At 34.7% G+C, this 281,773-nt stretch overlaps 13 protein-coding genes, 1 long non-coding RNA gene and 2 pseudogenes across 37 annotated transcripts; 8 read left to right on the top strand and 8 right to left on the bottom strand.

Moving 5' to 3' along the window:
- Nucleotides 1-38,221: 38,221 nt before the first annotated feature.
- On the top strand, nt 38,222-45,322 carry LOC110822749 (transcription factor TGA2.3-like). The gene is made up of 11 exons (XM_022052939.2): nt 38,222-39,063; nt 40,996-41,099; nt 41,675-41,748; nt 41,859-42,050; nt 42,295-42,372; nt 42,461-42,520; nt 42,700-42,777; nt 42,878-42,929; nt 43,830-44,101; nt 44,276-44,524; nt 44,751-45,322. Exons 1-11 carry the CDS (start codon nt 38,969-38,971, stop codon nt 44,895-44,897), a joined length of 1,401 nt encoding a protein of 466 aa, XP_021908631.1. The 5' UTR covers nt 38,222-38,968; the 3' UTR covers nt 44,898-45,322.
- A 717-nt stretch (nt 45,323-46,039) lies between these two features.
- On the top strand, nt 46,040-60,252 carry GYRB1 (DNA gyrase subunit B). Its single transcript, XM_088209261.1, has 21 exons — nt 46,040-46,291; nt 46,621-46,750; nt 47,167-47,247; nt 47,344-47,457; nt 47,651-47,707; nt 48,600-48,701; nt 49,547-49,697; nt 49,827-49,903; nt 50,096-50,206; nt 53,876-53,946; nt 54,573-54,714; nt 55,214-55,312; nt 55,439-55,567; nt 55,711-55,825; nt 56,769-56,836; nt 57,977-58,090; nt 58,163-58,279; nt 58,430-58,483; nt 58,576-58,681; nt 59,318-59,448; nt 59,995-60,252. The coding sequence occupies exons 1-21, from the start codon at nt 46,149-46,151 to the stop codon at nt 60,061-60,063; spliced, it is 2,181 nt and encodes a 726-aa protein (XP_088065387.1). The 5' UTR covers nt 46,040-46,148; the 3' UTR covers nt 60,064-60,252.
- A 3,769-nt stretch (nt 60,253-64,021) lies between these two features.
- LOC148252800 (uncharacterized) lies at nt 64,022-67,675 on the top strand. The gene is made up of 2 exons (XR_015814189.1): nt 64,022-64,439; nt 67,312-67,675. It is a non-coding gene; the product is annotated as an uncharacterized LOC148252800 (long non-coding RNA).
- On the bottom strand, nt 64,816-69,554 carry LOC110822807 (uncharacterized). Its single transcript, XM_088210260.1, has 8 exons — nt 68,484-69,554; nt 68,270-68,402; nt 67,331-67,546; nt 66,991-67,146; nt 66,495-66,747; nt 65,798-66,198; nt 65,285-65,401; nt 64,816-65,207 (listed from the first exon to the last, which is right to left on the bottom strand). The coding sequence occupies exons 1-8, from the start codon at nt 69,488-69,490 to the stop codon at nt 64,872-64,874; spliced, it is 2,619 nt and encodes an 872-aa protein (XP_088066386.1). The 5' UTR covers nt 69,491-69,554; the 3' UTR covers nt 64,816-64,871.
- Nucleotides 69,555-72,616: 3,062 nt separating this feature from the next.
- Nucleotides 72,617-85,268, bottom strand: SDP6 (FAD-dependent oxidoreductase family protein). Of its 3 annotated transcripts, none has more exons than XM_088210261.1 (7): nt 85,252-85,268; nt 84,508-84,981; nt 82,919-83,392; nt 81,997-82,328; nt 80,922-81,082; nt 79,820-80,078; nt 72,617-73,366 (listed from the first exon to the last, which is right to left on the bottom strand). In XM_088210261.1, exons 2-7 carry the CDS (start codon nt 84,872-84,874, stop codon nt 73,070-73,072), a joined length of 1,890 nt encoding a protein of 629 aa, XP_088066387.1. In that variant the 5' UTR covers nt 84,875-84,981; nt 85,252-85,268; the 3' UTR covers nt 72,617-73,069. The 3 variants fall into 3 exon arrangements, with proteins under 3 accessions (XP_088066387.1, XP_088066390.1, XP_088066388.1); XM_088210264.1 differs by lacking the exon at nt 85,252-85,268 and having other exon boundaries at nt 72,617-73,001; nt 73,071-73,366; nt 84,508-85,053; XM_088210262.1 differs by lacking the exon at nt 85,252-85,268 and having other exon boundaries at nt 72,617-72,979; nt 73,071-73,366; nt 84,508-85,052.
- Nucleotides 85,269-85,889: 621 nt separating this feature from the next.
- LOC110806356 (pentatricopeptide repeat-containing protein At1g80270, mitochondrial-like) lies at nt 85,890-90,007 on the bottom strand. Its single transcript, XM_088209663.1, has 3 exons — nt 89,808-90,007; nt 88,795-89,398; nt 85,890-87,484 (listed from the first exon to the last, which is right to left on the bottom strand). The coding sequence occupies exons 1-3, from the start codon at nt 89,840-89,842 to the stop codon at nt 86,237-86,239; spliced, it is 1,887 nt and encodes a 628-aa protein (XP_088065789.1). The 5' UTR covers nt 89,843-90,007; the 3' UTR covers nt 85,890-86,236.
- Nucleotides 90,008-92,195: 2,188 nt separating this feature from the next.
- Nucleotides 92,196-115,733, top strand: LOC110825266 (uncharacterized). Of its 11 annotated transcripts, none has more exons than XM_088209938.1 (14): nt 92,207-92,340; nt 92,637-92,679; nt 93,106-93,691; nt 93,826-93,978; nt 94,478-94,614; nt 97,279-97,350; nt 97,452-97,532; nt 97,634-97,663; nt 98,906-98,992; nt 100,349-100,409; nt 100,485-100,560; nt 108,289-108,362; nt 109,236-109,359; nt 115,597-115,733. In XM_088209938.1, the coding sequence occupies exons 3-14, from the start codon at nt 93,109-93,111 to the stop codon at nt 115,664-115,666; spliced, it is 1,548 nt and encodes a 515-aa protein (XP_088066064.1). In that variant the 5' UTR covers nt 92,207-92,340; nt 92,637-92,679; nt 93,106-93,108; the 3' UTR covers nt 115,667-115,733. The 11 variants fall into 11 exon arrangements, with proteins under 11 accessions (XP_088066063.1, XP_088066068.1, XP_088066064.1 ...); XM_088209943.1 differs by having other exon boundaries at nt 93,177-93,691; XM_088209935.1 differs by lacking the exons at nt 92,207-92,340; nt 92,637-92,679; nt 115,597-115,733 and adding exons at nt 92,343-92,460; nt 113,486-113,712; nt 113,930-114,244.
- On the bottom strand, nt 110,370-115,799 carry LOC110822777 (ras-related protein RABC2a). The gene is made up of 6 exons (XM_022052992.2): nt 115,661-115,799; nt 115,090-115,158; nt 114,248-114,313; nt 113,288-113,409; nt 111,600-111,728; nt 110,370-110,778 (listed from the first exon to the last, which is right to left on the bottom strand). Exons 1-6 carry the CDS (start codon nt 115,797-115,799, stop codon nt 110,668-110,670), a joined length of 636 nt encoding a protein of 211 aa, XP_021908684.1. The 3' UTR covers nt 110,370-110,667.
- A 4,337-nt stretch (nt 115,800-120,136) lies between these two features.
- Nucleotides 120,137-137,456, bottom strand: PIP5K9 (phosphatidyl inositol monophosphate 5 kinase). 2 transcript variants are annotated; one of them, XM_088210249.1, is made up of 9 exons: nt 137,235-137,456; nt 134,005-135,413; nt 133,371-133,538; nt 123,499-123,664; nt 123,195-123,305; nt 122,816-123,003; nt 121,727-121,884; nt 120,897-121,065; nt 120,137-120,648 (listed from the first exon to the last, which is right to left on the bottom strand). In XM_088210249.1, the coding sequence occupies exons 2-9, from the start codon at nt 135,270-135,272 to the stop codon at nt 120,375-120,377; spliced, it is 2,502 nt and encodes an 833-aa protein (XP_088066375.1). In that variant the 5' UTR covers nt 135,273-135,413; nt 137,235-137,456; the 3' UTR covers nt 120,137-120,374. The 2 variants fall into 2 exon arrangements, with proteins under 2 accessions (XP_088066375.1, XP_088066377.1); XM_088210251.1 differs by having other exon boundaries at nt 134,005-135,217; nt 137,235-137,446.
- A 6,651-nt stretch (nt 137,457-144,107) lies between these two features.
- Nucleotides 144,108-151,019, top strand: LOC110822759 (transducin family protein / WD-40 repeat family protein). The gene is made up of 12 exons (XM_022052949.2): nt 144,108-144,441; nt 144,909-145,124; nt 145,223-146,341; nt 147,220-147,342; nt 148,004-148,185; nt 148,264-148,495; nt 148,661-148,870; nt 149,288-149,416; nt 149,609-149,677; nt 149,932-150,054; nt 150,259-150,309; nt 150,400-151,019. The coding sequence occupies exons 1-12, from the start codon at nt 144,211-144,213 to the stop codon at nt 150,541-150,543; spliced, it is 2,829 nt and encodes a 942-aa protein (XP_021908641.2). The 5' UTR covers nt 144,108-144,210; the 3' UTR covers nt 150,544-151,019.
- Nucleotides 151,020-151,248: 229 nt separating this feature from the next.
- Nucleotides 151,249-153,618, bottom strand: LOC110822690 (expansin-A16-like). The gene is made up of 3 exons (XM_022052863.2): nt 153,339-153,618; nt 152,029-152,335; nt 151,249-151,862 (listed from the first exon to the last, which is right to left on the bottom strand). Exons 1-3 carry the CDS (start codon nt 153,490-153,492, stop codon nt 151,550-151,552), a joined length of 774 nt encoding a protein of 257 aa, XP_021908555.1. The 5' UTR covers nt 153,493-153,618; the 3' UTR covers nt 151,249-151,549.
- A 1,491-nt stretch (nt 153,619-155,109) lies between these two features.
- On the bottom strand, nt 155,110-176,333 carry NODGS (nodulin/glutamine synthase-like protein). Of its 2 annotated transcripts, XM_088208836.1 has the most exons (18): nt 175,904-176,331; nt 174,542-174,793; nt 174,016-174,084; nt 173,661-173,775; nt 173,474-173,579; nt 172,842-172,998; nt 172,653-172,748; nt 172,251-172,299; nt 167,693-167,964; nt 166,188-166,360; nt 165,366-165,486; nt 165,234-165,286; nt 164,982-165,111; nt 164,023-164,168; nt 163,329-163,517; nt 162,059-162,291; nt 156,009-156,151; nt 155,110-155,427 (listed from the first exon to the last, which is right to left on the bottom strand). In XM_088208836.1, the coding sequence occupies exons 1-18, from the start codon at nt 176,063-176,065 to the stop codon at nt 155,365-155,367; spliced, it is 2,529 nt and encodes an 842-aa protein (XP_088064962.1). In that variant the 5' UTR covers nt 176,066-176,331; the 3' UTR covers nt 155,110-155,364. The 2 variants fall into 2 exon arrangements, 1 of the variants encoding a protein (XP_088064962.1); XR_015813789.1 differs by lacking the exon at nt 162,059-162,291 and having other exon boundaries at nt 175,904-176,333.
- Nucleotides 176,334-177,632: 1,299 nt separating this feature from the next.
- On the bottom strand, nt 177,633-185,967 carry CIP111 (Cam interacting protein 111). 7 transcript variants are annotated; one of them, XM_088209425.1, is made up of 13 exons: nt 185,435-185,967; nt 184,896-185,054; nt 183,314-184,179; nt 182,410-182,614; nt 181,764-181,971; nt 180,963-181,468; nt 179,991-180,417; nt 179,546-179,626; nt 179,172-179,362; nt 178,905-179,092; nt 178,310-178,516; nt 177,977-178,218; nt 177,633-177,884 (listed from the first exon to the last, which is right to left on the bottom strand). In XM_088209425.1, the coding sequence occupies exons 1-11, from the start codon at nt 185,723-185,725 to the stop codon at nt 178,447-178,449; spliced, it is 3,192 nt and encodes a 1,063-aa protein (XP_088065551.1). In that variant the 5' UTR covers nt 185,726-185,967; the 3' UTR covers nt 177,633-177,884; nt 177,977-178,218; nt 178,310-178,446. The 7 variants fall into 7 exon arrangements, with proteins under 7 accessions (XP_088065551.1, XP_088065553.1, XP_088065552.1 ...); XM_088209427.1 differs by having other exon boundaries at nt 177,633-178,151; nt 179,189-179,362; XM_088209426.1 differs by having other exon boundaries at nt 177,633-178,218; nt 179,189-179,362.
- A 2,460-nt stretch (nt 185,968-188,427) lies between these two features.
- On the top strand, nt 188,428-249,665 carry LOC110822688 (ARM repeat superfamily protein). Of its 4 annotated transcripts, none has more exons than XM_088209429.1 (51): nt 188,428-188,862; nt 188,974-189,064; nt 189,617-189,671; nt 189,791-189,922; nt 199,356-199,427; nt 204,862-204,952; nt 205,071-205,166; nt 212,732-212,810; nt 212,905-212,968; nt 213,741-213,844; nt 220,818-220,923; nt 222,783-222,872; nt 223,033-223,110; nt 223,262-223,329; nt 223,481-223,580; nt 223,658-223,783; nt 224,756-224,845; nt 224,970-225,035; nt 225,270-225,368; nt 225,474-225,548; nt 225,960-226,019; nt 230,750-230,839; nt 231,090-231,211; nt 233,997-234,126; nt 234,230-234,309; nt 235,280-235,415; nt 239,565-239,646; nt 239,855-240,000; nt 240,112-240,192; nt 240,292-240,392; nt 241,238-241,476; nt 241,550-241,659; nt 241,810-241,938; nt 242,049-242,123; nt 242,207-242,340; nt 242,469-242,541; nt 242,696-242,827; nt 243,198-243,379; nt 243,458-243,580; nt 243,696-243,756; nt 243,838-243,933; nt 245,164-245,264; nt 246,277-246,382; nt 246,659-246,772; nt 246,899-246,973; nt 247,247-247,345; nt 247,854-247,925; nt 248,015-248,100; nt 248,189-248,279; nt 248,866-248,973; nt 249,068-249,665. In XM_088209429.1, the coding sequence occupies exons 1-51, from the start codon at nt 188,832-188,834 to the stop codon at nt 249,239-249,241; spliced, it is 5,121 nt and encodes a 1,706-aa protein (XP_088065555.1). In that variant the 5' UTR covers nt 188,428-188,831; the 3' UTR covers nt 249,242-249,665. The 4 variants fall into 4 exon arrangements, with proteins under 4 accessions (XP_088065555.1, XP_088065556.1, XP_088065557.1 ...); XM_088209430.1 differs by having other exon boundaries at nt 223,658-223,771; XM_088209431.1 differs by lacking the exon at nt 188,428-188,862 and adding an exon at nt 193,943-193,994 and having other exon boundaries at nt 189,617-189,922.
- A 2,066-nt stretch (nt 249,666-251,731) lies between these two features.
- On the top strand, nt 251,732-255,383 carry LOC110822579 (UDP-glycosyltransferase 73C25 pseudogene; annotated as a pseudogene).
- An 876-nt stretch (nt 255,384-256,259) lies between these two features.
- Nucleotides 256,260-258,197, top strand: LOC110822805 (UDP-glycosyltransferase 73C25 pseudogene; annotated as a pseudogene).
- The last annotated feature ends 23,576 nt before the right edge of the window (nt 258,198-281,773 follow it).

A 281,773-nucleotide genomic window follows, 5' to 3' on the forward strand; every position in this document is an offset into this window, starting at 1 on the left:
AAATTTGCTCATATGTTTAATAATAACAAAGAAAAAAAAAAGTCAAAAGAATCACTATGTTTGATCCAATCAAAACCTTATATTTAAGGATAAACTAATAGTATATAAATTATGTTTAACATGTTTTGATTGAGTTTATGGTTCTTTAAATATTTTAAAATTATGAGATACTTATATTACATTGACATAAATAAATTTCTTAAAATAAATGAATTTTGTAATTAAATTCCAAATTTGAACCATACATATATAAAGAAATTTAGTAAATTATTTATTAGTCACTTGCATTATATATAACCTTTCATGTAAAAGCCCAAAATAAGAGAAATAAAATAATATTAAAATTTATTAATTAGGGGAAGCACTTTAGAGTTTAGAATTATATTCTTTGCACAGTTTGATTAAAACGTCTAATAGGGCTACGATAATGCCCTTAAAGAACATAAATGAAAAAGTATAATGAGTAAAACTAATGTGATCAATCTCTACTCGAAACTAAGGAAACAAATAGGCAACCTTCTAGCTAGTTTTCTTACTATTCAGGATTCGAGTATTGGTTGTCCTAATCTAAAATGGTTAATAATAAATGAGTGAACTACACTAACTCAGTAAAAATATTAACGTCTTAATACTGATACGGAAAATCAAAGGTTCATAGAAATTGAAAAAAAAATAATATAGTTCATTTTTAAATAAACTTATTTAACTGAAAACATTAATTTTCTTAACTCACCTAGGTAATTCCTAAATGTCATTTATTAAGATATGAATTAGAATAGTAATCCATGCTACGCATTTTAAAAGACCAACAATAATTAACCTTTATTATTTCCACTTACTTATCGATGTCACTGGGGGTACATAGGGGTCTCCATTATACTTGGACCAAACATTTATTCTATAAATCAAACAGTCGTCTCCATACCTCGTTCGATAATGTGCGTCAAACATACAACTGCCTCAATATCTCCTCCACTATGAATGTAATCAAAACAATTCTCAACTCATTCTGGTATGAGACTTCTCAGCCCTATTCGACCGAGGGTAATATCCATGGTAGGGTTTACACCATACACCAAGTTCATACACTCTTTCCTTAGGCATCCGATAAACCCTATTTATTTGACATAATTTATTCATGCGTATGCTCTCTATCATGTACTATTTAGCCATAAGGGGTACATCTATATCACAAATATATGAGTGCACATTTTTAAGATAGGTACATGAATTAAGAATGCATCAAACTGATATAAACATGTTATATAGATAATATAGTGACTGGATAACATAGATTGAGGAACCTTACTACGTTTAGCCATAGATTTAAAGCGAATAAATTACAGTAAGCAGAATAGCGAATAGATAAGCAAAATAAATGAATGAAGAAATAACTACTGCAATTAAAACTCAAAACAGGTATAGACTGATCGGTTACTTACTCCATTGGCTACCTGTACTTAATTAATTGAAAGACCGCATATTAAATAAGATTTTTGTTTATTATCAATTTCACTTTAATTTAGTCGTAACAGGAAAAATGGGTGAGAGATTCTTACCATGGGATAATGTTCGGAACGCCGCCTTTTTCACTACACTTATTGGCGATTCCCGGTTCCTAAATTGCTAAGATTTTTTTTGCTAAAATCAAAACTTACATCAAAATAACGTGAAAATACGTAAAAACAAAGGCCAAAAGGGCAAAAAATCTCACCAAGGGTTGGTTTAGGATTTCGGTACGGTGCCGCCGTCGTGCTTCGCCACTGGTTCCTCCTTCTATGGTGGTGTCGTCGTGCTCTACCGTTGGTTCCTCATTCTACGGTGGCTCCTCCTCTTAATCAGGCCTATTTTAGCCAGTTCTAAGTGAAAACCTATTTATTTCGGGGTTAAGCGATGTTTGTCGGTGGAAAAATAAAGAAAACCAAAGCTTACCGGTGGTTATGGCTTTCCGATTCAGTGGCTCTGCCGAGCTCCGCCGCTTCTTCCTCATGGTCGCAACTTTTCTTTGGCTATCCTGCACTGAAAAACATGATAGATGGCCTAGGGTCGAGAAATAGAAGGACTGGGAAAGGACTTCAGGTTCACTGAAGCATTTTCTAGTTTCGAGTGCAGAGGATCATCCGAGCTTCGCCCTTCATTTACGGCTTTTTCTTAAGTTTTTCTACATCAAGAAGTGTCTTTGGTAGCTTAAAATGGAAAAATAGGACGAATATGAGAAAATTGCACTTATCAGAATCGATTTGGGTCTCTAGTACGGCGACGATGGTGGCTGACTTCTCCTTCGGTTGCCCTTATTCTTCTTCTCCGGCGAGCAGATGTGCGGCTAGTGTTAAGATTTTTGTGGAAGAGGAGTTTAAATTCTCTCATTCTCTGGATCTGGGTCGTCCACCCTTATAAAGGCCCAAAATTTAATTGAATGGAAATATTACATCAATAAAATATAAACAAAAATAATTCAGAATTTAGGGTTTACATTCCATGCATAGTAAAATCAGAGTGTCCAATAAGGCTACAAGAGTGCCCTTTAAAGGAGATTAAAATAACAAAAATAAAAACACAACTCTAATAGAAAACGGGAGACAACCCTTAGTCACTAACTTTCTTGTTGTTCAGGATCAAGATCTTAGTCGTCCTGATTTGAAATAGTTAAAGAAGAGAAATGAACTACACTAGCCCAATAAGAATATTATTACTTAACAATCGATACAGAAAACTAAAGCTTGGTAAAAATCATAAAACAACCAATGGAGCTATTTTTTTTTTATAGGTAAATTCATTTAATTTTAAAAACATAGTTCATACTCACCTTTTAGGTGTTCAAATACGACTTGTGAAGGTAACAATCAAGATAGTAATTCATTAGATATTCTAAGAAACAACAATAATCAAATTTTACATTTTCACTTACTTACCAGTATCTCTGGGGGTCCATAAGGGTTCCTCCTGCATGTGGACCCAATATCCAATCTATTAAATAATCATTTGTTCCTATATGTCTGGTAATGGGCGCAAAACATACCACTGTTTCAATACCCCGTTTGGTATGAGAGTAAACAAATACTTTCCAACTCGTTTCGGTATGAGACTTCTCATCCTTGTTCGACTGAGATAATATCTTCGGTAGGATTTGTCCTGTGTACCGAGTCTGTACATCTTTTCTCATCACACAGGGTAAGTCTTCCATATACATATACTCATCATCAACTAATCATCAATTACATATAAAAATCTTATTTCATAATTTCAGGACATTATAACAACAAGTAAACAACAATAAAATTTGGTATTTTAATCATTAAGAAGACTTTGTCAAGACATTTATTTCAAACCAATTAACAGATAGGGATAAAACAGTTAGTAAGCTAATGAATGAGAAAATAATTAAAATCAACAAATTAAACCATACGATGTAACAGTAAACAAATTTAGGCAGCATAGAAACAAATAAACAGCAAAAATAAACTATACATTAACAAGTTACCGACTCCATCAGTGACTATATTTTGTTAATCAAAGGTTGTCAATATTCACAAATTTCATTGTTTATTATTATTTAAACTTTAACGAACTGTAACGGGAGAAAGGGTGAATGATTCTTACTTCGGGTCAGTATTCGAAACACCACCTCTTTCACTAAACTTTCCAGAATTTTAATGAATTTCTTGAATTTTTTTTTTTTGCAAAAACCAAAAATATGCGTCACATATCTCATAATACTAAAAAAAGCAAAAACTAAGGGTTTTAAAATTTTCTGGCCGATTTAGGATTTTGGCACAGCAGTGCCGCATACTCCAGCTTCGGCTCTGCCGCATACGGTGGTTTATCCTATCAGTTTGGCCAGTTTCAGTCGATCCTATGTGAAAATTGACAAAATTTAAGGTTAGGTGGCATCTGTTTATCGAAAAAAAGAAAAAATCGAAGCTTACTGGCAGGGGAGTTTTCCAGTGCGGCGACTCTATCGTTCCTCCCTTGCAGCAAAGGGTTTTCTTTAGTTTTTCTACACTAGAAAAGTGTTAAGAATCCAACTGTCAAATAATAAAAGACAATGAGAAGGAGATTCGGGCCCATCAGAGGAGTTTTAGCTTCTCTTTTAGTTTTTTGGTACCGATATGGGTGTGGTGAGGTTTAGAACTGAATTTCGAAGCGAAAGGGGGAAAAAACTCACCTCCTCGGTGTCAACGACCACCCCTCTTCTTCTTCTCCGATTTTCTCTGGCGGCTAGGGTTAGGGTTTCTTGTGGAAGAGGAGTTTAAAAACTCATCTTCATTAAATTAGAGCCGTCCATTCGAGGGGACGTTGCCCATTCTCGACTATTAGATCAGTCCATCGATTGCACCTAAAGGGAAAATGAATCTGAACCATCCGTGCGCGTGAGAGTAGATATGTGGCTCATAGCGACTGTAACGACCCAGAACTTGAAAAAAAATAAATTATAAATTAAATGCAGAAGTGAAATAATAGCGTTAGAGTTTACATTCCTCATATAGTAATTCAGAATACCCAATAAGGCTACGAGAATGACCCTTCTAAAAGAACAATAAATAACTAAAGCAATAAATGAAAAGTAAACAACTAAACATTCTATTCACAACCCTCTTGTGGATCGGGATCTGAATCTTGTTACTCTTGATTTCAAATGGTTAATGAAAGAGTAAGCTACACTAGCCCAGTAAGAATGTCATATTATTCACCGATACAGAAATAAAAGTTGGTAAAAATCATGAAAACAACTAATGAAGTTCTTAATTTAAGTAAATTCATTTATCATAAGTCAAATAATTTATTATACACTTACCGTAGTGAAATTTTCAAAACTGACCTATAGAGGTAATAGCCGAAACAATATCAGAATCTCATATTCAATTAACTAGAATAATAACTTTTTCTTTTTATCTGCTTACTGGTATCCATAGGGGTCCATAAAGATGTCCCCACTACGCGTGAACCCTTATTTAACATTTTCAAGTAACCGGCCGTCCCTATACCTCGTTCGGTATCAGTGTCAAAAATATCATCTCTCAATATCCCGTCCGGTATGAAGGTGAAATGAACCGTCCCAATACCCCGTCATATATGAGTGCTAAAATATCAATCCTCGATACCTCGTCCGGTATGAGGCAATATTCACGGTAGGGTTCTCTATGCATCTGATCTGTCCACAATCTACTAGGATATCCAGTAAAGCTACCATTATATCATTCACTTAATCAAATAATTCTTTGTTTACATTTAATTTCAAGTTTTACAATTTAACTGTAAATCACGCAGAATAAGTAATACATGCATCAAGGAAACACCACTGAATCATCATACCAACTCCAGTGTAATATTATACATTTAAAACAGTAAATCAATCAAACAGGATCATCAGTGAATAATAACCGGTTCCGACTTCATTAGTAATCTGTGATTAATTATCAAGATTTTTTAAATTGTATAAAATACCACATTATTTATAATTAAACTTCAATTCCATAACAAGAAATAGCGTGAGGGATTTTTACTCGAATCAATGTTCGAAACACTAAACTTTCAACTGCACCTACTGGTGGTCCCTAAATTTTTTGAATTTTTTTTCGAAGATTAAATACACTCCAAACACCTAGAAATACCCCCAAAAAATTCAAAATCGGTGTTAGAAACTTTTTTTGGCCAATTTCAGGATTCTAACACAGCGGTGCCGTCGTACTACGATGACAGCACCGTCGCCGCAGGCGACAGTTTGCCTCGGGCTGGCCATTTTCAGCCCGTTTTGGTCGATTTCAGTCAGTTTTGTACTCATCCCTACGAGAAAACACATTAAGGGACCTCGATTGGTAAAAAAAAAATCGAAAAATAGAAGCTTACTAGCAGTAGAGTTTTTCGGTGTGGTGGCTCCACCGGCTCACCTTCGCGGTTGGGCATTTTTCTTCGTTCATCCTGTGGGAAACAAAATGGTGAATATAATGGTGGAAAAATTGCACGAAATGGGAATTGGGAAGGCCCTCATCGGAGGCGATTTTTGATTTTTTCTGCGGCGATGCCACTGTGCTTTACCCACAGTTTTCGGCTCATTCGCTGGTCCTTTTGCTCCGATTTGGCCATGAGAGTGTTCAAAATAAAATTTCGAGTAATTGGAAGAATTTTTTACCCTTTTTGGCTGTCGGAGGTGGCTCTGGCATGGCGGTTGCCAGCGGTCGGCTCCCTTCCCGGTGACTGGTTCTTCTTCTTCGACAGGGGGGAGGGGGGGTTAGCGGCTAGGGTTAGGGTTTGGTGTGAAGTGAGGTATTTATATCCGTGTCTTTTTAATCTGGACTGTCCATCATATTTTATATGGATCGTCCAATTGCATTTAAATAGAAAATAAATCTGGACCGTTCATCGCGATTTGATCTGGACTATACGATCACGTTTAAAAAGAGAACGAATCTGGACCGTTCATTGCGTTTAATCACGATCGTTCGATCGTGTTTGAGGAGGGAACGGATCCGGACCGTCCATATGCGCGAAAATAAATTTGGACCATCCGATCGCGGGTACGCAGATTGCTAGCGTGGCCTCTCGCGAGCACCGAGTTAGCGTGCCTTGCCACGTAGCATGCTCCGGTTCATCGAGGCTGCTGACTGGGTGGTCTTATGTGGTACATTTTTTTTAAAATTGTATTTTAACCCCTAATTTTTTATTTTTCTTTCAAAAATATCATCAGAACCCAAATTTTCATCATTTTTTCCTAAAATTGTTTTCAATTTCATTCTCCACCTATTTTTCTTAATTTTTTACATTAAATAAAAATTCATAAATTTAAAAATTATATTTTATACAATAATTTTAAATATTTTGAAATTAATTCTGGATATTATAACTCTCCACCTTTAAAATAAATTTGGACCCTCAAATTTGTCTATCTCTCACTCAATCAAACAGTTGGAGATACTGCACTCTGAAGTCTTATTCTAGCTCCCATGTGGCCTCTTCTTGTGTGTGATTCTGCCATAGGATCTTAACGAATGAAATTTTCTGGTTGCGGAGTACTCTGCTTTTTCAGTCCATAATACCGATCGATACCTTCTCATAGGACATATCCTCCTAGAGTGAAAGAGGCTCGTGAACCAAGACGTGAGAGGGGTACGGGTTGTACTTGCGTAGCATGGATACATGAAACACATTATGGACCTTGTAAAGTTATGGAGGCAGTGCCAGTTTATAGATGGCAGTGCCAATTCTGTCTATGATTTCAAATGCTCCAATAAATTAGGGATTTAGTTTTCCGCTTTTGCCAATCCTAATGATTTTCTCGAATGGAGTGACCTTAAGGAACACCCGATCACCTTTCTCAAATTCCAAATCCCTCCTTTGGGTACCGCATAATTCTTCTGCCTGTTTTGAGCCATCTGGATATTTTTCATGATCTTAACTATTTTAGCTGTAGTCTCCTCCACAAGATCTGGACCAAATAATCTTCTGTCACCCATTTATTTTCAACAGATCGGCGATATGCATGGACGGCCATACAACACCTCGTACGGAGCCATGCCGATACTTTCTTGATAGCTCTTATTGTAGGCAAACTCTATTAAGGGTAAATGATCATTCCAATGGCCCTCGAAGTCAAGAGCACAAGTTCGGAGCATATTCTCTAGTGTGCAGATCATCATTTCTGATTATCCATCAGTCTGAGTGTGGAATACAGTACTAAGGGATAGTTTCGTTCCCATAGCCTGCTGAAAACTAGACTAGAATCGAGAAATGAACCTGGAGTCCCTGTCGGATACTACTGTCGCTAACACTGCATGTAACATGACCATCTCCCGAATATACATTTTTGCTAGCTTGTCCAAGGGGTCGTCATCCTGATGGTTAAGAAGTGGAAGACTTGGTGAGCCGATCAATAATTACCCAAATGGCATCATGTCCCGAGCATGTCCTAAGCAATCCTGTCACAATATCCATTGCGATATTTTCTCACTTCCACTCTGGAATTGGTAATGGCTGAAGTAGTCCACCTGAGAGTTGATGCTCTGCCTTGACTTACTGACATACCAAACACTTGAAAACAATGTCGGCCACATATCTTTTCATCCCGTTCCACCAAAATCAAGGTCTCATACTTTGATACATCTTAGTGTTTCTGGCATGCATGACAAACTTTGAGCTATGGGCCTCTGTCATGATGTCACTTTTTAGCTCATTGTCATATGGAACACACACTCTATTCTGAAATCTAAGCAACTCATCAGCAGAGATTATAAATTCTAAATTAACTCCCTGTTCTGCATCTTTTTTGAGGGCAACCAGTGTGGAATTGGCGGATTTGGCTTCTTTTATTCTCCAGATCAACTTAGGTTGAACAATCAGGTGGGCAAAACATGTGACTCTCTTCAAGTCCTCAAGTTGTACTTGTTGTGCGGCCCTTATTTCCTGTATTATGAAATCATTAGGTGAGCTAATATACCTGCACTTTTTCTGTTGACTACGTCAGCTACCACGTTGCCCTTACCCGGGTGATACAAGTGTTGCAATGCTAGTCCTTGAGGAGTTCTATCCATCTTCTCTAAAGCATGTTGAGATTCTTTTGAATGAATATGTGCTTTAAGCTCTTATGGTCGGTATAGATTTGAAAGGTTTTCCTATACAAGTAATGACACCAGGTCTTTAAGGCGTGAATAATTACGGTAAATTCCAAGTCATGGGTGGCGTAGTTTTTTTCATGACTCTTCAACTGCCTAGACCCGTAAACTATGACTTTTCCATGCTGCAACAAAATACAACCCAATCCTAGGTAGGAGGCATCACTATAAATTGTATATTCACATGTCCCCCTCGGCAAGGCCAACACATGTGCGGTAGTTAACTGCATTTTTATTTCTAAAAAACTCTTTTTACAGTCATAGTTCCACTCGAACTTTCCGTTCTTCTTTGTGAGCCGAGTCAAAGGAGCAGTTAGAATAGAAAATCCTTCCACAAACCTGCGGTAATAACCTCTCATTCCCAGAAAGTTACGAATATCTTTGACTGAGGTTAATTTTTTCAAGTCGAGCACTGTCTCAACCTTTTCAGAAATCACTAACACTCCATCACTTGATATGATGTGCTATGGAAGGTAATCTACTCGAGTCAGAACCCACACATGCTCAGTTTTGCATACAACTTATTTTCTCTGAGAACCTGCAAAACCTGAGTCAGATGGTGAACGTGCTCTTCTCTGCTTTTTGAATAGAATAGGATATCATCGATAAATACAATGAAAAACTGATCCAGGAATTGTCTGAAAATCCTGTTCATCAAATCTATGAAGATGGCTAATGTGTTGGTTAGTCTAAATGGCATGACCAAGAATTCATAATGTCCGTACCTGGTCCGAAAAGCTATTTTGGGAATGTTTTCTGCCTTGATCTTTACTTGATAGTAACCTGAACGTAAGTCTATTTTGGAGAAGACTTTGGCACCCTGCAACTGATTAAAAAGGTCATCGATCCTGGGGGAAGGGGTACTTGTTCTTAATCGTGATCATGTTCAGTCCTCTGTAGTCAATATATAACCTTAACATCCCATCCTCATTCCTTGCAAATGTGACTCCGACATCGCAAGGGGACACGCTATGTCAGATGAATCTACTATCATGTAATTCATTGATCTGTTTCCTTAGCTCCTCCATCTCAATATGACTCATGCGGTAAGGAGCAACCGAAATAAGTTGGGTGCCTGACTGAAGGTCTATGGTGAATTCAACTTCTTTGTCCACTGATAGTCTAGGTAGTTTATCCGAGAACACATCTGAGAAGTCTCTACTACTGAAATCTCTTGAATACAAATTTTTTTCTTAGGTTTGCCTAGTTAGAGAAAACAGCCGAGTTAAAGCACTTGATAATAGAAAAAATTGCCACGAGGGAACAAATGTTAAAGAATTTTATTAATTTGTAAATGACTCATCATTAGGAGGATTGAATACAAGTTTCTTATGAAATAATCTACAGTGGCATGATACACCGTTAGCCAATTCATTACTAGGATTACATCAAAGTCCCCCATGTCAATCTCTATTAGGTCCACACTTAATTTTTTATATGCTATATCTATTACACATGCTCTATATATAACCTCCCACAGTAGTGTCCTACTCCTAGAAGTAGACACAAACAACACAGAATCAAGTCTTTCAGGTAATACATCCAAGTTTGATGCAAAAGCATGTGAAAGAAATGAATGTGAGGCACTAGTATCAATCAAAACATGTAGAAGATAATTATAGATAGTGTACATACCCTGTATCACGTCTGGGTTGGCTTCTGCATCCTGCTAAGTAAGGTTGTAAGCCCTACCCTGGATAGGAGGTCTGGCCTAGTTTTGATTCCTCGAGCACTCCCTCGCATAATGCTGGGCACTCCCACATATGCGGCAAGTATTGTTGAGGTAATAGCAGAGTCGGTCCCCATAATCCTTGCCACAATGTTGGCAAGTTCAGCCACGTCCTGTTGTTGGAGTCTGAGGAGGAACCTGAGTCATTGGTCTAGGTCTCTTGTTCTGCTGAACAGTTGCAGTAGGTGCTGGTCTGCAGTGTGAAATCGGGGGCCTGAAGCTCCCTACTACTGGAGAAAAAATATGAAGGTTCCTCTCTACTAGCTGTGCTTTGGCAAAACAGCCAAGTAAGTACTGAACTTGGATACATATAACTGCTTTATGATCACAGGATGAAGACCCTACTCGAACTTTCTTGTCTTTCTACTTTTATCCATCATACTCTTAGGAGAATACCGGCCCAACTTTAGAAACTTTTGGGCATATTCTGATATAGTCATGTCACCCTGGACCAGGTGTATAAACTCTATTTTTTTTAAATGTCGGAGATGCTCTTGGAGGTACTTTGCATTAAAAGTCATCAAGAATTGTTCCCAAGTGACTGGAACAGGCAGGGTGGTCTGCTTGAATTGCCACCAGTGGCCTGTCTCTCCCACCAGCATGTAGGTGGCAAGTATGACTCTCTATTCGGGAATCACTCCAAGAGTTGTGAAGGTATTCTCTAGCTCATCTAACTAGTACTCGGCCTCTTCAAAGGAGGATCCTCCCTATAAAAGTAGATTAGTTTAACCTTTTATACCTCTCAATGTAGTCTAGATCCATCATGGGAAGAACTAGGTCCCGTGGAAGAGGGACTGGATTGTGCTGGGGATGGACCGAATGGCCCTGTGGTGGTACTGGATGATACGATGGAGTCACCGGATTGTACTGTGGTGGTGTCGGGTGATGTGGTTGGGGAACTGGGCTATACTATAGTAGTGTCGGGTGGTACTGTGGTTGGAACACCAAATAATACTGTGGTGGTGCCATATGGTACTATGGAGGAGCAGGTGAACCCTCTCGGGCTACTCAGTTTAGTAGGGGTCTTCCTATTCTCATCTATCTGCACCTGCCTTTCACAAAGAATAGTTGAGTGATAATTCATTCTTTGGTGTTTTCTAGGGTTTTTTGTGTGTAAGGAATTGTTCCGAGGAACGCGGCTTTGATACCAACTGTAATGGCCGAAAACTTGAAAAGAAATAAATTATAAATTAAATGTGGAAACAAAATAATAACGTTAGGGTTTACATTCTTTACACAATAATTCAGAATATCCAATAGGGCTACGAGAATGATCATTTTAAAAGAACAATGAATAACCAAAGAAATAAATGGAAAGAAAACAACTAAACATCTTATTCGCAACTCTCTTATGGATCAGGATTTGGATCTTGTTATTCTTGATCTGAAATGGTTAATGAAAGAGTGAACTACACTAGTCCAGTAAGAATGTCACACTATTCACCGATACATAAATAAAGGTCGGTAAAAATCATGAAAACAACTAATGAAGTTCTTAATTTAAGTAAATTCATTTATCATAAGTAAAATTATTTATTGTACACTTACCGTAGCGAAATTTTCAAAACTGACATATAGAAGCAATAGCATAAACAATATCATAATATCATATTCAATTAATTAGAACAACAACTTTTCCTTTTTATCTACCTACTGGTATCCATGGGGGTCCATAACGATGTTCCCACTACGCGTGAACCATTATTTAACATTTTCAAGTAATTGATCGTCCTCATACCTCGTCTGGTATGAGGGTGAAACGAGTCATCCCCATACCCCATCCGGTATGATTGTCAAAATACAAATTTTTGATAACCCGTCCGGTATGAGACAATGTTCATAGTAGGGTTCCCTATGCACCCGGTCCGTCCACCATCTCTTAGGATATCCAGTAAAGCTACCATTCAATCATTCACTTAATCAAACAATTCTCCGTTTACATTTAATTTCAAGTTTCATAATTTAACTGTAAATCACGCAGAGCAAGCAATACATGCATCAAGAAAACACCACTGAATCGTCATATCAACTCCAGTGTAATATTATGCATTTGAAATAGTAAAATCAATCAATGTGAATAATAACTGGTTCTGGTTCTATTAGTAACCTGTGATTAATTATCGAAAATTTTTAAATTGTATAAAATATCACATTATTTATAATTAAACTTCAATTCCATAACAAGGAATAGTGTGAGGGATTCTTACTCGATTCAATGTCCGAAACTTTAAGCTTTCAACTGTGCCTACTGGTGGTCTCCGAGTTTCCTAAATTTTTTTCGGAGATTAAAACACACTCCAAGCACCTAGAAATATCTCAAAAAATATTAAATCGGTGATAGAAATCATTTTCGGACAATTTTAAGATTCCGACACGGCGGCGGCGTCGTACTCTAGCGACGGTACCGCTGCCCATGGCGGCAGTTTGCCTCAGACTGGCCATTTTCGGCTAATTTCGGCCAATTTTGGCTATTTTGTACTTATCCATGCGAGAAAACATATTAAGAAGCCTCGGTTGGTCCAAAAAAGTCAAAAAACAGAAGCTTACCGGTGGTAAGGTTTTCCGGTGCAGTGGCTCCACCTGCTCACCTTCGCTGTTGGACGTTTTTCTTCGGTCAACTTGTGAAAAATAAAATAGTGAATACAATGGTGAAAAAATTACACAAAATGAGAATCGGGAAGGGCCTCATCAGAGGCAGTTTTTAATTTTTTATGTGGTAGTGCTACCAGATTTTACCTGCAGTTTTCAGCTCATCTGCCAGTCCTTTTACTCCGATTTGGCCATGGGGATGTTCAATATTAAATTTTGAGCGACTGGAATAATTTTTTACCTTTTTTGGCGGTCGGAGGTGGCTCCACCATAGCGGCGGGCGGCGGGCGGTGGTCGGCTCCCTTCCCAACGACTGGTTCTTCTTCTTCGGTGGGAGGGACTAGGGGCTAGGGCTAGGGTTTAATGTAAAGTGGGGTGTTTATATTTGTCTCCTTTTAATTTGGTTTGTTCATTACGTTTGATCTGAATTGTCCGATCGCGTTTAAATAAGAAATGAATATGGACCGTTCATCGCAATTTAATTTGGACCGTACAATCGCGTTTAAAGAGGGAACGACAGTTCATCACGTTTAATCGCGACAGTTCGATCGCACCTGAGGAGAAAACAGATCCGGACCGTCCACACGTGTGAGAAAAAATTCAGACAGTCTAATCGCGGGCACGAAGATTACCAGCGTGGCACCGCGTCAGCGTGCCTTGCCACGTGGCGCGCTCCAGTTCGTTGAGGCTACTGACTGGGCGGTCCTACGTGGCATATTTTTTTAAATTGTGTTTTGACATCCAGTTTCAGATTTTTCTTTCAAAAACACCCATAGAACCCAAATTTTTACCCATTTTTCTCAAAATTATTTTCAATTTCATCATCCACCTATTTTTTTAATTTTTTATATTAAATAAAAATTCATAAATTTCAAAATTATATTTCATACATTAATTTTAAATATTTTAAAATTAATTCGGGGTATTACAGCGACTGACCGTGCTGTTGACGTAGCGGTCCACGTGGCCACTTTTATATTATTTTTACTTTTGCCCAATTTTTCAGATTTTGTTTTTCAAATAAGTCCTTTCTTATTTCTATTTTTGTCCTAACTTTTGAAAATTATTTTCAAATACACCCAAAACATATATTTCTTCAAAATTTCAATTAAACATTAAAAATTGAAAGTCTCAAAATTATTTATTATTGTAATTTGATTTTTTCGGGCTTAAATTTCGGATTCGGGTATTACAATTCTCTCTCTTTAAGAAAATTTAGTCCATCAAATTTGTTGCTCTCTCACTAATCAAATAATTGAGGATATTGGGCCCTAAAATCTTATTCCAGCTCTCAAGTGACCTCATTTTACGAGTGATTCTGCCATAGGATCTTGATGAAGAGAATTTCTTTGTTGCGAAGCACTTTGGTCTTTCGGTCTAAAATACTAACTAGTACTTTCTCGTATGATATATCTTCCTGGAGTAAGAGTGGCTCATAAGACAAGATATGTGAGGGATCCAGGTTATACTTGCGTAGCATATATACAATGAATACATTATGGACTCTAAATAATTTTGGAGGTACTGCTAGTCTTTAAGCGAATGTCCCAATACTGTCTAAGATGTCAAACAGTCCGATGAACTGGTGATTTAACTTCCCAATATTTTCAAACTTGTTGATACCTTTAAAGGGGGTGAACTTAAGGAACACTTCATCACCATTTTCAAATTCCAAATCTTTTATTCAAGTGTCCGCATAACTTTTATGTCTACTCTAGGCTGTCTGGATGTTCTTTTTTATTTTAACTATCTTCATTGTGGTCTTATCTACAAAGTCTAGGCCTGATAATGCCTCATACGGGGCAATACCAATACTTGTTTGATAACTGTTATTATAGCTGAACTCTATCAGGGGTAAGTGGCCATCTCAATGTCTTCTAAAATCTAGAACACAAGTCCTGAGCATATCCTCTAGTATGCAAATGGTTTGTTCTGATTGCCATATGTCTGAGGGTAGAATGTTGTGCTAAGAGACAGTTTTGTCCCCATTATTTGCTGAAAACTTGTCTAAAACTAAGAGGTGAACCTGAGGTCCCTATCTGATACCACTGTCACCGGAACTCCATGTAGCCTGACTATCTCCTGAATACATATTGTAGCTAGCTTTTCCAAGGGATTAGTCATTCTGATATCCAAGAAATGAGAGGACATAGTAAGGCGGTCAATAATTACCCAGATTATATCATGCCCTGAGTGTGCCCTATGCAATCCTGTTATAAAATTCATAGTGATATGTTCCCATTTTCACTCTAAGATTGGTAATGACTCAAGTAGTCCGCTTGGACGTTGATGTTCTACTTTGACCTCTTGACATACAAGACACTTAGAGATGAAATCGATAATTTTCCTTTTTATCATGTTCCACACGAATCGAGATCACATATTTTGATACATCTTAATACTTTCAGGATGTATGGTGAACTTTGAACTGTGAGTCTCTGACATTATATCTCTTTTCAATTCACTATCATTTGGAACACAGACCCTGTCTTGGAATCTGAGGAATCCATTAGCAAAGACTCAAAATTCTGAATTTAAACCATTTTCTGTGTCTTTTATGAGATCTGTTATAGTGGGATCAATCAGTTGAGCTTCCTTTATTCTTTTAATCAATTCGAGTTGGACTGTTAGATGAGCCAGACATGTAGCTCTTTTTAAATCCCGGAGTTGTATATGTTGTGCAGCCTTTATTATCCTACATTTTGAAACTATTATGCGAGCCAACATACCAGCACTCTTCTTGCTGAGAGTGTCGACTACCACATTATCCTTACCTGGGTGATATAAGATCTTACAATTGTAGTCGTTGATGAGCTTTATCCAACACCTCTAACGCATGTTGAGATCTTTCTGGGTAAATATATACTTTAAGCTTTTATTGTCTGTATAAATTTCAAATGCTTCCCCATATAAGTAGTGGGACCAGATCTTCAAGACGTGAATAATGGCAGCAAGTTCCAAGTCGTGGATAAGATAATTCTTTTCATGAGTTTTCAACTATCTGGCCATAGGCCATACCTTTACAGGCTACATCAGAACACAACATAGTCCTTGATATGACGTATCACTATATATTGTATATCCACATGTTCCACTCAGCAGAGCCAAAACTGGCACGATAGTCAATCGTTTCTTTAGTTTTGTAAAACTCCTTTCACATTCATCATTCCACTCAAAGTTGACATTTTTCTTCGTAAGTCAGGTCAAGATGACTAGGTTTGAAAACCCTTCTACAAACCTGCAATAATAACCTACAATACACAACAAGTTTCGAACTTCTTTAATCGAAGTCAACTGCTTCCAACCCATCACTGCATCAACCTTCTTGAGATTCACTGATACCCTATCCTTTAATATTATGTGCTTTAGGAAGGAAGTCTGCTCAAGCCAAAACTCACACTTACTTAACTTTGCATGTAGTTTCTTTTTCCTGAGAACCTATAAGACTGAGTCAGATGTTAAGCGTGTTCCTCTTTGCTTTTTGAATATATCAGGATACTATCAATAAATATTATGACGAACTGATCCAAGAATAGCCTGAAGACCCTGTTTATCAAGTTTATAAAGACGGCAGGTGCATTGGTTAACTCGAGTGGTATGACCAAGAACTCATAGTGCCCATATAGGGTTCTGAAAGTTATTTTAGGGATGTATTCTACCTTTATCTTTACCTAATGGAAACCCGAACGTAAGTCAATCTTGGAAAAAATTTGAGTACCCTGCAACTGATCGAAAATATCATCAATCCTGGGGAGGGTGTACTTGTTCTTGATTGTGACATTGTTCAATTTCTTATACTCAATACACAACCTCAAAGATCCAATACTTTTCTATGCGAACGTGACTCCAGCACCCTAGGGAGATATACTGTGTCGGATGAACCCATTATCCTATAATTCTTTGATCCATTTTCTCAGTTCTTCCATCTCAACACGACTCATTCGATATGGGACAATCGTCAACACGACTCATTTATCTATTGGCAGTCCTACTAGTTCATCATGCAACACGTCTAGAAAATCTTGGATCATAGAAATCTCTTGAATGCAAATTTCTTTCTTAGACTTGCCTAATGTAGAAAAGAACAGTTCAGTTAAGGCATATGATAAATAATGCAGTTACCATGAGTGAATAGTATCTAAAACTTTTATTAATTTGTGAAGGAATCTTCAAGGAAGGTTGAACACAAGCTTCTTATGAAAATAATTTATTGTGGTGTAATACGCTGCTAACTAGTTCATTCTCAAAATTATATCGAAATACACCATGTCTAATGTTATCAAATCTAAAATCAGTTTCTTACCTGCTATTTCCATGATACAAGCTTTGTATATGACATTTTTTAATAGTGTCCCATTCTCAAATGCAGATATAAACAACATAGAATCAAGGTTTTTAGGTAACACATTTAAATTTTTTGTAAAAACATGTGAAACAAAAGAATATAAAACACCAGTATCAGTTAAAACATCTGTAAGTTGATTACAAAAAGAAAACGTACCATGTATCACGTATGGGTTTACTTCAACATCCTGCTAAGTGAGGGTATAGACTCTATCGTGGACTGGAGGTCCAGCCTGATTTTGATTATGCGGGCACTCTCTCGCGTAGTGCTGGATACTTTTATTTATGCAGTAGGTGTTGTTGAGGCGATAGCAGGGTTGGTCCCCATTGTCCTTGCCACAGTGCCTGCAAGTCCTACTGCATCCTGTTGCCGGAGTCCTAGGATGAGCTTGTGTCGCGAGCCTATGTCTCTTGTTCTGTTCTTTTGGTGCAGTAGGTGCTGGCATGCAAAGTGGAACCGGGGGCCTGGGGTTGCCTACTGCTGGAGGAAAGATGTGGAGGTTCCTTTCTATCAGCTGTGTCTTAGCAAAAACTACTTAGTAAGTGCTGAGCTTGAATGCATATAGTTGCTGTTGAATTTCAAGACAGAGGCCCCATTAAAACTTCATTGTCTTTTTGCCTTAATCCATCATTCTCTTAGGAGAGTATCGGCCCAACTCCAGGAATTTCTGGGCATACTCTAACACTGTCATATCCCCCTGAACAAAATGTGCAAACTCCATCTCCTTTAAATGACGAAGGTGTTTTGAAAGGTACTCTACATTGAAAGCTATCAGAAACTATTCCCAGGTGACTGGGATGGGTAAGGTTTCCTGCTTCAATTTTCACCAATGCCCTGCCTCACCCACATGCATGTAAGTGGCAAGAACGACCTTCTGTTCGGGAACCAATCTAAGAGTTGTGAAAGCATTCTCTATCTCTACTAACCAGTGCTCCACTTCAAAAGTAGATACCCCTGCAAAAGTAGATGAGTTAAGTCTTTTGTACCTCTCAATATAGCGTGGGTCCATCACGGGTGGAGCTGGATCCTGCATAAGAGAAACTGGATTATGCTGGGGAGGGGTCGTGGGGCCTTGTGACGGCACCTGATTATATAATAGGGGAATCGAATTGTACTGTGGTGGTGCTGGATGATACGGTAGAGAAACATTGTTGTATCGAGGTGGCACAAGATCCTCTTTTGTGGGGGTGACTCATACTGTGGCATTGTTGGAGGAGGATCAGGTAGCTCTCAAAGAGCCAATCGACATCCTCTCGAAGCGACCAATCTCAAGCTGCTCTGTTCAGTGGGAGCCTTCCTCTCCTCATGTCCTTGTATCTGCATTTCACAATGAAGAATAGAGTTGGGTTATATTAAATGGTTCTAATCTTTTGTGCAAGGAATGGTTCCGAGGAATATGACTCTGATACCAACTGTAAATGTCCAAAATTTAATTGAATGGAAATATTGAATTAATGAAATGTAAGCGGAAATAATTGAGAATTTAGTGTTTATATTCCTTGCACAGTTAAATCAGAGTGTCCAATGGGGCTACAGGAATGCCTCTTAAAAGAGATTAAAATAACATAAATAGAAATACAACTAGAAAACTATAGGGTCGGCCTTCGCAGTGCAACTATGATGGGAAATGGGAGACAACATTTAGTCGCTTACTTTCTTACTATTTAAGATCTGGATCTTGGTCGTCCTGATTTAAAATGGTTAAATAAATGGAATGAGGTACATTAACACAGTAAGAATATCAATACTTAATAACCGATACAAAAAAACAAAGGTTGGTAAAAATCATAAAACAACCAATGAAGTTATTTTTTTTATAGGTAAATTCATTTAATTTTAAAAACATAGTTCACAGTCACCTTTTATGTTCTTAAATATGACTTGTGAAGGTAATAATCAAGATAGTAATTTATTCGATATTCTAAGAAACAATAATAATCAAACTTTACCTTTTCACTTTCTTATCGGTATCTCTGGGGTGCATAGGGGTTCCTCTTACACATAGACTTAATATCTAATCTATTAAATAATCGGCCATTCCTACATCCCATCTGGTAATGGGCGCCAAACATACCACCGCCTTAATACTCCGTTTGATATAAGAGTAAACAAATACTTTCCAACTCCTTCCGGTATGAGACTTCTCAATTCTGTTTGACTGAAGTAATATCCACGGTAGAGTTAACCCTATGTACCAGGTCTGTACACCATTTCCAATGACATCCAGTAAGCCTTCCACATACATATCCTCATCATCAACTAATCATAAATTACATACAAAAATCTTGTTTCATAATTTCAGGAAATTATAACGGTAATTAAACGATAATATAATTTGGTACTTTAATCACTAAAAAAACATTGTTAGAGCATTTATTTCAAACCAATCAACAGATATGGATAAAATGGTTAAGTAAGCTAATGAACGAAAAAATAATTAAAATCAATAAATTAAAGTATTTGATGTAACAGTAAGCAATTTAAGTAACATAGAAACAAATAGACAGCACAAATAAACTATACACTGACCAGTTATTAGCTCCATCGGTGACCTGTATTTCGTTAATAAAAGGTTGCCAATATTCACAAATTTCACCATTTATTATTATTTAAACTTTAATTAATTGTAATGGGAGAAATTGTGAGGAATTCTTACTCCGGGTCAGTGTTTAAAACACCACCTCTTTCACTGCACTTTTGGACAGTTTTCGGATTTCTTGGAATTTTTTATGCAAAAACTGAAAACACACATCACATATCTCGTAATACCAAAAAAAGGCAAAAATAAAGGTTTTTCAGCTAGTTTAAGGTTCTAGCACGGCGACACCGGCTCCGCCGCCTATGGTGGTGTCTCCTCTTACTTTGGCTAGTTTCAGTCGTTCCTGTTCAAAAACCTACATAATTCGAGGTTAGGTGGCCTCTATTTACTGGAAAAAGTGAAAAACCAAAGCTCACCTATGGGGAATTTTTCATTGCGGCGGCTCTGCCATTCCTCCCTTGCGGCCAGGAGTTTTCTTCAGTCGTCCTGCACTAGAAAAGTTTTAGGAATCAAACGGTCAGAAAATGGAAGGAAACGAGAAAGGGAATTGGGCTCACCAGAGGAGTTTTGGGTCATGGGTGCGGCAGCTTAGCCGAGCTTCACCCTCGGTTTTTAACTTTCATTTTTGTTTTTCGGGTTTAATATGGGTGTGGGGAGGCTGAGAACTAAATTACAAAGCAAAAGGGGAAAAAAACTCAATTCCACAGCGTCGTGGTTGCTCCGGTATGGTGGTGATGGCCACCAGTCTTCTTCTCTGACAACTGGTTCATTTTCTGGCCGCTCCTCTTCTTCTTCTCCGATTTCCTCTGGCGACTAGAGTTAGGATTTCTTGTGGAAAAAGAGTTTAAATACTCATTTTCATTAAATCAGAGCTGTCCATTTGAGCAGACGTGACTAATTCTCAACCGTTGGATTAATCCTATCTGGGGAATGAATCTCTAGACCACATAATTAGATGAAATCATGGTCGTTCAATTGTGTTTGAAGGAAAAACGAATCTGGATCGTTCGTACACGTGGGAGCAGATATGGGTCGTTGGATCTGTTGGCACGCGGATCACCAGTGTGGCTTCCCACGTGGATGGGTGTCTGCGTGTCTGCCATGCGGCGCACAACAACCGGCCGCGCTAATGATGTGGCAGTCCACGTGGCCACTTTTATGTCATTTTCATTTTTTCTCTAATTTTTCATATTTCTTTTTAAATAGGTCTATTCTTATTTCTACTTTGACCATGACTTTTGAAAATATTTTTCAAATACATTCAAAACATATATTTCTTCAAATTTTCAATTAAAAATTAAAAATTAAAAATTTCAAAATTATTTATTATTGTAATTTGATTATCCATGACCTAAATTTCAGGCCCAACTCCCAGGTGGTCTCGTCCTACGAGTGATTTTGCCATAGTACTTTGATAAAAGGGATTGCTTGATTGCGAAGTATTTTCCTCTTCCGGTCCAAAATACTAGCTGGTACCTCCTCATAAAATAAATTCTCCTGAAGTGGAAGTGATTTGTAGGACAAAACATGTGAGGGGTCAGGGTTATACTTATGTAGTATCGACACATAGAAGACGTTATGGACTTTAGATTATTCTGGAGGTAGTGCTAGTCTGTAAGCGGATATCCCAATTCTGTCCCAAATTTCAAATGGTCTGATGAACTAGGGGTTCAACTTTTTCCTCTTTCCAAACCTGCTGATGCCCTTAAAGAGGCTGATCTTAAGGAACACTCGATCATCTTTTTTAAATTTAAAATATCTTCTTCAAGTGTCCACATAACTTTTCTGTCTACTCTGTGTCGTCTGAATGTTTTTCCTGATCTTGACAATCTTCATTGTGGTCTCATATATAAGATCTGCACCAATTAATTTCCTATCGTCCACCTCTTCCTAACATATCGATGACCTACAAGGTCGGCCATGCAATGCCTCATATGGAGCCATACCAATACTTGTCTAATAACTGTTATTGTATACGAATTTTACAAGGGGTAGGTGGTCATCCCAGTGCCCTCCGAAATCTAGAACACATGCTTTGAGAATACTTTTGTGTGTGTGAATAGTTCGCTCTTATTGTCTATCTGTATACGGGTGAAATGTTGTGCTAAGAGATAATTTCGTCCCCATTACTTGTTTAATACTTATCCAAAATCGAGAGATGAACCTGGGATCCCTGTCCGATATCACTATCACTAGAACTCCATGTAGTTTGACTATCTCCTGAATATAGATTCTAACTAGCTTATCCAGGGTATCTGTCATTCTGATGGCTATAAAATGGGAGGACTTGGTGAGTCGGTCAACAATCAGCCAGTGTCCCGATCATGCCTTAGGCAATCTAGTTATAAAGTCTACGGTGATATGTTTCTATTTTCACTCTAGAATTGGTAACAGTTGGCGTAGTCTGCCTGAATGTTGATACTCTGCTTAGACCTGTTGGCATACGAGTCACTTGGAGACGAAATAAAAAATTTTCCTTTTCATCCTGCTCCACCAGAATTGGGGTCACATGTTTTGGTATATCTTAATACTTTCCGGATTTATGGTGAACTTCGAATTGTGAGCCTCTATCATGACATCTTTCTTCAACTCACTATCACTAGGAACTCACAATCTATCCTGGAATCTGAGCAACCCATCATCAGAGACTCAAAATTCTTAATTCAAACCCTGTTATGTGTCCTTTTTGAGAGTTGCTGGAGTAAGATCGGTCAGTTGAGCCTCCCTTATTCTCTGGATTAACTCAAGTTAGACTGATAAATGGGCTAAACATGTGGCCCTTTTTCAAGTCTTGGAGTTGTATATGCTATGTGGCCTTTATCATCCTGCACTTAGAGACCATTATATGAGCTAACATACCTACATTCATCCTGTTGAGGGCGTCGGCTACCACATTACCCTTAAAGACACATAACAAGATCTTACAATCATAATTCTTAAGGAGTTTTATCCAATACCTCTGACGCATGTTGAGGTCTTTCTAGGTGAATATGTTCTTTAAGCTCTTATGGTCCTTATAAATTTCAAATGTTTCCCCATATAAGTAATGACGCCAAGTCTTTAAGGCATGGATAATGGTGACAAGCTCCAAGTGTGGGTGGGGTAATTCTTTTCATGAGTTTTCAACTGTCTGGACCCATAAGCTATGACCTTCCCATGCTGCATCAGAACACAACTCAGTCGACGAATCATTGTATACTGTATGCCCACCCGTTCCATTCAGCAAAACCAAGACTAGTGCGGTAGTCAATCGTTCCTTAAGTTCTATAAAGCTCTTTTCACATTTCTCATTCCACTCAAACTTGATATTTTTCTTCGTAAGTCGTGTAAAGAAAGTGGTTATACTTGAGAATTCTTCTACAAACCTATAGTAATAACTTGTCATATCCAAGAAGCTTCGAACTTCCTTGACCAGGTGGTATAGGATTTTATAATCGTAATCCTTAAGGAGTTCTATTCAATGGCTCTGACGCATGTTGAGGTCTTTCTGGGTGAATATGTGCTTTAAGTTCTTATGATATGTATAGATTTCAAATGTTTTCCCGTATAAGTAATGACACTAGGTCTTCAAGGCATGGATAATAGTGACAAGCTCCAAGTCGTGGGTGAAATAATTCTTTTTATGAGTTTTCAACTATCTGAACCCATAAGTTATGACATTCCCATGCTGCATCAGAACACAACCTAGTCCTTGGTAGGACGAATCACTATATATTGTATACCTACCTGTTTCATTCAGCAGAGCCAAGACTGGTGTTGTAGTCAATCATTTTTTTTCGTAAGTCTTGTAAGGGGGCGGTGGCTATACTTGAGAATCCTTCTACAAATCTATGGTAATAACCTGTCATATCCAAGAACCTTTGAACTTCTTTGATCGAAGTCACCTGTTTCTAACCCGTCACTAGATTAATCTTGTCGGGATTTACTAACACTCTATCTTTTAATATTTTTGTGCTCTAGAAAATTAGTCTGTTCGAGCCAAAAGCCAAACTTACTCAATTTTTTTTCGAGAACCTATAAGACCTGAGTCAGATGCTAAGCGTCCAACTCTTTGCTCTAAGAGTAGATCAGGATATTGATAATGAATACTATGATAAACTGATCCAAGAACAGCTTGAAGACCACCCTGTCCATCAAATCCATAAAAATTGCAGGTGCATTAGTTAATCTGAACAACATGACCAGGAACTCATAATGCAAATACCGGGTCCTGAAGGCCATCTTACGGATGTCTTCTCCCTTGATCTTCACCTGATAGTATGCCAAACGCAGGTCGATCTTTGAGAAAATCTAGGCACCCTGTAATTGGTCGAAAAGATCATCAATCCTAGGGAGAGGGTACTTGTTCTTAATTGTGACCAAATTCAGTTCTCTAGAGTCAATACATAACCTTAAAGACCCATTACTTTTTCTTGCAAATATGACTCTAGCATCCCAAGGGGATATGCTATGACGGATGAACCCATTATCTTATAACTCATTGATCTGTTTCCTCAGTTCTTCTATCTCGACACGACTCGACATGGGACAACCAAGATGGGTTGGGTGTCAAATTGAAGATCTATGACAAATTCAACTTCTCGATCTACTGACAATGCTGGTAGTTTATCAAAGAATACGTTTGGAAAATCTCAGACAACAAGAATATCTTGAATATAAATTTCTTTCTTTGGTTTGCTTAATGTGAAAAGAATAATTGGGTTAAAGGTATTTAATAAACAATGCAGTTATCACATATAAACAATATCTAAAATTTTTATTAATTCGTGAAAGACTTTTCGTTACGAATGTTGAATACAAATTTGTTATGAAAACAGTCCACGGTAGCATGGTACGCCGCTAATCAGTCCATTTCTAAAATTACATCAAAATCTCTCGCGTCAAGTGTTATCAGATCTACACTCAATTCCCTACCTGCTATTTTTATGATATAAGTTTTGTATATAACATTCCCTTGTAATGTTCCATTTTCATGTGTGGACACAAATAGTAAAGAATCAAAGCTTTCAAGTAAAACATTTAAATTTTAAGTAAAAACATGTGAAACAAAAGAATGTGAAGCACTAGTATCAATTAAAACATATGTAACATTGTTGTAGATAGTATATGTACCATGTATTATATCTGAGTTGGCTTTATCATCCTATTGGGTGAGTGTATAGACTCTGCCCTAGACTACGGGTCTAGCCTGATTCTGATTCTGCAGATACTTTTTCGTGTAGTGTTGGGCACTCCTGCATATGTGGCAGGTATTGTTGAGACAATAACAAGGTCAGTCTCCATGATCTTTGTCATAGTACTGGAAAACCTTGTTACGTCTTGTTACCAGGGCCTGGGAATGAGCTTGAGTTACGGGCCTTAGTCTCTTGTTCTGCTGGTTCAGTGCAATAGGTGTTGGCATGCGATACGGAACTGAGAGCCTATAATTCCCCACTGCTGGGGGAAAAATATGGAGGTTCCTCTTTATCAATTGTGTCTTTGCCAAGACTGCTAAATAAGTACTAAGGTCAAAGACATATAACTGTTATCTAATCTCATGATGGAGACTTCACTCGAACCTTCTTGCCTTTCTACCTTCTTCGATCATGCTCTCAGGAGAGTACCAACCTAACTTTAAGAATTTCCAAGCATATTTTGATACTGACAAATCTTCATGAACTAGTGTGCAAACTCCATCTCCTTTAGATGTCGGAGGTGTTCTGGAAGGTACTCAGCATTGAAGGCTGTCAGAAACTGTTTCCAGATGATTAGAGTGGGTAGAGTAGCCTGTTTCAGTTGCCACCAACGTCCAACCTCACCTATGAGCACGTAAGTGGCAAGAATAACTTTTTGTTTGGGTACTACTCTAAGGGTCACAAAGACCTTCTCTGTCTCTACTAACCAGTATTTAGCTTCTTCAAAAGTGGATATCCCTACAACAGTGGATGGATTGAGTCTCTTGTACCTCTTAATGTAGCCTGGGTCTATCATGAATAGAGCTGGGTCCTGTTGAAGGGGAATTGGATTATGTTGGGGAGGAACCAGATGGCTCTGTGGCGGCACTTGATTGAATGGTGGAGGCACCAAATTGTACTATGGTGGTGTCGGATGATACTATAGAGGAGCATGGTTGTACCGTAATGGTACTGAATCCTCTCGGTGTGGAGGTGACTCATACTGTGACAGTGGTAGAGGAGGATCAGACAATTCTCTTCTCTCCTCCCTGGCTTGCTTGGCATAAATGAGTCTCTCAATTATCTCGAAGAGCCGATCAACATCCTCCAGAAGCGATTCTCCCGGACTGCTCTACTTAGCAGGGGTCTTCCTCTCCTCATGTTCTTATACCTATATTTCATAACAAAGGTTTGTGATTTGAGTTGCATTGAATTACTCTAACCCTATGTGCAAGGAATGGTTCTGAGGAAAGTAGCTCTGATACCAACTGTAAAAGTCCAAAATTAGGAAAATAAGATAATATTGAAATTTATTAATTAGCAGAAGCAACTTAGAGTTTAGGATTATATTCCTTGTATAGTTTGATTAAAATGAATAATAAGGCTGCGAGAATGTCCTTAAAGAACATAAATAAAAAAGTATAACAGGAAAAACAAATGTGATAAACCTTCGTTCAAAATTGGGGAAACGGAGAGGTAACCTTCTAGCTAATTTTCTTGCTGTCCAGGATTCGGGTCTTGGTCGTTCTGATCTGAAATGGTTAATAATAAATGAGTGAGTTATACTAACTCAGTAAGAATATTAACTTCTTACCACTAATACAGAAAATCAAATGTTTGTAGAAATTGTAAAACAACCAATGTACCTCATTTTTAAACAAACTCGTTATCTATAAATATTGATTTTCTTAACTCACTTGTAAGTTCCTAAATGCCATTTATGAATATATGAATTAGAATAGTAATCCACACTATATATTCTAAAAGATCAACAACAATTAATCTTTATTATTTTCACTTACCTACCGATGACGCTGGGGTTCCATACGTTCCCCCACTACACGTGGACCAAAAATCATTCTATTAATTAAATGGTCATCCCCATACTCTATATGGTAATAGGCACCAAACATACAACTACCTCAATACCTTGCCCGGTATAAGTGTAATCAAAATAATTCTCAACTCCTTCCGGTACGGGACTTCTCAGCTCCGTTCAATTGATGGTAACGTCCACGGTAGGGTTTACCTTATGCACCAAGTTCGTACACTCTTTCTCTAGACACTCGATAAATCCTGTTTATTTGACGTAATTTATTCATGCATATGCTCTCTGTCATCTATTATTTCACCATAAGGGGCCTGTACATCTATATCACAAACATACGAGTACACATTTTTAAGATAGGTACATGAATTAAGAATGCATCAAACTGATATAAACATGTTATACACATAATAGAGTGACTAGACACATAGATTGAGGAATGCTACCACATTTAACCACATATTTAAAGCGAATAAATTACAGTAAGTAGAATAGCAAATAGATAAACAAAATAAATGACTGAAGAAATAAATACTGCAATTAAAACTCAAAATAGGTATAGACTGATCGGTTACTTGCTCCATTAGCCACTTGTACTTAATTAATTAAAGGACCATAGATTAAATAAGATTTCAGGTATAGACTGATCGGTTACTTGCTCCACCACTGTCGTGCTCCGTTGTCATGCTTCGCCACCGATTCCTCCTCTTGGTTAGGCCAGTTTGGGCCGGTTCTAGATGTAAACCTGTTCATTTTTGGGTTAGGCGGTGTATGTCGGTGGAAAAAGGAAGAAAACCGAAGCTTATCGGTGGTTCTGGCTCTTTCAGTTTGGTGGTTATGCTGTGCTCCGCCATGCTCTGTCGTTTCTTCCTCGTGGTTGCAGCTTTCCTTTGACTACCTTATAACAACCCAAACCCCAATGTCGTTAGGTACGGACGTTAGCACAACATTTTTATTCTAGTAGAACAAATACATATTAAATAGGCAGCGGAACTATACTTTAATACACATCCCTTCTGACAGAATAGTTATGTGTTTATAATAATTAAGATATCTAAATTAATTTACAATATTGAAATAAATACTAATAAAGTTTTCATCATTATCTTCCATTAATCTTGGTTTTGTTTCTCTTCTCATCTGACCTAAATGGGGGTGAATTGGAGTGAGCTTCATGAGCACAGTAAGAAAAAAAATTATATAACAGAGACTTACATACATCCATTCACACAATATATAAAATGTAATAACATTTACTATCAAGAAAATATCAAAACAAAGCACCACAATTAAAATATAAAACAAAAAAAATCATATCACGAAACATATTCTAATCCTCATTCTTCTGATATATTTCTTATTCTTATTTCAAATCACATTTATGGATTCACATTCTTTATTCGTAATATTTATCTACTCGAATATCACATATCCTTTCGGATATCACACATAACACGAAATGTTACAATACGCTCGGAATATAACATCTAAGGTTTTATCGCGCAATATCGTTTATATTGTTATCGAGGAGAGGTGAAATGAATCCCCCATCGCATGGATAACACACACACAAAATCTCATATTGGCTAAAACAGTTACGTTTACTAGATGACCCACTCACAAACACCTATCCATGTCTGGATTAGGTTTTAAATTCTATCCATGTGCAAGTTCACCATACTTGTTGAACTTCAGCCACACACATACCCTCCCATCCTCGATATAGACTAAACGAGTAGGTATTTAGGGTCCTTACACTTTATACTCTTTCCAAATCTCTCTAATTTCTAATTCATTTATTTCCTACCTAAGATTTTAATTTTTATGCATAATTAAATGAAAAGACATACACACAAAATACACGATGTAACGGCCCCGGAAAATATTAAAATGAAATGAGTATTTAAATATATCGAATGCGGAAGCGAGATCAAAATTTCAGTTAACATCCCTTACACGAAAAACCAAACAAACGTACTTAAAATATAAAAGGTTAAACTAACTAAGAAAGAAAACTCGAAAATAAACTATGCGTATGACTACAGAGTCTCTAGGCATCCCCTTCGTCGTCCTCCTGCGGAACGGGCTCGGGAACCATGTCTTCCTGATCTGAAATGGTTAATTAAGGAGTGAGCTACACTAGCCCAGTAAGAACATCACGACATCTCACCGTCACAGAGATAAAGGTGGGTAGAAAACCACAAAAAGACCAATGGATCATAATTTACAATAAACTCGTTTATTAACAACAAAACCTTTTATCAATAATAAAACTTTTACCATCCACTTACCTTGGTGGAATTTATGAAAACAATATGAGAAAAACAATAGCATTATCATAATCATTGAATAATCTAAGCTGTAAAACATAACACTTATCACGCATCTTGTAATTCAATCATTGTACAACATATCTTTTTTTTCTCATTTACCAGCCTACTAGTATCCGTGGGGGTCCATAGGGGTTCCGCTACCCGTTAACCTTTAACATTCATAATCAGTTTCCAGGGCCGTCCCCATACCCCGTCCGGTATGGGCGCCAAAACCATGAACCTCAATACCCCGTCCGGTATGAGGGTGAAACGGGCCGTCCCCATACCCCGTCCGGTATGGGCGCCAAAACCATGAACCTCAATACCCCGTCCGGTATGAGGGTGAAACGGGCCGTCCCCATACCCCGTCCGGTATGGGCGCCAAAACCATAAGATCTCCATACCCCGTCCGGCATGTGAGACCACAATCCCGGTAGGGTTCCCTACGGACCCGGTCCGTCCACCATCTCCCAGGATTCTAGTCAGGCTGACCCCCATAATACAATTATCAGTCTACACAATCTTTCATTTTCCTTTTCCTCAATAAGCATCATCAATTCACATTTAAACAAGCAAATCGTAATTCATGCCGAACAGACAACATACAGTATCAGTTTTTCAGTCATTCAACCCATAATTAATAAAAACGTAGTACATGCACACAAATCTGTAAAATGAACACATCAAACCTCATTTTGCATTTAAAGCTGTAAACAGGCCAAATAACAGTAAATCATCAATCACACTAGACTCGGGCTCCATTAGCAACCTTAAGCAATTTCACACATGCGTTAATTCAAGAAATACTGTTTTATCATTTTGAACTTTAATACCGTGATAGGAAATAGGGTGAGGGGTCCTTACTTGTTTTCGAGATCCGAATACGATTCACAGTGCGCCTGCAGGCTGTCCCTAATTTTCCCTGAATTTTTCCCGGGGAACTGAAACACGCTAACAGTACCTGCACGTGTTCCAAAAAAAATCCAAATTAGGCCCAGGGCCTCTTTCGGCCCAAATCGCAACTCCGGCACGGCGGCTCCGCCGTGCTCTGGCGACGGCGCCGCCGCTGGTGGCGGCGAGTCGCCTCGGGTTGGCTGTTTTCGGCCGAATTCGGCCACACTCGCATCGGTCCTTGTCAGAAAACAACCCTAGGGCCCTCGGGGGGCCAAAAAATCACGGAAAAGCGGAGCTTACCGGCGGCGGCGCTCTCGGGTACGGCGACTCTCCGGTGAAGTTCGTGTTTTGGTGATTTGGCTTCGGTCAACCTGTAGAAAAAAGAATGGTGATCACGGTGATATAAAAATTGCATCGAACGGAGGCCGGGAAGGGCCTCGTCGGAGGCAAAAATCGAGAGGGGGCGCGGCGGCGCCGCTGGGCTTCGGCCGCGTATTCCGGCCGTTTGGCCGGGATTTCGGCTTCGATTTGGCCATAGGAGGAATCAGTGGGGAAAAACGAGTCGGGGGTATGAAATTTACCTCGATCGGCGGTCGGAAATTTCCCCGGTGCGGCGGCGAGTGGCGGCGGGTGGCGGCGGTCGGCCTCTGGTTCGTCTTCTCCGGCGAGCGGCTGGCGGCTAGGGTTTTTGGTCTGGTGTGGGGGTTCTATTTATAACCCCTTGCCTTTTGATCACAGCCGTTCGTTTCGTTTTAATCTGGGCCGTTCGTTTTTGATTGAATCTGGGCCGTCCGTGCGTTTGAATCTGGGCCGTCCGATCGCGTGATTGATCTGGGCCGTTGGATCGCACCCACGCGGATCGCCAACGTGGCTCCTTTCGGAGTGACGTGATCTTGCCACGTGGCAGGCCCCGGTTGGCCGGGACTGCTGACCGGGCCTGCTGACGTGGCTGCTGACGTGGCCCCCCTTCTTTTTTTTTTTTTTTTCTTCTTTTTTTCCTCCTCCTTTCCGGGCGCTACACACGATATCATCACGTACATGAGGATCATAAGTTTCAAATCACTTTTTGAATTATCATGTACCGGATCACACAGCAAGCACAGGATCCTAAGATTCCTCGCGTAACTATATTAGATCACACATCAAGTACAGTGCGTCATATATCTGCACCAGATCACGCAATAAGTGCAGTATACTCAAATTTCACACGTACACACACTCGTTATACATTTCACACACATAACATGTGTACACACATAGTAACCCACACACATATATTATAGTACATACATGTATTTTCATTACATGTCTCAAATAGAATATATATTTATATTCACACACACACAATCTCTACCGATATATATACACACGTTCATACTTAAATACGTACACATAATCACACACAATATATCATATACATATTTATTCACGTATTTGCTCTTATCAGTTCTGTTCTTATTAATTTTGGTCTTATCAATTCATATCTCATTTATCATATACTTTTATATATATACACACATGCACATAACAATAAATATATACACTACATGAATACAAACAAATACAAATTAGACAGACTAATTATATTTATATTATATTACACATACATTTAAACATTCACACATTTTGCACTATATATATACACATTTACATTAACATATAATTCATGTCTCTGTACAGAATGCACACAATTCTTACCTATGGTGTGATCAGGAAAGCTTTCGGAATCATTTCTAGCTTGGTCTACAATCCTATCAAAAATTCGAATACCGTTTAGATAATTTTTCTTGTTTATAATAGAAAATACATATATTAAATTTTGAATAATTTTGGAAACTATATTACGTGAAATGAGGAGCGGATTTTATCTTGGGACATGCGGTCCTGGTCGCGAATGTCACAACGCGCCATCATACTCGTGTCACCGAAAATGTCAGCGCGCGTTATCGCATATGGCGCACCAATATCATATTGGTTGCCATAATTCCATTTTTCTTCCTTAATTTAATTAATTTTTTCTCTTTTTTTTTTTCTTTTCCTCTTCTCTTTTCCTTCCTTCTTATTATTCCTCCTTTTCCGTAGCTTCCTTTTTTTTTTTCTTCCTTTGTTTTTTTTTCTTTTCTTATTCTCTTCTTCTTCTTCTTCTTCTTCTCTCTCTCTCTCTCTCTCTTCTTCTCATTCTTCTTCTTTTTTTACTTATTCTTCTTACTTCTTCTTCTTCTTCTCTCTCTCTCTCTCCCCCCTTTTTGCGACGTCTCCCCTTCCACTGCGTCTCACCTTCGCGACTGCCACTCACTCCTTTTCCTCACGCGGCTAAGGCTGCTCCCCTCACTCTGCTCTCTCAGCCCCGATCCTCATTCAACTCGACCTCATCTCTCACCCTCTTGAACTTAACTCTCTTCCTCTCTTTCATTTTTCTCTTTTTTTTTCTTTTGTTATTTCATTATATATATATACACATATATATAATTTTTTAGCCACTTGGTTTGTTCTCATTCTCTCTATGTTCTTTTTTTTAATTAATTAATATATATATATATATTCATTCTTTTGTACCCAGCTGGTTATTACATACCCTGCACCGAAAAACATGTTAGATGGCCTAGGATAGAGAAATGAAAGGAACGAGTGTAAAGGCCAGGAACTTAAAAAAAATAAATCATAAATTGAATGCGGAAGCGAAATAATAGAGTTAGGATTTACATTCCTTATACAATAATTCAGAATACCCAATAGGGTTACGAGAATGACCATTCTAAAAGAACAAGCGAAAAATCAAAGAAAGAAATAAAAAGTAAATAACTGGGCATATAGGATGACCTTCACTAGCTTTTGAAAGGAGTTCGGGTGGTGAACTATTCACAACCCCTTTGTGGATCGGGATCTGGATCTTGGTCCTCTTGATGTAAAATAATTAATAAAAGGGTGAGGTACATTAGCCAAGTAAGAATATCACACTGCTCACCAATACAAAAATGAAGATTGGTAAAAATCATAAAAACAACCAGTGAAGCTTTTAAATTAAATAAATTCATTTATTATAAATAAAATCATTTATTGCATACTTACTATTGCGAGATTTTCAAAACTGACCTATAGAGCCAATAATATAAATGACATCATAATCTCATATTCAAGTGATCAGAACAACAACTTTTCCTTTTTATTTGCTTACTGGTATTCTTTGGGGTCCATAGGGATGTTCCACCATGCGTGAACCTATATCAAACCTTGTCAACTAACTGGTCGTCCCCATACCCCGTCCGGTATGAGCGTCAAAAGTATAATTTCTCAATACCCCGTCCGGTATGAGGGTGAATCGGGCCGTCCTCATACTCCGTCTAGTATGAACACTAAAAGTACAATCTCTCAATACCCCGTCCGGTATGAGGGTGAATCGATCTGTCCCCATACCCCGTCCGATATGAGCGCAAAAAATACCATTCATTGATACCCCATCCTGTATGAAGCAACGTTCACGGTAAGGTTCTCTATGTACCCGGTCCGTTCACCATCTCTCAGGATATCTAGTAAGACAACAATTCACTCATTCACTTAACCAATAAATTTTCTGTTTATATTTTAATTTTTAATTCCACAATTTAACCGTGAATCTCGCAAAACAAGTAATACATGCATCAAAGAAACAAAACTGAATCATCTTACCAATTTCAACGTACTATCATGTATTTAAAACTGTAAAATCAACCAATCAGTTAAAGCAGGACAAACAGTAATAAATAATCGGTTCCGACTCTATTAGTAACTTGTAATTAATTCTTGAAGTTTTCTAAATTACGCAAAATACTGTATTATTAATAATTAAACTTCAATTCCATAATAAGGAATAAGGTGAGAGATTCTTATCTGAATCGGTGTCCGAAATACAAAACTTCTACTGCGCTTATTGGCGATCCTCAAGTTTGCTAAATTTTTTCATAGAGACTAAAACACATTTTATGTACCTAAAAATACCCAAAAACCCAAAATTGGCGTTAAAAATCCTTTTTCGACCAATTTTGGAGTTCCGACATGGCGGCACCGCCGTGCTTCGGCCACAGTCTCGCCACCCGCAGCGGCAGTTTGCCTCAGTCTGGCTGTTTTCAGCTGGTTTTGGCCAGTTTTATACCCATCCTTGCGAGACAACACGTTAGTGAGACTTGGTTGGCCCAAAAAAATAAAAAAATAAAAATCTACTAGCAGTGGGATTTTCTGTTGCGGCGGCTCCGTCGGCTCACCTTCACAGCTGAGCGTTTTTCTTCGGTCAACCTGTAGAAAATAGAGCGGTGAAAAAATCACACAAAATGGGAATCGGTATGGGGCTTATCAGAGGCGATTGCGAGTTTTACTTGCGACAGCGCCATCGAGTTTTGCCCACGGTTTTTGGCTCATCTACCGTTTGTTTTGCTCCAATATGGCAACAAAGGTGCTCAGAATCAAATTTTGAGCGGGTGAGAGAGTTTTTACCTTTTTTGGCAGTTGGAGGTGGCTCTGGTGCAGTGGCAGGCATCGGTTGGCTCCCTTCTCCAGCAGCTGGTTCTTCTTATCCAAGAGGGGGCTGGCGGCTAGGGTTTGGATTCTGTGTGAAGCGAATTATTTATACTCATCCTGTATTAATTTAGACTGTTCATCGTGTTTAATCTCGACTGTTTGATCGCAACTAAGGAGAAAACGAATCTGGGTCATTCATCGCGTTTGATCTAGACCATCCGATTACGTCTAAAGATGAAATAAATCTAAACCGTTCATCGCATTTGATCGCGACCATCCGATCACGCCTGAGGAGGGAACATATTCGGACCGTCTATGCTGGCAGAAAGACATCTGGGCTGTCCGATCGGAGCACGCGAATAATCAGCATGGCCTCCCGCATGGCACTAAGTCAGCGTGCCTTGCCACGCAGCACGCTCCAGTTAGTTGAGGCTGCTGACACCCAAATTTCCTACGCAACACAATTTTCTAAAAGTCCGTTCTAACCCCCTAATTTCTAATTTTTCTTTCAAAAACACAATCTAAACCCAAATTTTCACCTTTTTTTTCCAAAATTATTTTAAATTTCATCAATAACCTATTTTTTTCGTAATTTTACATTAAATTAAAATTTATTAATTTTTAAAAAATAGATTTTTATACATTTTTGAATGTAAAAATTAATCCCATGCCAAGTTTTGGTCCCGAATATTAAAACAGGAAAGAACTTTGGGTTCATCGGAGTCTTTTCTGGTTTCTGGGGCAGCGGCTCAGCCGAGTTCTGTCCTCCGTTTACAGCTTTTCCCCGATTTTTCCTACATCAAGAAGTATTTTGGGTGGCTTAGATTGGAAAAATGGGATGAACAAGAGAAAATCGCACTTATCGTATCGATTTGGGTCTCTAATGCGATGGCGACGGTGGCAAACTTCTCCTCCAGCTGCCCTTCTTCTTCTTCTCCGATAAACATGTATGTGGCTAAGATTAGGGTTTCGATGGAATAGGAGTTTAAATACTCACCTTCTCTCGATCTGGGCTGTCCATTCGGGTTCACGTGGTGTCTTCTCAGCCGTCCGATCACACTTAATGAGGGAATAGATCTAGGTCATTCATATGCGCAAGAGTGAACACGGGTCGTTGGATCGCTCGGCATGCGGATTACCTGCATGGCTTCCTGCGTGGAATGCGTACTGGTTTTTGCGCCACGCGACGCACGATGATTGGCCATGCTGCTGACATGTCTGTCCTACATGGCCATTTTTATCCTTTTTTGCAATTTGGCCCCTGCTTTCAATTATACTTTTCAAATGGATCCTCCCTTATTTCTAGTTTAACCCATTCCTTTAAAATTATTTTCAAATACATCCAAAATGCATATATCTACAGAAAAATTTAAAAAAATTAAAATTAAATATTATTACTACTATTTTTAAAATTAATTTATGTCATCCCAAGCCTAAATTCTAGGCTCAGGATGTTACATTTTAAATTTAGCATAATATTCTAGAATTTCATTTTTCAAAAAGTTAAAAACAATTTAGCCAATAATGGCAAGGTTACATCATTAAGAATTTCACTTATTCAATATATAATACTGTTAATATAAATTGTTGTTTATAATGCTATGTGCAACGGAGTTATGATTTCAATACATGAAATTGAACTACAATAAGTGAAAAATGATTCACGTACCTTTTATGTCTTTAAAAAATAACTTATAATTTCAAATGATTATATCTATTTATGATTTATTATTTATATTATAGATTTAAAACATCAGTTTCAATTATTACATCAATAAACTTCATACCAAAAATAATGATCTTGCTTCCTCGAGATGAGTATGAAAATTTCACTATAGCAATCAAAAGTTAAATGAAACACATTTAAAGACATGTCAATATATATAGTGAAATTATATTTGACATACTGAATTTATATAGAACTTGAAGATTTTATTGATTTATAGTTGCATTTAAATTTCGTACTTATATGAAATTAGTTTATATCAAATATAATTTAAGTTTTGTTTATAAACATGTATAAATCTATTAGACTTTTAATAAACAAATAAGTCATTAAGAGATTTTTAAGTATATCTTATTTATGTTTATTTATTTACATTAGAGGATTTGAATATATTGTCTAAAATTGTATCTTCTACAAACTATATATATTTTTTTAAATATAAGTAAAATACTTTATTATTATAATAATATCCCATTATCCGACAGACTTCTAAAACTATCTTTATATATTTTTATTTTATTAATAGATGGAGGAAATTTAAAATAAAATAGTTAAATATAAGACTTATATTAGGTGCGAAAGTTATGACAATCTCATTTTATATTATATTTTGAACTATTAATTTTTACTCTGTGTAATTTAAAAAATTATAACAAGTGAATCATATTTTCATATTAAGTTTCGTTGTAGAAGATAGTTTTGTTTCATTGTTAGTTATTAATTGATTAGACAACTTTGGTTGGAGCATTGTACTAATAATTTTCGTGAATCATAGGTTCTACTATTTCATATGCTATAATGTATCAAATTTGAAGGTTTATTATCGGATTTATAACTCTCAACTTGATTTTTTGAAACTTAATTTATAAATATTTTAAGTGACGATTAATTTTAACAATAGTCTTAATATAATTAAAAAGTTATTTGACATCATATAGATAGTTCGTGAGGGGTACGATATGAATTTAAGCAAAACAGGGGGTATCGAGAAGAATATCGAAACCCTTTCATTATTTCAGTGTGGAAAATAGAAATGAACTTGTTATGTAATTAAAGCATATTAGTGGGTGAAATGTGTAATTATAACATTTCATTCGAAGTTTTTAACTTCTTACCGAATCCCTGGGAAGTTGACTCCACTTTCCTAAAGTTGAAACGTCAAATTACCATTTTACCCTTACATTTTCATAATTCAGATTGAAAAGGAAGGGTAGTATAAATTGCACCGTATGACGGCTTTTTTTTATTTTAATAATCAGAATCTATAAATTATATATATATATATATGTGTTTGTGTGTATTTACAACTATTTTCGTAAGCAAAAGACTTTTCATTTTGAAAAACAGGACGAGAAGGAAATTTGTAAATTTTAAATACGCTTTCAACATTTTCATGATAAAACTTTTTTTCAGAAAAGAAAATTTTGAGAATAATAGTTTGAAAAAATTATTGCTTTTTTTTTTTCCAAAAGATTATAATGGATGATCTATTTTAGGGTAAATATTAACATGAAAATTTGTGATATATATTAAAAATTTATTTATTTTTTTCAATTTATGAGATAGTTTAAGTTGTATCAATAGTATATATATATATATTTATAAAAACTGACTCTAACAACATCACCTCAATTATAGCTTTTAGACAAAAGAACTATTCTATTCATTTATTAATATTTTAAGTTGATATTTCAATTATTTTTTATAAAAGAAAGTCAATCCCAAAGTTCAAAAATTTATTTATAACTAAAAAAAAAATAAACATAAAATCAAAATTTATTCTATATTCTAAAATAATTTGCCAAAATTTAGTTTGTAAAATAAAAAAATTTCTATAAATTTAAGGAAAAATATGTACTTGGAGGCAGAGAAAGAAAGAAATGTGTTTTTTTAAAGGAAAGTTGGTGGCTTTCAAAAATGAAAAAAGAAATTTTAAAAAATAAAAAATAAAATTGGTAATTGGAATGATCTCAACGTCTCTTGTCTCTCTCTCTCTCTCTCTCTCTCTTACCCTTTGCAGAAAGAAAGACAAAATAACTTCAAAAGCTCTAAATTCAAGGTCTCTGTTGAATTTCCCTTTTGCTTATGGTCTACTCTTCTGTATTGATATACAGATAGATGGAGAAGTGGAGAGGAGAGAGAAATTCATTCAATATCGGATATTAAAAAAAGAGTATTGGAAGTAGTATCGCTACAACTTCATATATATGTGCACCAACTCCTTTTTTTTATTTAGTAGGGTGATAAAAGTCAAAAAGATTCAGTATTTATCTCCAACGAAACCTCACTGGTTAGGGTTTTCTCAGACTTTTTCCCTAGTTTCAGGTCCTGGGTGTTGCTCTGTTTTTGAAGAAATCGATTGCTCAAGGGGCAGGTTTTCTAACCCTTTTCGCGTATTTATGCTGAATTAGTGCTCTTTTTTGTACGGTGCAGACAAAAAGGTGGGTTAGAAGCTGCGAAGACTCGAGGTTTTGAAGGGTCTAGCAATTTTGCTGATTGTGAGTATACGGAAGATTATGATGGTTTGGTGATTTTCTGGGCTGAGGAAGTTGTATTTTTGTTGCTTGGGTTGAGTTTGGATTTGGATTTTGGATTTTGGATTTGGGAATTCTAACATTTTCGTTGTAAACTCGGCGGAGGAGATAAAAGTGGAAACTTTGAACTCGGTGTTCTGGTTTACTTGGCTTTGTAAGAGAGTTTAAGGGCCTTTTAGGAATTTGATTGTGAAAATTGGGCTGCGGTGATGATGGTGATTGATGGGTAGTAGAACAGTGAATATTGGTGCAAAAAATGATAAAGCTGTGACCGGGATGCCGAGTTACATTCCTTCACTGCCCACGTCCAACCAAATGTAAAATTCTCTATCTGAGCGCCCTTGATTGCGTTACCTTAGCTTGGTTTTCATTATGCAGCTTGTTGATCCTTTTTTGGTCGTAATGATACTCTTCTTTTCTTTAGACTTTAGTCCTTGCTTTAGTTGATTGCTTTTTCTATTTGATTGTATGAAGTACTTTCCATTTTATGGACATAAATGTTGAGTAAGTATTTCAAAATTTTGGCAATGCTGTCGACAATCAAATACTTTTTTGGCGGATCATGAGCTGTTTGAGAAATATAGAGTTTTGAATGATCATGATTTAGCCCTTCACTCTGTTGTTGCCTGTTCTGACTCTTGTTAAGGTGTATAATCATTTTGCTTGTAGTTACTTCTCTAAGTGCTTTGTTGCTCTGCTTTGGTTTTTCTATACAACAATATAGGAAGGTCTTCTTATTACTTAGAGGTTAGTGCCTCTTAGCGTTGAAGAACTCATGGTGAGTGGTCTTTTGAAGAACAATGGCGACATGGTGGTGTAACAAATTGCTTGTACTGTTTGATATGAATATGATGTTGTACACAAGCTGTCAAAATTGCTTGTTACTTCTTGATATAGTGGTGTAGTCAAGCAGTTTTGATATATCAGGGAATGAAACCTTACAATCATAGTAGCTGATTTGTAATAGCTTATATTTGAATCTTCTTTTAGCTTAAGTCTGTAAGTAGTTAAGTACTAATCATCTGGTATTATTTCTTTTAAAGGACTTGCTAGCAATTCCATGTTTTCGTGTTCTAATTTACTAGATTGTCAATTTCCAGATATTATTCTTTTTATGGTGGTTATTTCCGAAATAGAGTTATTTTCTATAAATTCGACAGGAGCATTATCAAGATATTTCTCGGATATGGCAGGCCGAGATATGAACAGCAAACTTAGCATGTTTGTTATGTTGATGAATTTACCCATATAACTTGCCCGTCTTTGGTAGGATATTTGGATTGAACTTCTACTTGGCTTTCGGAATTCAATTTGCTTATTCAGTAGTTAGTGTTTCTATTGATGATCATGTTTTTTCCCTTTAATTTTCTGATGCCCGATGTAGCTCTTACTGATAAGGACTGATTGTATATTAGTTTTGCTTGTAATTTGTTTATCTATGTCGAGGTTTTCTATAAAATATACGAACATATTCTTTTTGTTTATGGTTTATAAGGTTGAAGAACTGATGATTGGTGGTGTCTTGAAAAACGATGGGGCCACGGTGGTCTAGTGAAGTTTTTATTGTTTTTGATATGATGTTTTAATCTAGTTGTTTTGTTGTTATTTGACATGACGATTTAATGAAGCTATCATGATAATACTAAGGCTGTCTCTCACACGGTAGTGAATGCTTTATTTGATGAAAAAAGGAATAATATAGATGGTTTATAATTGGCTATTTTTTAATCGTCTTTACAACTTGCATATGCAAGTATTCCAATCAGATGAAATATTTATATTTTTTTCTTTTGAGGGACGGAACTTACTGGCAATTTCCATTTTCATATGAATTTACTAAGTTGTTGTTATCCTGATTCTTTTCTTTTTATGTTATTTATTTCCAAAATGGTAATACTTTTCCTAAATTTGTTTAGGAACTTGATAAAATTGTTTCATGAATATGGTTGGCTAACCATTCCATAATATTTGTTATACTTTATGAGTTTATCTATATCTTGTACTTCCTTTCTAGGATATATGAACTGAACATACATTTGGCTTTTTGAATAGTAACTTTGTCAAATTGTTTCATAAATATGGAAGGCTGGTAAACGGATGGCTAACTTTCACATAATTTATTATGGTTTGTGTTTATTGATATAGCTTGTCCTTCCTTGCTAGGATATATTAATTAAAATTATATTCAGCATTCTGAATTCAATTTGCTTTTTGAGTACTTATGCTTCTATTTGACTTCTGGCTTTCAGTGGTTCAGAAGGGAACACTATTCATACTTCACGAATCACAGAGTTTGGAACATTTGAGCAGTCCCTTGGATATCGAATAGAGGATGCCATTGATCTTAGCAGAAGTAAGTATCTGGATTAGGCATATGTCTGTGACTTTTGCTATTAATGTTTTTTCAACTATTGTCCCCATTCCACTTATTTGTTTGTTCTTTTGGTTTTGGAAATTATTCATCTGGTTATATTATGTGCATTAAGTGTTTTTTTTTTTTCAAGACCGAAACTTATGAGTATAGTAGATTGTTAATTTGGTGTATCTATTCAGATTCTGTTTCGCATTTGCTTTTTTCTGGTTTCTCTCGACTAAAATCCTTGTTCCCAACTTCTACTTCCATATTGCTTGATGCCATGGGATTAGGATGAATAACATGGAAGAACCTTTTTTGCCACTTCTTCTGATGCCATAGCATGTACTTAATTCTTCTCTCACATAAGAAATGTCACTTAAGAGTTGGTTGACCCAACTTGATGTCTGTTTGATTTTGTAGCGGCAAAGCTATGTGACTCGTATTTTCTTATCTTTTTTGTTTCTGCATTTTCTCGAGAAGTAAAAGTTGATTTGGGAGCAAGATGCTCGTATATATACTACTTTGGGGCATGTTTTCCTTTCAGTTAATGACAGATTAAACAATTTTTTTAGATTCTATCTTCAACCAACTAAAGCCAAGTGGTCAGGCAGTAGGTGCTGATATCCAATTTAATGCCTTAAATAAGGTGAACATTGACCTTTCCATACCAAGTTTATTCTTAGAGTACTAATATATTTGAAGTTATCCTTTATTCTTTAATAATTACTCTTAACTCTATGTACGTGTGGAATTTAGGCACTTGCAACCACTGAGACAAATTTGCCTGCTGCAATTGTGGTATCCCAAACATTATTACATAAAGAACCACAGCCGAATCTGGTATCTGTATCAGTTGGTCACAGGGAGAATTGGGCAGAAACCAGTATGGCGGATGCTAGTCCTAGAACTGATACTTCAACAGATGACACAGATGATAAGAATCAAAGGGTGATGCCTCATAGTTTAGTCTTTAAGCTTTTTCTTTTTTCCAGCATTTTGGGAGTATTTTGCTGATGTATATTCTCTTTATATCTTTGTTTTCTCTCTCTCTCTCTCTCTCTATATATATATATATATATATATTTAATATGTTTTTTTTTTTCTTTGTATATGAAAATATACAAATTGTTGTTGAAAGCTTCAGCCCTGGTTAGTGTAGATTGGATTCTAACTTGGTGGTTTCTTCATGCAGCTTGAAAGGGAGCAACCTGCAGCTCTTATGGCCTCTGATTCCAGTGATAGATCAAAAGATAAAACAGCAGATCAGAAGGTTGTCTTTTTAACACCAATTAATTTCAGTATTTCTATATGGTATCAATTATATATTAATTATTGTGTTGCAATGATTATTTTGGCAGACATTACGCAGGCTTGCTCAAAATCGTGAAGCTGCAAGGAAAAGTCGATTAAGGAAAAAGGTAATTATCTATGATATTTGCTTTCCCCCTCCAGCTTCTCTAAGTGGTACTTCAGATGCTCTTATGAACCTGTAATGCATATACTACAGGATTGTTTTAGCTTATGTTCTGTCAAAGTTAGTATAGACGATGTCTTTAGACATTTCTAGTTTAATGTTTCTCCATGTTTCTTTCATCAGGCATATGTACAGCAGCTAGAGAGTAGCCGGCTGAAGTTGACTCAACTTGAGCAGGAGCTCCAGCGAGCTCGTCAGCAGGTTTCTTTTATTTTACTTCTCTAATATGTCTGTCTCCTTAATCCTTTTCCATTACTCTTCGATTTTCTTTTTTCCTTACGTTCCTTAATTTTCAATGCAGGGCATATTCATTTCAAGCTCAGGGGATCAGTCCCATTCCATGAGTGGCAATGGTATTATAACTTATTTTTTTTCAATAATTTGTGTGGCTGTAAGAAAATTGATTATGGTGGTAATGTGTGTGAGATTATTGATAATAATGATTAAAATCAAAACTCTTTCCTGGTGGTCGTAGTAAATGTTTTTCAAGTGCTAGTAGAAGTGAATACTAGAATCTATAATGAACTTTTAAGGGGATATATATATATATATATATATATATCTTTTTTTAATAAATTGAAGTATGCTTTGCTAAGATGCTATGCATATAAGCCTTAGTATTTTATTTAAGGGTGAACATCTTAGTGAAGGGATTGATTTTATTGATCTTATAGACTTTTTTCTTTCCTTAAGTGGTTTGTAAATTTTCTACATGCTATGCCAAGAACCCGATTGCTTATCTTTGATAATCAGAAAATCTCCTCGCCTATCTGTATTTCTTCCAATGTAAATCCCTTGGTTGGAGCTTCAACCATCCCGTGCTGATATTAACGTACATTTTGAACAGTTATTGCAAGCAGTTTTTACATCCCTACTTTGATTCTTTTTTTTTTTGTTTTGGGTGAAAAAGGAACAGCTTAAAGGACTTTTTTTCTTCTATATCCTGATCTTCATGCTCTGTATCGGATATAGGATATAGAACCTGGTCCAGCACTAGTAATTCCTTAGAAATGACAGTTAGCATTAAAAATGACCAGCTTGGGTTGGGATCTGAAAGTCTTATTTGTTCCCAGTTTCATAGATGTTATGCTTATATTATAATTTTATATTACTTCTGATTGTCTTTATTCTTTGGATATTTGGAGCTTCTTTAATGAGATAGCATTTTATTTAGTAGCATGTGCTTTCTTATTTCATTTTCTTGATTGTTTGATGAGATTGATTTTGATGTGCTTGTCTGAATTGTTCAAAAGGTGCCTTGGCATTTGACGTGGAATATGCACGGTGGCTGGAAGAGCATAACAGGCTGATCAACGAGCTGAGAGCTGCAGTTAATTCACATGCTGGAGACACAGAGCTTCGCACTATCGTTGACAATGTTACAGCACAGTTTGATGACATTTTTAGATTGAAAGGCATTGCAGCAAAAGCTGATGTTTTCCACATCTTGTCAGGAATGTGGAAGACACCAGCTGAGCGTTGCTTCATGTGGATTGGTGGCTTCCGATCATCTGAGCTACTTAAGGTAAGCCCAGTTTTCTCTTCATGGTTCTGTTGGTGTGACTTGCCAGTATTTGTTGAAGCCGGTAATACAAAGGAGAAATTTGTGACAGCTAAAGAGTTCATAAAGTTCCATGGATAGTTACTTGCCATTTCGTTAGTGTTTTCTAATTTGAGTCGATTTTTGATGTCAATTCAGCTTCTTCTAAATCAATTGGAGCCCCTGACAGAGCAGCAATTAGTGAGCATCTACAACTTGCAGCAATCATCTCAGCAGGCTGAAGATGCGCTGTCGCAAGGGATGGAGGCATTGCAGCAGTCTTTGGCTGAGACGTTAGCTAATGGCTCACCTGGGCCATCAGGGTCATCTGGCAACGTCGCGAACTATATGGGTCAAATGGCCATGGCCATGGGCAAGCTAGGGACATTGGAGGGGTTCCTTCGCCAGGTAATTTTATTATATATTATTTTTTAAGAAAAAATTAGGTATGTCTTAATTGGTTCAAGTGTGATGACAAGAATGACCTGGATGATGGCTGATCCACAACATTTTGCTACATATTACGCGGAAAACAAATAGACACACACGCCCTGTAATTGGCTCTTGAAAAGCCTGTATACAGGGGCTTTGTCAAACTTTTGTTTACTTGTTCCTTCTGTCCTGCCATTACTAGGCTGATAATTTGCGTCAACAAACACTACAACAAATGCATCGCATATTGACAACTAGACAATCTGCTCGAGCCCTTCTCGCCATAAATGACTATTTCTCCAGGCTTCGAGCTCTCAGCTCTCTCTGGCTTGCTCGACCGCGGGAGTGAAAAGCAAAACATCCTCTTTCTCTGTCTCTCTGAGTTCAATGTTAAGCTATAGTTCTCGCTGGCTGATCAATAATTGAAGTGTAGGATTACGAGCTCATTGTAAAGGTTGAAGTCCATTTGGAGGTTGGAATATGATGGTTCGACGGGTTCCATCTTGCCGTGTTTTTGGGTTGTGATCTACAATTGTAGGATCTAGATAAATATTAGGTGTTGTATTATGTATGTGGTTGTTATGTTGTTTAGCATAAAGGAAAATTTATGTTGTAAAATGGGTAGCAGTGGCCAATAACTTGGTTGTTATGTATGATGTTTGTTAGATTCAAGGAAGCAAATCTGAAAATGAAATATGTGATATTATAGGTTTACAGGCTTTGATTTGTATACCAGAAATCAACAGAACAGCTTGGTCACATTTGCTTTCTTCACTTGCAATTGGTCTTTTTCTTTTTCTTACTGTAAAAGATGAAATTATAATTTACTGACCATAACAACATTTGATTGGAGAAAGTGATTACTAGTCATATCATATTATTATTTGTCTAGTGAACTAATACTTTTGAGAACAGTACATTAAATTAGGGGATCTGCTAATTTGTTTTAATTTACTTTTGAAAGAAAAAATAAAGATTTATAATTAATGAAATACAGTGAATATAAATAAAAAATTATAAATTTAAAATAGGTGCGAAATGTGTATAAATTTAATGATTTATTGCTTTACCTTGTTTTGTCACATATATAATTAATGAAATTTTTTTTTTTTTTTTGTTAAATATGAGAATTAATTTGGTCAAAAATTAAATTTAAGATTAATGTGAACAAAAACTAATAATACTGAGGATTAAACCATCATTTTTGTCAGTTAATAATAAATGATTTAAAGAAACTTATTCAACTTATATTTAATAAATAATCTTAAAATTTTAAATATTATATATATTTAATTATATTATATAAGATCTAGTGAATTTTAAAATTTATTGATTTAATTATTTATTGTAAATTTTACTTAAAATAATTTTTTAAAAAATTTATCATATTTTTATTATTAAAATAAATATAAATCTCTAAATAAATTTAAGAAATTAGCATCATTTCATCCAAACATAACCTAAAAAAGGCTTTATTTGTGAAGGGTTTAGACTTCGCCGGGTAAAAAATAAGGGTTTAATTTTGTTAACCAGAAAACAACGATGGCAGACCTTCATCCTCAGAAATTCAAAGCCAAGCATCTCTCTTTTTCTTCCCTCAATGGCGCTTCTTCGTAGAACTCCATCTTATCTCCATCTCCGAATACGCTTCATGGCCTCTCGTTCTCGATTTCTATCTCGCTCTCCTCCTTCCTCCTCTCTCTATTCTCTCTCTCGCCCCTCTCTCCTCTTTAGCAAGACAAGGTTTATCCTCTTTCTTCGCTCTTTTGCTTGCTTCTCTTTTCCATTTTCTTGGTTTATTTCCTGTTTGGCTTCCAAGAAAATGGAGTAAAGTGGTTTCCTTGGAAACAAGTTTACGCTCATTTTTGGTGCCTAGAGAACTTCAAAATAAGTGAACGTTTACTAAAGTTTTGAAATGCTTGAAATGGAATGACTCTTTGTTCGTTTTTTTAAAGTTCGTTTCCATTATTTCTTACTTCTTTGGTTACAAATAGTGAAATGTGAACTGGAAAACTACGAGTATGAAATGCTGACTGAAGTTCTGAAACATTTCTGTTTGTTGTTGGTTTCAGGATAAGCCTTCCTGCACCGCGTTTTAAAGAAAACTGGATTCCACTGAGGGCGTTCATGTTCTCAAATGTTGCTACCGAAGCCTTTCAAGGGAGCGCTACCTCCAAGGCTTATGGCCCTGATCAAATTCAAGTAATCATCAACATGCTCCTTCTATTCACCTATGTTATAAAAAATAACCAAACTACAAGCCCTTATTGTTTCCATGTTTTAGTATGCCATGTATGTTACCCCAACCCCTTAGTTTTCCCTGTAGAAGAAGAATATGGAAATGACAGTAAGTTATATTTGTTGGAGCTGGATTCACTTAGTTAAGTAATATTGGAAGTTTGCTTTGTATGCATAGTTGCAGTTTTTAGCTTTCTTTCTGAAAATCATTGCTCCTTGACAATCTATATTGATGACTTTTATGTAGGTAATTTTTGTTTTTTAATCCCAAAGCAATATTTATATGAAGAGAAAAAAAGAATTCTTTTGGTTGTTTCCTGACAAAAGAAGAAACCACCTTAAGTTCTCATGCTGACCATTAGTGGGTCTATTATGATTAGGTATTGGAAGGCCTAGATCCTGTTAGGAAAAGGCCTGGAATGTATATTGGAAGCACTGGACCTCGTGGTTTGCATCATTTGGTAAATTCTTGTGCTTTTCTCTTTCCATCTAGTAATAGCTGAGTTCATCCCAGCTATATCGTAGAAAGGATCTAAAGTTGTCCTTATTCCTCGTAGGTTTACGAAATACTGGATAATGCAGTGGATGAGGCTCAAGCTGGATATGCTACAAAAATAGATGTTGTCTTACTTTCCGATGATTCTGTGAGCATTACTGACAATGGACGTGGGGTATGTGCCTTGTTTATCTCATATGATTCCAACAAAATGATATTTGATCTCCTTATTTGTTACAAAATGGTAGAACATGACTACTTCTGATATGCGTACAATCTTATCGTTCCTTTTACTCATCACCGGTACAATAACATGTAGTGTACTTTTGCTACAATCTTTATTCACATGTCTCACTTGCACATTGCAGATTCCTACTGACTTGCATCCCGTGACAAAGAAATCTGCCTTGGAGACAGTGTTGACGGTACCATTGCATTTGATCCTTTTACAATTTACTTTATTGGCAGTAGAATTGGAATCTACTTCACGTTGAGCAATTTACTACGAGTTCTTGTTTAATTGTCCGTGTCCTTGCTGTATCTTCCATAGTCAACGTTATATACTATAAATGCAGTATTGAGTGTATCGTCAAAAATTGATATTATATAAATGTCTTATGATTTTTAATCACTTGTCCGTTTTGAATTAAAACAGAATAAGTAACGCCTTTTTCTTTCAAGCTTCAGCTTTTTGGGATAATTGGTATACTACTGGAGATCCATGTCTTTGTTTCTAATCATACAATGCTCCATTCTTTGTTCTTCATCATATTTTTGTATCCTCAATCATTACCTATGTGAATTTGCAAATTGAATCCACCTAAGAAGTCAGTTCGCCTCGCATTACATGTAACTCTAGTCTGGTTCAGCTTTCTACTTTTCATGTGAAAGTATGAGCATTTTTGTATTCTTTTTCTGTACCTATTTCTTAAATAATGCTGGGGCATTCTTGTCGAACATGTAGCCCTTGGCCTCTTTTATGACCTGCGTGATTTAATGGCTTTCCTTTGAATGTGACAGAGCAAATTTTTACCTGTTAACTTATGCAAAAGTTCTGCACAAATATGGAAATGTTTAAAGGATTGAGTGACTAATGCCACTGGATGCTATCTTCACTTATAAAATTGTGAAAACTTAAGGTTCATGATGGAGGATTTTCAAGTGACTGGAAGTTAATTTCATTTAAAATTTCAGCTGGAACCAGCTGCAATAATATGATCTTGATGGAATTTCATTGATATGATGTTATAGAATAGATTTCAAGCTCTATTATGTTTTAAAGAGACTGATCAATTCATTAAAGTGCCAATCGTGCAGGTCTTACATGCAGGTGGAAAATTTGGTGGTTCTAACAGTGGTTACAGTGTCTCTGGTGGATTGCATGGTGTGGGTTTGTCAGTTGTTAATGCTTTGTCTGAGGTGTGAATATATTCTTCTGTCATAATCTTGAAATTTCTTTGTACTTCTTTCATTGTTTCAGTGTTTGTGGTCCTTTGAGTTCCTCTAGGCTGTGGGTCATATTAATTTCTTAATATATTTCTATTCTTCTTGTTTTTCCGGTTAATATCAGTTATTATAACTGTTATTGGAATTGTAAATTTTGACTAGTAAACCTAAACAATTCAGATTTTGTTGGTCATTTGAAATACCTGTGTATTGACAAGAATGATAATCGCATGGATCTGTTGCAAAATACATGAATCAAGTTGAATTTTACATTTCAACCAATTATAGTGCTATTGGGTCTGAGCTAGGTCGAACTTACTTGGATTTAAACTGAATCCAAAGTAGAAAAATAAAAATTTTCTGGTTTTAAAATATTTCTTTTTCACGTAATAAGGTGACCAAAAGCTGGAGAGGATACTCGTTTGGGGTGAAAAAGAGCAAGGGATGATCGTCCTAAGAGATGGAGGAAGATTAATTATTGATCTTGAAAACCAAATTAATTACTCTCTAGAAATCTTTCTATTTGACCTGAGTGAATCTTCTCTCTGTGAATCTTTCTATTTAAATCTGCACAAATCTTCTCTCTATGATTATTCCTCTGCTAATCTGCAGTCAGAGAATTTTCTAAAACATAGGGCGTGTCACATTATTGCAAATTGATGTTTTCCATCTTAGCGATGTTTAAATATTGCAGAAGTTTATAGCTTCAGTTCAGGAAATTTCTCATTATACATCTCTTTATCTCTACTCTGGGTTTGACGGATGTAACCACTGTATCGAGTGCATATTTAATAACTTGGTTATGTGTTGCTTTGTAGGCACTGGAAATTACTGTATGGCGGGATGGCATGGAGTTTCAGCAAAAATATTCTCGTGGGAAGCCTATAACAGCACTAACATGTCATGTACTTCCAATTGAATCAAAGGATCGTCAAGGAACACATGTCAGGTTTTGGCCTGACAAGGAAGGTCTGGATTCATTATTGCCTGCATGCAAATTATGGTTGTCAGTTTGTATTTCTGTTTTTATTTTTTTATTCTTTGTGGTGATTATGTAATTTATTGTTTATTTTGTTGCATTTGCAACTCCTTTTGCAGTATTCACCACTGCAATTCAGTTTGACTATAACACTATAGCTGCCCGAATTAGGGAGCTCGCTTTCCTGAATCCAAAGGTGAAGTTAATTCTCCTATGGAGACAGTCATGATGTTTCACTTTTCTTTATTTCTAGCACCAGTAGTTAATTTTTTGTCTTCAGTGTTATTAGGAAGAGCTCTCATATTTATTCCATATGGTGAAAATAATTTGACCATCATCTGTTTTCCAATAGTTGGTATCCCACAATCTTTTCATGGTTGATTTGCAGCTGACGATCACTCTTAAAAAGGAGGACGCCAATTCAGAGAAGCACCTGTATAATGAATATTTCTATGCTGGTGGATTGACTGAATATGTGAATTGGCTTAATACTGACAAGGTCTGGCTTTTTCAGTGTTTTCAATATTTAACTCCTACATAGTCTTTATTTACAACTAGTTAACCTTGCACATTTGGAGAATGAAGGATTAGGTGATGGTAGTGATTAAATGAATTAGTATCCATAAAAGCACCCTCAACAAGGCTTGCACTTTGAGGTTGTATTAATCATTGGTTGTTGGAAACTGCAATTTGAGGACTTAATGATGTTAGAACATTTGGGTGGGACATTCAAAATCTGGCACTTTCTATAAAAGAATTCTTTTGATAATCTTACTAACACCTAGCATAATGCTGAAAGTTTTTCAACATCTATCTTTTAACTTTATCTTTTGGTGATTCAATAGCATATTTTTGTCTTACTTTTTGATAGTACATTGTGTTACCAATTTTGACATCTCATTAACATTCCACAATAAAGCCATTGCCTCACCCATCTTTGGTGTACCTTGTTAAGACCTGTATCTTCACCACCATCCTGTCTTGGCAATCACCATCCTATCTTGACAATCATAATCATCACTGCCATTCTGTCTCTATCATGTCTATGATCTTTTTTGGTGATAAGAAAAGAAGAAAAAGAGAGGGCGATAAGGCATCCTCCTACCAAGGAAAGGCAAACAAGGTACAAAACAAGGAAAAGGGGAAAACATTAATATAAAATAGCGTCACCACGCTTTTGCATATTGACATAGGCAACCCTGAAAATGTACAATACATCTCCCAAAAAGAGTGTATAAAGATCATTCTATCCCAAACAGTACATGGAGGACGAATTGCTGGTTAGAGATCCTAGCATTATGTTCCGTCCTCAAAACCTAACTCCTTAGCATAAAGGGCACTCTCTGCAAAGATTTATGTTCCTTACTCTTCATAGAATCCATCAAATAGGAAATAAACAACATCCTTACAGTGTGAGGAAAAATCCAACACTTCACAAAGACCAGAAAAAATGTTAGAGCTAGAATGCCACCTCACAACTCAAAATGTAAATTCTATTTTTCTCCGAAGTTTGAGAGCATGTCAAATGAGGAAGGGCCTCTATATGGTTGTTACATCTGTAGCAAATAATTAATGTTAGTCCTGTTAGGTATTGAACTCCAGATAAAGGCTTTGACTTTTGAGGAAACTTTCACCTTCCAAAAACATGTAATCAAAACCAAATTCTATGAATAAAAAGTCATTTTTCAATGACTTTCATTAAAGTTCTGCATTTGTCAAATCAATTAATTCCACTTTTATGGTCTTGATTCCGAAAAAAAAAAAAGCATCCAACATTAAAGATTTTCGCCCTATTAGTTTGGTTGGTTGTGTTTACAAGCTACTCTCAAAAATGCTGGCAAGTAGATTGTCTAAAGTCATCGGTTTGATCATCGGGGAAAACCAACAAGCTTTTGTCTATGGGCACCAAATTACGGATGCTATCCTTATGGCAAATGAGGTGGTTGATGATGTTATTAGAAATAAAAAAAGAGGGGTTTTATATAAATTAGACGTGGAAAAAGTTTTTGACCACGTCTCTTGGGATTTTATTGATCATATGCTTGAGAACCTTGGTTTTGGGTTCAAATGGAGATGCTGGATCAAGGAATGTATTACAACCATATGTTTGCTATTTTGGTTAATGGTGGCCTGTCGAAATTATTTAAAACTTCTAGGGGCTTAAGGCAAGGTGATCCCCTTGCCCCCTTATTATTTATTATTGTTATAGAAGCACTCAACACACTTGTAATGCAAGCTAGAGACTCGGGGCTGTTGAGAGGTCTCTTTGTGGGAAAAAATGACCATCAACTTAAATTTTCTCACTTATTTTTTGCGGATGACACTCTCTTTTTCTGGCAGACGGATGTAAAGAATATCCTTCATCTTAGATGCATTCTTCTTTGTTTCCAAGTAGTCTCCGGCCTCAAAATCAACATGGAAAAATCTGTATTGATAATGCTTGGGATGAATTCTGATGGTATCCTTGCCAAAGCACTCAGATGTAAATCTGCCCAATTCCCTATAAAATATTTGGGTGTTCCTCTTGGCGCCAAACATAAAGACAACAAAAGTTGAAAGCCAGTCATTGACGCTTTTCAAAATAAATTGGCATGCTGGAAAAGTAAATATATTTCCAAAGATGGGAGGCTTACTTTAATCAATAGCACCCTATCTAACCTTCCTATCTACTATCTCTTGGTGCTCACTATACCCAAGAAAGTTGTTAAGCAACTTGAGGCCATTCAATGTCGTTTTCTTTGGGGCGATGATGACTCTAACAGAAAGATTCACCTAGTTAAATGGGAGCAACTGAAGAAATCAAAGAAAGATGGCGGGTTAAGCATTAAATCCATCTCTGGCCTCAACAAAGCTTTACATAGTAAGTGGATTTGGAGGTTTTGGAATGAAAATAACAGTCTTTGGAAGAAAGTCATCATATGCAAATGGTTTGTAAGCAATGTGTATGACCCTGCTGTTTTGGAGAAGAACACGTTTGGCCTCAGCCTATGAAAGAGTATTTGGAATTCTAGTAAAATGATTCTAAATAATTCCAAATGGATTGTTGGAGAAGGTGACAAAATTCGGTTTTGGCAAGATACTTGGTGTGGTCAAATGAGTCTCCAAGGCCAATTCCTCACGTTTTTGCTATCGCAAGAAACAAAGATATTATTCTGGAAAATGTTTATGGAATCAGCTATCCTCTGTCTTGGAATGTGGCTGTCACCAGGAATTTGAAAGACTGGGAGATTGAAGAATATGAATATCTTCTCCCAATCCTTACAAATGTCAAAATTGTTACTGAAACTTATAAATTAAGATGGAATTTAAGCAAAAATGGTTCTTTTACTGTCAGATCTCTATACAGAAACTTGATGGATAAAAATCACATTGCTGCTGTTTTTCCTTACAAAATCATATGGAATAGTTCCATTCTACCCAGAATTTCGGTGTTTGCTTGGGAAGCAGTTATGGATTCTATTCTCACACTTGACAACCTTATGAGAAGAGGTTTTATGTTGGCTAACTGGTGTGTTTTATGCAAGCAGAATATGGAATCTTGTAACCATCTTCTTCTTTTGTGCCCAACATCCTATGAACTATGGATAATGATATATAAGCTGCTTGGTGTCTCTTGGGTTATGGCCAGTTCGGTAAAAGGTGAATTGTTAGCTTGGGAATGATTCACTTCCGGTAAAAGGTGGTATAGGGTCATTCCTTTAATAATACTATGGATTATTTGGAAAGAAAGAAATTGTAGAATTTTTGAGGGCAAAGAAACAAATTTTGTTATTATTAAGGATAGATGGCTTCATTTTTTTTTGGCTCCATCATCCATGGTCGCAACTTCAACTCTTTTGATGATCTTGGTCACATTGTGGATATACTTACTGATCTGTAAATAGTATCTTTTGTACATGGGTTCGCCATCTCGGTGCTCTTTTTAATATTACTACTCATTTTTATCTCAAAAAAAAAAAACAAATTCTATGAAAGGTTATGAGCCAAGAGTTCCAAAAAGGATTGCTAGATAATGTGATCGCCTCCTTAAATAAACACAGAAAAGAATATCACGAACACACAAGTAAAGTTAAAATAAAGAGATAAAAAACACATTCTTATTTTAGTCTTTGAATTTGACATTTGGGTGATATTTGCATGAGTGGTGACTTGAAATTCTTTGATTCAGAAACCACTACATGATGTCCTGAGTTTCAGAAAGGAAGTAAATGGAATCCTACTCGATGTAGCTCTTCAATGGTAAGTAACTTTATCTGTCTATATGCATTGATGAATAGTATTGGTCTCCTTTTTCCAACTAGAAGGAAATCTTGTTTGTGGTCTACTTGCTGAAAGCTACTTCATGGTTCTATCTGAAGATGTTTTTTATTTTTGTTATGGCCCTCTTAAGACACTTTTTACTCGTCTGTTGAATTTAGCTTTTTATTCCACTTTTTCAGTGGCTTTTCATGGCATTCCAAAAGCTCAACTTAAAAAAGACTCAAATGTTTACATTAGAATTTTGTAGAGGATAAGGGATTTGAGGGAACAAAAGAAGGTTGTTTAGATAATATTCTGTCTCAAAAGAAAGTTGATTTCTTTCTAAATTTATATCCAGTTAGTTTTAAAATTGTTTTTTACTAAACACAAGAACTTCTATAAAAAACTATGCCTTGTAAAAGTTGTTTTGCTTCAGCTGGTACTCGTGCAAGGACCGAAGCTCAATCAAATTGTTCACTATATTTCATATAATTTAGCATCAACATAAGTGCACCTTTGCATCTTTTATTTCAAAGAGAATGTTAACATCCAGAATTGAGATATCTATTAAATATATTCGTGCGTGATTGATACTATTTAAGTTGCCTTGTCCGGTTAATAACTAGGTGCTCGGATGCGTATTCAGACACAATGCTTGGATATGCTAATAGTATTCGTACTGTTGATGGCGGCACACACATAGACGGTGTAAAGGCCTCATTAACCAGAACTCTGAATAGCCTTGGAAAGAAATCGAAAGTTATCAAGGTGTGTCTATTGAAGCTACTCTCGATGATTTTCTTTTCCAGTCATTCATCTCAGTTTTCTTTTTCTCTGTTTTTTTTGGTTGGTAAGGAGTGAGGTATTAGTGATTTTTGAGTGTTTGTGCTATTGTGTAACACTTTATCTCATCAATCTGCTGATCAACTCTGGAGGTTCAAATTGAGTACAATAGGAGTAATGTTTTATTGCTAGATGCTTGGCTGTTTGACAATGAAATCAGGATTACTTTTATCTTAACTAGAGGACATTAAAGCATTGTGTTACTGCTGTACTCTCTTCTGGCATATCCGAGTAGAAGTTAAAGCTTGAATAGGTTTCAGGTTTCTTCCATATGGAACTAGTTTTTATATAGTGTCAGCTTTGGAGTGATTTTATTTACATGGATTGTCAGAATTAAGAAAGGTTCAGGTGGGTTCTTTGAACTCGCATCGAGCAACTATGGTGTTGCTTTCATAATCATAACTTATTATTTCTATCCATCCAGGATAAAGAGATCAATTTAAGTGGTGAGCATGTACGGGAGGGATTGACATGCATTGTTTCTGTCAAAGTTCCAAATCCCGAGTTTGAAGGGCAAACAAAGGTATTTTTCCTTCAAGCCTAAATTTTCATGGATAATAATACTCTTGATCTGTAAGGATTTCTCCTAACATGCTTCTTACTTGGTTTCTAATATTTTTCATGGGTGGCTTTTCTGTTTTCATCAAAGACAAGATTGGGCAATCCGGAGGTAAGAAGAATGGTTGATCAATCAGTTCAGGAGTATCTTACTGAGTACTTGGAGTTACATCCAGATGTACTTGATTCAATCCTTTCAAAGTCTCTGAATGCCTTCAAGGTATTCTGTTCACATGCATATCCATCTTCTGTTTGTTCAATATTCTTTATGCTTTGTAAGGTGAATTTTTTCGAGGAGCAAATGTCTGTGGTTAAGATGAGCAATTAAAATTTTTCCCGAATGGATTTTGGTTATATATTTAGGCAGCTCTTGCAGCAAAGAGAGCAAGGGAGTTGGTTAGATCAAAGAGTGTGTTAAAATCGTCATCACTTCCTGGCAAATTGGCTGATTGTTCATCAACGAATCCTGAGGAATCTGGTATATTTTGCTCTCCGTTCTATGAAAAATCAATTATTTTTTATGAAGAAACATAAGTATAAAAGATTCAGGATCCTGAGGTTTTACATGATAATTTAAGAATGATTCATATTTGTTTACCTATCTTCATAACTCTATTTAGATTTTATCATTCAAATTATGCTGGAATGAATTTAATCAGTATCCTGACTATTTTGGATGCATGTTTGAGAACATTGTTTATGGATTGACTTGAACAAGACAACTAGAGAACGTAATCTAGTGTAATCTGTTGCATTTTGTTTTGGATGGATTATGCTTTATTTATGGTCAAAACAAGGTAATGTTTTGAAGATTTTCTACCCCTGCTTTTCTTTAGTTTCTTTTACCCCATTTCAAAAGATACTTTTTGAGAACAAAACTTTTTTGTTTGCGTCTATTCCTATTGTAGAAAGTCTTTTTGTTTTGTGAAGGGATCTAATTTCTTAAACCCAAAGGGTCTTCCGATTTATTGTTATATTACATTGGGGTATAAATGTGATTTTCTCCAAGAGAGATAGTAACTCTTATCTGTTCTTTTGGGGGAAAAGGGTTTGAAGAGATAATTACACTGATCATGATTTGTTGTCAAAACAAAGAACCTCTTTCTATTGACCAAGATTTGTCCCCAGATTTTCCTCAAAAGAAAAAAAGAGATATGTCTCTAGATTGGGTCCAAGAAAAGTTCTAATGTGCCAATAATGCACTAACTCTTCAAACCAAGTTAATTATTTCAAAAAGATCTTCTAGACATGGTAGAGTTTTTTGAAATATGAAAGTAAGATACCTATCTGATGACTTTTTGGATTACCTAGTACAGTTTACTTTATAATTTAACTATGATAAGTTGTGTTTATTTGGATGCAAACAGTGAACATTTTATCATTATCACCTATCTTTAATTTCTTCTTTTCAACATATTCAGAAATTTTTATAGTTGAAGGAGATTCTGCTGGAGGAAGTGCAAAACAAGGGCGTGATAGGCGCTTTCAGGTAAAGTGTTAGCTTCTGGTGGGTTTGCTGAATCTGTTATTGAATTTTACAGAATGGTAGCAAGTTTTTCTTTCTTGAAATCTGTTGTTAGTAAAAGATTTCTTGGTGAACTTAATTTTATATTTTTAAGTTTTGAGCTCTTTGAATGTTTTCGCTGAACCTTTTATCCTATTTTTCTGTCATATTGCAAGCCCTGACTGACTTTAATGTGTATCTGGCACACTTGTTTCTTTTTTTAGATTCCCTTTTGACATAAGCATTTTGTTTAAAAAGACAATGCACATCCTGGTCGATTTTTTCAGGCAAATATACCATGAAGTAATCTTTTACTTTAAACAAAAGACTAAAATTTATCCAAAATATATATAATACAAGGAGGGACGATGAGGTACAATCCTAGAAAGCATAATAAAAAGCATAAGAGAAAATTGAGCGAAGGTCCTTGCATTAAGCTCCATGTTCCAACCACAGAACCCAAGACCAGCAGAAAGATCTGTTTCCACAAGGCCCTGTGCTCTTTGCTCCCTTTTCACTCTTGCAAAAATGGATAAAATTGAAAATGCTCGACCACCCAAGACTCTCAACCAACAAAGTTGTATTCTAGGTTTGACATGCCACATCAGGGTGCAGAATGAATGACTGCTAGAATGAGAACTTTGATTGCACATTCCAAAAATGTCAGTAGATAGAGCCCTATACAACTGTGTGCTTGTAACATATATTTTGTTAATCAACCAAATATCACCATACAAAGTACAACCTCAAGAAAGAGTTTAACTTTGGAGGGAACTTTCACTTTCCAAAAGGAATTGCTGAAGACTAAGTCCGTAGTCAGGTTTGGAAGAAAAGTGCAATGAAATAATCTTGTGATCAATGGAGTAACCTCGTTGCCAATGTCTTGGCCTTTTTTTCTTTTCTTGATCCACAAATTTTATTTACAACTTACAATCAAGTCTCTTCCAGTGTGGTTGTTTTATTGACATTTGGCTTATTCTGACAATTGGTCTTCCTACTGTTTTGGATACATAGTATGTTTTGCATGAGATCAACTTCATGATTGAAATTATATTTATGTGAACTTGATAGAGTTGTAGTTGGATTTCTATCCCTACAGAGTATAACTGCTGTGAGTGGATGCAGGCTATTCTCCCGCTGAGGGGTAAAATTTTGAATGTTGAGAGGAAGGATGAGACAGCAATGTACAAGAACGAAGAAATTCAAAATCTTATTCTTGCTCTTGGACTTGGAGTAAAGGTAATCTCATTTTAATGGTTTCTGATTCCCTTTTTGCTAATAACTTCATGTGCTGAATTCCCTTCATTTCAGGGGGAGGATTTTAAAAAGGAAAATCTACGTTATCATAAAATTATCATATTAACAGATGCCGATGTTGATGGTGCTCACATCAGAACTCTGCTATTGACATTTTTCTTCAGATATCAGGTAGGCAAAGGATTTTTTTCTTTTACTTATAGAGGAGGTGATGGTAAATTATTCCCAATTTTATGGCTTTTATTATCTCAAATACCTGCTTTCAAGTGCTCAGTAAAACACATATAATTTTTAAATTGACATGGTAGTTCATGTTTGCAGAGAGCCTTATTTGATGAGGGTTGCATTTACGTTGGTGTTCCACCCCTTTACAAGGTCTGTTTATAGTAATGATGGTGTCAGATAGTATTTATTCTAATTATCAGCCCTTAATTTACCTTTTATTCATTCTCTGCTGAAATTTCCAGGTTGAGAGAGGAAAACAGGTATACTATTGCTATGACGATGCAGATCTTAAAAAGCTGCAGTCTTCCTTCCCACAAAATGCATCATACCACATACAGAGATTCAAAGGTGAAAGTCCGAATCCTTCTTCCTGTTTGTTAATAGTTGTAGGGATCAAGTGACTAGGTCGGAACACGTGTTCTTGATTTATGCCGAATTTTACCGTTGGATAAATTTGACATTTATTCCCTGATTATTTTCGACCTTGGAACTGAAACCAAATTTATCCTTCATTTTGACAAAAAAAGGAAAGAGAATGTCAGTTTTTGTGAATGGTTTACATTCCTAACACTGGTTCAAAATGCTTGAGCGTGCTCTATGTCTCCATCATTGTCTCACCAAATTAGACATTGAAAGTAGAAACTGATTTCTCAAAACAAATTTTACTGTCATCTCAATTTGCAATCAGAATCACTTTGGGTACCTTGCGGATCAGTAGCTGGATTTTGCCGTTTAGTAGGAACAACTTGGTTTCTTCTTTCCCACAATTCTGTCAAATGAACCCTTGAGAATCATTAACAATTACTCTGGTGCTCCATTTTATGTCTGATGAAGAGATGACTCTTACATATTTGCTCGACTATTGAGGACAATCTTGTCGAACTTTGAAAGTAATGCTGTTATTTAGCTCATACGAACTTGCTTATAAGGGATGGTATGATGAAGGTACTTACCACGGAAAGATCTTCCTTTGATGCATTGCAGGCTTGGGAGAGATGATGCCTGCACAACTATGGGAAACAACAATGAACCCAGAGCAAAGGCTGCTGAAGCAACTCATGGTTGAGGATGCAGCAGAGGCAAATGTTATTTTCTCATCCCTTATGGGCGCTCGGGTAAGTCAATCTGTGACCATGCACTTATTTTGTGGTTGAGTTTGCCTATCATAAAACTTAAGCAGTATTATTTTCTTTGATGAAAGCTATACGACAGCTTTCCTGGAAGATCAAATATTTAGGCAGTGTATGGAGGCCGAATGTTATAATTATGGGCAAAATTACAGTTTTAATCCCTGTTGTTTGATTTTCTTGCGGATCAATCTCTCTGATTTTTTGGGATAATAGTCCAAATGCATGTGTTCAGATTTTTAAACACTAATATGTGGAAGTTGGAAGTCAAGATTAAACAAATCAAGATTGGGGAAAAGAAAATATAGGATAATAGTCTTAAAAATTTAATGATTTGATCAAAAGAACCAATAACAGGTATTTATTTGTCATAAAAAAAGTCAAACAGCACACATGAAACTGTAATTTTCCCGACAAATACTAGGAATTATATGTAAAATCTGCCAAAATCAGTGAAGTACTTCATAAACTGAGCTTTTGTTTTTTTCTGATCATGTTCAAATATAATAGATTCTTGTATTTTCTGTTCTCTAGGTCGATGTTCGGAAGGAGCTCATCCAAAGTTCTGCAAATAGGATCAATGTTGAGCAGCTAGATATTTAATCGAAACTCGCAGGAGCATGTCTCATGGTCTTATAAAGGTAAAAAGCAGAGTAGTTTCTTGGCCACCTTGTTGCATTTAGGAAAGAGAACTGGGAAACTGGTGGAGATGCTGTGTGTTGGGATGTAAAGGGTGGAAGTCCAAAATGTAAAATAATTTGATTTTTTAATATAAAATTATTGCATTTCTAATTTATGATTATATTAGATTAACCCAAAAATTCCCATTTTAGTATATAAATGGTCCAAGTTCACATATTTCATGAATTTTTAGGATATGAAAAATAAGTGAAAAATATATTTATGTAGTGTGTTTTTGTTTTACTTTTAATTCTATATAAATATGATTGTTTAGTAAAATGATTTTTATTCATAAAATAATTTAAAAGGACATCGATAAAAGAGTTTTTATATGCTTTATAAGCCAAAAGAAAAAATGTAATACTTAGGTCTAAAATTTAATTCGAGATAAATTTTTTAACTTATAAAATATATATATGTAATTAAAAAAATATTATTTTAATTTAATTTTATTAAATTATTTGAAAAAAATAAGTTATGAATAAAATTGAAAGCAATTTGGAAGAAAAGTGGTGAAATTTTAAGTTCGATGAGTGTTTTGAAAGAAAAATTAGAAATAAAAAGTCAAAATGCAAAAAGGAGAAATTCGGCCAAATGGGACGACACAGTCAGCGGTCATAGTGAATCAGAGTACACTGCGTGGCAAAACACGCTGACATCGGCGCTACGCGGGCGATTCGCGTGCCAAGCGATCCAACAGCCCAGATTCAATTCCGCGCGCGTGAACGGTTCAGATGCATTCTCTCCTTAATAGCGATCGGACGGACGAAATCAATTGTGCTGAACAGTCCATATTCGCCTACGCAATCAGCCTAAACAGGCAACGATCGGATAACTCTTCTCATTCTATATCGACGCGAATGGATGACCCAAATCGACGTAAAATAAGTATATAAACATTGTGTCACAGGGGAAACCTAACCTTAGCCGCACCTGCCCTCGCTGGAGAAGAAGAACCACCCACCGGAGAAGGAGACCGACCTTTGACCGCCGCTGCACCGGAGCCATCGTCGACTGCCAAAAAAGGTAAAATTATCCACTACCCGCTTGGAATTCGATTTTGAGTCTCCATGTGGCCATATAGGAGTAAAAAAGACAAAGGGTGAGCTAGAAACCGTGTGCAAAGTCCGACAGAGTCGCTGCGGCCGAAACCTTAAAACCCCTCTGATGAATCGCTTCCCGTTTCCCGTTTCCCACAATTTTCTGACTGTTGTGTTCACCATCATTTTTTGTGCAGGTTAATCGAAGAAGAAACCCCAGTCACGAAGGAGAACTGGCAGAATCGCCGCATCCGAAGACCCCCCTGCCGGTAGGTTCGATTTTTTTAATATTCTAACCAATTGAGGTTCCCTACCGTATTTTTTCGTAGGATACATATAAAACTGGTTAAAACCGGTCAGGTTGAGGCGAACAACCGGCGCTGGAGTACGACGCCATCGTTGTGCCAGAACTTTAAAATTAGCTAGAAAAGGCTTTTAATATCGATTTTGAATTTTTTTGGGTATTTTTAAGTACGTGACAAATATTTTGGATTCCCACATGAAAAATTCAGGAAACCTAGAACCCATTAGGAGACATAGTAGATAACACGTTGTTTCTAAAATATCGATCCAGTTAAGGATCATTCAACCTATTCTCGATTACAGTAAATTGAGGATTAATAATCGATAATTGTGTATTTCGTGAAAAAATTAGAAGAACCCTAAAAATATTATAGGTCACTAGTGGAGTAAGAACTGATTAGTCTACATTTGTCATGATTCCTTGTTTATTTTCTTGTACTGCATATATTTGCTTGCTATTATACTGTGCGTAATTGAATTGATGGTTTTTATGGTTTTCACGGTTATTTGGTTATTTGGTTTCTACTACATTGTTTATTTGGTATTCTGATTATTGGTTATTTGACTATGCTAAACTATATCGCTCGTTTAAGTACTATTTGAATTAATCTGTAAATATAAAATGAGATATTAGTATGTTTTAGTGGTTGTTTGGATGATAAGAATCTAAACAAATGAAAGCTTACTGGATATCCTGGGAAAAGGTGGACGAACTCGGTATATAGGGAACTCTATTGTGGACTACGGGGCTGAGAAGTCCCATACCACAAAGGTTTTGGGAGATATGGTTCACTTTCATATCGGACGGGGTATCGAGACAATGGTATTTTTTGGCACCCATTACCGGACAAGATATGAGGACGATCGGGTTAATTGTCAAATCTTGATACTGGATCCACGAGTAGAGAAATATCCCTATGGATCTCAGATGTCCCAATAAGTAGGTTAAAAAGGAAGGATTGCTGATCGTATGTACGTAATTGAAATATCATTTGGTTAAGTGTCTTCATAGGTTGATTTTGGAAAAAATCGTAACTGTAAGTATCGAATAAAAAATTTTAAAGATAAATATATTTACTTAAAGAAATGACTCTATTAATTATTTTTTTTATTTTTACCAACATTCAGTTTTTTGTATCAGTAATTAGTGTGATATTCTTACTGAACTAGTGTAGTTCACTATTTCAGATCAAGAAGAAAGTTGTGAGCAGTCCACCTCTCGAACTCCCTTCAATTAGCAAAAGTTTTCATAGCATACTTATTTATTTATTTTTCTTTAATTACCGTTTATCTTTTATGAACCACGTAGAAAATATATTTCCGTAATCCTATTGAACAATTCAATTTATTATATAAGAAATATAAATTTTAACATTATTATTCGTTTTTGCATTTAAATTATAAATTTATTTACTTTAAAGTTAAGTACCTTTACAAAATAAGTTAATTTTTAGTATTATGAGTAATAAATTATTGGCTACAAGTTAAATGAGAGAAATAAATAAATAAAACTGTAATTTTTTAATTAGAAAAAAATGAAATAAAATTATAATTTAGTTTTGGGTTAAAATCTTTTATTTTTAATTTAAATTTATAATTTTTTTTTTTAATTAAGTGGTACTTGTACCTTATTTTTGGGATACAAGAGGAGAGACAAGCACAACAATACCAAAAAAAAAATAGATATTATATATTTTAGGTCATGAAATTCTGATGAGATCTTCTCTAATGATGTTTAGAATTTTTATAAGAGGGTGTTGTATATGATGTAGTTTAGGGGCTGGTTAAAAGTTTGATTTGTCAAATAATCCACACACTAATTTTTTTTATGATAGACATATAACTTTTTAATTTCTAAATATGGGAATAGAAAAAAAAATTTGGCATTACATGCTTGATTGTAAAATTAAAAATAAAATATGGGTAAAGCAAAAAAAAACTATTTTTCTATCAAAATTTTTATAGTTATATAAAAATATTATTAGTTCAAACAATTTTAAAAGTTTAATTACCAAATAATAATGAATTTTGTGGACTTAACTATGATATAGTAGTTTAAGAATTAAATTCTTAATTTACTATTTAAGATAAAATATTTTGAAAAGTAGTTTTAATTCACTTATATTGACATTTTTATCACAATATTTTAATAATTAATTTATATATTTCTTAATAAATATATGCGTAATACAATTTTATAATAAAAATACATAAAAATTAACAATGCACTATTTAAATTTATATTATAATGAAAAAAATGGTGAAAATATTAATCATCAAATTAAAAAATAATTAATATACAATATCATTATGTTTATTTAATGCAAAATCATGGTAAAAGAATATACTTTCAACAAATTTTCATACTAATTAATATACAATGTAATTATTTATAAAATGATGTGATAATTTAGATGACTTATTAATATCATATAAATCATTAAAATTTTTATTTATATTCACTCAAATGAATTTGTACACAAAATTTATTATGTCTAACAATTTTTCTCTTTTAGAAATATATTAATCACTATTACTAATTAATGGTTAGGAGTAATTATCATTGATAATTTAATTAATGAATAAAATAGCAATGATTAATCAGGTGAAAAAAGTACGAAGGACGTTTGGATTTGCTGAGGTCGGATATAAATTAATACTGTAGACCCCACGAGTGGCAGAATATCCCGCGAAACTATACGAATCAATTCAGAAACTGAAAGCTTACAGAGAAAAAGTTCAGCCATGATCCAATCACTTCAATCTCTGGCTTTTCTTCTTCACTGCATCTTCTGTTCCAACGATGAGAGTTCTTCTCGTTTGCTTAGCTCCATAGGACTTTGTTAAGCTTAATCCCTTTGGGAATCCACAGGGAAGAACCAGCTGACCTTAGTAACGACGAGGTCTCGTTTGCTAATTCATCTTCAAGCTTCACGCGCAGCCTTTGATTCTAAGGTTAGTTACTGCTCTCAACTGGAAATGTGATCTTCCATTAACATATGCAGATACTTTGTATACCTCTTCTTCAATGTTTGTTTAGTATCTTCCGATGAGGTGTTTCTTTTGGCATTTGTCTAACTAGGTTCTCTTTATGATTAGTTGATTTGATTTGTCATGGAATTCAGTGTTGCAGCTGATTTATGGACCATCGTCTATGGAACTTGAATAGATTTTAGAACCAGAATTTTAATGCACGGTAGTTGTTTGATTAAATGACTCGGGGAGGAGAGGACACTTCAGTAACGGCTTGAATTTGGGTCTACGTGTGATCGTCTTTTCATTTCATTTAGTTTTGATTTTACCATTATTCTAGGTCTGCACGGAAGCCCCATGACAAGCAGAAATGCTACTCTACATTAGACAAACATTAGGTTACAAGTCAAATTCTTAAAGTAAATCAAAATTTCTCAAGTTTGCGAGAAAAGTTTCTCCAGTGATTGACCCGCATTTTACAAATACAGCAGGATAACCAATTGAAGCTTCTACCAAAACTTCTGAACCTTGTTTTGTATATAACTTTCCTGTCCATATGTGTTGCCAAGAACAAGTTTCTCCTACTGGAAAATATGCTTTGACATTCTTCTTGCCCTTATCAAGGACAGGCACCACTAGGATCTCACTACCCACCAAGAATTGCTGGTAACTCAGTCTATGCACCCGTTCATCATCCGGATAGTGTAGAAATAGGTGGCGGCAAACAGGCAAGCCTTTCTGGGCTGCTTCCTGCTTTATTGAAAAAGAGAGTTTAGATCCGTGAATTTTCTTGGAAAAAAGTGGACATAGCATCAATTTATTATCACCTTTACAAGTTGGATTCTGTAGAATTTCCAAGCGGTATAAATTTTGGCAAATCGTGCAAAATGGTTAAGAGTCTGCTCGTTTGAGTAAAATTGAGTGTTGCACGTAGGTCTGTTTCCCTGCCAGTGAGGAATATCTAAACTCTTCAAAAATATCATTACAGTTTACTTTTTTAAGTAAAACTCAGAAATGTAATTTACTGTCAACCTATTAACTTTCACTAAAAACCTAAACTTGAGTCTTGTTTTCTGGTATATGTATATATACAAATACACATATATATATATATGTATATATCCTGATTTTATACGAAAAGCTTTACATATTCACAGGTGATAATAGACTTGCTAGTTATAAGTATTGCCCATGGAGCTAATAGGCTTTATAGCAGATAGTATGTCTATATTGCACATGGTATTAATTGCTTAGAGAAGTTGAAGAATGTATATCTCTCTACTTCTTGTTATGGGAAAAATGATAGATAACATAACTGATAGTAATTCAGGTTTACTTACTTCATGTGTCCGGAAAACACTGGTGAAAGCATTTAGCTCCATCCACCTTAAAAGCAATTCTTCACTTCTCTGATACTTAATAATTGGTAAATTTACTGAACAGTAGCCTCCAATATCACTGTGATTAAAGGCATACCCAGAAAGTCCACTGCTTAATAGGCCAACAACAGCACTCTTAATACCGTCATTAGCCTGCCAGCTTACCATTTGGTCTCCTTCCCAAAATAACATACCCCATCTGGGACTCTCTCTGAAACCAGCCCTCATGAAGAAGATCAAAGGATCTTCTGGTTCTTCTCCTTCCTTAGTTGCATGGTTGCTTTTCCATTCTTCAACAAACTCTCTGTTTATTTTGGCCCATAACTCTGGATATCTGTTATGAGCTGAAATAGGATCTTCACCTGAAATAAGAGCTCCTACCTCGTTAGCAGTCACTAGAAATTCAAATAAACACAGTATTAATCATTTATGCAAGAAAGAAAATGAAAATTATAATTATACTAAAATTTACCAGAAACTTGACGAGTTATAGAACAGCAAAGCACAAATCAAGACATGGTCAATAACAAAGCATATTTTGGAGGTGACAAAAATCCTTGCTATTGGAAGCTATCCAAATTTTTAGGAATGGGAATTAACTTTTTTACCTGCACAAATACCTTGACAAATCTATCAAGAACAAATTAAGCCTTCAAACCTGAATATAGGGTAGCGTCGACAGGCAGCCCTTCACCAAAATCAGCCATCCATCCTCTGACTCCATCATCTACCATTTCCTGTAAAACCTGCTTGAACCAACCTGTTGCAACTGGGTGTGTCAAATCCAACATTCCCACATCAAAAGCTGTATTTGGAACCATATATGGTTCTCCATACTTGTCTTTGATTAGGATGTCCAACTTCTTTGCCTCTTCAAATAGGTTTCTCCTCCGGTTAGGCTTATCATTCGTCTGTCAGAGAAATTTAAAGCTTCAAAACATAGTTGCAATTTCTTTATCTTTTCCGATCACAATTGAATAATTAGTTTGTTTAGAACTACTTTCAGTTCAAGGGAAGTTCTATGCATAGAAAAAATAATTGATTGTTTTAAAAACAGTGGCAATCCCCTTCTCAAAGTTTAGAGAGGCTACTTAGTCATGAAATAGTTATACCATAATGTTAGTAGAGAAAACTTGGAGCAAGGAGATAAATACCGGGGCTAGACATGGGTTGCAGTATGTCATAACTTTAATATGCTCGGCACCAAGATCTTTAATAAGCTGTCGCCATCCCTCATACCTTTTGGTATCCACTTCCCAGTTCCACCACAGCTGAGAACCAATCAGTGTCTCCCGTTGCCCCACCCAATCCTACACAACAAGTGCCACTCAATTGATTAAACTGCTAAATACTTGGTGGAAGCAAAGTTGAAATTAATCAAGTTTGATATGTGAAGATGTTAAAATTATTTGCTGAGATGAAACGAGGATCATCAGTTGTGCACATCAATAAGCTAAAAAGACGTTTCTCTTCAGGGCATGCAGTGTGCATTACCTGCAACCAAAATGATGAAATGGGAACCTTGTAAGTCTTCAGTTCATCCCAAACATGGCGAACCGCATCTGTGCCACCTTGCATTCCAACCACAGCCCCAGATATAATCCACTCAGGAAGCTCCGGAGGCCTTCCAACACTTTTTGTGAAGTGCTCAATGATCTCAGATGGTGAGTTACCGTGCAGAATCCTTCCTTGAATTGAATTTCCATGAATCTGCAAGTTCTAGTGTTTAGGAAAAGGAAACCATGATTTTTAAAGTTCTAACTCTTGATGAGCCTAAAAGATATGCTCGTTCATGGCATTTTCCTCTTCTTTCCTTCAAAATCTAATTTTCTTTTTTTTTTTTAATTATGAGCAAAGAACTCAAAAATTTGTAAGGTAGTAGTTTACAAATTGATTTCATAAATCATGACTGTAATTGAAATTATTCTACATGCAATATCACGCTGCATTACAGTTGATGTTTCTGGGCTGAAAAGAATGTCTTGGCAGTAGGCATACTTGGAAAATTATTCTAGTCCTGGACACTATCATGATCCCCACGCACCATTTTCTGGATGACACGGAAGTTGAGGAGTAGAAAAGCTTTGGAGGGGGTTGAGGATGTGGGGGGATTTTGATAGGATCAGGAACAGATGGTTCTAGATCCTTGACTTTTTGACTTTTGGTCATCTTTTTTACTCAATGGATGATTTGGGGGACCTTGTTGAGATCTTGGTAAATATGTAAATAGTTTGTATAGGGGTTGGCACCCTTATGGTGTCTATTAATATAATTTATACTTTTTATTAAAAAAAATTATCAAGACCTTCCATGTATTTTTTCAAGGTACTGGTTATGGCCCCTTAAGTCTCTAGTGTCTGATACGGTATTGTATAAGCTATAAAATTAATAAAATGTTTTTCTCTATTAGAAGCAACTACTGTGGAACCAAACCTGTACTTGGACTCTATCTGATCTTGTGAGATCAAATACAGAATAGTTGTATCCTTCAAGGTAAAGAGACTTCATCTTTGACGTCATGTAAAATGGTGATGGAGCATAAGTTGTGCTCCAATCACCACCAGCCCTAGCAATAAGGAAAAAAGAAGGTTTTATGTTTATTATTCTTGTAATTGATTCTGGTTTATATTCGCAAAGTATAAGTTACCTGTAGCTAACCAAGTTAGCAGCGAAAGTAATAGGTTGGTCGCCTCTTCCAATTCCTTGTTCTTGAACAAAAATGGGTACCCTTTTGCCTTTAAAGTCCATATGAGAGAATTGCTCACCAAAACCATAAAATCTTTCACTTCTTTCGCTTGAATATGTTAAGCAGACCCTATTGAAATGCATGGAGTCTGCAGTCTTGGTTTCTCCTATTTCTTTCTCTGCTAATGACGAAACTGCTACAAATCCTCTCGGCCTTGTGAAGAACCAGCACCATCCCAGCCTCTTTTTACGTATCCATCCAAGCTTTCGCCTAAACCGCTGGTATCTAGCTATAGGAGAAGCTCTCTGTTGGGACTCAATTTTTGGCGTTTCAATTGTCACTCGAAAACCAAGTTGATGCCGGTTCTTTTGGTCGAATAGAACCCAATATCTTGCACAATTAAACTCAAGGTTTATGTCTTTGTAAACGGCAGGGTCCGGCAGCTGCTGTTTCTTCTTCTTTTTCTGGGTATTGAAAATTCTTCCTGTGATCAGCAAAACAGGGAACTGGGAATCTTCCAAAACTATTTTCTGATCTAACCCTTCATAGCTAGATAATAAATCATGATCTCTATCATCCAACCAGTGCTGAAATTGATCGATCACTCTTATATCTTCGATTGTTTGGTGGTCATAGACCAACCGTATGTTTCTGTCTCTGAAAGCAAATGAACCTCTGCTTTCTTCCACCTCGGTCTCAGCCAAGGCTGCTGAGACAAAAGCTTCTCCTTCGACGGTAGACCATATAAATTTTGTAGGCTGTGATCGGTGAGAAATTGAGAGACACCCTCCATTTTTGGAGTCCCAGAGGAGCTGAAAGTCTCTGCCAATTGGGTACTTTTGGTGGGAAGGTAGTGTCTGGAGATCGAAAAAGAGACTTCCCTGAATGAAAGGAAGGGATTTTGGGGTAGAAGGGAAAGGGTTATTAATGTGTTTATGGTGCTTTTTGGTGATCTTAAGTCCTGCCATTCTTGGAGCTTAAAGAATTGTATTGATTATTGACTTTTGTCTCTTAAGAAATTGCTGACCGAGAGAATCCCATTTATACAGAATCGAAGTGAATCTGAAACCCAATGTAGTGAAATTCCCCTCCCGCCCTGCCCCTCAAAATTTCTGATTTTTATTTCTTTTTTGGTTAAAAAAAAAAACAATCATCTATTTTCCTTTGGATGAAAAGTAAATTTTCAGTTGTTTTTCTTCTTGTCTGTTCTCTGTATTGATCTACCTTTTATATATATAAATTAATAAAATTTATATTTTTAATAAGATTAAAATTATTATTTGAATTAAAATATAATAATTTTAATAATTAGATTACGGTATTGTACTGTTGGCAAGAATTTTTTTTAGAGTAATTATGTGAAGGTAGTACTAAAAAATAAATATATAAGTGAAGTAAAAATTCTCAAAATAATATGTAAGATAGGTACAAGAGACATAATGTTAACACACACTTAATAATTTAATATAGAACACTTAAAAGTACTCTTATTTGAGTACATAATGTTTCATACTCTTAAGGAGTGTTCTAAAGTACTTCTTATTTTATGTAATTTATTAATTAAAAATTAATAGTGAAATGCTAAAAATTAATTGAGCTATTACATAATCTAAAATTTTATAGCACGTAAGTAAATGTTTAAATGTCACTACCTTTAATTTGTAATAGCATCTATATACCATTTATTTAAAATATTTAACCCATATATGGCCAAAAAAATTATTTGATTTTTTAAAAAAGCAGAAAAATTAAAAAATTCAATTTCTAAAAGCACCATGAATTTTTTAGGAGATCGATTTGATTAAAATTTTTATTTTGTACTAAACAATTTCTACTTTTAACTACTTAGATTTTTTTAATGATATTTCAATCTATTACTAAATTCTTCAATGTAATATTTGTTGCTTGGAAGGGAATTCGGCCGGGTTTGTAGTCATTGTTCATTCTGGTGAACATGGACTCAGGTTATGGATCCATTCACTTCCTCTTGTTATGTTCCTTGGTGTATTTAGCCATCGTTTTCTACCATGTTCAAAATGCTTCCAAGGAGTCTTACATATGTATAGGCTACTTTCATTTTAATCATAAATTTTAACTCCATTTTATGGTAGTTATCTCTATTTCTGGCTATTACTCATTCTGAAAAAATATACAAGACAATGTGATTATATTACTGTTGTTGTATGATAATTATTGTAAGGAATCTATCATAGCCTTTTCATTGTTAAAAAACTCAATAAACATGGGCTGCTATTAAAATTAAGTCAGTCATCCTAATTCTATTAATATATTAATTAATTAAATTATTAGTTCATTAAATTAAATAAATAGATTATTATTAATCTATAACATAATTATCAATGAAAAAACTTTACATTTTTAAATAAAGTAAAATACAAAAATCTTAATTATTAGATTTTTGTGTTGATGATAACTTTTAATGAGGTTCTCACGTCATGGATGCATAGGGAGCTCATCTATGGTTGAACCCATATTGACGGCATTAATGATGGAACTAAATCTTTTGCTTAACTAACAGGAAGTAGTATTACTTGGATATAATTTTGTTATTTAAAATATTGTATGAAAAAGGGGAGTGAGATTTATTTATAAGGAAGAAGAGGGCTTTAATTGTAAATTGATTTGATATTTTTAACCTTTTTTGCATCAATAAAAAATTATGATATAAAATTAATCAATGTGACTGCAAATAAATATGGTCCGGAATATGTATGTGAATGATAATTGACAGGGATGATTAATAATTTTCCTTAATAATTCCTCTTATTAAACAATAATGAGAATTTATTGGATGGTAGGAAGCTCAGCCAGGTCTGTCACTTGGGAGGATAGAAGCAGAGATGTCCATGACGGACAGGTATGAAGAAGTTGCTCTGCAGAGACAATTGAGTATTAATTAGGTCTTAGACAATTACAAATAATTTTTTGATTAGATAATTAATACTTTTATTCATCTATTCGATTATACAGACTTTATTTTTGAGTTTGTGTCCCCCCTATCGTAGAACAACTTATTAGAAGATTATGCGGATGCAATTCTTCTATTGCGTGGTCTTTATCATAAAACAATTTATTAAAATAAAATAGGTCTAAATAATTGAAACGGGCGAAACATTACGTATTCTGATTCTATCTGGAAAGCGTGTTACTAATCTATTCTGATTCAATCTACTCAAAGCTGGAGATCGGGACTGACCCAAAAAAGAAAAAGAAAAAAGTGCTAATCCATCTCAATTTATATTCACTTGGGTCGGACCAGCCCAAAACCAGTCTCTTCCACCCTTCTCGCTGTCGGTTTCACCGCCAGTTTCATTGCTGCAAAACTCATCCTCTGTCTCCAAGAGACACACTCTCTCTTCCTTGATATTGAACCTACGTGCTGTCGTCTCTCTCTCCTGCAATTTCAGCTATTTCATGATCGAAAAGACAAAAGATATTTCGAGTTTCTCCCAAGACAGACATTAATGTAGGTGGCTAGCATTGAATACTTTGGATGTGGAAATTAATTTTTACGCAATATATATGGATTGGATATGAGGTTTTTCTTTTCTTAATTTTAACCCAGTATTTTTGAGTTTTGAAATTAATTTAGTGATGGGTTTGTTTTAAAATTTGTCCTCCAAATTTCTGAAGAATAAAAGCTCTTCAAGAATAAATAATATGAAATAGACGCCATCAAGTGGAGGAAGATAACCAAAGCTCTTGAAGAACAAATAACATGAACTAGAAGACAAAAAGAGGAAGAGGATGGTGATAACGAAGCAAGAGGAAGAGGAAGAATTGAAAAGATGCTAGGATGATTTGGCAAGTCAATTTTTTTGTTAAAAAAAAAAAAAAAAACTGAATTAAATTTTTAATTCATTGCGATTGCTTCTTTTAAGTTCATTACAACTTGTTGAACTAACTCTAATTTATACATCATAATCTTATCAACACATTAATAAACTCAACTATTAGTCTCGCCGAATCAAGTATCATGAACCAACCAACATCATAAACTCAATTCATCTTTTTGTGCAAAAGAGCAAATTCATTCCAACTTCGATCTCATTGACAAGTATAGATAATTGCCATGATCAAAAACATGAAACCAGAAGATGATTAGGTTAAACACTAAAATAAAATACAATAAAATTATCCCTGGCAATTGTAGAAGAAAATACAGTTAGTATATGTACTTTCCAGTCAATAAATAACTCAGCCAAACATTCCAGCTGAGTTGTACAAAGCAATCAATTGGGAAGAAAACTATAACATTATTCTGGCTCTTGACTGCAGAAAGCTGGAAAAAGATCAAGTGCCTTCAGGAAATGTGTTAAGCCATAATCACATGGCGTATTGTGCTTCTGCCTATTTGTTAAAGAGAAGCAATTGATTTTTTTTCCCTTTGTAATAGCATAAGCTTAGATATGTATGAAAGCAATTCTTTGGAGACCCTAGCACCCAGAAATAAATGACCTTTAACCGTATCAGAATATTTGTATGCACCCATAAAAGAACATACAACAGAAATGCAATATTACTCACTAGTGTTTTCCATCATGGAACTGAGCATTTTGTGAGGATTTGAAAGTTTCTAAAAACTCTTTGGCTTTCTGTAACTCTTTATTCTGCCTTGCTTTGTCCCAATTGTGTTCACTGGCCAATATCTGGATAACAAGAGGCAATGCCCGGCCAGCTGCATCAGTGTCTAAGAAAGCAAGGCGAGATCTTCGAGCAATGAAGTCAACGGCAGATTCACAGTACTCGTAACGAGCACAGTATGCAACCTCAGCTTCAAGGAAAGGATATCCATGAGCAAGACGCTTCCCTAGATTCTCATTCTGGAAATTGGAAAGTGGACTACCGAGTCAACAATCCAAAAATATATAATCAAATGTTTGTGGATGAAGCTAACAACATAATACTGACATATGGAGCAGCTCAAAATCACAAGGCAACAAGATTGATTCATAATGTGATATGAAGTTCAACAGTTAAGTACATTCGCAACCAAAAACATGAGATCAGTAATAGGTCTTGTCTTTCACAATAAGATCTACTTTATCTTTTTATAGTAACAATATTAAATTATGAAGATTAGTTGGGTAATTCACCCTGTTAATTCATTCTTACAAAAATAGAAGCATAATCTTTCTGTTTATCTTTAAAAATAAAATAGGATCTCTCCCGCAGTTGGTACTTTTTACCAATGGAGGATTTCTTCTCCAAAATTTAGGTGAGGATTTGCACCAATGGAAACCATAAGTTTGACACATAATAGAAGAATAAGACAGATCATTCTTTTTTAGTTTTTAGATAGTAAATGGAATTCCTCCGTTCTATTTTATTTCAACCATTCCACGAGAACACATATTACCTTTTTCTTTCTTATACACAATATCTCGGAGAAGCCATTAAATTTTCAGTTTAAATGTTATTGTACTCACTGAACTCCGGCATCTTCAGACTTATAAATAAATGTTCCTGGCTATATTTCCCTTCAGTTTAAAAATTCTCTAGACAACTTCTAGAACCATTGTGCCAAAAAGACTCCAAAATCTCCATCTTCTTACCCTCCAAAATAAATACTCTAAAACACTATATAGAGTCAAGCATGGTTTGATTGAAAAAACCAGAATCTTATTGATAAATTTCCTGGATAATCTCCTGCTCTGAAAAAACGCACATCCATGTGAAGAGCTCTGACATCCGGTAATTAGCAATGCGTGACTGTCTCATCATATCAAACTTCCTTTTACTCTCCTTTCTGCTATAATAGTTTTTATTCCCTAAGCCATGGGATTCATGCCAATGGTTTCTGCCAATGGGATGAAAAGATATACATGTATTGCATCCTTCATATAGTATCAATTTCTTTTGTAAAAAAAAAATTAGTACAGTATGATTCATTTACAAACACTAAGAGAATGCAAATCTATGTACAAAGTTATTTACATATCGATCAAAATATCAATAAGGTTTCCAAAGTTTTTAAGTGAGCGGAGTGGATGACTCATAATTAAAAAACCTAGGGTCTGGAATCATCTGCCTCTAACTCTACCAAAATCAACTTCCATGTCCTCAAAAGTTCTCTTGTTCCTTTCTTTCCATATTTACCCAAAATGTAGCAAGGGGGACGTGACTAACATGATTTTTCACATCGTCGATACCTTTCCATGTCCAAATTTCTTCTTTCACCGAACCAGTTATCACTCAATTAATACTCAAGAGGCCATAAACACGGGTCTACAACTTATGCACAACAGAACACCATAGAAGGATATGGTTACATGACTCTGCCTCTCTTTTTCAAAGAATAACCATACACCAAAATTTTGCCCCTCCTAATCAGCTTGTCCAAAGTTAAAATACAAAATCTACCAGCCTCCAAGCAAACACAGCAATTTTAGGTAGAGCATTGTCCTTTCAAATTTGCCGGAACGGAAAATATGTATTTGTGGCACTTCTTTTAGTCAAGTAATTGCAGAAAGATATAACAGAGAAAATCTCTCTAGCATTGAGCCTCCATACTGGTTCGTCTCTGGTCCCATCAACCTTAACTCCAGCAAAGGCGAAAAGTGGAGCCTCATACAACTAACTTCTCAATCATTGAGATTTCTTATAACCACCACAGCCCATTCTTCCTCCCCCATAATACATGGTAGGCCTCATGAATTGACACATTCTTGCACTAAGAGCATAGATCCACAGGAACATTTTTTTGAGTATACTATCCTCCAACCAGGCATAACTGATCTCATGCCTAGTGCCAATCTTTCAGCTAATATAGGCCTAAAAATTACTCCTACCCACACAGATTTTTTCTGCACCCATTCCTGTGTGGTCTAGACAAGAGCCTAGTGTATCATCCTCTGTTCATAGTATCAAACTTCGCCTCAATCACCCTCCACAAAAAACTACCATTTTCATTCATGAATCTTCAATATTATTTCTCCAAAAGAGTTATTAACCTCCACCAAAGATTTCAAACTCAATTGACCTTAATAAATAGACTTTTTGATCTCATCCCAAGTCACAAGACGATACTTTCTTCTTTCCTCATTGTTTCTTCATAGAAATTTATAGTGAATTGATTCCTATCTATTGGTCACACTCACGTGGACTATCAATAGAGATATGTAATAAATGAGAATGTTTACTCTTGATAAGTGTGAGTCTCACTCCTTTAGATAAAAGATTTTTCTTCCATCTAGCCAACCGATGTTCAAACTTTGCGACCACAAGGTTCCAAGTCACAACATCTTTACATTTGGCACCTAGCGGGAGCCTTAGGTATTTGATCGGTAAGTCCATACTCCTGCATCTAAGAATTCTAGTCAATCTGTTAGCATCCCTCCCATCATCCAATGTCATCAATTCTGACTTGGCAAGGATAAGGTTGAGGCCAGAAACTACTTGGAAACTCGGCGATATACATCTGAAGTTAAATAAAGCTCTCTCATTTCTTTCACAGAAAAGAAAAATATCATCAGCAAAAAATAAATGAGTTACCTCCACTGCATGCTCATTGCACACCTTTTATCCTTCAATAAAATCAAGTTCTTTAGTCTTCAATGACATTGTGTTGAGGCTTCCATAACCATGATAAATAGTAGATGGGACAAGGGATCACCCTACTTGAGACCTCTGGAAGCTCTAAAGAAAGGAGATTGACCCCCATTAACCATAACGACAAAAGAAGTCATAGAGATTCATAAGCTAATCCATTTACGCCATTTGTCCCCAAAACCCAGTTGTTTCAACATATAATCGAAGGAAGTCCCAATCCACAAGAACCTAGGTTTTTTCTAAATCTAGCCGTGTAAGCCCCCCTCATTATTCTTGTGTTTCAGTTCATCTACAATTTCGTTTGCAACAAGAGCCACATCTAGGATCTATCTACCCTCCACAGCATGTTAACACTCATCCATTACCCTTCTTATCACCTTAGCCATTCTTCTTGTCAACACTTTACCAATGAGTTTATATACACTCACATCTAAACTAATTGGTTTGAAATCCTTGATGCTTGTTGCTCCCCGCACCTTAGGAATAAGTACCACAAATGTAGAGTTTAAACATCTTATGGAAGACCCAGACTCATAAAACTCATTATATAGCTCGATAATGTCACCCTTAATTACATGCCAAAATTTCTGAAGAAAAACTGTTAGGCCCAGGAGCTCTATCATTTCTGCATTGCATAAAACCCTTTAAAATCTCCTCTTCCGAAGACCTTTCTACAACAGATTCACGGCTTGGATTTTATGTCCTAGTTACCTTGTAACTAGCATTCCTGTCCACCATCATCCCTCTCCACCATTCTTTGATTTTGTTAATGTAACCCATTGACTTTGAACCATTTATCCTCAAATCTAAAAGGACAGGGGCCCCATTTTATCCAATCAGAGTCTAAACATATAGGAGAGCAATCATAGATAGTCCGTTGCAAAAACTTTGACAAAGCCTTGAAATCTGAAGTTGACATGTCATTGACACAAACTCTGTCAATTTTGAAGCAAGCCATATTCAACCTTTGATAAGTCCATGTCCACTTACCTCCCATGAGAGACAAATTTAGTAGTTGTAATCTATCTAAAGTGTCCCATAACTCATCAGCCTAAATCCTAGAGAAATGTTCCCCATATTATTTCTGCCTTCGTAAAACCATATTAATAAAGTCACTTCCTATTGTCCATGGGAGATCACATTTTCTTTTACAGTTATCCAAGTCATTCCACAACTTGCCCCTCTCTCTACCCTCACATTCCAATAAACATGTACCTCTATCCATTTCTTCTATCAACAAATAAAGTCACTTTCTAGTTGTAATCTATCTAAAGTGTTCCATAACTCTCATCAGCCTAAATCCTAGAGAAATGTTCCCCATATTCTTTCTGCCTTCGTAAAACCATATTAATAAAGTCACTTCCTATTGTCCATGGGAGATCACATTTTCTTTTACAGTCATCCAAGTCATTCTGCAACTTGCCCCTCTCTCTACCCTCACATCCCAATAAACATGTACCTCTATCCATTTCTTCCATCAACAAATAGGCTGAGATAAAACAATCCCCAGTCAAAAGCACCATGCAGCTAAGAAGTCCATTCTATAAGAGGAGAATCCTGCCAATTGCCCCATTAGTAGGAAGCTCCTTCCATCCAATCTCCCTTATCTTCCAAAGGCCATGTGCCATGTCGGCTGAAATGGAATTCACTTTAATTTCTTGAAGGCAAATTACCTTAGTTCCATCTCATCATACAAACGCCTTATAACCTCTTCTTGTGATTATTGATTCATCTAGCATTTTCAAGATATGATTCATCCTAACATTGGGTTGCATTGAAGATCACTCCTTCTCCCTTCTTTTCCCCTTCCTCAGATTATTGTAGTTAATGGTTGACTGCAACCTCTTCAATTCTCTAGCCCTATCTACACCTTGCTTACTCTTGCCTGTAGGTTTTGACTATCCCTCATTCACCTTCGCCTTCTTCCTTCTCTCAATCTCCTTGAAAAGAATAATAGCATGTTCTCGAGTCCATCAAAACTGACCCCAAGCATTTTACTAGTCCACTGCATGCTCTGTAGGACCCATCTAGAATTGTCTTCTTCATTCGTCCCTCCATTGGTCCCCCCATTCCCATTCTCAGCAACGACTCCAGCATCTTACACCTCAATCATCTCTCTAACCCCATACTCCCATAAGCACAAGTTCTCATTGTTGGAACCACCGCTAGCAGCAAAACAGAGGCCCCACTAGCCTTCTCAGCGGGTTCGTGCACAACCTCCTCTTCTACTTCTAGTGTCATTTCTTCCCATGTTTCTTCTTCCTTTCCCATTCTACTACACTCCTCCCTTTTTCTGTTGCCTTCCTCATCATCAAAATCTGCCATCACTGCCCCCACCTCTCACTGTCCCTGGTTCATCGCCTTCTCCTGATACTCAAATCAGGTACCCCCAATCTGACTCTGTTTTATCCATTTTTCTTTCTCGGTCTAGCCAAATTTCAGCCTCTTATCAGCCTTCATCTCATTGTTGGGCTCTTTAAGCCAAGGCCCATTCAGGGCCCTATCTCCCCCAAAACGACACAACTTCTTTGCTTTTTGGGAAATTTAAATTTCTCTAGACCCATCTTGAAATCAAGTCTCTTCTTCCCTACTTGACTCCCCTCTCTCTTCCCCTCCACCACTGCAACAAAGCTCTTCTCTCACCTAATCTCCAAACTCATGATCAGCTCCACCTTAAAGCTCGGGCATCCAGCATGCTAGAAGTGGTGTGTTGTGGACCACCTCGGACAATGCTCCTCATTCTGGGTGCTCGGTTTCAGCACCTTTGGTTGGCTAGTGCCTTGAACTTCCTTCCCACCATTTCAAATAGCAAAACCATAACCCTTCACCAACCTCTGGCTTGTGGGCCCTCTAGGATGAAGATGCGTCTCGATTCCTCCTCTTTCTTCTCTATAATGATCAAAAGCTCACCCCAGTTGTTGAGCCCCATGGACACCCAGAGATTATGGTGTGTACCTGCCATATTCTGCCCCTAGAATACCCCTCCTCTCATCCAATAAAACTCCTACAGAGTACCCAGCAGCCACTTGTCTTCATCCTCCCAGAACATGAGGGTCGACCTAAATCCCTCCCATTTTTCACTCACCCTAATGCCTTCCGCTTTCTTTCCATTGAAAATAACATCAACAGTTTTTCTTTCTATGATCAGGAATTTTTCGGTCTGAGAAAGCACCACGGCCTCCTCACTACTCGCCGTAGTTGCGAGCAGAAAGGAGAAAAACAGTGGCCCAGCCTACATCTGTACAGATTCTCTCAACCCTGTCTGTACACAATCGATTGATCAATCTGTTCATTCTTCACACAGTATCACATGCAAATCAAACCAAGCTATCCCAAAAAGTGTCAAGGATAAGGAAAAGAAAAACTTAGTAACTGTTTTGCTTAACCTGTTATTGAAGATGGGAAATTTGTGAGATAAAAGCATGTGGCAATGTGCGGTATTTGAGCATTTTAGAACAAACAGACACATCTAAAGAGAACACTATGAAACCAATTTCTATTTGGTTACCTATAGCTTACTCATTAAAACTGGATGCATTCCCTTATTAGCTACAATTACATGGAAAAACTTTTTTTGCAAAAATAATTCCACTTCAGAATGCAAACATGGAATTTAATGCATAGAATTTTCTTGAAATCCAAAACTGTTGGAGCCAATAAATAATTATACAATAGCAGATTACCAAAAAGAAAACTTTGTGAAGAAAATGCAAGATAAACCTGACCTGGGCTATGGTAGCCACTCGTTCTGCCATTGTACCATATGCATGAGATAAATGCTTTGCTGCAGCTGTGTCCATTGCCCCAGGGACTACTTTACCACCATGGGCTTTTTTCATGCGCATGTATTGCTGAGCAAGAACTGTAAAAGAGGAGGGCTCCCATCCGTCAGCGCCAACAAGTTGCAGTTTATGAGTTAAACAGCCACTGATTGGACTCAACTGTCCAGACTTGATGGCTGCATTGACTGCATCCTCTGCCATGCTGAAACTAACTCTAGTAAGACAGAAAATCAAATGAAGACAAAAAAAGATGATGCTATGAAGTAGAGAAGCAGGATAAGAAGCCCAGTGTTGGCAGATTCTTAGGTCACTTGGTAAGCTGGTAAAAGTATTTTGAGAATAACTTTCAGTTAAAAAACGTTTGAAGGTTAAAAATAGTATAGTATTTAGTAAAAATTAATGTAAACAATACTTTTAATATAGAATGTAATATTATATTTAATTATAATATAAAATTAATGATAAGTATTGAAATGATAAAAAATCACACAACATTAGAAAATTAATTATTATAATTATTTAAATAATACTTTTTGCTCAAATATACTAATAATTTAAACTATTTTAAAATACTTATTTAATTTAATTACTTTTTTCATTTTGCTCAGTATCATATTACTTTTAAACTAATATTATTTAATTTTTTAAATAAATATTATTTAAATAATTTATAATAAATATAAAATGACTGATAATAAATTAATATTTTATTTTATTTTAAAATACTAAATTTATTAATTAATGAAACCATACTTATTAAGAATATTATTTATTTCCTATAGCACAAGCTATTTTTTTCAAAGTATCTATTTCCAGCTTTTGATTTTATTTTAATCAAAAGTCCATAAAGCTTCTGCTTTTATCTAAAAGCACTTCTATTTTTTAGCATATGATAAGTTTTATGCTTTGTACAACAAAAGCTGAAGCAGTAAGCCAAACAAACACTAGAATAAATTTAGCAATTAATAGGCTATCCTGCACTCCTTTACTTACCATGAACTAGCCTGAACAATTAACTATGATGAGAAAATCAAATATAAATTACCTTCGGTAAGTAGTCCACTTTCCACCAGTGATTGTGACCACACCAGGATAATCTTCACATACAACATGATCTCTAGAGATACTCTCAGTGTTCTTAGCTGATGGATCCATTGCCAATGGGCGAATACCGCTCCAAGCAGAAAGAACATCTATACGTCGTACCTAGATTTCCATCACCGCTTTAGTATCCTCAAATAGACTGGATAAGATATATGCATCCTAGTGGTTGAATGAATAGTATTGACTTCTTCCCAATGATGTGAAAATCATACAACAACATAACAAAAATGGACACAGTAGATGACAAAGCTAAAGAGTAGCAAATTTGAAAATAAAATTATTTAAACACCAAAAGTTTTCCATTCCATCGAAGGAGGATTTGTTTCCAAGCCTTCATATGGGATGGCCAAGAGATCACCAGTGGAGCAAGTAGCACAACAACTAGACTCATTTAGACTTTGTTAGCATACCTCACTCTTCACCATGTTATCTAAAAATAATGGATTTTCATGAAAACATTATAATAGACAAAGAATCTACTCTGTCAGCAGGTGCACACACATAGAGGAGTAACAAAAAGCTGAAAAACAGAAACTGCTAAACTTGATGAGATAAAACCATCTTATCCATACAATGTGATTATGATATTTTCCATGACCTTGATATCTTAGTTTGAAAATTTTTATTCCATAGGGAGAATATTTATATCTTTTGATTGGTAGTTACCAAGGCTAGAAGCAAGGTGCAGACGGGATGTTAGGCACCATGGATTTCATAAGATGCCAACAGAATAAGCATACGATTAATAGATTTCAACATTTTTATCTCATTTTCCAAAGACCAGAAGTCAGTAAAGTTGAAGGGAAACTTAAAAGAAAGAAAAAAATTGTCTGTTTTAAGGAGGATTTATCATGCTCCCTGCCCATAATCTCTACCCTTATAATAAAGTTTTCTTTTCTTATTTACTATAGGAACATCAAAACAGAACCATAAAAATGAAGATGTGAATCAAATCTATAGAAATATATGAAAGCACCACATACGAGCAAAACGGTCCTTAGTTTGCAACTACTTACCTTAACATTAAGGTAATCACTGATAGCATCCAGTATAAACTGAATCTCATCCTCATGCGGTTCAGGGAGCAAAGTGATTGTCGTGTTGGAATCTGTAGTCCCAGCTACAGTTCTTCCCAACCAAGGCAGCATGAAAACAACGCGACCATCCTTAGTTTTGGGAACAATAAGACCCATCCCTTCAGGAGAATAGTAATCAGGGAGAACAATGTGCACTCCGCTACTTGGACAAATAATAGGTTTTGCATCTTTCTCAGCCATTTTCCTCACAGAGTCACAAAATGGGCCAGCCGCATTTACAATTACCTTTGCATAGGTATCAAATTCTTGGCCTGGTATCAGATCACATGAAAATCATAAGAGGTGCAAAAGCTGCAAAAGCCAACTACATGAACCAATCTTAAAAATAGCAGCAAGAGAAATGAATGATAATGGAACCTAAGATTTTAAAAATGTATCGGGATAACAAACAAGAGGATCAATCAGTGTAAGAGACAAAAATTAGTTTGTTATAAGGCTCTAGTAGCCAGAATAGTGTTTAAGCCATAAAAACACAGAAGAGGGAATGAGGCTCTAATAGCAAGAATAAGGATTAAGACATAAAAAAACAGAAGAGGGATTCAAATGGTTAACAACGCAAGGTAATTCAAATAAAGAACTTTATGCTCACATGCCTTTAGAGCAATTAAACAAGCTGCCCATTCTAGGCTCTAAATTCTACCTATTGTACACTGCAGCAATGTAGGACCACATAATTACGTACTGATAATGAAAAGTGCATAAAAGATAAAGCTCGAAGCATATACTAGAACTGATTAATACTCACAAACTCAAAAGAAATTACAAAACAAGTGAAAGGATGCAATACCAAAATGATGTAACCTACTGCTAAAATTGACACTTGCAAGAATGATCCTGCTACCTGTTATATTGTCCCGAATGCGTGCACCAGTGACCCGCTGAGTTACCTCATCCTTTAGAAAGGAAACAACTTCTGCATGGTTCAACACTGTTGCACCAGCTAGTGCAGCAGTACATGCCAACCCAACATTAAGTCGTGAGTCATTCATCTGGCCATCATAATACACAACAGTACCCTTCAAGCTCCTGTCCTTACCCCTCCTTGCAAGAGTAGGGAAGAGCTCAACAGATTCCTGTGCAGAATAATATCTGGACAAATGTAACAAGTGTGATCCTGCAACCAAGTCGTACAATTTCAAACCCATCCAGTAGTACACCACCTCAAACCAGTCAAAACAAGGTGTCATGCATGGCAATGCATGGCACAAATGTGGTGCATTCTCAATAACCTGTTTACGCTCCTCCAGTGCATGGAATACAAGCTTCAGTTGTCCATAGTCGAGATTGAAGACAGCTTTCTCCAAGTAGCGAACTCCTTTTGAATTTAAGACGTGATAATATAAAGAAAAATATTAAATAAAGCTTTCACATGTATTGATTTTTTTATAAGTTCATAAGTTCATAAATGTGCAAATCTTAACGATCAGAATCCCCAGCATAACTCCAGCTACATCAATTCAAACTTAAGCACCACTTGTTCTTATTATTCTAGTTTTAGAGAATCTTCAGCCTTCTTCTTAAGTCCTTTGTCTTTGAAGAAAATAACATAATAGCAGTGCTATGTGTTAAGATGGTTGATTTGTTCCTTAGATATTTGCACAAAAAGTTCCCTAGGATGGATACAACTTGTTACAAAGTGAATGATTCAGTATATGTACTGTTCTAAAGAATAAAGCAGGCGGAGGATTGAAACCAACTCCTAATCCTCAATAAACAATTATCACAGTCAGCATCTGAAAGAAACTGCACCAATCACTTTAACTCTCACGCTAGGTGGAAATATGAGAAGACCACAATCCACTATGGCAAAAGTTATTCAGGGTCAAACCCTGATGCAATTTAGACTAACCTTCTAAAGTTTCACAGTTCTAGATGAAAAATATTAAATACCCAACAACCATTCACAATCATAAACCTTTAGGCGCATATAAAGAACAATTAAATATAACAACACTTTATTTAGGTAATTAGTATATTAACCCATGAAGAAAAAACTTAGAATTTTTTTTTTATCTGCTCACGTCACATTCCCAGTTGGATTTTGTTATTTTCCTTTATCTTTTGACAAAGTTAGATACTTGTTTCCAGCATTTCAGCATGGAAAGTCATTACTAATGCATCCATAATCGGTTTGAAATATTTGCCTAACTTTATTGAAAACTACAATCCTCTTAGGTTCAATCGATAAAGTGGCGGACATTAAATTTTTATCCTTTCCACAAAATCCAAAAGACGGAACAAGAAAACACAGTTTTTAGTAGTAAAGAAATCAAAGTCATGTTTAAGTCTGTCACCACATAATACATTCACATCACTCAGCAACTAAATAAGAATATACATATTGCATAAGACTTGCATGCTTACTAACCCCATGTACGAAACGCATACTTAATCTACATATATATAAGTTACGACCGTGTGCATCCATACCTCCGTGAATTAGCTTTGTCGACCGAGAGGATGTACCGGAAGAGAAATCCTCTCTTTCAACTAGGCCGACGCGGAGACCACGGGTGACGGCGTCGAGAGCGACGCCACAGCCTGTGGCGCCACCGCCGATCACAAGGATATCAAGCGGATTAACGGCGCTGGCGCCAATCAAAGCGGATTTCTGTACAGTCCTCGATGGGACGACAGCAGTAGGATCTCTAATTTTGTTTCTCACGTCTACAGAGAGACCTTCCGCTCCCCTGTCACTGGCGGACACCGACGGCGTCAGGAAGATCGCACCACCAGACGCGGCGGCGATAGCTGTTGCCGCCGCTAAACGACGGAGGCGTGCGGCGGCGGTTGACATAATCCTCTGACGGCAGAGAGAGACAGTGGGAGGTGGAGACAGAAAGAGGGGAATGGGCTAGCCGTTTCCTTTCCTTTTCAGTTATGGCTTATGGGAGCAGAGTTTGCCTTGGGAATCGAAGATGACGCAAGCATTTGAATATATGAAATGGAAGATGAAAACAGAAAGCTTTTATTATTCTTATTTTTTTATTTTAAAAAATGAAATACAACCAAAATTATTAAATCAATTATCCGTGGAATTACTGGATTAAAAAAAACAAAAATAAAATAGCAAAATAAAGAAAATTATTAAATCAATTATTTGTACTATTTAAATAATATTTTGTATATATATAAATAAATAAATAAATATTGCGAATTAGGCAAAAGTTCAACCTGTATCCTCAGCGTTGTCGAGAAAGGCAGTCCAAAGAAATTCTTTTTAGTCACGCCATTGACATACTTAGAAACCTAGCATCCAGCCCAATCAATATTTAGGATATAAGGTGGAAGATGAAGAAATATATGATATTATTAGGGTACAAAATATAAAAATCACTGTGTACATTTATAAAAATAATTAAAAAAATGATGTCAAATTATTTTTAAATAAAAAATATATTTTTTATTATTCTCCTAAAACCAGCATAAAAGAGCCTGTTCATAGACCGACGAGATTTTGTGGAAAGAAATTTGTTTAAGTTGGGAATGGCAATTAGCAAAAATAAAAACAAATCTCTTATGATTAACAAATTAATTACTATTGAGTAGAAATAATGACTAATCTTTTACAAATAAGAAAATCAATTTCAAAAAAAAATACTTTCGGACACCCATGATCATATTCTTTAAAAGAAATGCGTAACAATTATTAAACTAAATAATTATTAAATCTTTATCAACTTTAATCAATACTTACTTCTTCTAATAAAGGTTAATTTGTATCTTTTTAGCATACATGCCATGCAGTATGCTAACTTAACCAAATCTTTTACCATAACACAGTTACTTCACATCACATCACACTCTGAAGAAACATGCAATTCAAATAAATTCCAAAATCTTGTGAAATTTTCAGCCTAAAATTGCACGGCAAAGAATTTGTAACCATTCAAAAACAAAATCAACATAATTAAGTAATTCTATCAAGAGAACTTAGTACCTACATACATCCATGCCTACTTCTCAGCAGCTCCTTCTGTATGGAAACTTGACAAATATTAGACACAAGTCGGGAGCAAATGGGTGGGACGAACAACAGAAAAGAGTTTGACCTAAAACTGATGAAAGTAGTTTAGAAAAAGGCAGGACACGGGTAAAGAAAACTGGGATTATAAAGAGCTGTCCCATTATGAATCGGTAAAGCAAATCAGATACCGAATTAGTCAAGCAAATCTGATACTGCTGTCTTCTTGAAGGGATCAATTTGAGTCAGCTGTGCAGCCAAAGCTTTATTCGGGAATATATTATCAGCCTTAATTCGCTCCCTCATCCCATAAGCAGGAGCTTTGGCATTTATATATGCTTGGACTAAAGCTTGGAACTGCTTGATTCGAGCAATGTATCCAGCCTGCCTCATCCGATAGAATATTTTTTCAGAATTATGGATATCACCCCTCTTCACATATTGTTCCATGACAATCATGAATGAGTTGAACATTGGCTTCAACTGGTTATGTTGGGATGCTTTATTCAAGACAGAGTCAGCCTTTTCCACCTCTCCTACTTCCACATAGAGCTTAACAATTGCATCCCAGGTCAACGGGCCAATACGGCACCCACTATCTGCCATCCGCTTCAGAAGGTCCTTGCCCTTGGTTAGCATTTTATTGTTTGCATAGACCTTCAAGAGAGCAGAATAATGCTTTGAAGAAAGTTTCTGCCACTTTTTTGACATTATATCAAAAACTGCCTCTGCTTCTTCAATTCTCTTCAACTTCCCCCATGCTTCAATAGCAGCCATGCACTCCTCAATCCGGGGATTTGATTCACACACCTTCCAAACTCTTCCTACTTCATCAGCCTTTCCAAGCATTGCATTGAGAGGAAGCAGAGCCCGACAAGCCCCACGATTTGTTCTTAAGTTCTCTCCTTCTATTTCCTTCAAAACTGCCTCTGCTTTTTCTTTAAGCCCAGCTGTAGCGTAATGCTTAGCCAAGATAGATAGTGTGTATGCATCCGGTTGAACGCCTTCAGCTTTCATTGTCTCTAGAATTTGATCCATCCCATGCATGTCGTTGGACATGCCTTTGGTGTCTATCAAAATTCTGTAAGTGAAGAGAGAAGGCTTGATATTTTGCTTCTCCATCAGTAATAATACATCAGCTATTTTCTTCTTGTCCAGCCTCTTGTAGAGAAGGAGCAATTGATTGCATGAAAATGCACTGACAGGGAACTCTAGGTCCTTCATTTTGTTGAAGACTTCCTCTGCCTTCTTTGCATTGTTAGCAACGACACAGTTAGCTAATAGGGTTCGGTAGATCACCTCCCCTCTAAAAGATGCAGGGACCTTCTCAATGTAGTTTTCTGCCTTCTGTAGTCCACGCACTTTCGCAATTAAATCAAGACGAGCAGCATAATCTCTCTCAACAAATTCAAGTTCATTATTTGCTTCTAACCACTCCGAAAGCTGCAAAACCAATAAAGGATGAAGATTACAAGACATTATACACGTACAATTTCTGACAGCTTTAGAACTGATATAAACTTGCTCTAGCAGTATAAGCAACCAATGTATTATTATAAATTTTATCATTAAAGGAGAATATAATTATTCTTAACCTATACATTCAAAAAAAGAATAATTATTCTTAACCTACAGTAACGATGCTTTTCTCTAACTGAAATTCCAAAGCTGAAGGCCAACGTATACCAACTCTTAGCAGTATAACTAACCAATATAATGTTAAAATGTTACAAGCTCACTAATACAGCACCCTAATAAATGGTTTGCAAAGCTATAGATGCTGAAAGAGCATTCATTTCTTAGAGAAAGAGGAGGGAAATATAGGAAGAACATAAAAGTAAAGCAAGATGCAGTTAGAAAAAAAATGTTTTTTTGGTAATAAAAAGTGTGTATATGTGTTAATAACGGCACCAAGGGGGTGTCTGCCCATTTACAAAAAATTTACAAAACAATTAGAGTACCAAAGAGGTTCTCCAACTCCTACAAAGAATAAAGAAAATGACCCAACAACAAAAAGTAGTTAGAAAAAAATGTATTCCAAATGACTGCTCACTCATTCCAAAATAGCAGAGAAATGTTTGTTCTGTACTGGAGGATGATAAAATATCAATAATAAGTCAATATGAAAAAAAAAAAAAAAGAGAGATTAAAGAATTGAAAAGTGAATCTAGGAAGCAAAATGACAAAGTGAAAGCATATAGAATGTATTAGTAAACTGATGGAAAAAAAATTGTGATGATCAAGGAAATTGTTAGACTAGCTCAAAGAAGTATATGCCTTTTCATCTTTGCAATGGACTAAAAAGGCCACCTATATTTCCCCACGTCTTGTTTTAGCACTTCGAAAAAAAAAATAACCCTTCTCATTTTTGTAATGGACTAAAAAGGGCACCTATATGTTCTATCATCTTGTTTTAGCACTGACAGAAAAAACGAGAATGATAATTAGTCTGCATAATAATAAGGAATCTTAAAAGATTCTTTCATCAGTCAAGTGGACGAAGTAAAGGATCTTTGTGCAACATAGACACTGTCGAAATTTTCTAAAGTAATGGTTTATAAGAATTTTTAAATTAAGAAAAAAGGCAAAAAATTAATCCACCTGATTGCAAAGTATCATATACATGCACAAACCATCACAGATATTAATTACTTCAAAAGTTGGTAAACAATACACAAGTTAATGACAAACAAAATAACCTTGCTATTTAAATAAAGTATTTCACATGTAAAAACAAGGTAAGTTGAAATAACCTGTAATGCCCTTCCAAACATTCGACGCCTACGAAGTTCCAGCATGGCCATAGAGATCTCTTGCCGACTGACTTCTTTTCCTTCTTTAACCCACGTATCAAGAGCACTAGCAACTGACAGACCTGGGGCATTAGCAATTGCTTTGAAAAGTTCCGAAGAAACCCTTTTTGAGCGCGCCCTTTTTCCAGTTGAACCAGTTTCACTATCTACTGAATCAAGTTCTTTTGGAGTACTTTCTTCAGTGTCATCCTCATCACTAGATAGTCCTGGTTCGGAAAATAACTCATCTTCCATTTCATTCTCAGCACTGTCCTCTTGAATTGCCCCAGAACTAGCAGGAGTTTCAAGTTCAGAAAATCCATCTTCCAAGTCATCCTCATCTCCACTGCTTCTAGCACCAGCTTGCGAGGAAAGAGCTCGCCTTCCAGTAAAAAGATTTGAAGAAACGTGCTTTGTGTGGTATGCTCTCAACATAGATGGACACATACTGCATATTGCTTCACATGACTCAGAAAACATTACAGCCTTGTCTTCTACATGATTACTTGATACTTCTAATTTAGGCCAAGCAAACTGAGAATATCCTATGATAAACCTTGGATTCCTGAAAACATAAGATAGTTTTTATTTAAACTGCAAAAACTTCAAAAACAGAAACATTTTATTTATTAGTTATATTCTTCTACAGTCAACTCTTCCGGCAGAAAATCTCAAAGCTAACTGCTAAAAGAAGAAACCTAAAATATCCGACTTCGCTTAAGTACCCCGTTAAAACTACAAGACGATAAAATATTAACATTAAAACAAAACATTTGTCCTCTCTGCGTGAAGCAATATGTTCATCTCCCCCTTTCACTCCCGTTTCTCGTCAACTAAACACGCAGAAAACGAACAACAACTTAATCTCATCATAGCATGATAGTATAATGCACATCCATACAGCCATATGAATGCTTAAATGTGTGTGCAGGAGTTCATGTAAATAACAAACATGAACAACAAGAGATGCATACTTAAGATGATTCGGAGCTCGACGTAGTGCCCACATGGTCAATCAGAAAGTTCCGCGCAAAGTTAGTAGAACACTAGGATGAAAGCTTAAGCAAATGGACTCGAATAGTCTGGATAGACGACACAGGTTTTTTAGGATGTGAAGGGATCGATACAGGAATGAGCTCTTAAACCCTAAAAACCCTGAGAGGTTACTGCTTTAGAATGAATTCATTGCAATTTAAGCCCACTGTCGCGTTTTCATAAAAGGCCCCATAGTTTCTGTAATTGTATCTTTACCTACTCAGTTTTGGATAATTGCTTTAAAGCCCTTGTAAATTTCTTTTTTCTTCCAAATGAATATTTGTGAAATTATTTTTAAGAAAAAATTATCTTTAAAATCCTTTCTTTTGTAAAATAAAAGGGAGACAGAGCTTATAAATATATTATCATTTATTAAGAAAGAGAAAATAGATCATCAACCAAAGAAAAATGAATTTCATTTATTTCTAGTTTTATAAAATATTATATCTATTTATTATATATATTTTTCTATTATTTATTATATATATAAAATACTAACAACAAGAAATTATAATTGTAAAGATTATGCCAGACATAAATCTTTATTATTTATTTAATAAATCTATAATATTTATTTTTAAAATTTTAAATTAAAATCAACTTGGCTAACTAAAAAATTTATGTTAAATATTGTATTATACATTTTTATTGAAATTATAATTTCTATATTAAAATTGTATTAATAGTTGAAGTAAAAAAAAGTCTACATGTTATGGTTATATAAATTACAAATACTATTGGAATTAAAGTTATATAACTACAATTTTATTAAATTAAAATACAAAAATTATAAATTTATTAACTGTTTAATTTGAACTTATATCGAATTTTTAACTTATTGTTTAATGGAAAATTTTATTTATTATAAAAAAAAAGTTAATGAAATATTCAAATTAATTTTTTAAAATCATAAGATATAAATCTCTTTTTTATTGCGATTCATAGTAAACTAATTTCCATTGAAGCTATAAAGCTTGTATTAAAAAAAACTATCACATTTGTTCCAAAAATTTTAGTATAAATATAATTAAATAAATTAATATCTATTTACTAATAGATTTAACATTTAATTAAATTTAAAGTTATAAATAAATAATATGATATAAATGTAACTTTTGATTATCAATTAATATAATAAGTAGTAGTACTACAATTCATCTAATAATTGGAAGGATGGCAACATAATAATTAAGAGGTCTAAGGAAGTGGAGTTATAAGGGTTGGTTAAGATACTTTAAATGTATACAAGTTAAATGTTGAAGTTGTTTTTTTTTTTTTTCCTCAAATAGGATGAGTCCATATTGATGTAAGCAATTGATATGTTGTAGGGTGAGAAATATGGATAATCGTGCATTTTGTATTTGGATATACCACTAAAACAAATAAATATTCAAATAATATTTTAGTTATTTGATTAATAAAATAGTTCGTTTGATACAATAGTAATATCGTTCTTTACTATATAAAATTATATGAGAAATTATAATTAAATATGTAGTACAGTCAATTTTTATTTATATGATGTGTATGTTTTTATTTTCAAAATTTATGTGCCAATAAGTTGAGAGATAGATAACGAGATTTTAGTGCAATAGGCAAAAAGATAACGATAAAATACACTTAAAAATATATATGAATATAATAAATTAATTATTAAAATTTTAATATTTAACTTATTATTAGTTAGTAATATAAATTTTAGTTTGAACTCAATAATTATATATATATATTTTACATATAACTAGGTAATATAATAATTTACTATTAAGATAAATGATATTTTTATCCAAACCAAATATTATGGTAATAAAAATTAAGATCACAAAATATATTTATTTATTTTGAAGTTAAATAATAGTAAAATTTAACATTACATACACTGGTGTTAGAATTATTAAATATAACATATTTTGATATTTTTCTCGAAGTATTTTAAAATTCGAATACTATTAATATAACTTATAATCAAATTAAAATGGAACTAGCTGCCGACTAAGTTCAATATGCATATAGTGTGGATAGATTACAAATAATTAAAAATAAAAATTTGGTTACTCTTCTAAAAAAAATTAACATATTAAATTATATATAAAGGTTATTTCAATGTAATTTATCTAAAAGATTACTAGTGATAATTTTTTTAAAAAATGGTTGTTATAAAAAAGGTAATATAATATTACTCCAATTTTACTCAACTCAATAAATCAGAGAAAATTAGGGAAACAATCATAAAAAAAGAAGGCTTTATATAAATATAAATATTATAAATATTAATATGGTATTAACTAATTTTTATTTATTTATTTATTTTCGAAAGAAACAAAAAGGATCAAACATGACAACTAATCACCCACTAAAGTATGCTGGTACTCAGAGCTCGGAATAAAGAAGTCGGCCCAAATACTGCACTCTTCTTGAACGTTACCAATTCCTCCATCAATCAGGGACGTTCTTCGGACTTTGACGCTTAAGGTCTTCTTCTTACTTCGCTCTCCGTTGATCATCTTCACTTTTGTTATTGGAATTATAACAATCCGTATCATGATGGCCTTACTTTCATTTATATTTCTGTTTGTTTCCCGAGAAAATACGGTAACTGGATTACACTTATTTTTCCCCCTTGTAAAGTACTCAAGTAGGTTGATATTTGTATATATATCGTATTCCGGGTTCGGTTGCATTTTAAGTTAGTTGGAGGATTTTGCTTTACTCATTTCCCTTCTCCGGAGTCACGGATAAGTGAAATTGATATCGGATTTTTAATTCAGGTTCATAGTTTAGTTCCCTTATTGTGCCGGCAACCAAAAAGAGGTAACTATCCTTGAGTGTAGTAGTTGAGAATGGTTGTAGAAGTATCCTTTCTATTTTGGTGCTAGAAATTGCTGATGACTTGATGACAACAAATTTGATGAGACTGCACAAACTATTGTGAAATATTAAGAAATTTGGAATATCGGATTTGAAGACAATGTTATGGAAATTAGAGCTGTCTGTAATTTCCAGTTTCCACAAATTTTGGAAGTTTGAGTTCCTTGCTTAAAGCAGGACTGGGCCACGAGCTCAAAGAATAGTTTGTTGGATAAGTGCGAAAATTGCTTTTCATGTCTTCCTTACTGATGCTTCTTATTAGCCTGCAAAGTTTAATATTTGAATAATCTTTGCGCATAATTTATTCATCCCTAAGTTTAGGACCTGAGCCTATTTTATATTGTTTGTTTATTTTGAACTTTCTTTCAGGAGATGGAAAGTAACTCTAACATTAAAGTCCCATTTGAAAGAGATGCAATAGATTCTTGTTGTAATAACAGGGTTGAGAATGGCAAAGAAGAGGAGCATGGTGCAGGAGGGTTGAACGGAGATGAAGTAGGGCCACCTTGTGTTGGAATGGTATTTGCCTCACAAGATGAAGTCCGTAGTTATTATAGCAAGTATGCGCAGCGTGAAGGCTTTGGTATAATGCGAAGGAGTTCAAGGTGTAGGGAGGATGGGAAGCTTACTTACTTTATACTTGCATGTGCTCAATCTGGGAAGACCCGCAGCATTGCGAAGAAGAGGTTTCAGTTTAGGCAACTAACAAAAACAAACTGCAAAGCAAAGATTAATGTAGTAGTAGAACCAGAGGGATGTGTCCATATTTGTAATGTTGTGCTTGAACATAACCACGAGCTGAGTCCTGGAAAGAAACAGCGCAATATATGTAAAAGAAGTGGGACTCCTCGCAATAAAAGAAAGTATGCATTGGAAGAACTGGTTGGAGCACCCGTACAACTGGATTCTCGTCTAGCTTCTCGTGAATCTTGGGCCCCTTTGAATCTGCCATCAGGTGCTAATTATCTTCAGTTTGTTCTTCTCATGAAATGCTTTGCTTCTTAAGAACAATCTCAGTTCAACTGCATCGTAGTATCTATTTCACTTTGTGTTCTTTAGCTTTCTAACAATAAAGAAGGTCAAATCCAGTAGATTATACATTGGAAGGAGCCAACTTTCCCCATCAATTAGCAACTGTTAGCAAGCATCTCGTATATGCTAATAATACTGGGCATTCTGTGGGTGAAGTTATGTTCGGTCCTCACAAGAGAAGAAGTTCGGTTCCAGAAGCTTCCCAAAATTGTAAGTGCAGAGACCTAATTTCCACTTCTTTTCTTGTTTTGTCACTGTCAGACATGTAGGTGATGTACTTTAAGTTGAATCTGCAGTAGAATTTTGTGTCCTTGCAACAGAAGGATATCTAATTTCATAGCTGGTTATAGTGTTTAATATAAGCAAAAAAAAAAAAAAAATCATACAGAAATTACTCCTATTGGTACTCCACTAGGTTGTGGCTGCAAATATTTGCTTCATATTAAGATAGAAGACTTAGAAAGTAAAGAGGACTTTCTGAACCAGGATCTCAGGTTCTAAATGCTTTTGCTTATATCTGCATGCTCATCTAGTGCATGAGATACTTCCAGGGTGTTATTACAAATGAGTCCATATACCCTTTTGATTGTATTGTGTTCTACTTGTATTCTTCAATCAGAGACTGTACTCTGTATATTTTCTAGTTGACCAGCTCCTTTTCTCTATCTTTTCTGATTACATGCAAAACTTTTGATTGTAATTCTTGCAGCCCAAGATTCGTTAAGGCGTGCCCTTGCAAAACGGGCTGTGGGACTTGTGAAATCTGGAATGGTGGTTAGCCTGGGAACTGGAAGCACCTTATCTCTTGTTTTTGAAGAGCTTGGAAAGCTAATTAGAGAAGGAAAGGTGTGGGTTTTCCAAAGTGTAGCAGTTTCTTCTCTTCTTAATAAACTCGATAAGGAAAAGAAATCACCATCTGATCTCTCTCTGAAAAAGTATTATATAATATAATGAAAAATGTTTTTCTAGGGTGTACAATCTCCTGGATATTGTTGTCCATCTATTTTATGCTCTTCTTGTTCTTCATTGATTCTAATACCCATGAACCTGCCAACTGTTCACCGTAGAATTCATGTCTGAAACAATAATATAATATGATGAAAAATGTATTCGTAGGGTGAAATTCAGAGAAGAGGGAGAGAGAGAGAGAGAGAGAGGGGGAGAGAGAGAGATGGTTCTGAATAGTTACGTGCAATTGACTTTCTTGCTTGCTCTAACATTTGCTTTCAACTAACTACAACCACTAATGGAAAATCATTATTATAAAGGAAACGTTATGTTTGCTGTGTTACAAATGTTATGTTTAGAAATAACAAACCCCATTAGCTAGTTCCAATAACTACAGTTTTGCTGTCTGTAGTTTGATAGATGTTCTCCATCTCAAAAAAAATTTCTCATTAGTTTAAATGCAGTATCTATTCTTATTACATTGTTGAAGAATTTATCATGTGAAAAATAGAAAAATGTCATGAATGTTGAAATGCAAACACTAGAGAAGAATTAGACATGGGAAGTGATAGACTTATGAAGAGGAAAAAAACGCGTAGGGTGCAAGTGAGTGTTCACAATAAAGTACAAGACAAATGAGACAATTGAGAGTATAAAGCAAGACTAGTAGTAAAAAGCTATATCCAAATTTATGAGATAGACTATCAAGAGATATTTGTACTAGTAACTAAAGTGATATAGTGCAAATCTTACTATCTTTAGTAGCCCATTTTGACTGAGAACTGTAACAATTTGATGTAAAGAATGTTTTCCTACATGAAAATTTACAAGAAGAAATTCATACACAAATCTTTCTAGGATTTACCAAAGGAACAAGAATCAAATAATGTGTGTAAACGGAAGATGAGACTCTACGAACTCAAACAATCAATTAGCGTATGGTTTGACAAATTTGTGATAGTAATGATAGGCTTGAGATATAAGTAAACTCAGAGAGACCACGCCTTATTTATCAAGCGGTTAGATTAAGGGAGAGTTATAGCTCTCCTAGTATATGTTAATTATATCATTATAATATGAGATGATGAAAAAGAAAAATCGATGTTCAAGTACTATCTAACAAAAGAGTTCGAGATCAAGGAGTTAAAAAAATTGAAGTACTTACTTGGAATTGAAGTTTCCTACTCAAAATCAGGAGTCTTCATCTCACAGCAGAAATAAATCCATAATCTGTTAAGGGATATTGACAAACTAGTTTGTAAACCAAGTAGCATCTTGATCAATATCAATCATAAATTGGGAATAGTAAAGGAGGATACACAAGTAGATAAGAAAATTTATAAGAGATTGGTTGGAAGATTAATATACCTATTACAAACAAGACCGAACACTCCTATGCAGTGAGTATAATAAGTTAGTTTATGCACAACTCTAAGAAAATGTACTTATAGGTAGTCTACAGGGTGGCTATATTACCTAAAAAGAATACTTGTGAAAGATATTATGTTCAGAAAGAATGACGAGTTACTCCTAAAAGACTACACGGATGTAGGTTATGTAGGGTTAGTAGTGGATAAAATATCTACTACAAGTTATTGTATTTATTAGGGGTAACTCTGTTACTTGGAAGAGTAAGAAGTAAAGTGTAATTGCAAGGTCAAGTGAAGAGTAAGAATTCCAAGTAATAGCTTAAGAGAATGTGAACAACTACAACTGAAGAAAATTTTAGAAGATCTGAGAATGAAGTGAGATGCCTCAATGCGCTTATACTGTGACAATAATTGACCATAAACATCATTCATAAATCAGCATAACACGGTATGGCCAAACATATGGAGGTTGATAGACACTTTATCAAAGAAAAGTTAGAAAATGGTTTACTATGTACTCCATACATGCCTATTAGCTCAGAGTTTGCAGACGTGTTGATTAAAGACTTGAGTAATCCAACATTTCGGATTATTATTGGCAAGTTGAAGATGGACAATCTCTATTTCCCAACTTAAAAGGGAGTGTTGAAGAATATATCATATGTAATTAAGAGGGAATTATGTTAAAGAGCATTAGGGTAAAATACATCTTATATAATTAATTGTTTGTTTTTTCTATTTTAGAAAACCTGTATATGTAGGACATTGATATTCAATAAAATACACACTCAATTCTCAACATGAATCCAAAGTTACAAAATTTTAACTTTTAAGTAGTAATAATTGAGTATTAGGGCAATAAGGGAACAATTACAAATAAGATAATAATAGAAAGTGGTTAGAACCCGTTAGTGTTGGGAAGAGGCATAACTACCTTCTTTCTCTTGAAGCTGAAGCTTCTTTCTCTTGAAGCATATTTTAAGTTACAGAATTATAGATGAATGAAAGCCGAAGCTTCTTTCTCTTGAAGTCTCTCTCTCTCTCCGTGCCTGTCATGCTTCTGTTGTGTGTGTCTCTCTCTGTGTAATTTCTTGTCATAAATCTTAGTGGTAATCTATCGCCTGTAACTTAAAATATGCTGATAACCTCCTGTTCTAATATATGAGCTTTGAATTTACAAATTACCTTTCAGTTAAAAGATATTCTTGCTGTGGGAGCAAACTATCAGTCTCGCTTTGTGGCTAGACAGTTTGGGATGGAAACTGTAAAGTTCAGCTTATCTTGGCCGAAGTTCTCTTTTTTCTTTTTTTGTATGATGCAAGTTAGTTTATGTGTAATTCTGATTTGTGCTTGTGGGCACTTTAGGTTGATTTGAATGATGTCAGTGACATTGACATTGCCTTTGATGTGGTTGATGAAGTGGACTTCAGTAGAAATCTATTAAAGGTTGAAACTCTATTTGTCTCCTATCATGGTTCACATCTTAATATTTTTGTTTTTCCCATTTTCTATTATTTGTGCATTTATTAATATTCTTTTCTTGCCAGTGCAGAGGAGGCACGCATACTATCCAGAAGGTGATTCAAGATTCAGAAAAACTCTATATGTTTCTATATGAAATTCAAAAATTAACAGACGTATAGGGTGATTTATGTTTTGGAAACAAGGTTACTGCTGTATGGTTTCCATGAATGTTCTAAGGGTTGTGAGTTGTATCCGAAGCTTTATGGGTTTTTCAGGTTACACTACTAACTTTTAAATATCAAGTTTTCAACACGATCACGTTTTCCCCCCTACTTAATTGTGTATCCAAATTCATTGGAAATTTTTGGTAAATTATGCGAAAATATCATGTACTTTTACTGGGGTCATAAACTGAGACATATTTCTAAGTATCTTGTTAGGACCTATATCTTTTAAGTTATCTCAAAACTCAAAAGCTATTTTTTTGTTAAAATACACTGGATATTGAATGTCAGATTAGTTAGCTAGTAGTGAAATTTACACAGATGTATGTGGTTTACAAAAATCAAAATTTAGATCAAAATATTGAATGTCAGATTTAGTTAGCTAGTAGTAAAATTTACACACACGTATGTGGTTTGCAAAAATCAATTTTTTTAAATAAACAAAAGTCAAAATCTAGGCATGACCTTAATTTGAGACATCTGAAACTTCCAATGAAGGCTGGCTCCTTTAGGGTTATATCTTATTTCAGTAATGAAGGTCGATTAGGATTTGTGAAATAGGCTTAAGTTTTTTTTTTTTAATTTTTTTTTATAATTCTGAAATCATGTGGAGAATGAGAATATGTATTTTATTGAATATGAGAATCTTATATATACAGATTTATGTGAATAATAAAAGAAAATATACTTAATTACAAACGAGAGGGCTATATTACTAATATGCCCTTTACCCTACTTAATATACACTTTATACTTCTCAACTATACATATATATATACATATGTATATATTTGTTTTTATTGCTAGATAGTTCTATTTTTTTTAAACTTGTGAAGTGAAAATAAGAACTTTATACAAAAACGTAAAATACATATTATGTTGAGAGTTTTAGACACGATTGACATGTAACTAGTTTGTATTTGGATGGTACTCTCTTGGTACCTTATGCGTAATAATACTTTTTTTTTATTTCAAATAAAAAAAGTTGAGAATTTTAGACACAGTCCAAAAGCTAATTCGAGCAATGGATATCTCTCTTTCTCTCTGGTATACAGTTGAAATGATTGATATGGCCATGCTTCTTTCTTTTTGTGTAAGCTATTTAGTCGACTTGTTCTTCCCTTGAACCAGGTGGTTGATTCCATGGCAAAGGTGTGTGTGATATTGACCGATTATACCAAGGTTGTTCATCGGCTTGGTAGCAATATCCCAGTTGCGGTTAGTTTCTATCATTAACTCTTTAATTACTTCTTTGTTTTATAAAAAAAGAAATAGTTTTACAGTGAAGAAAGAAATGCAATGAAAGGCAGGATAAGCCATCATCTTACCACTAGAGACAATGACAAAGATAAACAACAGAAGCAAGGAGAAAAATCAAAACAAAATAGAATCACAATCACTTTGCTTCATTGGTAAAGGAAACTCCCTGAAGGACCTGTAGCCTAAAGAGAACTGTGAAACACCACCCTATCCCAAAAGAAAAATATTAGAATTATTTGAAAATGCTCACATCTGACTCCAACCGAAGGACATGTAACTATGTGAAGGTAACCCCTTTCAACAATATCTTATGCTCCTTATTCTGTCCAAGATCACATGAGCTGGAGATAAAAGTCTCCCAGTGAAGAAGACAAGCCTGTGAAACTCTAGTGAGGAGAATAATCTAGTTAAACCCTCCAAGCCACCTCACGAAGCAGAAGCAAATGATTAGTCTCTATCATTAATGGTTCTATGTCTCTTTTCCTTGAATGAGATGTGAGTTCTTCATTATTGCTGTTTCATTGATGCCACTATTTGGACATTTATATATTTCGGAATCACACTCACCTCTACTTGCTAATGATTTTAAGTACACAAGAATGTACGAAGAAATATGTTATAGTCAAACAACGAAATCCGACCTAATAAAATCAAAACTATAATATTATGAACATTGGGGTCCTAAAAACAAAAAACAGACCTTGGAACAGGTAAGTATAATCCACAATTTCTTTAATGTAAATAAATTAGAATACATGGAAGTTTGACCATCAAATTCTTACCACAAGCAAATCAGGAATGACAAATGGTCCTCCACGTGCTAGATTTCTGTCAAGCCCAAAGAATAATTCCATCTTGAAAGATAATGTCTTTGTAAAATCTGTGACATCTGAAAGCTTGGAAACAAAGATTGAAAGCCTAAGCAATGTAACAGAGGGGGTGATCGGTAGATTGCCTATCCAATCTAGAATATTGATGCAGATGTTCATAACGAAAACTTGATCTTAAGTAATCTAATTTCATGCTGTCCATAATGGAATTTCTGTGCATTTGGATGTCCTTTATGTTCTGCCACTAACATAGGATGCTTCCAGAAATGAAGATGTTTTAGTCTGTGTATGTGGATTGGTAATTGTTATTATAAAGGTTTAACAGGAATTAGGATGACATAAAAATCAAGATGAGATCACTAGAATTTCATAAACTCAATGACTGATTCTGTCCTTCACTTGTGTCCCCTTTCCTGCATTTATTTTAAGGAAATATGTAAATCCTTTTATTTTATAATGCTTATGTTGATAATCTTCTTTATAGGTTGAGGTTCTCCCTATAGCGGTATCACCCGTTTTAAGGCGCCTTGTTGCTCTTGGGGGAGGTTAGTGTTGACAGTGGTTTAGCAAGTTATTTTTATTGTGAGCAGCTATAACTGTATTTCTTGTTAATATTTCAGTTCCTGAAATTCGATCAGCTTTGAGAAAGGATGGTCCAGTGGTTACAGATCTGGGAAATGTGGTTGTTGATGTTGGGTAATTTTCAGCTACTTTACTGGCCTTTCATTCTCTGTGAACGTGTGTGCTGTGTTTAACAACTTTAGCTGGTTTTGATTTGAACATTTAAATCTTGATTTTTATTAGTTTGGTTCTTATGTTGATGTCTTCTCTTCCAATTTTAAGAAGTCGGTTTTTTAATAGAAACTTCTTTTAAGCTTGAAATCGTTGCAGGTTCTACTATGGAAGTAAGAAAAAATTTGAATATAATATGTCTAAGAATAAAATTGTCGGCAAACAAATGTAGCCTTTAAAGAGCACTAAATTAGGTATCGAGCATGAAGATAAACTTTTTTGATACGGAACTCAAGATCAACCAATGTAATCAATAACTCACACAATTTCATTAAAGGCACCAAAAGAATTTGATTTTATGAAAACTCTCCCTACTTAATCTTTTACAAGAATGATAGGAAATAAGATCACTGAAAAACCGAGAATTAAAAAAAGAATGGAAAAACGTCACAAGAAATTATCTTGATAAGTAGATTCACTTATTTCTCAATAAGAAGGATAAAGACACCTCTCTTGAATAAGACTCACAATATTATTAGTTTTTAATCTTGAATGCTTACAATGAATACTTGATGACCTATTTATAGGGTAAGCCATGTGAATAAGATGGTAATAAAAATCTCCTAATTAAAATTGTAATTACATAGGAAATTAATTAAAAATAAAGTTTAAATTCCTACCTAAGTGCAATTATATAGGAAATTAATTAAAAATAAAGTTTAAATTCCTACCTAAGTGCAATTAAATAGGAAATTAATTAAAATTAAAGTATAAATTTTTAATTATGATAGATATGATCTTCCCCATTTTCTTGACCAATTGCTTCCTTTTCTTACCCATTTCCATCATGTGCTTGAAGACAGTTGATAAAACCATTATGTCATTGGATTAATTGGTTGGGTAACTTATTTCCTTGGACTTCTTTAGTGGATTCAAACCCATCTTCCTCATTAATCCAAGTTTGGATGAGGAGTTGGAAAACTTGTTGTAATCCTTCGGTCTAGCTCTTTATTATGGGCACACTTGGCATGATGATGTCTCTTCCATGTGGTCCAAGATGATCCATGATCACATCATCTCCCTCCTATTCAAGATGATTCGTTCTCGAATCTGGATCTGCATCGAAAAAGGAAAGATCAGCAATATTAAAGGTGGTGGAAATGCCATACGTACCTGGGAGGTCTATCTTGTAGGCGTTGTCGTTCATGCGCTTCAAGATTTGGAACGGGCTAGCTCCTCTAGGGTCCAGTTTTGACTTCCTTGGTTTAGGAAATCTTTCCTTCCTCATATGGACCTATACCCAATCTTCAAGTTGAAATGTGACTTGTTTTCTTCTTTTATTGGCTATGCGGGCATATGATTCGTTCTTTTTCTCCAAGTGTTCCCGTGCCTTTTTGTGTATAGTTTTGACTAACTCTGCTCTTTGTTGTGTATCCAGATTAACAAGTTCCTGTAAAGGTAAAGGAGCTAAATCAAGTGGGGTTAGTGGGTTAAACCCATATACAATCTCAAAAGGAGATAAGTTGGTGGAAGAGTGAATAGTCCTGTTATAAGCAAACTCCACTAAAGGTAAATACTCTTCCTATGTTTTTAAATTTATAGACACATCCGTCAATCAGTGAATATTCCTGTTAATAGGGCTCCTAGAGTCTATTAACTACTTCTGTCTATCCATCAGTCTTGAGGTGACAGACAGTAGAAAATAATAGTTTAGTTCCCAATTTGTGCCACAAGACTCTCTAAAAGTGACTTAGGAACTTGATATTTCTATCACTAACTATGGTCTTGGAAACATCATATAGCCGCATAACATCACTGAAAAATATATTGGCTATATTCGTTGCATCATCTGTTCTATAACACGCTATAAAATGTGTCATTTTACTGAACCTGTCCACTATGACGAATATATTATTACTTCTTCGTTTAGTCCTTGGTAACTCTAACACAAAATCTATAGACACATCCGTCCATGGTACTGATGGAATGAATAATGGAGTGTACAGTTTGTGCGGTAAGGACCTAGACTTAGCCTACCTACATGCAATACACTTCTCACACACTCGCTCTACATCTCTGTGCATGTTAGGCTAGTAGAAGTGTTTCTGCAGGATATTTAGAGTCTTATCAACCCCAAAATGTCTCATGAGTCTCCCACTGTGTGACTTACGTAATAACAGTTCCCACTGGGAGCATACAGGTACGCACAATTTTTCATCTTTAAACAGTAACTCATTGTGCCTATAAAACTTCTAGAAAACACATTTTTTATATGCTGCATAAATATTAGCAAAATCATTATCGTTGGGATATAATTCCTTAATATACTCGAAGCCAAGCAATTTAGAACTAAGAGTTGTAAGTAATGCATATCTATGTGACAATGCATCCGATACAATATTGTTCTTACCTTTCTTGTACTTGATGATATAAGAAAATATTTTAATGAATTCTACCCACTTACTATGTCGGTGGTTGAGCTTACCCTGTCCCTTTAGATGTTTTAATAATTTATGATTTGTGTGGATCACGAACTCCTTGGGAAGGAGATAATGCTACCATACCTCCAGTGCTCTCACTAGTGCATACAGTTCTTTGTCGTAAGTGGAGTAATTAAGAGGTGCGCCGTTGAGCTTTTCACTAAAATAGGCAATGGGGCGCCCTTCCTGTAGCAGTATTGCTCCTACACCGATACCTGAAGCATCACTTTGAAGCTCAAATGTTTTGTCAAAATTTGGTAATGCTAGAATAGACGCAGTACACAACTTTTCTTTAAGTAAAGTAAAAGTATTTTCCTGTTTGTCAGTCCATATAAATTTTGTGTCCTTAACAAGTTCATTTAAAGGTGCAACTATAGAATTGAAATTTTTTACTAACCGTCCGTAGAAACTGGTTAGGCCATGGAAACTCCTCACCTCGCTTGCAGTCTTAGGCGTAGGCCAATCTCTAATGGTTTTTACTTTCTCGTCATCTACTTCAATACCCTGTGTGCTAACAATAAGGCCTAAAAAGATTAGTTTTTTGCTACAAAAGATACACTTTTAGAGGTTAGCATACAACTTTTCTGTTCGCAATATCTCTAGGACACTTTTAATATGCTCAACATGATCTTCTAATGATTTGCTATATATTAAAATGTCATCAAAGTAAACAACTACAAACTTACCAAGATATGACCGTAAAATATGATTCATTAAACGCATGAAGGTGCTATGAGCATTAGTCAACCCAAAAGGCAGAACCAACCACTCATACAAACCATATTTCGTTTTGAAGACAGTCTTTCATTCATCTCCGGGATTCATACGGATCTGATGGTAGCCATTCTTCAAGTCAATCTTGATGAAGATGCCTGCACCGCTTAACTTGTCGAGTATATCATTGAGTCGGGGAACGGGGTGTCTATACTTAACCATGATTTTATTTACGGTCCGACAATCCACACACATCCTCCAAGACCCATCCTTCTTGGGTACCAACAGGACTGGCACTGCACAAGTACTCAAACTTTCACGAATATGTCTCTTCTCCAACAACTCCTTTACCTGTCTCTGAAGCCCCTTTGTCTCCTTGGGATTGCTTTGGTAGGTGGGTAGATTGGGAATCAATGATCCGGGGGTAAAGTTGATCCGGTGCTCAACCTTCGTATCGGTGGTAATCCATCTAGTATCTCTTCTGAAAATGCATCCTCGAATTCCTGTAAAACAGACAACAGAACACTAGGCAAAGAGGGGTTAAGGTCATTTAAATTCAAATAAGTCTCTTCATACCGAAGTACAACTAGACTTTGTTTCTCACAATACACTCGCCTCAACTTTCTCTCCCTCACAAGTAGACACTCTTTTTTCTCTTGTTTCTCTTCTATCACTAGGCCTTCTATTTTCTTTTGGGTCTTTTCCTCTCTTAGTGGGCCTTCTATTTTCTTTTGGGTCTCATTTTGTTCACCCATTGAGCCTTCTCTGTTTTTTTTTAGCCTCTTTTGTTTTTTTTTCTTTTTGTACTGTTATTTCTTCCATTGATTTCTTTGGTTTTAAACTGGTTTTCACATACCTCCTTAAGTGTCAACGGGATGAGAGTGTGATTTCGTTAGTTGAAGCTAAAGGCATAGCGGTTCTTAAAAACGTCATGAGTAACTCGCCGGTCATATTGTCATGGTCGCCCTAATAAGATGTGACTAGCATGCATAGGTACAACATCACAAAGAACTTGATCATGATACCTTCCTATGATGAAAGTTATCATTACCTGCTTGTTTACTCGGATATCTCTACACTTATTCAGCCACTGTAGCTGGTATGGGTTGGGGTGCTTGGTACAAGCTAATCCCAACTTCTCAACAAGTGTTGTGTTGGCTACGTTGGTGCAATTACTTCCATCGATGATCATGCTGCATACTTTTCCACCCACAAGACACCGTGTATGGAATATGTTCTCTCTATGATCATCCTCCTATTTTATTTGGATGTTGAGGGCTCTCCTTATAACCAATGACTCTCCTTGAGCTGCATTCTCATTCTCCTCATCCTCATCCCCTAGTGATGACATGCTATTGCTTTTAAAGTCGCCATTGATCTCGTCATTGTCTCTTAATAGCATCACCCTCTGATTCGGGCATAGGAAAGCAATGTGGCCGGATCCTAAACACCTGAAACATTTGATAGTGCTATGTTTCTGAGATAAGATAGGTGTTTTACCTTTATAGTGGAGTGTGGCTACCTTCTCCTTCTTTACTTCAACTCCTTTCATTTTCTCTCTCTTTGGCCATCTTGAGTTAAAGGTAGGAGTGGTATGGAATGTTCTCTTACCTTTACTCTTTAGTTGTCTCTCAATCTTCATGTCCATGTGGACCATGTCCTCCACCTCCACATAGTGTTGTAATTCCACCATGTTGCATCATTGAGACCTCCGAGGAATCTCGCTATGGTTGCTTCGAGATCTTCTTCTATATTAGCTCTGATCATATCTATCTCTATCTCTTTGTGGTAGTCCTCAACGGACATAAACCCCTACGTTAAACACTGTAACTTTTGATGCATTTCTCTATAGTAGTAAGAGAGTACGAAACTTTTTCGCATGATTGTTTTCATCTCTCTCCAGGAGGAAATTGGTCGTTCTTCATTACGCTGTCTAGTGAGGAGTAGTTGATCCCACCATACTAAGGCGTAGTCAGTGAACACTACTGCTATTAGTTTGATCTTTTTTTCTTCGTGGTAGTGACAATCAAATACTAATTCTACCTTCCTCTCCCACTTCAAGTATGCTTCAGCATCATTCCTATCCTTGAAAGGTGGTATTCTCATCTTGATGGAGTTAATATTACTATCCCTCATTTTTTTCTCTCCTCTCCACCCTATCTTCCTCCTCATCATTACAGGACCCAGCCTCATCGTCATGGTGTTGAGTCTTAGGTCGTCTGGTGTTTGGGGTCCCTTGTCTTGCCTCACTTCAGCCACCACTTATATTATCCACTTTTTTACTGAATCATGTCAACTCTGCTTGCATAGCCTCCAGAAAGAGTCTTAGGTCAGCAGGGTTTTGGTGTTCGCTTGACATCTTTAGATAAGAGTTCCTGAAAAAGAGGTTAGTAATCACAAATAAAGATTCCTCACTGGTTCTCTCGTGTTTTACTCACTTGGTTTTTACCCTCTGATTTTCTCACACACTCTTGTCTTTTACCTTTCTATCTCCCACTCTCAAGTTGAGTGTCAGATAGTATCGGATAGATTCTCTTAAATTAAAGTATTCTCAAGTATTGTTTTAAGACGCCGTAAGGAGTTCTATAGAATAAATACTGCATTAATACTAGAAATAAGAGTATAACACACAGAGGAAGAAGTAGTATGTTATCAATTACGTTAAGCTCTAAGATGCAATTTAGATGCTTAGATTTATCAGGGAACTAAAGTTTGGAATAATAAAAGAAACTGAGAGTAGAAAAAAAAAAATTGACGATTTATAGAATATGTAGGGATTCGGTATTGCTCCAAGGAGAAATCCGAAAGATATTTCTACCAATCTATTCCAAATATACGTTGCATTCGGGAAAAAAAAAGCCTTTAAGGAACTGTGTAAGTGTGGATGCATGTGGAAAAAAAAAAGATTGTAGAATAAAATAAACTTTTGCCTTATGAAGATGTGGTTCTTGCACTATTTCAAAGAAGGATGGTTGAGTACAAAAAATGTAAGTACTTTCCTGATGGGATTTCTTTCTTTTGTTTTCTTTCTTTTCTCTCTTTTTTTTTCTCTTTTTTTCTTTCTTTTTTTGTACAGGAAACAAAATTGTAAGAAAAGTAGATTAAAAAAATTAGTACTTAACAACGATTTTATCAAGTTAAGAAAACGTCAATTGAGATTACGTCTTGCTTAAATCGATGTATGAGATAACTTTTTTTTTTTTTGAGTAGATGAACAAAAATAAATAAATAAACAAATAAACGGTGCAAGAATTTAAAAATATAAAAGTAAAATATAATAGATTTAGATGGAGTCAGAGCTCTGATATCAAATGATGCGGAACCCAAGATCAAATATCGTGATTAGGAACTCACACAATTTCATTCAAGGTACCAAAAGAATTTGATCCTATGAAAATCTTCCCTACTTAACCCTCTATCAAGAATGATAGGAACTAAGATCACTAAGAAATGGAGAATTAAAAGAAGAATGGAAAAACACCGCAAGTAATTATCTTGATAAGTAGATCCACTCCTTGTTTAACAAGAAGGATGAAGACATCTCTCTTGAATAAGACTCACAATATTATTAGTTTTTAATCTTGAATGCTTACAATGAATACTTGATGACATATTTATAAGGTAAGTCATGTGAATAGAATGGTAATAAAAATCTCCTAATTAAGTAGGTACAATTACATAGGAAATTAATTAAAATTAAAATCTAAATTTCTAATTATGATAGATATGATCTTCCTTATTTTCTTGGCCAATTGCTTTTTTTAGTGGATCCAAACCCATCTTCCTCATTAATCAAAGCTTGGATGAAGAGTTGGAAAGTTTGTTGTAATTCTTGGGTCTGGCTCCTTGTTATGGGCCCACTTGGCATGATGATGTTTCTTTCATGTGGCCCAAGATAATCCATGCTCACATCATTATTTCTATCTCAAAAAAAAAAAATGGAAAGATGAACTACTTTTAAACAGTTATTGGGTTTGGAGGATATGGCTCTTGGTATAACTTCCAAAGGATAAGATATGGATTAACATATAGCTGATGAAATTGAAAGATTCTTGCAGCCAGGCTCAATAAATTGGGTTTAAAATTTCACTCATGTCTGTAGTTTTTGCCTCTTTGGAAGTTGGAAGAGGAAGGAAATTGGGACTCTTCAAGACATATAGTTGATGGATTAACATATAGCTGATTATACTGAAAGATTCTTGCAGCCAGGTTCAATCAATTGGGTTTAAAATTTCATTTATGTCCGTTGTTTGTGCATCTTAGGAAGTTGAAGAGGAAGGAAAATGGGACTCACTAAAGGCATATTTTAAATTCTTTTTTAGTCCATGATATTGTGAAGGGACATTGATGAGTCTCGGTCATTCTAAATTGTAATTATACAGCTGTTCAAGAAATTTTTCACTTTTCAGTTGTTGATGCTGAGTATTCACTCAACTAATCAATTAATTTTAACTACATCTTTTCTTTTTCTGTGTATCTTCCTGATGTTGTTTACCAGCTTTCCCAGTGGAATACAGAGTCCAGCTGAGCTTGAGAAGAATATTAATATGATACCGGGAGTAGTTGACAATGGTAAGAAAAATGTGGATTGTAGTCCCTTCCATGCATATAAAATTGTACATGCATCCGAGAAAAATGAATTTGACACATGTATGAGTACATGCTAAGGAACATGATGTTCTAAGTATTAATCATCCCCATGTTGTATTAGCTATCCATGGGAACATCTGAGTTTCATGTTAGAAGGGAGCTTCGATTCTTACAAGGTGCAGGGTGTTTGGTGAATACATGTCTGCCATCCTGCCAGATATTTATATGTGATGGACTAAATATTCTTACCTGTAACTGATGTTGGATGTTGCTCCAATGTGAGGGTAAAATATGTTTCGTCTTTTAGGAGTTAGGCTGTATGGAATGCTGGTTATCAGCTATTGGGACAGCGTGCATGACAAATTGACCAGTTAGAATGGCCTATGAAATGTCCTACTATCCTGGTAGTGGATTGATTCCACTCTTTACCAAGTACAGTATTCAGATTCTGAACTTTAATTCAGTCCCTTTTGATATCCATGCTTGTGGAGCATTAGTTTTCTATTTGTATTTTAATAAGCAAAAGTAACTCTGAAAAATTTTCCGAAAATTTTGGACATTCCTAACTTTCTTCTTGGGTGCTATTGTGGCACCACCGAGTCATCTTGAGGAAGTAATTTTCTTATGTTTATAGTGATATTTTTAATAACTTTGTTTAGTACTCGATGCAGTAATCGAAGAACTATTGCACAAATTTACTAAACTACTTTGAAATTTTCAAAAATTACCATAGAGGCATGACATCTCAAGGCCCCATAAAATTTCCTCTTCTTTTAGTACTCTCTTTACTCGGAAGCTAGATACAGTTATTATCTCTGGCAGTACTGACACTAATTGTGCCAAGTTAATCTGCAGGCATTGTTTCTGGTGTTGCAGCTTGTGTAATAGTTGCAGTCAAAGATGGAGGTAATGTCAAAGTGATGAGTTTGGAAGAGTTTGTAGAAGTGGTACTCGGCCGGAGAGATGCGAATTCTACCTTGTAACATTTCTTTTCTCCTTTACACCACTTTCAATTTTGAATTTTGCTGTAGCAGTCGGCATTAGGAATAGAACAAAGAGAGGTCTTATAGAATATTAGCCGAATGTAGTCCATAAGTATAGACATTGGTTACAGAGGAGGGTAGTTGATAGCAAAGCTTTTGTATATAGTGGGGACCTGGTTTTTACTTGGTGGAAATAATTTCTTAATTCGAGCTAGCTCTTGCTTTCTCTCTTTCTCTCTCTTCAAGATAAAATCCTAACAAGTCAGGAACAATATATCACTTGAAATTGACCCAAAAATTCTACCATCAAGCAATGAAGACCACTTGGGAAATTAATCGTTTTGAGTATTGAAAAGTTGCCAATCTTTGTTAATTAATTGAAGAGGGCCACAAATACTTTTTGTTAACCAACCAATTAATAATGTTGCAAGTTTTCAGGCATTGAAAAGTTGCCAATCTTTGTTAATTTAAGTCCTAACAACTATATATCCCTATTATCTTTAGGACAAAAAACATTATAACTCCTAATTCAATATGGTTAATTTAGCTAGAAATGAGATTTTTCTCTACTACATGAGAATAAATTTTCAATGCATAAAATCAATATATAGGTTTTATTTATAATAAATTTAGAAATATTTTGAAAATTACTACGAACTTCAGATTTAATTAACTAGTAAATGTGCAAATTGAATTAAAAGATTAAAAATATTCACCTCCTATGAATTTCAGATTTCATAAATTCCGTACAAAATGCTGTATGACTCCAGTTTTATCTGTCTTGGAGAAAATTTCAACATTTTCTAGTTAAATTAAGTGTTAATTTACAAATAAATTTCGTTAAAATCTTAAATTTGTTTCAAAGATATCCACTTTTATCAAAAATATCTTTACTGCTGAAAAATAAAAACCAAAAGTATGCTAAAACACACGTTTCTCTACCACAGAAATGCGGTGCTTTTATCACAGACATGGCATGAAGAGAGCTTATATTGAATCAACAAGATACATCCCAAATTTGTCTTTTTTTTTCTTTTTTCTAAATGGTTAAATATTGGTGGCGATACATTAAAAAATAAAATTAAGAAAGAGCAGAAACCAAACAAATTTACACAAACCAACACTTGTTATTCAAGTGTCAATTTTCCCCAGAATTTATGGTATAGCAGTAGCTAACTGCATCTCAATGACAACACCGGCAGAATGAAAAATAGGAAAAGAAATTAACATATACATGATCTGTCCACGAGGTGTTAAGAAGGGGGAGAAGGTTCTGTTCATTTGCCATCATGTCTGCAAATCATTCAAGCACAACAGCCAGGACTAGGAGGAGCCTTGTATTCTGGTTTCTGCTTCAGAATGTTTCTCTTCACTACCGTGGATCCTTCTTCCAAAAGACTAGGAACCTCCATTATCTGTAAAAAATAACCCATGGAAAGTTGAAATTTCAGAAGATAAAAAAACCATGACTTATTCACTGGTTTGAATTATTCATGTTAATGTATAAGTCATAGATTAGATCATTTTTTATTGGAACTAGAAAGTCTAATATTCAAATCCTCTTTGCTGCAAGGTAGGGTGGGCCTTATTTGACACACCCAACAGTTCAGCGTTATCTTTTTTTTTTTTAAAATAAGCAATTCAACTGCTTTTAGCTAAAAAGTCAGCTGTTTTTTTCTTTTTTTTTTTTTTAATCTATAGTAAATAGCAAATAGAGATGGGTGACCAACTATCCCACCAGAATTCATGTAAGTAAAAGAGAGTCATAACTTCATTATTTATATTATATTTGACACACAATTTTCAATCAACTTAAGTTTCACTTCTCTTGCGGAACTCAAAGTGGAGTTGTGATGGTTCAAACAATGGCAACGGAATGAAACAACTGTAAGAAAAAGAAAAGGAAACGGAAGATCAAGTTGGACATTTCATAGTAAGCATTTAACACTTAATCTTCTCATGCCCTGTGCTAAGTTTAGTCATACAATGCCAATATGAGATGCTTACTACTCTAGAAAGGAGGAAAGAGACAGGTGGGTTTATGGCAAACTAAGATTATCTATCAAACTTCAATATCCTCGTTGTATCGAAAGCTGTCTTGTTTCAAACTTTATTTCTTTTAAGAATATTTTAAAATTTGAACTACTGTGAAAATTAACAAAACTCGTGTTTAGAAAGGTTAATTGTTCCATTTTAATGCAAATAAAAAATGTTGACCTTTTTCACAAAAGATTACCTTCAATGCGAGCTCTTTGAAACATTGATCCACGTTTTCTCTGGTCTTGGCACTACATTCAAGAAACAAACATCCATGCTCTTGGGCAAGAGCCATACCCTCTTCTCTACTTACAGCCCTTTCAGTGTCCTGAAATCATGAACAAGTTGAATTTAAGCATAATATAAATAAAAGAAAAGACAAACTTTCTGATTGTTCATTACCAAATTCAGTACATAATAAAACAAGAGAGGATGTCTATTGAGCATGGAATGCTATCCCAGGACAAGAGAATGTCCAGTATTGGATTCAACACATTCCAGAAACGACTGAGGATCTGTATGGCTAAGCATAAAAAGAATAGAAAGAAAAAAAAAAGTTCAATTTATTCGTAAACTTGAATGTATCACTAACCCATTTGTAACTAAAAAGAAAAGCATGTTACAGTGGAAGTGTGAAGTTCATGCATCAAAACGATGCTAGCAACAGGAGTTCCCATATCAGCCTTCTACCATTTCGTTTCAACTATGAAAGTTTATTGGTGGAAAAATCTTGTTTAACAAACTGTGCATATATGTCCCAGAAAGGAAGAATAAACACTGTGTTACTTGACCAGACCTCCATATTTTATACAAGAATCAAACTAACAGGAAGGGCCACAGTGACTGTCAAGCTGATTATGGTCGATTCCTCCTCAAGAGAAGGCTTTCTAATTTTTAAGATATATATTAATACATTTCCAAAAAAAAAAAAAGGAAAGAATTACATATCAACAAAAATGGTAAAGTAACAGAATGATATGGAATACTGACATCCTACATTCTAGAAACATTAGGCAGATAGGACCAGAAAATTGAAGAAAATTCATTTGCTCATCAAAATCTACTTTTTGTTTGGCTCCTAACTGATTTACTAACGTGGTTACTTTAAGACATAGGAAATATCTAAGACAAGAACATACTCTGTCAACTTTCAGGTTATCTGATTTGTAAGTCATATATCAACATTTTTTTTGAGATAAAATGTATAAGCAGTATATTAATGTCATAGCATCAAGAGGGTGCAATCCATATACAAAAGATATTTACATCTTAATAAGACTATCTATGATATGTCAAAAATTCTCCACCCTATACATGTCGTGTTCCAAAAAAATAGAGCCAAAATAATAATACTAACTATCTTTAATTTTAGAAATATCACTCTCCACTCCTTCAAAAGCTCTTCTATTTCTCTCTTTCCACACCACCCACAAAATAGTCAAAGGAATAAGTTTAATATATTTCTTCTTTTTAAGTTATATATCAACATAAATGGTAAAGTAACAGACTTATATGCAATATTGACATCCTACATTCTAGTAGCAATAGGCAGATAGGACCGAGAAATTGAAAAACTCTACTTTTATATTGGCTGCTAACTGATTTACTAATGCGGTTATTTTCAGACATGGGAAATATCTAACACAAGAACTACTCTATCAACTTTGATGTTCTCTAATTCTTAAGCTATATATCAACATAAATTGTCAAGTAACAGACTTGATATGCAATATTGACACCCTACATTCTAGTACCGATTAGGCAGATAGGACTAAGAAATTGAAGAAAATTCATATGCTCATCAACTCTAGTTTTAGCTTGTCTGCTAACTGATATACTAATGTGGTTACTTTTAGACATAGGAAAATATCTAACACAAGAACTTACTCTATCAACTTTGTTCCCAACAAGCATCTTAACACAATCTTGATTTGTAGAGTAAAGGTCCACTTCTTTAGCCCACACATCTGACAAGTTTGTAAAGGTTTCCCTTCGTGTCACATCATAAACTGTAATAGAAGCAAAAAACAAAACATATCAGCGATCAATCTGTAAGAAATGTCATAAACATGTATTTGATGATAGCAGGTACATTGCGGACATTTTGTGACTGTGAGTCTGCAAACACTGACACGAGTAGAGAATCAATGCATCCGTTCACAATCTCGAAGTGATGCAGAAAGACCAAACAAGCATACTATTGTACCATTGACGAGGGCTGCTACAATTATACAGAAAAAGGTCTCAAAAAGCCCGCATGATAATTGGGCATAAGACTCAACTTTCTAAAGGTCAAATCAAGGAGATAATAAGTAAGCTTCCATTATCTTGCAGAGTTGTTTGTGATCTGCACTGTCTTACAAAGTTATAAAAAGTAGAAGTGCACTATGACTAATTTCTTTCCGTCCAACCTCATTTGGTATCACATTAATGGAGTCAGAGAATTGCATTTATATCAAAAGATCTTAACTACATAGCAAAGAATTCTTTGGATTATAATAACTTCATTTTTTTTTAATCTTTTTTTAGCACTTCAACAACTGAATGATGCAAGGAGATAAGTCCTTAGACATGGAAAGCAACCACATCAACAGCACCCAAAGAGGGAAGATATTACCCCTGGACTACATCCCAATGGCCTCCATTAATTGCAACCTCATCTTGCCAACTCCTGCACAGCCATGCCATTCCGACCATTCCAAGAGAAAGTTCTTGTTTATAGTTTAGTGTGACATATGGAAATATCCAAGGCATCGGTTTGTTTTTAGACATTTTGTGTCAGCAATCAACTGAATGTTCGAAATTTAGAATAAGTGCTAGAAGTTTCAAATGGACTTGAAAATATACCAAGAATAATCCCCTGGGCACCTCTATAGTAAGAGCTTGTTAATGTTCGGAACCTCTCCTGTCCAGCTGCAACAAGTATTGGGATCTCAGAAAACATTATCCATACACAAACATGAATTTTTTTTAATAAATATTCACTACTAAAAGAGGCAAGAATAAGATGACGAATATAATGATTCATACACAAGAACAAATGCATGTTTTACTACTTATAGATCATTTAGCTACAGAGGATACATATATGCTTAGCTCCACAAATTAATTCAAATGACAATTACGCTCAGCTGCTAGGGAACTTCTAGTGAAAAGTAATTAAACACCAATTCACAGTAAAGGGAAAAAGGGGAACTAGCAAAAGCATGTGGTTCTGGTGAAGCTTTCTCTTGTGTTCTATATATTATTAAGTCTATAATCCAGGCAAAGATTATTGACCTTGACTTAGGAGTGTAAACTAGTAACTATTAACATGTACAGTTGACAATAGTTAAGCAACCACTGGATTCACCTACGCTTCGACAATGTAAATTCTTCAAAAAGGACTCGGCTAAGTGATAATACAATGTATAGTCTAATCTCTAGCCAGTGCAGGAACGTCAAAAGGAGAAGTACTCTAAGCTTGAACATAAGCCTGGTTAAAAGGCTATAGTAAGTGTTCCTAAAGTAGCAAAATTCTCTGTTGCATAAGTAGCTATCTGCTCGAATGGCATCATGCCCTGAAGTCATAATTGTTATCATTTGCGCTGTATAACCTTCATCCATATTGTTCATATCTTTCACGTTTTACCTAGTCAAAATTAAAGGCAGAAAGTGTAATGAAACCACGGAGTACTATAACTGCATACCAGTATCCCAAATTGTAAGTTTTAATCTCTTGTCACCCACTGTTAGCTGCTTGATCTTGAAATCCACACCTGCACACAGTTGGGGGAAATACCCAAGAAGGCAAATCAAAGATAAATGAAAAATCAATGAAACAACAAGAAGCCAGACTGCCATCAATCAGTTAAAATTCCATGTAAAAGCACAGTGGTCATTAATTATGTATGCACAATTCATCATTAAAAATGTATAATAGCCAAGAACGGTAAAAAGCCATCAATGCACAAATACATTGATTGTGTCTTAATAAGTTGACCTCACTTTTGCTGAGTTTTAATATTCAATCATAGATCCAAAATCAATGGACTCTATTTGCTAGCCAAGTAATTATTTGCCATGAAAAGACTAAAAACACACAAAGTGATAATATACTATATATATGTATATATTATCTTTTGTATTTTTCAATACGGCCAATAAGGGAGAGGACTAATGGTCTCCTTTCTTGTTCTCATTTTTTATTTCTCCAGCAACCAAACAGAATTCAAGCTCAGAATAAAAGAAAGAGAAACAAACAGGAAGCTAAGCAAGTACCAATAGTAGGGGCTAGATCTTCTACAGAACTGGAAATGAAGCTGACAAGAAGACTGCTTTTTCCCACGCCTGAATCTCCGATCAACAAGATCTTGAATGATAGATCATACCCACTGCTCTGTCCGGAAGAAGATCCCATATTCTTTCCAAAACCAACTCTGCAACTCAACTCTTCTTCTTCTTCCTCTTCTTCAGAAAATTTTCTAAAAAAATCTAAAAACCCAGTATCCAATCTTTCTCTCCCTCTCTCTCTCTCTCTCGCTCGCTCGCACTATCTGCCGTACGCAGCAATTATCATTAGGAACCTCTGGATACTTTCTCTCTCTCTCTCTGTATAAAAAGGTACAGTGAAAAAGAAGAGGAAGAAGAGGAGCAAAACGGGGGGAAAAGCTTAATGGCGTCAAAGTGTAATATATTCTTATTCTTTTAAGAAATGGAGAAGCTAAAGAAAACGGCTATGGAGGAGAGCACCTGACCTGACACCAACGTTATTCTTTGCTTTCTTTTTCTTTCTTTAGCTTTCTCTTTCTGAAGATGCGATGCCGTTTTCATGTCCTGCGTCTTAACCCTCTAACCCCACCTCGGAGAGGGTGGTGTCCACGTGGCACTGTACGCGAATGCTGGTAAGAAGAGAGAGGTTCACGCGGGTAAATGTTGCGCGTGAGTACACGCTCCGACCGTCAGGTAAGGTGCCATTGTCATTAACTCATTACTCCATTAAAGAGCCACCCAACAGAAAACTTGACCGACCATTTTTGCATGCAGGCAAGCAAGCAGGAATTTACCATTTCATCCTCCTGCTTCCCGTTAATTCTTTTTTAAATAAAATAATATATATATATTTTTTTTTCAAAGTTTCTAATTCGTATAAATATATGTGGCTGTTTTTAAATAGAAACAATTATTTTGTATTTCTGGTCGTTGGAAAATTACCTTTTTTCTGATCTCCAAATGCAGCCAAACAAGAGTATACCATTAATTTATTCCCAAGAAAGTACCATTTTTAAGGAGATTTTATTAATTAGCCTATTTTTTTGTTCATGAGTAATACCCAACAAATTTTATGAACTGGGCATAATAAATAAACATATACCCACTTAAAAAAATAATAACTTTAAATAAAATAATAAGAAAACCAATCAATAAAAATGAAATTACCCAAAATAAATTTACAATTTGGTACTAATTTTACTTGCTAAAGAAGTTGAAAGAGAAGAATTGTATGTCAGTGTGGTGGCCGACACTCTGTGACCCATCAACGTTTTTAACTCCCACTGCTCAATCATCACATTCATCTTTCGTAAACTTTCTTAAAGTTTTTTCCTTTTTAATTAATATCACCTTCCAAAACAGTTCAGAGTCTTGATCTCATCTACCCACAAGATTTTTCTTTTTTTCTTTAAAAGAAAAAAGACAACAAAAAGTAAACGAACATTCATTATTTAATAAATTAAATTGGCTGTCTCTTCATTATTTTAAATATATATATACTTGGTCAATTTTTTAATTAACTCAGAGACATTTATATATGAATTTAAGTGAACAACGTGTGTGTCTATAAATATATATATATATATATATTAGATAAAAACACTTCGACATAAATATTTATATATGAATTCAAGAAACAAACCCTTAAATTTTTTGTACTTTTAAATGAATTTTAATTATATTTTACACAAAAATAACCTAAAGTTTTTATTACCACTAATTTAAGTTTAGAACTTCTAACATTTAATGTCTAAAAATTATTGAACTAACAGTAGTATACTTGAAATATTACAGAGATACAGAAACAAAGATGGGATTTTGGTGGGATGATTTCTTTAGGGTTTGTTGAGAGTCCCTTTCTTTAGAATCAAAGGAACTTGGAAAGCTATGGTTATCGCTATCTCCAAAAATTAGATTAACACCAAAACAGACAATGGTTTTAAAGGTTTACTTTGTAATATATGGCATTTTTAAGTACACAAACTTTGGACTACATGGGTCATGAATGAATCATCAGATCACACAGATTCATTAAGTGGAGTACATGCCTGCACAACATTTGCAATGACACACACACACACACACACGCATGTGTTTTGTTTTAATGCAATGTTTGACTAGTTGGAAATACTAGCATTTTATAATTCTTTGTTATTTATATTTATTGATGAATCTATATGCTTTTAATTATTTATTTCATAACGTTTTAACTATTCATTATTACTATATAGATCAGTGTGGGACTAAAAATTAATAATAATAATCAACATAGTAAAAAATGATAATGAAATATTACTAAATATGATGAAGTTTTGTGGGTTTGGTGACTGGTTGTCGACCCCAATTCTTTTCTTTTTTAACAGTGAGGACCTAGCTTTGATGATGAATCATTAGTTTATAACAAGTACAAAAAAAAGTGGGTTATATGATGATGAAATAGTCATCAAATATATGGAAATAAAAATCTGGAGTCTTATTGGCATTAGCTTTATTTATTTGTTTATATATATATATATATATATGTTAGAATTTAAAAAAAAAATGAAAAAAATTTAAATTTTCGTTGAATTCACTTTTACCACAGTGAACAATTTAAATTATATTTAAATAGATTTACATCGAATTTAATTTTTTTAAAAATAATATATCATAATTTAAAAAATAAATATAAATCAAATCTTTTAAAAAATAAATATATTTTAAATCTAACGAAAGATAAGACATTTAATTATACTCTATACGGCCTGTTTTGGACGGTAAGAACGGGGAGAGGGGGAAGAGAGAAGCAGGGCTCGAAGAACAAGCCGAATCGTGCAAGTACGTGGGGATATAGCAACAAGGCTCTCCCTTAAGGACCGACTACAATAAGCTTGCGACTCTAATAGAAAGAAATAGTAAACTCTCTGCTCTATTTGCTCGCAATGCTATACCTATCAAAGTTGGCGAACGTTTCTGTAACCTTATACTTGTTATACTGTTCGACTGAACTCGTTGGCTCCGCGTCCACCAAAAGTCGGTAACCTTCGTCACCGTCAACATTTAGTACTTTCTCAATAGCTTCAATAGTTTACTATTAAATTTAAATTAATAAATAAAATAAATTATAATTTTTATATTTACCTTCAATATATATATATATAATTTTAGTTATGTATTTATCTATATATCTAAAGATTACTTATATATATGTATGTGTATGTGTGCATTTATTATAATAATATGCCTGTGCACTACAGTATTATATCAAACTAATCCCTTGGTTTATAAATTCTATTAGTTATAGGACATCATGATACTTCATCCAACAAAGTAATTTGTAAAATTTTTCTTATTTGAGGTTCAAAATTGTTGGTGATTAATTTCATTTTTCATTTTTCTAATGGTTTGTTATAAAATAAAGTTTGGAATAAAATACTATGTCAAAATATGTTAATGATTGTTTCCATTCGCAATAACATGTAATCCCATGTGGCTATCTGCATCTCTTACGCATGCATTTGTTAATCAGATTCAAGCAATCATGCAATCTGATCAAATCACCTTTATTTATGAAAAGAAACCACAGTGATCTATAACTCTAACCACTCTAAATTTGACGTGACTAACAAAATCAAATTGTGTCAAACAATTTACTGTGTTAAGATAACCGCTACTGCAAGTCAAAAGTTTGTGTTGGTGGGTAAAATTTTTATCTCACATGGTTAAATTTAAATTTTTCTTACTTGCATGAAATTATATTCCTTTCAAGTGAAATTTTTTTATTGGACAAAACTTCAGTGAAACAAACTATTGTGCTGAATTTTTTCCTTCTGGGTTCAAGCATCGTGGCTCTCCCAGGAAAACAAAAAAAAAAGAGGCATGGGTTTCTTCGCCTATGAGCCTGGGCTTTATTGCTCCTAATTTTTTTCGAACGTTTGAGAGAACTTTCACTGTAATGGTAAGAAATTCATTGAAGCTAGCCAACTCATTATCATCGAAAGATTAAAATTTTTATATTTTATTTAAAAATTATAAATTTAAATTTTATAAATATATTATAAATTAATCGATAACTAATCTATAATATTAATATAATAAAAATAAAAAATTAATTTTTAATATGGTAATGAGACAACAATAATTTATTACTGAGGCATGACGTATTTAAAAAAAAAATTCAGTAACAATTAAATTTTCTTAATTAAGATAATCAGAATATAATAAAAATCCGATGTAATTTTTTTTTTCTTAAAAATAAAAGAAGAAAGCCAACTTATTCACTTGACTGAATATCCTAATTCCTGCAATGAGTGAATCCCCCGCAATAAAGGCCAAAAAAAATAGTCAAGATAACTAGTACCTAACCCTTCTTTCTCTAAAATAAAAGGTGCGGAGGTCTTTTCCTTAAAAAAATTGAATGAGATTTAATTCTAAAAGACGAATTAACAAAGGATTCAATCACAATAAACAAAATCGGAGGACGACAAATCTATCACTATACACTAATTAGTATCAACGTCTACCATTTATATTGCAGAATAAATCTACTGGACAACATTTATTCTCATGTTCTCAGCATCCGAGTTTAGTTAAAAGGTTGCAGAGAACAGCCTTACCATACCTGAAATATCATTAACGGCTTCTCCTGTACAACTCCTCATGGCTGCCCGTGGAACTAAATAAGGCATTCAGAAGCACTCAGAAAGATGAGTATTCACCTTTACCAAGAGGATTACTTTCATGCTCATGTATTGGAATTTGGAGGGAAAACCTTCTGGATGAATTCTAAGAAGCGCTCTGAGTAGAATGTTGGGTCAACAGCCGAGATAGATAAGGAATCAAACTGAATGGATTTGTATGCATGTTCAATCTTCTTACTCATGTTGTACTCTTGTAATATATCAATGATACCCAAGTATAGAACAACATCGTAGACTTCATTAAATGTCTGCTTTTCTTGCTTACCTAAAATCTGCTCTGCTCTGGCTGGCAGGTTTACGCCAAGCTGGATCTGGAGTCTGCTTACCTCACAATAGAAAAATAAAAAATAATTCACTTAAATAAATTGAGTGAAAAATTAACATAAACGTAGAAGCACAATTTTGATGTCCCTTTTCTGGTGGGAGAAGGACAAAGGAGGGTGAGTGTTTTATATTTCAGATGACTGCTTTCAACATGGCTCCCCAGTCACAGAACACGCACTTCGATGGAGATTGTGCAGGAACATAATTCAGAAGGCCATCATTAGGTATTTAAGATTTCTTACCTTGCTGTTCCAGGGAGAAGGAGATCTACTTCCTCGTCACCGGCAGATGACGCTCGTAATCGGCTGCCTCTTATGTGAGGGCCCACAACAATACTGTTATCATCGTCAGTTCCACGAGGAACCAAAACCAAGCCTTGGGGATAATTAGATATGTCATCCTCTATGGTATCTGGGGTTAGGACCAAAAGAAAAACTTTGTTCAGTCCATCATTAATTGTTCCATTAAAGCAACTACACATGTAGAGAGACAAGAATGACCAACACATCAGAATCCGCACAACAGACTAAATTGAATTGGACTGGGGCAAGTATCATGCATAAGGTATCTGGTTTTATTACCAGCCTATTTTCTCTAAGAACTTAAGAAAGCAAATCCTTCCGAAGCAAGCAGAAAGGAAAGAGAATTCTCTAATTTATATTCCATCTACAGTAACTTTATTTATTTAAGTTGGTCCATATCAGGAACTATCAGCGATATCAATGTGTTTTCTACGGATTAATGCCTTCAACCAGAAATGTATAATCATTATATTAATGAAAAGAGATTTTAGAGAATTTAGCAATTCCTTTTGTGTTAACCTTGTTTTATAGTAAGCATCTTTCTTGTCGATATTATAATATCAAAACACTATAGTCCAAACTCGTAAAGTCTCTCATTTCCTTTTAAAGGATGTGTTTCTACTTTCTATTCTACCATTATCTTCTTCTGTAACCTGTTGCAAGTTCATTTCAAACCATAAAAAAAGCCATTGCTCTTTTTCACCTCCTATAAAATACTAACTCAACAGAGTAAAAGGGTGTTACTAGATGAAGTTGAAGACAAGACACACCTTCCTCAGCAACACTCCCCAAACCATCTGATATTATACTTTGGTTGTAGGAAATGAGAGGCCGAAGGTGCTGTGGTGCTCGATAATGCACACCCAACAAAAGGCTGTAATCCATAATATGCTGTGCTTCCAGGAATTTACTGTCAATCTCTATTTGGCTGCAGAAGAAATATGCATATTATAACTGATTAATAGAGAAAGCAAAAAGAAGGAAGGAACTAGAAAAATTTTCAATGCAAGCTCAGCAAATTTATGTTAATTAAAAAAACTATATGATGCTTGTTTAGCAGTTTAGAACAGATAACAGTTTGGTAATAAATGAAGGTTACAAATAAGGAAAGCTATAAATGCCACAACAAATTTTTGAGGTTCTCTCATTTAGCACCATATATCTTATTTGAGATACTTCTCACTCTAAACTTTCAGATTATCTAAGTCAGCCTTATATTTTTAATTTAGACAATTTCTATCACCTACTTCAAAGTAGCACCTCTAAAAAAATCACATATCAATTTTAAGGTGAAATATCAAGAGCTGTAATTTAAAGAAAAAAAAAAATGCCACCAACATTATAAAGAAATTACACTTAACCCTCAAATATAGCTCTTCATATGTAACACATGTATATTTACTTTAGAATTAATGTTTAATTTCTTAAAAAACGTCTTGATGATGAGTACATAAAGCACAGCATGGTAATTGTTTCAATTGAATATATGGTGCTAACTGAGACAATCCAAAAGTATTAAAGTGAAATGTCTTTATTAAAAGCGGAAGGTCTAGATTGAGACAGCTTCAAAACTAGTGGTATTTGTAGCATCCCCTAAAAAATAATTTAGAATTTATGCAAGAACTACTATAGACCAACCAAAACCCAACCTATACATATCAATTTTTTACCACCTACAAATACAGCAGTTTGGTTACAGAAAATGTTACAGATTATCTAACAAAACAATTAATTATGGAGGCTAGTTCCTCTTCACACAAGTATCGGCAGAGTTCTTAATATCAACATAGACAAGTTGTCCAGAAGCTTCAAAAAATAACAATTTAGAATTAGATTAAGAAATATGGAGGCATCACTACCTTAGTAAATCTTTTCGCCAAGAGGGTTCCAAATAGAAGCAATAGTTTAGGTCCAAATCTTTGAGTATTGTGCTTTCATCAATCTCAAACTTGTCTGCAGAACGCCCTAATGATGAACCTTTTAAGTCAAATCTTCGATGGATCCTCAATTCTGTGCAGAACATATTTCCCATCACCACAAAGCGGAACTGCAGTGCAGGAATTAGTTCACTTTTAGTGAAAAAGGCCTTTCACATTTAAGAAAGTTCCACGAAAATCACAATGAAGGAGAAAGATCAGCCCTTAATCAAGGTAAAATTAGTTTCAAGGAAGTGAATATGAAAAGATATAGCAGTATTAAGACAGTGAAAAAAGATACTGTGATTGTTTCGTCCAATACCTTCTGACCACTTGAAGGCTTGATCCTGTGAAGACCAAAGAACTTTGTTATGAGTGTATTCTCATATGTCCTCACATGATGATGATACTTTGGAAGCATTCTTACAAGGACCTGTAAATCATAAATTACATGCTAAAAGGTCATGAAGGCATAGAAACTGGGAATCTTTGCTAAAACATCTGAGTTAAGAAGCAGGTCAAAAACTTTGGTAAAACACAAAGGAGATGGATTTCATTTCTTGGAACCATATCAAGCAATCAAGAGAAGCATAATAAAAGGTAGAAGTCAAATGGGGATGACAAACCTTAACTTCTGATTTGCGGAGTGTCTTAATCATAAAACGATCATCTTGAGACAGAAAAAACACACTACCACTTTTCCCAGGAGAAGAAAGTTCCCTAAGTGCGTCGTTTCCACAAATGGACATCATGTAGTCAGCAGCATCGATCTTGAACATTTCCCTTAAGTTCCTATAGGTTTTGAGAAATCCATACGCATAAACAAGGGTGAAAGAAGTACATATGATGATCAATATAATGTCAATGTAAAGTACAATAGTGAATAGTGCATATGCAGCTCACAAAGTGCAGCAAAAGTATAAAGGTGAAAAATCTGTTACTTTAATTAAGGATCCTCGATTATAGACAAAGCTAAGATAAACTCAAAGATCAGATCACGCCCGAAATGATCAAGGTGCAAGTTAGAGGTTGCATGACTATCCTCGATTGTAATGCAAGACAAATAAATTTGATTTGATCAATTATAAATTTTGAAATAAAAAAACCCAGGAATCACACCTAGGTTTTCTCTGACATCACATACAAAAAGTCTTAAATATCATATTCAAGAGTTTGATTGCATCATATAATCAGAAATTTGTGAAATTCTCAAAATATTATTAAATACTTGATATAACTGAAATTACAAAGCTATTTTTGAAAATCTCTAAGTAATTTTTATTTACTAGAATTTTTTTAAAAATAAATTTTTCATAACTAGAATTAAACTAATAAATAGAAACCACTAGAATTATTGTTGACATGAATTGACATGAACATTTTGTTTCCTAAATCATTGTGATATTTTTCCTATATACTTCTTACCATTAATTTCTCCTATAATGTTATAATTATTTAGTATCTCTACTATAAGGGTAATTTCTCTATTAGTACTTGGGAATCTTATATATATATGAGTTGTCTACTATACCAAATAAATTAAGAAAATAAAATAAATATTTTTCCTCCCAAAAATTCTACATGGTATTAGAGCAAAATAAGAGTATTTTAGGATTTTTCAATTTTAGAGTTTCTTTCAAACCCTATAATATTCTCAACACCCACCCAAACGGAGTCTCAACCTCACCGGCAGCCTGCTGCCCTATTCTGGTGATCATCTCCAACCTACCTGATCAATTTGCTCCTGTCGCACCAGACTATTCGCGTTGTGTCCTCGTGCACGGCCTCTGGTTTCCGCTGCTCCCCGCTCTAGTTCGTGCAACCCGACCCGACCCTCTGGTCCCATTGCACACACCCGACTCTGCTCCTTCGTGCTGCCCCTCTGGTCTCTTTGCGCACGGTGTCTGGTTCTGTCGCACACACCCGACGCTTTTTTTTGGTTCCGTTGCACACATCCAGCGGCTCTGGTTCCGTCCCGCACACCCAACACGTTTTCATGGCTCAATCGCGCACACCCAGCGCCTCTGGTTCACGTTGCTCCTTCGGCTCCTTCGCACACGGTGTCTGGTTCCGTCACGCACACTCAGAGCGGTTTTTGGTTCACACACGATTGCTGCTTCGTCCCGGGTTTCCAGCAACGACACCTCTGTTCTTCTAACTTCAAGCATCTGATTCAGCCTCTGTTTCTCTCCTGGATTTTTTGTTACCATCTACTACTCCATCCTAGCACCCACATCAGTACTTGTTTTCAGTAATCTTCTCTAGTCTTGCAGCAATTTTTGGGCTTTGGTGGTGTTTAGGAGGTTTGTTCTCTTTCTGCGATATTCGATATTCAGTATTATTTTCGTGTTTCAAGTACTTAAACATGACACAAGCAAAGAAATTAATTGTCCTTAATTCCGACAACCCATCATTGCAAATAAGTCTTGAAAATCTTGATTGAACTAATTACCATACGTGATCAAGATCTTATTTACTGTTTATCAAAGCCAAGAGATTACAGGGTTATATTACCGATGATGAGAAGAAACCATATGTCAGTAGTTTGAAAAATCATAAATGGGACTCCGAGAACTCCTTGATAATGTCTTACCTCATTAATTCCATGCAACCTCACATTGCCTGAACATACCCGTTACTTGATACTACAGTAAAAATATGGAATGCATCGTCTTTTATATATTCACAAGTGGGTAATTATGCCCAAATTTATGAATTCTGAAATAAGCTCCACAACACGAAACAAGGAGAGTTGACTATCTCTCAATATTTTTCTGAATTTAGTGGACTATGTCGGAATCTCGATTACTATCAAGATTTTCAAACACACTGCCCCAGGGATGCTGTCAAATTTCAGAAAATGATAGAAAATGCGCGGATTTATGATTTCTTGGCTGGTTTGAATGCCGAATATGATCAAATACGCTTCCGGTACTTGGTAAGGATCTCATTCTCTCATTAGAACAGACTTATTCTTATGTTCAACAAGAAGAAAGTAGGAGAATTGTCATGCTCCACATAGCACAGCACCAGTTTAAAAAGCTGAGTTAATTGCTCAGTCTGATCACTCCAAAGACCAACGGAATTGTAATTATTGCAGCAACCGAGACACACTAAGAAGATTTGTTGGAAATTGCATGGACAACCCACTAGAGGTCGTAGGGGAAAAAAGATGGACCTATGAGAGCTCAAGCAAACTTGGTTGAGGCAAGTGAAGCACCTGACACATCAACAATTGGAATTTTTTCAACCGAAAAGATTCAAATATTGAAACGTATTCTGTCTCAACTCAACTCTTCAACGACTATTAGTACATCAAATATGGTAAAATCATATATTCCTTCTCTCCCTCTTATTTCTACTCCTGATATTTGGGTAATACATTCTGGAGTTAACAGACACATGACAAGCTCTTCCACTGAATTTCTAACCTATTTTTCTTGTACTAAGAGGGAGAATGTTCGTATAGCAGATGGTTCATACACTCCCGTGTCTGGAACATGTTCCATTAATTGTACCCCAACTATTACACAATCTTCAGTTTTACATGTGTTTAATTTTCCTAATAGTTTTTAATCTATTAGTGCCATTACTCGAGACTTAAACTATAAAATTGAATTTTTTCCTGATTATTATATCTTTCAGGATCTTCGAACAGGAATGATGATTGACACTAGTAAATTGTAGGATGACTTATATGTCTTGAAAAGAAGTCAGAATCTGAATGGGAATCAAGTCATTATTGAGAATAAGGAAGATAATATGGAAATACTACAATGGCACCAACGGTTACAGCACTCTTCCTTTTTTACTTTAGAAAAATCTTATCCTACTTTATTTAAGAAAACTTCTTTGGATTCTTTATGTTTTGATGCATAATGAATTTACTAAACATAAAAGAAGTTCTCATCATTTGAGTAATAGTAGAAGTTCTATTCATTTTATGACTATTCACTCTAATGTGTGGGGACCGACTTAGAATAACTCTTTATCTGGTCATCGATGATTTGTTACTTTCATTAACTGGTGTACTCGATTAACATGAATTTACCTGTTGAAAGCAAAATATGATGTGTTTTCACATTTTCAACTATTTCATAAAATGATATGTACACAGTTTAATGCCAAAGTTAAGGTCCAGAGAACTAACAATGGTATAAAATATATGGATAGTGGATTCTGTAGTTATTTGGAGTCCAATGGTATCATTCACCGGACAAGTTGTACCTACACCAGTGAACAGAATGAAGTTGCTGAAAAGAAAAACAAACACATATTGAAGGTAGCTAGGTCACTGATGTTCACCATGAATCTACCTAAGAGTTATTGGGGAGATGCAGTTCTCTTAACAGCCTACCTTATTAATAAAATGTCTTTACGGGTACTTAATTTCAAAAGTCCTCTGAAAATTTTACAAGATACAAATTCCTATACTGTTCCCCAAAGGTGTTCGGATGTATTTGTTTTGTTCAAGCTAGAAACATAAATAAGTTAGAACCTAGAGCTTTTTGGTGTGTATTTGTTGGACATTCTCTTACTCAAAAAAGTTACAACTGTTATTACCCACCATCTAAAAAATACTTTGTAACTATAGATGTTATGTTTCGAGAATCATAATAATACTTCAACACTTCCTCAACACCTCTTCAGGGGGAGAGTGTAATGGAAGAGGTGATATCTAATTTAGTGACCCTCGACAGTCAAATTCAAGGAGAAAATTTTATGTCAGAAAGCCTTGTTCAAGAAGAAAATGTTGGACAGCTGGATAAACCAGATTTGAAAAAGTATTCAATAAGAGATAAGACAGGAAAAATCATCTTGCAGCCTATTTCAGGTCAAAAATCTTTCTCAGTTTCTGAAGATACTGGTGAATCATCTTTTCCTTATGAATTATCTGATAAACTCATTATTCTTAAAAAAGGAATCAGAACTTGCACTAAACATCTTATGTCTAATTTTGTTTCTTATAACTCTTTATCTCCCTCCTATAGAACCTTTGTCTTATCTATTTCCTCTGTGTCTATTGCACACGATTGGAGAGAAGTGTTACGAGATCTCAAATGGAAGAAGGCAATGATTGAAGAAATGACAGCATTGGTAAAAAATGAAACATGAGAGCTTGTTTCATTCCCACAAAGAAAGAAGATGGTTGTAAATAGGTGTTCTCTCTAAAACACAAAGCAAATGGATCAATTGAAATATACAAACCTACATTAGTAGCTAAGGGGTTTACTCAGACCTATGGAGTTGACTATCAAGAAACCTTTACACCTATCGCAAAAATGAATACAATCAGAATATTACTATTATCCTGTTCTGCTAATCTTGATTGGGACTTGCACCAATTTGATGTGAAAAATGTCTTCCTTCATAGGAACTTAGAGGAAGAGGTGTACATGAACATTCCACCTGGATTTGAAGATTAAGGAACACAAGGGAAGGTTTGCAAATTAAAGAAGACATTATATGGATTAAAACAATCTCCAAGAGTATGGTCTAAAAGGTTCAGAGGAGTTATGATTTTCTTTAGATATCAGCAAAGTAATGTTGATCATACCCTGTTCATCAAGCATTGTGAGGGTAAGATCACTCTTCTCATTATTTATGTAAATGATATCATGGTGACTGGAGATGATAGAGAGATGACTCAACTAAAGAAATTTCTTACTCGAGAATTTGAAATCAGTGATGTAGGAAAATTGCAGTATTTTTTGGGAATTGAAGTTGTCAGGTCTAATAAAAGAATCTTCATGTCTCAAAGAAAGTATATCTTAAATTTGCTAAAAGAGACTAGAATGATGGGTTGCAAACCAACAAAATCTCCTATTGAAAGTAATCACAAACTACAAACTGATAGTGGTACATCAGTTGACATGAGAAGATATCAGAAATTAGTTGGAAGACTTATTTATCTCTCACATACCATACCGGATATAGCATATGCAGTTAGCCTGGTGAGTCAATACATGCATAACCCTCGTGAGACTCATTTACATATTGTCTTTCAAATATTACGATATCTGAAATCTGCATCAAGAAAACGTTTACTCTTCTCCAAAAATGACCACCTTAAGATAGATGCATTTACAGATGCTGATTGGGCTGAATCTCAAAATGATAAAAGGACAACTATCAGTTATTGCACACTCGTTGGAGACAACCTGGTTACATGAAAAAGCAAGAAGCAGAGTGTAGTTATCCGTTCTAGTGTCGAAGCAGAATATAGAGCAATGGCTTAAGAGATATGTGAATTATTATGGTTGAAAAAACTAATGAAGGAATTAAAACTATTTAAAAAATGAAACATATCATTGTTTTGTGATAATAAAGCACCCATTAATATTGCCCAAAATTCAGTTCAATATGATCGAACGAAACACATCAAGATCGACTGTCATTTCATAAAAGAGAAAGTGGTTGATGGCTACTTATGCTTATATCATGTGTCCTCTAACAATCAGATGACATATATTTTCATTAAAAGGCTTTACAACAAAACTATTCAGAACTTGATATGCAAGTTGGGCATGTGTAATATCTTTGCACTAGCATGAGGGGGAGTGTCGACATAAATTGACATGAATATTTTGTTTCCTAAATAATTGTGATATTTTTCCTATATGTTCTTATCCTATAATGTTGTAATTATTTAGTATCCCTACTATAAGGATAATTTCCCTATTAGTACTTGAAATTTTGTATCTATATGAGTTGTCTGTTATACCAAATAAATCAAGGAAATAAAGTAAATATTTTTCTTCCCCAAAATTCTATAATTATGAATATTAATCTTAATACAAATAGAAAATAATACTAATAAAAATAAACTCCTAACTCTAATAAGAATAAAATCCTAAGTTCCTAAAACTATAACAATAATCCTAAGTAATATAATAATAAACTCTTAAATGATATAGTCATTTTACATTTTAATATAATTACAAATTTCTAATTTATTTAAAAAATCTAGTTCTAAACCATTCTACATCATTCTTCCTTTGGTTGAAAAAAATTTATCCACGAGTTTTGAAGTGGTAAATAATGTAAAACCTCGATACTCGAGCTTTCTCATAAAAATTTAACAACCTTTGAGTTTGGTTGTTCTCCCTAAAATACTAGAAATACCAATTATTTAGAAGTGTTAAATCTTTGTTGAATGATGAACTCAACATGTTGACCACTTGGTATGTCAAATCTTTTGTTGTATAGAACTTTCATAGTATTGACTCTTGGGAAAATATATCGAGCAATAGGAAGACATAATGATTCTTCTTGTCCATCAGTAGAGTTGACTCTTAAGGAAAAATCTTGAGCAATAGGAAGATATAGTGATTCTTCTTGCTCTTCCACATTGGAGTATGACAATATGCACCTGAACAAAAGAGAGGTACTTGCTTGTTCATTAGGAGCTAAATCATCTTCCACAGGATAGATAACCATCATCTCTACTTTTTAAAAAATAAAAATAAAAAAGAAGTATCATTTCAAATGTACTAAGGGAGTACCGCCTATTACACAACATTTACAGCTCAATCAATTGATCTAAAACCATCTCCAAATCCTCTAAATCCTAAATATCATGTTCCAATAATAAAGAAGCAAAATAATGAAACCATCTATCCTTAATGTTGTTAAAGTCATTTTCTATCTCATCAAAAGCTCTCAAATTTCTCTCTTTCCACACAATCCACTTTAGTGATAATGGAATCAGCATTAAATTTTTTTTTTCTTACACAATCTAGCCCATGCCCACAATTCGTCCTCATCCAACCCTGTTGTAACCCATTTGATTCCCAACATTCCATAAATGGAGGTCCACATATCATAAACTAGCGGACACCACAATAATAGGTGTTTGCAAGATTCAGCATTACAGTTGCACATATAATATCTATTAACCACGCATTTCCCCCTCCCCACGATCATATCTATAGTCAAGACACTCTACATGCTTCCCAAACAAAAAAAGTCATTCTTGGCAGTGCTTTAATCCTCCATACTTGCTTTAACGGAAAAACATATTCAACTTTCACCTCTATCTTACACCTCCTCCTTTTCTTTTAGTCCAACATGTAAGTTATTCTTCATTTAGTATTCGTAATCTATGTGCCCACTTTGTCCACATCTAAAGCACACAACTCATTAACTTCAGGATTTGAAACTTGATACTGATCTATTCTTCAACTTACATTTTGATTCAAATGTATCTTTTGTAGTGAATCCCACAATGTTTCTTGGCATTGGATATTTCAATCTTCTACATCAATGGAAGCTTGGTAAATTTATGTTATAGCGGCAAGAGGTTGTTGAATTAACTTTGTTTCAATATCAACTCTTAGTCTTGTTTTCAATCGAGGTGCTGCTTGACTATCATCTTCGACTAGTTGACTTCAAATCTTTAATTCTTCAAATTTTTGTATGTATTCAGTTATTTACACGTTGTCCTAAACTACAGTGTTAGCTTCGTCACGAAGTTTGTCAAAGTACTTCGGAGGTAGATACTTTTGATGAAAATTTGTTTTCATCTCATTCCATGTTTCAATTGTTGATTCTCCTTCTTGTTATGTTTTCATCAATAGTGTATCACCATATTTTTACAAGTCCAATCAACGTCACCTTGACAAGTTGAACTCTCTCAACTGAAGTACTCTTCCATTGAATTAAGCCAATCAAGGAAGAAATACGGGCCTCGTTTTCCATCAAAATCAGGAACTTCGACCTCTACCCTCTTGGTAATATCTCCGACATTATTTTCAATGTATCTCCTATCAGCAGTTTGTTCAACTTGTACATTTTGAACTGATGGATGTACTTATAGTGTGCGTTAGTGTCCCAGTTCTCCCAAAATTGTTTTGATAGTGTTTTGCTTTGTTTTTTATCTATATTAGTGATTGCCTCATGTATCTCAAGTTTATTCATTTAATTCAATATTAATCACCATTATTGAAGCCTTATTTTCTTTAGAGAAGTCTGGTTAAAAAGGAAACTCATCGAAGAAGCCAAAACAAAATAGATTGCACAAGATCTGCTCACAGCTTGCTGCATGTGGGCTTCACGCACCTGCTTTTGATCACCGGACGACAGCGGCTGTCTGGCCGGCAGCTCAAATAAATGTGCTGATCTCATATTTGAGACTAGTGTAGAATGCGACTGTGGAGAAGTCCAGATTCGCGACAGGCAGCAATTGTGGGAGCTTGTGCCCGCGAGTGTGGCAGTTTTCTGGTGGAGTTTCACGGTAGGGTTTCGGGGTTCGGCCGATCAAGACCTTTTGGAGCTGGTGGTGGTGGCGTGTTGACCACCTTCGGCAAGTGGCTAGTGAATGATGACAGCAGTTATTTTAGAGTTTTTTTTTTGCGATTTTTTTTTCAGATGAGTTTGGGACTGTTCGGATGTAGAGCTCTGAGAATTTGGTCATAATATTCTTGTAGCTCTGATACTAAATTTATGTAAGAAAAATATGGTTCATTTATCCAATTAGATATTTGGGGATAAAAAAACCTAAACATCACGCATAGGATTTCTTAGACATTATATCTGAGAAATCTTAAGTATCGTATTTGAGAATTTGATTGCATCACACAACTAAAAGATTGAGAAACTCTCAAAATATTATCGAATACTTGATTGAATAATAAGTGAAATTGCAATGCTATTTATAATAATCTCTAAATAACTTTTCCTAACTATAATTAAACTAGGAAATAGTAATATAAGAGAATTAAGAATACTAATATTAATATAAATAAAAAATAATATTAGTAAAAATAAATTATTAACTCTAATAAGAGTAAAATCCTAAATCAACTAACACTACAATAATACTTCTAAATAATATAATAATATACTCCTAAATAGTATAGTTATTTTACATTTAATATGATTACAATTTTTAATTTATTTGAGAAATCTAGTGCTAACCCATTTTACATCGGACTGTGATTATAGAGTTGAAACCAAAGCACTTTCCTCGACGGCCCTCTTTAGCTTCCAAATGTACATCTAAGGGTTTGCATTGTAGAATATCCTCTATGCAAGCAGCAAATAATCTAGGTTTAAACTAAATTTACAAGTTTCAGTATTTGATGGTAAGAGATGCAATATGAAAACTAAATTTATGTGTTCCAGTACTATCCTCCATATAAAGCCCATATATAGAGGCAAAGGTTTAACGAAATCTCCAGTCCTGTGATGGCCCTCAAAGGGCATATTAAGGATTAAATCCAAGACTAGGAGCAACTTTAGGTCCTCATTGTCTGTAAAATTAAATGCATGTGTAGATAGTAAATGCAGTATGTTTGACAATCTTTTTCTCTAAAGAAAAACCTAAAACAATTTTGAACCTGATATGTACTCAGCATGGTCCCCTCATTTTAAGTCATCAATTCTAACATGCTTGTGATGCACATGTAAAAGGAATACTACCCAGTATACAAGAGAATGCTTCCATCAAATACATGAGGTAGAGCAAAATGTTACCCGAAAAAGGTCAACTTCTAACCTGAAAACCATCGGGCAATAGTCCTTCCACTTAAAATCCTCAGATTGATGAGGTGGTGTCAGTTGAGATCCTTCTTTAGGAAAATTCATCCAGAAACTTGCTCGAGGACCAAAGTCTACTGCCCGGACTTCCCGCCTCTGTATAGGTGTAATTTTCCCCACAGTATATCTGACAATATTCTTATGCATATCAAACAAAATAACTAAAATATGTAACATGACAAGTGAAGAAAAATGTACATAAAGATAAATTATTCAAAAATAATTTATTACAATAGGAACTTTAAATTAAGGAAACAAATAATTGAGCAATAACTTAAGAAAATCCAAGAAAAAATTATTAACAGTAGTAATGTTTTCTTCATCAAAAAGCCCAGTTTAGATTCTCATATTGTTCTCATCCAGTTATTCAGCTTCACATCTCCTTGTAAATTTTTTTTAATTGCCCTGGGAACAGCGACTTCTATGTCCAAACTTTTGAATTATGTAAAATGGGTAAATGCAAGAGGGCGTATATCACTCTATTATCAAATCGTGACTGCCAACAATTCAACAAATTGAGCAAAGGTAGATGCTGGAGTAAAAGTATCAATATCTCATATAAGATTATGGAGAATAATATACATGAAACATACCTGATCCCAAGCTGCAAACTAAGCATTAAATCGTAACTCCTGTGACCCTTAATGATTGCTTCACCAGGCCTTTTAACCTCTTTTGCTAGTTTCTTTTGTCGCCTTTTTGCTCGTCTCGATGAAGATGAAAAACTGTTATTTAGCACAAGCTCACTGATTAATACCCCTTGCATATATTCACGTTCCAAGATTGGTATATTCAACCCATTCCCCTTCTCGTTGTCTTCTAAGACTGATTCAGATAGCTCTAAAGAAGAATCATGTCCAATTACTTTCTCAATAGATACTTCGAGACTCCAGCGCCTCTCCAGGAAAATATTTCTGTTGCGAGACTGCTCCAAATTTATCAAGTTTCCCTTGGAGAGCCTATCACTTGAAGTTGAATGTTGACGAGATCCACGATTGCCATCGACTTTGACATGCCCCATATCAACTGAAGAAACATGATGGATATGCGCATGGTTTTGCCTTTTCAAATCTGGCAATAGCCCCTTTTTCCTAAGAGCATTAAGGTAGAGCTCTTGCGCGACAGGAAGCCTGCTCCCATTTGGATAAAATGACCCTTTCCCATCCTTCAAACCTCGTGTCCAAGTTCCTAAATAGCAACCACCATCACTCCATGTATATACTCCAAATCCATGCATCATGCCATTTAACCAGCTTCCCTCAAAGGAGTCACCATTAATCCAAGTAAGAGTCCCTTTGCCTGACATCTTGCCACTTTTCATGTTTCCCAGATAAACATTTCCATTGGCCCAAGTATACTTACCCGGCCCTTCTATTGTCCCTTGGATCCAAGAGCCTTCAAAGACATCACCATTAGGATAAATTTGAAATCCCAGCCCATGTTTGAGATTCAATCGCCATCTACCCTTATAAGTCAAGTTATCAGACCCGACATATGTCCCTGTACCATGCATATAACCTCCAGAGAATTCACCATCATAAACAGCAGCAGAAAGCCATCTAATTTTACCACTTCCATGCCTCATCCCACGTCTCCACTCTCCTTCATATATGCAACCATCAGACCAAACATACTTCCCTGAACCCTCAGGTACATTGCCAAGTAATGACCCGGAATAATATTCACCATTTGGGAGCAAGAGCTCCCCAACTCTAAATCCAGTGCTTTCAGAGGTAAGGACAGCTTCACCATTGATTATGGATACTTGTTCTTTATCAGTGATGGCATCGAGAGATTTTGTTCTTTCTGCACAACAAAGTTCTTCTTCCAAGTTATCAACATTGGCCACAAGACCAGACATGCATAAGTCCCAAGCGATTACAATTCTCTACAAGTTAACAATTGACCCTAAAGTTCTTATTGGCTGTAAGACAACATAGGATCCCACAAAAAGATCTTACAAGGAGATTGTGATGGTACTTCTAAAGTTCCCGTCTTTGATCTATTAAACGAAGAGAGGATAAATACTTTTCATCAGTAATAAGGTATAGAAGTTGGAAAGCACAAGGAAACTATATGAAGCATATATAGAATAAGCTTTGATGGCCTGAAAAATGAATATGTATTGCTTTATTATATTACTTATTTGCTGGAGAAGCAAACGCGAAAAAACATAGCAAATCATGTGTGCATGTCAATGAGTTTCTCCTCTTTGACTAAAAAACTTATCAGGTGACAATACCAAGAAGAAGAATCCAGTTCCAAATATATAAACCTACAGCAAAAAACAAAGAACTAAAAAAGGGATTCCTTTGTGCATATTTATACTGGAGAAAAGAAAGGCAGAGAATTCTTGCATGCCCAAAAAGCACCTTCCCCAGTGCAACATTTATTTCAAGACAAAAAGCACTAAGATTTCACAGAAAATGTTTTTTATGGTTTCCTCTTCCCAGTTCACCAGTGAAAGCACAATAAACGCGCAAGAAGTTCTCCCAAGTCTTTCTATTTCAACAGTGCATAAATAGAACATTAGAATCAGCTCATTTACACATCTCTTTAGAAAACCAATAAACCAAACAGAATTTACCCAGCGGTCTCTTTGTCACTGTTTACTTGTAGAAAACTAGTTCTTCACCTCCAGATTTTCAATTTAATGTTTTTTTTTTTCAATTGATAGACCAAGTCATCTAGTAAAATGAGGATGATATTTCAGGAATTACATTACAATTTAGTTGGTAGAGCAGAAGACTGAAAATCCTCATGTGACCAGTTCAAATTTGGTTCCTAATATAAGATGAATTTGTATGAGTCTCTAGTCTACAAATTATAATTTATAGGTCAATGAAAATATATAGTCAGTGATTTAAGTGTCTGAAAATACACCTTTTGTAAAATTTTTAGATGAGTAAAGAGTAAATAAAGTTAAAAGTATGAATACGTTTTCTGTAAACTCTTATTCCTTTTGCACTAAAATGCAAATGATTGTTGAGAATGCAAACATGATTTGGAAGAAAATATGGTATGAGTTTGAAAACAATGCAATCCTGCTTTTCAGATCGTGCCATATTTTCACTGCCATTTTCCAAATCACGTTGACATTTTCAACAACTATTACACATTTTTCTGTGTGTTTATTCAATATCTGAATATAGAGACTAAAACTCAAAAGAGTTTTTCTACAACTAAACAGAGAATATATCAAGTCTCGGGGATACGAAGAGGAGATCGTTCTAATTCTTTTTTCCTCCAACAAAAGAAGCAGTCAAACCAATAAATTCAATCAAACATACACCAAAAGTAATGCTAAAATTAAATATATTAACATAAATGTTCATTTTCAGCTCTTTAATCAAACGGCAGTGATAAATAACACGAGCTGGCAGTTTTCTCCAGCGCTAAGAAACATCAATATAGCATAATGATTGAACGCAAATTTTAACTTCAAGCATCAAATCATTCGTATTCAGCAAACAGATTTCTCGTTTTCTCTCGGCTCATCCCATAATCAGCAGAAACTTCAACCAGATTCAACCAAGACGACGTTAAAAAAGCCAAAACCAAGCATAAAAGGAAAAAAAAAAAAAAACAGAAATCATCAGGGTAAAGCAACATAACATAAACATTCAACCGCCAAAACAACCAGCTTCAGTCTATCAAACAAAATCCCCAGCTCCACTGCTAACTAACTACTCATCATATCCAAGCATCATTATACGAGATTTACATCTCTTTCAAAAGAAAATTCGAAAAAACGCACAGAGAGAAAGAGAGAGAATACGATGCAAGTTGTCAAAAGCAAATAGCAAAAAAAGAAAAAAAGTACCTCCGGAGAAGAAGAATCAGAGAACAAGTTGCAGGACTATAGAGAGGTAACAGAGTAGCAGAGGTAGTAGTTTTGTGGTGGTTAAAAGCTGACTAAAAGAGTCGCTGCCTCAAAATTCTACTCTCTCTCCTCTTCTTTTCGCTGCGCTCAACTTTTCGATCAATCTTTTGGATGGTGACGATTTGGATCGAATCCCAATCCGAGAGCTATAAAAATAGCCCAGACTAAAGCACGATCCCATAAATCATTTAAAAACCAAAACAAAAATATCACGTAATGAAAATCCAATACTAAATTCCTTTTAAAAAAATATAAATTCGAATTCTGATGTTCTAAAAGACGAAAATGCCCTCGTTATTCTCAATTTTTAGTTTCTATAAATAAATTTAAATTAATCAAAAATAAAAACATAGAAGAATAAAATCTTTAACTAGATGGAATAAATTCAAGACATTTGTATTTTTATACAAACAAAACTTACAAATTTATATTGGACAAGAATGTACAACTTATAAAGTAATATCATACCTAATTATTTCCAAAAGTATATGAATGATTATTAATTATATTGTATAATTTACTTTTATATTTTAATATCCAAACAAGATAATTGAGTCTTCTTAAAAAATATACTAAATTCATTAGCTGTTGTAATAATATATTATTATTAATTTTTTTAAAAAATGATTAAATTAGCCGCCAAAGCCTGCAGGCTATGTAACTATAGTTTTTAATTATGTTGGTAAAAATAGTTTTTAATTAGCAAGGCAACGTTCAATTTTTAAAAAAAGAAAAAGGAAAAAAAGGCGATAAACACTTCTGTAAGGATCCTCTGTTTCTCGCGTAAGGTTTTAGCCATGATCTCGCGGAGTTTGACTTTCCGTAGACGCGCTTGCCTGATTGTGACTTCCCGGACCCACTTTCATAGAAAATTGGAGAATCTTAATTTGTAAATATATGATCATCTAGTTGGATGACTTTATGATGAAGGGTTGGTGATCAATTTCCCATTTAGATACCATGCACCTGCCCTCATTTGAATGCTTCCACTATCCCTTTTTGTTAACATATTTCTTATGCCAATTATAAATATTTTGTTTTGCTATTTTTCCAATCAAAATTTGTATATTAAGATTAAAGTTTTCCAATACTGAAGACTTAATTTGTAAATACTTAATTTAATTTAGTGTTAAATTTTATCAATATATTAAATAATATTAAATTTTACTGAATTAAATATTATAATATAATTGAATATTAATTCTTAAAAATTTAAAAGAAAGTCAGAATAAGAATATAAATAAAGTGAGGCTTCTTTTAGCTACAAGTACTCCCTTGATTAGAGAAAAGGTAGGCTTAGTTTTTACGTACCTTTTTATATTGGTTATATCATTTCATTATCTTGTCCTAAATTTTATATTAAACAATTTAAAAATTAATTAAGAAAGGGTAATTTTGTATTCGGTTGGATCACTTAAAATATGGTATAATGGATATGATTACCCATTGATTACTAAGTTCATGGATTCATAATCATATCCAAATATACATTAATTAATAATAATTTATTAGGTGGAATGAAAAAAATATTAAGAAAAATAAAGATAGTTCGTCCCACTATTATAGGTAGTACGAAGATAATCGTTTATTTTATAATAGTGAAGCTGATTAGGATTGATTATTTTTCGCTCAAATATTTTAGTTTTCAATTTTTGAAATTAATAACAAAAAATTATAAGACTTATTGAGTTGAATTAAAAAATATAAAAAATAAATAGATAGAAAGTTCTTATTTTATGTGTAATTAATTAACTTCATTTATTTTTTTATACTCTTAAAATTAATAACATATAATAATAAATTATAAATTATTTTAATAAACAATAAAATATATATTTTTCATAATTAACATGAAATCTAGATAAATAATTATTCGCTTAAAATAAAAATTAAATGATAAATTAGATAAAGTTTTGCACTTATTTGTTATGATTTTATCTATAATATTTTATATTTATTTTAAAGGTCAAAAAATTTATTTTTTAATAAAAAAACCAAAATAATTATATTATATTTGGATATTTTTTAAAAAATAAATTTATCTAATTAATTAATTTAATAAATTTATAATAATAATCTACGTAGTAAATTATGAAACTTCGTGAACTGTTTATTGATTTATTATTTGGTGGGTTGGTGAACAACTTGCAGATTGTCACTGCCCAAAGCATAAAGGTTACATAACATTGATTACAAATGTCAATCAAAGCATAAATAATAAATAATTTGTTTATTTTTGGTAACTTTCAGAAACTGTTATCATACCACAACTGATTTTATAGCAAGGAATTTCCTTTTGCAAATTGCTAATGCATATATTCCCTATACCAATTCCTGCCCCCACTTCCCTCGGACCTACACCGCACAAATTATAAAATATGAAAACTTACTTATATTATTTTTAATTTTTATAGCATGTGACAAGTTAATTTTCAGTTTATAGGCATAATTTTACATACACACATACTATATATAGATAAGAGAAATTTTTTTTGCAATAACCATTTATTTTTTCTAATTCTTAGTATCAAATAGAAAGTATTATATAAATTAATTGATAAAATTATAAAGAAAAATTTAGAGTAAAGTATTGTGTTAAACTATAACTTAAAAACTAAACTAATACTTTAATTTAAGAGAAAAGCCTTTTAACGCGTCGTTGAGCGTCCTCTAAAGTGTGACCAATAATTAAGGGATGTAAAAAAAAAATTCATATAATTTGCTTAATAATTTTTTTTTTCTAATAAAAAAAAACTAATTCTCATTTTCATGCTGCCACTTTGTCGAATTACAAACTTAATTATTATTTGAAAGTAACACGAGATATATATATATATGTGTGTGTGTGTGTGTGTGTGTATGTATATACACACATATAAACAGACGAAAAACAAAATTTAATTGGTGGGTATGGCTAGGACTAAGACAGGGGTGGGTGGTCATACAGTGACCAAAACCACCAACCTTTCTACCTTGTTCCCACTCTCATCCTCTTAATTATCAATATTTATCATCGTCTGGTAGTACAGAAAAAAGACAGAAATTGAGACGTACCATAATTTTCTACTTCTCCAATTAAACATTAATTCAATTATGTTGTTGATTAATGTTAATAAATAAGATTAATTTGCATATTAATCGTAATTAATAAAGCTGGTTTGTCATTATACAAATTTTCTTCCAACTTGTCTATCAAAGCCAATTGTCTACTTGCCTCTTGCCGGCAACCGACCATAATTCCCACAGCCGACTTATAGTAATTATAATTATCATTTTTTGGTTGTTTTCACTTAATTTAGTCATAATATATGCTTTCATTTTCTAATATTTAAATGATAATCAACGTATTTTTACTATAGTGTATAAAAAATATGAAAATTTTAAGCTACGTGATTATATTTAGAGGGTGAATTAGGTAAAGATCCGCCGTTGCCAAGCTACCCAGCAGCCAACTTCCTATTGGTAGTGAGTGATAAGACAATTAGCACAACTTGTTTGATGACTTTTTCCATTCACAATATAAACTAATACGATGACGTTTTGTTTATGTTTGTTTTCTTTTCTTTTTTTCTTTTAATAAAACTAATATATGTAATCCGTTTGTTTTTACGTACTCTTTTATACAATTTCTTTGATTAGTTTCTTATAATTTATTTATCCGCCCGACGAATCTATAAAATTTTTGAGAAAAAAAAAATGATTAGTTAAATGGGTTAGAAACATATTATAGTTTTATTATATTTAGATTTTTATAATGTATAAAATTATTATATCGATATAAATGCATTATATGTAAAATTCAATTTAATTTATATTTAAATTATATTTTATCATACATATATATATAGATATTTTCCTTTAATAATACTGAAGTGAAGAAGACAACTACAACCTCAAATCCAATTGTTATGTCGGCATTCTTTTTTAGAACGACAACGATTTCTATTTGCTAGAGGACCACATCAGAAATATCAAACACAGAAAATATATTTACTTGGTGTCCAATGTTTCTATAATATATATTGTATTATTATATTGGTGACACACACACACACGTATATTATATAATGACCATCTTCTGTTTTTGTATATTATAAAATGACCATCTTCTGTTTTTGTATAAAAGCTTTTGACTTTTGTCTCCAATGAGTGCAAGTAGTCTGGTACAGTATATAGACTATATATAATACATATAACAAAAATGTGGCGGTGGCTGCATTGGGTATCTCTATCTGTATGTATCTATGTATATATATATATATATATCTATATCTATCATGCTATATACAATATGATCGTGCTAAATAATTTTTTCAAAAAATAATTATGTATGATATCTAGATTTTTCTGTCAAAAGAAAATGGGAAACCAGAGTGCACCATGCTTTTGATAAACCACATGGTACCCACGTCACCCCATTCTTGATTTAATGACACCGGAGAAAACATATGATGTCCATTGGCCACACGTATACGCAATATATGTATGGCGAAGTGATCATGATCTATACACCTGCAGATCATCATATAATTTTGGCCACACGTATTATATATGCATAGTTATATATGTAATATATATGCGGTTGAAATCATGTATACCGACCGCAAAAGACAACCCATTTCATCAATATGCGTCGCCTGTACATACATACATATATATATATATATATTGTCACAGTATGCATTGCATTTTACACATGCACGCACCAAGATTTCAGATCTTATTAACTTCAACGACGGTATAATGTTGTCGGGTCGGATCTGCATGATCTCTGTCGTATCTTGAAATTTTTTCATATGCATATATATATATATATATATATATATATATAAAGTGAAGCGACGACACCCTGCAAATGATCCCAAACACGCTTTCTTGTTCATCTTATATATCATTGTCTACTGTGTTATCACTTCCTCGATCATTGCATTTGAGATCAAGTAGAGTTGGCGGCAACCAGACATGTAAATTTCAGCTTTTGCATTTTTTATGATTAATTTAATATTTAAAATAATTTATAAAAATATTTTTATTAACTTAATATAACCGGTAAATATATTGTATATAATATTTTATTTTATTATATAAATATCATCTCTTTAGTAATCTAAAATAATAATTAAAATATTTAAAGTACGTAATTATATAAGATGATTGGAACGTTACTCTTTAGATGATTTTTACATGTATAGTAAAAAAACTTTACATAGGATCAATCAAAATACGAAAAATTTGGCATTAAAAATATTTATTTGGTAAAATAAATTTTAGAATAACAAATTATTAAGTTAATTTTTAAAATTTAACATTTATTATAATTTAATTATTGATATTTTTTATAAAAAAAATCAACGAAGCAAAAAATAATAAATGCTTTATTAAAGAGACCCAACGAAATGATTATTTTACTTAAAATTATAGGTAAAGCATTGCAAAAAAGGTCAATGATCGATTAAACAGATCGAATGAGATAATTATTTTACTTAAAATTAAGAGTAAATCGAAGAAAAAAAATTAATGTTCGATTAAACGGACCCAAAGAGAATTATTTTGCATAAAATTATAATTAAGGGTAAATTGAAGCAAATGTTCGATTAAATAGATCTAACGAGATAATTATTTTGCCTATAATTAAGGTTAAAGCGAAGTGAAGAAGATTAATGTTCTATTAAATGGACCGAATGAAATAAACATTTTGCTTGGAGTTAGAGGTAAAGCTAGCTCTCTCTTTTCTTTGACTACAATGACTCGGCAAAGAGTTAAGGATCGGGATGCATATTGCTTAGGAAGAAATTCCATGCACATGCAGAATTATATACAGAGAAAGAAACTTCATGAATTTTTTTTATTTTTGTTTTCCTGTTTTATATTTTGTTAAAAGAAAAATTGGGTGATTTTAGCTGTCCAGCTCGAAAAAGATTAAATAATTAACCCAATATGATTTAAATATTTTATTTCTAAATTTTAATACTACTTAAAATTAATATTTAATGATTGAATTAAGAAATGAAATCAGAAAAATAATTAAACACCGTCATTAATATATATTTTAAATACAACGTAACATATATTATTTTCATTAAATAAAAATTGAAATTAAGATTTTAAATCTGTTTCTCTCACTACTCATAATTTCCACCTAACTACATAATTATGCTGAAGAAGGGTTGCTAGTGATATTCTGCTTCAAACCAACGAGCAATAAAACTAGTGGGACAACACTCATCCCCATTACAATTTGTAAGATCATAGTTATTATATATTGTCATGTACACACACACACCCACGTCTATATATGTATATATTTGGTAATAATATATAACATAATTTTACTGTAAATTTTGAACCCATATCACTAACTATGAGATCACAAGAAATTTTTTCATAACTTTTAGTTTTTAGTCTAAATGATTTGTTTTTGATGGTATTAGGGACAAATCAGATATTGAAATTCAAATATTAATAGGAAAATACCCTAAGAGGTGTTTATAATTATTTTCCTTTAAGATATTAACATTTTATGATTGAAAATTTTGATTATTTTAATTAGTTACAAACTCAAGTTTGGTAAAAAAATTTCACTGTATTATTTTACACTGGAATTTTTGGGTGCTTTTTCACTGTTCAGATTTTGATTAGCACGAAAAAATTATGTATATATATATATATATATATATATATATATTAAGTTGCACTTGCACAAAAAATAAAAAAAAACTTACTGTAGTATTTTTATTGATTTTCATTATATACACAGACATGTTGGGCCGGCCCGTGAAAAGCCGATGAGTACAAATTTGCTAAACCCAAAACCTACGTTCCTTTTTTGCCAAAACCCTAAACCCTCCTGCAATTCAACAAGCTGTGAGCACCATTAGAGCGCGAGAACAGAAGGTAAACCAGTTAAAGAGTTGCAATGGTGAAGGCGTACCTAAGGTACGAGCCGGCGGCTGCTTTCGGCGTTATAGTATCGGTGGAGTCCGACATCACATACGACTCCACCGGAAAGTATCTGCTAGCTCCGGCGCTCGAGAAGGTCGGCGTGTGGCACGTCCGGCAAGGCGTCTGCACCAAATTCCTAACTCCTTCTCCTTCCGCGCGAGCTCACTCTCCTGCTGTCACCTCGATAGCCTCCTTTCCTTCTCTGGTATCTTTTTCTCCACTTAAAGTACAAATTCTTTCTCGTCTTGTCGCCTGTGCTATTGCTGCGAATACGCCGGAAAAGGAATACATTTAATGGGAAACTGAAATTCGTATTCGAATTTTGGAAGGAAAATTTTGGTTCTGTTAGGCTTCTCTCCTTTGTATACTACGTCGGAAGACGGAGGAAACATGAGCAATTTGATAGTTTAACGAAATGTAGCCTTTAGAGAAAGGATGGTGAATTACATCAAGCTAAATATGAAGAAAGACATTTGCTGCGAGAAAGTGAGGAAGGAAAATATTGAATGTTTGAACCAAAGTTCCATTTATTAGAAGTTCAAAGAATGAACTTTAAATTTCCTTTATGATTTTCCGTATTATTAATTTTCCCTTCATTTTTTTTTTGTTTCTTATAATATATGATAATATTAAGTTAGATATGAACGAATATTAAACTAGATATAATTGCAGGTGGCCAGTGGGTATGCGGATGGTAGTATAAGAATTTGGGATTTTGACAAAGGAACCTGTGAGACCACGTTGAATGGGCATAAGGGAGCTGTGACTGCGCTAAGGTACAATAAGCTTGGTTCTCTTCTTGCATCTGGAGGCAAAGACAATGATATTATATTATGGGACGTTGTTGGTGAGACTGGCCTTTTTCGTCTTCGTGGGCATCGAGACCAGGTTTGTTTTAGAGCTCTATCTAATAGGCAGGAATTTGAAATACTGGCCGGCTCATACAATGGGAAATCTGTTTTTTTTTTTTTGGGTATGCATTGTAGGTTACGGATCTTGTTTTCTTGGAATCTGGTAAAAAGCTTGTTTCCTCCTCCAAAGACAAATTCTTGAGAGTGTGGGATCTTGAAACCCAGCATTGTATGCAAATAATTAGCGGTCATCATAGCGAGATTTGGTCCATAGATGTGGACCCTGGAGAAAGATTTCTGGTCAGTGGCTCGGCGGACCTGGAACTTCGGTTTTACACTGTTAAAGATCACTTGCTGGGTGGATCTTCCATTTCTAATACAAATGAAAACAAAAGTGAGAGTAATGGAGACTTGTCAACTCAAAATAAATGGGAAGTTTTGCTGCAGTTTGGTGAAATTCAGCGACAAAGCAAGGATAGAGTTGCAACTGTTAGGTTCAATAATTCAGGAAATTTGCTGGCTTGTCAAGTGGCAGGGAAGACGGTTGAGATATTCCGGGTACTTGATGAAGCTGAGGCAAAGCGTAAAGCAAAACGTAGGCTTCACAGAAAGGAGAAGAAATCTGCAAAGGGAGCAGTTGAAGAAACTGAAAATGGAGATGCAAGTCTTGGAACTGAAGAAGCTGGAAGCATTCCTGTGGTTACAGTCCCTGATGTTTTTAAGCTTCTTCAAACTGTTCGAGCTAGCAAAAAAGTTTGTTCCATTTCCTTTTGTCCAATTACTCCCAAGAATTCACTAGCTACTTTAGCATTGTCTTTGAACAGTAACTTATTGGAGTTTTACACCATCGAAAGCAATGCAAATAAAAAATCACTTGCTATTGAACTCGAGGGACACCGTTCTGATGTCAGGAGTGTTACCCTAAGTGCTGACAACACTCTTTTGATGTCAACCAGTCACAATGCCGTAAAGATATGGAATCCAAGTACTGGTGCTTGTCTTCAAACTATTGATTCTGGGTATGGATTATGTGGTTTAATTGTTCCTCATAATAAGTATGCTCTTGTTGGAACCAAGAGTGGAAAATTAGAAATTATTGACATCGGGAGCGGCACTTGCATTGAAGCAGTAGATGCTCATGGCGGCTCTGTCAGATCCATTGCTGCCATTCCAAATGAAAATGGTTTTGTCACTGGAAGTGCAGATCATGACGTTAAATTCTGGGAATACCAAATCAAAAAGAAACCTGGTCAAGTGTGTTCTCGTACCTTTAATCCTTTTCATGTTTAAGTCTCTTCTTAAGGCAAAAATTTTATAGATTTTATTTGTTTTTAATGGGAAATATGCTCATTCTTTACAACCTTATGGTGTGTGATACTGCATGGTGATTCTTGTGGTTAACTTATATAAACATTCTCTGTTTTAGAAGTTGTATCTTTCTAGTCTTTATATTCTTCTTCTTACCTTTTTATTTTTGAATGTAGATACATTATTTTCTATCAAAAGAAATATGCAGAGATAATATTGATGAGAGAATTGAAGGCTTCACTCAGTACATGAAAATATTTCATTAATTTATATGTATTTTATTAATAAAATCATATAAGTTTGTTAACAATAAAAAAGTAACAGTAAATTTAATGGAGATAGAAAGTTATAGAAGTTATTTTAGTCATTTTTTTAAGAAAATTATTCTTGTTAGTACTTGCTTATTCTACAAATACAAATGTACATCTTGTGAATTTAGAAAATAAAAATCAGATAAATATTTTCATGCATCAAATAGAGCTTGATTTTTTTTTCTTATTCTTTTTATCCCTTCTACAACAGAATTGCAGGTCTCTTTCTCTCCCTCTCTGTCTCTCTCTCTCTCTCTCTCATCGGGTTGTCTATGAGTTGCTATTTTGTGAACTCTCACTGGCATTCTAGAATAGCTATATCATTATATGTTTTCTTTATGAAGTTTTCCATTGATATTGTAGAAAATTCTTGCCTTTTGCCTATTTGACCATTTATACCTTCAACTGTTCCTTTTTATCCCTTAGCTTTTTTTACCTATGCTTTGTACAGGGTAAATGTGATTAATAAATGTGAAATGTTATTGGAAACTAGATTAATATGTTTTGTTACAGGATTCTAAGCAACTCACAGTCTCAAATGTGAGGTCTTTGAAGATGAATGATGATGTGTTAGTGGTTGCTGTCAGTCCTGATGCTAAGTATATTGCTGTTGCTCTACTTGATTGCACAGTAAAGGTATAGTTTGGGTATTACTATTTCTTTTCATTTTGTTTTGTACAGTTTACTACTTAAGATTCTTTTTCTGAAAGAATATTACTTATTCTTGATGAGTTAATTATTCAGGCAACCATTATTTTCATATTCTAATAGCTTCTTAAAAGAAGCATTTTTATTCTTTCTTTTACAATGTTTCCTGAAATTACAGTTATAGTTACTTGCAGTAAAAAGGTTCTTGTTGAACATGTGTACCTTTCTTCCTCTACCAGCTACATACTTTTGATTAAAAATTATAATCATGATATCTCGCTGTAAGTGTAAAATTACGAAGTCAAACAGCTGTTGCTGCTTCATAAATAGGATTATGAAGGCAAAGGACTGTGCATTAGTTGATTGATTACATATTGGATGGAAACTTCTATGAAATGTTTATAGTTTGAGAATTGCTTGAGAAAAGATTTTATTTTATTTTTTAACATCACTTATCTAAACTAATATCATTTTGGGGATGAATCTTTTTAATTGAATTAGCGCATTGGACTATGCTTGTTCTTGCCCTAACTTTTGTTTTGTCCTGAATATCTCATTGCCGTTGAGGTCGAGATTATGTTCTGCAGTTTCTATGAGCCTCTTATTGATTCTGATCCATTTTATTTCTTCTCTCCGCACCACCTTTCAGGTTTTCTTTATGGATTCCTTCAAATTTTTCCTTTCCTTGTATGGTCACAAGCTACCTGTTCTCTGTATGGATGTTTCATCAGATGGAGATTTGATTGTGACTGGTTCTGCAGACAAAAATTTGAAGATTTGGGGTTTGGATTTTGGTGACTGTCATAAATCAATTTTTGCTCACACTGACAGGTACTATACAATTGCTAAGGTTAGATTTTAAAAATTAAAAGCTGGAAAGCTTTTCTGATGCATTATGTTTTGTGGCAGTGTTATGGCAGTACAGTTTGTTCACAATACCCATTACATGTTTAGCGTGGGGAAAGATCGCCTTGTCAAATATTGGGATGCTGATAAGTTTGAGTTGCTTTTAACTCTTGAGGGACATCATGCAGATGTTTGGTGTCTGGCAATTAGCAGCCGTGGAGACTTTGTGGTGACAGGATCTCATGACAGGTCTATTCGCCGTTGGGATCGTACTGAAGAACCATTTTTCATTGAGGTTTTTCTTCTTGTTAATGCTACCAAATTATTTCCTTTCTTTTCTCTTTCAAATTTTGGTAATTTGAGCTGTTTGCGAGGTTGTATTAGTAAGTTTTGATGATATTTGGACTGTTCCCTTAGTTGATTGTTTGCATGATTTGAGTTGTGCAACCTGAATTTGCAGGAAGAGAAGGAAAAGAGGTTGGAGGAGCTGTTTGAGTCTGACATTGACAACGCATTTGAAAACAGGTATGCCCTTAAGGAAGAAATTCCAGAGGAGGGTGCTGTAGGTGTAGCAGGAAAGAAGACTCAAGAAACCCTTAGTGCAACTGATTCAATCATTGATGCATTAGATGTTGCAGAAGTGGAGTTGAAGCGTCTTGCTGAACATGAGGTATGGTTATGTTAGCTTACAATCTCATTTTGCTCAAATTGGAGTGTCAATTAAAAGTGTCCCCTAAAGGAGAGGGAGGGGAATTATCAGCTTTCTCTCTCTCTCTCTCTATAGATGCACTCTATTTTGTTCCCTCTTTTGGAGATTCTATGCAAACCAAAATGAAAGGACAGAGGGAGAAAATTGGTAGGCCAAGAGTGATCCAGCTAGCTACTGCATGATTATCGAAGTACAGCCATATACTGTTTGCCCTACATGTAAATTTAATGAGTTTTCTTTTTTGGTATGATTATGGCCTTATAATCATTCCTTCCCATCTGATAATGCCAGCCACTATGGAAGGAACTCACTGTGATTTATCGTTAAAAAATAACTTCTCTCTTTACAAATTTTTGCTTTTAACTTCATAATTTTCAGGAGGAGAAGACAAGGGGACAACCCACTGAGTTCCAACCAAATGTTATCATGCTTGGGCTATCTCCATCTGATTATGTTCTCCGTGCCATTTCAAATGTAAACACGAACGATCTGGAGCAGACCTTGCTGGTAAGCTGCTTTGGGTTTATCCAGAAAACAGAAGGGGGGAAAATTGAAATGTTATCTTGTCAGTTGTATTTTACAAAGCATTTAATTCCTGAGAGATCTTTTATGCTTTGGAAGGAACTAAATACTTTACATTTGGTTGCTTTGGTTCTGATGGTGAACATTAATGTCTAACTGGGAGGAATTTCTTTGCAGGCTTTGCCATTCTCTGATGCATTGAAGCTTCTCAATTACTTGAAGGATTGGATTCCAAATCCTGATAAGGTTGTCCTATGGGATGTCTGAATATATTTATGCCCAAGTTAAATCTTTTTGATTGACCAGTGTATCGGACCTATATTATCTTCCTTTTCTTTCTATGTTATTTTCCCCCTGTTATTACCTTCTGGGTTACAGACTGGCAATGTCTCCCGTTCTCGTGCAAGATTTCTAACTTACAGCTCATCAACATTGCAAGTATATTAGCTTCATTTTTCTTACGGGAATGCAATTTAAAAAATTGAATTTGGAATATGCAGGTTGAGCTTGTTTGCAGGTTGGCAACAGTGTTATTGCAAACACATCATAGTCAGTTGGTTTGCACTCCAGCTGCCAGACCATTGTTGACAGTTCTCAAAGATATCCTTTATGCTAGAGTCAAGGTAATTGCTATACTGTTCTGTCTAAGTTCCTCCTTGACACCCCTTCTAATACACCAGGAATTTTCCTTCAAAAGAACAGCAGGAACATTCTCAGTTCTTGTGCGTGATAAAGATGTCATTTTGGTATTTTGTTTTTTAGCTTGGCGACAAACTTGAAAAGATTTAGAGGCTTGTTTAAAATGATGAAATGTGTGTTTGTACTAGGAATGCAAAGATACAATTGGCTTTAATCTTGCTGCAATGGACCATCTGAAGGTATATAGATGAGTTTATGGGTTACTTGTCCATATAATTTCGGGAAGTCAGAAATAATATCCTTTCCCCCTTTTTATCTTTCAATTTCAGCAATTGATGGTTTCAAGATCTGATGCGCTCTTTCAAGATGCCAAGTCAAAACTACTAGAAATCCGTTCACAACAGTCGAAACGATTGGAAGCAAGGACAGAGACAAAAACAGAAAGAAAGAAAAAGAAGCAGCAGAAGAAATGAAATCATCTGCATGCCTGGAGCTGATTTAGTGGCAAGAGAACCGCAGTAAGAAAGGGAAAGTTAGTAAGAAGAGAGATCTGTTATATTCCTTCTGAAGATATTGAATATATTCACAAGTCCCAGATGAAACACTGGCATGTTTGAACAGAAAATATCAGAGTTAACAACGTTGGGGATTTGTGTTCCTGTTTGGTCAATGGCTTGGAATATAGCAGAAACTTTTTGGTGAGAAATCCGTTGCACCATCACATGAGGTGGTGATAGGAAAGAGAAAGATCCTGATCAGTAGCCCGCCACTGCGCCCGTGCAAGAGAAGTGTTGTTTCTTATTTTCTCTTTTTGACAAGTGAGAGAATATATATTGGTCAACATGATTGAGAGAGATTTTTTACTTTGTAACTCTTTGATCCTTAATTTTCACACTGTAATATATGTAACTTATTGAGCAGTTCCATCTAACTTTGCCAAGTTTTGCCATTTGAAATATGCATCGGCAGTTCTGCTGCAGTACCAAGAAAAGGCTCCCTGTTTAAAGCTTAGGTAGTTTGATTCGTATACATATATATATATATATATATATATAGAAGATGTTCTCAGAGGCTAATAAATTAAACCACAAGAATAAATTGTAGTTTGTCCTTTGCTTTAAAAAGAAAGATTGTAATAGAAAAATATGAGAGAGAGAGAGAGAAGTAAAAACAGAAGAAGAGAAAACCTCAATGCACTCAACACCAGTCTTTATAAAAATGCTAGTAATACATATCTATATGCATTTCTCTCTGGCCGATGCAGGTCTACTACGTATATACATATGATTCTGACTCAAACAGTTTTTACACAAGGGAGTCTAGGCCTATGTAGGTTCTAGCAGCAAGAGGATTATACATACGATACTACGTCGTATTAGGATAGCTCAGTCTACAATTTTCACTCCCAGTCAACGGCTACCAATCATTAATCACAGACAAGGCTAAAGATGCAGATCAGAAAGAAGAAAGAAAAGATGATCACTTGCGAAAATTCTTGCCTTGAAAAGTCTGACCAAACTGCCAGTTCTTAGGGGTAACACGCCACGAAGTTGAAAATCTGCCGTCACTTCCCTGAACCCGGAAGGTAAGAGCTTGGCCGGTGAGGTTGGCGCCGGTCGTCCATCTGTGACCCCATGATCGTGTCAACGGCGTCCATCGAAGCTTCCCGTCACCTTTTACCTGCACACTCTTGACATCGCCAGATCCGGCGACGTTCCACACTGAAACTTCGTTCCAGTACTGGTGGCCATTAATGGTGAACTTGATACCACCTTGCTTATTGCATGGAACTCTGCGTATAACAACATTTTTCTTAGAAATGAACTTGGGTTTTTAAAACAGGTAAGTTCTAGAACTTGGTTTAGGATTTAAACTTCAATCCATCTTAATGGGTGAACAACTTAGTATAAAATGATAATTGATTAATAAATGATGCAGAAACTTTGAAGTGTTGTTACCTTCGGTATTGAACAGGAACTATGCCAGCCTTGTATTCAGCAATTTTGAGGTAAGCAGGCTTGGCAAGATCAAAATGTTGTCTTGGAGGATTACACCATCCATCGCTTTGGTAACTTGGAGGACAATTATCTGTTACTGTAACAAAGATAGATGGTTGGCCTGGTTTACACCATTGTTGACTGTTTATGCATTGGATCTCATAGCAACCACCGCAGCCTTTCCCTTCCTCGAATAAAACATTGCTCACTGCCACTGTGTCCAATCCGTACCCTAGTTGGACAACATCTTTGTATCCACAGGCACCACCTTATAATTACCACCAACAAATAAATAAAATATATAAATTATTTATCCAAAATACCATATGAGATAGCGTTATAAATAGATGACTAACTATTAACATTATACAAAGAAGTGCTCCGATATAAGCTTCTAAAAAATATATCATCAGTTATAATATTAATTTAGTCATTGTATTATTTTAAAATATTTAAATTAATCTTTATATATATATTTTTTATTTTTATTTTTATATTTAAAAAATATTTATTTTCGACTCTGTTTATTAACGATATTAATAAACGTAGCAATTTGATCCAACTTAGTCACATGATACTTTCTAAGTGGATCTTTATTCACATTAGATATCATGTGTCCAATGATATGACATCTAATGTAAATTTTTTAATTTATACCAACAAAAATTGATTTAATTAAAAAAATAGTTCAGGTAAAAAAAACAAATAGGTCCACCAATTTTAACTCTAAAATCCTAGATTTCTAAATTCATCTCTTCTTCCTCTTTGTACTATGTGGGTTGAAGTAGTGTTTGCAATTTCTTCTGATGGCTTTCCTCGTTGTGCTCCTTCTGGTGACTTCTTCTTTGGCAAACGGGTACCATATTAGATAGTATATTATTGGACACATGATATCTAAAATGAATGATATAATGTATCATGTAACCACTATTGGTCCATGTAACACCTTTACTAATGTTGTCAACAACGAAAGATTAGAACAAATTTTTTTTGAAAGCATAATGATTAAAATAGTAAAAATAATTAGAGAGGACAATGTAAATATTTTAAAATAGTAGAGAAATTGAATTAATATTTTTGTTTTATACCATGTCACTATTGAAAATTTGTTTAGATAGTCAGTACATCCCTCTCTTATAAAATGTTGTGAATTCAAGTTGTGTTATATAATTTCGTTTGTATTTAATAAAAAATTGAGTTATAATAAAAATTTATATATCAATTAATTAATATATAATGTATATAATTCAACTTCAAAAGAAAAATCATACCATACGTTTCTGTATCACCTTCATAGAAGGTGGCATGAGCTTGCTTCCAGGAACCAGGTTTCTTACTATGCCTGTGAGATGCATGGCATTGAGGCAGCACAAGAAACAAGATGAGATGTACTATTGCATGAAAGAATCTCAAAGTTGAAACCATGGAGGAGGAGGAGCTTGTGACTTTTTCTTTGGTAAGTATTAATTATTTTTAGGTCACTCTATTCTCCAACAGTAATAAAATTTGAAGAGTTTTTCTCTTGCTAGATTATTGCATTCCATGAGCGGCATGCACTTGTATATATATATGCACATATATATAGCAGTAAGAGTTTCTGGTGTGCGATTGTTGTGCCAATTTTAGTTAATAGAAAAGATTTGAGAGGATCTACGTGAAATTGGGTTGTTGCCTTTTAATATTTGCCCCTCATGTTAAACGAGATTTATTTTATTTTTTATTTTTTCTTTTTTCTAACATATGATCAACCTTTAACTTTTAAAAGATAAAATGATGGGTCAATAAAACTTTTTGTAAATGATCAGTTTTAAGTATAACTAAAAATGGCCAAACCAAAACGACGTCGTGTCACCTTTTAGTTGAAGCTTCCATTGATTGGCTTAAAATGCATTTAGTAAAGTTAAGAGTGGAGGATCAAATTCCACAAACGTGCAACCCTAAGTTCGTTATAATAATTTTCATTAAAAAAAAAATGAATACTAAACAAGGCATTTTCTAGAAAAGGGTAAAAATAAAAAATAAAAAATAAAGATAAATGAGTTTAGGTCTCTTACCTAATATTGGTGAAAAATAATTAGATACTTCAGAATTTTCCTAAAAATAAATATAATTATTTTATTCTAAATTTGAAATAAATTAAATGTGTGCGTACATTTACATATATACACATTAATTATGAAAAATTATTAAGTACTCATAAAGCATAAATGATTTGAGAATGCTTACAAATTCAATTGATATATTTTAAGTTTTATTTGGCTACACATTCCATCAATGGTTTAACCTTTATACAAATGTGTTACAAAATTAAAACCAAATATTTAATGGGTTCAACTACACGCGTAGCATTGTTAATACGCTTGACACATCATGTTGAATACTATTAAAATTTTAATAGGCTATTAATTGTATATTGGTGTAAATATTGAACCCTTAATAATTATTTAACCAATTTATATCTATAATTTCTTTTACACACATTTGAAATATGTTAATTATATTTACCATGTTACGACCTGTTTTAAGTTTAGAGCATTCTTTAATTCCTCATTAATTATTCCAACCAAATTAGTTATGTTTTAAAAAAATTATAATTATTTCAACATTGATATCTCATTTTTTTCCTGACTAATTCTGGCCATGGCCTATCTAGAACTATCAAATATAAACATATCTATTTATACATTCTTGAAAACATATTCAACCATATGGAATTGAATTAAAATTTTTCAGACTTAATTTTGGACTTGATACCAAAATGAACCTAATTTATCTGATTCGATTCAGTTTATGTCAAATTAAATTAAAATTTAAAATTATATTTTTAACTAAAACCAATTAATAAAATAAAAAATAAAAAAAATAATAAATTAAAAATATATATTATTCATCAAATTTATTAATGAAATATATAAAATAAGTAATAATTTTCACTTAAACCAAAGTTTAGATCTAATCTATGCAGTTCAGTCATTTTTAATTTATATTTTAATGCCGTAAGCATTTCTATAAAAGTTACTTATGTAGCAACGAAAGTTCTAAACCATTAAATATTAAAGACAAAACTAAAATAACATGTACCAGCAAATATCTAAAATTTTAAAGTACAGTTGAAACCTAAGTCAATTTTCAGATACAGAAATTTGAATATCTGAAAAATAATCAGGCACTATTCAGTTTTTGAGCCTTATTCATTACCTCAAATTTCCTCTGACAGGAAACAAGAATAAGCGAGCAAAAGAAAAAACTTTGAAGAGGGTGCGGGATTCGGTAACAAATGCCTTGAAAGATTTTGGCTCAATAACGATGTATAAGTTGCTTGTATGCATCCTTATTCTTCTTGTAGTATTCAATTTCAGCCTGCAGATAAAAGGATGTGCCTGTTAATTGCAATAAGACAGGAAAGTTTTGACCAATGCAAAAAATGGAACAACCTCAAGGCATCCTCAAATCTTTTGTTCTCTTGTCTATTTTTAGTCAATGTAATTCTAAATCAGCCATTAGAATCAAAGAAGGCTGGCTACGAGGCTTGAAATACCTAAACTTCACGAGCCCTCGATATTGTGAAGTATTAAGCATTTATACTGGCTTATTAAGTGGGAGCTGAGAGATCCAGCATTCAAACAATTTAAAGAATGCAAGCATACTTTGAGAAACACTGATAATAAGGGATTTTTTTTTTAGTATTTCTGTTACTAAACCAGTTTATCAAAAATAAGAGTGACTCATCAAGGAAGACCATTTTAATCACAAAAAATATTTAAAAGAATATTTTAATATTCTAATTGTCTGTAAGATCAGGGATCAATAGCCTATAAATGAAGCTTTCTTTGTTAAAGATAAATGCAAATTCTCCAGGTTTAATATTGACTTTTGGAAAGCATGAAGGCACTTTTGCTAACTGCTGACAGTAAGAGTTTGAGTAAGAATTGGGAATGTACCTTGCGAACTCCTTTTACGGCAACCACAAGCTTCTCACCAATTAGATCATGCAAGATCTCATCTTTCTGGAGAGCTTCCAAAGATTCATCAAGTGAAGCAGGTAGCCTTTGAACTTTGACACCAACATCAGATGGGTTTATATCTGCTTAATGAATAAAAAACAGTAAGACATCAGCGTAAAGTTTAACTTTCGTTAGGAAAATGGCACTGTGAGCATTTGAAAGAACCACAACTTCCTACAGGACTATCCTTCAAAGCTAAGAGTGAATTTTAACTCCAAATCAAGAGAACAAAAGGACTTGTCGGAGACAAATATCACAGCAATAAAATTTGCAATCAATTACAAATTAAAATTCTTCCCTTAGCTATTTTCCATCATCAAACCATATTTGTATGTAGCAAAATGGTGAATGGAAAGGCTGAAACTGTGGTTTCTCGTTGAGAACAAGGATACCTTGCCCTAAAAAAGTAATAGTCATAAAACAGTGGAAAATCACAGGACGAAAGAAAATTGATGACACTTAATAATGCAAGGGAGCTGGGTTATGTTGAAAGGTTTCAGCAAGACAAATACCACGGGGAACATGTAAGATAATACACAATCATGGTTCAGATTATCAAAATCTTGGTGGTGTCAAATAATTAGTGGGGCCACTAGCTTTTGGAGACAAAAATCATGAATGAGCATTTGCCAGAACAAGAAGTAAAAATGAATGATATAAACCAGGCTTAAGATAAGAACTCAAACCCAAGCATCTAATATTGCCAGGATAAGAATTGATGCATGGTAGGAATTGTAGAAGGGTCAAGACCAAGAAATGATGGTGGGTTTGTTTTGAGGGATTTGCTATTCATTCGTTACATGAAAACATATTTTACTATCCATTTTTTAAATTCTTACCTGTTTACACATAAAAGTAGGTTTAGATTTAAAATAAGAACGACATTTAGAAAATAATATAAAAAATGCAGGCATAAGTCTTAAAATCTTAAAAGTATTTCTAGTGATTTCGAGAAAACTGTTTTTAGTTTATTACTTGAGTGCCACACATCTGTATACCACCCTAAATATTTTTATGCATATGATATAAGCTTAAAAAATAAAAACTAGAAAATATTTCATAAACTATTACTATTATGAGTAGTTTAGCAGTTGGGTCAGTCAGATGGTTATCTGGTCAAGTTTCTAAGCATCAACAATTGAACTACAGTAGATATTGAAGATCAACAAGAATTTAAGCATTCTGGTTCTCTTTGGTCTCTCACTCTGCTGGTTCCTTCTCTCTCTAAACTCCTTTTTTCTAATCGCTCCTTCATTTTTCTTAACACAGTATTTCACTGTATCACACTCTGACCACATTATTCCTGATTTTATGTCACATAGTAACAGAAAGCTACACAGAAAAGAATCCAAAATTCTTAAAATCTATTAATCATTTTTTGCTAGAAATTAAGTTTGTTTCATATTATTAGAATATTATAAAATATTTCATGTACATAATAGTATGATTATTTTTCTAAATATAATGTAATTAATATGGTGTTTTATGTTGGTTACCATGTCTGAATCCATCTACATGTATATATATTTCTATTCTCATTTCAATAAAAAACATGTAAATATTCAATATTTTCCCTTCCCTATTCCTTTACATGGTATCAGAGTAAGGTTTAGGGTTAAGATTTTAGGGGTCAGACCAAACACAGGTTGAACAACCTATTCTCGGTGTCAGAGGAAGTCAACCACCATCCTGTGACTAGTTCAGATCGCGGTCGGTACGGTGGTGCACATAGAAGAAGCAAACGAAGCCTTTCTCTCTTAGTTTTGGGTCCACAAAATGTCGGGTGAATTCGCTTTCGGCCGTGTTGCGTGGGTGATGTGTTCGGCCCGAAGTCGGAATCTGAAGAGAAGCTCGGCCGACCTGGTCTGAGCAAGAAACCAGAAGACTGCAGCAGAGAAAGCAGCGACGGAGGAGATCGCGCGACAACAAGCTTTTTCTGGTCTTCCGACACGATTTGAGCAGATTTTGTAAACACCATTATGGATTTGAGCATGCATTTAGGTTATGTGGTGATTTCCGGTCGAAAGAAGGTATTTTAGTGATTTTTGGCGGCGGTGTGTGGCTCTCCAGTGGCGGAGCGTGAACTCCAGTGGTGGCGCGTGCAGCGGCACGTGGACTCTGGTGGTTTGCAATGAGGTCCTGGTAGGATTGTTGACAGCCGTGTATGAAGAAATATTCTGTTTTCTCATATTTTCTAGTATATTTGCAACAAATTTTGGGTATTCCTGCCTGTTGTGTTTTGGGTATTTAGATTGTCATTTTTCATAATTTCTGAATTAAAATAGATGGTAATATTGTCTATTATTACTGCCGTGAATAAGAACATATAAAATGATATTGTAAGAAATTGCAGAATCGTAATCGAAAGACACAAACAGCTAATATTGCTGCTGCTGCTACTAATAGCTCATCTTCTAAAAGAACTGTTATGATTTCAGCTGACGAATATGCTAAATTTATTCAGTATCAGGAATTTTTGAATAAATTTTCTGCTTTAATTGAATTAGAGAAAAAATATTTTACCTCCTTGAATAGATGGGTGATTGATTCTGGTACTACAGATCCTATGACAGGTAATTCTAAATTTTTTTTATAGTTTTCGACTACACAAAATATTTTTTCCTGTAACTATTGATGATGAGTCGACCTATAACATTATGGGATCGGGGACTATGAAACCAATATCATCTATTACCCTGTCATCTGTGCTAAATCTATCTAAACTTGCATTCAATTTAATTTCTGTGAATGATCTTAATAAAGATTTGAATTGTTGTATTACATTTTTTTCTTATTACTGTATTCTTCAAGATCTTATAATGAAACAGATTATGTATCAAATGGTATCTACATTCTTGACATTTGGGTACCTCGATCGGCTACCTGTTCTAATGTTACCTCTCCATTTGAAACACATTATTAATTGAGACATCCTTCTCTACTTGTATTGAAAAAGTTATGTCATCAGTTTCATGATGTACCCTCACTAAATTGTGAATCATGTCAGTTTGCAAAACATCACAGAAGTCCGTTAGGTTCAAGGATCAATAGATAAGCTAAGTCTGTTTTTGAGTTAGTTCACTCTAATGTTTGGGACCTCTGTCCTGTTTCGTCCAAAACTAGATTTAAGTATTTCGTTACTTTTGTGGATGATTTTTCTCGAATGACGTGAATATATTTTATGAAAAATTCTTCTGAAGTATGTTCTTATTTTTGCACCTTTTGTACTGAAGTCAATACACAATTCAATATTTCTATGCATGTATTGAGAAGTGATAATGCCAAAAAATATATATCAGACTCATTTCAGAACTATATGACTCAATACGGGATCCCTCACCAATCCTCGTGTGTGGATACACTATCTCAAAATGAAATTGTTGAGAGAAAGAACAGACATTTACTTGAGACAGCTCGAGCTTTCTTGTTCCAAATGCAAGTCCCCAAGCAGTTCTCGAGTGATGTTGTTTCCATGACATATTTCTTAATTAATTGTATGTCATCTACAGTACTTGATGGAGATGCTCCTTATAGTCTTCTTTTTCCAAATAAGTTTTTGTTTCCGGTGCAACCTAAGATATTTGGTAGCACATTTTATATTCGAGATGTGCGACCTATTATGACAAAATTGGACCTGAAGGTCTTGAAATATGTATTTTTGAAATATTCTAGGCTTCAAAAAAGATATTGGTGCTACTCTTAAGATCTCAATAAATATTTGATATCAACTGATGTAATTTTTTTAGAGAATACACCGTTCTTCATTAAATCTACAAGTCAGGGGACGGATGATGAGTGATTCATACATAGTTTCACACCAGGTGCTTCTATTGAGCAAACTGATAATGGTACTTCTCCAAATGATTTATCTCCATCCCCTACTTGAACAAGTTGATGATAGTATTAGTGTGCCTCTAACTCAAGTACCACCACAAATTGTTCATGTTTATTTCAGAAAACAATAAACTAATTATACATGTTCTGCAACAGATCCGTTGTCATCTGATTCTGCATCACAGGATCTTGATCTTCTCATTGGTTTTCGTAAAGATAAACATCAGTGTACCATTCCCACGTCAACTTATCCCATTGCTAATTTTATCTCATATGGCTATCTATCTCATTCGTCTAGTGCTTTAATTGCTTTTATAGATTCAACTTCTATACTCAAAACAGTTAAGAAAGTTCTAAATCACCCTGTTTGATGTAATGTCATATTTAAGGAGATAAATGTTCTTGATAACAATCATACCAGGGATTTGATAAATTTACTTAGAGGAAAAAAGTCTGTAGGGTGCAAATGGGTATTTACAGTTAAAGTGAATCCAGATGACTCTATGGCAAAATTTAAAACTTGACTGGTAGTGAAAGGTTATGCTCAAACTTATGAGGTGGACTATTCTGATACATTCTCTCTAGTGGCCAAACTTACTTTTATCTGTTTATTCATATCTATTGCAGCCTCCTGATATTGGCCCTTATACTAACTGAACATTAAAAATGCATTTCCCACGATAATCTCTTAGAAAAAATATATATGGAGCAAACACTTGGGTTTATTACTCAGGAAGAGTACGGAAAAGTCTGTCATTTGAAGAAATCTTTATATGGTCTGAAATAGAGTCCCCGTGCGTGGTTTGGTAAGTTTAATGAGGTAGTCTATGAGTTTAAATTGAAAAAGAGCAAGTGTGATCATTTAGTCTTCTATAAATAATCAATAACTGGTATTATATTTTTTATTATTTATATTGATTATATTGTGATTACAGAAAATGACCATACAAGAATATCCTTTTTTAAGTCATTCTTGCATACCAAGTTTAATACTAAACACTTGAGATAGCTAAAATACTTATTGGAGGTGGAAGTAATAAGAAGTAAGGAAGAAATTCTGTTATCTCAGAGAAGGTATACACTTGATCTACTGGCAGAAACAGGAAAGTTGGGAGCTAAGTCATGCAATACACCAATGGTACCAAATGTACATCTTACAAAAGATGATGGTGATACCCTTAATGATCCAGAAAAATACAAGTGACTGGTTGAGATATTGAATTATCCAACTGTGACTCATCCAGATATTGTATACCCTACCAGTGTTGTTAGTCAATTTATGTCTGCACCTACAGTTAAACATTGGGAGGTTCTGGAACAGATTTTGTACTACTTAAAAGATGCTCTGGGACTTAACATAGTGTTTAAAATTCACGAGCATACTCACATTGAATGTTTTACAGATGCTGATTGGGTTGGATATAAAATTGATAGAATGTTTACTACGAGCTATTATGTTTTTGTTGGTAAGAATCTCGTATAATGAAAAAATAAGAAGCAAACAGTTGTATCTCACTCAAGTGAAGAGTCTGAATTTAGAGTTATGACCCAGTTTACATGCAAAATCTTATGGATACATTATCTTTTAAATGAAGTGGGTCTGAGATCCATATCTCCTGCGAAACTCTAGTGTGATAATCAAGCTGCCCTTCATATTGTCTCGAATCTTGTGTATCATGAGAGAACCAAACATATTGAGGTTGATTGTCATTTCATCCGAGAAAAGATTTAGAAAAATTTTATATTTACTGATTATGTAAAAACAAGAGAACAATTTGGTGATATATTCACAAAACCTCTAAATGGAACACGGATTGAGGATTTTCGAAACAAATTAGATATGATTAATATATATACTCCAGCTTGAGGGAGAGTGTTAAAATATTATAAATTATTTCATATACATAATAGTATAATTATCTTTCCAAATATGTTAGCGTAATTAATAAGATGTTTTAAGTTGGTTACCACATCTGAATCCATCTACATGTACATATATTTTTATTCTCATTTCAATAAAAAACATGTAAATATTCAGTATTTTTTATTTTCTATCCCTTTACACGTATAAAAATCTAAAAGCATTATTTTAAAAAATAAAAAATAAAAAATCTCAAGATATATATATGATACCGAGAGTTATGAATGTTTACCTATAGGTTCAGGCAGAAGAAGATGCTTCTGAAGGCCATCAATGCCAGCAGAAACAATGGCAGCCAAGCCCAAGTATGGGTTTGCACATCCATCAAAAGATTTAATCTCAAAGTTGCTCACCAGACCTTGTATAATTCCAGGTGGGCATGCAGTTCTTATTGGGGCTTCTCTGTTTTCTTTTCCCCAACACTGATATGCCCCACTCCATGTATTTGGTTGTATTCGGTCATAACTTTACAGTAAAATGGGAATAAAAATAAGATTTCTTTCAGATTTAGAATATTTTCTAGGAAATATAAATCCCACATGAAGACTGGCTAGTAGAATCAATCAGTTCACAAGTTCAAACTGATAGGATAAAGCTGAATTAATTATTTGTACTCTAACATGTCCCCTCATTGTAAATCTACTAAGTTCAAAGCATTAATTAAATATAAAAACACTAAACCTTATGCACAACTAATTTTTAACAAAAATGGGAAAACAAAAATCAAAATACTAGATCTCTGGCTGTAATACAATCTTACATAATTGATTAAATTGGTTACCTCAAAAGTTTAAACAGATAGTGCAGGACTCAATCAATTATTTATGCTTTAACACCATTTTCCTACCACTTCACAAAACATGACATTTATAAATTATATAAAATTATTTGCTTCATCTAAAAGCTGTTCTCATCAAAATACACCTAAAGCTTCAATAGCTATTTGAGTGCACGAACATGCACGTGCAAGTCAAACTAAAAATTATTCAGGAGATCCAAGAGAGATTAACATGTATAAATAACAAAAGCAACAAACTGACTAACCAGTTGCTATTTTAATCATACAGAATAATAAGATATTAAACAGAAAATGATAAGATTTCCAAGAAACCTTTTCTAAAGATTAACACAGAGTAGCAATTTAGCCATCTGGTCAATCACGCAAAGACCACTAACATATAACCTACAGCACTATCTTAAGTAACAAAAAGGTGGAATAGCTATAGAGAGGATAAAGTGTAACCATAACTCCTGTAGATGAAACACACAAAACTAACTGTTTCAAAGGAAAAAAAAATATCCATATTAAGCTATGTTTTCCATATGCATGTTAAAAAGAAATGGTTCGTTTGTTTGAGCTGAATCAAGACAGTTATAAAGCACCCGGGAAAAAGATGTTTCATGATGATTAACCAAAAAATTAATTTGATGGTACAGAGCAGTAGTCTTAAAAACAAGATTTGTTTATATACAGACAGAAGCATGCATAGAAAAAAGGAAACCTGTTCGGAACTGGTGCTATGAATGCCAAAATTGAAGGAAGATGGTGCAAAACGCCAGCCATAAATTCTTGACCAACATTGGACATTCCATATTGAGATGATCCATCTGATGCCATAAAAATATTTTTCCCGTTCTGCCACAAACTGATATGCACATGGGATCCTGAACCAATATCATCTAAAGAATACCTAGAAAAGCAGCACAGATTAATATATCTTTTAAGTCTAAATGTTAGTTCCAAATAACAAAAAATGAAGAAACCCTATAAGACCAACTCTGGAACACTATCATAGCTTAACAAGTGAGCTCATCTTTGGTTCTTGTAAAAAGTTTGAACCATATTAGTCACTCTATTTTATTTTAAGTTACCATGTGATAATCCATTCATCATCAAAACGATTAGTCTTTTGGACAGTACAACCTAGTTAAATGATAGGACCAGGCAGTATATAAGAAGATTCTCTACATGACGTAGGAGTACAGTGTCAGAATATTAGTGTTTGAATGAAACATGTAACCCATAATTGTTTTCATGATGTATGCACATGATATTTAGAATAGTAACTCTTCTTATTGAAATAAGAACACCTTGTCTTTTTGTTGGAAAACTACTACCAAATCATCAAGGGTTACAACCACGAAATTTAACAAAGAGACAATTATCAGCCTTACTCTCAGAAGCAGAGAACCTACTTTGGCACAAAAGTCGCCAACAATCCATGTTTCCTTGCAATAGACCTAATAACTTCACGAGTGAAAATCAAGTTGTCCGCAGCACAAGTTGATGCAGTGTGTCCAAGAGCAAATTCAAACTGACCTTTTCCACTTTCCGCGTGCAACTGCAGCAAATTTGAAAATAAAAAAATGAAGAAGGTATTTTCAGGACTCATACAAACACTTGAAACAATAACCAACATTACAGCAAGAGCATTACCAAGATGCATTTCTTCCACTTTTTTCTGAATGAAAGAGAAACATTAGATAGAGAGAAGAGAGAGAGAGAGACAGCATATTCTCCTATAATAGCAAAATATAAAACACCTAAATATAGAACTAAAAGATGCAGTCTAAATGATAATGTGGACACTGTTTTTTGTTATTATAATTTTTTTTAGGAAAGAACATGTGTTACTGTTACCTATGGTACAAAAGCCAACCAGTAAAATTCCAAGTACATACAAATAGCAGCAAATATCTCTCTTTTTGTTTAATTCTTTAGCCATTTTGTTTTCCTTTTTCTGGGGCCAATATAAGCTTTACTGTTGGCGTCTGACAAAGAAGAGAAGAAGATTTTGGAGCTGAAAAATAATCGGAGTTCTTCATCGATCATGCTTTAAAAAATTACAAAAGCTTCTTTGATTTTGCTGTCCATGACAGGAGAATTTTGCAGATGCCTCTACCAGTTACACCTATATTTTGAGATCCTTACTGTATTTTCTTAATTTGTTCCAGTCAAAATTTCTCACATTGAGATGTGATTAAAACCAGAATAAAATAAAAGTAAGAAGCATGCATAATATTATCAACATTCATGTACAATCATAAAAGCTGCATGCAGATTGGAACGAAACCAAGCATCTATGCACTCAATATAAAATTTCATCAGTAATCTCAAAACAGAAATAAATAATAACTCCAGCATTATTCTCCACCTGTTCAACAATAATATTCAAGGAGTGAAGAGTAGTGACTATTTCACGTAACACTGGAGAAGCAGCATCAAATCCTGATGTAGAGCAGTATGGTGTGGAGTCAAATGGCAACCACTCTTCTCTCCCTTCTCTGCATGTGTGACACAATTTAAATCCAATGATTTTGGTTCCTTTTTTTTAAAAAAAAATATATGATTTGTTTCCCTTTTTATTCTTAGTGAATCAAACACTTAAGTGCATACAAGCACATACCTTATAACACTCTTCAATAGAAAAAACTCGTTCTCGAATCCTGCATTCATAACCTAAACATATAGAATTTTGTAAATAAAGTATCCAAAGACTTTAGTTTGACATGAAATATGAGAAACAAGTCTAATATACCAAGTTAAATTCATCTTTCAGAATCTTTGAGGCTCTTCGTAAGGCCTCTCTTGGGCAATATTCCCATGCTTCACCAGGTTTAAGATGCATGTCAGCCAAAACCATCTCATCTTGCTTAGCCCTGTCAGGAAGAGAATTATGTCAATATAAATTAAAGGGATACATGCAGTGAATTGACTCCTTGGTATGTCCCAGTGCCCTGGATCTAGTTATGGGTCCTTGGGGGCTGAAATCTGTTAGAGTTAAACCAGATTTTCTCTGGTTTTTCTTCCTTTGAAACCTATGATGAATAAGAATATGAGGTCTCATTGAGAGAGGACTCAAAGATCTTGATAAGTGACAACTTTTTTTCTGCATAATATCATAGAACAGAAGCCAAAAGTATAGCTCTGTCAATTAGAACCTACCTGCCAACTTAGGGATAGAAACTACCCACCTAAGACAGGTAACTCTCTTTATAGAATCCATAAATTCATGGTTTGACTTATTCAAAAAAATTTAACATAAAAAGCCAGGTTCCTATAATAGATAATTTCCTATGCAATTACTTGCTTGAATTCAAATCTTTACAATACAGTTAATCTTCCTAAACTTCCCATAGAATCTCTAGTGAACCTGATTGATTGGAAATATTTTATTTTCCAGTTCACCTTCAAGAGGACCCATGAGCCCTTCTCAACTGCATCTGTGCTAGGTTGAACACAGAAATTTCTTCTAAATTATTTTACCATTCTTCCTTGATATTGAGAAATGAGAAGAGTTCACATGTCATAAAGGTGCAAGTAGAAAACGCATGGACACTTGTCATGGAAAACATCGTACCATGGGATTCGCCGTCTACTGGACAGATCAGGCATTAATCTAATCTCACCAACTCCAGTCAGATTAGATTCCTCTGCTGGTCCATCAGCAAATGAAGTCATCCCCATAGATGCAAAAGTTAAGCCAACACCATTCTTCTTTACAACATCATCAAAACGCTTTACTGGGATAACCTAGAATGACAAACAATATGAGGGAAATCAGTGATCAAATATATTTACCTAATGCAGTTCTCAAAAACTATGAGTATCTCAAATGAATATTCTAGAGAAGATAATTCACTATCTAGTTTATGATACAAAGATTTAAAGATACATAACATCCAAGCTTAAGGTGATGAGATATGTGAACTTCTTCTGGCCTCACTATTCAAGTCTAAGTTAAAATTCTAGGTACTTCAAGCCAGTATATAAATCTAGACCATTGTCCACTAAAAGCAGAGATGTTCTGCTTGATGACCTGGCCTCAGTCTCCTACAACTAATTGGCAATGTGCAGTAGCATTGTTGAGGCGATATGATGCTGCCATTCAAATGACCAACAATCCTGATGAACTCAACGCCACTTTACCAGAAGTAAACATCTTTTTTGAAAGCAAAAATATCAACAGGTTATATTCAATTTAAGCTGCTGGACTCAGAAAATGCAGACCATATTCCCACGTGACAGGTTCTTATCTGAAAACAAACAAAACAACTGAACATGGTTTTGAACCTCCAGGCATATAATTCTTTTGAAGATCTCAGAATTTTTTGAAGAACATTTTACAGTTCCAAGCCTTCGTTCAAAAGTGCAAAAGAACTTTTTAAGATAATTTTTTGAATGATTTCAGTCATGCCATTCCTGCCGTCTAGTAACGACCAAGTCTTATGAACAATTTATTCCTTTTCCTATTAACAAGAAATAAAGCTTGTAGACTCTTCTACTAAAAAATAAACTCATGGTACGCTTGCACCGACACCTGCAAAGTGCAGGAGCATATGCAACAAAGAAAAGGACAAAGAACAGCAATAGCTAAGCAGAAAACAAAATGATATAGAATACATACAGAATCTAAGCATAATGGTCAGTGTAGATCGAGAGATACTCAAGGTCATACAGTTTTTTTTTGTTGAAATATCTCAAGGTCATATAGTTTTAAACCAGTAAGAACAAGAAGAATTATGCAAGATTAGTAAGTCAAAACCACAGGAAAAAAAGCATATCATGCATCCCTTTAGTGAATAAAACCTGCATGGCCAGCCCAAGGAGTATATCCCTTTAGCATAAGAATCACTTGTCTTTAACGGGGGAAGATGAATAATTGCTCGCTTCTAAACCATGAAACCTTGTACTTATCTATGCAAGCTAGGATAATATGAGTTTCCACATTCCTCCAACATCAAAGGCAATAATGCTTTCCAGTTTAGAAAATGTTTCAGTTTAGCTCCTTTCTATATATATTCGCCAATAAAAGTAAAATAATGATTTAACCATTGAAAAATAAAAGAAAAAACAAAAACTCACACGGCATCTGTGTTGCCCAGAAGAATCAACCCAGATAATACGAACAAGTGACGCGCCAATTTCTTGGCCATTGTGTTCCACCATTGCAGACTTGAGAGATGAACTGTAGTTTGAGCCAGACAATTTCACATTCAAATCAATCTTGTAAAATTGAATTGCATTTTGTACAAAGATGTCCCTAGCTGCTTCATTAGCTTCAGCAAGTGAGAGATCACCACAACTGCATGCATCACGAAGGACTGAAAAGACAACTTCACGTGCTTTTTTTGTGCCTACAAAAACCAGAAGGATAATTTAAAAGTAATTAGATAAAACATTTCCCATCGAAACTTTCAAGAATGGTTTGGTAATATTACAACTCTATGTATTCAGGTTTTTTAGGATACAAAATAAAAATAGACAATAAATTACAATTAGTTACTTAATTTTAGAAAAAGTTATAATTAATTACAATACTTTACCATTATACTTTTTAACCTAATTTACCATTCTTTTAATACTCTTCCTCAAACTGGAGAATAGATATTGTTCATCCCCACCTTACTAAGAAGATATTGGACTGCCGAATTATTTAAGCTTTACTAACGCATCTATCAGTTAAGAATTGGTGGGCATATCTAAGGTACATAATAGGTCGTTGTCAAATTTTTCTTTGATAAATCGATTTTAATGTGTTTGGTCCGATTGTTTTGCACAAGATTGTAACAATGCTTATCCCTGATTTGTTGTTAAAATGTAGGCGCATAGAGTTTTCTCACTTGATTTTAAGATCTTCCAAAAAAATTTCATTCGTAATAGTTTAATATCCCTTGTACTAATGTTTGAAATTCTAATTCTACACTTGATCTCATAACTACTTTTTTACTTCTTACTTCTCCGAATGACTAGATTACTTTCAAAGAAGGTACAATACCTAGTGGTGTTTTTAAAACATGACCTTACATATTCTACATCAATATGGGCTTGTATGAGTAGCTATCAATATTCTTAAACATAATTTTTTTTCGAGGTAATCTTTGAAGTAATGTAATACTCTGTAAATTACTTGTAGATGCACTTCTTTCAAACTGTACATTAACTGACTTATAATATTCACTGCATAGATAGTGTCTGGTCTAACGTGGATAAGTATATTAATCTCCCAATTAACCTCTAACACATTTTTTTTACAGATATATCTTCTTCTGCTATTCCCAATTTGTTATTAAAATCAATAGAAATACTAATTGAAGTATCCCTCAACAGGTTAATGAATATATTTGTATTGAGAAATAAAAATCTAAAACTTTGAGCGGCCGATTCTCAAAAAATACTTCAACTTACCAAGTTCATTAATTTCAAATTATTTTCTTAAGCACTACTTCATTATTAATTTTTCTTTCTTATCATCTTCTATTACGATAATATCATCAATGTATACAAGGAGAGCTGTAACACCCATTATCTCTGAGTATCTAATGAACAAAGTGTGGTCTCCTTGACCCTAATTAAATTTAAGATCTATTATCACACTTGCGAACCTGCCAAACCATGTTTTTGGCGGTTGCTTGAGTCCATACAAAGCCTTCTTTAGTTTACATACTTATTTGATCATGTTTCTTTGTTAAAACCTAGTAGGATATTCATATAGATTTTTTCTTCTAAATCTTCATGTAAGAAGACATTTTTTACATCAAATTGTTTTAATTGTCAATCAACTGAATAGTTAATGATAAAAAAATTCGTGCAGAGTTTGTCTTAACTCTGTCCCACATGTTTGTATATATTTATTTGTTATTAGTTTTATTTTATATCTCTCGATTGTCCCATTTGCCTTATATTTGATAGTAAAGACCATTTTTATCCCACGAGTTTATTCCCTTTGGGTAGATCAACTATTTCTTATGTATGATTTTTCTCAAGTATATAAATTTCCATATTCACAGTATTCTTCCATTTTTCACAAGATAATATCTTAGATACTATATTAGGAATCAACTCAGTATTCAAACTTATGAGGAAATTTTTATGAAATGGTGAACACTTATCAAATGATACAAACTGTAAGATAGGATAAAAAAAGTATTAGTGCATCCTCTTGTACCTTATCATTATCAAATTGTATAGATTTTTCGAGACATATCTCGATTCCAAGATCAATGTTGGATTCTTGGATCGACTTAAACTCAGTACTCAACATTTTCCTCCTTGTATACATCTGAGAACATATAGGGTCTAGTATGATCTCTTGATTAGATGAATTTTTTGGTAGGTTCTAAAGGTTTTCTTATGGTGATGGTGTTGGGATATTTGGCAAAGGATTGTGCGACAAATGTAGAGGATAAATTCTATTAAGAATTTTGTATTCTTATCTTACAATACAAACTCCCACTAAAGATAAGGTTGGGTAAATTAGAATTTTTTTTTAATAAATATAATATCTGCAGACACATAAAACTTTTTTGTTGATGGATGTTAACATTTATACCATTTTTAAGCAGAAAAGTACTTCATAAATACACATTTCAGAGTTCGATTATTAAATATCCTTCTTCGGTAGGAATAAATATAAATGAGGACAACATACTAACTATTTGAGGAATCGGATAGTTTGTAATATTTATTGCTGGGTAAAGTTTTTGTAGTATTTCTTGAGAATTTTTAAAGTCAAGATCGCTGGTGAACAAGTTATTAATAATATAGGTAGCAGTAAAGATGGTTTCACGATAAGATTGCTTTTGAATGTCGTTTTGAAAAATAAAAGCTCTAGTGGTAGCTAATTCCTATTTTACTGTGAAATGCGGATGCAAGATAATCTATAGAGAATTCCTTCATGATAGAAGAATGATGAAAGCATATGGTTAAAAAAATATTTGGTGCTATCGGTACGGAATCATTTTATGCCAGTTCCAAATTGGGTTTTTCATTACATTACAGAACCATATATGATATGATTAACATCAAATTTATCTTTAAGTAAAAATAGCCAAGTGACTCTAACACAATTGCTAATAAATGATACAAATCATTGAACTCTAAAAATATTAGGTATGGATGTTGATCTCCAAATAGTAGATTTTGTGTCTAACTTTACCACGCTAATCATTTTCCTCAAATTCTAGTCCTAAAAGTCATAATGAAAAGTGCCAAACATTACTTTGTAGTTCAAGTTTGTGATAACTCATTAACCGACACAAGATTAGTACACAATTTGAGAACATGTAACACATTTTAGGACAATGGTAAGATTAAACTTAAAATCGTCCTCATCTGCAATAGTATTGAGGAAACCATCGATAATAACAATGTTTTTATTAATTAAACATGGAGCATACATAGATATTTACAAGTATTGATCATATAATTTGTGACTCCTACGTTTACAATTCAAAAATTTTCAAATGGCTTATCTAAGTCATTTAGTTCATTTGAGGTAAAAATTGTACCTGAGTAAGCCAGTAAATTCATATTTATTTGTTTCTCCCAGGACTCAAGTCAAGATCTTAGTATTTCAATCTCCATTTTGAATTCACTAAGATTTGGAGTTGCCATTTCAGTATTTGCTCCAGTAACTTGAGATGTTATCTCTGACATCCTTTAAAAATTGTACTAATAATTAATCTGGAAAAGGAAAAATTATTGAAATATTTTTACTCAAAATATGTGGCTCCATGAGTAGGAAATCTACAACTTGCAAATAATATAGTTCTGAATCAGTAATTGAGTCAACTCGAACTAAAAACTCAATAAATCAACACAGACATGGTATAATCTCATTATTCAACTCACTGAGTTAGCTCAGACAATCCTTGCCCCCTTGAACCTTACCACCTTTACTTGACTTGACTCAATTTAGATTTTGGTAAAAAACACAGACTTGCATACACAATGGTGATAGGTAGTGTGCATAGAGCATAGGCAGGAGTGCAACAAATGGCAGAGACACTATGCACAGGGGCGCGATAAGAGCAGAGGTTCATTCCTCTCACATTTGTCACTCGTCTCGTCTATCGTTCTTTGCGAGTGTCGTTCGTCTGTAGATAGCATTGCACCTGCATCTGGCGTCTACGTCTAATCATGGGACGAGGTATTGCAACAGACGACAATGGATCAAAGAAGGTCACATCTGTATCTGGATGCAGACGTGTTTGGCAGTGTGGCTGTGCCTGAATGCACTGTTTAAGTTTCTAGCGTTAATGATGATGACCAATTTGTTGCTACCGATGGCCAGCAGCGGTGCCTAGTGGCTGACTTGTAGTTGTAAGTTATGATGGTTGACCTAACTCTTTTGGGGTTTTTTCTTTTTTGTTTTCAGCAATAAGGCAGAATAAAATTTGTAGTTGAGATTGGGGTCTCCTTAACCTAAACTCTGATACTATATCAAGAATGGTTTGATGTGCATTCAACTAAATATTACAGTTTTATATATACATAAATGACGAGAAAGAAAATAGATAATAAATTGCAATTAATTATCAAAAGTGTAATTTATCTTATATCCTTCAACATAATTTATTATTTTTTTAACAAAACTATATTGAAATGTAAGAAGAAAAAATCCCAAGTGGCCTATTCATACCTAAGTAGAAAGTTTCAGGAGATGCATAACCATCGGTGCTGAACATTACCTGCAAATTTCCTTTTAATTAACATTATTTAATTATAGAAGAAGTAAAGAAATCAGTATACCCTTGTACTTACAATCAGAAGATTCTCAGGAAAAATATCATTACAAGAAGTGGGAAGATTTCAAAAAACCAGCCAAAAGCTTACACTTGATAGCTTAACAGTTAGCACTCAGAAAAAGTTGTATTTAGATCTGTAATCCAGGAAAAAATTACATTTCTCGAAGATGGTGTTTAAAAACTTGACGAAATACATTAACAACATGTACATTTACTCTCGCAAGAGAGTTTATAGGTTACTTCAATAAATTTTTCTGCATTGTATTCTCTATTGCTTTAAGTGCAGATGTTTTCACCTTCTTTACTGGGGCTAGATCCAAAAGTTCTTTTACCGAAGAGATCATCCCGTGAGCACTAAGCTTTGGAACTGCTAAACCGAAATCAAGATATACCTGAAAGTAAAAGTAAGAGAATTTACAATCTGAATAAAAATGTTAGTTTATGATTAACAAATGAGTATAATTCACAGAGCATAGTAATTTCACCTGAGAATAAACAGAGGCAAGATATGATGCTTCCTTTGAGAATGGATATGATGCATGTAAAAGAACTATACGACAATTGGAAAATCTCTTGTCCTCGAGAATGGCTCGTAGGTGAAGAGGATTGGATAACCGTAAATCTAAATCTTTGTCTCCAAAACTAATTGGAAGAGAAGGAAAAGTTAGCAAATAAAATACAATAATACCAGAAGTGCACATTGCCTGAAGCCACTGCATTTGCTCGTCAAAGAACAAGGAAATATAAATTGGAATTTGAGGAGCTCTCTTTGATATTTTTCGGAAGTGGACAAGGAAAGTGCATTTTTCTCACAAAAACCTACAATATTTTTTTTAGAAAATAAGAATATTATAGATACGAACAAGTGTTGCTCCTGGAATGGAAATCTACGATTTGATCTCAATTGTAAAGCCATTTTCCCAAAACTGACTGAATACTTGCATATGAAAAACATCTGAGATAAATGCATTTCATAACCAGACAGCAGAAAACACAGGCAAACTGTTCAAATTTCCAGCAGTTCCACGCTCAGAGATCTAAATTCCAACCTCATTCCCTTTGTTAAAACTTCCCGGAGCAGAAAAAAGAAGTTAATTAAGCAAAAAAATTCTATTACCCAGTGTGTATCTGCAATGGCAAGTCAAAGCATGCAGCAAACGCCAAACTATATGTGAATAAATAGTCAATTAAGCTTTTGTCTGTAACACGGACCGGCTTTCCAGCTGGTAAACAAATAGAAGAAAAATTGTTATTATAACGTTATAAGAGTAGAGAAATTTCAATATTTTACATGCTATACTCACCGCTCAAAATTTTGGTTAGACCTTCCTCAGCATCTTTTCTAGTTACATCTGTTTTGATTTCTAGACCGCTGCGGTATGCAGCTATGCTTTTTAACGCAACAATTTGACCAACAGCTGTAATTTATAAGGAAACCAACTACGACCAAGGATTCTCTTATCCATATATTTATATAATTTAGAGTAAACAGTGACAGAAACAAACTTCCCATTTATCTAATTGCAGTTATTGCGTACCAAATTATGAATTCCAAGTGAATTGTGGAGGCAAAATGTGATAAGTTGCAAACAATTATGTGGCTACAGATCTACTAGCAACAAAATACACACTCATGAACTAACTCTAACTGAAAGGATATGACTTCAATTTTTTATCAAAAATGTCAATGAACGAATCCAATGTCCAAGTGCATCCACCTGCCATCCCCTGCAAAGACACATAGTACCAAAAGAAAAAAAACTTAGGAAAAAATAACAACATTGCTAACTTTTCCACTGATCATACAAGTGAACAAGGAGAAGTGAGAATTGATGCTGTCAACAAAGAAATGAAATTTCTAGTCCCAGCATTTGCTTCTGATCCAAATCCAACCACCTCAAGATCAAGGTAGCAGTCTAGTATTTGATTCTTCAAATTACAAACTATTCCAAATTATTATAAATTTCATCAGGCAAACTAAAGTACGTGATAACAAGGCTCTAAATAGTAGTGAGAAGTGGAGGTTCACATGTTGTGTATTATAAGTACAAAAACACCATAGTAGTATTGAAGAATGAATAAATTGATCATACAAAACACATTTTGCAAACAAAACAAAATGCCTATAACAGTTATGAGTATCAGTAGTTGACTAACAATCATGAAAGATCAGCTAGTATCTTACTTCCTCAAGAATTTCCTCAGCCAGACGTTCAATCCTCAGTATCCTACCCACAAATGGAGCAGCACATCTATGCCATTCAATGTCCTGCTTTTTGTCCAAGATCAATCCATCATCAATGAGTATGGCAGAGATTCCTGCAGCTCTAAAGCAGACTGAACTAATAGCTTGCAATCCTGCTGATTTGCGGTATTCCTCAACCGCATGCAAGGTAGATACTGTGCCATACAGTTCAGCAATCTCCCTCAAATTTCTCTGGCACAAATATATACACTTAGGTAAGAACTGAAGCCCAAAAAGTCAAGCTTTTTGTTGCCATCAAAGATTCAGATCCCATCACTCAAAACTGAAAATGGAAACCAAAGAAAACAATTATACACTATGATCAGCAATAGAGACAGAGTTCACAATTAATTTGGGGCTGAAACTTCTTTACGAGTAAAAGAAGAGTTGCTACTCATAAAAGAGGAGTAGCAGACACTCAGGAGTAGCTAGCCGAGATAACAGAACACCTCCAGAATTTCTCAGTGTAAGACTATGTAACAGTAACTGAGTTAAATATAAATACATAGTTTCCTACACAGAAGAAAAATACCATACTTACAGTAAAGAACTTTGAAAATGAAGTCATCAAATAATCGCTTCAAGAACATTAAACTTAGACTATGTAACAGTAACTGAGTTAAATATAAATAGATAGTTTCATCCACAGAAGAAAAACACCATCCTTCCAGTATAGAATTTAGAAAATGAAGTCATCAAATAATCGCCTCAAGAACATTAAACATAAAATATGTAACAGTAAATGAGTTAAATATAGATAGATAGTTACATCCACAGAAGAAAAACACCACACTTCCAGTATAGAACTTGAAAATGAAGTCATCAAATAATCGCCTCAAGAACATAAAACTCAGACTATGTAACAGTAACCGAGTTAAATCTAATTAGATAGTTTCATCCACAGAAGAAAAACACCACTCCCAGTATAGAACTTTGAAAATGAAGTCATCAAATAAAAATCTCAAGAACGCTAAACTTAAACGATGTCCCTCTTCCATTTAATGATTTGGGATAGAAGCCAGTAATTAAAGAAGAAAACGAAATTCTATTTGACCAATCGTATCCATAATTTACATCATCTGTAAATTTCTTCAAGAGATAATGAGCTGAGTAACGGATTTCTGAATGCGAACTGCAAAAAGTGCATCAGTGGTTGATAAATGAATAATGGCACTTAACACGTACATCCATCCATCACTGTAATCTTCTCTACCATGCACAAATAAGATGGAACGCGGACAGGCGTGCGCGCACTTCATCCTGAGGCGCACGATAGCAAGGACAGAAAGAGGGAGACCATACCTTGAATGAGAGGGAGTGGGTTGCATAGGCCAAGGCGTCGCCGCTGGCCTCCGAGAAGCAGTTGAGGAACGGGAAGGAGGAGTCAAGTGCGACGATGTTGTGCGCGTGAGCGTCCACTACCTCTATCTTCTCTATCGTCTCTCTTAGATCTCCAAAGTCCATGTCTCTTCCTCCCTGTCAAATTATCAGATGGAAGAAAAAATTTGAAACGAAAGTCATGATTGGATAATTATATTAACGAAGCGGCAGATTTACATAGACAGTCCAACAGCTGTAGATAGATATTCCAACAGCTTGACGACATGGAAAGTCAAACAACTTCAAGCATTCCTCCCTTAAATTAATGAATTTAAACAAAATATATACACACACACACACACGTATATATATATATATATTTCACTCATATGGACTTGGTATGATGCAAACTCCAACTAGTCTCCTAAGTTTCTGAAATGCACTTAAGGGCCTTTGTAAATATATCAGCGGCTTGATCTTCACTTCAGCAGTATACAAGGTCAACTATTTTATTTCTTGTGAAATCTTGCAATGAGTAATATTTTGTGTATCAATATGTTTGCTCCTCCCAGTAAAATAGGAGCTTAATGGTTAAAATGTTGTCATAATGAATAAGAGTAGATTATTTTTGCTTGAAATAAATAGCATCAAAGGATTTTCTATACACAAATTGTTTGACAAACACTTGTTATCGTTTCTATGAATTATGTTATTATAGTGTTGACGATGTTACAATTATTATTTTCTTTTACAGAAGAATGCACATCTGTAAAAAGAATGTAATTTTTTTTTATTATATAAATATCAGCATAGTCACTATCTGTAAAATCAAGTAAACATAATTTTTTAACATTCATATACATTATTTTACAATTTATTATCCTTTGCAAATATCTAAAAATTCACTTTGTTCTTAGAAATGTGTATCATTTAAACAATTCATAAGTCTGCTCACGAGACTTACAACATGCATTATATAGGGTCCTATTATAATTAAATATATTGAGGTTCCCACAATTTAGTTATAAAGAGTGTTGTCAACTCTCTTTCCATTTGAATTTTTAATAAGTTTTAAACTTATATTTGTAGGTGTATTGATAGGATTTTAATTTTTTATTTGAAACTTATTTAAAAATTTTAACATATTTTTTTTAAAAAATAAAAGATGTCTCAAGCGGATTAAATAATTTATGTATCACAAAAATAATGCATTATTTCAAAATCAAATACAGTGCTTCAATTTATCAAACATGATCTTATTATTCTAATATGAATTAAGCCATTTGCATTTTAGAAGATTGAATTATTTTCATGTATTCTTTAATTTATGAAAAATCTATGTTCGTGAAGACATTTATGAAACTTTCGTTCAAAAAATAAATTTCACTACAATTATACCAACCCCGAGTAGCTGATTTTAATTCATAAAAAAATATTTTTTTTAATTAGTTAAAATATTAGATTAGTTCATATATTATTGTAAAATATTTGGTTCACGTATATTTTTTATAATTTTATTTTAATTAATGTACTATGTAATTCATAACCATTAGCGAACAGTAAACGTGGATCATATTTTAATTGTATCAATACTCATCAAATTCCACGTCTCTAATGATGGGACACCTAATATAGACCAAAACTAATTTATTATTGTTATTTTGTCCTTCTTATCCTCTGACAACAACTGATATAATGAAAAAGATCATGATTTATAGAAAAAGAAATTTTCATTAAGAAAGAAGAGAAAAAGAATCGCCAAAACTACAGAAAGATAGATTGAACAGAAGACAATTTACTCCATTCAGACTTTTAGCTATATTTTGAGAAAGAGATGTTCTTCAAGATATTTCATAACCTATCACAGCCTCCAGTAAAAAAAAAAAAAGGCAAAAAAAGTGAATACTGATAGGGATCATAATGATACAATCAGGCATTCCTTCTGTCGCACAAATCCATCCACCTGAAATAAAAAAGAGTAGATAATACTCTTGATAAGCCATGAACAAGCAACGGCAAATCCATCCACCTGAATTAAAAAAGAGTAGATAATACTCTTGGTAGGCCAAGAAGAGGCAACGTTGGCATTCTGCTGTCCCTGCCACTGGAAAAGAACTCTCTGCACATCTTGAAGCCATCTGGTCCCATCTTTGCACTTACTAGGTTCTCTCCTTCACTCGAATTGGAACTCAACACTTGCAGCTTTATGTAGACAGAGAAACCTCTAAGCCTGAAACTGCCATCTCATTTTTACAGGATCCCAGCTTTTTTTTAATTGAAAATATACAGGATCCCAGCTTTGATAAATATATATATATATATATATGTTAATTATGCATGGACAATCATCGGTACTTCATAAGAGAAGATTATGGAGAAGACTGTTACCTGAGTAAAGACGTGCAGAGCAGATGTCTCGTCACTTGGAGCATGTTCGACAATTCAACGTGGTATTCTAAACTCAATAGCATGGAGCTGGAGCCTTTAGAAAATGATGACTAGTGGCAACATCACAGGTACCTACTTTAAGATTTTGAGCGGGAAAATGCCGCTGCTAAGTGGTAGAGAAGCTGTGTGACAGATTTAATTAATGTCCTGAGGAGTGAAAAAGAAGAATAGGTGCAATTAGTAATTTCTTAAAAATTAAAAAAAAAAATGAAGTAACTAGCTAAAGTAGAAAACCATAGAAAAAAATGTATTGTATGATTCATACTTCAAAAAATTGAGGCAAGTACAAAGGCACTTACCCCACCTTTCCCCCTCAACATACCATAATAAATGTACAGAAGGCTTGTCTAAGTCAAGTAGAATAATCATGTTTCTATCTTAACAGCCAACACTAGAAATTGACAACTTTTGAGAGTGAAAATATCTGTTACAACCAAGCTTCTTAAATTTTTGTGACAAAGAAAAAGCCTCCTAAGATTTCTGTTCAATAGCCTAGACAGTAAAGATTGTATTAGAAGATAACGAAATGCCTTACCAGACTGGAAACCATTTGCTTCTACTTGAGCAGCTTTCACGTTCTAATATGTCTCTTTCAGCACCAGAGGAGACGAACCTTTGAAATTTAGCACACAACTTTTGATAAGACTGAACCCCTGATGGCTGTACTTGTCCGATTGCAGTCTTTAAGTGTCGCATGGTTATTTCCTGAGCATCCAGGCTTTCCTGATTCCATGATTGGTAATATATTAACATGATTTTCTTTTGGAAAACAAGATATCCTAAAAAAAAAAGCATCAAGTACCTCAATAGCCGCAATACCTGCCTCCCGACAGATCAATGATATATCAGCACCAGTATAGCCTTCAGTAAGAGAAGCAAGTTCTTTTAAGTTCACATCAGAGCAACATGGAATTTTGCGCAAATGGATGCGGAAAATGTCTTCCCGGCCACTCTTATTAGGAGGTCCTACGTATAACAGCCGATCAAAGCGTCCTGAAAAGTTCTTTTGTTAGGAAGGTATCTTCAGTTTGTGGGATATGTGTAAAATTACACAAATTTTTGTCAAAGAGGGAGAGAGAGAGAGAGAGAGAGAGAGAGAGAGAGAGAGAGAGAGAGAGAGAGAGAGAGAGAGAGAGAGAGAGAGAGAGAGAGAGAGAGAGAGAGGAGAGTACCCACCAGGTCTTAAAAGGGCCTGATCTATTTTGTCTGGCCTATTTGTGGCAGCAATAACAGTAACATCAACTCTTTGATGCAGACCTGAGTTCAATCAAGTATTTATTCAATTAAATAACATAGTTTAGCATATAATCTTTGAAGCCAAAAAATTTCAGCTTTTTCTAGCACCAAAAAGAAAATTCCACTTGCATTGTTGTTCAAGATTGTATGACACAGTTCCCAAAAGAAGAAGAAACTAAAGAGTCATTAATTCCCTAGGAAAATCTCAATACAAGGGAAAGTTGATTCATACTTTAAAAAAAAATACAAGAGAAAGTAGAAGTTGAAAATCTGCCTTTTCTAAAGCAAAATCTCAATAAATAGCCACACAAAGAAAGAGGATTTCCTAACACATGCAGAGCACTTTGGAAAAAGCTTAAAATCGGGGATCCAGTTAATTACTGACCATCTAATTCAACAAGAAGTTGACTCATAACCCTATCAGAAACTGAAACTCCATCACTTTCCTTTCCACGAATTACAGCAAGACCATCAATTTCATCAAAAAATATGATTGAAGGAGCATTGGCCCTGGCCTTTGCAAAGAGGGATCTAACAGCCTTCTCAGATTCACCAACCCATTTGCTAAAAAGCTCAGGACCCTTGACTGCAAGGAAATTCAACCCTGCTTCAGAAGCTACTGCACGAGCCATAAGGGTTTTACTACAACCAGGAGGACCAAACATCAACAACCCTGTTGGTGGGCGTGTTCCAATCCGTTTGAATGCATCCTGATGCTTCTGAGGCCATTCTACAGCTTCCATTAATTGAGTTTTGACCTCTCTCTGGCCACCAACATCTTCCCAGGTTACCTTAGGTATCTCAAGTATTACCTAATAAGAAACCATGGTATAACACATTAGATCAAGATTCAAGAAGCAACTAAAGCATATTACTCCTTCCTACTTCATTAGAAGAATAATTCTGTAAGGATGGCAGCTTATGAAGCTTTAATCCAAGTAACCCCGAGGAACACCCCCAAGTAGGGGGAAATGGTGACAGAAAATCCCAAGGGAATTGGCCTCCGAATGATCAGCTTAGTTCTCGTGATTAATGTGTCCGACATATAGCAACTCCTTCATAAGTACTGGAATACTTCCAAAAGATGTAAACAAATAATTATAAATAGAGAACTTGCTACAGAATCTAGGTCCTTTAACCAAAGAAGCAAATAACCAATTTACTATATTGGAATTCAGTTTACTAACTGAAACAATAAGGTTCAACTTAAGAAGAAATAAGTGTGGACTTATGGACAAATAGAAAGGAAGAAACATGATGGAAAGAAAAATACTCCTCAATGGACGAAGGTGACAATTGCTTCCATAATAAAATGGATTAATTTGTTTACCAGACAAAAAGGATTGCTTGATTATACCTCTCGCATTGCACTAGGTCGTATTTTCATCCTGGCCTTTTCAAAATCCTCAAAAACCACTTCAAGGGCACACTCTTCTTCCACAAAAAGCATCTGTTCAGAACTAGAATCAAGACAATTTGAATTTGAAGTTTGTGAATTTAATCCTTTCAAGTGAGCTGATGGTGGAATCCCTGAGGAAACATGCAAATCTGTTACACATGCGGATGCAGAATCTGAACATTCTCTCGCAATTTCTCTTAGATTTGTTGAGAAAGCAGATCTCTCCGATATGCTATCAGCAGTAAGTACCGTACTAGAGTGGAAGTCAACAAAGGAATCTTTATATTTAGCATAACGTCTAAGACAAACCAAGGCTGCTTCATTACAGAGGGCAGTTAGATCAGCACCCACAAAACCATGTGTAGTCATAGCTAGGTGTAGAATTTGTTGGTCTGAAAGAGAATGATCCATTTCATTGAGAATAGTGTGTAATATAGACAACCGTTGCTTGGGAGATGGTACACCTGCATCATTAGGCAAATATTTTGAATAGAGAACGGACTGAAAGGATCTTGAATAACATTCCATTTTAGGTTGGTTTAGGAAACCATTTAAACTAGATTTCTCATCTAGGAGGAAAGGATGATTTAGTAAGATCTACAAATTTTATTCCTTTTAATCCATATTGTTTAACCATTGAGATTAAAAAATTAAAAAGAAAAAGCTCACAATCTGACATGACATGAAACACTGCATCACTTCCTTCATGATTTTATTATAAAGACACACACATATAGCAATTCCTATTCTTAGATTTACCTATCTCGATTTCCCTGTCGAACCTTCCAGGTCGTCTAAGTGCAGGTTCAATACTATCAGGCCTGTTGGTGGCAGCAATAACAAGCAATCCATCAGTTCTGCTTATCCCATCCATCAAGTTTAACAAAGTAGCAACCAGTCTTTGAGATAGTTCTTCGCCTCCATCTTTCCTTGCAGGTGCAATGGCATCTAACTCGTCAATGAATACCTACACAATAAAACTAGTAACTACCTGACTAAAGAGAGAAGGTAATGTGTGAGGCAGAGACTAGGAATGCGTGAATTTAAAGACTAGAAAAACAAGTAATAAATTTAACCATTTACCCATATGATAGAGAAATATAGTAACGTTGCCATTGGACCTTGGACGTACTGGCAAATAACTCCCTTGTGGAGTTAAACCACAAGGCATCTATCTTAACCACCCCTAATATTTCACACCCTTCTGAAGAAATTATGTCTTTTTTTATGGATAAAAGAATGGCAACATGTGTGTATTTTGAAAGAATCCAAGAAAATCTGAGTTTTTGAGAAGCACATATCTTATAGCTTTCTAAATTGTAATGCAAGTTAAAATTATAATCATCAAGAAAGCCAAAAAAAAGACAGAAAGAGGAATAAGGATTCTTAGAGACAAGAATCTAACCACAGCAGGTGCAGCTTGGCTAGCTGAACTGAAAATTTCATGAAGTGCTTGCTCACTTTCACCATAATACTGACTGACAATCTCAGGTCCGTTCATGGAGAAAATTTTGATGCCAGCTTCATGGGCACAGAATCGAGCCAAGGTAGTCTTTCCAGTTCCTGGGGGACCATGAAGAAGGACTCCCTTTGTAGTTCGTAGACCAAGACTAAAATAGTTACACTGATGATCAGCATTAAATGATAAAATTTTTAGACCAAAGGAACCTGTGCTTGCAAATGCTAGCGATAAAAGGACAACTGAGACTCTATAAAAGAATGAGCTTTGAATGACAGGGAAAAAACCTAATCACAATAAAATGGCTACAGAAACTAACAGGTAGCTGAAAGCTGTCTGCCTTCACTATGATTATCAAATCCAAATAGCAGATACTAATTTTTTTATGTGATGTAGTTACTAGGGTTACCTAAACTTTAGCTAAATTTACTGGATTCAGTATTTTAAGCTTTCGCCTTACCAAGTTAGGAGTTATGGAACCACAATAACTTGATATAAGAGATAAATGGAGCTTTCAACTCTACATAAGATATTTCCTGGTTCTAAGGCATTAACTGGCCACGATGGAGAAGGAGCCACTACAAGGCACAGTAGTATTAATGAAAATGCTTCTGGAAATCATTGCATTATAGCTCCCCAGTGATGATATTCTAATGATCTGTAGTTTTTTTCAAGAGAAACATTTTTGCGTCTGTAGCATAAATGTTTCTGGATATAAATGCACATAAAAGTTCCTTATTGGTAATCAAAGTCTAGGGATCTCTAATTTTGCATTTAGGAGTCATATTTGATTTTGTTTTATGTCATTTAATTTTTTTGCGTGTTTGTGTGGTGGTACTATGTGACTTACCTTGACAGGGCATCCTTCATGGCAGAGGAAATAATTATATCCTTCAGCACTGCAAATTCTTTTGATAGACCACCCAGTTTTGGAATAGCATGTTGCACATTGATTTCCACATCTCCAAGATCGAGCTTAACACGTGGGAAATCCTCTTTTTGTGAAGTTTCAGATACTGCATTCGGTGGTTGAGACAAATATACTTTTGTTTCTCCTTTCACAACAAATGCATCAATCACAGAGTCCACTAATCCTTGAATTGGCGGACGCAGGCTTTGACTCTCTCCATTCATCAAATCTTGATTAATACTATCTGCTGACAATTTATCAGCACCCTTGACACGAAAAACGCAAAGCTCTGAGAGTACTGGTATTGCCACGTAATTTCCATGAAGTAAAATACGAGAACGCAACCATGAAGTAGCACATGTCTGCAGAAGTTGTTTAGCACTTTCATCCTTTAATACCTCTATAACATCATATAAATCAACAGAAGAGCTCTTTTGTTTGGGTAAATTGGAAACTGATCCTTGAGACTTTTCTGCATTAGGAAACACAGACTTTGGTGTCTCAGGAGTTGAACTCATTCCAATTCCGAGAACATCATGAGACTTTTCTGCAGAAAATTTCACTCTAGATAACAGATTGCGGTTCATTTTTTCTTTACTCTGTAAAGGAGACAACTCCAAATACAATTCCTTACAGTCAAGGAATGAAAAAGGGCCAACTCTAGTGTCAAACTGTAGATTCCTCCCACTTGCAAGATTAAGTAAGGATGGTCTTTGCACCGGGTAAACAAAGACAACCTTGCCGGAAGCAGGACACCCCAATGCATAAGAAAGATTTAAAGAAAACTGCACCAAATTCTTCGAAACCTGTATATCAGAAGGGGAAAACAGAAAAAACCATATTTCACATTTTTCCAATTCAAGATACAAAAGAAAAGCATGAATAAAATAGATAACATGGAGTATATAGAAATAGAAAACATTACAAACTTATGTTTTATCCATAAGGAAATACCATTAATATGTTATATATCAAAACTATTCAACAAATAGGGAAAGAAAAAGGTTTCAAATGTATAGATTAAAAAATTTAGAAGAACAAGGTGAAAAAGGCACTTCAAACTTAGTTGTCATCACACTGACTCCTTTACTGGGAGCATTTTTTTAGAGTATTACATAATCAAATCTTTTAACAATGAGAAAAAAGTTGACATAAATTTGTTACCCAAGAAGTTCTGTAAAGAACTTGCGTCAAAAATCAAATTAAATGGCTAGAAATTGCCTCGTCATAATGGTTAACTATTCAGAATGTGGAAATCCATCATACGGATGTCCCTCAAAACCAGCAGTTCAACCAGTTCTTTAAACCAAGGTGTTACCAGAGGGATGATGCTTTTGAATAAACTTATATCTTTCAGTCAGTGGACTTAATCTTTAAAGAGGGTGCTTAAGCACATACATGTCTTTTTAAAATTCTAATTAATGTCATGGTCTAGTTCTTCAACGCTTCTATTTTTTGGGATTTCCTTGCAAGATAAAGGACTTCTGAAAAAAAAATGCATGTATAGACTTTTCATTCAAACCTTACAAGAAGGAAAAACTGTTGCAAGAGCAAAGTAGTTCCCCACTTCATTAAAAGTCTCATTTTCAGAATCAACCCCAAAATGTCTAGCATATTCATCTGTTACAGAGCCAAGAGGAAAGCAGCCTGAAGATCTCTTCTCTGAAGCAGCAAGTGAGACCTGCCAATGAAATTGGAAAGGTAAGCGCACTGGCAGAAACCAAGGGAATACCAAAATACCTTACTCCAAACCAATTTTTCCAAGTGTAGCTAACACTTTACCACTCAGACACTTCCATTCAATTTTCAAATTCTCAGATAACTCAATGTCCCCTTCTCAAGTAAATCAAATGCAACTAAATGTTATGCGCCTCAACAAAATAAAATTCTACGTGGACAAAGTAAGTAAAATACTAAATAGTTAAATCCAATAATAAGAGTTGGAATCTGAATCACACAAATTCCTGATCAACCATATAACAAAACTACCAAAATAATGTAAAACGAAACAAATGCCTCTAAGAACAATCATCTTATCTTTACAGGAGAATATGAAATTACCGACACAATGGAACCAGGAGCGAGGGAGCAAGCAACCATCGAAGTTTCGGAAAGCCAGAGCTTACAGCCCCTGGATTCAGACTCAACTCCGGTCACTTTCCCAACGAAGGCAGACTTCCCAATCAAAGACGGATATAGCCTTGAAGCCTCTTCAATGAAGCTCTGATAATCTTCTTCGCTAGCTTCGTTATCAGGACACGGTGCCGATGACGGCGTCCTGGGAGACGCAGACTGTTCGGAATTCGAGAGCCTTGAAGGAGTCTTTGTGTGCTTCTTCGTCTTCGAAGGCATCTTAGCTTACTTATGTAAAACAATGAATTGAAGTCTGCGGTTGAGTTTCTTCCTTGTGAACTGAGTGAAGGTAAAAGAAAAGGTGAAACAGAGAAGAACAGATGGAAAGCTTGGGAAAGATATAGGTGATTTTAGCTGCAAGGAGGGAGTCTTTTCTTTAGTTTGTCTGATAGCAGTTTTCCGGCGGCAAGTGAGACCTCGAGAGGGAGGGAGAAAATGGTGTTTTTGTTTTTTTTTTTTTTTTTTAATATATATATAGGGTTTTTAAATGGTCTTCGGCCAGGTCGCTGGTCGAGCTCCCCTGTTTATGCAGTCAACAGGTCCAACTAAGTACGGCCTGTTATGTATATGAGTTGGGCCGAAAAGAACTAGGTCAGTATTTATATCTAATCCAAACTTGTTACATTATAATTTAAAAAAAAAAATAAATTAAATTGTAATTAATTAAAATAGTAATAGCGATAATATAACCAAAATTTTGATCAGAATCATTGAATAACGAGTCTAAAACGTCTGTCTATCATTATTATTCTAAATAAACAAATTTAACTCTCACTATAATATTTTTTTTTTGGCTTAAAAATATTATAGTTAATTATGACGAATTCTAATTAAAAATATTATATTGAGTTTTTGTTTGTTGTAATTATCCATAATAAGAAAATATATTACATAATATCTAAAAAATATTATGACGAAACTCATAATCATATTTTTAACAATATATTAATTTACTAAATTTTAAATTTTATCAAAATAATTATTTTTTATTGATCGCTGTTTAACTATAATATACATATTTAGTCTAATTGTCTTCATAACAGTAATTTATTTTTTTATATATATCTTTACAATGTGCTAAATAAGTATTGTATTGTGTAACGAGATTATCTTGGTTAGGGTATATGCCCATTCGCCTCTCTTGTCCGATCCATAATTAAATTAAGCGAGATTCCAATCCTCCTTCCTTGCATCCAACTTTTCACCTCTCTTGTCCGATCCATAATTAAATTAAGCGAGATTCCAATCCTCCTTCCTTGCATCCAACTTTTCATGACAATAATCGATTGGATTACTAGGCATCTCTTGATAGCATGAATTGGGTGCGATTGCCCTCAATTATTTTGTCATTTCGACAATACAGTGTTAATACCAATTGCAAATATCTAATTTTTCTTGAAATTCTCGAAATTTTTTGAAAGTGTATGCTAAAGTCAATACATTATTTACAGTCAGCATAACAATTAAATACTCTAAAGTGATTATATCATATTTTATTACTATAAAAAAGTTAGTCAAATATATTGTCTCTAAATGATTTATGATAGTTTTTTTTTTTTAAATTTCTTTAAAATTTAGTATTAAATTAATTTTTAATATCTTAATACCAACAAATAACATATTATTAAATATTGTTGAATTTTACTATATATTATGATAATTCAAATACTTTTTAAATAATATTTATAAAATAAGATGAATGAATTTAAAATTAAGTTATACATGAATTCATCTTAAATACTAACTCCTCATCAAAAGAACCAATGGTTACCCATTTAGTTATGTGGTTAACTAAAATATTTTATACGATAACATAATTGTTACGTAAAATATTATAACTAAATATTTAATTTATCTACCAGTTAATTAAATGCGTTGACGAATTAAATGTTGAGATAAAACTACTAGTTTTCATTATAGTTAGATTCACATGATGTTAATTAGTAATTAATAAATAATATAATATTTATAAAGATAAATTCTATTTACTATTTAATTAAAATATTTTTTTCATATATTTTTATGTAAATATTATTTATTTTTATTTTTATATATTATGTTATAGTTATGTTTATGATAATTTAAAATTTATATGAAATTTAATAATAAATTAAAATTATTATTTTCAAAAGAGAAAAAAGGCAGTACATTAAACAATAAACTTTAAGTTCAAACAAATTTATATATAAAATATAAACAACTTAATGAAATTTTATCGGAGTAGCAAAATTTAAAATAAAATTTCATATAAATCAAATTTTTTTCAGTCTTATATAACATACTCACAAAAAAATTATATATAAATTTAAGATATATCTTTTTTTTTTTTTTAAATCTTATATTTATTCTAAACATAAACTAATAAAGTTAACAATTGATTTCGATATTAATACTTATAAAAAGCTAGTTGTTTAATAACTAAAAACAGTAATTACCTAAGTAATTTTTCGTAATCATTTCATACAATGAATCATAGATACATAAATGAAGTTCTTGCATGTTTATGATAACTTCATAGTTAATCATAAAGTATTGCAAAAATATAATACAACATTAATAATAATTTAATATACTAATGATGATCTTAAAATCTGGTTATGATATAGCCTTGGTAATATAGTCTTAGGTGTTATAGGCTGGCTTGAGCTACCTAACGGAAAGATAGTCAAAATAAAGGCAATATTGTGGAAGTGTTTTATATTTCACCTTACAGAAATTCATAGATGCTTCAAGAAAAAGTCTCATTCAATAAAAATTTATGTATAAATTTATAAAAAAAAATTAAATTATTTTTTAAATATACGCATATTAAATTTTTAATAAATATATTAAAAATTTCACTTTTAGTTGTTATTGAAAGTAATTTATATGTTATTGATGTAATTGCAAAAATGAGTTCGGAAGGCAAAAATTTAAAGTCATCCAAACATCCCTTAAGCCGTTATGACTATGACTTTGGAAAATAAAAGCAAAATAGAAGATGGAAGTAAAATAAATAAAATGAAATCACGATGGGTTCTCGAGAAGATGGAGATCTTCTTGCAGAAGCAAGAACCTGAATTTCGCATTTTGCTAAAATGAAAGAGCGAAATCGGAAGAACTCGCGTTTCCATCTGATTCGTGTCTAACATTAGAAATTTATACCTATATATATGTATATGTATCAGCGTATATTCATGCGCTTGTTCTCCTCTTTCACTTTGGAATTGTTCTTTTCATCCACGTGGAAATAGCAACCAGCTGTCGGCTTCCTGCTTTCCTTCTTCTTTTCTCTATTTTCCCTTTCTTTTTGGTGGGCTTTTTTGATTGAAAATCAAGGTGTATAATGGCTTCTTCAAGCTCAGTTCCGGTCCCAGGTATCTTCGATTTCAGTTTGTACTCTTCAATTTGTTTCAACTTCATTTTCAGTGTTTGTGTTTTGATTTTGCGTTCAAATTTTGAGCTTTGCTCCATTGCTTTTTGTACAGAGGCGGTACAGGTACTGGCCTCATCCCTCGCCGATGAATCTCCCAGTGTCAGAAAAGCCTCCATGGCGTCGCTTAAAGACATTGCTGCACTGTATCTCTCTCGCTCGCTCTCTCTCTCTCTCTCTCTATATATATATATATATATATATATATGTACACACGGGCGTTTGTTCTCTGTGTATCGCATTGATAAACACAAACCTGTATATATGTTTTCCTACAAATTTCTGCGAGATAGCTGTCACTTAGTGGGCTTTTTTTAAAAACATATTTATGTAAACGCTCATCAACTGAGATTCTAATCAACATGTTATAGTTTGTGCACTACATATTTTAACTTGTATTAGTAGTTGCTAGAATAGTTACCAACTAAAACTGAAAAAAAATGGAAATTTCAAAATTTCGTGGCTTTTAATTGATAGGATTTCTTTTTATTACATTTGCAGCAATTGGTTAAGAAATTGGATGGTGATGTATCGTTTATAGGAGTAAAGTTGCATATTAGTTCTACGGGGAAAAGGGAAAAGAAACTCATTTTTTTTCAATGTATATTATACGTGGGTATTTTGCTCATGATTGCACAAGTGTATATTATGGTTGTATCTAGAGTTATGTCGCTGAGTTGATGTTTATGCCATTTCAGAAATCCACTTCTGGTTCTTGACTGTTGCTCTGCAGTGTCACGAGGAGGACGGCGGGTATCATCGTCATGTTCCCCTATATTTCTTCTAAATCCGAAATCAGATTTTCTATTAGCATGCATATCAATTTTCAATGAGATTGTGGAGTGTAATTAAACTTTATATGGCTGTGGTAGCGTTTCGGCAATATGGCTGGGGTTTTTCAAGTAATGGCATTCAGTGTTCAAGCATTAGATACAAGAGATATTGATAAAGGTTTTATGGCAAAACTCGCTAAGATTGCTACTGCTGAGATTATCTCCTCTAAGGTGATTTCTTTATTCCGGGGACAGTTCCAAATTCACAATAAGTGTATTAACTCATGTTGATATGAGATGATGTATGTACTTTAGCTAATGTATGTGAATCTTTAGTATTCAGTTAATGGATGGGCGTTATTTGGAAGTATCTTTTTGCATGTGGAGTGATGGAATCTTAATTGATATGCTTGTTTATTTGGTTGCAATTGTGATCATTTTTTGATTGTTACAGTGTATGTAGATTTTTGGGAAGGATGATACTTAAAAAGGAATTCTTACTCCAAGGGTCTTCTCCCCTGAAAAAAAAAAAACCCCGAGAACCAATTCTTAGTCGCAATTGGAGCAAGAATAAGAAAGAAGCATATAAACTAGAAATAGCCTTCTAGTGGCTCCTGCTATTACTCGAAGCATTATCATCGGAGTATGTTAGGACCTTACTCATGGGTTCGTGACTGAATCGGTTAAGTAGAACAAGGATAGGGAAGAGAGAGAGAGAGAGAGAGAGAGAGAGAGTTTGAATTGGAATTTGAATACAAAATGAATATGCCGTTTATATAGTCATAGGAGGTTCAGTTAGGCGTGCCCTTATGGTTACAACCCAATTAAGCCAAAAACTTATGCCGTAACTGAAATAAAAGATTGCCCTCGATACCCACACCTATTTACACTTTCACTCTTTTTCCTATAGTGCACTTTTAGTGGCTTCCTTATCGTATCTTCTGCTCAAATGAGAACCTTGTCCTCAAGGTTGAGATTTGGTAATTGATGATGAATGTACTCATAGTCTTTTTAAGTGTAGTCATCCTGTGAAGTACCACATCTGGAGATGAAGACCTGTTCCACTTCGCGATCTCTGTGACGAATGGTCCTATGTTGCAAAATTAATTTCAGGTTGGACACTGAGTATGCCCTCCCAGATGTTTGTTGGTAAATTTTCTACCATAGTTTCATCATCAACAATATACTCTTTTAACGGGGGAGAGTGACACTAATCAAAAGTATGGTGGTTAACCTCCCCATTTATTACATGTCTCTTTTAACGAACCTAGTGAAAGTTGCCAAGAAATTGGAAGCAATTCAGTATAAATTCTTTTGGAGCGATTTTGAAGATAGGAGGAAGTAGGGATGAGGTCAAAAAACCAATGACCCATAGAGGTTTGGGATAGAGGTCTTTTGTGGAGATAAACATGATTTTACAGGGTAAATAACTTTGGAGGTTCATGAAAGAGAACAGTACTCTTAGTGGAGAGTGATTGAGGCAGAGGTCAGTATTGTGGTAGAAGTTGGTTTTCCAAAGTAGCGACAAAATTGCATCAGGTGGAAGAAAATATGCATGAGTAGGTATAAATTTTAGAAATGCATTAGGTAGAGTTTAGGCAGGGGAGACATAATTGACTTTTGGTAGGATCCTTGGCTTAGAGGTGGGAGTACTCGGAGACTAGTTCTTTGAGATTTATACTATGGCACGTCACAAGGACATCATAGTCTAAGAGTCATTCTGAGATATTTGGGAGGAGAGAGAGAGTGAAATGTGAATGTGATGAGGAATCTCAATGACTGGAATGTTAATGAATATGAGTTTCTTTTAAATATACTTTCCTTCATATCTTTAAATGGGAGCAAAAGCCAACTATTATGGAACCTCAATGCCATTGAGTCATTCACGATCAAGTCATATTATAATTATTCGGTTAAGAATGATATTGCAGAACCCAAGTTTCCTTTTTGACAAATATGGAAGGTGAATGCTATATCTGAGGTTACTTTTTTTTTCATGGGAGACTGGGGGGTGAGAGTATCTTGACTATTGACAAATTGATGAGAAAAGGGGAAGATTATGGTGAATGATTGTTTTCTATGCAAAAGGGTGGCAAAGTCTTATAATCATATATTGCTTTGGCGTCCCTTCGTGTATAAGTTATGGATTATGGTTTGCGGGTTATATTTGAGATTAGGTAAGCAATAGTTGGCTTGGTAAGGATGAGATCTAGGCATGGAAGGGTATTAGTAGTTGGAAGAAATATTTTTTTTTTCGAAATAGATTAGTAGTTGGAAGAAATATGTGAGTCTTATTCCTCTTGCTATATTCTGTGTGATATGGAAAGAGAGAAATAAGAGAGTTTTTGAGGAGATGGAAGATGATTTTGTTAGAATTAAATACAGATGGTTCTAAACCTTGGGTTTTTTTGTTATGAGTCACCTTTTTCATTTTATGGAGGATTTTATTGATATTCTATCCTAATTGATATGTAAATATTTTTGTATATGAGCGGCATCTCCTTGGTGCTTTTGAATTAGTGAATTATACCATACTTTGTATTCAAAAAAGCTGGGAAACACGGAAAACTTGGTAGATACGTGATGGTGGGAGTAATTTGAGCTGATATGCCATTGCTCCTACTTTCTGTAGAACTTTGAAAGACCATGGAATCTTGAAGATGTTTTTGCTAAAAAATAAGGATCTCGAATTTTAGATCAGTGAATTCAATTTCCAAAAAATACTTCAATTTACTTAGTTTCTTGATTTCAAATTCTTTTGTCAATCACTGTTTTAGTATCAATTTTATTTTCTTATCATCTCTTGTTATGATAATATTATCACTGTATACAAGGATAACTATAGTTACCCCTGCTTTTGAGTGTTTAATTAATAGAGTGTAGTCTCCTTATGCCTGTTTAAATCCCAAGTTTATCATCAACCTTGCATATCTTCCAAATTATGCTCTTGGTGGTTGCTTGAGTTCATAAAATGTTTTTTTTCAGTTTATATACCTTATCCAGTCTTGTTTCTCTGTTAAAGCCTTATGAGATATTCATGTATATTTTTTCTTTTAAATCTCTATGTAAAAAGATATTTTTCACATCAAATTATTGTAGTTGCCTATGAAAGTGAGCAACTATATGATAACAAGATTCACAATGTTCATCTTGACTACTGGTACGAGTGTCTTCTAGTAGTCTATCCCATATATCTGTGTATAGTCCTTTACTGCAAGTCTTGATTTATATTTTTTGATTGTTCTATCTACCTTGTATTTGATTGCAAAGATTCATTTGTATCCCATCAGTTTCTTACTTTTGGATAAATCCACAATTTCCCATCTCTGATTCTTTTCAAGTGTTTCCATTTTCATATCCATAGTATTTTTTCATCATTTACAAGATAATATCTTAGATACTGTGTTAGAAATAGATTTAGTATTCAAACTTATGAGGAAATTTTATGGGATGTTGAACACTTACCAAATGTCACAAACTGGGAGATAGAATAAAAAAAATGTTTAATACATTCGCTTGTACATTTAAAAGTGTACTAGTTATGTAATTATCAGACTATATAAATTCTTCAAAATTTATCTCAGTTCTAGGATTAAGGTCGGATTCTTGGATTGACTTGGGCACAATACTCGACATCTTCCTCTTTATATATATATATGAGAATACGTAGGGTCTGTTATGATCTCTTGAATGAATGAATTTTCTCGTAAATTTTGGATTATGAGGGTTTTCTTATAGTAATGGTATTGTGTTTGTTGATTTTTGGAAAAAATTATAATTTTATTTTTCACTCTTTAGGTTGTTATAACTGGAGTATTTATAAAATTTTTAACCTACTAATAAAGAAATTACTATTTTACTAAAATTCTAATTACATGAGATACTATTTTAATAGAACTCTATTTATATTATTTTAACTAATTAAATAATAAATTAGTAAAATAATTAAATAATAAAATATAATAGTCAACAAGTTCCCAAGTTGGGATTATGTAAGTTGGTGCATAAATATCATATATGCCCAACTTGTAGATCAAGTTCTGAAGAGTTATCCTGCAGTTTAGCAGTACCAATTCTCTTCCTTGTTCGAAGATTCTGATTTTACCATATTTGATGTACCTATAGTTGATGAACAGTTAGATTGAGATAAAATAGGCTTCAGGTTTTGAATCTTTTCGGTTGAAAACGCTCAAACTATTGGTGTGTTAGGTACTTCACTTATTTGACCCAAATTTTCTGGAGCTTTTGTAGGTCCACCATTCATTCTCTTATGGCCTCTACTTGGTTTTCCATACAACTTCCAGTAAGTTTCCTTAGTATGTTTTAGCTTATCACAATAATCATATTTCCGTAGATCTTTAGATTGGTCAGACTGAACAATTAATCCAATTTTCTTAACTTGTGCTATGTGGAACATGACATTCTTTCTACTTTGTTTTTACTGGACATAAGAATAAGGTTGTTGTAATGAGAGAAAAAGATCCTTACTAAGCATTTGGATTCCTATTTGATCATATTCGGTGTTCAGATCAGTTAAGAAATTATAAATATGCTCTTTTTCTATTAGTTTTTAAAATTTGACTGTATCTTTAAGGCATTGTGGTTAGAAATCTTGATAATAATTTAGTTCCTATTGTAATCCATTGAGCTCAGAAAAATACTGAGAAATAGTCATATATCATTTTTTGTGCCATGAAACTTATTTTAGAGTTCATAAATTTGGGTATCATTACCCACTTGTGAGTATGTGAGGGATGCTGCATTCCATATTTTTGTTGTAATATCGAATAATAAATATGTTTGTGCAGTATGAGATTGCATGTAATTGATGAGTCAAGATGTTACCAAGGATTTTTATACATGGGATGTACTCCCTTGGTGCTTTGTTAATAGAACTATACTTTTTATTTTAAAAAAAAATTTACTAAGGAATTTTCAAAATCCTATATGTTATACTCCAAATTAGCTACACCTGGTTTCTTCATATCATCTGTAGTGTACGCCTACAGTCCTCTAATTTTAATAAATAATAAATAAGATTTTGACCAAATAAGATAATTAGTTCCATTAAGGTTTACGGGACTGATTTATAATGAAGAGTTATCCGAATTAAAAATCATTACTTTTTTTGCTTATGTCATTTTAGAGTATTAGATTTAGGAAAAAATAATATCAAGTAATAAAGAAGAGACCTTTTAATAGTAACAAAGGATGCCAAAAAAGTGCTGCAAATTAGAACCAGATCTGACAGACAGCAATTCGGCTCGGCTTGGCTGGGCACAAAAAGTCTTGGGTTCAGTTCAAAAACGGCTCAGACTCAGCTAAAAACAGCTTGGTCTCAGTTGGAAAACAACTTGAACTCGACTAAAAAATGGCTCGAAATAAGCTAAAAAAGGACTCAAACTTGGCTAAAAAAAGCTTGAAGTTGGCTCAGACTCAACTAAAAAACGGCTTGAAGTTAGCTAAAAAAGGGCCCAAACTCGGATTAAAAACGGCTTGGAGCTTGACTCGGCTCGGCTCACTCGGCTCGACTCACTCAGCTTAGGTAGCAGCTCAGCTCAGGCTTGTCTTCTCTAGACAGATCTCTGAACGTGCGTGGAAGGAGCTGCGCAAGAGGATAGATTTCCGGATCTGGTTGTTGTGGCTCGACACGATTTCTTCTTCTTCGGCATATCTCTGAACATGCAGCTTCGCATGGAGGGAAGGGGATCCCGGCGAGGCCAGAAAGCAGATCGTGACGAGGCCAGAAAGCAAATCGCGCGAACTGTGAAGCTGGACTTCGTGCACAAAGACCAGAAGCCCGGATCATGTCGACAAGGGGAGATTTGTTTAGATCGGGACTTTTTGGCGGCTTTCCAATGATTTTTGGGCTGGATGGAGCTTTTCCGATGACGTGTGGCTCACGCACTCTATAAATTATAACCAGAGTCGGGTGGCAGGCCGACAGTGAGTCTTCGACGCTGTCTAGGGAGGTGATGAGAGTAGATTTGAATAAGTACTAACTCAGCATATTGTGCTATTTTAAGGTTTGAAAATAACTGCGAAATTAAAATCGTAAAATAGATTTATTTGGCTCTGATACTATGTTGATTTTGGAGAAAAAAAAAAAATTATTTTTTACCTTTTAGGTTGTTACAGATAAGATATTTATAGAATTCTTAACCTACTAATAACGAAATTACTATTTTATTAGAATTCTAATAAAATCTAGTAGTCAATAATGTTGTGTGACAAAGGTTGTAGGGTAAAGTCCGTTGAGAACTTTATATCTTTATCTTTCAATAGAGATTCATTCTGAAGATGAAATTGGATAAAGTAGAATTCTTATTCAACAAATATAACATCCGCAAATAAATAAAATTTGTGGGTAGATGGATGATAATATTTGTATCTTTTTGAAAGAAAGAATATCCCATAAATATACATTTAAGGGTTTGGAGATCAAGTTTTCCCATTTGATAGGAATGAATATGAACGAAGACAGTACACCAAAACATCTGAGAGACCAGATGATTTGTGATACTACTGTGTAAAATTTTAAAGTGTTTCCAGAGGACTTGTGAAGTCAATAATGCTAGTGGGCAGATGGTTAATACTATAGGTGACGGTAAGGACGACTTTGCTCCAATTTTGTTTTGGGACATTGTTTTGGAAAAGAAAAACTCTAGTGGTGGCTAAAAGTTGATTATTTTTGTGTTTCGCTACTCTATTTGTTGTAGAGTGTGGATGTCAGATGATTCATGAAGAATTCATTCTTCATGAAAGAATGATGAAAGATGTGATTAAAAATTTTTTAACATTATCGGTGCTGAATCTTTTTATGTCAGTTTTGAATTGAGTTTTTATCATAGTATGGAACTGTGGTATGATATTATTAATATCATATTTGACTTTAAGTAGAAACAGTCAGGTGACTCCAATGCAGTCGTCAATAAATGACATAAACTATTGAGTTTCAGAAAGATTAGTGTGTGAGTTAGTTCTCAAATATCGCTGTGCATTAGTAAAAATGTAAACTTCTTTTATTACTAATAGGGAACATTACACGCTTATATTTTGCAAATTTACAGATATCAATTTCATATCCCAAATTTTTAAACAATAAAGAAAATTTAATGTACAAGAATGAATAATTATGGGTGTCCAAGACTTTTATAGTGAAGTCAAATCTTGTGTTGGGTCGGTAGTAATAGTATAAAAGGATCCCTCAAGTGTATCCAAGTAATATAGTTCATTTTTGATTTCACCGTGTCCAATCATTTTTTCCAAATTTCGGTCTTGAGAGTCACATTTTGAAAAGTCAAACGTTACTTTGCTGTTCAAGTCTTATGATATCTTATTGATCGAAATAAGATTAGTATACAATTTGAAAACATGTAGCACATTTTGTAGGACAAAAGTATGACTAAGTTTAATGTTGTTATTGGCTGTAGTAATATTTTGGGAACCATTTGCAATGATAATTTTCTTATTACTTGGATAGGTAACATATATATAAAAATGTCTAGAAGTATTGACCATATCATTTGTGGTTTCAAGAATTTTCAAAAGGTTTATCCAAGACATTTGAAAATGTGTGAAAATGAAAGCATATATGATTGTTTTATTATACTTATACCTGTGGGCTGACCCATAGTACTTGCAATTGACTTCACAGTCGTTTAATCTTGGTTTTGAAAGCAGTGAGATCGACAAGTATTCTTCTTCCCATTGGTTAGCCATATGAACCTGTTTGAGAATCTTCTGTGAGAGAGTTCTATATCCCCACACTTTACTAGAGGTATTAGATTTGCCATGCAATTTCTAACACTTTCTTTGTTATGTCTGCACTTTCTCAAAAAATACATCAAAGATTGTTCCAGTTATCTGCTCTCAGAGTTAAGTTATCAAAGTGACCTACTACTTCCTTTGTTTGTTGGCAAGATTTGGAATTTTATGAGATCAAAACTGAACTATTGGTGGAACGAGGTTCTAATATCACCTCTCTTCTACTTTCTTCCTATGTTACGATGGAGATTACCTCATTGAGTGATGACATTTCCTCTTTTTCCAAAATTTGGACTTGTATTTGATCATATTTAGGATTTAATCATGCTAGAAATTAATATACCCCGTCGTTTTCTACAAACGTTTTGATACGTATTGCATTTCTACTGCAATCCATAGTTAGGTTGTGGTATTTACTCTATTCCTGCCACCGGGTTTTTAACATATTAGAATATTCACTAATTGATCTGTTCCCTTCTTTGATGAATCATGCCATAATCATGAAATTCTCTTCATCCTAGGCATCGAATGTGGGGTCTTTGGGTTTTGGTCCGGTACGAAAAAGATGGCTGAGTTTACTGTTTCCCTTGCGGGTAGTTCAAATTAATTGAGACCAACTCAGATAGTTTTTTACCGTGAAGCAGTAGGAGATTTGGATCGGCTGAAATTTGTTGGTGATGCTTCCCGTATGGAAGTGTGAACAGGTGGAGTGAGATATAACCTCCAACATTTTTGAATTGATGTTCGAAAAACAAGCTGGGCACTGCTAGGGTTTAATGCTGGTGGCTGGAACAACGGTGCTGCTGGACAGGGCATGGCTAGTGGTGTGGAGCACGCAGCTGTTCAGGGTGGATTCTGGAGCGGGGAGGTCCCACTGGTACAAGTGATTAACAGGGAGGCCTCCTGGACTAATGTAGGCTCAGACAAATGGTTGCTGATGCAGGCCTAGTCACTGTTACAGGTGACTCATGCAGGCTTGGGCAGACCTGATGCAGGTCCGAATTAGACCTGTTCCTGGAGGAGAGAGAGTGGCGCAGAGGAGCGAGTGGCTGTTTGACACCATGGCTCGCATCTTATGTCTGGTGGTATGGTCGCGTCAGAGTAACGATCGTGTCTGTCGCGGCCATGTCTGAACAATCTGCGGCTGCAGAGAAGGTCACGTCTGGTGGCTATACTTCCTTTGGTTGCTCTTGGTGATGAAGGTCAGCAGGGGCAGCAGCTGTGGTAGAGGAAGGTGAGTGACTAGGTAGACAACACCACTGGACTGAAGCACATGCAACTGGATGCATGACTGAAGGACTCTGGCACCAATGATGAAGGCCAGTTTGGCTACTAGTGGCTGGTGGCAATGACTGGTCTACAGTGGCGGGCTATGAAGGTTGGCTTGACCCCTTTAGGGTTTTTTTTTTTTTTTTAACACATAAGTGCTAATACTATGTTAAAAATAGTTTTATGAGTATTATATTGAATATTATAACTCTGTATATAGACTTTCTGGGATAGAAAAGGAAATAAACAATTAATTTATCCTTATACTCTTTACACTAATTTATCATTTTCTTTAACATTATCTTTATGTGCTATGGACGTGTAAAGGGGATAAGTTTTTGAATTTGAGGTAAACTAGTTCATGTAGTGAATACTTTGCTATGGTCTGGTTGGATTTAAAATAAATTATCCTTGCATACTTAACACCAAGATAAAAAAATTTAAACACTATGCTGAATCATATACTGCCATAAAAATTTGCTTCCTTTAAAGTGATTATTTCTGGACTTATGAGACCATTATTTTTGAAGTCTCACATGCTTGGTTTGTGGTTATACCAGCAATAAGTTGTCGATTATTCTATTGATAAGTAACCTATTACAAATTGCTAAGCATTTACCTGATGCAGGAACTAAATGCTGACTGGCAAAGGGCAGCAGCAAGACTACTTGTTTCAATAGGCTTGCATTTTCCTGACCTTGTAAGTTTCTTGCTTTTGTTGGTCAAGGGGATTTGTTTTATTACTGTTCAAAAATTTTGAATCTTTCTTCCTCCTCTTTCTTTTCTTTATCTACAACATTTATTTTTATGTTAAAAGAAATTTTTTTTTGAGAGAGAAACATTATATTAGCATTGCACCGAGAGGGTTCGGCTCGATTGCAAAAAGTTAAATCAATCAAAATATCAACATGACCACCAAAATCGTCAGCAAAGATAAGAGGATGACCATTTCATGTTAAGGATGGTGAAGAATATATTAGATTTCAAGAAGCTTTACGAAGAATTTACATTTTCCTTATATCTCATGGTATACCAAATTTCTTTGATCTAGAGCTGCCTTGTATACTTGCAAAGACTAAGAAAAGATAGCTACTCTAAAATTCTTAGAAAGAGTAAAAATCATTTCAGACTGGTGACTCATGGATCAGCCAGAGTTACCCTGAGGATGTTTTGGTGAATAAGAGGAAGAGAGGGAAGAAGGAAAGCTAGAAGGAGTCAGGGTAGAGAGCAAAGAGAGCGAGCAGAAAGAGAGAAAATATACAGAAAATAGACTAATTCTTAGATATTTTCTGATAATTCCTTAATCATTATCGCGGGTATTTATGGTGATACCTGGTGTGGTGCAGTACATTCTGTTAGGTATGGTACAGCTGGCATTCCAGCCTTAATTGTGCCTGGTACTCCTAGCAACAGCTAATCCAAAATTAAAATGAAAAGAAACATTTCTAGGTATTTGTATATTCTTCCTAACTATGACAAGTGATTGTTCCGTTTCGTCTAGCTATGTTCTGCATTATTTGGAGAACTTTTGAGGTATTGAATCTCCCTTTGAATAGGGTTTCAGATTTTTGGTTTCACTCTTCAAGCCATGGCTGAATGGTAACCCAAAGATATTTGCTTCTTAACTTGCATTCTTTCTTTTGTCTATTGGTGACACCCTCTTGATGCTCTGCAAAGAATATAATTTTGTTCCTTTTCAGAAAGAAAAAGAAAATGGAAAAGGAAAACTGAGAAAGACACTTCAAAAGTGACTAGGGAAGTTTTCCTCTTCGTAACTCTTTTTATAGAAAACGAAATTTTGTTTAGCTTAGATACAAATACGGAGAATAGACATTCTCCTTAAAGTAGCAAAAGAAATGCAACCATACAAGCAAAAGAATAATACAAAAATGTCAATATCCTGTGGGCTCAAAATAATGGTATCCTAATTTTCATGGAGTTCGGAAATAGCTATGTCAGAGTATTTTCCACGGGCTTTTTTAAGATTGTTAAAACAGTTACACTTTCCCATAACTTATAGAAAGAAGTATATCAGTCATAAGAAACCCTACAAATTCTGTGCAAGCCATATGCTCAATAATCTTGTGACTATCGCCCCTTGGCACAGGGTTTTTGCTCGCTTCCCTCCCCCTGTAGGAGGATCAATCAATTGAAACCGAACAAATTAGATAGTTTTGTCCACAGCTTCCAAAATTATCTTACAGTGAAGGAATAGATTAGAATGTGTCTCTCCTTCTCTATAGCATATGACATGGATGTCTGAAGACAGAGTGCCACTGAGGTCAACTGACTTATTGTATCTCGTTACTGTTTAGCCTTCGATGAATGACTGTTCAGGCAAAAACAATTATTTTTTATGGAACTGCAGTTTCCAGAATACTTTAGCAATATGGAGTTGGCTAAAGGGAGGGGTTTTCGTGAGGTGATCAAGAAGGACTTGCCAAGTATATAAACCCGAGGATTCCGATGAATCGAAGTCTGCTATCAAGTTAAGGTGATAAGAGAATTGTTTCAACTGGCCCAATATGTTTAGCATGTCAAAAGCTACTAATAACTCAAATACTAGGTCAAAGATGATGCCAGCCGAATTGCTAAATGCACTGTGACATTGTCTTGAAAAAGATTTCTGGTTAACCACCCATGTTTTCGGGACTGAGCACATAAACATATTCATGCTTGTTCCTGCTTTGTCTCCAATTGAATGCTAGAATAGACTCATGCTCATAGAAGATGATAGGTTCTTATATGGCACAAAATTTGATAAACGGTGTTGATTACATGATCAGGTTCCTTTCCTAAGAGCAATAGAGAGATCTAGAGGGTACAAATGCACTTGTTGGAAAAAAACCCAGATTCTACAGACTTAGAGATTGTACCTGATTCTTTGGATCCTGATATTGGATCAAATTCTTTGTTTTGAGGAGACATAGCTGCATCTTTCTTATTTTGAATCGGGTTTCTTTTAGTGTAAATTTTTCCGAACAACCTCTTATCATTGAAACGTGCATTATTCATTACTCTCGTGTCTTTTTCGTGTTCAGACATTAAGGTGGACCTCCCATTTTCCTTATCTAGGATATCAAGATTAAATGTTGCAATTCACTATTTGTGTAACCATCAAATTTTTTTCTATTCTTTTCTTTTTCAAACGTCAAGTTTTCATTTCGTTTCCTCCTTGAAAAGGAGGATTAAAAAATCTTTGAAACTCAAGAAATGTAACATCCATTGTGACAAAATATTTTTTTCTGGTAGGAGCAAAACATTTATACCTTTTTTATATGGGAGAATATCCTAGAAAAACGCATTTTACTGCTCGTGGATCTAATTTATCTCTATTTCGATTATGTATATGAACAAATGCAATACATGCAAAACCCTTAACGGTAAATTTAAGGTCACTCAAGATATTGGAAATGATATTTTGAAAACTGTTAGAGGTTTTTGAAAGTTCAAAACTCTTGCCTGTTGATAAGATATATAGTAGTATAAATTGCTTCTCTCATAAGTATTTAGGTATATTAGTGGTAAACATCAATGACCTAGTTACTTTTAGAAGGTGTTTATTTTTTATTTCTATTACTACATTTTATTGAGGAGTGTCATTGTAAAAGCTGTGATGAACACTTCCTTTTTCTAAGAAAAACGATCATAAGATTTGATTAAAATACTCATTTTCATTATCACTCCAAAACACTCAAATTTTTGTTTGAAGTTGGATTTCAACCATGCCATAAAAATTTTTGAAAACATGTTCTATTTCAGATTTTTCTTTAAGTAGATAGACCCAATTTAGACGTGTATGATCATCAATAAATGTTATAAACCATTTTTTTTAAGAGTTAGTTAATATCCTAGAAGGTTCCCATACATCACTATGAATAAGAGAAAAAAACATAGATGATTTATATGGTTGAGTAGAAAAGAATGCATGATAGTGTTTAGCTAATTGGTAAATTTCACATTGCAATGATGATAAATCTTTTTTAAGAAATAAGTTTGGGAACATATATTTTAATTATTGAAAGTTAGGATGATCTAATGTATAGTGCCATATTATTATTTCATCACTAGTAGAATTAAATCATGTTCAAAAATTTGAAGATTTGATTGCTCACACAAAGAATTTCTATCATCAAAGTAATAGAGAGCTCAATTTTCTCTAGCATTGCCAATCATCATCTCCATATCCAGATCCTGAAATTCACAACAGTTTGGAAAAAATTTAGCACAACACCTTAAGTTCCAAGTTATTTTACTGACAGATAGAAGATTACAGGAAAGATTTGGAACGTGAAGAATATCATAAAAAACAAGAGTATTAGAGATAACAATTGACCATTTCCAGCAATAGTTGAGAGTGAGCTATTGAAAATCTTAATTTTTTGATTGCTTGCACAAGTATTATAGGAAAAATACAATTTAGAACAACCTGTCATGTGATCCGTGATGACTGAATCTATTATCCATGGACAAAGAGGAATAGTTGACGCATTAAAGACAATAGATTGAAGATAATTACCTTTATGGGCTAAGGAACAAGAGGAAGGTACAGGATTAGAGAATTGTGTAGATTAAAAAAGTCTATACAATTGTTCTAACTATTTCTTACGGAATGAAGGTGTTGCATCAGCAGGTTCTGTAGTCCTGTTTCGCTCAGTGGTGGAGTGAAAGGCTTTTGGGTCACGATTTGGTTGAGTGGGAGTCCTTCGCTTCCAGTTAGGGGGTTTCCCATGTAACTCCCAGCAAGTTTTCCTGATATAGCGTGGTTTATGGTAGTGATCACACCATACTTTTTCTCCTTTCTTATTTGCCTGTGCTTGGAGTGGAGAATGACTGTGATTGCTTTCGGTCATTTCGGTTGAAAATTCTGGGAAATATGAGTTTTTTTTCCTCTAACATCATTCGACGTCGACCTTCTTCTCGTCGCATCTCTGCAAGCACTTCCCGGATTGACAGTAGTGGAGTTTTGCCAAGAATCTGGCCTCGAACTTCATCAAGGCTCTTATTCAATCCTGCCAAAAACTCAAAAACACGGTCATTCTCCATTTTTTTTCAAATAATGGGCACTATCTGTTGCACAGACCCAATTATCCTTATGGTAGAGATCAACTTCCTACCATAATGCCTTCATCTTGTTGTAATACTTAGAAACCTCACGATCACCTTGCCTCATTTGGCAAAGCTTTGTTTTCTACTCGAAAATTTGTGAAGAATTTTCAAGATTTGAATACATTTCTCGGGCAACATCCCATACATCTTTTGCGGTGGGAAGAAACAAATATGTTTTCCCAATTGCCTCTATGGAATTGATCAACCAGGCCATTACGAGAGAGTTTTCTGACTTTCAAATCCGCCATGTTGGATTTGTATTTTTTGGCTCCTTTGTCTTGCTGGTGAAATAGCCAAGTCTGCCCTTGTCATCGACCACCAACTTAATAGATTGTGCTCGCTCCAAGTAATTTTTTCCGTAGACCATGACGATAGTATAACATCTCTGTGTTATTTCCACAAGATGTGGTAGTGGAACTGATGTCACCTATTCTCACTGTTTCAGGCATGGCTGTTTGTGCCATCACAAGAAAAAGCTAAACAAATAGAGGATAGAAAAAAGAGGAGAGAAAAAAATTTATTCAAACCAAGCTAGCTAACCATGGCTCTGATACCATGAATGCAGACACGAAAAGGAGGATCTTTTCTTCTTTATTTTCCGGTATAATCAGTTGGTACAAAAAACTAATTTTATAGAGTTTTACATTTCTATTTTATCTTTATAATTTCAGGAGTAAATGACTACACGATTAATAGCAATAACTTCTAAAAATTACAGTAATAAATTCTAAAGATATGCAGTAATAATTCCTAAAAATATGTAGTAATAAATCTTAAAAATGTACAATAATAATTTTAAAGATATGCAATCAACTATCTGATTCTTTCCATATATTTTTATATGTTTCTCGGATTATGCACTGAAAATGGTTGGGATTTTCCTCTTTATAAGAAAACACGCTTGAGATAATTGAAATTCTGTCTTTGCTGTTTTCCAAGTATTGCATGTGCACATGAGAGTGCCTGTCCTCAATTTTTTTTCTCTTTTCTGAATCTCTTGTATTTTGCTTATGTTGATTCGGCAGATGATGGAAGAGATTCTTCTTCATCTCTCAGGGCCAAGTCCAGCTTTGCCAGCCATGGTTCAAATCCTTGCAGACTTCGCTTCTGCTGATGGTTTATCATCTAACTTTCATTTTGTTGGAAATTTTTTATTGGCTTGGATTTTTTTGTTATTGGAGTCTACTGATTAACTAAATTATCTATTGTATTTTTAAAAAAAATTCTATTGAAGCTTTTCAGTTCATTCCACGGCTGAAAGATGTACTTTCACGAGTTTTGCCTATTCTTGGCAATGTGCGAGATGTGCACCGACCAATATTTGCGAATGGTATAGTGAATTTCTGTTGAATAATTTTTTGCATTGGTTTTGGCTACTTGCTCAAATGTACTATTGACATGGTTATCATTCTGCTTTTATTCTCCTTTATGACATTATGCTGAAACTTTTCTGGAGTTGGTTTTGGTTTGAATAGTATGTATACATTTATTGAGAAGGAAATAGGTATAAACTACATAAAAATAGCACCAAGGGGTGAATTTCTGTTGAATAATTTTTTGCATTGGTTTTGGCTACTTGCTCAAATGTACTATTGACATGGTTATCATTCTGCTTTTATTCTCCTTTATGACATTATGCTGAAACTTTTCTGGAGTTGGTTTTGGTTTGAATAGTATGTATACATTTATTGAGAAGGAAATAGGTATAAACTACATAAAAATAGCACCAAGGGGATGCTATCCGGATAAGAAAAACTTCAACATTTCAAATTCATCAAAAGTATCTATTAGGTTAGAATGACAAATTATTAAGATCATCTTCTTTTTGGGTCAAGATTGATAAATACTGATGTAGAATGAGTTAGCGCTTGATTTGATAAATAAATTAGAAATTGTAATTATATTACATGTAAGACAATTTTACTATTTAGGAGTTTATTTTATATTATTTAGAATTATTATTATAATTTTAATAATTTAGGATTTCTAGGTTTATTAGTATTCATAATACTATTAATATTAGTTTCTTATTCTTATTAGGAGTGATATTTCTATTTCTCTTAGTTTATGATTTCTTATTTTAATTCTATTTAGAAAATGTTGCTTAGAAATTATTATAAATAGTTTGTAATTTTACTTATGGAACATCCAAGTATTTAATGATATTTTTTTTTTGAGAATTTCTCTTAATTGATGATGTGATTCAACCAACCCTTAGGTGCGAAGCCTAAGAACTATGAGTGCAATATTTAGGTTTTTTCCCAAATTTCTTAATAGGTAAAGTAACCTTACTTTGCCCTACATCAAGTATTGAGTCCCAGCTAGTTCGAGGTCGACAAAAATGAGTTTGAGCCTCTAAAAAGTTTTTGAATATAAAGAAAGGTTTGCAGCCTTTTAAGTTGAGGGTCTATAAGTTTGGTATTTGCTTAATAGCATAAACAAGCTTGAGTGCAGAACCAAGCTTGAGCCAAATTTTGGTTTAGTGAGTCCAAATAGTTTGGCAATAGGACTAGTCCAGCCTCAAATTTCTAACAGGATTTTCTTTCTGGTTGTGTCATGTTCAAAGTAAATGCTAATCTGTCGTATATTCTCCCAGAAAAAGGAGGAAAAGAGAAGGATATTCCTTTTAATCACCAGCAAAAATCTTCAATAAAGTCTAGTGAACTACATGTGTTCACTTAGATGGAACACATGAGGAATGTAGTAGAACAGAGTGTCAAACCGGTGCCACCCAAAAGTCACCCAAAAGTCTATTTGTGTCGTGTTCAAGCATTTGTTTCACCTTGATTTCAATTGACTGAACTTGTTCAACCATCTTATAGCTGCTAGATTAGAACTTGTTCCATCATGTTATTAGCTGCTAGATTAGATCCAGATATTTCTAACAGGATTTTCTTTCTGGTTGTGTCATGTTCAAAGTAAATGCTAATCTGTCGTATATTCTCCCAGAAAAAGGAGGAAAAGAGAAGGATATTCCTTTTAATCACCAGCAAAAATCTTCAATAAAGTCTAGTGAACTACATGTGTTCACTTAGATGGAACACATGAGGAATGTAGTAGAACAGAGTGTCAAACCGGTGCCACCCAAAAGTCACCCAAAAGTCTATTTGTGTCGTGTTCAAGCATTTGTTTCACCTTGATTTCAATTGACTGAACTTGTTCAACCATCTTATAGCTGCTAGATTAGAACTTGTTCCATCATGTTATTAGCTGCTAGATTAGATCCAGATATTTTAGGCAACTTGACTAGGTTGAGAGCTTGTTTTGATGGGTTGCTATAAACAATAGAGAATCACAACTTGCTAGAGGAATTATGCTGCTTGTGCAAGTGCATTATTGCATTGTTTTGGCTTTTCTCCACAAATACAACGGATTAAATTTCCTAAAATGCAATTTATCATTTCAGTTTGGACGTTCAAGTATGTATGAGCAATATTATTTGTATTTTGAGCTTGTGTCAAACCTTTTCCATGAAATAAGCCAAAAGTGAACTAAAATTTTAGGTTTGGTGATATGAAGTGGTCCATTTTGAAACACCATGTAAACAAACAATCTAGGTAGGAAAACAACTTTGCTATATGATCTGGATCGAATGTTTTTCTAACAGTGGATGAAATGCTTTTTTTTTTTTTTGGAGAGAAGAAGAATTTTATGAGCAAGGGAAAATATATAAATGAGGAGAGAACCTTAGATGAAAAACAAAGAATCAAGAAATAGAAAGATTAATGTATAGTGGCTCAAGAGAAAATAATATAAGGGAGACAACACACTTAGTCCCGAAAGAAGAAAACAATCTCTTCCACAAATTTACGCTTTAGAGCAATGGAGAAAAATGTGACAATTTCTCTTTGAACTATGATAATACATCAAATAGATGTTTGGAGGAAGAGCTCTATGAGGTTGCTCGACTTTGGAGGATATCATTGGTGTTAATCCTGTTGAGACAATTCAAAGAAAAACTTTAACTTTAGAGTGTTCATCAAAAGATCAAATTTAATTCTTATTCAATCATTCAGGTTACATAAGAAAACGTTCTATGCAATCTGTCCGTTTAGACAATTTGTAAAAATAGAGATAGGTGCAAAATGTCTAGAGGAGACATGGTACAAGCGAGAAAACAAGTAGTAAAAGACAAGTCTCCCCTGCAATATTCTTCCCAAAAGAGAAAAAAAGAACAACCAGCCACCTCAGTATACAATAAAGAGGAAAAAGAACTGAGAGATGAGTTTTCAGATTGTTGATTTTAGGAGAAAAAATAATTTTATTTATCATCTTTTAGGATATTACATTTAGTGTATTTTTAGAACTTCTAAACTAGTAATAAAACAATTATCAATTTTGATAGAATTTTTATTATAATAGAATGTTTATTCTAGTAAATAATAATAAAATATTTTATTCAACACCCCTTTTAAGTTGGTGCAGGGATGTCACATATGTCCAACTTGCAGATCAAGTTACAAAGTGGAACCAAATCTTTTAGGCAGTAGCTCGGCTCGATTCGGCTCAAAAATTGACTCAAATTCGGCTCATAAAATGGCTCGAAATTGGCTTCAAATGGTTTAGACTCGGCTCAAAAACGGCTCGAACTCTCGACTCAAAACGACTCAAACTCGGCTCGGCTCAAACTGAAACTTGGCTCAGTTTGGTGCAAGTGGCTCGACTCAGGCTGAAATCGGCTCGGCTCAACTGCTCAGCTCGATCTTCGGCTTCCTCGTCTCAAGTAGATTTGCATTACACGGTGGCCAGAAATATGTAGCAGATTGCGTTTGCAATCTTGCGTGAAGGCACAACAAACGATGCGTTTGCAAGGTGAAGCAGATCGCGGCCAGAAAAGTTTCCCATGTGCGGCTCTGCGTGTGGTGGAAGAAGAAGGTTGTGCGTCTATGCGACGCAAATAGGTGCAGTGCCAGTTTGTGCAACGTAGAAGGAGGAACTGGGTTGCGCGGCTCTGCACGTGGTGGAAGAAGAAACCCGCGACTCTTCGCGCGACTCTCTACAGGGTGGAAGGAGCCCATGGCTCTTTGCGCTGCTCTTCGCACTGTGGAAGGAGCTCGCGTCTCTTTGTGCGGCTCTGCGCATGGGGGAAGAAGGAGCCCGCGACTTTTTGCACGGCTCTGCATGCGGTGGAGGAAGAAATTGTCTGCTTTCTCTCTTCTACTGATCTGGCCTCTCTTCCCTCTAATTTGGCTTTTTTTGCTATACTTAGGGTTTAAAAAAATTCTGAAATTAGAAATCCAAAATAAGGGGTGAAGAGGATAACTTTGGATAAAAAGGTATCAACCCATCATATTTTACTATTTTAGGTTTTGGAAAAAATTTGAAAATTAGAATTCTAAAATAGTCTTACTTTAGCTTTGACACCATGTTGATTTTAGAAAAAAAAATAATTTTATTTATCACTTTTTAAGGTATTATATTTAATGTATTTATAAAACTGCTAAACTACTAATAAAGAAATTATCTATTTTGATAGAATTTCTATTACATAAAATTGCTATTATAGTAAAATGTTTATTCTAATAAATAATAATAAAGTATCTTATTCAACACCTCCCATCAAGTTGGTGCAGAGATATCACATATGCTCAACTTATAGATTAAGTTGCAAAGTAGAATAAGATCTTTCAGGCAGCAGCTCGGCTCGATTCGGCTCAAAAACTGGGTGCTTATTGAGTGAAAGTAGTTACAAGGGGGGTAAAATGTAACATTTGGAAATTCAATAGATGACAACATATACAGAATCTGCCCCTTTGTGTTTTAGGAAGTCCCAAGACAAATCTGTATATCTTACCTGATATTCAATTACAAATAGAGGCATACAACCTTATTTGGCACTTACCCTTTTCCCACTTGACAAATAGGATACTCCTAACAAGCTTTCCTGCATCTCTCTTCAAGTGAGTCTAGGAAAGCTTTCTTCTCGCCCTAACTACACTCTTTTCTTAGCCAAGATGTCCACTTATCCACAATTCGTCTCAAATAATCTTTTTGGCAAAGAAGTTCTTCGTATGCATTAAATGGTTTCCTTTTTGATATGAAGACCTTGCTTTCACAACATGGACTTCTTGAACTGTTGGCATGACTCAACCATCAAACTTGGTCCCTAGATTTCTTGAGTACATTTTCTTGCACGTTGGGGTTTATCTATTTGCTGTTGCTTTCTAAGGGGTGGTTTGAAAAATAAGCAGTTGGTTGTTGGATTTCTTGGTTGGAGAATGATGCTGTAGCGCCCGGAAAGGGTAGGAAAAAAAAAAAAAAAAAGCTACGTCGGCAGCCACGTCAGCAGACCCAGTCAGCAGTCCTGGCCAACCGGGACCTGCCACATGGCAAGACCACGTCGATCCAGGACGGGCCACGTTGGCGATCCGCGTATGCGCGATCGGACGGCCCAGATCAAGCGTGCGATCGGACGGCCCAGATGTAATCGCACGGACGGCCCAGATGCAATCGCACGGACGGCCCAGATTCAATCAAAAACGGACGGCCCAGATTAAATCAAAATGGACGGCTGAGATCAAAAGGCAAAAGGGTATAAATAGAACCCTCACACCAGACCACAAAACCCTAGCTGCCTGCCCTCGCCTGAGAAGACGAACCAGAAGCCGGCTGCCGCCACCCACCGCCGCACCGGGGAGATTTCCGACCGCCGATCGAGGTAAATTTCATACTCCCGATTCGTTTTTCCATGCTGATTTCCCCTGTGGCCAAATCGGAGCCAAAATTTCGGCCAAACGGCCGGAAAACACGGCCGAAACCCAGCGGCGCCGCCGCGCCCCTTCTCGATTTTTGCCTCCGATGAGGCCCTTCCCGGCCTCCGTTTGATGCAATTTTTATATCACCATGATCACCATTCTTTTCTCTACAGGTTGATCGGAGCCGAATCACCAAAACACGAACCTCGCCGGAGAGCCGCCGCACCCGAGAGCACCGCCGCCGGTAAGCTTCGGTTTTCCGTAATTTTTTGGCCCCCCGAGGGCCCTAGGGTTGTTTTATCGCAGGGATCAATGCGAGTGTGGCCGAATTCGGCCGAAAACGGCCAACCCGAGGTGAATCGCCGCCGCAAGCGGCGGCGCCGTCGCCAGAGCACGGCGGAGCCGCCGTGCTGGAATTGCGATATTGGCCGAAAGGGGCCCTGAGCCTAATTTGGGATTTTTTGGAACACGTGCAGGTACCAGTAGTGCGTTTCAGTTCCCCAGGAAAAATTCAGGAAAAATTAGGGACAGCCCCTAGGCGCACTGTGAAGCCGTATTCGGACCCCGAAACGAGTAAGGACCCCTCACCCTATTTCCTATCACGGTATTAAAGTTCAATAATGATAAAACGGTATTTCTTGAATTAAAGAATGTGTGAAATTGCTTAAGGTCGCTAATGGAGCCCGAGTCTAGTGTGTTTGTCGGTTAACTGTGATTTGGCCTGTTTTACAGTTTTAAATGCAGTATGAGGTTTGATGTTCTCATTTTATAGTTTCATGTGCATATTTTACTATTTTATTGATTGTGGGTTGAATGACTGAGATACCGATGCTGTATGTTGTCTGTTCGGCATGAATTACTATTTTGCTTGTTTAAATGTGAATTGATGATGCTGACTGAGGAAAAGGAGAATGAAAGATTGTGTAGATTGATAATTGTATAATGGGGTCAGCCTGACTAGATATCATGGGAGATGGTGGACGGACCGGGTCCGTAGGGGACCCTACCGGGATTGTGGTCTCTCATACCGGACGGGGTATGGAGACCTTATGTGTTTTGGCGCCCATACCGGACGGGGTATGGGGACGGCCCGTTTCACCCTCATACCGGACGGGGTATTGAGGTTTATAATTTTGGCGCCCATACCGGACGGGGTATGGGGACGGCCCGTTTCACCCTCATACCGGACGGGGTATCGAGATTTATAGTTTTGGCGCCCATACCGGACGGGGTATGGGGACGGCCCTGGAAATCTGATTACAAGTGTTAAGGGTTCACAGGTAGCGGGACCCCTATGGATCCCCACGGATACTAGTAGGCTGGTAAATGAGGAAAATATGTTGTGTAATGATTGAATTATAAAAGGCGTGATAAGTATTATGTTACACAGTTTATATGATTTCATGATGATGATAATGTTATTGCTTTTGTATATTGTTTTATGAATTTCACCGAGGTAAGTGAATGGTAAAGGTTTTATTATTGATAAAAGGATTTGTTGTAAATTATGCTCCATTGGTCTTTTTGTGTTTTCTACCCACCTTTACCTCCGTGACGGTGAGATATCGTGATGTCCTTACTGGGCTAGTGTAGCTCATTTCTTATCTAATCATTTCAGATCAGGAAGACATCGTTCCTGAGCCCGTTCCGCAGGAAGACGACGAAGGGGACGCCTAAAGACTCCATAGTCGTATTCATCGCTTTTACTTTCGAATTTATCTTTTAGTTAGTTTGATCTTTTATATTTTGAGTACGTTTTTGGTTTTAGTGTAAGGGATGTTAATCGAATTTTTGACTTTGCTTCCGCATTGACATTTTTAATATACACATTTCATTTTAAAATTTCCGGAGCCGTTACAGATGCTAAGATCTTGAACCAACATGTCGAGCTGTAAACTTTATTCGAGATGAGATGATTTTCATGGCCCTATTATGGGCTAAGGTGCATGGTTTTGGTTTGCCTTTGTTGTGCAAAGGAATTGGAAGGCTATCCTATATTAACATCTAAACCTTTACTTCTGTATTTTGTTTTGTCTTCTTCCTTTTTGTTTGTTTTCTTTTCCTTGTTTGATGGGAGGATATTTTATATTCTCTTTCTTTTTTTAATAATATCTTCTTTTCCATTAAAAAAATTGTCAGATGCAATATTTATTGTGTATGCATATATCAGCTAAATTGTGACGATGTTATTCTTCTCTAGCATTCAAATGTTGGTGTCAGGCTGCCTGGCAATTTAGTGTGGATTTTCCTTTGCATTCCCATCTTGATGGTGATGTCATGTAAGATCGGTATTATGATTTGTATTCTGTTACTAATACCCCATATCATATTTTGATGATGCCATTGGTGAAACAAGTTTTTCTTTTTGTAAAGGTCATTTCTGAATTCTGTCTTTGAGCTTTTATTGAGAGTTTGGGCAACTTCTCGGGATCTCAAGGTTTGTAAAGCAAGTTTTATCGTTCTTTTTCCCATTGTCTTCTTTTCCTTCTATATGCTTATTCTTCTCTTATGTATGAATACAAGATTCTGTTCTTTTGTATGGATGTTCTTTGTTTCCATTTTCTGCTTGGAGAATATCTTGTGCTCTCAACCTTCATTCATGACATCTTTCTCCCTTTTCAATAACATTTTGTCTTTTCTCAAAAATAGAATTGAGTGCTCTTTTAGCAAACGATTTTCAGAAGCTTAACAACTTCCAAGGCATACTTATCCTTTAATACTTTCTTTTGTGGATAATATCTTTTCACATGGTGGTTAAGTCCGTGCATCCATGAAGAATGCCATATGTGTTCTTAGATTATTGTTAGACTATGAGAGTATCTCCCTATGATGGTCTTTATGGAACATATACAAACAAAAAACTAGCTATGAGGTCAAATTGAGTAAGAGGTTGACTTTATTGTGTGTACTGGAGAAACTATTTATACGTATTTATGGGCCATGGAGAAGAAGAAGACAACTAAGAATAGGATAGACTAACTAAATTGGAGTAGGTATAGGAAAAAGACCTTGTATGGCAATATATTTTTCTCTTGTCCTCAAAGAATTAGGTTGTTTCTCCTTGCAGGCATACATAGATGTTGAATGATGCTTTCTTTTTCTTTTTTAAAGTAGATGTTATACAGTGTATACAAATGATGTTTCTCATTACGTGTATTGATCTCTTCAATTGTGCTCTTGATGAATTGGTTCTTGTTTGTACCATATAGGTTCGAGTAGCTTCTGTGGAAGCATTGGGTCAGATGGTGGGTCTTATCACTCGGACACAATTGAAGTCTGCTTTACTGCGACTTATCCCTACTATATTGGAATTGTATGGTTCATCTTAATCTCTGATTCTTCAGATTAGATATTGTAAAGCTTGAAATTGTATGATTGGTGACTCAATTGACTGATGCATGTCCACAGAAAAAAAAGCACACCCACATCAGTTGAGCTTAAAATTTGAAGTGGTTCATTTTCTAGTATCAAGATGCACATTCTCCGGATGTCTGTTTGATGTGCTTCCATAACTCATAATACAACACTTCTTTTTTTCTTCAATGTGAGATATTTGGAGGATTCGAAGAAGATTACTCTTTTCTTTCTGCATTTTTCGAGTGTGTCCTTCTAGCTTGAAGATCTTCATTTCAAGTTCTTTATGTGGTTTCAAGTGGAATAAAGATCATAATATGCTTTCGAGGGGCTATTTTCCATGTATTTAATCTCCTTCCTTAAACTCCTCGAGCCCTTTATTGTTCCTTCAGATCTTGATACTAGAGTTCAGACTTCGGATTCTTTAGGTGTCTAACCTGCAAATCCTTCTCAAACTGTCTCACCCATAGTCTTACTAGTCAGAATGTGACTGTCACCAAGGCCTTTTGAAAGGTAAACACTCTCTAATAAAAGCTAGAGGCTTTTATTAGAACTATTCTTAACAAGCTCAATGCAAAATGACTTGCTTCATGTATGTAGGTCCAGTTGTGCTCCTTCCCAATATGTGTGTGTTGTGTTATTGGAAGGTTAAGTCTTGTTGTCACCTCTTTCTCCATCATGACATGATCAGGAGGCTTTGGAGTATAGTTTTGATGTTTTTACTATTTTGGGTTTTTCCTTTCTCTCAAGTGCTATATTTCTCCAGTTCCTCGAGGGACCCAAGATGGAGGGTTGCTTTAGAGAAGAGGTCTGTTGCATGGTTGTTATATGGGGGTTGGAGAGAAATGCTATGCTCTTTAGAGACCGGTTTACTAAAGTTGAATCTCTAGATAGAAATTGTTTTTGGCTTCTCTTTTTGGCTAAGGCTCATGGGCATTTTAGGAATCTCTCTTTGGCTATTTTGTTGAAGAGATTGAGCTGTGTTTATGTAGTGACTTTTTTTGGTTTATTTTTTATTTTTCATTCTTTTTTGTTAAGCAGAATCTTTATCCTCCGCTCATTATACTTTGTCTTCAATCATTTGATGATATTTAGGAATGGTGTTTTTCGCTTCTTTTTGAGAGCCCATTTCTTTAGCGAATTTCTGTATCCATGCTATAAAGGGACTGGGTTTGTTATGGTTACTATTATGATGTATCACGAATCTATAAAAGATTTTAAGAATCTTATAGATATCCTGATTGCATTGTGAATAATTTTATACATGATACATACTATACTTTTATTTCAAAAAAATATTATAGTGTATTAGGGAGAACAAATGATGTGTTAAGTGGTGGACAAAATAACTGGTGAGAATAGTTCAGTATGTGTAAAATGATGTGTATAACTGGTGAGAATAGTTCAGTATGTGTAAAATGATGTGTCTTGACATGCGTATTAGGAAGAATAAGTCTAGATAAGGATAAGGAGGTAGTTAATTCTGGAAATAACTTCCAAATAACTACTCTTTCTCTGGTGTAAATACAAACTGTCTTCTTTGGCAGATCTTTATATTACAAGAATTTATAAAAAAATATGTTTAATATCTTTTTACTTAAGAAATTGTTGGGCTCTCTTTTAATGAGCTCATACTATTGACAAAAATGAGAAACTGTTTGATTCTCTCTTAAGAAGTCCATACCATTAACAAAATCCCATAAGGCGATCCCTAAATCGGGAGCATAACAAATTGGTATCTAAGTCAATCTTAAAGATTAAGGAATTGTATTACATGTTTGAAAGATTTCTGCAGAATTATCGAGAAAATAAAGAATAAGATGAGTTGGAGTTTGAATTTTTAGTGGGAAGATTGAAGGAATTATCGGCCAGAATTATCCAAAGGATCCTGGTGAAGGAAGCAGTTAAGTGGACCACCATTATGCACCTCACAGGGGCTACTGAATCCATGGTGTGCAATCTGCAAGGAAGAAAGTTCCTTGTGCAGGTAGAACCCTCTGTGTGCATTGTGGAGTCCTGCACATGCCCTTCTGAATGCGCAACGCAAATTGAGGACGGGTGGGAACCACCAGCATGCTGACCCCCTTTCTGCCTCATACACCAAACTGGACTTTTTCGATTTTGATGGTTCCGACGATGAAGGAAATTATGAAATTCCAACATTGCTAGAACCAGAAACTATAATAGCGGCAAGAATTTTGTGCTTGAGGACAAGAGAAATTTTTTAGGAGGGGATGTAATGGGTAATTCTATGGTGTGTTAGGGAGAATCAATGATATCTTAAGTGGATGGATAAGTGTATCAGGGAGAATAGGTCAGTTTGTATTATGTGTAAAATGATGTCCAAGTGTGAACATGTGTGAACACAGGTGGGAAGAAGAAGATTTTTTATTCTTTATTTTCTGTTATAATCAGTTGGTATAAAAAACTGAGTTTATAGAGTTTTACATTTCTATTTCTCTTCCTAATTTTAGGAGTAAATGATTATGTAATCAATAACAATAACTCCTTAAAAATTACACCAATAAATCCTAAGGATATACAGTAATAACTTCTAAAAATATGTAATGATAAATTCTAAAAATATGTAGTAATAATTTTAGAGATATGCAATCAACTTCTAATTCTTTTCTTATATTTCTACGCTCCGCTCAAGTTGGTGTATAGATATTGATCATGCCCAACTTGTTAATAAAAGATTCAAATTTTGGTCTGAAATGCCTCTTGATCAAAACATCAGCTGTTTGTTGCTCAGAAGTCACAAACAATAAACAAATAACTTCATTCTTCAGCTTTTCTTTAATGAAATGCTTATCAATCTCAATGTATTTCGTAGAACATGTTGAATTGGGTTGTGCGCAATGCTTATAGCTGATTTGTTATCACAAAATAGTCTCATAGGTGCTTTTGCATTTAATGTTAGTTCTTCAAGTACTCTTTTAATCCATAGTACCTCACAAACTCCATTTGTCATAGCTCTATACTTAACTTCTGTACTACTTCTAGCAATTACACTTTACTTCTTAATTCTATATTCCTTTTTCTACTTTTCTTGAACAACAACCCCCTTTTTAGTGTACTTTTTAAATACTTGAGAATCTTGTATACAACTCCCAGATGTTCCTCATAAGGTGAGTACATATACTGACTCACGATACTAACCGCAAAGGTAATATCAAGTCTTGTATGGGACAAATAAATTAGTTTTCTTACAAGACGTTGATATCTACCTTTATCAACTAGAATTCCATAAGGAGTATCTCCCAACTTCTGATTAGGATCTATGGGTGTATCAATTGGTTTGCAACCGCTCATGCATGTCTCCTCTAATAAGTCAAGAACATACTTTCTTTGTGACACAGAAATTTATATTTTTGACATTGCAATTTCCATACCCAGAAGTAGTGCAAAGACCCCAAATCTTTAGTTTCAAATTTTGAGACAAGATGTTTTTTCAACCTACAGGGCTCATCATCATCATTCCCGGTAAGTATTATTTATCTACATATATAATCAAGACAACCATCCTCCCATCACCAGTATGTTTAAAAAACATTGTACGATTAGATTGTTCTTGACTATATTCTTCTTTTTTAACAAATCTTGTAAATCTCTCGAACCAAGCTTGGAGAGGCTGCTTTAGTCCATATAATGATTTTTCAGCTTACAGACTTTTCCCCTAAACTTCTTTTCGAAGTAAGGCGGTGCATCCATGTAGACTTCCTCTTCTAGCTCTCCATTGAGGAATGCATTTTTAACATCCAATTGAAACAATGATCACTCTAAATTCACAGTTACAGAGAATAACACTCGGATAGTATTCAATTTGTCAATAGAGGCAAACGTCTCCTGATAGTCAACTCCATATGTTTGCATAAATCCTGTGGCTACTAACCTTGCTTTATAACGTTCCAGTGATCTATATGAGTTGAACTTTACAGTAAAAACCCACTTGCACCCAACAATCAATTTCCCTTTAGGCAAACTGGTCATCCCCACATGCTATTCTTCTCTAGAGCCTCCATTTTTTCAATGACAACCTTCTTCCATTTAGGAACCTTTAGTGCTTCTTATATAAATTTAGGTATATTTACACTTGACAATTGTGAGAGAAAGGTATACAAAGAAGATGATTGTTTCTTATAAGATACAAAATTTGATAAAGGGTGTTGAGTACATGATCGGTTTCTTTTTCTAAGAGCAATAGGGAGATCTAGAGGGTCAGAATGTACTTGTTGAATGGAAAAAAATTCAGATTTTACAGATTTAAAGATTGTACCTAATTCTTTGGATCCTGACGGATCAAATTCTTGGTTTTGAGAAGACATAGCTGCATCTTTCTTACTTTGAATTGAATTTCTTTTAGTGTAAGTTTTTCCGAACAACCTCTCGTTATGGCAGTGTGCATAATTCATTTTCCTAGTATTTTTTTTGTGTTCAAACACTAAGATGAGCCTCCCGTTTTCCTTATCCAGAATATTAACATTAAAGATTGCAGTTTCATTATTTTTGTAATCATTAGAATTTTTTTCAATCTTTTCTTTTTCAAATACCAAGTCTTCATTTCCTTCCCCCCTTTAAAGAAGAGGACTAAAAACTTTTGGGATTTAAAGAATTTAGCATCAATTGTGACAAAATATTTTTTTTCTTGGTAGGATTAAAACATTTACACCCTTTTTGTGTGGGATAATATAAAAAAAATACATTTTATTGTTTGTGGATCTAACTTATCTCTATTACAATTATGTATGTGAACGAATGGAACACATCCAATGACCCTTAACAGAAAATCTGACGTTAGTCAAGACATTGTAAAGGATTTTTTGAAAACTGTTAGAGGTGTTTGAAACTTCAAAACTGTAGATGACATCCTATTAATCAGATATGTACTAGTAAGAATTGCTTCTCCCCATAAGTATTTAAGTACATTAAAGATCTGGCTACTTTTAGAAGGTACTTACTTTTTCTTTATACTATGCCATTTTATTGAGGTGTGTCATTGTAAGAGCTGTGATGGACAATTCTTTTTTCTAAGAAAAACGACCATAAAGTTTTATGAAAATATTCCTTTCCATTGTCACTCCGAAACACTTAAATTTTTGTTCGGAATTGGGTTTTAACCATATTATAAAAATTTTTGAAAACATGTTCAGTTTCAAATTTTTCTTTAAGTAGATAGACTCAACTTAGACGTGAATAATCATCAATAAATGTTATAAATTATTTTTTGCGGAGTTGGTTAATGTCCTAGAAGGCCCCCACACATCACTATGAATAAGAGAAAAATGCATTAGATGGTTTATATGGTTGAGGAGGAAAGGATGCACGATAGTGTGTAGCTAATTGACAAATGTCACATTGAAATGATGATAAATCTTTATTATTGAACAAGTTTGAGAACAAATATTTTAAATATTGAAAGTTAAGGTAACCTAACCTATGGTGCCATTCCATTATTTCCTTACTAGTAGAATTAAATCATACTCCAAAACTTGAGGATTTTGGTTGCTGACACAAAAAATTTCTCTCATCAAAGTAATAAAGACCTCCATGTTCTCTAGTATTGCCAATCAGCATCCTTGTATCCAGATCCTAAAATTCGCAACAGTTTGAAAGAAATTTAGCACAACATCTTCAAGTCCCAAGTTATTTTACATATGGACAAAAGATAATAGGAAAGATTTAGAACGTGAAAGATATCATGAAGAACAAGAATATTAGAGATGACAATTGATCATTTCCTAGCAATTGTTGAGAGTGAGCCATGAGCGATCTTAATTTTTTGATTGCCTGCACAAGGATTATTAGAAGAAAATAATTTAGAACAACTTGTCATATGATGTGGTACCTAAATCTATTATCCATGGACAAATGGGAATAGTTAACATATTAAAGACAACAAATTGAAGATAATTACCTTTTTGGGCTAAGGAACAAGAGGAAGGTACACGATTAGAGAATTGTATGGAGTGAAAAAATCTATACAGTTGTTCTAACTGTTCCTTACTGAATGAAGGTGCTGAATCAACAGTCTATGTGTTCCCATTCTGCTCATTGATATAGTGGAAGACCTTTTTGGAACTTGTGTTGCCTATCCTCGTTGTTTCAGGCATGGCAGTTTGCACTATCACAAGGAAAAATAGCTGAACATAAAAGAGAAGGAAAAAAAATGCATTTAAGCTAGGCTAGCTATGCTATGATTCTGATACCATGAACACAGATGGAAAAAAGAAGATTTTTTTCTTCTTTATTTTATGTTATAATCAGTTGGTACAAAAGGCTAAGTTTATAGAGTTTTATATTTTTATTTCTCTTTCTAATTTTAGAAGCAAATAACTACACAATCAATAACAATAATTCCTTAAAAATTACAGTAATAAAACTTAGGGATATACAGTAATAAATCCTAAAGATAGGTAGTAATAATTTTAGAGATACGCAGTCAACTTCTGATTATTTCCATATGGTTCTACAATGTGTATTAGGGAGAATAAGTCTGGATAAAGATAGAGGCTAGTTAATTCTAGAAATAAGCTCCAGATAATTACTCTTTCTCTTGTATAAGTACAACTGTCGTCTTCAAAAGATTTTTAGATAAGAAAAAATTATGAACAAAGTGTTGAGTAACTCAAGAGATTGTTGTGTTCTCTCTTGATGAGCCTATACTATCAACAAAAATCAGATATCGTTGGGTTCTCTCTTAATGAGCCCATGTTACTAACAAAATTCCATAATGAGATCTGTAAATCGAGACTGTAACAAGTTTGCTATTTTATGTTAAAATAGCTTCCACTTTGTTTCTATTTTATATTAATATCGTTTTTGCTTTTTTTTCCTTTTCTTTTAAATCATAATTTATTGTCCTTTAGTTTGTAATTTTCCCCTCCTTTCTATTAATTTATTTCTTCTTTTATGAAATGTTTCTTTATTAGATACAAAAGGGATCAAGATATTGCTCTTCTGGCAACGGGTAGTCTTCACAATCTTTTGAATGCATCGTTACTGTCAGAAACTGGCCCTCCTTTGCTTGATTTCGAGGTAATGGCATATCTGCCACTTTCAATAAAATTATATCTTGTACTCCAGAATTGTTTGAGCATCATGTGTTGCAGTGAAATGATCACAATTTTTCATAAAGAAGAGAAAACTCATTTAAGTTCTCTTTATATATATTTATTGTCAGAATCCTCTTGTTATATGATGACCCTTTTTTTTTTGGCTTATTAGCATGTTGTTTCTGGAGTGTCTTGTGCTTAAACACCATGTTTTACCTTTTCCATTCTAAGGTAGATTTCTTGGTGAAAGACCAAGGCAATAATTGAAAGGAAAGACCATGTAGAATGTTTATTTATCAAGTTATAGACATTGTGTTTCATCCTCACACAATTCCATTTGTTATGGATAGAATGTGTAATGCATTAATTTAGTTCGACTGGGAATGTCCTGTGAAGACAATTTCCTTTTTTTTTCTAGAATTTCTATTATCTCTAAACCTAACCGAATATGAATTTTCAAATGAACTCTACAACAATAGTTCTTTTTTTGCAAAGATAACTTAAAAATCCGACTGCTTTCATTAAAGAGAAAAAAGGAAAAACAAGGGAGGAAATTTTGGCACAAAACATCCCTTGAAGAAAGCACATGTGATTGAACAATCACTAGTGGGATTGATTTGCAATACCTTGTTGGTAAAGATGCATATTGTTTTGGAAAGGAAGTGGGGAAGTGTGTGTTTAAGAACAGATGTATTATACGTGTTCTAAGGTTAGATTTCTAGGGGAAAGATCAAGATGCTAATTGAAAGGAAGTGAGGAAGCTTGTCTGGGATGTCTATATATCAAGTTACCATTCATTGTACATCATCCTTATACTCAAGGATAAAAGCAGTACTGACCTTCTGGAAGATGTGCGCTTCCTTCCTTTCTCTCTCCTCTAAATGCTACTGGAAAATCTGGACATCATTTAGCAATTAAATCACACTTCAAAAAGAGAAACAAAAAATTAAAGGTGGGAATATGGCACAAAACTCTCCTTGAAGAGAGCACACCATGTGGTTGAACAATCATCAGTGGCACTGTGAAGTTTCAAAACAAGCCATGTTAGTAAAATTTGTCTGTCTTATTGTTATTTCTTTTGAGAAAAGCAATTTTCTGCCTGTCTATGTGCTATGTATCAACTATTTTTTTTTCTCAGTTTATTCTTTCTATACAGTTGTTCTGGATTTCTCAAGTTTAGATTCTAGGTTCTTTGGTAAGGTTTCGTTTATGATATATGATTTTGGTGAAGTGGTGTTATACCCATCACCACATTTTAAATTTATTTTTAATTCAAACTCAGATCAAATATCCGTTTGCTTTGAAGGTTCTTCTGCACGTTTTTGTTTTTCTTCTGGAATTTTATAGAGAGGCGGGTTGTACGAATCCTTATAAGTTACTTTTACCTTTGGTAGAGGATGATAGATTGAGCAGTCGCATGTTAATGATGGTTTTCATTTGAGGTGTCAATGATTTCTGTTTTTTTCCCCACTCTTTACCTTTTTATTTTTGTTATTGGTGAGTATGTGATGCATTGTCAAAATGCATTTTTTTAAATAAAACATTATCAAAAGACTTGGTTCATATTATAGGTGTTTATTTGGTATTGAAGAGGATGTAAAAATTCAGGGATTCTGCATACACTGTATTATATGAAATTCAAACTTGAGTACATGAATTTATTGGTTGGTTTGAACCAACCTTGTATGTTATCGATGACTTTTGATTTACTGTTTTCCCATCAATTATGAGTTGCCAATTTCTCATCTCACCCAAATTTTCCATGAGAAATTTTTTTAATTATCTTAAATACATTATTTAATGCTGAATATGTCTTTGAAATTTTAATTCTGTTTTCTTTAGGACCTCACAGTTGTACTTTCAACACTTCTTCCTGTTGTCTGCACTAATAGTGACAGCAAAGACCACTCAGAATTTTCTGTTGGATTGAAGGTAAACTTGTGGCCAGGATGGTGATCTTAATGAGAATATTTGATTTTTATTGAATAGAATAAATTTCCAACTCTTCCTTTCTGGTTTTACATTCTTTTTTCTTCCTCCTGTCATTTTGTTTTCTCTCTTTACTTGTGTAACCCTTTTGCTTGTATTGCAGACATACAATGAAATTCAACGTTGTTTTCTGTCTGTTGGATTGGTGTATCCTGAGGAATTATTTACTTTCCTTCTGAATGTAAGTTTGTTTTCCAGCTTGCTTGGTTGGCTTTAACAGAAGATTATTTCTTGCAAGGAATGATATAATTGTCGTTTGTTTTAGACTGAGTGAAATTTTAGTTAGTGTTCAGTTTATAGGAATTAAATAACCGTGTGCATATTTTCCTCAGAAATGCAGGATAAAAGAAGAACCTTTGACTTTTGGAGCTCTTTGTGTTTTAAAGCATCTCCTACCCAGGTTTTTCTTTTTCTTCAGTTTTTATTACTATTAATTCTAACATAGCCTAACTTATTTGATTCCTATAAACTGAACACTAACTAAAATTTCACTCAGTCTAAAACAAACGACAATTATAACATAGCCTAACTTATTTGATTTTCATTTGGAGGTCATCTGAAGCTTGGCACACTAAAAGGCCTTTGCTTGTCGATACCGTGAAGTCCTTGCTAGATGAACAAAATTTAGGTGTCCGAAAGGCTCTTTCAGAGGTATGGTGAAAAATCTTACACTCGTTGTACTATTATTTAATGTTCTTCTTCTTTGAGATTTTGTTGCTTGGTGTTAGTTGATTGTGGTTATGGCTTCACACTGCTACTTGGTTGGTCTGTCCGGGGAGTTGTTCGTTGAATATCTTGTACGTCATAGTGCTATATCGGATGAGGATCTTGAGAGCTCCAAGGTGAGTTTAAAGGTGCAAATTGGTTTTCTTTTTTGCACAAGATTTTAAAGTTCCCACCCAACTTAATAAATGTGAATTGTGTTTTGAATTTTATATCAATTCTGTTTTTTTTTCCTGTTTTTCCTTACTTTTGTAGGAGGATACCTTATCTCTTCTCTCTGTGCTATTCTCTTTTTCCTCCTAATAGCCATTTTTTTAGGTTCTGTTTTTTCTCGGTGAGAAAAATATACAACCAAGAGCTGAAAGAAAATATGACCTTGTAATAATCTACTGCATCAATTGGTATCTTCTAAGTGGGCTTTCTTTATTTTGGTTTAAAAATAGAAGTGCATTTTTTTTTTGGTGAGATAATGATTTTGCTTCTAAATGTAAGAACCCCAAGCCCTCAGTAGATAGCCAGTTAGCATATTTGTCCTCATATGACTTCTAATACAAACTAACGATCTCCATCTCAGTTGATGGAGAATTCCTCTTGATTCTACCATCTTCGTGTTTCAGCTCTTTAAACTAGTATACCTCTTCCTACTGACCCAGTGGAAAAGACCTGTATTGTTATTATTATTGTTATTTAATTGGGGGGGACCTGCATTAGCATACCCCTCTTTACTCAGTCCACTTTAATCGTGATTTTTTTCTCCAACTTATCTCCCCATTTAAGAGAATACTGTCAATTTGCAAATATGATATCCTTTGTTCTTGATCCTCCTATAGACCATTCTTGGATTCAAGCATATCTAGAAGGGTTATCTGACAGAAGATTTCTTGCTTTTTTGATTTGCATATTGCTGGAAAACTTCCTGATTCCACATCTCCAGTTCATCCTTAACAAATTTATACCTTTCCTAGCCCTCCTAATAAAACTTATCCTACAATTTGTCACTTGTCTATGAAATTCCCAAATGTTACTTTAAAAATATTATGATTGTTGTTTGAGTTTAATCTAATCTGATCCTTGACAAAAATCTTTACTACCTGTTTTCTCAGGTGAAGATGGGATCAATTTGTCTAACACAGCTAAGAGCAATTTGTGAAAAGGGTCTTCTTTTGCTGACTATTACAATCCCTGAAATGGAGGTATGCAGATTTTTTTCTTCTGTTATTAAATCTCTCATAGTGATTTCCTTATTGTTCTAAAGCACTTATTCGATCATGTTTCTTAGTTTCTTACATCTTTGATCCTTTTCTAAACTTTCTGCAGCATATTCTTTGGCCTTTTCTGTTGAAGATGATCGTACCGCGGGAATATACTGGTGCAGCTGCCACGGTAGGTTACATCTTCACATTTTATCCCTTTCAATGCAGGCAATTAGTTTTAGCAATAATGTATCTTATGTTTCTTCAAGCTTATGCCCAAGTGCTTATGTTGGTATAATAATGGAATTGTTACGTTGTTCATTGAGTTTTTTTTCGAATCTGTTAACTTCGTATGCATTCGCTGTGAAGAACTGAACTAATAAACTCTTTTCTTCTTTATTCAACATATATGCTGCTACAACAGGTTTGCAGATGCATCTCGGAATTATGCAGACATAGATCTTCTTCTAACAATACCATGCTCAGTGAGTGTAAAGCTCGGGATGATATCCCGAATCCTGAGGTAGAAATTAATTCTGATTTTTATTTTATGTTTAGTTCTGATCATTTGTCTTCTAAGTGAGGATACATGTTCGTAATTTATATGTGTTCTACATGATAATTTCAGGAATTGTTTGCCCGCTTGGTGGTTCTTTTGCATGATCCTCTGGCGAGAGATCAATTGGCAACTCAGATTTTGACAGTATGAATCTTTTTCCCTAATGATTGTGAATATAACTCAACAAAGATATTTTCATTGTTAATTGTTGTTAGGGTACTAGTGCCAATAGAAAGGTTGCTAACCTAGACATAGTAGACAACATTTAATTAAGAAATATTTGTTAGTGTTTAATCTCCGTTCTTTTGTTTTAGTAGTCTATAATATCTTCCTTATAGTCTTCCTTGTCCCCTTGTTCTTTACTTTTGTTCCATAATATTTTCAAGACAATCCTAGATATCCTATTTTCATTTGCTAGCCTCTCAAAAATCTTAAAATAATCGATATAAAAATAGGTTACCCGCCATCTATAAGATATTCTTTACTACTGAAACATTTTCCTTGCTTACTGCTTATTTTCATAGACTATGCTTACTGTTTGTACTGGAGTTGCAGGTTCTTTGTTATTTGGCACCTCTTTTTCCAAGGAATATCAACTTGTTCTGGCAAGATGAGGTATTTCATCGTTTGATAAAAATGTTACTAGAAATTCTAGTCTACTTTAGTTTCTCAGCTGCAGATACGCATTTTTTTAAGAAAAAAATTGAGTTTATTCAAAAAGCACCAATGAGGTGCACTATATACAAAAATATTTATATTTACATATCTAACCAAATATCTACTAGATCTCCAAGATCCTCAATATAATACAATGTTGATCCTTTAACAAAAACTTACTGTTTGAAACAAAAGATCTTAAATCTATCAAAAGAAGATTCTAAACCCTCAAAGTAGTAGAAAGGATTGAAGGCTACATGAGAAGATTTCTTTGCACCGGTTTGATGAGGAATATAAGGACCATTTAGTTAATTGGGAGGTATGGTGTAAATCTAAGAATTTAGGAGAGTTGGGGATTGAGAATCTTAGATTGAAAAACTTATCATTATTGGCTAAATGGCTTTGGCGATTCTTGAGGAAACCAGACTCTTTGTAGCATAGAGTAATCAGAAGCATCCACAAGATTGAGAGGACGTTTGGAATGCATTTGTAGGAAGGTATATCTCTCACTATAATCCTTGAAAAGCCATCTCACAAGCGTATTCTCTTTTCCTTCCTCACACCTACATTCAAGTGGTAGATGCTTTAACCTTGAGTTTTTGGGAGAACTAATGGTAGTCAACACCCCATCTCAAGTTGGTGCGGGGATATTTCTCATGCCCAACTTGCAGATCAAATTCTGAAAAGTTATCCTGAAGTTTACCAGTGCCAAGCATCTTTCTTGTTCAAAGATTATGATTTTACTAGATTTGTTGCTCCAATAGTTGATGAAGAGTTAAATTGAGACAAAATATGTTTCAGGGTTTGAATCTCCTCATTTAAAAAGGTTTCAACTATTGGTGTGTCAGGTGTTTCACTTACCTCAACCAAATTTTCTTGAGCTCTCGTAGGTCCATCATTCCTTCTCCATGACCTATGGTTAGTTTTCCATGCAACTTCCAATAAGTTTTCTTAGTATGTTTTGGCTTCTCACAATAGTCGCACTTCTATAGATCTTTGAACTGGTCAGATTGAGCAAGTAATGCAGTTTTTTTAATTGGTGCTACGTAAAACATGACATTCCTTCTACTTTATTCTTATTGGACATAAGCATAAATTCATTATACTGAAGAAAGAGAATCTTTACCAAGCACCTGAACCCGTATTCGATCATATTTGATATTCAGACCAGTTAAGAAATCATAAGTTCGTTATTTTTATATCAATTTCTGAAATTTAACTGCATTTGTAGGATAATATGTCTGAAAGTCTTGATAATAATTTAATTCCTTTCATAATCCACTCAATTCAGAAAAATATTGTGAAATAATCATTTTTTTTTTATTTTGTGCAATGAATTTTATTCCGGAATTCATAAATTTAGGTTTATTACCCATTTGTAAGTATGTAAAAGATGCTGCATTTTATATTTTTGCTGCAGTATCAAACAACAAATATATTAGTGCAATATGAGATTGCATGAAATTGATGAGTCAAAACATTATCAAAGAGTTTTCAGAGTCTCATATGTTATATTCTAAATCACCTACATCTGGTTTCTTCATATCACCTATAATGTAATCCTGCAATTATCAAATTTTGATAAATAATCAATAAGATTTTGACCAAGTAATATAATTGGTTCCATCAAGTTTTACGGGATTAATTTATAATGAAGGGTTATTCGAATAAGAAAATATCATCTTTTTTGCTTATATCATTTTAGAATGTTAAAGAGAAGAAAAAAAATATCCAATAATGAAAAAAAGACTTCTTATTCTGCACCAAAGTAGCCAAAAAGGATAGAAAAATACTGAAATTAGATAAGTTTGATTGTCCAGCTCGGCTCAGCTCAGTTCAGCTTGGTTTGAAAAACAGCTTGGCTCGAAAAACGGCCCGACTCAGACTGAAACTTGGCTTGGCTTCGGCTGAAATCGGCTCGGCTCAATGGCTCAGCTCGCGCTTCGGCTTCCTCAGTCAAGCAGATCTAAAGTACATGGTGGCTAGAAAAATGAAGCAGATCGCGTTTGCGATCTTGTACGAAGGCGCAACAAGCAATGCGTATGCGAAGTGAAGTAGATCACGGCCAAAAAAGATTCCCGCATGCGGCTCTGCGCATAGCAGAAGAAGAAGGTTGTGCGTCCATGCGTACGCAGATGGCCGGAGCGCGGGTCTGTGCAATGCGGAAGGCTGGTGAGTCGCGGCCAGCAGCTTTGTCCACGGAGGAAGAAGGAATTGGTTCGTAGATCGAAGTAGTCACACGTGGCTCTACGCGTTGCGGAAGAAGGAACTCGGTCGTGCGGCTCTGCATATGGTGGAGGAAGGAACTGACTGCTCTTTGCGTGTCTCTGCGCGCGGTGGAGGAAGAAACCGGCTGCTTTCTCCCTTCCTCTGATCTGTCCTCTCTTTCCCTGATCTGGCTCGCTTTCTACTCAGTCTATTTTGTTGTTTCTCGCTTCCTCTGATCTGTCATCTCTTCATCTGATTTGACTCTCTTCTTACTCATCCTATTTTTGTTGTTTTAGTGTTTGAAAAAAATATTGAAATTAAAACACTAAAATAAGTTTATTTGGCTTTGATACCATGTAAATTTTTGGAGAAAAAATAATAATTTTATTTCTCACCCTTAGATTATTACATTTAAGATATTTATACAATTTCTATTTTATTGATAAGAAAATTTTTATTTTACTAAACTCTTAAGTATATGAAATTATTATTCGTATAAAATTCTAATTATATAATATCAACTAATTAAATAATAAAGTAAAATACTCAACTACTAAAATATGGTAGTCAACAAAAAGGTTGACATATTTTGTGACTGTCTTGTTGTCTTGTTTAGTTGGCCAGGATTTGACGGTTAGGTCATGTATATGAGCTGCATCTTTTTCCTTGAAATAAGTTTTTCAGATTGAATCTTTAATCTCCTTTACTTTAGCAAACACATAACTGTTTTACTAATCTCTGGTGCCATAGAATTCCAAAGTCAGACTATATTATCTATTCTTTTTCATTCCAAGCATCAAAAGTGGCATCTCTGGAATTGGGGTCCAGTACCCAGAATATGGCTCAGCTTTCCTCTGCCCTTGAGAGTTGTCCAGATTAGTTGTGACCAACTCAAGTAACCTTTGCTATTAAAGCAGTATGCAGCTTGGATTGGCTTAAATTTGCTGTTGTTCTGTGCTGAGTTTGCTATTGGGAAGTTTGTGCCTGTAGATTGAGAGTAACCTCTAACATATCCAAAAAAACTTAGGGTAATTAAGGCCAAATATACAGTTGTGTAGGGACAACACTGGCTTGATGGCTGGACAAATCCCGAACAACTGCTAGACTTGCGGCTGGACAGAAATGAGCGCGGCTGAATGCGCGACTTGCTTGTATAGCTGGAGGCTAGAGGTTGGAGTGACAGAGATGGAGACCTGCATGCAGACAGATTTGTGGCTGGCGGCTGCATGAAGTTGCGGGTGGCTTTTGGCTGGACAGGGAAGTGCACCCAGGCTGGGGTGGTGGCTGCTGCTTGTTGTGTCTTGGAGGCTAGGGCTGGCTATGAAGGTTAGCTGGCTTTTGGCTGTACAGTTTGGGAGCTAGGACTGACTATGAAAGCAGACTATGATGGAGATGGTTGATCTTATGGTGGCCAGCTGTTGGACTGTGGTGGGCTGGCCTTTTCTAGGGTTTTCTTATATCAGCAATGAAGGCCGAGTAAGATTTTAAAAAGTTTATGTTGTTTTTTTTTAAAAACCTAGAACTTTGATACCATATGGAGAATGAAGTATGAATTTCATTGAATTTCAAAATTTTGTAAATAAGAGGAAAATATATTATTAATATACTCTTTACCCTATATAAATACATTCTTCAATAGTCCTAATTTCCTAAAATTTAGGAACTATACTTTTTGAAATAAAAGGAATAATATATTAACAGGGACCAAGGGGGTGCTACCATGTACAAAATATTTGAACTTCTAGTAAAATGTCAAAAAGATTCACAAATTCCTCCATAAAATAGAGAGGATGACCTATAATCAAAAGACCAAACATTTGAAACAATCTATCTCTAATTCTATTAAAATTCTCTTCCTCCTCAATTCTTTCAAAGACTCTTCAATTTTTCTCTTTGCAAATTACCCAAAAGATAGTCGACGGAAGGAGGTCCACCTGATTCCTCTGTCCTCTGATGTCCTTCCAAGCTCATAATTCATCCCTGCCCAAACTCGACATCATCCAACTAATATCCAACAACCCATACCCCATAGTCCAAAGCCTATACACAACTGGACACCCTTCCTAGAATTTGGGAACTATACTTATCTTAGACTTAATACTCATGGCCCCAATACATATAACTATAGAATACTTCTTTGCAGAACATAAACATCTTAATACGCAACTGCATAGTGCATAAGAAAATAAAGATAAACGTCTTCCTAACCACAGTTGACTAATTATTGGTTGTAGAATTTCTCTTTCTTCTATGATACACCTTGGCAAAATTTGTTATCCTCCTACTTGTAGAGTTCTTTAACATTTTATGATTAGTTCTTCTAAGGAACAGTAAACTTTCCAATGTACTATTATATTATTTAGCAGATAATAGACAAAGTGCTCTCCTTTCAATCAATCTATTTTAAGATTTCGTTCTCTTTTGTGTTCTCATGCAAGAAACAATTAATCTAATGGATTGTCATCTTTGGTAAGCTCTAGATTCCAAAAATGAAGGCATATGTTTGTGATACAGAAGATCTGAAGTCAGACCCTTCATATCAGGAGAGATGGGATGACATGATAATTAATGTAAGAATCATAACCTCTAAATGGATTGATTTATATTATTTTTTCCATCGATAACAGGAACCAAATAAGTGAAAGTTCTTATTTAGTAAATACCATAACTTTTGGCAAGTGCAATTGTGCATTCAAACAGGGTAAATTCTTAGCATGAATTTTCCTATTATTGATATTGCACGAGGAGATGTTATTTAGTCTAAAGGATACTGACTGACCCAAGTATTCTTGACATGTCTCCTTGTCATATGGGTGACAGTTTCTTGCAGAATCTTTGGATGTGATTCAAGACAATGATTGGGTGACTTCTCTTGGAAATGCTTTCGCTAGACAATATGTACTTTACACAGCTGATGACGAACATGCAGCAATTCTTCATCGGTATAAAGCCTTTCAATTTCTGATTTTTAATGCCAAAAGTTATTGCTTTTACATATTTCTTTCCCTTGCAGTGAAGCATCAGGAAGGAATTGCTTTTAAACTTTCATCGAAATTGTAAATGTTCATTGAGCATTATGATAAATGGGGTTTCCTTATTTCTAATTGTTGATACCTACGTTTATAATGTTCTCTCGGATATACTTTGATTGTAATTGATATAGAATAATTTAGAGGAATTTAGGGTTAATAAAACAGAAGGATAGCAAAATGAATGAGAGAGGGATTAGAAAAAAAAGACAATGTAGAAATTAGGAGTAAGGTAAAGTGATGTAGGACAATGGACTAGGGTATGGGGAGATAGAAAATGAAAGAAAAGAAATTTATAAAATCCAATATACAATCACAGAGATTGACAACAACCACAATCATATCAACCACATGGGTGTCACCTCCTTGATACCTCTATATATTTCTTTTTTCTGTCTTGAAAAATGAAAATTAATGCCATCCCTAACAATTGTGGAACATCCATGATCATCTTCCCCCTCCAATACTCACGTTACTGAATACTGTAAGTACCATATCAAGTATTAACTATGGCATCAGGTCCAGAACTTTCCTCATCATGTGACACATTTTGGATATGACACCTGCCAAACATATCCCTTCCTCACCAAATTGAGGTTATTTTGACCATCCATAACTCTTGACACTTACTTTTTCTCCCAACTTAAGCCAGTTACAGCTTGGAGAATTTACCTGATCATATACCTGATAGATAATAATAATGAAAATGTTAAAGTTTCTACATTCTAATCAAAGTTGAGATATAGCTAAATATCCTCCCTAGCAGAAGTTTTGATAAATAATGTTAGTTTAATAAATGTTCTCTATCCTGAACTGGAATGATCTTAATGTGCTTTGAAGCACAAAACCTGGTAAGTTGAATTATCTTATGGTACTTGTTTCGGTTTATGTTTGTAGCTTTCACTTATATTCTCTTTTGCAATCTTGAGATAACCAGTTAATACCTTGGTTAACAAAGATACTGGGTAGTTTATGGAAAAGAGGGCATGGCAGCAATTCATCATATCAAGTATTTAACATGAACATCTAACCTTGTAAGCAAAACATGAATATGTAACTGCTTATTCACCGCTACATATATTAATAGTAGGCATTTCTATGTGCAATTAAAGAGAGATATTCAGAAATACCTTCATTTTTTAAGAAAGAAAAGTATGTATGTTCATGGCACCAAAGAGGTACAAGCCATGTACAAAAGAACTTAAAAGCTACCAAGTAGTTATAAGTAACGTCTCCTAAATTCACATAAGAGTAAAGCGGTTGACCCTTAAAACTCAAGATCTATAACCAAGAATCTTTAGATCTATTAAAATTAGAATCGTTTTATCAAAACTCCTCCTATTCCTCTCTTTGAAAATGGCCCAAAAAGTAGCAAAGTGATAAGGTTAACAGACTGCTTATTACTCTGAATTCCTTTCCAAGCCCAGAGCTTCGCTGGCATTACCTGACTCAACCCCAAAAAGCTACACACCAAAGACCAAAGGTAGTAAGCAAAGGGACACCAAAATAGAATGTGAATTCATGTCTCATGCCCGCTCTTCTGCAGGTAATAACCATTAACCAGAATCTCGCCCATTTTGATCTATTTATCCAAACTGAGAATACGTTCCAAAAACTACTTTCTAAACCAAAAAAGCCACTCTAGGGGTGCCCTTAATTTTCCACGCCATCTTCCAAGGAATATCCTCATTCACACCCTCTCTCTTGTTAGATGGAAGTAGTACGAATTGACGAGAAGCACCTTTTTAAATTCAACCTCCAGAAAGGCTCCTCCTCCTTCCCTTTGGAAATTAAATTAAGAAGTCTCAGATACTTGTTAACTTCTTAATTATTAAGGTTTTAGTTGGAGCAATAGTTCAAGTACCATTCTCGAGGACCTTATCTCCTTATACAAAGCTAAATCATAAATTGGTGGAAATTGCATACAGAGGGCCCCCCTTTCAAACCACTCATCCCTCCATAAATTCTCCCTTTACCCCTCGACCTAATACTCCACTGGACACAATTCAGAATTCATTCTTGCTCATATTAACCTTCTTCCACAACCCTACCCTAATAAGACCCCTTGGGATTTCTAGCAAACTAACCATGTACCTTAAACTCAAACTTTGTTGCAACCACCTTCCTCCAAACACTCTCCTTTTCCCTCATGAACCTTCATATCCACTTTTCTTGAAGAGCCAAATTAAACTTAATCAACGATCTCACTCCCATACCACTATTTTGAGGCAGAAGTTTCACCATGCCCCAAGCCACAAGATGATATCTCCTTTTATTTTATGAATCTTCTCATTAAAATCTGCACTGAATCGTCTCCAATCTTTTTCCATGCTCACTAGGATGATAGCCAAAGACATGAAGTATACAAGGATATTGACCATTGAGCTTTGATTCAGACGTATCTTCATATATTCTCAAGAGCATGTTTTATTTTATTTTATGTTATTTGGGATTCAAAGTGATGGATTATCCATGAGGAGTTGACGAATTGTTGATATGGGATCTAAGCTTAATATCTTACGGTGCTTATTGTTATTCTCTTAAATATATCTACTTATTCTTTGACCCAAAACACAAATATTGACTTATCCAGGAGCTTAGAAGCTTGCACTGCCAGGTTTTCATAATGCATCCATATTCAAAGTCTTGTAATATTCTTAGCTTGTTTCTTTTTAACTGGTCTATACTTCTATTTCAGGTGCCTGGGAGTGCTTCTTCAGAAAATCAGTGACAGGGTTTATGTTCGTGAAAAGATTGACTGGATGTACAAACAAGCTGATATAGCTATTCCAATGAATAGGCTTGGTTTGGCAAAAGCGATGGGATTGGTATGTTAAAATTCTGTAGTTTCTTGAAGTGTTCTCATTGTTTCTCTCTCTCTCTATTTTTCATTCTCTCATCCCCTAATTTGTGTATTTAACTATTACCTAGGTTGCAGCATCCCACTTAGATACGGTGTTAGAAAAGCTGAAAGACATTCTGGATAATGTTGGGCAAAGTTTTTTCCAAAGGTGCGTGCTAGCATAAAAAGATGATTTATACCTCATATTTAATTGCCACCATCAAAGTCATGAAGTTAGATAGACAATAAAGGCATTGTTCATTTATATTTTTTTAGAAAATTCCCCATGCCCTTTCCCCATTTTGATTCCTCTTATGCATGGTAATTCTTCTTTTGTAGGTCTAGTCATGATGCAGTTGGGACTTTTTGTCTTAGTTTTATTTCAAAACTGAAAACAAAGAATATTTTCTAGATCCTATTTGTTCTATCACCATACTTTGAGTCATGGGACCTCATGACAAAAATAGCATTTAATCAAAACAAGGAAACAAGCCAGGGTTGATGGAAAACTATATATTATATAATTCTAGTGGTTCCTTGAAGGCAAGGAATATTTTCCAGATACTATGAGGCTATTTAGTTTCAGTGAATGTTTTCTGTTTCTAAGAAAATCAGAGAACTGTTTTTCTATCTAAATTCAAAAGGAAATTCTGAGAAATCTGTGCTTGCTTCTGTCAAACTAACACGTATCTTATTTTGTTTCTGAAAAATTGAATTTATTCTTGAAAACAGGAAATTTTCTTACATCTAAACGGCCCTGTGATGTTTAATTTGTCATGGAAAATTATATATTATGTAGATCATGGTAGTTTCTTCTATATCTTTTTTTTCCTGCTTGTTTTGGTCGGAAGAAGTAGAAAGTTTTCCACATAAATAGATGGCTATGTTTATTCAGATCTTATTAGATGTATCTCACACCTGAGGGGTGTGTATTATGCTTTTTGGTAATGGAAAGAGAAGCTTAAAGAAATATTTTGCTGAAAAAATACTTGGTTGTTTGATCAATTAATTGTTCTCTATTAAATTAGTAAGTCTCTTTCTCTTCATCTTAATTTAACCTTCAATATGCTTGTTTTCTCTCTTAATGAAGAATGTATGGTTCAATAGCTGATTTGATGTCTGGTGTCTCACCTTTTCAGACTTTTAGCTTTCTTCTCTGGTAGCTGTAAAACGGAAGATTCTGATGATATACATGCTGCTTTAGCTCTGATGTATGGATATGCAGCAAGATATGCTCCATCAACAGTTATTGAAGCCAGAATAGATGCCCTTGTTGTATGCAACTTTGACCTGTTCTTTTTATGAGTTTAGATATTTTTCATGTATGCTTGCCTTTTCTTTTAAGGCTGATCTACTTGCTACTCTACCATTAGCCTTTTGGTTCTTTGGTTTGTTTCAAGCTGCATCTTTAGGAAGCTTCTATAACAGCTTCATGCATGTGTCCATCTGTCCACATTTACCTAGGTTCAATTATGAAGTACGCAGTTCTGGATGCCTTTTAAAATTTTGTGAAGTGTTAATCGGGTTGGGCTTGGTCAACTATTAATGAAATGTGTCAAGAGATCTGTGATAACTGGGGCTCAAGGTGAAATTGATATATCCTATTATGATAATACTATTGCATACCGGTGTCCAATTCTTATATTTACTGATTCACTTCAGCATAGCCCATTGATGTTGGAGAATATTGTCTTGACTCAATTTTTAGAGCATAGTAGCAGTATTAGTCTTGTAACACTTGTACTATCCTGAAGGTAACCTTACTGCTACAATTAAAAAAAATGTCTATACCATTAACTGGTTATCATTCACTTCTTAGAACATACTAGGAGTATATTCTAGTATAGTGACGGTTTGATAGTGTTGATTTTGGAGAATAAATATTTGCTTTATTTCTGATTCACTTTACATTGTTACAATTTGAGTATATATACAAAATTTTTACCTACAAATAAGAAAATTGACATAATAGTAGAGATTCTAATTGAATACGTAATACAAAAAAAAACACCTTTGACTAATTAGGCAACATAGTATTCTATTCAACACTCACCCTCAAGTTGATGTAAAGATGTCACACATGCCCAACTTGTAGATCAAGTTGTAATGATATTTGTTATAAAGTTCTTTAGTGAAGACATCTGCCACTTGTTCACTTGAAGGCACATGATATAAGTATAAGGAGCCATCAACTACTTTTTCTTTTATGAAGTGTTGGTCAATTTCAATATATTTTGTCCGGTCATGTTGAACTGAATTATGAGCAATGCTAATGACTACCTTATTGTCACAGAACAAGGATATACTTCTTTCTTTGGACAGTTTTAATTCTTCTACTAACTTTGTAACCATAATAATTCACATACCTCTTGACCCATTGCTCTATATTCTGCTTTAGCACTGGAGTAGGCAACCACACTCAATTTCTTACTTTTTCATGTAATCAAGTTACCTCCTACTAGTGTGCAGTAGCGGTAGTTGACATTCTATCATCCGGAGATCCACCTCAATCGGCATTTGTAAATGTTTTTATCTTAAGGTGACCATTTTTTAATAGGAATAGACTTTTTCGTTGTGTATATTTTAGATATCGTAATATGCGAAAAATAATATGTAAATGAGGCTCACGAGGATCATACATGCACTGACTCACTAGACTCACAGTATATATTATATCAGGTTTGATACGTGAAAGATAAATGAGTCTTCCAAGCAATCTCTAATATCTCCTCAAGTCAACTGATGTACCACTACTTACTTCAAGTTTGTGATTGCTTTCAATAGGAGATTCTGCTGCCTTGCAATCCATCATACCAATCTTTTCTAATAAGTGCAAGATGTACTTTTTTTGAGAAATGAAGATTGCTCTATTAGATCTAACAATTTTAATCCCCAAAAAATACTGTAATTTTACTTAATTCTTTATTTCAAACTCTTGAATAAAAAGTTTTTTCTATCGAGTCATCTCCTTTGTGTCATCTACAGTCACCACAATATCATTTACATAAATAATGATAAGAGTGACTCTACCCTCACAATGCTTGATGAACAGAGTATGATTTGCATTATTTTGTTGATATCCAAAAGAGATCATAACTCTTCTAAACCTTTCAAATCATGTTTTTGGAGACTGCTTCAATCCATATAAGACTTTCGTTAATTTGCAAATCTTTCCTTGGGTTCTTTCATCATGAAATGCAGGTGGAATTTTCATATATACTTCTTCCTCTAAGTCTCCATGGAAAAAAACTTTTTTGATATCAAACTGTTGCTAGTCTTAGTCAAGTTTAGCAGTACAAGACAATAATATTATGATTTTATTTATCTTAGCGACATGGGCAAAGGTCTCCTGATAATCAACTCCATAGGTTTGAGTAAATCTTTTGGCTACTGGTGTAGATTTGTACCTTTCAGTTTACCTGTCTGATTTGTATTTTATAGCGAACACTCATTTGTAACCAATCATCTTCTTTTCCTGTGGAGGTGAAATAAGTTTCCATCTTTTATTTTTTGCCAATGCTCTTATTTATTCAATCATGATTTTTTTCCATTTGAGATCTCTTTCTTTCCAATCTTGTGAAATAAATACAGAGGAAACAGATAAAAAAAAACTTCTATCGAGGGAAGATAAAGAGTCATAAGAAAGAAACAAAATTGGACATAGGATGTTTAGTACAAGACCTGACTCATGTTATAAGAGTAGTGGGTTTATCCATATCATCAGATAACTCAGAAAGTAATAAACCAATCTATGGCCAGATAAGGATATATTCTGAGTAGGTTCCCAAACATTAGAGTGAATAATTATAAAAGAGGTAGGATTTCTATGGTTACTCACATGATGTGAACTCTTTTTATGTTTAGCTAATTCATATGTATTGCAAAATAAGGAATCCATAAAGAAAGAAGGACATGGCAACCGTCAATGCGACTGGAGTATTTTCCTACTGACATCCGTATCTTTGAAGACAGCTTGATTCTCAGTTACACTTTGACTTTTATTCAAGATATATAAATCATTCTGTAGTTTACTAGTGTCAATCGTCTTCCCTATTTGAAGATCCTGAAGGACACAATAATCACGAAAAAACTCAATTTTACAGTTAAAATATCTAGTAAGGACACTAATAGATAAAAAACTGTTAGGAAAACTAGATATATGAAGGATTGAAGATAGTGTAATGGTCGGAGTACAATTAATAGAATTTATTCTAGATATAGGAGTGTATGATCTATCTGCGATATGAATATTTTCTCGTTGAGTGTACAGAAAATAAGTTAGAAAATTTTTAGAAGAGTCTGTCATGTATCTGTTAGCTTCAGAGTCTATAATTCAAGTATCAGAATTAGACATAGTAGGGATATGAGCAATACATGAGTTTTCCATTTTTGACGTACCAATAGTTGATGAATGGTTATCTGAACTTGGAACAACCAATTTCTTTACTCATATCATTTTTAAAGATAGCTAGAGATAGAGAATGAAAAATACCCAATTGCTAATCTCAAGTAGATAGAAAGGTCATTGATCAGCACCGAGGATGCCAAAAAATGGCTCAGCTCAGCAGCTCACGTCGGCTTTGGAAACAAATGGTAGCCGCACGCTGAGGAAGGGCAGATCGTGACCAGATCGGGCGGACCTGCTGGCAGATGGCAGAACTTGCTGGGAGTTCGCGGGGGGGACCAGATCGCGACAATGTGTGGCAGGGAGGACAAAAATCGCGTGCGGCCGCGTGAAACTTGCTGGCGTGACGCGGCCAAATTCACGTAGCTGAGGAGACCGATTGGAGAGCGGATGTGAAACCAGAACCCAAAGGAGGCCGAAATGCGCGCGCGACCACGTGAGGAGCAACAACCATGGGCGAAGGAACCAGAAGATGGGTCGGGTTGGGCGTGTGCGAACAAGAGACCGTGCGCGAGGAAGCAGTACAAACAGCCAGGTGCGACTGGAATAGAGGGATCGGGTAGGGCGGAGAAGGTCACTGGAATGGGCAGCAGGCTGCCGGTGAGGCTAGGATTCCGTTTGGGTGGGTGGTGAGAATATTTTAGGGTTTGAAAGAAACTCTAAAATTAAAACTCTAAAATATCTCTATTTTACTCTGATATTATATTGATTTTGGACTAATGAATATTTACTTTATTTCTGATTCACATTATGTTGTTACAATTGTGGTATATATACAAAATTTCTAACTACAAATAAGAAAGTTGACATAATAGTAGAGATTCTAGTTGACTACATAATACAGGGAAAAATATCTTTGACTAATTAGGTAACATAATATTCTATTCAATAGATAACAAGTTTTATTGATTTAGGTATTTTCGTTCTTGTTTGAGGACGAGTTCCCATCATGTAATAGTTAGCTGTTTGGTCATATTTCATGGTGGATAGGTTAAATCATTTTCTTCTGTGGCTCACAGGGAACTAATATGCTTTCACGGCTTCTTCATGTTCGGCATCCTACGGCAAAGCAGGCTGTTATAACTGCTATTAACTTACTAGGTTTGTATCAACTTACATAAAGTTACTATTTGTTGAATTTGTGTACTATGTTTTAGTAGAAATGTAATTTTTTACTGGAAAGTAAATTCTTTTTGCTTTTTACTACAAAGTCACAAAGATGCTGATTACTTGGCAATATGATTTATGCAATACTCAATCTTGTGAATATGACAACATAGTCCTTTTACTTTATTTGTTTTTCATGCAGGTTGTGCCGTCATTAATGCTTCAGATAATGGTGCATCATTTCCATTGAAGAGAAGAGATGTGATGCTTGACTACGTCTTAACTTTAATGGGCCGAGATGAAAATGATGGTGTTACTGACTCTAGTCTTGAACTTCTACACACACAGGTGTGTCAATTGATTATAGCAACTATATACTGACATGTTGATTTATAGTTCTCCATTAAATTAGCTATCATTAGATCTCTTTCAGCTTCGTATTTACATGTGCTTCTATAGGCCCTTGCATTAAGTGCCTGCACTACCTTGGTTTCTGTTGAACCAAAGCTGACAATTGAAACTAGAAATCATGTTATGAAGGTACATGTTTTGGTGTCCGATATTATGCTTCACTAAGGTCTAGTTTTTCTTTAATCTAGATTGAGTTCCTCTTATAAATATTCTTTGTAACTTCTACAGGCGACTTTAGGGTTCTTTGCTTTACCAAACGATCCAGCAGATGTTATCAATCCCCTTATAGACAATCTCATCACTCTCCTTTGTGCAATTCTTCTTACAAGGTATACTACATAAAAATGTATCCATTATTAAATATTTATTGGATGGAAAAGTCAATGTTATGTTATTTTACTCTCGCACCATTCCTTTTGTATCAACAGTCACCAATGTCTTGTTGATAGTTAAGTTGTTCGGCAGCAGCAAAAATCCATTTGTTGGAACTATCAGATATTCTTAATCTTTTTGATAGCTCATACTTATTATTATTATTTTTGATATCTCAAGTTGCTTTTTTTGAGAAAGTGAATTGATGTTGTGGAATATCAGCAGAAGTGTCTTCGCTAAATCTCTTTTTCTCCCTTTCTCGGTTTTCTTCCTCACTCTATTTGTTCCTTCTAGGGGATTTGTATGTTTTTAATATATGTATATATATATTTTTAATTTGTAATGTTGGTTCAGTTTTGTTCTATTCTTATTCAACTCTTATATTTTAGTTATTTGGTATGTAAAATTTGACCATAATTTACATATTTGATGCATAATTGAACCAGTTCTACTTATATGTTCAAATCCATATTGATGGATTTATATTGCCACTTGGGAAAGGAGAAATCTCAAACATACCTAGCTTGAATTGAACATAAAATTAACTTAGAATTACAATACATTTTTTTTTTCAAATTTAATCTCCTTCCATATAATTGGGTTTAAACTCAACTAACCTAAATGAATTGATTTTAAGTAACTAAAAGAATGGGGTTATAGGGAGATTAGAATCAAACTCTGCATAGAAATGACATACAACCTGCAATTTCCGATGTGTGTGCTTTTACTGATGTTATTAATTAAGAATTCACTGAGGAAATGTTTATCACCTATTCTAACTTGCAACATGTGCAAAAACTAGTGGAGAGGATGGAAGAAGTCGAGCAGAGCAACTATTGCACATTCTGAGACAACTTGATCAGTATGTTTCTTCACCTATTGAGTACCAAAGAAGAAGAGGTTGTCTTGCCGTGCATGAGATCCTCCTCAAGTTTAGAATGCTTTGTGCCAGTGGCTATTGTGCACTTGGCTGCCGCATAAGTTGCACTCACAACAAAACAATTGAACGTCCTCTGCATGGGAATTTTTCTAACCTACCATGTAAGCAATCTGAAGTTCCTCGTGATCCCCCATGCATTTTGCTGATATGCTTTCTTTTTTCATTTACAACCAGCTGCATTTGTTTTGCCAAGTCGTGAAGCTCTGTCTTTGGGAGATAGGGTCATAATGTATCTTCCTCGTTGTGCGGACACAAACTCTGAAGTTCGAAAGATTTCTGCCCAGGTGTGACATTACTTGTCAGCAACTAGCTTGAGTTGAGATGCTGCTGGAAATATTTGAGTTCTTATGGTTTATAACAAAATTTTATATGATTTTTACTTAAACACTGTCCATTATAACATAGTAAAATCTTTTGCACTTTATTTTCTGTAGATTCTTGATCAACTCTTCAGCATCTCTCTGTCTCTTCCTAGGCCTGGAGGTTCTACTATCGGCATAGATATAGAATTGTCCTACAGTGCTTTATCCTCCCTTGAGGATGTCATAGCCATCTTGAGAAGTGTATACCTCTTTGCAGCTTTGTTCTGAATCTTTCTTTATATTTTCATTCCCATTTAATATATGTGCCATTTGAAGCAGTAGTAGCTTACTTTTGTTGTATCTATATTCAGGATGCTTCTATTGATCCATCTGAGGTTTTTAACAGAATTGTTTCCTCTGTCTGCATTTTACTATCTAAGGATGAGGTAGGATTTATTTTGTCAAAAATGTGGTTGAAACGTTGGCATAAATTTCTGGCATCATAACTTCTGTTAATGACTTATTGCAGCTTGTTGCTGCCCTGCATGGATGTACTGCAGCTATTTGTGATAAGGTCAGGCACTCAGCTGAAGGGACTATCCAAGCTGTTATTGAGTTTGTTGTAAAAAGGGGAAATGAACTGAGTGAAATTGACATCTCAAGGTCTGTCTTATCATTAAAAATTATTAATTGCTTCCAAGTTTTAGCAATCTATTTGTGATTTTTTACTGCTCTGGTAAAGATTCAATTGTCAGGATTTCTCATAAAGGTAATTGAATATGTTCCTGTAGGACGACTCAGTCTTTACTTTCTGCTGCGATTCATGTAACTGAGAAGCACCTACGTTTAGAAGCTCTTGGGGCTGTATCTTTTCATTTAATTCTTTTATCTAATTATATCAAAGTTTTTAGGTTCTACTGTTTTCTTTCAGGTAACTTTTCTGTGATATGGTATTGATTTGGGAGTACCATTTTGTTTTTGCTTGATTTTTGTTGTCATTGTTCTTAACCACCTCAAGATTTCTTCTCTGGCTGAGAGCACCCAATCAAGAATTGTATTCAACGAAGTATTGGCTGCTGCAGCGAAGGACATAGTTACAAAGGATATATCTAGATTACGTGGTGGTTGGCCCTTGCAAGATGCATTCTACGTGAGTGCTTTCTAAATTTTAGTTAGGATTATTGCATAAGATCCTCTAACATGGTTGTTGGTGATTGCAAACTGGCTTTTATTATGTCATGCTTGGTTTTTCTTTGTTCTTCTTTTTCCCTTTTGATTGAAAAAAGAAATTTTATTGATTAGGAAGGAAGAAAGTATAGGAAAGAGGAAAAAAATATCAAAACAGAGCAAACAGAAAAAAAAATTAAGTATAGAAAGAAAGAACAGAAGACAGTCTCTGAAAACAAGGAGTGAAGAGCAAAGCAAATATGAATAGATAAACACATCATTCACCATATTCTTTGAAGAATATGGTTATTTCATTATTCTGTCTCTCTTTCTCAATCACTGATTTAATACAGGCCTTTTCACAACACACGGAGCTTTCCTCTTTGTTCCTCGCACATCTTATATGTGCCCTTGACCAGAGTCCAGTCCTTAGAGGTGATTTAGAGAAGGCAGAGAGTTCAAGTCATTTTGCTGAAACTAAGTTGGAGGATGACATTCTGCAAGCAGCTATTTTTGCTATGACGGCCTTTTTCAGGTCTCCACTGATCAATTTATAGGATGTTACCTAATTATTATGCATTCGTAGTTTGACAAAGTTTAACTTTTATTGCAGAGGTGGTGGTAAAGTTGGAAAGAAAGCTGTTGAAGGGAGATATGCTTCTGTTGTGGCTGCACTTACACTGCAGTTAGGGAGTTGTCATGGTCTAGCAAGTTCGGGTCAGCATGAACCATTACGGTGAATATCTATCAATGCATTTCTCATATCTCTGGAGATAGCATCTCAATGGATCGTTAGATTCTCTGTCTGTAAAACAATTTTCTGGAATATTATACTTTCTCTGTCTTTGCAGAGCTCTTCTGACTGCTTTCCAGGCTTTCTGTGAATGTGTTGGAGACATTGAGATGGGAAAGGTACACTTTACCAGCACTAAGATGTAGCATAAGAGCTTTCATTTCTATATAAGGAAGTTGAGATTGAATTGTTGTCTACAGATCTTGGCTAGAGATGGGGAACAAAATGAAACGGAGAAATGGATTAATCTTATTGGAGAGATTGCTGGGAGTATTTCTATTAAGAGACCTAAAGAGGTAGTATAATTTACCTTTCATCTAATTTTTATTTGTCTATTTTCATCTCTCTAAATCGATAGTAGAAAGAAAATACTATATGACTAAACTGTGACTTGGTAGTGGCTTTAAGATGTCTCACTAAAAGTACATCACTGCCTTTTCATTCATGTGAGATAGGATGATAATTTCAAATTTCATCGAAGGCTTTCAATTCTCTTTTGATTGAAGAGGCATAATTCGATAACATCATGGTTCCTTTGTTAGACTTTCTTCCATTCTTGTGTGGAACAAGGGATGATAATTTCAAGTTTCATCAAAGGATCTCAATTCACTCTTTTGATTGAAGAGGCATTGTGATAATATTATGGATCATCGTCGACTTCTTTCACTTATTTATAAGAGTCTCCCTTGTTTGACTGGCAGCTAAAACAGACCATATACATCAATCTTAACTGCGGATAATTAAACCTTTTCCTCTACTAATTTTTATTGAGATAGGGATGGAATTTCCAGTGACCCAAAAGAAATCCCTAGAATTTATCTCTTGGGTTTTCGTCCTTTGTTTCATTTTAAGGGTGCGAAATGGATTCCATTTCTTATTCTGGGAGGATCTTTGGATGGGGAATTATTCCTTCACTATATTCTTTGTCTGCCTTCATTGATTATCTTAATGTTATTGCAAGTCCATATTCATTGTTTTTTTATGTGCCAAATATTTCACGCTTATTCGGTATAGGTTGGTGTATTTGGCATCTTTGTGGGCTAAGGTCCATGGGTTTTTGGAATATTTTGCTTGTAAAGGAATTGGGAGGCTATTTTATGTTGAGGCCTTCTATGTCTTTTTTCGTTTTCTGGTTTTCTTATTATTCTTCTCATACACAGATGCCTTATCCTCTTATCTTTTTGTAATTTCTTCTGCCATTTTTAATAACATTTCTTCTTTTATTAAAAAAGGGGGATTACAACCTATTTGTTAAATGTTAGACAAGCAAAGGATTCATGTAACTGACCCCTAATGAACCCTAACTAGCTGGATTAAATTTTGCAGAAGTTTGTTCACCTCATAATGACGTGATTGTGGTAATATTTTCAAAAATAAATAAAGAAAAAAAACATGTGATTGTGATAATAACTGACTGGATCATGTTGCAGTATTGGTTGTTTGATCAAGTATTTGTGAATTCCTTTTTTTGGCATGAATTATTTGACATAATAATGAAATTAAACAGACGATTATACTATGTATAGGTTCAAAGTATATGCGAAATTTTGACTAAATCGTTGAGCTGGTCACATAGATTTCAAAGAGAAGCTGCAGCTGCAGCACTGTCAGAGTTTGTACGCTATAGGTATGTGCTGTATGGTTTTTTTTTTTTCCCTTCAAAATGTTTTCTATCTTGGTTTTTCAGTTATCCACATTTTTTTTTCAAATTATCTATGTTGATGTTATTATGCACATGGCTATCAGACTTCTTGATAACATAGCTAGAATACAAGTAACATGATGCCACATCTATTGTAATCAATATTTTTCACGGTAAATATATGTGGTTGGGGTTTGGTGATTTCCATATATGAATTGTACTACTGTAGCTGAAGCAGTGGAATGCTATGATATTGGCATAGCAGAAAGGAGGAGATACTTTTATTTAGGCCAGTCTTCTTGCTTTAGTTCATTTACATCACCAACTTCTGTCAGTGTACATATATTGTATGCTAATATCAATCCAGTTCTAGGTACAACTTATCTAACTTGGTATTATAGACAAATAATAATTGATATCAGCAAGTGATGGAATTTCCTTCTTTTCTTGAGTACCTTTACCTTAAATGATCCTAGAGTTCTCTTCAAGGAGCCCTTAGCACAATCATATAACCATAGACCACAGAGGAAGAGAATCACAAAAGCACTAAACTAGCTTCTAGGATTTTACTGTTAATGGATCCATGAGCAGATCCATTTCAAGGCTCTGCAACACTTGGATTGCTGGGATCTTATGTCTTGTGTCTTATTCCAGTCCTAGTTCAATTCAATCCTGGGAGGATTCATAACACTCTTCCCTCTTCTTGGTCATGAGTACGAACTAATGCTCTTTTTTGACTTGCTAGTACTCTCATCTTTCCTTGGCTATCATATCATTTTATTGGACTATCTGTCAAATTTATAATCTCATTTAAGGCTTAAATCCAAAATCATCTAAAAGCATTGAGGATTCATTTTCCTTTTTCTAAGTCAGAGTAGGCACAAAACTTGTCATGGAGAAAGTAGATAATTTAAATTCTCGGTTCCTCTAAAATATCAACATTTTGTGCAACACAGTCTAATAAAAATTTCATCCATCGCTATTCTCATTGTTGTAGTGGCGGCTTTAGTTCTCTATTGGAACAGATGGTTGAGGTATTATGTCGACATGTTTCAGATGAGTCTTCAACTGTTAGACGCCTTTGTTTAAGAGGGTTGGTGCAGGTAAGAGATAATGATGATTTTTATTTTTCTTTTTCCAATATAATTATTATCTGTAAAGATTGAAGTGTTCTACTTTTTTCTTCACTAATATAAATGTTTTAAGCAAAAATCTCCCTGTCTTCATACAATATATAAACATTGTAGTTGCAGTTGCTCACTAAAGTTTTTGGATAAATTTATTTTTTTTATTTAGGTGGAAGAATATTTGGTTGTATTTATGTGAACTTTCTTTCTATCTCCTTTGGAATAATGACTTCCTGATATTTAACATGGCAGATACCATCTGTTCATATTTCTCAGTATACCACTCAGGTTCTTGGTGTAATATTAGCGTTGCTCGATGATTCAGATGAATCTGTGCAACTAACTGCTGTTTCATGTGTATTAATGGTGATTTATCCTCTTTTCCTCTCTTTTTTTAATCAGTCTTAAATTTTCTGTTCTAGCATCTAAAATATTTTCTTTAGCATGTCTTTTCTCCATTTTCTCAATCCCTCTCCCTCTTCTCTGTTTTAGGTTCTTCAATCATCATCCAAAGATGCAGTAGAACCCATTTTGCCAAACTTATCTGTTCGGCTACGCAATCTTCAGGTGTGGCTGTTAATTTTGGCTTAAACCTTGTATTACGAGCAAGTCTAATATATATTGCCCAATATGTTAGTGTCATTAGTTTAATTATGGACGTTCCATTTAGCCTTTTGACATTTAACCATCTTAGTTTAGGTTATATCTGCTGTTTCTTGCATGTTTGTTCATACATGAGGTTGTTTCATTAATCTATATTACATGTAAGACTGTCATCTCTTTAGGAGATGGTGATGGGTTTTAATAGAGCTGATAGTTAAGGTTTTTTCGTTGGAACAGATAAGCATGAATGCAGAGATGAGAGCCAATGCCTTTGCAGCATTTGGATTACTAAGCGCCTATGCAGCTGGGACAAATCAGGAGGCATTTCTTGAGCAGGTCACATATTTGAATTCTTTTAATAATAAGAAGTTCCAGTTTTCAGGGTTTATTTCTTTTTTTTTTTTTTTTTTTTTTCGACAAGCAGTTTTCTGGGTTAATGGATTCTAGTAACTTCTTAATGCATGTTGGTCCAGTTCTATCAAGCACAATTTAACAGCTTTGATATACAGTGCTACTAAATATTAATTTGGGTTGAAGGCCCAAAGAACAATCCCGATAGTCATTAGGGGACAGCTTTTATCTTCCATGCAAGATTTTGTTTGCCAGTTGCTCTTGACACAAAAACGATCTCTACATAAGTAGGTTTGTAGAGCTTGTGACTAGTGAAGTGACATGCACATGCTTCATTGACAGTTCCCTATTGTTTTCCTTTTAAAAGCTTTACTATTGTTTTTTTTTTTTGAAGATTTATGGCATGGTTAAGAAGAACTAGGGCTTTGATGTCAACATCTGAAATCTCATATAGCCAATTTGACATATATTGTCATTTTCATGATTATATCAGGTACATGCTACCCTCCCACGGTTGATCCTACATCTACACGAGGATGATTTAAGTGTTCGACAAGCTTGCCGGGTAAGTGATTAAAATCTTCTGTGGATCTCTTCTCTGGTGAGAGCCTGGTAGAACATCAATTGATTTGGTACTTCCTATTTAATGGATAGAGCACTCTCAAGCGAATTGCTTCTCTAATGGAAGTAGAAGGATCACACGCTCTATTCGATTCACATTGTTTTAATTCCGAGCGCCGGTATGTATTGGTAAATCTACAGTGGAAAATGTACTGAAAATAGCATTCAAATGATGTTTAAGATCTTTAGTTTATTCTTTTCTTTCAGAAATGACTACGTGGATTTTATAAGAGACCTTTCACGGTATTTCACTCAACATTCCTCCAGAGTTGACACCTATATGTCATCGACCATACAGGTTTTCATTTGTTCTGTAAACCTACATACTAAATGAGAAGTATGTTATATTAAATTGTATGTGAAATATAACTTCCATGCTAAATTAAGTACAACCTACCGAGGCTGCAGTTCAACCTAGGTCAATCTGCGTTAGTCCTTTTTTAATCCAGTTGTTTAACATCTTGATTCTTCTCAGATACTGGGTCTCCTCCATTTCCTCAACTCTATCATTACTCGAATTACACATCCTTGTGCTATCCCCTTCGATTTGAACTTAAAATCATCCGATAAGTAATTATTAGTCTAATTTGCACATTTCAGCTTATCTACTTGGCCAATTTGATACTGAGTATGTAATAAATGTGATTGTCTTTTGTCTTGTTTCTTTCATTCTGTTGGCTTTATTCTTAACACATCGCAGTCTAGCTGAGAAGCGTACATATTAATTTATTCCACTAGTGTTGATATTTGTTGTCAATGCTTATAGACCACATTGCTGAAAACAGGGCTGATATGTTAATAAAGTGCTAAAATTTTGTGCTTGTGTTTCTGTCGGGTTTAGAAACACGGAAATATGGCTTCTGAGTTGTCAAGTCTTAATGCAGGCTTTTGATGCTCCTTGGCCAATAATCCAGGCAAATGCGATTTACTTCTCCAGCAGCATGCTATCATTCTCAGATGATCAGCACTTATTGGCTCTTTACTATCCACAGGTCGTATCCATATACTTCTTTTGTGTTTATCATGTTTGCATGTAGCAGAAGCATGTAGTAGAAACAATTTGATGAACTTCATGCCTCCTTTTAGGTTTTTGGGGTGCTGGTGACCAAGCTAAGTCGCTCAGCAGATGCAGTTGTTAGGGCAGCGAGTTTGTCAGCCCTGGGCTTGTTACTTAAATCAACTAGTTCACTTTCATGGAAAACTGCTCGACTGGAAAAACCGGACTCGGGCAGGAAGGATTCAGATTCTAGCAAGAAATAGCAATGTGCAAAAGAGAATGAAATGATTCTGTTTATTACCACTCAATCCCACGCTCCTTCCTGTGATTTGATTTGACCCCCGTGGACATGATTCTGGTAGGCAAACAGAATGGGGAAATTTGAGATGTGAATATATGATTATAAGTGGTGCATTGGAGCTGGTTCATGTAAAAAGAAAGGTACAAACAGTTGCATTGGGAAGCAGGCTAAACTAGGTAGGCAAACAGAGTGGGGAAATTTGAGATATGAACATACCTTCTAGGTTGATTCGTTCTAGAGGATTGTCTAATAAGATTTTCTTCGCTTGGAATTTTTAATCGCAAAAAAGAAGAGACATATTTATGGTTGAACTGGACATGAAGAATGTAAAGAAATGTATTATAAACGAAAAAGAAATACTAAAATAAATGGAAAATTTTCTTGTAGGGATCTGAATGATTTTTACATATTATCTCTTGTGGATGTAAAGCAAATTAAACTCTCAAATATGGAAGATGCTTGTTGCATTTAATGTTTGATTGACGTAGTGATGTTAAAGTGAGAAGATCCTCTGTCTTCAACAGCTTTCTCAGCCATTTTTTGCTAAGTTCTCAAGCTCAGTTCTCTTCTCCTCTCTCTTTCTGCCCCTTTTATCCAGTCACCTTGTTTATAGCCTTCTTGATATCCGATACTTGTGCATTAAAAATGCTGCAATTACAGAGTGAGACAATATCCGAGCCCTACCCCTTATCAAAGTACGTCTTCCTTCAAATCTCTCCTCAAAACCAGCCTCTAAAATCCATTTCTCCGCATCATCTAATCTATTCCAGTCTATTATGACCTGAATTCTATCACTTTCTCAGAGGAACTCTTTTAACAGTCGCCCCTATAATGCAACATCTGCTTCTCTCATGTTCTTTGACTCTTACAAATATTATCTGGGTTTTTCCTCCTTGGGTTCAACTTTCTCAGTCAAGTTTGGTAAAAGAAAGTACTCTTGAATCCAATTTCACAGTGTCGGATCTTGGAGGCAAGTAGATTAAGCAGCAGGTATATTTGGATATCGAAGCCGGAATGCACATCACTGTCATGAACCGGTTAAAATCTGGCTGCATTAACAGGTGTTGTGATAATGGTGACGGGCACACCTCGTTGGGCCAAGAATCTAGCTGGGTATATCCCGGGGATCATGTGGTCTTTTCATGAACAGAAACAAGACAAACTGAAATTTTCTACCTATCATCTTGGGAATTCATGGCAGTTTGGATGGACGAAAAAGAACTGAGCTTTGTGGAAAACAAATTGATAGTGTATATAGAAGTCAATTATTTTGAGGCACTATGGCCACAAACCCACTTGCTCGCCTGGTCTCATTCAGTTCTTTGTGGGAATCTTCTTTTCCTATATGCATTTTTACATATAAACGTGTATATATATATATATATATATATGTTGCTGCAAAATTAAACCGGGAGCTGACTCAAATCTTGCATTTAAACACTATGTTATGTGCATTGAAATATTATACAGAAGAAAGAAAAGAGTAAATTATCAGGACGTTCGGTGAACTAAAGTCTGATTCTTTGTTCTGAAAATCACCATTTTTTCTCTTCTGCTATATCACTGATGCATGACCTAACCAGAAACTAGTATTATATTTATACATATATATATGTAAATATCCAGCAAAAGATATATAACTAAAGGCTTAAATGTTAAAAACTCCTGTATCCGAAATAAATATTTAGAGTCAGATCCCTTCTGAGTGTTGTGTTCAGCTCTACTGTTATTTATAAAATCACAAACATACACTACTCTTTCCTATAACATTGCCAGCATGGTATATAAAATATCAGCCGCTGGAATCCTTTCTTTCTTCTTGTAAACCATCCACGTGATGAATCAAGTTTTCAACCTTGTTAATGGAGTGTAGATCTAATCACTTTTAATTATATAAAATTTGAGTCAGCTAGCTCTTTATTAGCTAATAACCATACAACTATTTCAAGATTTAAAATATGTGAATCCTTTTAATTTGATTGCATTCCACCAAACAAATAAAATAATAAGACTTATGTACTTATAAATCAAAAGTATTTGAATTAATATATAGTTTTAATTTTTTTTAAAAATATTTTTAATAATATTTATATACTGTTAGTTCGATTGTAAGTTTAATTTTAATTTTTGTAAATAATATCGTTAGCAGGATAATAGGCTTTAAAATAGGAGTAAGAGAGTAATGTTTTAATAGTAGAATTAATATATAACAAAAATATTAAATATGCACATGATATGTTATAATTTTTAAACAAATAAAATAATAAAATTTCATAAATATATGTTAATTAATTGCAAGTGTTTTTAACAAATATTCAAAAAATTTTAAAGCATTTGTGAGGTTTATGTTCTCTTAAATTTTTTTCTTTTTAAATAAAAAATTATTAGTATATAAAGACAGAGATGTCATTTTTTAATCAAATGGCTATTACTTTTGTTCTCTTTTATGTAGGCATAAATTCTAGTCAAACTATGCATTCATTAATTTTCAATCAGGTTGTTCATCTTCTGTATTTAACCTAATTAGAATTTTAAACGAAGTGTATCATTACATTGTTTAGCCATGTGTATGATCCATACTTTTCATCATCCTGCTTGTTGAGATATAAAAATGTCATGATTCATATTTAATATGTACGTAGTGATGGTCTGTCAGTAATTGATTTTTTTAAAAAATTTGAAGGTGTAAATATTGTCCAGATAAACTAATCTGATCTAATACCAGGATGTTTCTTATTTATGTATGTTACCTCTTGGATCAACTCACCACCGGCTATATAGTTTGTTCTTGAAGCTTCTTTATACGAATTGTATGTGTTTTTTGACGAAGTTAATTTGATCCTTAAAATATTACAAAACCTCCCTCTTTTATCAATCAGATTCGCCATGGATACCCAAAATCAAAACCAGAAGCTTCACTTTGTCTTGTTCCCCTTCATGGCTCAAGGCCACATGATCCCCATGATTGACCTGGCTAGACTCTTGGCTCAACTGGGTGCGAATATCACCATCATTACAACCCCTCTAAATGCTACAAGATTCGAACCAGTCATCTCCCGAGCTCTACAATCTCGTCTTAAAATCAATCTGGTCCAGCTCCCGTTTCCATGCGCAGAGGCAGGACTACCAGAAGGCCTCGAGAACTTGGACATGTTGGAGTCGAATAACTTATTTCCGAATTTGTTCAGAGCAATTGCTTTGCTGGAAGAACCCGTTCATGAATTGTTCGAGAAGCTAACACCGCCGCCTTGCTGCATCATATCTGATTTCCTGATTGGATATACCAGCGATATTGCCGACAAGTTCAGAGTACCAAGAATTGTGTTTCGTCCAGTGAGTTGCTTTTTTCTGATGTGTATGCACGATTTCCTCGTCAGCAAAATCCATGAAACCGTGAAATCTGAGTCGGAGTATTTTGTTCTGACAAACTTGCCTGATAAAGTGGAACTTACTAAAGCTCAGTTACCATTCTTCAAGGACGAGGACTTCATGGAGACGATGAAGAAAATAGGAGCAAAAGCAGCTGCAGCATATGGGGAGATTATAAATACTTTTGAAGAGCTAGAACCGGAGTATACCAGAGAATACAGAAAGGCACGAGGGGAAAAAATCTGGTGTGTTGGGCCTCTTTCGCTCTGTAACAATAATGAATTGGACAAGGCAGAAAGAGGGAAGAAAAGTACAGTCGACCCACACCAATGGTTGACATGGCTTGACGCTCAGGAACCAAGTTCTGTAATCTACGTTTGTCTAGGAAGCCTAAGTACTCTACCGCCTGAACAGATAATGGAACTGGGACTGGGTTTAGAGGCATCGAACAAGCCGTTCATTTGGGTCATAAGAGATTGGAATGGATTAGAAGAAGTAGAGAAATTGATTTCAGAAAATGGTTTCGAGGAGAGAATCAAAGGACGAGGTGTTTTGATAAAGGGCTGGGCTCCACAAGTAGTGATTTTGTCGCATTCCGCCATTGCAGGATTCTTAACTCACTGTGGATGGAATTCCACCATTGAAGGTATCAGTGCTGGCGTGCCGCTGATCACCTGGCCACTTTCCTCCGACCAGTTTTGCAATAGCAAACTGGCCGTGCAAGTTCTGAAAATTGGGATATGGGTTGGAGCAGAGAAAGCTCTGGTAATTGGAGAAGAAGAGAAATATGGGGTGTGTGTAAAGAAGGAAGTGATTAAAGATGTGATAGAGAAAGTGATAGATAGAGGTGAGGAAGGAGATGGAAGAAGACAACGAGCAAAGAAGCTTGCAGAAATGGCGAAGAGAAGTGTTGAAGAAGGAGGATCTTCTCACCTTAACATCATTATGTTTATTCAAGATATTATGCAGCAGCAAGCAAGTTGACGATGAAAAATTAATACTAACATAATTTTGAATAATTTATTCAGCATCACTTATCCATTCTTGAACAAAGAGTTGGAATGCTTGTTTAAGTCTTTTGGCCCTTCCTCGTAATAGGCTCGCTAGGCATCATAATGCTCTTCCCAAAGATCCAAATCCAATCAAATTACTTTGATCTTGTCTTAAAGTTTCTTCAATAGTCCAAACTATCCGTGCTCACATCACAATGCTTGAACTGGATTGACTCTCAGGTGCCAAGCTCTGTAGTGTATGTTTGTCTTAGAAGCCTCAGTAATGCACCAGCTGCACAATTAATTGAACTGGGGAATAAGGTTAGAGGAATCAAACAGGCCATTCATTTGGGTCATACGAGTCTTGAATGGAATTGATGAAATCGAGAAATGGGTTTCAGAGGATGGATTCGGAGAGAGGATCAAGTAAAGTGTTGAGCTCCATAAGTACTGATATTGCCACACCCGGCCATTGCAACATTCTTAATGCAGTGTGGTTGAAATTCAATCATAAAATTAAACTTTCAAATCAGGAAGATTCTTGTTGCATTTTATGTTTGGTTAACATAGTGATGTTAAAGTGAGAAGATACTCTGTCTTCAACAGCTTTCTCTGTCAATTTTTGCAAGTTCTCAAGCTCAGTTCTCTTCTTCCTCCTTCTGCACCTTTTATCCAATCACATTGTTGACAGCCTTTTTGATATCCAATACTTGTGCGTTAAAAATTCTGCAATTACAGAGTGAGACAATATCCAGTAGTTGTGGAGATCTACCCTTTTACCAAAAAATACGTCTCCGTTCAAACCTCTCCTCAAACCCAGCCTCTAAAATCCATTTCTCCGCTTCATCTAATCTATTCTAGCCCCAGTTCTTCAAAAGTATTTATAGTCGCTCTTCTTTAACTCTTAAAAATATTATCTGGGTTTTTTCTTTAGTTCAACTTTCTCAGTCAGGTTTGTTAAAAGAAAGTACCCTTGAATCCAATTTCACTGTGTCGAATCTTCGAGGCAAGTAAATGAAGCAGCGGGTACAAATGGACACCGAAGCCAGCCTGCACATCGCTGTCATGGATCAGTTAAAATCTGGCTGCATTAACAGGTCTTATGATAATGGCGTCGGCCACATCCAAATATCCCGTGGGATCATGTGGTCTTGAGCCATGAACAGAAACAAGACAAATTGAAATTTTCTTTTTATCATCTTGGGAATCCAAGAGTTTGAATGGATGAAAAAGCACACAGCTTTTTGGAAAACAAATTGATTCTCAACATATGGTATATATAGAATTCAATTATTTTGAGGCAGTATGGCCACAAACCCACCAGCAGTCTGGTCTTATTCAGTTATTTGTGGGAATCTTCTTTTCACATATGCCTTTATATATATATATGTACGTGTGTGTGTGTTACTGCAAAATGAAACGGGGAATTGAGTCAAATCTTGTGTTTAAACACTGGAAACAAGTACACGCATTGAAACATTATACTGCAGAAAGGAGTAAACACAGAAGAAATTAGAGTGAATGATCAGGACGGTTGGTGAACTAAATCTGATTTCTTGTTCTGAAAATCACCATTTTTTCTCTCCTGATATTTCACTGATGAACTACTACCATTATATATATATACACGTATCTAGTATGATCTTAGTGTATAACTAATGTGTTATATTAGTTATAAATATAACTAATGTTTTGAATGTTACAAACTCCCATGTCAGAAATAAATATTCAGAATTAGATCTATTCTGATGTTGTGTTCTAACTCTAATACTATTTATAAAGTCACAATCTTATTACTTGTATTGGTTATTAGTATTTTTAATTTTTAAGCAAATAAATATATACACTACTCTTTCCTATAACATTGCTTGCATGGTACGTAAATTATCAGCCGCATGAATCCTCTTTTTTCTTTTTGGAAAACCATTCACGTGATAAATAAAGTCTTCAACCCTCTTAATGGTGTGTATATATAATTAATTAATTTTAATTATATATAATTCGAGTCAACTAGCTCTTAATTGACTAGTAACCATGCAATTATTTGGAACACGTTAATCCTTTTAATTTTGTACAAACGTCAATACTTCATCATAGAGCAATGATTAGATTATATTCAACCAAAAAAATAAACTAATAGACTTATGTACATAGAGGTAGTTCGATGGTAGGTCCGAAATATTTAGATTAATATATAGTTTTAATTTTTGTAAATAATATTTGTATACTGTTAGTTGTAGTAATAGGTATTCACATATCTAAATTAATATATAACTTTGATTTTTATAAATAATATGATTAGTAGAATAATAAATTTTGAAATAAAAGTAAGAAAGTAATTTTTTTACCGTAAAATTAATATATGATAAAAAATTAAATATTTATCTAATATATTATTAATATTTAATTAAATAATTAATACTTTTATTTTTTTTTTACGAGAGTATGAATTTAAATTAAGTTATATATTTTTATTAAAAAATTATGTTATTATAAATATATATATCTATCCTTTTATTAGATCACATTATAGAACAAGATTTCTTGCATTTTAAGCCATGTATATGATTTTCATGTCTCATTATTTCGATTATGCCTCTCGCTGTTGAGATTGAAAAATTCTACGATATATACCTAACATGAGGTGATGATCTTTTAAAAAATTTATATGTAATTATAGGTGTAAATAAATATTTTTCAAAAAAATTAAGCTGATCCATATAAATCAAGATGTTTCTTCTGTACCTATGTTACCTCTTGCATCACCACTCACCACCGGCTATGTAGATATACATATTGTTTGTTCCTAAACCTTCGTTATATATATTATATATGTTTCTTGACGAAGTTAATTTGATCCTTAAATAGTCCAAAACCTCCCTTTTTTATCAATAAGACACGCCATGGATACCCAAGATCACAACCAGAAGCTTCACTTTGTCTTGTTCCCCTTCATGGCTCAAGGCCACATGATCCCCATGATTGACCTGGCTAGACTCTTAGCTCAACTGGGTGCATTCATCACCATCGTTACAACCCCTCTCAATGCTTCAAGATTAGAACCAGTCATCTCCCGAGCTGTAAGATCTTGTCTCAAAATCAATCTGGTCCAGCTCCCGTTTCCATGCGCAGAGGCAGGACTACCAGAAGGACTCGAGAACTTGGATACCTTGGAGTCAAATAACTTATTTCCGAATTTCTTCAGAGCAGTTGACTTGCTTGAAGAACCCGTTCATGAATTGTTCGAGAAGCTAACACCGCCACCTTGCTGCATCATATCTGATTTTCTAATTGGATATACCAGCGATATTGCCGACAAGTTCAGAGTACCAAGAATTGTGTTTCGTCCAGTGAGTTGCTTTTTTCTGATGTGCATGCACGATTTCCTCGTCAGCAAAATCCATGAAACCGTGAAATCTGAGTCGGAGTATTTTGTTCTGACAAACTTGCCTGATAAAGTGGAACTTACTAAAGCTCAGTTACCATTCTTCAAGGACGAGGACTTCATGGAGACGATGAAGAAAATAGGAGCAAAAGCAACTGCAGCATATGGGGAGATTATAAATACTTTTGAAGAGCTAGAACCGGAGTATACCAGAGAATACAGAAAGGCACGAGGGGAAAAAATCTGGTGCGTCGGGCCTCTTTCGCTCTGTAACAAGAATGAATTGGACAAGGCAGAAAGAGGGAAGAAAAGTACAGTCGACCCACACCAATGGTTGACATGGCTTGACGCTCAGGAACCAAGTTCTGTAATCTACGTTTGTCTAGGAAGCCTAAGTACTCTACCGCCTGAACAGATAATGGAACTGGGACTGGGTTTAGAGGCATCAAACAAGCCGTTCATTTGGGTCATAAGAGATTGGAATGGATTAGACGAAGTAGAGAAATTGATTTCAGAAAATGGTTTCGAGGAGAGAATCAAAGGACGAGGTGTTTTGATAAAGGGCTGGGCTCCACAGGTAGTGATTTTGTCGCATTCCGCCATTGCAGGATTCTTAACTCACTGTGGATGGAATTCCACCATTGAAGGTATCAGTGCCGGCGTGCCGCTGATCACCTGGCCACTTTCCTCCGACCAGTTTTGCAATAGCAAACTGGCCGTGCAAGTTCTGAAAATTGGGATATGGGTTGGAGCAGAGAAAGCTCTGGTAATTGGAGAAGAAGAGAAATATGGGGTGTGTGTAAAGAAGGAAGTGATTAAAGATGTGATAGAGAAAGTGATGGATAGAGGTGAGGAAGGAGATGGAAGAAGAGAACGAGCAAAGAAGCTTGCAGAAACGGCGAAGAGAAGTGTTGAAGAAGGAGGATCTTCTCAACTTAACATCATTATGTTTATTCAAGATATTATGCAGCAGCAAGCAAGTTGCTGATCAAGATTTATTTGTTTAATCTTAATTATTTTAATTATTTGTTTACGGGTCTGACCCCAAATCCACACCATTTTAATATTTGAGGAAAGAATCTATATTAGAACTTTGAACCTGACTACTGTAAGGAAGAAAAGTATGTTCTTAAAAAGTTACATCCCTATATACAATAATTTTTTTTATTTTTTATTTTTGCATTAGTATCAAACAATTTATACCCTTTTCATGAGAGAGGATACCCAAGAAACATACAATTTTTAATGAAGTATTTTGAACTGGACATAAGAATCATGAAACAAGAAGAAGAAAGGGAAGATTAGCAGTGATATGCTCTGATACTGCATTATTCTTGGAGATAAACTAAAGACAAGAAGTTGTTGATGATACAAATTATATAAGTGAAAAAATATATTGAAAAGAGAAAATATAAAATTCTACTAAATCAAAATGGGATACTAATACATAACAATACATGACTTAATGAAAATTGCCTATTAATTTCCTTCTTCGTAATCTATTATTTATTCTATTTAATTATTATGTAATCGCCTATTAATTTACTATTATTTTATTTTAATTTTTTTATAACTATCCATTTATAATTTTTTCATAACCGATAATTTATAATTTTATATAAAAAATAAATTGATTTTAACAATCTCCCGTTTTAATTTATTTTTTCTGACACGTTCAATTTTTGGTTATGTATGAGTTTTTCTTTAGTTAATGTTTTTGTAAAGATATCACCAATTTAGGTACCTAATTTTGTTGCTTCTCAGCTTTTTCAAAGCTTTGTGGCTCAACTAACAAGAAATTACATGACTCATAAATTTATGTTAGATTTTTTATCTGTCTTGAAGCTAATTCTAAAGTAGTCGACTATTCTCTAATATTTCTAGTAGAACTTGATTTTGAATTAAAAGTTGAACTTGAACTAGACTCACTTTGTTTTAGAGTGTTACCTTGATCATATGGCTCCATCATATGAATGATTGGCTGGCTTAATACAATAATAGTTGGTGATAACTATATTTTCTTAACCTTTTTTTTTTTTTCAATTCCAGGAAGTATTCTCAACATGACATCTTTGTTGATTATCAGTTTTTTCTTATCCAAATTGAACATCCTGTATCCTTTTGTACCATCAACTTAGCTAGTAAAAATACATCATTCACTTTTATGAACAAATTTTAATCTATTCTCAATTGGTACATTAGCATATATACACAATCGAAAATCTTCATATGACTAATTACTGGCTTGACACCGATTCATGCTTCAGTTAGAGTTCGATCCGGAACTGATTTTGTTGGATTCCTATTCAAGATGAAAATTGTTGTATTTACTACTTTCGCCCAAAAAGTGTGGGACATATTTTTCTCCTTCAGCATTGATCTAGTCATCTTGACAATTTATTGGATTCTTTCTCTTAGTGATACCATTTTGTTGAAAAGTATATGTTGTTATCAATTGTTTCTGAATACTGCGTTCTTCACACAAACGATCAAAATTTTTCGAGGTAAACTCATTGCCTCGATTACTTTGTAAAAATTTAATTTTACAATCGCTTTAATTTTTCATCATAACTTTCAATTTCTTGAATGCTTCAAAAGTTTGACTTTAACACCTATATCATTCTTGTATAGTCATCAACAAAAATTAGAAAGTATCAGCTTTGAGTTCCTGATGGTGTCTTCATCTTTCCACATATGTCGATGTTAACCAACTCAAGAGGTACACGTGTTTGCCAAGATCCGCCAGACAGACAAGATGCTCGATGCTGCTTGCCAAAGATGCATCAATCACATGTCCTCAAATTTATATTGATAAATGGTAGACTTTGAACCATATTTTTAACTCTTAGGAGCTTTAAAGCATTATAGTTGAAATAATGACACATTCTGTGCCATAAATCTAAACAATCTGTTATCTCAGTTTGTAATGTCATTTTTAATAATATTTGTATGTTGTTAGTTCGATTAATAGATATAATTTTTATTTTTGTAAATAATATAATTAGTGAGATAATAGACTTTAAAATTAGAGTAAATGAGTAATATTTTAATATTAGAAATAATATATAGTAAAAACATTAAATATTCATGTAATATGTTATAATTTAAACAAGTAAAAATAATAAAGTTTCACAAATATATGTTCATAATTTTTAAGAGAATTTGTGAGGGCTATGCTCTCTTGAGTTTTTTGCTCTTCTGAAAAAAAAATTTCTAATTGTCTTAATTCTGATTTTGTAGATAATATATTCGATTTATTTTCTGGGTCTCAATGAATATTGTTGGTGCCTTTCTTACACTACTTTTTAGGGAAATGTTTTGGTAGCAAATAAAGATAGAAATTTTATTCGTTTAGTATATTAATTTCTCTTATATAAGAATATGAACTTGAATCAGATTATGAACATATTTATTTTAAATTATACTGTACATATTTTATATTCTTATTTGAAAATTGTATTATTATAAATGTGCATGGATTACCCAATTAGAATTTCAAAAAAGATTTGTAACATATTGTTGGATACGGTTTATTGCCTTTAAGCCATGCATATAATCCTTATAAATCATTATGCTGATTATGCTTCTGGCTGTTGAGATCGAAAAATTCTGTAATTCATACGTAACATATGGTGATGATTTTTCAATAATTGATTTTAAAAAAGAAAATATAAGTGTTTGTGTAAATATTTTCCAGAGAAAATAACCTGGTTCATATATGCCAAGCTGTTTCTTATCCATATAAACCACGATGTTGAGATATATATAGAGAGAGAGAGAGAGAGAGAGAGAGAAAGAGAGAGTTTGTTCTTGAACCTTCTTTATATGCATTATATATGTTTCTTGACGAAGTTATTTTGATCCTTAAATACTTCAAAACCTCCCTCTTTTATCAATCAGGTCCGCCATGAATACCCAAAATCACAACCAGAAGCTTCACTTTGTCTTGTTCCCTTTCATGGCTTAAGGCCACATGATCCCCATGATTGACCTGGCTAGACTGTTAGCTCAACTGGGCGCACCCATCACCATCGTTACAACCCCTCTCAATGCTTCAGGATTCGAACCAGTCATCATTATGTTTATTCAAGATACTAAGCATCAGCAAGCAGGTTGCTGATCGAAAATTCAAAGTAGTAATTATTTGTTTAATCTTAAACCTCAATTAAAAATTTCTCTTTTTTTCTCTCTTCATCATCATTAATTTTGTAAGTTAAATGAGGTGAGTATTGTTGGATCCGAACATGGATATAATTAATTATATAAATTAAGGTAATATTAAATTAATTATCAGGAACTAATAATAATAATCTCAAACTAAATTAATATATAACCGATTAAAAATAATAAACAGATAATAATCCTAAAATTAAGTAGACATAAAATTTTACGTGAACAATCATTTAGCATGAAGAAAAAAAAATTACGGATCAAACTCCGAATCAAATTCACTATCAACGAAAAATAAGTATAAGATAATCCACCAATGATTAAACTCAAAATAAAAGAACAAACTATTTTTACGAGGAACTTAAAGAAAAAGAAAACATAATCAAATAAGAAAAGATGAAATAACTCACGTCGATGATGATGTCACCGATGAGAGAGAATGACAACCTCCTTTTTCTTTTCTTCTCTTGGTTGCCACTTTACCATATATATATATATATATACACACAATTCCTTTCTCTTTTCTCTTCCTTCTCTCTTTTTCTCTAAACTCTCTCCTTCTTTTGCACAACCACTCTTTTTTCTTAATTTTTCCTTTCTTATTCTTCTTGATCTAGCAATTTATATATATATATATATATGTGTGTGTATGAGCTGCAACCCTAATTCTCTTTTTTTTTTCTTTTTAAATTATTAATATGCATTTTTAGGCTGGATTTTAATAATATCCCCATCCAGTTTATAAGAGATATCCATTCATCTTTTACTTAATTTTCACTAAATCTCCTTGTTTTGGTGCAAGATTGATGCTTATTATAAATTTTGATCACCACGTTAACCAGATTTGTCTGACTCTTCTTTAAAGAACTCATCTTTTGCTTCATTGCATTTATCTATTAATTCTGCACTTCTTAAAAGTTCTCTGGCTCTCATTCTTCAATAACTGTAATATATTCAGAATTTAGATATCTAATACATAAATGATGTGTTCTACTTTAACTTTCTAACTTGAGGTTCTTCAACAATCTAAGGTGGAAGGGGTTGCTCCGCCTGCTCAACATCATCATTTACATCTACTGGTGCTGACACAGAATTACTTTCATCTCCTTCATTATTGACATTTCTAATTGTAACATGAATCAATATAGAAAAATGAATCTTATTAGATATCTCAAAATCTAGTAGGGTCTTGTATTTATCAAAGATTACATCTTTCGACTTGATGACTTTCTTCTTCACTAGATCCCATAATCTGTATTCAAACTCTGTATCTCTATAACCCAAAAAAACACATAAAACTGTCATGTCATCAAGCTTCTGTTTCTACTCCTTAGGTACATGTGTAAATGTCTTGCAGCAAAAAACTTTAAAATGAGAATAATTGTCATCATTCTCAGACCATACTCTCTGAGGAATATCAAAATTTAACAAAGCTGATGGAGATCGATTTATCAAGTAGTAGGTAGTGTAGAGTACTTCATCCCAAAATGGTTTTGGTAGAGTAGACATTTTTAACAAGCATGTGACCTTCTTTAGGATGGTTCTATGCATTCTTTTAGTAATACCATTGCGCTTAAAAGTATCTAAAACAGTCTTTTCATGTCTGACTTAATGTTGTAAATAATAATTCTCAAATTCTTTTGAAGTATATTTAGCACTATTGTCACTGCGAAGACACTTTAAAATTATTCATTTTTCTTTTTCTACCATAGCATGGAACTGCTTGAAATACTGTAGAACCTGATATTTTCTTTTCAAAACAAATGCTCAAATTTTCGTGAAGTATCATCAACAAATATAACAAAGTATCTACTATCACCTAATGATTCCACATCAATTGACCACATACATCAGAATAAACTAACTCAAGTACATTTATTTTTCTTTCAGAAGAATTGCTAAAAGAAATTTTATGTTGCTTATTACATAAACAATCATTACAAGAATTTAAACTTGTAAATTTGACAAATGAAATAAGAGACTTATTCGCCAGAATCTGCAATCCTTTCTCACTTATATGAACGAACCTCCTATGTCACAAATCTGACAAAACATCTTCTTCTGTTGCATTTAAAGTATCTCTAATTGTCTTCATTTGAGTCTTATACAGTGTGTGACATAGTCTACCCTTTGTAATCACAATTGAACCTTTAATGAGTTTCTATTTTCTATCACCAAATAAATTGTAATAACCATCAAGATCCAGATCATGCGTAGAAATCACATTTAGGCGTAAATCAGACATGTGTCGCACATTTTTCAAAGTCAATGTGCAATCAACATCTATTTACAAAAATATCACCAATATCTACAATATCTGCATAACTGATATTACTCATTTTTACTCTGCCAAAGTTTCCTGCTTTATACACAGTAAAAGCATCCCTCTTGGGTATAACTAGTAGGATGCTGTTGAATCAACAACCCACTCAGTATCAAGATCAATAATATGATCATGATCCTCAATAAAAAAAAGTACAATCAGTTATTCATTATCAGTTACAGCTGTTGTGGTATTCTGATCATTTACCTTTTTCTTATTATTATATTCCCTTTTTCAAATTCTATAGTTTTGTTTGAGATGTTATTTCTCGCCATAATGATAACAATTGAATTTGTCTTTATTGTATCCTTTAAGATATCTATTTTTACTTCTATTTTTGTTCTCTGTGACAAGAGCTTGTGAGGTATCAATACTCATATTCTTCCTTTTGATCTCCTTATTATAGAGATTATTCATTACCATAGATGAAGACAAAACACCGTCTAGAACACCACTAAGGTTTCTCAACTATTCGGTAACGAACTCAAAAGTAATAATATATGCATTTCATCATCTAAGGTTAATTTCATAATATTCAATTGATTTATCAAATTTTGAAACTCACTTAAGTGTTTTGCTATTAACTATCTATCTTGCAGTTTCAGATTCACTAACTTTTTGATAACAAAAGCTTTATTTTGAGCATTTTTTCTCTCGTACATATTCTCTAATTTTTTCCAGCAGTTCCTAATTTAATAGAATCATACAGATCTCTACAATAAAGAAGATCTTCCATCTCCATCTTCCAAATTGAATAATTTGAAGTCGTCAGTTTAATCATAATATCTGCGTATTCATTCATCCTAATTTGCACAATTAATTCTGAACCATAGATAAATTAACAAATCAGTCAATTAAACTTTGATACCACTTGTTAAGTCCCGAATAGAGATATAATTAATTGTGTAAATTAAGATAATATCAAATTAATTATCAGAAGCTAATAATAATAATCTCAAGTCAAATTGATGCACAACCGAACAGAAATAATAAGCAGATAATAATCCTAAAATTAAGTAGACATAAAATTTTACGTAGAAAACCTTTCAGCGTGAAAGAAAAAAATTACATGTCAAATTCAAAATCAAATCCACTATAAACAAAAAATTAGTACAAAATAATCCATCAAAGATTAAATCTAGAACAAAAGAACAACTTTTTTTTATACAAAATGAAGTAGCTAACGTCGGCAATGATGTCACTGATGAGAGAGAATGATAACCTCCTTTTTTTCTTTTCTTCTCTTAATTCTCTCTTCTTCTCTAACTCTCTCTTTTTTTCGCACAAACACCTTTTTTTTTTTTAATAAATTTTTCTTCTCTTACTCTTCTTGATCTAGCAACACATATATATATATATATATATATGTATGAGCTGCAATTCTACTTCTCTTTGTTTTTTGTTTTAAATTACTAATGTACCCCTTTAGATTGGATCTTAACAAGTATTACAAGTAATCTGAAACTTTGAATATTAATTAGCAAACAATACTTTAACATTTAGATCTTGATTATTTAATTTTTTAACTATTTTTCATGTTATAATTAAATTTAATCTCTAAATTTTATAACTTTATTTTAATTTATAATTTTTTATTCAATTATAAAATTTACAAAAATGACAATATAAATATTTTCTGTTTTACTCTATATTTAATGATAAAATATTTATGAATAAAAGTAAAATTTGGAGCATGGCTTAAATGATAATTTACCTATAAAGTAATAGATATATGTTTTCATATTATTTAAGATTTTAAAAATTTTAAATTGTTAGTTAATAGATTATTAGTAAAAATAATTATAATAAAATAAGAGCATATTTTTAACATTTACACTTAAATTAAAGTAGTATTGTTTTAAAGAATTTTATTATTATTATTTTAAAATTATAATTAAAAAATTATCAACTGAAGATCAAATCATGAGAGCTGACTAGTCTCTCGATTATGTATCTTAAATTGTAAGAGGATGCATAGTCGAGCTTCCTCTCGGCCGAATAGGCTGACAACTCTTCCTTCACAGGCTCATTTTTTCGGCTCAAGCTTGTCCTCTTCATTAATCCTCTCTGGCTCTAGTTCTTGTTAATGTCAAAACCTTAGTTATCTTGTCAGACGTCATGTCCCTTAAATGTTCTCAAGTCGCTTAGGATCATATTACTTGGATACAAACACACTGTTGGGTAGATATTAAATATAACACATTTTATGCAAAAACAACTTATCAACTCTAGGAGGAACAAGAGCGAAGGCATGTATAATATATCACTAATGCATGACTTTACCAACTACTACCATTACCTATATATGTATATGTATCCAATAAGATCCTAATATATAAATGTATTAAATGTTACAAACTCTCATATAAGAAATAAATATTAGATTCATTCTGGTATTGTGTTCAGCTGTAATACTATTTATAAAATCACAAGCTTATTTCATTTACTGTTTATTAGTCTTTTCAATTTTTGAGCTAATAAATATATACATTACATTTTCCTATAATACTTCCTGTATTAGGATATAAAATATTAATATAAGAATCTTCTCTCTTTTTTTTTTTTTTTTTTTTTTCTTGAAAACCATCCACCTGATAAATCAAATCTTCAACCTTCTTAATAATGTGTGTATATATATGGCCCAAGATTGTTTTCCATGCAGTGAGTTGCTTTTACCTTTTCTACCTACTTAGCTTACATGCCTCGAAAAGGAAGTTCAACTATAGACCACGTATTATTATTTTTCAATGGCCATTAATCCTTCTTACGTAGCTTGTTCCCAATGAGCATGAATCATAACATGATGGTAGAATTGTAGCTCATCTTGTGAAGATATAGCCATTGTTAAAGCTTTATATTTAGGAGATAAATCGTGATGTGAAACAAACTCTTTTCTCTTTTCTAAATGAATTTTTAAATATATAAACTATTTTGTAAAATATTTGGACATGCTAATTAAATGTCTTTGTGTCTGTAATGCCTAAGTTTGAATTTAATGTAAATTAAATTTATTTAAATGTAATTTTTTAATTTTTTTAATTTTATTTTGGAGTAAAAATAAAATAAATTTGATGGAGGATGAAATTGAAAATAATTTTGGAGAAAAGTAGTGAAAATTTAAGTTATGTTGGTATTTTTAAAAGAAAAATAAAAAATTAGAGATCAAAATGTAATTTAGAGAAGTTTTACCACGTCGGATGCCCGATCAATAGGCCCAATGAATCATGACGCGCCGCATGGCAGCGGACACTGATGCGGTGCCATGCAGACGATCCGCATGCCCGCGATCGAACGGTCCAGATTCGTTCCCGCACACACAGACGGCCCGGATGCGTTCCCTCCCCAACGTGATCAGAAGGTCAGATTTAAACGCGATAAGATGGTCTAGACTGGATCGCGATGAACGGCTAAGATTAGATCGCAATGAACGATCCAGATTCACTCTCTATTTAATCGTGATTGGATAGTCCAGATCAAATATAATGGATGGTCCAGATTAAATGAAGACACGAATATAAATAACCTTCATTCGTACCAAACCCTAACCCTAGCCGCCAGACCCCCTCGCCGTAGAAGACTAGAAGGAGACTGCCGTCACCCGCCGCTGCATCAGAGCCCTTTTTAATCGCCAAAAAAAGTAAAAAAATTTTTTTTTGCTCAGAATTCAATTTTAAACACATCCATGACCAAATCGGAGCAAAAGAACTAGCTGATTGGCCGAAAAATGTGGGCAAAGCTCGGCTGCACCGTCGCAAAAAATTTTACAAAACGCCTCGGTTAAGGCCCTTCCTAGTTCTCATTTTACGTAATTTTTTTACCGTTGTGATCACCGTTTCCTTCTCTACAAGTTGACTGGAGCAAAACACACAACCACAACGTGAGCCGGAGGAGCCACCACACCGGAGCGCCCCGCTGCTGATGAGTTTCAATTTTTTATATTTTTTCGATCAACCGAGAACCTTTAATGTATTTTCTCGCAGTGATTGATGCAGAATCGGCCAAAAACAGCTGACCCGAGGTAGACTGCCGCTCCGGACGACAACGCCGTCGCCGGAGCACAGCAGAGCCGCCATGCCAGAATTCTAAAATTGGCCAAAGTGGGCCCTAAGACTAATTTTGGGTTTGTTTAGGACATTTGTAGGTACTTATAGCGCGTTTTGATTATCGAAGAAAAATTCAGGGAACCCAGAAATTACCTGTAAGCGTAGTAAACAGCTTAGCTTTTGAGCATCAAATTGAGTAAGAATCTCTCAACCTATCCTCTGTTATAGAATTGAAGTTTAATTTTAAATAATACGATATTTTGTGAAACATAGAAAATATCTATAATTAATTACGTATTACTAATGGAGCCAGAACCGAAAATTATTCTCTGTTGATTTATTTTACAATTTAAATACATGATAGTATCTACTTTATCAATTTTATGGTTTGAACACATGTATTACTATCTTACTTGACTATTGTTAAATTGAAAAATTGAGATATGATTGCATTCCGTAATACATGTTTCTTTATTTATGTGATTACGGTTGAATTGAAAAATGGAGACTAAAGAAAAACGAAAAAATTGTGTGATTAAGTAAATGGATGAAACGACAGTCTTACTGTATATCCTGAGAGATGTTGGACAGACCGAGAACAATAGGGAACCCTACATGAACGTTGTCTCATACCGGACGGGGTATCAAGACTTGATAATTTGGCACTCATACCAGATGGAGTATGGGGACGGCCCGTTTCACCCTCATACCGGACGATATATTGAGGTTTAGTGGTTTGACGCTCATACCGGACGGGATATGGAGACGAACCTTAAATTGATAATGTTGAAGGAAATGGTTCATGCGTAGCGGGAACTTCCCTATGAAATCCCATGGATACCAGTAGGCTGATAAAATGAAAGGTTGTTGTTTGATTTATTGAATATAGATTTATAATGTGTGCCTGTTACCAATTACATATGAAATCATGATAAGTGCTATATTATTGTCTCTATAGGTTGCTTTTATAAATCTCGTTACGGTAAGTGGATGGTAAACGATTTTATTTTTAATAAACGTATTGGTTTAAATTAAGTGCTCCATTAGTTGTTTTGATTTTCTACCAACTTTCATTTCTGTGTCGGTGATATATTGTGATATTTTTACTGGATTAGTGTAGCTCATCCCTTATTTAACCATTTCAGATCAATAGGATCAGGATCTAGAACCCGATCCGCAAGAAGATTGTGAGTAGAATGCTAATTTTCTTTATTTTCCATTCATTTCCTTATTTCTTTGTATTTCTTTCAAAATGGTGAATTTCGGAATACTAATTAGTACTTTAAGTTATTGTGTAAGGAATGTAAATCTTGAACATTTATTTTGCTTTCGCACTTTAATTATCATCTATTTTCTTTGAATATTTTTGGAGTCGTTACAGTGTCTAGATTAAATACAATATTTTTAAAATTATTTTTCAAATATAAAAAAAAATTATTTTAAGAATTGTATCTGATTAATTTTAATTAAACTTAATGTATAATTCAAGTCAACTATATTTTAATTAACCAAAAATGCTGTAATTATTTCCACACGTAAAACATGTGAATCTTTTTAATAATATGTAATCAATAGAGAAATAATTTTATTATCATTAACCAAACAAATAAAATAATAAGACTTATACACGTAGAGTTAGATTGATAAGTATAATTTTACTTTTTGTAAATAATAATATAGTTAGCACGATAATAAACTTTCAAATAGGAATAAAAAATTAATAGTTTTATAATAGAATTAATATATAATGAAAACACTAAATATTCATGTAATAGGTTATAATTTAAACAGATAAAAAATAATAAAATCTCGTAAATATATGTTTAAATCGCAAGTGTTTCTAACACGTAAATTTATAAAGTATCGGTGAGTTTTTTTCCATAATTATATTTTTGAATTTGGTAGAGAATATATTCGATTTATTTTCCGATCTCAGTGAATAAAACGTGTTGTTATTCTTCTCACTTTATTATTTAAAAAGAAAAATATAAAGATAGAAATTTTTATAAATCTTTATTATCCTGTTTATATCAGTTAGCTGTTGAGATGGAATAACTCTGTGATGTATATTTAACATATGCAGTGACGATCTTTAAGTAATTGATTTAAGAAAAAAATAAAGGTGTAAATATTTTCAAGAGAAATTAACCTGATCTATACCGGGATGTTTCTTACGTATGCATGTGACCTCCTGGATCACCACTCACCACCAGCTATATATATATATATATAGCTTGTTCTTGAACCTTCTTTATATGCATTATATATGTTTCTTGACGAAGTTCTTTGATCCTTAAATAGTTCGAAGCCTCCCTGTTTATTCAAGATATTCAGAATCCTTCCTCCACATGGCCGATCAAGTAAACGTCTGACCTCAAATTCACACCATGTTTAATTTTTTGTTTAATCTTAAACTCCAGTTTGCCATCTTTGATTAAATTCAAGAATTGGTACTGAGAAATTTCCTTTTTTTTTTTTTCTCTCTTCTTCATCATTAATTTTACAAGTAATCTGAAACTTTGAATATTAATTAGCAAGCAGTAGTTTAAACACACTGATATTGATTTTGTGTCTTACTCTATATTCTGCTTTCAATAGCGGTTAAACAAGTCTCAACCACAACTAATGGTATTTACGTTTAAAACATAAAAAAAGTTATATGTAAACATTAGTGGTATTTACTGTAACGACCACAGAATTTTAAAGGGAAATGTATATATATAAGAAAAATTTTAAGTGCGGAAACGAAATAAATTTTTTAATTAATATCTCTTACACAATAATCTAAATATATTAAATGTATGAAAAAATAAATTAAATAAAGTAAATATTAGAGATGAATATTATAAATAAAACTATGAAATCTTTAGACATCTACTCGCCGTCTTCCTGCGGAACGGGCACGGGAACCAAGTCTTCTTGATCTGAAATGGTTAAGTAAGGAATGAACTACATTAATCTAATAAAAACATCACACTATCTCACTGTCACAGAAGTAAAGGTTGGTAGAAAACAAAAACGACCAATGGAACATAATTTATAACAAACTCATTTATCAATAATAAAAATCTTTACTGTCCACTTATCTCGGTGAGATTCATGAAAATAACTTATGAGAAACAATAACATTATAAATATCATAAGATCATGCACACTCTGTAATATAACACATATCATACTTTTGTATTTCAATCATCAGACAACAAATTCCCTCTTTTATCAGCCTACTAGTATCCATGGGGATTCATAGAGGGTCCCCGCTACACGTGAACTATTCACATTAATAACTTAATTACATGGCCGTTCCCATACCCCGTCCGGTATGGGCGTCAAAACCATAAACCTCAATACCCCGTCCGGTATGAGGGTGAAACGGGACGTCCCCATTCCCCGTCCAGTATGGGCGCCAAAACACATAAAGTCTCCATACTCCGTCCGATATGAGAGATCACATTCCCGGTAGGGTTTCCTATGGACCCGATCTGTCCACCATCTCGCAGGATATATAGTTAGACTGTCAAGATTATCCATTTATCAATTCACATACCTTTTTCTATTTTTCTTAATCTCAATTATCCAATCAAACATAAACACATAAACCAGAAATGGACACCAAACAAGGCAACACAATATCGGGTTCACAATAATTCAAACCATAATAAATGAAACCGTGATTTATGCATTCAAAACTATAAAATAAATAGATCAGATACCGTAATATATTTAAAACTGTAAAATAAATCAAATAAGAACAGACCGACGAATACATCAGATTCGGGCCCCATTAGCAATCTTAATTAATTATACATATTTATTAATTTATAAAATACCGTTTTATCATTTATTAAGCTTTAATGCCGTGATAGGAAATAGGGTGAGGGATCCTTACTTGTTTCGGAGTCTGAAATCGGGTTCTCACTGCACCTACGGGCAATCCCTAAATTCTCTGAATTTTTTTCCAGAATTAAAACACACTTCCGGTACTTGTACATGTCCCCAAAAAACCCCAAATCAGATCCAGGGCCTTTTCGGCCAATTTCAGAATTCCGGCATGGCGGTGATCCGCCTTGGGTTGGCCGTTTTCGACCGTTTTCGGCCGTATTCGGCCAAACTTGCATTGGTTCTTGTGATAAAACACCTCTAGGGCCCTCGGTGGGGCAAAAAATTACAGAAAACCGAGACTTACCGGCGGTGGAGCTCTCGGGTGCGGCGGCTCCTCCAATGTGAGTCGCGATTTGGTGTTTTGCTCCTGTCAACCTGTAGAGAAAAGGACGGTAGTACAGTGGTATAAAAATTACATCGAACGGGAACCAGGAAGGACCTCATCGGAGGCAAAAACTGAAGAAACCCGCGGCGGCACGGCTGGACTTTGGCGGTGTTTTTCAGCCAATTGGCCGGTGGTTTGGCTCCGATTTGGCCACAGAGAGGTTCAGCATCGAAAAACGAGCCAATGGGAGAAATTTTACCTCGTTTGGCGACCCGAAAATCCTCCGGTGCGGTGGCGGGTGGCGGCAGCCGGTTCCTCTGGTGGCTGGGTCGTCTTCTCCAGCGAGAGTTCTGGCGGCTAGGGTTTGGGGTTGGATGTGGATGTGATTATTTATAACCTTCCCCTTTTAATCTGAGCTGTCCATCATGATTTAATCTGGACCGTCCGATCGCGATTAAATTGGGAATGAATTTGGGCCATCCATTGCGATGCGATCTCGGCCGTCCGTACGTGATTTAATCTGAGCCGTCTGCACGCATGAGATCTGGGCCGTCCGCACGCGCTCTTAATCTGGGCTGTTCGTGCGCGCGGGAATGGATCTGGGCCGTCCGATCGCGCGCACACGGATCGCCCACGTGGCTCCGTCCCGCGTGGCTCCCTGCGTCAGCGTCCCTACCACGCGGCGTGTCCTTGTTGGCCGGGGCTGCTGACCGGGCTGCTGATGTGGCTGCTGACGTGGCGCTATTTTTTTAAATTGTGTTTTGACCCTGATTTTTTATTTTCTTTTCAAAAACACCCCCAAAATCTAAATTTTCACCCCTTTTTTTCAAAATCAATTTCAATTAAATCCCAAAAATAATTTTACCCCATTATATTATTATTATTATTTTTATTTCTGTTAAATTAAATTAAATTAAAATCTTATAAATTAATTATTAAAATAAAATAAAATTCCAATAAAAATTAAAGAAATTTGGTCCCCCAAATTTGCCTCTTACTCTTGGTCGAACAAATGGGGATATTGAGCTCTAAAGTTTGATTCTAGCTCCTAGGTAGCCTCCCTTGGCGAGTGGTTCTGCCACATTACCTTTACAAATGATATTTTCTGGTTGCGGAGTATTCTACTCTTTCGGTCTATGATACCGACTGGTACTTCCTTATAAGATAAGTCCTCTTGGAGTGGAAGCAGTTTATGAGCCAAAACATGAGAGGGGTCCGGGTTGTATTTACGCAGCATGGATACATGGAACACATTATGGACCTTGGAGAGATTTGGAGGCAGTGCTAGTCTGTAGGCGGCAGTACCAATCCTGTCTAAGACTTCATATGGTCCAATAAATTGGGGGTTCAGTTTTTCCCTCATGCCGAATCTACTAATTCCTTTGAAATGAGTGACTTTAAGGAATACCCGGTCGCCTTATTCAAACGCTAAATCTCTCATCCGGGTGTCCGCATAACTCTTCTGTCTGCTTTGAGTCGTCTGAATGTTCTTTCTAATTTTAACTATTTTAGACATGGTCTCCTCTACTAATTCTGGGCCGAGCAATTTTTTGTCGCCCACTTCTTCCCAACAAATCGGTGATCTGCATGGGCGCCCATATAACGCCTCATACGGAGCCATGCCAATGCTCGCTTGGTAGTTGTTGTTGTAGGAAAATTCTATCACGGGTAGATGGTCGTCCCAATGGCCCCCAGAGTCAAGGACGCAAGCTCGAAGCATATCCTCAAGTGTACGGATTGTCCTTTCTGACTGTCCATCAGTATGAGGATGGAAAACAGTACTGAGAGACAACTTTGTTCCCATGGCCTACTGAAAGCTACTCCAAAACCGAGAAGTGAACCTGGGGTCCCTGTCGGATACCACTGTCATTGGAACTCCATGCAATCTGACTATTTCCTGGATATACATTCTTACCAACTTGTCCAAGGGATCGGTCATTATGATGGCTAGGAAGTGGGAAGACTTGGTAAGCTAGTCAACAATTACCCAGATGACGTCATATCCTAAACGTGCTTTGGGTAATCCCGTTACGAAATCCATGGTGCTATGTTCCCATTTCTACTCCGGAATCGGTAAGGGCTGAAGTAACCCGCCTGGGCGTTGATGCTCTGCCTTGACCTGCTGACATACCAAACATCTAGATACAAAGTCAGCTATGTCCCTCTTCATCCCATTCCACCAAAATCGGGGTTGCATGTTTTGATACATTTTGGTACTTTCGGGATGCATGGCAAACTTCGAGCTGTGGGATTCTGTCATGATGTCTCTCTTCAACTTACTGTCGTCTGGGACACACACCCTGTCTTGGAACCAGATTAACCCATCGTCAGAGATTTAGAATTATGAGCTCACTCTCTGTTCTGTATCATTCTTGCGAGCTACTAGGGCGGGGTCGACTGACTGGGCTTTCTTTATTCTCTGTATTAACTCAGGCTGGACGGTCAGACGGCCCAAACATGCCACTCTCTTTACGTCCTGAAGCCGAACCTGTTGTGTGGCTCCAATTTGCCTGCGTTCTGAGACCATTAAATGGGCTAAGATACTTGTACTTTTCCTGCTTAGGGCATCTGCCACCACGTTGCCCTTACCCGGATGATACAAGATATCACAATCATTGTCTTTAAAGAGTTCCATCCACCTTCTCTGATGCATGTTGAGATCATTTTGAGTGAATATGTGCTTCAGACTTTTATGATCGGTATAGATCTGGAAGGTCTCTCCGTATAAATAATGGCACCAGGTTTTCAAGGCGTGTATAATTACGGCAAGTTTCAAGTCATGGGTGGGGTAATTCTTCTCATGATTCTTTAGCTGTCTAGACCCATAGGCTATGACATTCCCATGCTGCATCAGGACACAACCCAGGCCTAGATAGGAGGTATCACTATAAACTGTATATCCCCCCGATCCACTCGGTAAAGCCAGTATGGGTGCAGTGGTCAGCCGCTCCTTTAATTTTGAAAAACTCCTCTCACAGTCCTCATTCCACTCAAACTTGACATTCTTCTTTGTGAGCCAGGTTAGGGGAGCCGCTAGACTAGAGAATCATTCGACAAACCTGCGGTAATAACCTGCCATTCCCAGGAAGCTACGGATCTCCTTAACTGATGTCAACTTTTCCCAGCCAAGTACTGCTTCAACCTTTTCGGGATTCACTGATACTCCTTCCTTCGATATGATGTGTCCTAGGAAGGCGGTCTGCTCAAGTCAGAATCCACACTTACTCAACTTTGCATATAGCTTCTTTTTTCTGAGGACCTGCAAAACTTGGGCTAGATGGTGAGCATGCTCTTCTCTGCTTTTTGAGTATACCAAGATGTCATCGATGAACACAATAACAAATTGATCCAAGAATTCTCTGAAGACCCTATTCATCAGATCCATAAAGATGGTCGGGGCGTTGGTTAGCCCAAATGGTATGACCAGGAACTCATAGTGTCCGTACCTGGTTCGAAAGGCCGTTTTGGGGATGTCTTCTGTTCTTATTTTCACCTGATGGTAACTTGATTGCAGGTCTATTTTAGAAAAGACCTGCGCACCCTGCAGCTGATCGAAGAGGTTGTCAATTCTCGGAAGGGGATATTTGTTCTTGATTGTGACCTTATTCAATCCTCTGTAATCAATACACAATCTCAACGTTCCATCTCCCTTTTTGGCAAACGTGACTCCGGCACCCCAAGGAGACACACTGTGTCTAATAAAACCACTGTCTTGTAATTTAGTGATTTGTTTCCTCAGCTCTTCCATCTTAACGCGGCTCATGCGGTAAGGAGCAACCGAAATGGGCTGAGTGTCTGGTTGTAGGTCTATAGTGAACTCAACTTTCCTGTCCACTGGCAGTCCGGACAGTTCGTCCGGAAATACATCTGGAAAGTCTCGTACTACCAGAATCTCTTGGATACAAATTTTCTTCTTGGGCTTGCCTAATTAGAGAAAATAGCAAAGTTAAAGTACTTGAAAATTAAGGAAACTTGCCATCAAGGAATAAGTATAAAATGATTTTATTAATTTGTAAATGACTTCTCATTATGAGAATTAAATACAACCTTCTTGTTAAAACAATCTATGGTGGCGTGATACGCCGCTAGCCAATCCATCCCTAAAATTACATCAAAATCTCTCGTGTCTAACCCTATTAGGTCTATACTCAGTTTTCTATTTGCTATCTTCACGGCACAAGCCCTGTAGACAACTTCCTCTAATAGTGTTTCACCCCCAACAGTAGACACAAACAACATTGAATCAAGTTTATCAGGCGATACATTAAGTTTATATGTAAAAACATGTGAAACAAATGAATGCGATACACCAGTGTCAAATAAAACATGAGTAATATGGTCACAGATAGTGTACATACCTTGTACCACGTTCGGGTCAGCATCAGCATCCTACTGTGTGAGGTTGTAAACCCTGTCCTAAAAAGGAGGTCTTCCTTGGTTCTGTTTCCTCGGGCACTCTCTCGTATAGTGCTGGGCACTACCACATATGCGACATGTGTTGTTGAGGTGATAGTATGGTCGGTCCCCGTGATCCCTGCCGTAGTGCTAACAGATCTTACCACATGCTACCCTTAGAGCCTAAGGGGGAGCTTGGATCGCCGGTCTGGGCCTCTTATTTTGTTGGACATGCGCAGTAGGTGCTGGTCTGCGGGGTAGAGCTGAGGGTCTGTGACTCTCTGCTGATTGGGAAAGGCTGTTGAAACTCCTCTCCATAATCTGCGCCTTTGTCAGAACGGCTGAATATGTCTTGAGCTCTAGTACCAATAAGTGTCGTTTGATCTCTGGGCGGAAGCCCCACTGGAATCTCCTGGCCTTTCTGCTCTCATCCATCATGTCTCAGGGGAGTATCGGCCCAACTCTAGGAACTTACGAGCATATTCCGACACCGTCATGTTTTCCTGGACCAGTTGAACAAACATTGTCTCTTTTAAATGTCGGATGTGCTCGGGGAGGTACTCCGCATGAAAAGCTGCTAAGAACTACTCCCAAGTGACTGACGTAGGCAAGGTGGTTTGCTGAGCTCCCACCAACGATTTGCTTCCCCCACCAGCATGTAGGAAGCAAGAGTAACCCTCTGCTCATGAACCACTCTTAAGGTCTTGAAAGCCTTCTCTGTCTCCGCCAACCAGTATTGGGCATCTTCGAAAGAGGACTTCCCTGCAATAGTGGAAGGGTTTAGTCTCTTGTACCTCTCTACGTAGCCCGGGTCAATCAGGAAAGGAGCTGGATCCCATGGAAGAGGGACTGGGCCGGGTTGAGGATAGACTGGGGGGCCCTGTGGTGGCACCTACTGATATAGTGGGGGCACCGAATTATACTGTGGCGGTGCCGGGCAATACTGTGGCTGAGGCACCGGATTATACTGCTGCAGTGGTGCTGGGTGGTACTGTGGAGGAACAGGCTCTTGCCGGGGTGGCTCGAGATCCGCTCGCTACAGTGGTGGCTCAACCTGTGGTAGAGGGGGAGGGTTGGGTAATTTCCTTCTCTCCTCTCGACCTTGTTGAGCAGCAATGATCCTTTCGAGCATCTCAAATATTCTGTCAACATCTTCCCGAAGCGAATCATCCCGGGCTGCTCGGTTTAGTGGGGGTCTCCCTCTCCTCATCTCTCTGCACCTGCATTTCACAAGGAAGGATTGAGTAATGATTCTCAGTTTTGTATTCCTCTAAGTATTATTGTGTAAGGGACGGGTCCGAGGAACACGGCTCTGATACCAACTGTAACGACCCCAGAATTTTAAAGAAAAATGTATATATATAAGAAAAATTCTAAGTGCGGAAGCGGAATAAAAATTTTGATTAATATCCCTTACAAAATAATCCAAACGTACTAAACGTATGAAAGAATAAACTAAATAAAGTAAATACTAGAGATGAATGTTATGAATAAAACTATGAAATCTTTAGATATCTACTCACCGTCTTCCTGCGGGACGGGCTTGGGAACCAAGTCTTCCTGTTCTGAAATAGTTAAGTAAGGAATGATCTACACTAGCCCAGTAAAGACATCACACTATCTCATTGTCACAGAAGTAAAGGTTGGTAGAAAACAAAAACGACAAATGAAGCATAATTTATAACAAACTCATTTATCAATAATAAAAATCTTTACTGTCCACTTACCTCGGTGAGATTCATGAAAACAACTTATGAGAAACAATAACATCATAAATATCATAAGATCATGCACACTCTGTACCATAACACATATCATACTTTTGTATTTCAATCATCAAACAACAAATTTCCTCTTTTATCAGCCTACTAGTATCCATGGGGATCCATAGGGGGTTCCCGCTACACGTGAACCATTCACATTAATAACTTAATTACAGAGCTGTCCCCATACCCCGTCCGGTATGGCCGCCAAAATCATAAACCTCAATACCCCGTCTGGTATGAGGGTGAAACGGGCCGTCCCCATACCTCGTCCGATATGAGAGACCACGTCCTCGGTAGAGTTCTCTGTGGACCCGGTCCGTCCACCATCTCCAAGGATATCTAGTTAGGCTGTCGACATTATCCATTTATCAATTCACATACCTTTTTTTATTTTTCTTAATCTCAATTATCTAATCAAATATAAATACGTAAACCAGTAATGGACACCAAACAAGGCAACACAATATCGGGTTCACAATAATTCAAACCATAATAAATGAAACCGTGATTTATGCATTCAAAACCATAAAATAAATAGATCAGATACCGTAATGCATTTAAAATTGTAAAATAAATCAAACAAGAACAGACCGGCAAACACATCAGGCTCGGGCCCCATTAGCAATCTTAATTAATTATACATATCTATTAACTCATAAAATACCTTTTTATCATTTATTAAGCTTTAATGTTGTGATAAAAAATAGAGTGAGGGATCCTCACTTGTTTCGGAGTCTGAAATCGGGTTCTCACTGCGCCTACGGGCAGTCCCTAGATTCCCTGAATTTTTTTCCGGAATTGAAACACACTTTCGGTACCTGCATATGTCCCCAAAAAATCCCAAATCAGACTCAGGGCCTTTTCGGCCAATTTCAGAATTCCAGCACGGCGGCTCTGCCGTGCTTCGGCGACGGCGCCATCGCCGCCGCCCACGGCGGCAATCCACCTCGGGTTGGCCGTTTTCGGCCGTATTCGCCCAAACTTGCATTAATTCCTGTGATAAAACACCCCTAGGGCCCTCAGTGAGGTAAAAAATTACAGAAAACCGAGGCTTACTAGCGGTGGAGCTCTCGGGTGCGGCGGCTTCTCCAGCGTGAGTCGCGATTTGGTGTTTTACTCCGGTCAACATGTAGAGAAAAGGATAGTGGTCATAGTGGTATAAAAATTACATCGAACGGGAACCGGGAAGGGTCTCATCGGAGACAAAAATCGAGGAAACCTGCAATGGCGCCGCTGGACTTCGTCAGTATTTTCCGGTCAATTGGTCGGTGGTTTGGCTCCAATTTGGCCACAGGGAGGTTCAGCATCAAAAAACGAGCCAAGGGGAGAACTTTTACCTCGTTTGGCGGCCAAAAAATCCTCCGGTGCGGCGGGGGGTGGCGGCGGCCGGTTCCTCCAGTGGTTGGGTTGTCTTCTCCGGCGAGGGTTCTGGCGGCTAGGGTTTGGGGTTGGGTGTGGATGCAATTATTTATAACCTTCCCCTTTTAATCTGAACCATCTATTATGATTTAATCTGGACCGTCCGATCGCGATAAATTGTGAATGAATCTGGGCCGTCTGCACGCATGAGATCTGGGCCGTCTGCATGCGTGAGATCTGGGTCGTCTATACTCGTGAGATCTGAGCCGTCTGCACGAGTGAGATCTGGGCCGTCCGCACGCGCTCTTGCTCTAGGCCGTCCGTGCGCGCGGGAACGGATCTTGACTGTCTGATCGCGCGCACACGGATCACCCACGTGGCTTCGTTCCGCGTGGCTCCTCGCGTCAGCGTCCTTACCACGCGGCGTGTCTTTGTTGGCCGGTGCTGCTGACTGGGCTGCTGACATGGCTGCTGACGTGGTGTTATTTTTCTAAATTACGTTTTGACCCCCGGTTTTCGATTTTCTTTTCAAAAACACCCCCAAAATCTAAATTTTCACCCCTTTTTTCCTAAATTAATTTCAATTAAATTCCAAAAATAATTTTACCCCATTTTATTATTATTATTATTATTTTTATTTCTATTAAATTAAATTAAATTAAATTAAAACCTTATAAATTAATTATTAAAATAAAATAAAATAAAACAAAATTTCAATAAAAATTAAAATAAAATAAATAAAAAAGTTTTGGGCGTTACATTTACTTTTTTTAAAAACAAATTAAAATGTTCTACGTAAAGAAAAAATATTTATGAATAAAATAAAATTTGGCGCATGAATTTAATGATAATTTACCAAAAAAGTAATGAATATACGTTTCATATTATTTAAAGATTTTTTTATTTTTTAAATTGTTAGTTAATAATTATTACTAAAAAATACTTATAATAAAACAAAAACTTATTTTTAATAGCGATATCTAAATTAAAAAAAGTGTTATTATAAAGAATTTAATTATTATTATTAGTATTTTAAAAAATTAGTATTTAATAATTACCAAACAACATCGTATCTAGTCAAGCCTTCCGAATGAGTTATTAGTCAATTTTCAACTAGTCAAAATCCAATTGGATACAGCCAAGTGTCATCCACCTTTCTCAAAATGGAAGACAAGTTACAGTCAACTATTTCTAGAAACTATTAACGTCTAAAGACTAATTTAGGAAACTACAAGGAAAAAAAAAAAAAAACTCTTACCATTCAACAAATGGAGTATAAGACGATCCTACCCTTCTATTTATTACAATCCAACACACGAATAATAATACAAGAAGAGTCGTGTGGAATTTGGAGTCTACACAGTGAGTTAAGAAAATCGCTACTTGTGGAGCCCAACCTTTTATCAAAACACCTATTCCTTTGATCCTCTCCTCAAACCCAGTTTCTGAAATCAATTTCTCTACTTCATCTAATCGATTCCAATCTCTTATCACCCAAATGAATCGCCTATTTGATGCCTCTAAACCTAATCCCAGTTCCATCACTTGTTCATTTGACCATATACTTTATTTCACAAATCTAATGACATCCAGTAGAAATGTTTAGCAAGAGAAAGTTCAACTACAGACCATGTGTTGTTATTTTCCATGGCCGTTAATTCTTCTTGCCTAGCTTTTCTCTAATGAGCATGAATCAAAACATGATGGTAGAACTGCAGCTCAGCTTATGAAGATATAACTACTATGAAAGCTTTATGTGTATGAGATAAATGACATGTACTTAGACAAAGGATACCCTATTATTTTCAGTATTAATGCAAAGATTAGCAATAATACAATAAAATCTTATAAATAAAGGAGGCTTACTTACTCTAATTTATCTTTTAACCACTTGAGAATGACAAGAGATTTTTATAATACAATGAAGGCTGAGTAAAAATAGTATTATGAATATTTAAATCCTCATAAGGTATAACACTAGAAAAGACTAAAGTCATGAGATGAATGTATATCACAAACAGATAAAGTTAATGCAGATTCTGAAAAAATGATTTATATTAAGATTTTGAATCTAAATATTGTGAAAATAAAATTTTAGTCGTGAAAAATTATATCCCATAAACAATAAATTATTTGACATTAATATCAAAAAATGCATACCCTTTCATGAGAGGAGGATAATTAAGAAGGACACAAACTTTAGTAGCGAGGTGCTCTGGTACCATATTATAGCTCGAGAGATCTCATTAATTCATTAACAGAATACATAGCCTTATGCATTTATACAAATAGATTAGGTGCATATGTACAGTACATGAATAAAACTCAAAATTAATTAATAACTTATTTACAATATTAAATATGCTCAATAATACAACTTATTTAATGAAAATTACATATGATATAATTTTTTCATCAACAAATTCTTTTCTCTTTTTGAAATGAATTTTTAAATATATAATAAATCACTTTGAAAAACTTTTAC

This window comes from Carica papaya, chromosome 8 (genome assembly GCF_054855325.1).
Source record: "Carica papaya isolate Zhongbai chromosome 8, ASM5485532v1, whole genome shotgun sequence".
In the NCBI taxonomy this organism is placed as follows: Eukaryota; Viridiplantae; Streptophyta; class Magnoliopsida; order Brassicales; family Caricaceae; genus Carica; species Carica papaya.

Coding starts and splice junctions, on each gene's coding strand:
- LOC110822777 (XM_022052992.2), bottom strand. CDS start 115,799: ATGGGATCTTCTTCCGGACAGAGCAGTGGGTATGATCTATCATTCAAG. Junction 113,410..114,247: donor TGCCCAGGGGATTATTCTTG/GTATATTTTCAA, acceptor CTTCTATTACAG/TTTATGATGTGACACGAAGG. Junction 111,729..113,287: donor TTGGGAACAAAGTTGATAGA/GTAAGTTCTTGT, acceptor TCATGATTTCAG/GACACTGAAAGGGCTGTAAG.
- CIP111 (XM_088209423.1), bottom strand. CDS start 185,725: ATGCCTTCGAAGACGAAGAAGCACACAAAGACTCCTTCAAGGCTCTCG. Junction 181,972..182,409: donor GCCAAGCTGCACCTGCTGTG/GTTAGATTCTTG, acceptor TTTATTGTGTAG/GTATTCATTGACGAGTTAGA. Junction 181,469..181,763: donor CGACAGGGAAATCGAGATAG/GTAAATCTAAGA, acceptor CTAATGATGCAG/GTGTACCATCTCCCAAGCAA.
- GYRB1 (XM_088209261.1), top strand. CDS start 46,149: ATGGCGCTTCTTCGTAGAACTCCATCTTATCTCCATCTCCGAATACGC. Junction 55,313..55,438: donor AGTTTGAAGGGCAAACAAAG/GTATTTTTCCTT, acceptor TTTTCATCAAAG/ACAAGATTGGGCAATCCGGA. Junction 58,484..58,575: donor GTGTTCCACCCCTTTACAAG/GTCTGTTTATAG, acceptor TGAAATTTCCAG/GTTGAGAGAGGAAAACAGGT.
- LOC110822807 (XM_088210260.1), bottom strand. CDS start 69,490: ATGGCAGGACTTAAGATCACCAAAAAGCACCATAAACACATTAATAAC. Junction 67,147..67,330: donor TTTCATCATTTTGGTTGCAG/GTAATGCACACT, acceptor CTTGTTGTGTAG/GATTGGGTGGGGCAACGGGA. Junction 65,402..65,797: donor GTGTTTTCCGGACACATGAA/GTAAGTAAACCT, acceptor CCTCACTGGCAG/GGAAACAGACCTACGTGCAA.
- LOC110825266 (XM_088209933.1), top strand. CDS start 92,410: ATGATGGCCTTACTTTCATTTATATTTCTGTTTGTTTCCCGAGAAAAT. Junction 94,615..97,278: donor AGCTAATTAGAGAAGGAAAG/GTGTGGGTTTTC, acceptor ATTACCTTTCAG/TTAAAAGATATTCTTGCTGT. Junction 97,533..97,633: donor TCAGTAGAAATCTATTAAAG/GTTGAAACTCTA, acceptor TTTTCTTGCCAG/TGCAGAGGAGGCACGCATAC.
- LOC110822690 (XM_022052863.2), bottom strand. CDS start 153,492: ATGGTTTCAACTTTGAGATTCTTTCATGCAATAGTACATCTCATCTTG. Junction 152,336..153,338: donor AGGTGATACAGAAACGTATG/GTATGATTTTTC, acceptor GGTAATTATAAG/GTGGTGCCTGTGGATACAAA. Junction 151,863..152,028: donor GTTCCTGTTCAATACCGAAG/GTAACAACACTT, acceptor TGTTATACGCAG/AGTTCCATGCAATAAGCAAG.
- NODGS (XM_088208836.1), bottom strand. CDS start 176,065: ATGGACTTTGGAGATCTAAGAGAGACGATAGAGAAGATAGAGGTAGTG. Junction 172,749..172,841: donor TTGCCTCTGTTTATTCTCAG/GTGAAATTACTA, acceptor TTTTACTTTCAG/GTATATCTTGATTTCGGTTT. Junction 167,965..172,250: donor TCCTGAAACTTTCTACTTAG/GTATGAATAGGC, acceptor TGGTTTTTGTAG/GCACAAAAAAAGCACGTGAA.
- LOC110822688 (XM_088209429.1), top strand. CDS start 188,832: ATGGCTTCTTCAAGCTCAGTTCCGGTCCCAG. Junction 205,167..212,731: donor CCGACCAATATTTGCGAATG/GTATAGTGAATT, acceptor ATTCTTCTCTAG/CATTCAAATGTTGGTGTCAG. Junction 231,212..233,996: donor CATGCAGCAATTCTTCATCG/GTATAAAGCCTT, acceptor CTTCTATTTCAG/GTGCCTGGGAGTGCTTCTTC.
- LOC110822759 (XM_022052949.2), top strand. CDS start 144,211: ATGGTGAAGGCGTACCTAAGGTACGAGCCGGCGGCTGCTTTCGGCGTT. Junction 144,442..144,908: donor TAGCCTCCTTTCCTTCTCTG/GTATCTTTTTCT, acceptor ATATAATTGCAG/GTGGCCAGTGGGTATGCGGA. Junction 149,417..149,608: donor ATCTGGAGCAGACCTTGCTG/GTAAGCTGCTTT, acceptor ATTTCTTTGCAG/GCTTTGCCATTCTCTGATGC.
- PIP5K9 (XM_088210249.1), bottom strand. CDS start 135,272: ATGTCTGGTCTTGTGGCCAATGTTGATAACTTGGAAGAAGAACTTTGT. Junction 121,885..122,815: donor TGGCGAAAAGATTTACTAAG/GTAGTGATGCCT, acceptor TTTCTTCTGCAG/CCAAATAGAGATTGACAGTA. Junction 121,066..121,726: donor GGGGAGTGTTGCTGAGGAAG/GTGTGTCTTGTC, acceptor TCCTAACCCCAG/ATACCATAGAGGATGACATA.
- LOC110822749 (XM_022052939.2), top strand. CDS start 38,969: ATGGGTAGTAGAACAGTGAATATTGGTGCAAAAAATGATAAAGCTGTG. Junction 39,064..40,995: donor CTGCCCACGTCCAACCAAAT/GTAAAATTCTCT, acceptor TCTGGCTTTCAG/TGGTTCAGAAGGGAACACTA. Junction 44,525..44,750: donor TGGAGGGGTTCCTTCGCCAG/GTAATTTTATTA, acceptor TGCCATTACTAG/GCTGATAATTTGCGTCAACA.
- LOC110806356 (XM_088209663.1), bottom strand. CDS start 89,842: ATGTGGGCACTACGTCGAGCTCCGAATCATCTTAA. Junction 89,399..89,807: donor CGAGCTCCGAATCATCTTAA/GTATGCATCTCT, acceptor TTATGTTTTCAG/GAATCCAAGGTTTATCATAG. Junction 87,485..88,794: donor TGTTTGGAAGGGCATTACAG/GTTATTTCAACT, acceptor TTGGTTTTGCAG/CTTTCGGAGTGGTTAGAAGC.
- SDP6 (XM_088210261.1), bottom strand. CDS start 84,874: ATGTCAACCGCCGCCGCACGCCTCCGTCGTTTAGCGGCGGCAACAGCT. Junction 83,393..84,507: donor GACAAAGCTAATTCACGGAG/GTATGGATGCAC, acceptor TAAATTCAAAAG/GAGTTCGCTACTTGGAGAAA. Junction 80,079..80,921: donor AAGTGGACTACTTACCGAAG/GTAATTTATATT, acceptor AGTTAGTTTCAG/CATGGCAGAGGATGCAGTCA.